The following is a 288,358-nucleotide window of genomic DNA, read 5'->3' as shown; positions in this document are numbered from 1 at the left end:
CTGAATGAACCTGTAATGTTTACCAACTCCATCCTTAGGAACTATAGCTTCAATGTTTATTTTACAAAAACCCATTTTGGAGAATTTCATGCAGAAATAGTTGAAGAAACTTTGACATACACACAATTGGAAATTCCCTCCCATAATCCAACTAATGAACTATCTTGTATTATAGTAGATGATAGGACTAATTTCTTAGATAGTAGTTGAATTGATGTAACATTAGATTGTATATTCTGGACACTCTATTTTGATGGCTCTAACTGCCTTGAAGGTGCAGGTGCTGGAAGTATTCTCATTGACCTGCAAGGGAAGCAACATTTGATGGCTAGCCGGTTGGAGTTTGCATGCACCAAAAATATAGCAGAATATGAAGGCTTGCTACAAGGCCTGAAGAAATCCATTGATATGAATGTAAAAAAATCTTAAAGTTTTTGGTGACTCACAGATAATCGTGGATCAGGTAAGGAAAAGGATACGTTGCAATTCACCACACCTGGTAAGGTACCAGCATGAGCTATGGGACTTAATTGACAGTTTTGATTCTTTTAATATCACATACATACCTTGAGGGCAAAACCAAGATGCTGATCTGATGGCTAATATGGCTACTAAAATTTTGCTTGATTTTAGATTGAAGAAAAATAAATGTTCTGTTGAATTGATTTTCAGACCATCCGTGCCTGATAACATCTTGAATTGGCAGGTGTTCGAAGATGATGAGAAAATCCTTGAGTTCTTGCATTGCTAGAAGACATTCAAGAATGCAGTCGTTGATGAAAAGGAGCATGGAAAGCTTATGAATGAGAGGGAAGATGAGGAAAAGGATCAGCCCAATGTGATTCCAAAATCAGTTGTTAAAATGGAGCACTTGTATGCCTTTCATGATAAATTCAAGAAACTGAATAACTGCAAAATGCATAGCTCGTCCATGAAGTATGAAATGGTCAACCTTGGGACCAAAGAAGACCCAAAAAATGTCAATCTGGGCCTTGGGTGATCTCCACAAGAAAAGGCTGCATTTGTCAAGCTATTTAAAGACTATAAGGACATCTTTGTGTGGACATATGAAGACCTAAAGACCTTTGATACCAGTGTTATGCAACATGTGATCCCTTTGGAAAAGGAGGCCAGGGCCTACCAACAAAAGCTGCGTAAGATGCATCCAAGTCTAGAACCATTGGTGAAGAAAGAACTGAACAAGATGATGGGTGTTAAAATCATCTTCCTAGTCAGACACACCCGCTGGGTAGCCAATATTGTGCCATTGAGAAAGAAAAATGGAGACATTAGGTTGTGCATTGATTTCAGAAACCTGAACAAAGCATCTCAAAAGGATAACTATCCTGTCCCTTCTATGGAACACATCCTTCAGTGTGTTTATGGGTCTGAAATGTTGTCCCTATTAGATGGGTTTTTAGTATATAATCAAGTATTGGTATCTCATGGGGATCAGCTTAAGACAATCTTCAACACCAAATGGGTCACCTACGCAGATCGTAAAATGCCTTTTGGGCTCCTTAACGCGAGCACCACATTCCGGAGAGATATGGACATAGATTTCCAAGGGTTGATGAACATATCAGTAGTGGTTTACATGGATGACATCACTGCCTATTCATATCATAGAAGGGGCCATATTTATCACCTGAGACAGATTTTCGAAAGATGTTGAAGGTATGGAATTTCATTGAATCCCAAAAAGAGCATCTTTGCAATCACAGAGGGGAAACTACTGGGTCATATCCTCTCTAAAGAAGGGATTGTTATTGATCCTGAAAGAATAGATACCATCATGAGAATACAACCCCCTACCAATAAAAAAGCCATGCAATCTTTCTTCGGGAGGATTAATTTCGCTAGAAAATTTGTCTCAGGCTTTGCAGAAATAGTACACCCCTTGCATCTGATGATGAAGAAAGACGTTGTGTATAAATGGAGTGATGAAGCCAAGGAAGCATTTCGGAGAATCAAGGAAGCCATTGCTGAAGCTCCTACATTGGTTAGCCCCGATTACAGCAAGGAATTTTTCTTGTACACTTTTGCTTCTGATGTCTCATATGCCGCAATACTCACTTAGAAAAACAACAAAACAATGAAGTCCCTATTTCTTATATGAGCTCTAATCTCCAAGGGGTGGAACTCAACTACCCAGACGTGGAGAAACAAGGTTATGCAGTTTTCAAGGCTGTAAAGCATTTCTGCCCTTATTTACTAAAGACTAGGACCAAAGTAATCATTCCCCATCTTGCTGTAAGAGTCCTCTTCATGTAGAAAGAAATGGGTGAACGAAGAGGGAACTAGATAACCGCCCTTCAAGAGTTCGACCTTGAGGTAAAGCCGACACGGATAGTTCGAGGGCAGGGACTTTGCAGGCTAGCAACAGAAGCCTTGGCGGATAAAAAGGGGCATTCGAAGAATCAGGAATGTTGAGCATGCAATATGCACAAATGGAACTCAGGGAAGAGCCCTTATGGATTAACAAAGCACTGATGTATGAGCGAGAGACATCGGAACCCCTTTTGGACCCTGAGTTGTGGTACAATAACATACGCTTCTATCGAGCGTGGGGATCGTGTCCTGAACACATGGATGCATCATAGAGGAGAGCACTCAGATTGAAATCCAATCAGTATCATTTGGCCAACAGCGTCTTATACAAAAAAATCATGATGGAATCTGGTTGAGGTGTTTGGAGAAGGATGATGCCAACCATGTATTGAAAGAAATGCATGACGGCCCAACAGGTGGTCACTACGACGAAGAGACCACTGCTCACAAAATATTAAGATCTGGGTATTATTGGCCCACAGTGTTCAGAGACTCGCACACCTACGCTTGCAAATTCAAGGTGTGTCAAACCGCCGCAGGATGAGAAGGAAAGCCTGTTGCTCCCCTCAGGGCTGTTATGATTTATTGACCATTCCAACAATGGGGCCTAGATGTCATAGGTGAGATCACTCCAAACTCTTCACAGCAGCATAAGTATATACTCACAGCGACTGATTACTTCACCAGATGGACTGAAGCCATCCCGCTCCAGAAGGTGAATGAAGATGAGGTAATATCATTCATTGAGAAATTCATTATCAATAGGTATGGCATCCCTGACGCTCTCATATTTGATAATGCTTCTTACTTTTCATCACTGAAACTGACTGAGTTTGTTATTGATAAACAAATCCACATAAGGTATGCAGCAAACTATTACCCCCAGGGAAACGAAGTTGCAGAGCCTTCAAATAAAAACCTTATCCGCATAATCCGCAAGTCAGTCACTGACAACTAGAGGAACTGGAACAACGCCCTAACAAATGACCTTTGGGCCGATAGGGTCACCCCTAAAGTGGCCTTAGGAAATTCCCCATACTTCCTATTCTATGGACAGGAAGCCATCTTGCCTCCAAACGTTACCCTTCCCTCCTTACAGCTCTCCCAAGCTTCAAGAGGAACCCCTTCAACCTTGCTTCAAGAAAGGATCAACCAACTGATGAGGCTGGAGGAATTGAGAGATAGAGCCAGAATTAAATTCAAAAATCACCAAATGATTGTAAAAAAATGGTTTGATCATCATCTGGCAGGAGATAAAGATTTCCAAGTAGGGGAGCTAGTCCTGAAATGGGACAAGCTGAGTGAGCCAAAAGGTAAACACATGAAATTCCAACACCTATGGCTGGGCCCATTCCAAGTTGTTGAGAAAATTGGTCAAGGGACTTGCAGGTTGAAAACGTTACAGGGAGAGACTGAAAATCTCCCTATTAATGGCCAGCATATGAAGAGATACTTCTAGTAGCCACTGCATGGTGGTTACCTCCTAAGTAGGTTGGAGTTCATTTCATTTTGTTGTTAGTTTAGCTGTATTTCTGTCGTTTCCTTTTGTTTTTTGAAAATTCTATTTTCCTGTTGTTTTGAATCACAGTCCTTTCTCAGGCAACTTATTTCAGTCCTCCAACCTCGTTTTACCTCTTAGATGTTCCCTCATTCACCACATTCGACCTTTCCCTCCCTCATTAACTTACTAATAATTCTGTTGTCCCTAAATCCATTATTACCTTGCAAATCAAACAAAGTTTCAATAAGCCCATGAGAACTGGAAAATCAACGGTGGAATGCAAACCGAAACCCCTCATTGGCATCAGTTGGGAACTATGTGAGATCTGTTGATAACTTGGATATCTGGAGCATGTAGGGGCATCTTTATAAAACAAAAAAATGTGTAACTACAGCTCGACTGGCATGGAGGAACGTTGCATCTTAAGTAATCCCACTCAGACCTAGCCTATACTTTCCTATAAGGTTTACAGTCATTCTCCAGTGGTCCCATACACCACACTAAATTGTCCAATACCTGTTATCTACAAGTAAACCTCCTTTCATGGGCTAAGCTCACTATCATATACCCTGTGGAAAATCCAATTGTGCTCTAGTCCTTGTGCCTAACACTGGAAGAACTTATTTAAAAGAAAATGAAATGTCAAGTCCTTGTGCCAATCTAGAAGGACAGGTTGTTTGGGAAGCCGGTTAGAGTAAGGACTATTGCTGGACTTAGAGTACCAGTTGATACAGCAAGCTCAACCTTTCTTAACCAGTTTAAAAATATGGCATGATCCATGACTATGCCCCATTCAATCATATGAAAATATAGCACTGAAATTCTCATATAAAGTGCAGATAAGCATATCTACATCAAGTTTGATGAACAATAAAGAGTTGAGGTACACACCTAAACAGGTATTGATAGACCAGTGATCGCCCCAAAAGGATTTTTGAAAGTAGGAAACAGGTAAAGGAAGGTTAATGATCCCATAACACTGCCATTAGAGAATGCCTGTCAAAATCCTATCAATAAGTAGAAGCTATTTGTCTCTATCCCACTTGAAGCAACTGATGTTGAAGTGGAACCCATGCTTGTCCATCTATATAGTTTGCATTTCAAAGTTTATCCTAACACTCTGATGTTTTATTGATCTGAGGATTATTTGGAAACAAAGATAACTAGTTCGCCTAGTGGTTCGCCATTTGTTGTGGCCACAACTACCACCCTATTAAAACATGCTCTGATAGCAAATTTTCAATGGGTCCCCTAGAAGTTTGATCTTTCATCTTTCAAAATGAATTGTTTTATCACAAGGATGTTAACTCTTTTCCGAGTCAAATTTTCAATGCCTGATGGCTAAGCCATTCAATAACTCTCTGTTGCATGGTTCATTCATGACCCTGCCTAGCCCTGCATTCATTCCCTTCGTCAGGACTTCTCAAATCCTCATAAGAATCCATAGTATATTTATGCCCGCCTGCATAATCACCCCCACCCTCACTATAGTCATTTGTGTACTTAAGACACAAAACCTTCTATCGCGCCTCATTTCCATTTTAACTCTTTGCAATGAAAGACTTCACAAACATGCATAAATCATCCCTCTTTCGTTTATCGCTCTCAATCTAGGCACATAACGCATGCCATAAGGCACCAGACCCGATGGCATTATAAACCAAAATATACATATATGTCGAGTCCGAAACCCCATCGCATATCGCAATCGGCCTAGGTCTAAGGCTTATATATATAAGGTGCACCACTATGCTCCGGACTCGGCAACACTTTTAACCATACTCCATACATATGTTGGGTCCAGGGGCATATCGCATATCGTATATCGACGGAGCATGAGCCTTATACACAATGTGCACGGTGATATGGCAGACCCGTCGAGCTTATCAAATACGATATATATATTTTCAGGTCTGAAGCCCCGTCGCATATCGCAATTGGCGAAGCCCCAGGCTTGTGCATATCGCAATATGCGATATGCCGAACCTGACGATATATATAGGCCCTGATACATAAAATTTGAGGTTTGGCATGAGTGATCATGGTGGGATTTTCTTTGTTTTCCCGTGTTTTCCAAAATTCCCAATATAACAAAGGGAGCAGGTTTTTAGTGTAAAAGGCGGGCTTGTGGAGTCTCGATATTGTAATCGCACATCAGGGAAGTGGAAGGCATGGGCACTGCGACCCGCGGAGGGGCCGATACCTGATTGCGATTAAGTGAAGCCCTCGAAAACTGTGCCAAGCCTATGGATTGAGTGGGAAATTGTGTCTTGCGTGTGTTTTATGCAAAAATCATTTTTCACACTTGTTCCCCGTAGTTTTATAAAAGTTAATGAAGGCATCGTTTATGTTGTGTTTGAACATTTCTGTTATATTGTTCACAATCATGAAGCTAATGATAAATGTCTCTGCAGGCGAGAAGTAAAGGATGCAGGAGTGGATTCGAAGAGTCATGCATGCAGAAGCGTCGTATTTAAAGGTCCAGCATAAAGCGTTCTAGGTCGGAATCCCACGCATTGCCTGTGCATTCCGAAAGAAAAGTTGTCCCAGTTTTCATCCTGGGAAGGTGACACACAGTCAACCCTTTTATCACCATCTGTTCACTTCCTCAGGAGATGAAGTGCTCCAATAGATATGCTTTCTACGTGTCAGCGGTTATATCAAAAATAGTGGGGAAGATGAAGAGGCAGGGAAGACCTAGAGTCAGGGGCTTTTGCATAAGTATTATCTCGGAAAATGAGAAGGGGATTTTTGTTTGGATAAGAATAGTTTTGATTTATTGTGAATAAGGAGAATTGTTTGGTTGAAGAAGGAGCTTGTAGCTTCTGATTATTTTTCCTTTTCTTTTATGTGTTTTGAAGCAGAGTGTCGCCACTGGCATAAATATAAATTTGATTTGTGTTTGTGCATATTGATGGCATATTGTTCATGATTAGTCTTGTTTATTTGAATCTGATTCAATTGCTTGGTTATCTTATGAGCGATCACTGATTCAAAACCATATTAAACACCAGTTGCAAGTTTATTTTTGCAGAAAGGAATGTGTATTCCTGTATGAGTAATCTGATTGCAATCAAATCTAATACAACCTTGTTCGTCCATGAACTCAGTAATTGATTCTTTGGACTTGGAATTTATTTATGGTGTTTAATCTCTTTTATTATGCTCCTACTGGAGAGACTAGAATAGTTAAGGCTAGCATAGGAAAGTAGAAGTAGTGTAGATAGGATTTAATACATAGTGGTTAGTTGTTTTAATTTTGTTGGTTTAATTGAAGCCTTCTTCTCAGAAGCCATATTTCAACTCATTTAATAGTTTACGAGGTCCCTTAAAACCTGTTGGAACTAGCCATTCCAAACGAAAGTAAGTCTAATTGGGGCTTGCGATCAAGTTAGTTCCCCTTGTTGGTACAGCGAAAATTCGCCATGTCAACATAGCCGAAGGACCGGAAAAAGTTGTGTTGATCTCAAATACGACATGCCAAGACTGTGGGAAAATTTCATGGGAAGGCATATATGATATGTTGGAAAAGGAAAAGCCTAAGGTAATTGAAGGACATGTAACAGCAGATGGACCTGCAGAATATGAGAACGACTCTTTTCTTGATAGAATAGCGGCCCAACCAAAGATTTTGCCATACAATGACATGGTAAAATGGGTAGTTGAGGGCATCAATATAACGGATAGGACGCTATTCACAGCCGACGGAAGAATGTTTGGATCCTTCAAGCCTAAAGACTTGAAGAAAATTTATCATTTGCCAGAGCCTCAGAAGTACTACAACAAACCATTCCTTGAATCTTTCTTGAAGCAAAATGAAATAGAGTCGGACCCCATCAAACAATGAAGGCACTTCCCTAACAAACACAAGCATGAGTCATCGAGTATGTATTATGTGGACTCTCTAGCGTATCCATATCGTTATGCTGTCGCAATGATGTGTAGACTATTTGGAAGCCCCAATTCTGCTAAGTTTTCCATTGAAATGGTTTCGTTAATAGAAGCAGCATTGAATTCTTCTATGATGGATTGGGATACTATCCTATCAAACAAAATGGTCAGCCAAATACTTGATTATAGGAAAAATAGGTTTGTGACCACTCGAGTGTTTCCCCCATTTTATATGAGTGCCTACATAGTCAATACCATTTGTTTCAATTATGATTTTCGCATCATGGGATGGAAATGGATTGTTCAAGACCCAACCCCTATCCATATTTACCATAAATACCTATGGCAGAAACAATATAAGAAGCATTTTTACAAAAATTTTCATGGCTTCATCCTACCCATTCATTAGGCCATTTTTAGTAGACCAGCCCCTCAGCTGTCCGAGGAAGCTAGCATCGATTTAAATTCAATTGGAAATTGGTTTGGGGAAGAGTTATTTACATACATTAGGGTTTTTGGTAGCATTATTGACCTGCATGTCCTTCCTCTATATATCCCAGATAAATTATTGGCTAGGGAAATAGCCTGTCAGACAGTTGAAAAAGGGCTTACAAAAAATCTCAAAGATGCCAAAAAATAGTTATGGCATGCCTTTCCGGTTCGCTACAACATCTATTCATTACATGATTATAAGCACGCCCAAATTGAAGCTGAGAAAATAAAGGGTTTGAACCTAGCTGTTATTCCCAAAAGACAATATGACCCAAATAAAAATGCTTATAATTTTACCACTCAGGTAAAGGTCAAACAATTCATCCATGAAAAAGATGAACTCGGTGACTTCTTCAGATCAGCCGAGATGTTCTCACAAGTACACCACCTGGAAAATATTAAGCTGGAACCAAAGAAAATGGATCAATTCATCCAATACAGGATGCAAAGGCTTCAAACAGTGCCACTGGACTTATTGAATATTGCACCAGTCATCCAACAAACAGCGCAAAGCACAGAGCAAGAGAAAACTTTTGAGGCGGTCGAGACAAGCGAGAAGGCAATTGAACATTTGGACATAGATGTTCACATTGATCCAATATTGATCAAATAATGGGAATAGTTTGATCAACAGATTAAAGTTCAAAGTAATACCCAAACTGTTATCGCACCAGAATCTCCCTTAAAACAACAACCCATGATTCATGAGCCTGTGATTGATAAACCATCTGACATGGACTCACCTCTAAAGGAAATCGAGGTAATCCTTGAGTATCCTTCGTCAGAGATTACACTCAGCATAGAAGAAATTCCACCGTTGGATGTGTTTTATAGCCCTAAACATAGAGTTTTAGTCAAAAGGAAGCAGAAAAAGAGAAAGATAGATCAAGTATCAGCAACAGTTCCTCAAAATGAATCCATGAATATCATTTGGAGAGACTCAAAAGTTAATCCCTCTGAGGACTTGACCAAATTATCTCAGTTTGCAGGAGCATATACAGCTGCCACGATTGATAAAGCAATCAAAGTTAATCAATTGACCAAGGAAAAGGATCAGAAGATTAAACAACTGGAAGAACAGTTAGAGGTGGAAAAATAGAGGATTGATCAATAGGCTATTGAAAGACAACAACACCTATCTCAGGAATTCGAACAAATGAAATTGGCACATCATGAAGAGATCAAATCTAAGGATGAGCAAATAAATCAGCTACAACTTGCAATGGATCAATTTAAAGATAATCCCAAAATTGAAGAGTTTATAAAGGAAGCCTTAGAAATAAATGATTTCTTGTCTCGACAGCTAACCCAACTCTGCTAAAAGTTATCTCTCATTCATCCACTATGTATCAAAACCAGCACGTTGATAGATCAAGCAGTCAATTCCAGGTTGGAATTCGAAGATGCAGATGACAAAATTACAGATTATATCTCTTGGAAGAACACAAGAAAGGGAAGGGCTACTAAATCACCAGTAACTGAATAATCTCACAAAGAGATATTATTTTCAGAATGGGAGACACGGCTGATTAAAGCGGAAAGAGAAACTTCTAGGGACAAGGTAGTGAGGAATAATGTCATTGAACTAATAAATGATAACTTACATAGCACCAATTTAATTTTTCGGTGTTCCCCATAAAACCTTCCAAAAGAGAAAGTGTTGGAAAAACAATGGAAGCAAGATTTGAATACCAAGGAGGAGAAAATCAAAAAATTAAAAAGTCTCAATTGGGATGCACATTGGTTCTACTTGGTCAAACTGCATAGCCAACAAATGACAATCAAATTTCTTGCTGATGCAGTCAAGCACATGATGCCAGAACTCTCGGATGCAGTGTACACAAGTCAGTTGCATGCTAGGATGAGTCATCCACCAGAAGTCCAAACTATGCTCAAGATTTGTCAGTTGAAGCCATAGATGGAATGACAGATGCAATGCATCTTTTCAAAAGTTATTGCAATTATATTTTAAAACATGAAACCCCATATTTTGGGAAAGGCTATTCCAACAACTTTAAGCACTTTTTACGAACAATTTGTTTTGTTTTTACTATAAAGACCCTTTCATGTCATTTTAGAAAGGGTCCTGAAATTGTATTAAATTAGATTTAAGAAGATAACACTTCTGCACTTCTGGATTTATTTTTGTAGAAGACAAGGATCAAGGTTCAAACTTGTTATAAAGGAGAATTCAAGAGGACTTGCATTTCTGTATCTTTTTGGAGTTTTCAGAAATAAGAAGAATGAACCAGACTGTTATTCTCATAGTAGGATTCAAATACATATGGTACTTTTATCAAATGTCTTTTTGTTACATGTTATGCAAATAAACAGTGTTTTGATTTGATGTTGTTGTTATATGTGAATGTTCATACAGTTCTGCATTACATCACTTTTGAGTAAGTTGGAATTGGTATTCTATAAGCACATATGCTAACAATTGATGTTATTATGAGATGCGATATGTTTTATATCACTTTGTGATCATCATTCATGCTTAACTTTATGTAGTCAAGTTATTGATCTTTGTTAGCATTCGATTACCAAGAATAATTATAAGTCGTATTGATATTGCATTACCTAGGTTATTTATATATAGATTTATTTGTATATTTTCGTGAATTTGCAACTCAAACCATCTGTCATCTCGTTATATACTTAAAACACTCATTCATCAAAGCACATTTGATTGGGAAACTGGTTCCATATTATCCAGTCGAAGCCACCATAAAAAACGGAAAAGGAACTGTATTAAGGGTCAGACCAGGTGGTTATCCCTAATGTTGGTGCAATGATTTTAGAGGCATCAATAGGACCCCCTGCTCATCCTTCCTAGTCTACACCCCCTCCTTGGTCCTATGCATCTCAGTATCACTCCCAACCATCCAGCTAGTCATCAACCTTATGCTCTACCACAACCTCAGTGGAATTCATCACCCCAGGGGTGGAGTCCCCAATACAACAATGTTCCAACTCTATTGCCTCCACCACCTACCCAACCATAGCTCCTACATTCTGCTCCACCCAAGAAACCTCAGATGCTTGCCCAGCCAAATCCGAACCCGAACAACATGCAAGCTCAACAAGTATACAGTGGAGAGACATCATATCCAGCTTATGTTGTGGAAATCTAGGAGATTAACCTGAGATCTGGGAGAGTTCTCCCAGATAACCAACCTCCACCTCCACCTAGGGAGGTTGAGGAAGAAAGAGAGGAAATCAACCTTAAAGTAAATCCACCCTTTCCTGAGAGATTAGCCCAACCACTCCAGCCTACCCCAGAAGAGACTGAACTTCTGGGAGAATTGAAAAATCTATGTGTAAAGATCCCACTTCTCCAAGCAATAAAAGATGTTCCCATTTACAATAATTTGATTAAGGAGAAGTGATTCAAGAATCTAGGGAGGCAAAAAAGGGATGCCCCTACCATTAATGTCATTGGGTAGCTATTCAAATTAATGTTGGGGCAGGGAATCTGTCCAAAATATTTGGACCCTAGAAGCCCTGTAGTAGATGTGCACATCAATGGCACCATTGTCCCATGCACTCTGATCAATATTAGGGCTGTCATAAATGTGATGACCAAGGACACCATGCTCAAGCTCAACCTCCAAGGTTCATTGAGGAAGACCACAACAGTTCTGCAACTTGCAAACCGTTCCATAGTAACCCCTGAGGGAATTGTGGAGGATGTGATGGCCTCCATTAAATCATGGAGTACCCTATAGATTTCCTAGTTCTCCAACCTAAGGCTAAGCTTACTGGTTACCCTCTCATCCTTGGGAGGCCATGGTTGGCCATTTCCGATGCTTACATTATCTGCAAAGCTGGGAATATGACCATCAAGAATGGGCATATGTCCAAGAAGTTAGTCCTATACCCTCCTACTCAACCTTCTATAGAGCATGACTTACCTTTATGGTTGGAGGAGGAGGAAGAAGATGAAGTTTACTCTGCCCAACTTTATGCTTTAGAAGCAACCATGGGAGGAGGACAGCAGGAAGAGGATGACTTGATTGAACACCTACTCCAAAGTCCAACTCCTGGTTCATTGCCCTTAGAAGAAGTAGTAAAGGAAACCTAGAACAATCATCCAATTGAATTATGCTTGGTCGATTCCAACCCACTCCGTGTCAAAACCATAGAATTCAACCCAGAGAGAAACTTGAAAATCAATCCATCTCTTTTTACTCTTAAAGAAGATAAGCTATGCAACATGTTAAAGGAAAATCTAGGAGCCTTCGCTTGGAGTTACAAGGAAATGAAGGGCGTACACCCCTCAATCTGGAAACCACAAAGGAGGATGAATCCATCGCTTAAAGATATAATCAAAGAAGAACTGCAAAAACTGCTAGATGCAGGATTCATTTACCCTATCTCCGATAGTGAGTGGGTCTCTCCTTTGGTGTTAGTTCCCAAGAAAAATGGTAAGTGGATAATTTGTGTTGATTACAGGGAGTTGAACAAAGCCATAAAGAAGGATCATTTTCCTCTACCCTTAATTGACCAAGTGCTAGATGGCCTAGCAGGGAAAATGTTTTTCTCTTTCCTAGATGGATTCAGTGGGTACAACAAAATCCAGATTTGCCTAGAAGACTAGGATAAGACCACATTCACTTGTCCTTAGGGTACTTTTGCCTATAGGGACCTTCCTTTTGGCCTATGCAATGCTCCTGCCAGTTTCCAAAGAGAAGTCTTGAGTATTTTTTCCGAATTAGTCCATGATGCGGTGGAGATTTATATGGAGGATTTTACACCTTATGGTTGTGATTTTCAAGAAGCCCTGTCTAACCTAGGCAAAGTACTGCACAAATGCATTGAAATGAACATGTCTCTCAGTCCTGAAAAATGTGAATTCTTAATGACTGGAGGAATTGTGCTAGGTCATTCAATATCTCAGCAAGGACTGCAGGTGGACCCAAACAAAATAGCTATCATCCAAAGGGTCCCACCTCCTCAAAAGCAGTGAGATGTCAGAAGTTTCCTAGGATTAGCTGGATACTACCAAAGGTTCGCAACAATATGCTGGTAAAGCATTTAAGAGCAGGGCCATTGTGGGACATTGGAACCCAATAGTGTCCATTGATTTCCATGAGCATGTTATGACAGGTATGATGGTTTTGAGGACGATATATGCCTTGGTTTTTGGACATTCTGATGTGAGGAAACCTTGCCAAGGGATGGATCACCCTAGGGACAGTGTAGAAGAGAAGGTGATTCCGAGGAACTTGGAAGGTGAGTGACTGCATGGAAGGGGGTGACTGGATTGCTCGAGGGAGCGTGTAGCAGAGAAGGGAAGCGGGGAATGAATTTGTTTTGGTCATTAGAATTTCCAGATGGAATCAAAAGCACATTAGGAGTGTACCCTAGAACAATGAATTGGTAATTGTTCATTGAGGGAACAGGTAGCGCAAGGATCATAGTGTTGGACATTGGATGCAAGTTTGACTTTGGCAGTGGATTCTGGACTTCCTGGGAAGGAGGTGAATCCTATTATTACTTTGTGGGTGGAGGTGTGAGTCTTTGGATTCCCTTGTTGTTGATGCCAACATTGTATCCTTTTATTTGTCGGTTAAAGAAAATGTGCATATGTAGGTATGTGTATGTTATTGTGAATATGTCTATTTTCTAGTTGAAGCAAATGTGCGGGTTGAAGCAAATGTGCAGGATGGCATTGTAATTACTGCATCGAGCTATGTTATAAAGCTCCATAGGCAGTATGTTTTGTTTTTAGTATTTTGTTGGTCATAGGTGTCATTGAACATCAAGGACAGTGTTCCCCCAAGGAGGAGGGGTTTGTAACAACCTCGGTTAAAGTTCATATAATAAAGGCAAAATAAGACCAAGGTCATGGGATATGTATTCCGAGTTGAATGGTTGTCAAAACATCACATTGGGGGTCACTTGCAATTTATTAATGGCTAAAAAAATTGGTGAAGAGGCAATAATTAGCTTTTAATTATGAAAATAAAGGAAAATAGGAGAAAAGGAAGGTGAAGAGACACAAATTTGCATGCAAGGGAAATTAGAGGGAAAATGAAGAAAAAAGGAAAAAGGAAAGAAAGAGACTAGACATCAATGATAAAAAGACACCTGAGAATCAGTTGACAGCTTTTACCCATCTTTGGAGCAGGTGTAGCAAAGGAAAGAGAAGAAGCACTTGGATAAGAAACCAAAGGAAGGAAAAGGACAAGCAAAAGGAAAGTGAAGGAAAGCAAGGAGAAGGTTGGATCAACAACTTCAACAGGAAAATATTGTTGGTAATAATTTGCATGTGTGATTTCCTTGTTGGGATGTGAATGCATGGTACATTCATTCATTTATTTGGTTCATTTGTTGTCATTGGCATGGGTTTTTCCTTGTTTGATAGTAATTTCACCCTTGCCTTGTCATTTCTTAGATAGTCATGGTGTGATGGGGTGCATTCTTGGTTGAGCTTTGGATTGCTGAAAGGTTTTGGAACTCGGTGAGGTGATTTTAGGAAAATCACAAGGGTTGGGGGTGGATATGGTTTTCTACATGAAGAGCTCAATAAGTGGGTGGAGACAAGAAAATTCCTCAAGGTATGGTGAAGAAATTATGAGGCATCCAAGCCTGGTTTGGTTTTTTGATCTCGGGACGGGTTTAGGTGAGATCACGGTAGCTTGAGGGTGGAGGTGGTTTAACCTTTGGAGTCCTTGGTTGATTATGTATTGGTTTATCCCATGAGATCCCACATTCATGCTTGGAACATGGCACGAGGGTGATTGGCTAAATGAAATTTTGGTTCAGCTCAATATATGGGCTAACAAATGTTATCGCATCTACTTGAGAGGGAATTAGACATTCTTGGTGATTCTTAGATGAAGTTCATAGGTTTATGATGAGGCATGCATTCATGACCTGTAGCTTGAAATTTTACCATTTGTTTGACGAAATGTCTATTGTGTACTAGGCATTTTTAGGTCCAAATCTTGTTCAAGATTGAATGTTTGGCACTATTATCATCTTAATCATAATTCTCGAAAGTTGCGGGCAGTTATGGCCAGTTTTATGGAGGCAGTTTTATGGAGGCTAGCCTGAAAAGGTGGCACAAATCTTGGAACTGCATGTATAGAACTGGAAGATTTGGTTCATAACCACATGCATGTTGTGTTGTGGGTGTGGTTGGGGGTTAGGCTTGTGAAAAAACAATTCCAACACGGGATTTGGTCATCAGAGGTTGTGGACTGACTTCTGGGTGATCTAATGCTCCTGAGGGGTATCAATAAGTTTTCAGTTTGTCGACCCCACTTCCATAACTTGGAGGTCCGGGTATATCATAGTGACACTCAACTCACATTTACCCTGGAGAGATTGTAAAAGTGGGTAAATGTGGGAGTGGGTGTTACAACCAACATTGATGCAACATTTTTTTCACCTCTTCCTTTGTATGAGTACACATCAAAGAAATGCATGAGGAACTAGAGTAACCACTTTTATAAGCTATTGAATCTTATAAATGCATAATGCTTCCTTTTCTTATTCTCAATATCAAGTCATAACTTCTTTAAATTTGATCAAGACTAGTGTTATTGTTAAGCCTTTGAGAGAGCTTATATATTTTCTCTATGATATACAAATTGAAGGTTCATTATTGAATGTAAAGGCATCTACGCATGACGTCTTCAAAGTTATAGGTGCTAAATTTGTTTCTGTATAGCTGCTTTCAGATTCATTTCAATTTAATACTCATTGCAAGTTCATTGTAGTGTTTTTACATGTTCCTTTATTGTATCTCATTCGTTTCTCAAACATTTCAATGTTATTTGTCACCTCTTAACTATTCTTTCAGACAGGGGCTTGTAGTCATGGCATGACATGTATATTTGAATAATGATGTTTTCACTTTCGAGAGCAAAGACTATCCTTGCTGGTGAGAGTGAACTTGTTTGACTATGGTTGTTGATAAAAAGGAGAGTTATTTTGCATCTACTATTCAATGTTCTCTGCATACTTCAATAATATGTGCCCTGTCAGTTTAATAATATGAACTATTTTCTTGTTTACATGAATATCAATTTTGAATATCATTAGTAATAGTTAGCAGGTTAGATATCTACACTATCTACACTAGCAGTTCATAAGGAACTGATAATTATGGTTGTATCCTTACTGAATAAAATTGTTATTTGATAGAAGCATGTTTGATTACTTTAATGCCAATAAATTACAGTGGTAGTCAAGCGCATAAACTTCAAAAATCTCAAATGTCAGTAATTTTTCCTTTTCCCCTTTATATCAGTGACGTCTCTACCAGTGCTTCTAGGTGAGCTATAGTGATAGTGCAAAAGGGACATCACATATATTATGTTCAGGCGTTATATATAGAGAGAGAGATATATATAGGATAAAGGATAAATTCCACAAATATTTGCAACTCTTATTTTGTAACTACTAGAATTGCTTTTGATTGTCCATAAACATGTTATATAGTGACAACATACATAAAAAAAAAAAAAAACAGGGTTGGTTGTGTAGTAGTTTAATTTTGATTCGGAGGTGATGCTTCCGAAGGTTCACCGGGGCACTATGTATATATATATATATATGATAAACTCCACAAATATTTACAACTCTTATTTTGTTACTACTAGAATTGCTTTTGATTGTCCATAAAAATGTTATACAGTGACAACATACAAAAAAAAAAAAAAGGTCGGTTGTGTAGTAGTTTAATTTTGATTCTGAGGTGATGCTTCTCAAGGTTCACTAGGGAACTTCTCTTGTCAACCACTCATTTTCTAAGTGACTTAAGATATTGGTGAACCATAGGAAAGCCCAAATATTCATTGTGCCTTGAAAAAGTTAGCCCTTGTTGGATACCAATCATGAAAAGGTCGTATAGTATTTCCCCTTAAAAACAATGATTTTAATGGTTGTTTAGCCAGATTTGGGATGGTTGTTTGGTCATGTTTGGGATCTAGTGCGTGAAAGCTTTACTAAATATTACAGTTCCATAAAAAGTTCCATGTCTTCTGCCTCACAAGGAGGGAGGTCAAGCAAGTCATGATGTATTGGGCACCAATCAAATAATTCCCTAAAAGCAAAAACCTTTTCATGTTAATTTGATTCAACATTTGGGATTATTTTGTGTAGGAAAGCTTGATGTGTAAATATAACCACCATATTTGTTGGAATTATGGTAGGCAACAACGTTAAATTGTGTGTTTATGCTTGCTTTATTGCAATATAAGAAGATGCAATCATAATTTTAAAAAATTGGTCTTAACTAGTAATTGGTCAAATTGGTTGTTCATATATCTCTGGAATCAACCTAATACAAAAATCTAGTTAGAGGGATGGTTTGCACTGGTTTAATTTCAAGCTGGCCAATTTGATCCCAATTGATCCACACTGCTTTGGTCCAAATTTTGTACTGAACTTCTCCAAAATTATCTAAAATTACACTCAAATCTATATGATTTTCCATTATATTTTGCAACAATCTTTGTACAGATCCAAACTCAAATGTAAAATATGCTTGCATTCATATTCAAAGTTTGTATTGTATGACATATACTTGTTATGGTTTCAGATCTTTGTTTAGCACTTACATAAAAAAACATGTATCATATGATGTCATTCCTTTTCCCAAGACTTGTGAATGTAAGTTCTATCAATTGGTCTATTTGTTTGGAGGCAATCCATCTGATCTGAAAATTTCATCGTCCTCTAACACTTTGCAAGTTTTATAAATTTGGATCTTCAAATGATAACTTAATTCGTAACTTATTCAAATGTAAATAGTTAAGTTTAAATGAACTTAAAGATTAAACAAAATCATATGAAATCCAACATGGTAAAAATGAAGAAGGCAACAACCAAGGGATAACAGAACCCACCGCACATTGTGTGGGCTATGTCTCTGGGTCCTGCTAATTGCTAGACTTCTTTATTGATCTCAACAACAAAAAGAGTACATTAAAAATCTTTGGCTCATAGAGTAGATCTTCTTTTGGAGTGGCGCTCTTTCTCCTTAAGAGAACTCTCACGCACAAGTTGACTCCCCTTGGAAAATAAATGATGGTGCCAAAAAGGACTCTCTCGTTGAATGTGGCAACAAGTCCTCGTACTCATTCTAAGATCAAAGGCACAAATCCGATTGCTTCCCAATGAAGTTTCGAGATGGTCTTTCTCGAAAATAACACTGAGAATAGACTGAAAAACTAGTTGCTCTAATGAAGAAACAAATGTTGCAGATGCGTCTGGAATGCCTGAAAACCCTTGTCTAGGATTTTGAACCACCCAAAAAGAACCACCCAAAAAGGTCTCCATATCGCCTCAAAAAGCCAAAAACTCACTCTGCTACAAAAATAAAAGGGATTGGGCCCTAAACACTATACATATCAACTCTGTGTGGCCCAATAGTCAGGCACCCTGGTTAAAAAGACCCCGATCAGGAGTTTGATCCACAATCGGTGTTGTTCGTTGGATTTTTCGTGGGATGTTAACAAAATAAATGGCAATAAAATTTTAAATAAAAAATTTTGCCAGGCTGGTCCCGCCCCGCCGATGAACTGACCACCACATGTGAACACTGCCCCCATAACCATCGTGGCCATTGTTTACCATATATCGTGGCATATATTTAAATATAACTAACAGTTAATATAACCGTGGCCACAAACCATATATTATGTCATCGCTGCTATAATATGTTGAATTTGTTATCTCGTTAACTCTGTTGTGGATAAAACAAATGGTTTGGCAGAGCCGCTAAAATTGGCGAGCTCCACCAACTTCCCCCGCCAAAACTTTGTGCTGAGAAAATTTAAATAAAAGTATGTGCCCATTGTATAATAAGAATCGTCAGTGGCTTAGTGGTAAGAATCGAGATTTGGTGCAGATAGGTCATGTGCTCAAATCCCTTTGAGCTCAGTCGGTCGACCAAGCAAATTTTTGCCAATAGAACAATGCCATGTGGCATCTTCCTATAGGGCCATGTGTTAGTCGTTGATTGAGCCATGTGGTGGCCTATGATTGAACCAATGACAAACCTTGTCAACCAATAGCTATTCATCAATTGTCCTCACAGGATTGGCTCATGTGCAATCTGTATAGCCAATTCAACTTACTGACGTCACTGCCAACTGTGCCTATCATACTACCACTTATCCTTTGCTCATTAGTCAACCTTGCCTAGTCAATGTTGATGTCAGCAGACACATGTCATGTTTGTATGGTGTCGCATCATGCCGCATGTCCTGCTTAAAACATGCCATGTGTCGACCGCATGTCACGTAGGCTACCATATCATTCGTCATATTGACAGTTGTCAATTACAAAGCCTACCACATCAGTGTCTGTACAATGACATGTGGCAAAATCTGATTGGTCCAACTCGATGCCAAAAAGTTTGAATTTGAGTGACACGTGTCGAATTCTCGTGCTTCCATGTCACCATGCTAACATCATGAATCGTACTGCCACGTAAGTTGTACGGACTACCATGTGGCAGTCAACTTTGACCTTTGACTTCCTTTTGCATGTTTGACCCCAAACTTTGACTAGCCATAACTTTTTCATGCAGAGTTTGTTTGATGCGATTCAAGCGTCGTTGGAATAGGAATTTTGAGCTCTACGAAATGGAGTTGATTACAATGAATTTTGAGATAGTCAATTTTTTGGCATTCAAGGATCCACCTAGATCAAGCCTTTCCATAAAAAAAAGAACTTTTGGACTCCAAGTGTTTTTACAATATGAACTAAACTCAACTCTCAAATTCCCATATAAATTAACTCAATAACAAGCCAGAATAGAACAAAATGCCAAAGAAAAACACTATTGCATATAAGTGATTAATACGTGACATCACTTTTACAAAATACCTAGTTGTGCGGATATGCAACATGTGGAATACAAAATAAATGCATTATTTAACTAGACAAATAGTCTAACCATTTCTTACCCAACCAAGCTAGGGAGTTTTCTTTCTGCATTTTGCTTTCTTCCGGTGCTGCTTCAAGGATGGGTACAACATGCCTCTCACTTTCATCAACCTTTTCTTCCTTAGGTGATTTCATAACTGGCTTTCCTTCTTTGGATAAAGATGTGGATGCAGTTTCCAACACTTCTCGATCTAATGTCGACTTATATTGCAATGAGTACAAAAGTTTTTGTGAGCATTTCTTGGCAAAAATGTCTTTAAACCAGGAAGAGGATCTTCCTTCCTCGTCTCACTTCCAATTGACATATTCACTTTCTCGACCAATGCTTTCCTTTTTTGGCACCTGGCTACATAATGGTTATGTACATGACAAACACTACAAGGAAACATATTCCACAAAATTTTATTGAAAACATCATGTTGTTTATAATCACAGGAAACTTTTGAATAATTAGGACATTTATACCTTCTATGATTGTCATTTGGATTATGAGTCTAGCGAGAAGAACTTCACTAAGTTCTTCCTTTGAAATGTTCATCTCTCTTTGGATAGGTTTTTCCATCAACATCATCATCATCATTTGATACTTCATCAACTTGCAATAGTTATTTCTGCATGAATTTCACACTTGAAGAATTCCTTGACTTTGCAGTTTTGGAGCATTCTCCAACTTTTTCTTGAACATATCCCAATCCTTCATGCCGAGGTTGTGTTCTCACTTCAATAGGGTTAATGATACCGTGCCTATGAATTCCAAGGCCCTTACCATTATATCCCATCTTGGTCAACAATTTCATACCAATATTGTTGGTATGTTTCTTAAATTAATCAAAAGAAGCATTATCATTATCAAGAGAACTAATTGAACATGAAGTATGTTTTACCTCCTTTCCGTTTACGATTCTTGGTCTTCTTCCTGAAGTTTAGCCATCTCCTCCTTCTTCTCTTTTGTAGATGAAGCGGTAGATGAAGCTTCTAGGAAACCACTCTTGTGGTTTAGCACATAAGCGACTTTATTCAATTAACAAAAGGTGCAAACATCAGTATTCTCCTGACATGGTACATATCTTGCAAACATGCCATGACCACAAACTTGTCTAGTCTTGGGGAAAGCTTTGGTAGCAGAACATTCCCCAATTTTCTCTTCGACGACATTTTGCAACATCATGCGCAACTTCTTCTTCTTATCCTCCATTGCCTCGAGATTTCTTCTTAGTTCCATGTTCTCCACTTAAAGAGATGAATTCATCTCTTCCAGTTCTTGGAGCCTTGCATGCTGCAAACTCTTGCTCATGCTTGCAATCTGGTCAGAACCAACTCTGATACAAATGATCTGAAAATTTGATCGTCGTCTCACAATTGTTTTATAAATTTGAGTCTTCAAAAGATAACTTAGTTCGTAACTTATTCAAATGTGAATAGTTAAGCTTAAATGAATTTAAAGATGAAACAACATTATATGAAATCAACCATGATAAAAATGAAGAAGGGAACAACCAAGTGATAATGGAGTTCACTGCACAATGTGTGGGCGATGTCTCTAGTTCCTGCCAATGGCTAGACTTCTTTATTGATATCAACAATAAAAAGAGTACATTACAAATATGTAACTTAGAGTAAACCTTCTTCTAGAGTGGCATTGTTTCTCCTTCAAAGAACTCTCACTCACAAGTTGACTCCCCTTGGCAAATAAATGATGGCACCAAAAAGGATTCTCTCACTAAATGTGGCAACAGGTCCTCATACTCATTCTGAGATCAAAAGCACAAATTCTACTGCCTCCTGATGAAATGTTGAGATGGTCTTTCTTGAAAATCACACTGATAACAGACTAAAAAATTGGTTGCTCTAATGAAGAAAAAGATGTTGCAAATGCGTCTGGAATGCGTGAAAACCCTTGTATAGGCTTTCGAACAGCCCAAAAAGGTCTCCATATGGCCTCAAAAAGCCAAAAATCACTCGGTTGTAAAAATAAAAGGGACTAGGACCTAACCACTAAACAAATCAACCCCATGTGCCCTAGCGGTTGGGCACTCTGGTTAAAAACACCTTGGTCGGGGGTTTGATCCGCAATCGACATTATTCATTGAATTTTTCGTGGGTTGTTAACAAAATATATGGCAATAAAAATTTAAACAATGTTTTTGGTCAGGTTGGTCCCGCCCCACCGACGAACCAACCACCGCATGTGAACACCGCCCCCATAACCGTCACGACCACCATTTACCATTTATTGTAGCATATATTAAAATATAGCCAATCGTTAATATAACCATGGACCCAAAGCATATATTGTGTCATCACCGCTATATTACATTGACTCTGTTATCTTGTAAACTTCGTTGTGGATAAAACAAATGGGTTGGCGGGGCGCCAAAACTGGCCGGCTCCGCCAACTTTATCCCCAAAACTTGGTGCAGAAAAAATTTAAATAAAAGTATATTCCCATTGTATAATAAGAATTGTTGATGGCTCGGTGGTAAGAGCTGAGATTTGGTGTAAATAGGTCGCAAGGTCGAATCCCTTCGAGCTCAATCAATTGACCAACCAAATTTTTGCCAATATAAAAGTGCAATGTGGTGCCTTCCTAAAGGGCCATGTGTCATCCACTGAATGAGCCATGCAGTGGCCTATGATTGGCCCAACCACAAACACTATCAACCAATAGCTATGAACCAAGTTTCCTCACAGGATTAGCTCACATTGCCATCCATATAATGAAGTCAACCTGTTGACATCACTACCAACTGTACATGTCGTACTATCACTTTCCCTGCGTTGGTTGGTCAACCTTAATGTCAGCAAACACATGCACCTCTGTATGGTGCCACATCATGCCACATGCCCTGCCTAGAATGTTCCACATGTCCATTATACATCACATAGGCAGCCATGTCATATGTCGCAATGACACTTGTTAGCTACAAATCTTGCCACGTCAACATTTGTACACTTCCACGTGGCAAAATCTTATTACTCCAACTCGATGCCAAAAAGTATGAATTGAGTGATATGTGTTGACTCCTCATGTTACCACATCACCATGTTGACATTATGTTAATGCCATCAATCGTACTGCCACATCAATTGTATGGACTTCCACGCAACAATCAACTTTGACCTTTGACTTCCTTTTGCATGTTTGACCCTGAACTTTGAACATCCATAACTTTGTCATACAAAGTCCATTTGACGTGGTTCAAGCGCCATTGGAATCAAAATTTTGAGCTCTACGAAATGGAGTTGATTACAAGTAATTTTGAGATAAACCATTTTTTGACATTCAAGGATCCAACTAGATCACCATCTTAAAGACATTATTGAATGTATGGAGATGCTCATCTTGTCCCCGGTTGAGAAGTTGTCAATTGGACAAATATATGTTTACTTTAAGGGTTTGCCATATATTACTTATTTTATTTGAGGCTTTTCCATTTCATTAAAATTTTAAGGTATACATGTTTGCCTCGAGAGTCCATACCATTGTATTGGTATATTACAAATTTCATTATGGCAAGCATGGATACATTGGATAGTGAATGTTCTCATTATTGTTGGTATATTGGAGTGTTGTTTTTCATTTTTGTTGTTTTTTTGAGGAAAAACCCCAACTAAGGCAGTGATGTTTCATTTGTTCATATAGTTTGTTTTCAACTATATTAAAAACGGTGAGAAATTTGGTACCCGGGTTGTAATGCGAACTAGTCCTTTTAAACTAAATGGAATTCTTCATAAGAGGAATGAAATCTGGGCAAGCAAGGTATAGGGTTCAAATTTCCATCCTCTAATGGAAATAAGAACAAACAGTTTCAAGCAAAATCTGCCTTTAATTCTCTCTTTTTTAGTGGTTTGCTTTTGTCTATTGAAAAAATAGAAATTAGAGGTTTTTCCCCATTCCAATGGTTTTTATTTTAGGGTTGGTGGGTACTTTTAGAGAAGGTGTAGGATCTTTTATTTTTTATATGTGCATGCCTTTGTCATTTCATTAAAATTTAATTCTTGTATGGTATCAGAGCGATATTATTATTTGGCTCGTGATAAAAATTATTCAGAAGTACAAAAAGAAAGGATTGTGGTTGCCCAAAGAAGAGACTATGTAGGGATGTGAGTAGAGACATTGAATAGGTAATTTTTTAAAGAAGATACTCAAATAATTTCTAAAAGTAAATGCTTGGTACTTGAGTTTTTTTAAAATATTATGAGGTTTAAAAAAAAAATTGAAGGAAATTCACAGTGTTGTCGATGAGAGAACACAAAGAGTAAACATCCTCTAGACGTTTTACACATAATCTCATAGACAACCAGATTGGTACATATAGATAGACACAGATGACTGATAATAATGGGTTGCACATGTAACTCACAAATGAGTCTTCATCAATGATTATAGGAAGAGTTAAAGTTTTTAGAAACCCTAGGCAAACATCATGTTCTAAATATTTGAAGAGAAGCTGAGCAAGCATCATAGTTGTTTGTGGAGATGACATAGAGGATTGAGATTCCTGTATTTTTAATATGTCACAGTTTTGTTAGGTCGTTGAAGGATGGTTTGCAAATTAAAATGTAGATTGTTAGATGTTATGCAATTAGCTCACAAAATAGAAGAAAAGATAGATCGATGACTTAAAAATTAGCCTCTTTGAGGGGGAAACCTCCTTTACATTACATAAATGAACAATTCTTGGATGGTACAAATGATAAGACCTCCTTGGTGTATATAGGAGCCTAAGGGGTCACAATATAATCAGAGCCTACATAACAATAATAATGTAAGGGCACAACAATAACAATAATGGGCTTCTACGGGGCACAACAATAACAATAGTGGGCTTGTATGGGGCTACACTAACAATAACAATAAGGGGAATCCACTAGTATTGTAGGGACCTATCATGCCCCTCTCCCATGTGGAATCTTCAGTGGGTAAGTTCTTCCACTTAATGAGATACTTTGAAATTAATCGATTTCGTAGTTGTCAAGTTCTTATTTATGAGACTGCATCGGGATCAAAAATGATTTTTCCTTCTTCGTCAAGTTCTGGCAACATTGTTTGAACTGGAAGCTTGTCACCGATAACCTTCAATAAGCATGAAACATGGAAAACTAGGTGTACTTGGGAAGATGCAGGCAACTCCAATTTGTATGACATAGTACCAATATTTTGCAACACCTTGTAAGAACCATAATACTTGGGTGATAATTTATTATCCTTCTTAGCTTGCATGAGGGACGTTTGTTTGTATGGTTGTAACCGTAAAAATACCCAATCACCTACATCAAAACTTGTTTCACTGGAATGTTGGTATACCTGTTGTTTGATTCAATTTTGTGCCAAACTGAGGTTATCCTTTAAGAGTTGGATAACTTGTTGTTGATGCTTGATGTGATCTTCCACTGCTTGAGTCTTAGAATTTTCTCTTAAAGATGATGTGATGGGTGGTGGATGATATCCATAAAGTGCCATAAATGGGGTCATTTTTGTTGCAGTGTGAAAGGAAGTGTTATACAACCATTAAGCTAGAGGTAACCACTTGAACCATTGTGTTTGTTTATTAGATACAAAGAAACGAAGATATCGTTCCAAACATTTGTTCACTATCTAAGTTTTCATGTCAGATTGAGGATGATAAGATGAGATATGAGCTAATTGAATACAAAGGAAAAAAATAATAATAAATAAAATAAAATAAAATAAGTCATCCAAAAATTTCAAGTGAAAATGGAATCTTTGTCACTTACAATAATCTTTGAGTTTCCATGTAGCTTTTGAATTGTTTCCATAAATGCAGTAGCAACTATATTAGCTTTAAAAGGATGATATAATGCACTGCATACTTGGTAAGTCTATCAACTACCACCATGATGACACTCTTTCCTTTAGACTTGGGTAAACCTGTGATAAAATCCATTGATACCTCCTCCCAACATTGACTTGGAATGACTAAAGGTTGTAACAGACCCAATGTCTTAATTATCTCAACTTTATTTTATTGGCAAACCAAACATTCTACCACAAACTTCCGAATATCAAATTTAAGGCCATCTGAATAAAAAAAAAAAAAAAAACAAACAAACAAACAAAACAAACAAAACAAAACAAAAACAAAAACAAAAACAAAAAACAAAAACAAAAACAAAAACAAAAACAAAAAACAAAAAACAAAACAAAAAAAAACAAAAAAAACAAAAACAAAAACAAAACAAAAAAAAACAAAAACAAAAACAAAAAACAAAACAAAACACAAAACAAAACAAAAAACAAAACAAAACAAAACAAAACAAAAAACAAAAAAAAACAAAAAAACAAAAAACAAAAACAAAAACAAACAAACAAACAAAAAACTAAAAAAACAAACAAACAAAACAAACAAACAAACAAACAAAACAAAACAAAACAAAAAAACAAAAACAAAAAACGAAAAAACAAAAACAAAAACAAAAACCCTGAGTGCCCTCCTAAGGGGGAGGTGTACAATTCCAAAAGAATATTTTGCTTGAGTTGGGAATTCTTACAAAGATATAAGTGATCTTTGTACCATAATGAATCATTTTTCCAGCTAAATGTATTAGATGTACTGGGATCTTGCTGCAACTTTTGAATGAGTGTCCACACCTCTTCATCATTCTTCCATTCATCCCTTACTTCGGTTATCCAATCAAGTTGGATAATAGAAATGGCACAAAGAAATTCTTCCATATCCTCGTCCTCATGCTTTCTTGAGAGTGCATTTGCAACAACATTTTTCTTCCCTTTTTTTGTTTTTTTGTGACCCATTTTTGTGACCCATTTTTGTTGCTCTTCTAAAGATAATCTTTATTCCAAAAAGTATTTAAGACTATCATGATTTGTTTTTACCTTTAAGTGTCTTCCCATTAGGTAAGGTCTCCATTGTTTTAGTGCATGTAGTATTGCCAACATTTCCTTCTCATAAATAGGTTTGTGTAAATACTTTCCTTTGATTGGACGACTTTAAAAAGTAATGGGTCTTCCTTCTTGCATTAAAACAACACCAATTTCATTTCCTGCGGCATCACATTCCACAATAAAAGTTTTTGTGAAATCTGACGTATCTAAGACCGGTGCTTGGCATGTTGCATCTTTAAGATGCTTGAAGGTCTTAGTTGCTTTTGGAGTCCAAGAAAATGCATCTTCCTTCAGTAATGTTGTTAGAGGTGCCACTATTCTCCATAATTCTTAACAAACTTGCAATAATACCCTGTTAACCCCATAAATCCTCGAAGATGCTTTATGGTTTTATGGATTTTCCATTGCTTAATGGATTTAAATTTTTTAGGGTCTACCTTAACACCCTCATGAGATACAGTATGACCCAAAAATTCCACCTCGTATTCTCCAAAGAAACATTTGGATCTTTTTGGATATAATTATTTTTCCTCCAGTAGTGTGAGCACCTTGTCAACATGTTGGACATGATCCTTCCAAGAGTTATTGTAGATTAGTATATCATCAAAAAATACTAACACAAATTTTCTAACGAAGGTTTTGAAATGTGGAAGGTGCATTAGTAAGGCCAAAATGCATGACCAAAAATTCATAATGACCGTCATGAGTTCTAAATGTTGTTTTTAGAATGTTTTCAGTCTTCATTCTAATTTGATGATATCCTGTACGAAGATCCAACTTGGTGAAATAAATTGCTCCATGTAATTCATCCAACAATTCATCAACGACAGGAATGGGAAATTTATCTTTAATAGTGAGCTTGTTGAGCTCCCTATAATTCAGACACATACACCATGATCCATCCTTCTTGTGCACCAATACTATTGGAGCAGAGAGAGAACTTTGACTAGGTTGAATTATACCGGCCTCTAGCAGTTTTGCAACCATACGTTCAATTTCAACTCTTTTGGGCAAAGGGATATTTGTGAGGTATGATGTTTGGAGGAACACATCCTGGCATCAAATGAATAGCATGATCATGATCATGAATATTGGGGAGGCCTTTGGGAGTCTCAAATACTTTGGAATGATTGTCCAATACTTTTTGGGGATCTGGAGAAATAGATGATTTCGATGTTTGAACCTTTAGTGAGAATAATTGTACAATTATGCCTCGTTGTTCTTTCTTCCGAATCTTTGTCATGCCATTAGAGTTGATTATCTTTCCTGGTTTCCCTTTGATACCCCTTAATTCAACTTCCTTTCCTTCCAAAAAAAAATTCAAGAAAAGCTCTTGAAAATTAAGATTTATCATCCCCAAAGATTGTAACCATTGGACTCTTAATACAATATCAACACAACCCATTAGAATGGAAAGCATTGGACTATTCAATACATAGTCCCCCATGGTTAGCTTGATGTTATGGCACTTTCCAGAGAAATTTATAGTTCCTCCATTTGCAACCATCGCTTGACACTCCGGTGTTGGATATAGGAAGCAATTTAATTCCTTGGTTATCTTACAATGAATAAAATTATGGGTACTACCCGAATCAATTAACATTATTAGCTTTTTATTTTTGATATATCCTTCTATATTGAGAGTTTGAGGAGTGGTAATTCTTGCCAATGCATTACAATATATGGCCAGATTTATTTTTTCTTTCTCTAGAGTTGGTTCCTAGTGTATATCCTCCTCTTTTGTTGTTTGTTGTTCCTTTTCTTCCTCCTCTTCACAATATATGTATAATAATTTTTCCTTAGCATACTTATGACCTTTATTTTTTTTGCTATCACAACTATAACAAAGCCCTTTTGCTTTTTTTTCCTCCAATTGTTGTGGCGTCAACCTTTTAGGTTGTGGGGGATGCTAGCAATACCTATGTAAATATTTCATGTTCTTCTATTGTGAAGCATTAAGGGAGGTGTGCACACAACTTCAGGATTGTACTTGCAGTCTTGTAGGAGACACTCACACCAGATTTTGAAAACTAGAAAAATGTGTTCAACCTAGAAATTAATGTGGAGTGGCACTTTTACCTTCTTTTATTACTAGGAAAAATATTTGTGTTTTTGAGTAGTGATGGCATAGACATTAAAAAGAAAATTGTTGGTAATTATATGAATTGGTCAAAATTACTAATGAAAAATAGATTACTTAACCCAAAACTTGAACATACTCTTCCTATAAGAAACTTTTTTAAATGTTACTCTACAGTCTATCTAATCTAAGTGAAGTCAGACATACAGGAAAAATGAGGTGATACCAATATTGTTGAAACCAATAAAGATCCATTTTGATTATGTGATAAGGTATTTCAAGCAAAGGATATAGATGTTGAAATGCTCACTTTGATATATTTCCAGGGTGAATCCAACTGAATGCTCCCTTCAATGTAAGGATATGGAAATCTAATAGAATTGGAAGATTTCTTAACTGCGTTGGTGGAATTTTGCCTAGAAAATGAAGGATATGATATTCTGGTAGAGCATCTATGAAGATTGAGATTAGGAGGGGAAGCGAAGACACAACTGTATCCATTTTTACCATCCTAGATAACCAACAATTGTGGTTGGTTTCCCAAGTGCCTCATCCATTGAGATTTGGAGTTGAAGTGAAGACACAACTGTATCTATTTTTACCATCCTAGGGAACCAACAATTGTGATTGGTTTCCCAAGTGCCTTGGTGGATGATGATAGTAGATCTATATGTAGTCTTCAAATTTTGTAGTCATCTCGTATTATTTTTTGTAAAATTCTTGAGGATTTTTTTTGTGTGTGTAAGGTGGCAGGTTAAATATGAGAAATATTATTGTTGTTTTAAGGTGGTTGTTGGAGTATTAACACTAATAATATTTAGAAGAAAAATAGTTGTGCAAGGGTTATTTTAATGTGAATAGTGAAATGTGACCAATGTAACATTTAGATGTTATAGTTAGGGCTTAGGTGGTTACACTTAGGGATGTTATAAATTGTAATGAGACATATTTCAAGGGTGTGTGAGAGGTGTATTGATGGAAAAAATAATAATAAATTTACAATTAATTTTTATTTTCTTTGCCCACCACTGTCTCTATTAATGAATCCACCATAAATCCATATGTGGTTGGTGTTGGTTTGAGGCATGCATATGTATGAAGACTTTCATTGATCATTTTTTGTTTATCATGTATAACATGTTTTTTTCCAATGAAAACTTTTTAGAAGAACCCAAGCGATACTTATCTACATTCGTGGATGGATATGTGGAATTACTTGAAAGTAATTGAGGGGGTTTCCAGAGAGAGAACCCCTTATTCAATACCCCTAAAATCCAGTAGTGAATATTTTATATCACACCTCTCGATTAATAAAGATTCCTCTGAAATTCACCCTTTTCCTCTCTTTTCTACAATATTTCCTGCTCAATCCCTATCTAATAGATATGATATTGATCAACACTTATCTAATCAAGACTCAACCTTTCATTTGGAATCACCACCAAAATTTCTAGTTCCTCGTCCAGCTCCACCACCACCATTTTGGGGAAATCTTCTACTTGCAACACCTTCTATGACCAATTCTAATCCAAAACCACCAGCAAAGGGCCACGTGTTAGCTCTTCCTCCATCAACAACTAAAATTCTAGGTACACTTCTTGAAAGGAAGTCAGTTCAAGTCATGGGAAATCTGCAAGCAAAAGTACACAAAGTGAACAAGACAGACAATGCATTGCCTAAGTTGAAGCCTCTCCATTGGGATAAATTTCTTGCAAATACTGATCATTCAATTCTCTGGGATAAACTAACAAAATGATCATTTAGCTAATAATTTGTATTCCTTTCATTACATCAATATGATCTTTGGATATATTTCCATGTTGGGTATGACCGTGTATTTTGACCTAGGATCTTGAGACTAAAAAATATAAGGGAAAAAACTATATAATTAGGACATGACCCCTTTTTGAGTTAATTTTAGGCCTCAAACATAACTCCACAATTATTAGTTATATTATATCAAGCATAGATCCACATGGATCTATTTCAACGTATAAGTATAGATTATGTTTAGATTGTGGTTAGATGCCTTAGGAGGTCCACATCAGTCCTGTCTAGTGACCAAGGTTATGAATCTTCAGTCCCTCTTGTTTATAAATTTAAATTCTCTACAAGTTTGTAGTGTTAATGTCACTCTTCTATTACTTATCTAGCCTATTTGCATCTACATCAAACCATAAATATTATTCAACTAATTTATATGCATGGAACAATATTTATGGAATCCATAACCTAAAATAATAATATTTGAAGGTTGCAATAACAAAATATATCTACAGGGGATTGGCTTTAAGCTTTTATGATCTTGTGTCAAGTTAACACCTAATTTTTTTATTACCGTAGGTAGCCTTACAATATTGTCCCTCAATATAGTTTAACCACCGAATTTGGGATGGATTGTTGTGCTAATTCTATCCCTGGAACACTAAGATCTCAAATCAACTTAAAAGGGCACAAAAATAAAACACATGTACCTCAATTTATCATGGGTATCCCTTCAAACTTGTCCCCCTCAAAAGTTTAATCACCAAACCTTGGATGGATTGTTATGGTCATTCTATCCCTGGAACACCAAAAACTCAAATCAACTTAAAAGGGCATCAAATTAAGAAAAAGGTGTAGTGGTTGGTGATTTCATGCCTTTGATATGAAAGGGGCAATGGATTTTTTTTGGATGTTATAGGTCAAAATGAATGATCTTTGTATTTTGCTTTCAAATTCATAGCCTTAACTTCTAAATCACTACCTGGAAACTTAATGTGATGTGAATTTCATAGCTTTGTGCTCAAAAGGTGAGTGGGGACATGATTTATTTTGTCTCAAGTAGAGATAAGTGCTCCAAATTTGACCTGTTCTTCCGCTCCAAACACTATTATTTTCATTGCTTGGGCCCGCATATCCTCTCTCTCTCTCTCTCTCTCTCTCTCTCTCTCTCACACACACACACACATATATTCGAGGGGTAAAAAGGCCTTGCATCACTATCGACGTGCCCTTTGCACCTTCTGGTGCAAATGCTAGTTATATGAGAAGTTCATTGTAAAATTGAGGCTTCCAACAAATGATAAAATTAGGAGGACCAATCAAAATCAAGAGTAAAATGAAGATGAAATAAGAATGTCTTCTATATTTGACTTATATATAAATTAGTTAGAAAATTGAATCATAAATAATAAAGGAAGTATACGTATAAGAAGTTGTGCTTTGTTATTGTTAATTCATGTGGATGATATTGTTTTATTAACAAATCATAAAGATATTTATGGTAAAAATATAATCATTTCATATAATAGTGACATTTTCTTCTCAGGTAATATCATTGTTATTATTAAAAGTCTTGCATAGAGAAATAGATAGCCATGAGCATGAATACTCTCTATTCTATACATAATAAATGAAAAAAAAATAGTAACAACAACAATTTTATATGGTTGTTGTTTAATTTATAGAGTTAGTTAAAGAATCCTAGAAGAATATTATCTATTTTATAAATAGTAAATGAAAAAAATAATAATAATAACAACAATTTTATATAATTGTTGTAAGGGCCATAGAGTTAGTTAAAGAATCATAGAAGAAGGTTGAAAACATTAACAAAATGTGTTTAGTGAAACAATTATGTATTAAAGTAGAAACTAATTACTCTAAGTTTCAAAACACCAACATTAATTTACTATATATATTATAAAATTAATCATACAAATATAACTAAATACAAATATATTTTTTTATTCAAATAAGAGTTAAACAAAGGTTACCTTTCTCATATAGAATGTTAGAAAACCTATAAATAAATCTCAACTAATAATATATCTAAAGCAAAATTTATATACATAAAAATATATACTTTACAAACCAAAAAATTTGAGAACAAAGTATATGTAACGAGACATGATACTATTCATGAAAAAATAAAATGAAAATACTCAATGGAAATATAAACATTTTTTGTTCTCAATCCCACATAAATTTATTCTATATATCCATAGAGCATATAATGTTTGTCCCACTCCATAATCTTATTTGTGAATATACATTGGTTAGATATCAATGATGCATTTTGCAAGCAAAGTAGAGATGGATTAAAATATCTATAAATCCTTGTATTTTTGTGTGTAGATGTAATCTATATATGCAACTAAATTTAAAAATTGTACTTTCTGAGATAATATTTTTAATATTGCTACTATACTTTTTCTATATTAATACCTTGTTAAAGAACGCATGGATTTTGTCAATCACTTCACATTTATGTCAAACCAATCCCTTTAGTTTCGACGCAACCGATGAGATGGACTTCCTCTCTCAACAAACCATTTCTCCAACCATAAAATCATAAACGAATGTAAAACAGAATTGCCCATAAAAAGAGAAAACAATGTTGGCTATAGTTGTTTTACTTTCTATTTTTCTTTGTACGAACATTTTCAACTTACACAAATTTTTCACATATATCTCAATCTAAGAATATGATAAAATAATATGTAGATTAAAATAAATACATTTCCATAAATTTTGATACTGAAATCAAATCAGTGTAAAAGAAGTATATAACTTTTTTTATGATTACTATACTAATTTTATAAACTTTACCAACACCCTAAAAAAATGTCTATCAAATGCTTTATATTATATTGTAATTATCACATTCAATTTCAAGTTGATATCAATACCTTGCCTCAAGCATAATAGGCTATTTGTTTCTCATTTCCAGTTTATCTCTTTTGAAGATGGGTCCCCTTCTTTTTGTCTATCCTCATAACTGTGTTGTGATCAAGTCAATATGTTATAGAGTTGATTGTAATTATTACTTTCAATTTCAAAATGATATCAAAGCCCTACATTAAATATAACCAACCATTGGTTTGTCATTTCTGGTATGTCTCTACATACTGCAGAAAAATTTCAAAATGATGTCATGTTAATTTTACACTACTCTATGTTGTTTCAATTACTTTAGCCCAATTCAATTCTTAAATTACCAATCTTTCATTAACAATTTATACTTTTCATCAATCACTAGTAACTGAAAATAGAACAGTAATGCAATGACAAATAGGAGACAATCAACACATCAACAAGAGACACCAGATTTAGTCAATGACCATGGGAAAATTGTTGGCATTATGATACAGGTGTTGTCTTTGATGGCAACTCACTCAAAAGCATGATACAGGTGATGGAAACTTAATCAGATGGCAGATCTAGTATACGCAGGTTCATTGTGACAAATCAGCGTATACACGCGGGTAGGACGTGCCGAAGTCGCGTATGCGTATACACGCACTTTCACTCAAGGAAAAGCGCGTACAGGTGGGAAAACTTATGACTTGGTCCGTGGTAGTTAGTCCTCGGTATTTGAACCTATGGTTTGGACCATGGTATCTCGACAAGTGTGTTGAACCCAAGTATTAGGCTCTTGGTATTGATTTATTATGGTTTTGGACCATGGTATTGAAAGAAGCCTAACCTATATAAGGAGAAGATCATTAAGCAAAGGTGTATGAGAAAGGTATGGATGTCTGAAGAAGTGGGAAGATCTAGTATTGCTGGTTATCTGTTTGTGACGCTTGGCTAAGGTTGGATCTGACGGCTAAGGTATAAGTAATTATCTTTAGATCTGTACGCGGGTTGTCTCTGGTGAAAGCGCGTATATACGCGGTTTTGATATAGTCAAGTAGCGTATGCATTATGAGATTTGGTATTTCAGGTTGTTGTTGATTCCAGTGGTTGTTGCAGAGTTTTGGGCTCTGGTTTGTGTTTTGTGTTTTGATAACAAGGTTTCAGTGATTCAGTATTGGGTGATTTAGAGATTTATTATGCAAGTATAAGTTGATGATTGTATTGCAGCAGTGATTGTTTTGTACTCATGGATCCAGTCTGAAAATTAATGAAACGTGGTCCCTGAAGAAAAGAAGGTTGTAGCCTTCTGTAGGTCAGCACCTACGTACTAGTATATTAGCTAGTACAAGAGCTAAGAGGGTTGTAGCCCTCTGCAGGTTGAAGCCTGCGTGCTGGTAAAGGACTGCACCAGTACATTGTAAAAGAAGTTTCTTATTAAAGGAAGAAAGAGACGAATTGCAGCAGGTGGTTTTCACCCACTTTGGGTTTCCACCTTATATCTTGTGTTCATGTGTGCTTCTTATGTGTGATGATCTGTTTTGTTTTTACTGCACCTGATAACTGGTATTATGGTTAATAATGTTCTGATGAATTTACTGAAGATAAGCTAACTGAATCATAAGATTACTGCATATACACAAGTTGCATTTAACACAGTCGCGTATATACGCTGGTATACTGAACTGAAGCCGCATACATGAATATGGGTATGAAATTGAAAAGTATCTGATTTGATAATACTGATTCACCACCCCCCCCCCCCTCTCAGTATTATTTCCAACAAAAACCCCACAAGGGGGGAACCCTTTGTAATTCTTCTTCTATTAGATTGTCATAAAAATGTTCAGCAGAGAGTATAATGAGCCCATACAAAAATATCCAACGATATCAACCAAATAATATAAAAAATATGATCTCAGCAATAATATTGATCATTTTTAGCTTTCCTGATCTACGATCAACTGTGAAACTGAAACCTTAGACCCCAACTACATGGAGGAAGAATTATTCGTACGGTTGAGATGCTCCAACTGCGTGGATGAGCCTGTGTGCCTGCGGTTATAACCGAAAATTTTCAAAGCCAACCTTGTGGCTAGAAATCAAAAACCCTAATCATGCATGCGAGCTTTGGAACCTGCAATTTCGGACTTGTACGAACCAAACTTCAGACCTGTGCAAACCAATCCAATGAAGAGAGAAGAAGATGTTGGATGGTGGTGTCCAAATGAGGTTCACTTAAGTTGTATTTATAGGCTTCCAAGGGAGACCAATTTGCTTTAGGGGTGACCTGATCAAATGTGGAATTGTTGACTTCAATTCAAAAATACACTTTCCCTTGTCCAAATTGAGTGCTTCAAAAGTCAAAATTGGTCCTCTTGAAAAGAGGAATCTAGACCCATGACTGGAATTTTTCACTAATCTTCCAAATTAACACTCCCTCTCATCTAGGTATAAATTCCAACTACATCATATCATGTCCCGACTCTTCTCAACATTATCTTCTGAATCATTCTTGAATCTAAAGAAGAAAAATCATTGGGGAGAATCAGCTACCACCCTCTTATGATAATGATGAAGTTCATATGGGCCACTCTCACCTCATTTCATCTCATAGGGAGCATAGTCTTCCACCCTATGTCAAGCAATAAGCGAGATACAATATCTCATCCATCCTATTGCTTCCTGATCTTCCCAACAATGACCCTCAAGAGTTATGTGGTAGAACACATTGCATCATAATCAAACTTGGGTGAGATACCCGACTTACCAAAGGTAAGGATAACACACCCCCAAGCCCTCTCAACCCATTAGCCAGATGGGGAGCTACAATCCAACCAAGCCCAACTTGTGGGTATGATGCAAACCAGGGTATACTCTATTAGAACAAGATAGGGGGCAACACATTCCACCCTATTGGTGATATATAGGGGTGTTACCTTATTGTCCAGATATCCCTCCACCCCAGGAGCCCTACATCTCAATTCCTCACCTTGAGAGCTCAAACAGGGGGAAGAGTTGGCTCAATGTCCTCAATCAATGATGCCCCTTATTAGGAGGGGTCACATCCATCAGTCCAAGTTTCTCTTTGAAGACCAAGAAATTCCCTTTTGGAAACGCCTTGGTGATAATATTTGCATCTGCTCATCTGTCGATATGTGATGGAGTCCAACGACTCCTCTCTGCACCATGTCTTGAATGTAATGATATCGGATCTTTATGTGCTTAGACTTGTCATGAAACACGATATTCTCTACCAGATGGATCCCACTCTTATTGTCCCAATATATCACTATAGTTTCTAGGACCTCCTCAAACAACTATCCAAAGATCTTTCTTAAACAAACAGCTTTGCAACTAGCCATGCTAGTGACAATAGACTTTGCCTTTGCGGTACTCAATGCTACAGAATTTTGTTTCCTTCTCATCCAAGATATCATGACAGATCCAAGGCCAAAACAACATCCATAAGTGCTATTCCTATCAACAACATTTCCTGCCTAGTCAACATCAGTATATCCATGAATTTGAACATTTCCACCAGAGTATCTCAAACCAAGGGTGATCATCCCATGCAAATATCTCAAAATGTGTTTGGTAGCTACCCAGTGTGCATGGAGAGGCTCGGTCATGATTTCACTCAACGTATTCACTGTATAGCATATGTTAGGACGAGTGCTCACTAAGAACATCAAATCCCCAATCAACTATCTATACTAAGATGGATTTTCCAAATCGGGTCCTGCAGCTTCTCCACATAGCTTCTTGAAATTCATTTCCATCAGTGTGGCTAAGGACTTGCATTTTGTAATTCCTAATCTTTCCAATAGCTTCACAACATAATTTCCTTGTGAAAGGAGAATCTCACTGGGCTTTTTCCACATCTCAAGGCCTAGGAATTAGTGCATGAGTCCAAAGTCCTTCATCTTGTATTCAAAGTCTATCTCCCTCTTACACTCGATCATAAGGGGCTCACTACCTGTCATATGTCAACAATATAACCAAAATCAATGGCATACCTTGGACCATTTGAGGTAGAGGTTGGGATCGACATTGCTTCTTGTGAATCCAAGCTTCATCATGTAACTATCTATGCGGGCATACCATGCTCTGGAGAAGAGACCAAAGGCCAATTTCTTCAATTTCTGAAGAGCATCATCATGTAGATGCACCAATCTTCGGTGCCATAGCTCGCTTTGATAATTAGTACCATGGACCAATGGACCAATGCTAGAAGATGTCATCCATAGCTCACTTTGATGATTAGTACCATGGACCAATGCTAGAAGATGTCATCCATTGACCCTATATATTCCTTCAAATCTAGATCCCAATGTGTATGCATCTCTCATAGGGTATCCCACCAGCCAAGTAAGTACTTTTCCCTTGATGAAGGCAACCCTCATCCCGTTGGCTTCCAAAGTAGATATAGGTACCAAATTGTTCTTCAACCCTGACACATGCATCACATCATGAAGCAAAATAGATTCCCTAGAGTTCAAGTGAAATTTAACAAACCCAAAACCTTTCACGAGATGAGTAGAGTTTTCGCCAAGAACAATTTTCAAACTTTACTCCCTCTCCATCAAATTAGAGAGAACTTCCTTATACCTGGAGAAATGATGAGAGGCCCCACTATCAACCAATCAACTATCCCAAGTATTCGGAGGAGACGAACTAGGAAGTGCAGAAGTAAAAATATATTCATATTGATTTGCAACATTACTTTCATACCTAGTGTTACATGACTTCTTTTGAGGGCGGTGGTCTTCTTCATGAACACTTGGAGCATCTCTTCTTCTTCTTTCATCTCTTCCATTATGATCATTCCTTCGATCATCTCTTCTTCTTTGATTATTAAACATGTTATTGTTGCTTCAAGTGTTGCAGTGTGGACCATTGTTCTTCTCAGGGAAATATCGAGCACAGTGACCTTTCTTGTGATAATTGTAACATTCAATGTGTGATGCTTCTCTTTAATTCCTTCTTTTCGAATTTAGAGGAGGAGGCTTCCTTGAATCTAATGAACTTCCTTTTCCATTATTTTTCTTGTTATGAGTGATGAATGCAATGAGTTCTCCTTCTTCATGTTTTTGTATCCTACCTCTAGAAACCATCCTTGATTCTGCTTGAGTGAGCTTTCCAACGAGCTCATCAAATAATGAGACAACATTGTTATTTCTTATAGTGGTAATGAAGGTTTCCCAAATAGGAGGGAGACCTCTAAGGGTCACAATCACCAATTCCTTGTCATGCACGGTTTCCCCAACTCTCTACAATTGATCTCTAAGACAAGATATCCTCATAACGTAGGATTACACAAACTCTCCTTTATTCGTCTTCATATCTTTGAGTTGATCTTTCAAGGAGATGATTTCATTCAAATTGTTGACTTCATATATGTTAGTTAGCTTATCATACACATCCTTGGACTTCTTTAAACTTCCAACATATGCAAGTAAATGATCTTGTAAACCATCAACTATAATTTTCTTTGATTTTAACTCACCTTTCTTGTACTTGTTCTTAGCAGTAGCGAAAGCATTCTCCGGAGGCTCGAGTACTTTTCCTTGTATGTATTCCGAAGCATCATTGTCTTTAGCTATGATTTCCAATCTAATCTTCCAAGTAGCAAAGTTAGATGAGTCACCTAGCTTCTCATTTTCCTTGAAGAAAGAGGAATACATATTGACTCGATTAGATAGGCTCCTTCAACTTTTCCATAGATGATTGATTCAACTCTTGTATCCTTTGGGATTTTCCTTCACCATAGCTTTGATACCATGTTAATTTTACATTGCTATATGTTGTTTCAATTACTTTAGCCCAATTTAATTCTTCAATTAGCAATATTTCCTTAACAATTTATACTTTTCATCAATCAATAGTAACTGAAGATAGAACAATAATGCAATGACAAATAAGAACAATCAACACATTAACAAGAGACACTAGATTTGGCCAATGAAAATGGAAAAACCCCACAAGGGGGGAACCTTTTGTAATTCTTATTCTATTAGATTGTCATAAAATGTTCAACATAGAGTACAATGAGCCCATACAAAAATATCCAACAATATCATAAATATGATCTCAACAACAATACTGATCAAATTTAGCTTTTGTGATCTGCAGCCAACTGTCAAACTGAAACCCTAGATCCCAACCACATGGAGGAAGAGTTATGCATTCAGTTGAGATGCGCCAACTGCATGAATGAGCCTGCATGCCTACGATTATAACAAAAAAAATCTAGAGTCAACCCTGCAGCTAGAAACCAAAAACCCTAATCACACATGAGAGCTTTAGACCCTGCAATTTCATACTTGTACGAACAAAACTTCAGACTTGTGCAAACCAATCCAATGAAGAGAGAAGAAGATGTCAGATGGTGGTACCCAAATGAGGTTCAATTGACTTGTATTTATAGTCTTCCAAGGGTAACCAATTTTCTTTATGACTGACCTGATCAAATGTGACATTGTGGGCTTCAATTCAAAAATGCATTTTCCCTTGTCCAAAATGAGTGATTCAAAAGTCAAAATTGGTCCTCTCAAAAAGAGTAATATTGTCCCATGATTGGAATTTGCACTGAGCTACCAAATCAACATATCAAAGCCCTACCTGAAATGTAACTAGCCATTAGTTTGTCAGTTCTAGTATGTTTTTGCATACTACCAAAAAATAGGTCTTTATAATGAAAATTAAATTGCGCAATATTAAGAAGAATGAACTACACAACATAAAAGAAAATCTTATTTAAGACAAGATGAAGCCAAAAAGAAATTCATGAACAAATGTAATAAAATTAGACAAATAGTTATATTAACGAACTAAATTAAAAATTTACTCATCCAAGAGGGTTAGCAAACTTTATCGGTTTTTATTGGTGACTCACTCTATTTGGAAATCGTGTTACAAGATATTAACTTTAATATACACCCATATATGTATTAACTTTTATCAATTTGTGTAATTAGATTACAAGATCATGTGAGAATTGGTGATCCCTGTGGAAATTGGTGAGTTCTTAGGGTGAGAAAAAATCATGGGCAACATGGGACAAATGTCAAAAACCCTCAAATAAGAAACAAAAAATTTTAAGCCAATGAAACGCTAACAAATTTGTATTTTAATCAATAAAATATACTTTAATTATTTATAAAGTTAAAATTTATAACTTGCATGGTCAATGCTAAACTAATAGTGGTCAACATGCAAATTGATTGCTTGAGTCTTGCCTCGGCAGGGACTAATAAATACAAAAAAAAAAATTAAGAATAAATTTGGGAGATGAACCTAATTAAGGCTTTAATAATAAACATTGAAAATTTAATAATACATTTGAGAGACAAACCTAATTAACATTTTAATATTGTAGATAGTATTAGGGTCACAAAACGATAAACCCTCTTTAGAAAACTTTTTGATAATTAACATGGTTTGAAAATAAAATAATACAAAAATCTTATATATATATATAACAATATAGATTATATTAGGGAAAAGGTGTCAAAGAGCAAAAAATATACATCCATAGTTTTTCAAGACAAAATATAACATACGGTTTTGAATGTTATACTCATTCCACCATGTTGACAACACTTTGATACTACTCCAAAAGAAAGCATATAAAGACAACCTATTGAAAATGCCATGAGTACAACAACATTTCGCTGGCATAAAAATTAACCTAGATATAGCTCTTAATCATCTAAAATGACCAAATTTCGAACAGAAGCTACCTCTTTGATTCCAAACTATCTAGGTAGAGCAGATTAGGCCAAATTTGCTGAAAATATTTTATGCTCACTTGGGTATCTCCCTAATGCAATGTTTAAAGCTGCTACACTTGAGATTGGAGGCGTTGCATGTCTACATTCAGATTATACATTTGTTGATGTTGTGAAGAGAGGATAATGGTTAGTGTTTCCATTTGAATCAAAATATGATCCATTTTCTGACCCAACACCACTATTTTGATCATAACATCATCATCGACATCCTTCTCATCTCTATTTGTTCCTTGCCTTTTTCCCTTTCCATCACAATGAATTACAGAGTTTGATAGCTAATGACCAGGTAGTAAAGCACTATGTTATTTTTTCACTATCAATTTCCTAATCACCCCTATCCAGTAACAAGATTGTCCACAAACCCACCAAAGCAAAGACGTGTAGATTCCTTGCATGTGCTTTCGTCCTGTGCACCTCAAATTGTGAGCTGATGGTTTTACTAAAGCATTGAATGAATGTGAGAATGAATAAGTGACCTTGTGATTCATGCTCCATGCTTCGACTAAGGTTTGAGGGTTGCTGGAAATCAAATCACATGAAGAGTCTACCTTTAAGAACACTCCATATATGTCTATCACCCTCCATTTGCACAGAAGAACTCTAATGAAAATCCATTCTTCCACCCCTTGCAACATTTGGATACCATGTATGTAGGATGCACATTGTCTTTTGATAGTGTTATTTATTGAAATATTCATCACCAATATCTTGTGGTAACATTGCTTCCCGCGAGGTTCATTGACCTTTAAAGTTTCAGGAGATAGTGTTAGAGCTTGATTTTCCAACTTATATTGTCCCATTCAGGTCACTTAAGACATGTTTAGCTAGTATGAGGAATTGAGGTGAGTGATTGCATGATTCTTGAAAATAGTTGATAGAGCGTACAATCCAAAGGGAAGGTTCCCAAAGTAATGTGGCAGATATTGTTGTTAGAGTCACCTATTATAATTAGAGATTTCATTGGTAATGGTTGTGCCGAAATAATTTCTTAAAAGAGAGCATACATTTTAGAGTAATTCTTACAAGTTATGCCTAAAATCCATGAGTATTATATTTCAAGTTGTCCTTCAAGCCAAAAAAAACTATCGCACCTGTCACTCTTAATTATAACTTTTTAATTTTGATTCAAATTTTACAAATTTATTATAATTTTTTTCTTCACAATAACAGGTATATTTATATTAATTATTATTAAAACATTGGCTTTATCTAGCTACATACAGAGAGTTCAACAATGGTAGTTTTAACATTCCCCAGATTCAAACCAAGCATGTTTACAAAATCATTTGACCATAAAGCAACATAAAAAAAACTTCCCAGAAATCCCACAGTACAACTATATACCCTATAGAAAATACTAAGTATGCATATAAAAAACCATAGCATCTGTCAATCAATGAGGGGACAAAAGTACTACAGTTGGTTCTCATCCTCCTCCAAACCACAATCCACAATTGAGTTTCTTCCAGTCAGCCAGTTCTATCCTTTTGTTGCATTGCTTTTGCTCTCCTTTAGAAGATTTAACAGAGCCGGAGAGTCACCCCTTGCCTTCCTATCCGCCAACAAATCCCCCAATTTCATCCTTTGCTTAGGCACCTCATTTTTCACGTCTTAAAAATTCAACTCTCCTTCTTGCAAACAACCATGTGATGGCTTGCATGTTATGGCCATTCCCACGCTTGATGTTAGGTGGCTCATTCTGAAATGATTGAATTTAGTCATGGTGGTATTAATGTTGAAAAGTGTGCAACAAGAAATGCTAAAAATAGAAATTGCTAAAAATAGCACTGCTATAAATAGCCGGGCTATAAATAGCAGTTCAGCCATTGGAGATCTTAGCTACGATGGGTGAGAAGTGAAAGTGCTAAAAATAGCTTTTCTAAAAACAACATTTCTGGATCCCTTCTTATTTTAGTCAGTCCCTGGACTAAACATAGGAAGTAAAATTCGAATTTGATATCAACAATAGTTTGGAAATTAATTAATTAATTCATCTTGAGTTAATTAGTTAAGGAAAATCAAACTTGAAGTCTATGCGAGGACATGCAACATTTTCTCCATTAATTGAGGAATTTAACCTTCAGTTAAATAGATAAGGATGAGTTATAATATTCAGTTGTAATCAGTTGACTTAGTTTGACTTAGTTAAGTCAGTTAGATTAATCTAACAGTTTGTTAAATTAATGAGAGTCAGTTAGTTAATGCTTGCATGCATGTAACTGCTGTATTTCAGATAATTGAGTATTCACTCATGGATAACTCATGCATGTCAGTTCAGTCAGAGACCCAATTGAGATCAGATGGAGGGATAGTGTACTATCAGTTGCTAGGATATTCCTTGGTGAATATTCCTTGCATGCAGAAGGAATATTATTCCTTATGGATTGCGCAGTTGGACCTGAGGTTACAGTGAGTGTGATGAGGCCAATTCACACATGTGATATCATTAGACCCCAATCAAAACTGTGCAAGGAAATAGGAGGCTTGGAGGGCTTGAGGAAGATATATTTTATGTCTATTGAGTCTGTGAGTTGTATTGTTTGATTACAGAGAGAGCAGGATAGCTTGAGAGCTGATTCTTTTTGTAACTTGAACAAGATTTACACTTGTATGATAATACAGAGTTGGGGTTTTAGGCTGGTGCTTTCCCCAGTGATATATCTTATGTGTTATGTTTGATTACTTCTCATTCTCAGTTATATTTGTTCATGCTTGATTTTGCTCATGTTCAATTAAGCTTTCGCTAAATTGTTTGTAGAAGTAGATCAAGTGTTTTGCTTTAGTACATTGCATTACCAGGGGATCTACAGTGGGAATTTCTACAATTAAAAAGGTGTAATTTGTCCCTCTCTTAATTTATCCCTTGTGAATTTGTGCCCCTTCGTTAGCTTTGACATCTGCATGGTTGTTTAAGTGCCTAAGAATGTGATAAGGCCTAATTATTTCAAATTTTTTTATCCGACCCTTAATCCTAAGCCAAAGTCAGGCCTTTGGATCAAACTTGTTATCTAATAGGTCTCGAAGCTTTTTTATCATTAATTTTGAGTCTCTCAGCACTAGGAGATTTCTTATATGGGTCTCTTTCGCAATAGACAAACCCATCAAAAGAGCATATAATTCATCCTGGTTATTAATTGCCACCCTTAATCCCCAAACATAACATTGGCTTATCAATTCATCATGTTTCATAAAAACCCCTCATACCATAGCTTCAATTATTGACAATAATTTGAAAGAAAAAAATAAACCATTCACATTTATTATTTTGTAACTTTATCATTTAATTATACTACTAAGAAATTTTTGAAAAAAAAATACCATTTAGTTTTCAAATGATTATGAATATTACTTTTCTAACATATTGATCTCTAGCTTGTTTCAAGAGAACATAGAACTAGAATTGGACATGGCAACTTTAACTTTATATAGAGAGTTAGTCGTATCCACAAACTTAGGGTTAAATTTATATGCTTTATTTAATATAATCCTATAAAACAATTTAACTTTTACTATATATTTATATGATTTGTTTTTCCATTTTTGTTGTTTAGAAAAGAGAATTAATAAAATTAAAATGGTCATCGTCTTTTTATGTGGATTTTTATATATAATATAGTAATAAATTTTGTGTGATACATAACCAATTTTACATGTCATATCTATATTTGTTTATCAAATAATATTTTATTTAGATCCATTTTAATTGAGGATCTACCAAGTATTAAAAGGGATCAAATCTCTTTTCAATGTAAAAGAGGTTTGCATATCAAGAAATTTCATCCTTCTCGGCACAAATTTAACTTTAACTTTTACTATATATTTATATAATTTGTTTTCCAATTTTTGTTGTTTAGAGAAAGGAATTAATAAAATCAAAATTACCATCATCTTTTTATGTGGATTTTTATATATAATATACTAATACATTTTGTGTGACACATAACTAATTCTACATGTCTTATTTATATTTGTTTATTAAATAATATTTTATTTAAATCCATCTTAATTCAGGATCTACCAAGTATCAAGGGGGATCAAATCTATTTTCAATGTAAAAGAGATTTGCATATCAAGAAATTTCATCCCTCTTGGCACTTGGTAGATCCCGAGTTTAGAGGGTTCTAGGTTGGTTTAATTTCTGATTTAGGTTGGTTTAATTTCCACCTTTAAATACACTACATTCCACGTATCAATACTGTGGGTTCTCAATACCTTGGGTCAATACCATGGGTCATAATTATTTTATTTTTATAGGATTATTTTTATTTTTACATTAATTAAAAATTTTATTTTATTTTATTTTTAAAATTTTATTTTTGCTTTTATGTTATTTGACGTAGTTAAACGTTAAACATTACATTACAACAACTCTATGGTAACAATAATTGATAAATTATATTAAATACAATTGTATTTTTCCTATTAAATAATAATAATAATTCATAAGATTGTATTAATAAACTTTATGTATGTAAATGCAACTAAATTTGAGAGTTTGTATTAACTTTTTTAGTACCACATTACTACATACAAAAACAAGATTTATATGTATAATAAAGAATAATGAAAAAAATTACAACATTTTGTTAGTATGATAGGCTTTACAATATATGAATGTCATTAAAACTACCTGAAGTAGTTATAATATCCGTTGGGGTTAGTAAATTTAGATCAAGCAAGTTTACAAGAGGTGAGTACATTGAGTTGACTAAAGATGCTAAAGGTAAAGTTGTGCAATTATATTCATATTGTAAGTTCTACAAATTTTCTCAGGTTATCCACTTTGGCATATTGTTATTGGATAAGCACTTACGTTTTATTAGGATTTCCATTTTTTTGGTGAGTTGAAGAGCTAGTTGGTCCATATGCAAACTCGAAGCAATAGAGTCATCTTGGAGTTCATGCACAATGACGTCAAGATCAAGAGTGGATTGTATTTGTCTCCCTCATCCAACCAACATGGTTGAATTCAAATGGGGCTCTATTTCCTGAGATTTTCTATATATTTGTATAATTTGACATTGTAATATTGGAGCAATTGGAGCAACTGACCAACTTTGACATTCCAATTTCCATAATTGGAACAATTGAAAACTATAAAGGGAGAGGGCTCCACATAAGAGAGTTCTTATTTTCAGGCCATTATATCTTCCCATTTTAGTTTAGGTGAACCAAAAAAATTATTGTTAAAATTCACACAGGTGCAAATAAGTGGCTCAATTGATTTCATGATGGTGAATTTAATACTCTCATGCTTGCTAGGCTCTCATTCCCCTATCTCCTATGCTTGTGATGTGTCTGAGCTTGTATTGCTCCCACCCTTGTACATCCCCATGAATTTTAAATGCATTATGGAGATCTTCCCTATGTTTTTCATGATTATTTCATTATGTTGATGACTAGGGCCACGTGCCATCATCTCTCCCGACTCAACCACTCGCATGTCCACCTAGCTTGTGACTTTGCTTCCATGTGTCATGTCGCATATGATATGGAATAGAGAGAATTTAGGTGGAGCCAGTCACTCACAATGTTTCAAGTGTACAAAGAACTGTTTGATTGGCTAACGAGTTTGACAATGAATTTAGCTCCCATAGAACATGATTGGATTGAAATATGAGGGTATAGGATAGGCTTGAACAATCCTCTTAGAGATGGAATTTAGTTTAATATTTGAAGGAGAAATGCCAAGGTTTAGATGCCTTATTATATCACTGAAGTCACCTATGATAATTAACTTATGAATTGGTGATTTCTTCGCCAAATTAATTCATTGTAGTAGTGCATATTCCACTTGGTTATTATAAACTATCCCTAGGTTTGAAGAGTAAGTTAGTTCGATTTGATGACCAAGGCCACAGAGTGCTCTTGCACCTGCTACCCTTATCATATATAAAGTTTTAGAACATTCAGTCATTAGTAAAACCCCACCACATCAAAAAATGCATGCTCCTTCGAGAGGAAGAAGAGATCAAGCTACCTAGAAGCTGAAAGTTTACCATACATAATCTAAAATACGAACCTTTAAGACCATGAAAGCAAAGTAAGTAAACAAGGAATTTAGAAACCAAAGACATAACAAGAGACTAAGAAGAGGGGTTCAGATTAGTAGTTGCGACCTAGATCGATTCCTTGTTGCCACCCAATGTGCCTCCATCAAGGGAGAGGGATGTCGAGGTGCTTCTAAACGCATTCTAGTCGTTGATCTAAGTCCCTCATGTGTCGATGCAAATCATTCATGGAGAGGAAGAGGTCCTCTTTATGCTCATGCCGATCCAAGAGAACCGTACCTAAGAGGAATTTCATGTGACAATACAAGTCAACCGTGTGCATGCACTCATTGAAGTGCCCACATGTATACTCAATATTTGGCACCTATTCAGCCAATTTAGCAAGTACCTCAATATTTGAGAGGTGGTTCCTTTGGGAGGTCCCTTCCCACTCAACATGGGTGAGCTCTTCCGGAATGTGGCTGAGGGTGTGCTCTCAAAATCGAGCAACTAATTCCTCTAATCTATGATGAGTACGTGTATTGCCTCAACTGGCTCATTCCTGGTAATATGTTTCTTCCCTATGGACCCAAGCTCATTAGCGTGGCATGGTGGATGCACAAGTGTGGAGAAAAGGCCAAGGAGCAGGAAGATTATGTCGGGAGTGGACACAGGTGGATAGTTGTAAGGCCCAGGTGAGCGGGATAAAGTCACATATGTGGCCAAGATGGATGAATGAGGTCAACAACAAGTTGGAGGGACGGGGGAGGGCCAACAAAGGAAGGTGCCAGCCTAACAAAGCACCACACGGTAATAAGAGCCATGAGGGGGAGTGGGTAGCCCAATGATACAACAAATTCAAAGTCAACTAAAGTGTCAAAATTAGATGGCTATAAGTATTAACAAACCATGCAAGAACGCCTTAAGTAGAAAACTAAATAAAAAACCAAGAAGGGAGAAGGACAATTGTACTCAAGAGAGAAACCGCTTGACAAGTGCATAATTGTTCCATGGTGATGGGTTGTTTCGTTTTATAGCTGAGAGTTACCATAAAATTTCATGCCGACAACTCCGTTATAGAGAGAAACGGGGTGTCCGATGAGATTTAAAGAGAAGGATGCTAGCTTTGTAGACCAAAGCTCTCTAGCAATTGTTTTCTTCAAAACCACTTTGAAAGTTAGACGTGAGGAAATTCCCCAAGCTAGGCTCATAGGACTTAACCAATAATGGTTGCACCTCACCAACTAGGGTGTTTTTAACCATTATCATTGTCGTATTATGCCCATAGATTTGTTGTCCCCGATCACCAACAATGTTATTGCTCTAGAGTACTGTGACTGAGGCAATAATTACAATGCTTAGCGATTGTGGAGAGTGATCCTTTGCATGGAGAGATTTAGGTGAATAGGTTGAGAGATTATAGTGCATTTGGGGCATGTGATGGGAGTGAAGGTTGTGAAGGTGGTGTTTAACGAGTATGGTGTCTGATCACAAAATGACAAGCACCTTGTGCCGAGCACAACCTTTGATTACCAACTATAAGGGGGTGCTCCCACGTCCCCTATCACATGGCCAGGTGGAACGATGACAACTCGTCCCCCCCCTCTTGAGCGCATAACACCTCATTTGGGAAACTCTAAAAAAATAAAATTTAAATGATTTTTTTTTATATAAATATTTTATGATTTTTATTTTTTTTTGCATCCTAGAGGAACCCAATAAACCGTCTGACACGTAACTACTGGTAAACCTGTAGGGGTCTACGACTTGTCCCCCTCTCCCTAAACCGGGTCACAACCTGGGGGATATGAACCTTGGATCTCTCAGTTTGCTTCGATCACCAATTGAGTTATCCTTGGGACTTTAATTTTTTGAGTTTATTATTATAAATTGTATGATATTTTTGTGTAATTTTAAATAAATTAAATTTACTGTTCTTAAACATTTATTATAACATTAGTTATTTATATTTACAATTCCATTCCTTTAAAATGATATTTATTTAATTGTAAATTAAAATTAAAATTTTAGTTTTTATTATCATGAAACCTTGGAAAAATTGAACTATTTATTAAACTATAACAGTCGCAATTATTATTATTCATTTGAAGAACAAACAACTTACAAAACTTTTACTTTTTTTTTTTTGAATAATGTGGTTCTTGGACCTCAGAGATCTTCTTGGACCTCAGAGATCAGTGAACTAATGTCCATGGAATATTTGTACCAAATAGATCCATTCAAAGGGATCACTACCTGTTGACTCAACCATGGAACTTGACCCTGAGAGTGTTGAGAGAATTGAACCCGTGACCTTTCAATAACAGAGGTGCTTTAACGATAAGGACTCGACCAAATGAGCTAACCCTTATAACTTTTCAAAACTAAATTTAAATAACAACTAGTCAATAAATATGTTATTTATCATAATATATGAAAAAAAACAAAAACAAAACAAACAACCAAACAAACAATTTTTTTTTTGTAGAATATGCACAAAAGTATTAACCTCAACAATTACTTCTTTATAATAAATTTAACTTTGAACAAAATATTTACAAAATAAAAAATATTTCTTTGTCCACTTAAACTCAATACTTGATATTTCATTTCCACTTATTAGTCCAGTTTCAGGGAGGACTCTAGCAATCGATTTGCTTGTTGACCAACATTAGTTTAACATTGACCAATGCAAATTATAATGTTTAATTTTAGAAATAAATAAAGTATTTTTTACTATAGCTGAAAATTATTTTGTTAACATTTGATTGGACAAAAACTTGAATATCTTATTTCAGGCTGGGTGCCATATGTCCCATGTCATTGATAAAGTTTGCTAACCTTGAGGAAGTTTGCAGACTAGCAAATATGAAATGCCATCTGTACATGATCATGGATGCATTAACATTAATCTTGTGATCTTAGGCCACATCTAAGGCGACCTGTACCTAACTAAAGGTAGTTGGATGGTATATTTAGAGAAATAAGTTTCCTTTATTGGTAGCCACAGTCTTGGAAGACTACCAAACAAGTGAGTCGGTTGTCATCACTCTCACTATATATTGTTGCTATGAACTAAAATCCATTTTTTCCCTCTATTGATGTATTGGTTTAGCTACCTCAAAGACAGGGAGCAATGTTGATCCGAATTTAAACAGGAACGCAACAAATTACAGAGATAACCATATACACAAAGATGCAGCGGAAATAATGCTTCATTTCATTAATGGAAAATACTGAAATATGCTTACAACCAGAAATGGAAATAAACCAGCTAGGGCGATGGTAGCTTATCTCTGAGAAGAGATGTGGTGGTTACATGCCTCTGAACTGTCTTACAATGAGGCTCGAAGGCCTATTTATTGTTGAGAAACAATGGAAAACCCTTAACATTCCAAAACCTAACCCTAGGAGATGAAACGCCAAACTGTGGGCCCCGTTTGGGTAAATTGGTACATCAACTTCCCGGGGTCGTAACTTTGGCATACGATCTCCGTTTGACGCGTACAATAGCTCGTTAGAAAGATCTATCCGAGCACTACCACGTTGGGTCCATGGACCGATGTTGCCCCTAGATTTCCCAAAAAACGTCGTTTAGGACCCGAAAAACTGCTAAAAATAGTAAGTTGTGCTACAATTAAGGAAACTAAAAATGCTGAGAGAAACAATGATGGGGGTCCAGGTGGACTTGGCAGGTGACCACCAATATCCACCTGGATCATTCCTCCCCCCTTAGGAAGCAATGGTCCCCATTGCGTTGAGTTCCTCCATGAGATGAGGAAACTTTTGTTGAACTTGTTCCCTGGTGAGCCACTTGCCCTGTTGAAGGAGTTGGCCTGCTTTGACAACTCGATACAGTTGGATATTCTGTTGGCGAGTCTTGATCTGTGTGTCCATGATCCGATCAGTTGCAGCTTGTTCCATGCAATCTGGATTTAATTCTATGGGTTTGAGCTGTTCTGCAATGTCGGATGTGTCTAGCAATGGTGGAAAGTATGGCCGAAGGCGGTCCACATTGAACACTGGGTGCAGGCCAAGGAATGGGGGAATGCTGAGCTCAAATGCATTGTCTTCCATAGCCTTAGTAATGTTGTAAGGACCATATTGGAGTGGTCTCAATTTCCGATAGGCTCCAGTAAGGCGTTCCTTTTGCAAATGCAACCAAACTTTGTCGCCCACCTGAAACTTGTGTGGCACCCGATGTTGATCATGTCGCTGCTTGTACTTGGCATTTGATTTCTCCAGAATGTCATGGACCTGCTGGCGAATATGTTGGATGCGCTCAATGAAGCTGGTGGCCTTATCTGTTTCGGACTGGACATGAGCTGAATTTATGTGAGTAGCTGCAAGTGGCATGGCCACATCAATGGGGCATAGTGGCTGGAATCCCAAACCCACCTGAAAAGGGCTATGGCCAGTGGAGCTGTGAAGAGCTCGATTGTAGTTGTGCTGAACATAGGGGAGGCTCTCGTCCCATGTGCGTGGATGCTTTGAGTTATACATGCGCAGAATGTGCACAATCATCCTATTGACAACCTCTGTCTGGCCATCAGTTTGAGGATGGAAGGCTGTGGACTTCGTGAGTTTGGTGTCCAGCATTGACCAGAGACTGGACCAAAATGTGCTGAGAAACCGACTATCCCGATCTGAGATGATAGACTGTGGGATCCCAAAGTGCACCCATACTCGTTCAAAGAAGAGTTTAGCAGTGGCTTCTGCTGTGATATTCTTCTTGCAGGCCGCCATAATGGCCATCTTCGAGAACCTGTCGACGACCACAAAAACACAGTCATTTCCATGCTTAGTGGAAGGAAGGCCTGACATGTAATCCATGGAGATGGGTTCCCAAGGTCGACTAGGGGTAGGCAACGGGGTATAGAGGTCGTGCTTCTTAATGGTCGGTTTGGCAATGGCACAGGCAGTACATGATCTGATGTACTTCCCAACATCCTGTTGAAGATTCGGCCAATAGAAATAATTTTGCAGTACTGCCACTGTTTTCTCGACCCCGAAATGCCCAGCAGCCCGACTGTAGTGTGCTTCCCAAATCATCTTGGCACGCTCGCTTGAAGGAACATAAAGGTGACCCAGGTGGCATAACAGGGCATCCTGGAGGTGAAAATATGGAACATGCCGACCCTCCAAGAGTGTCTGGTATGTGTGGCCGAATTCTGGGTCGCTTTTGTAGAGAAGTGGCCAATCAGAAGTCTCGTGCCCACAAGAGTTGAGCACGGTGGTTAACGCCATGATCGGTGGTCGACTGAGGCAATCTGCAACATTATTGGTTTTGCCCTTCTTATACTTGATATTCAAGTGGAACTGTTGCAGGTATGTAGACCACTTCTGATGGCGATCATTCTGCAATTTCCCTTGGGTCTGTATGAACTGCAGGGGTCGGTGGTCTGTGTGGATGACCGTTTCCTTCCCCAAAATGTAATGCTTCCATTGTCGGCAGGCCTGTACAATGGAATACATCTCTTTATCATAAGTGGGGTACTTCTGGACTGTGTCTGAAAGTGTTTCACTGTGATATGCCACTGGATGTCCATGTTGAGTAAGGACTGCCCCAATAGCATAGTCAGAGGCATCTGTCTCGACCTCAAATGGTTGTTGTAAATCTGGTAACACGAGCACTGGTGCCGTGCAGAGGCGATCCTTCAACTCCATGAATGCCTTCTGTTGAGATTCAGACCAAAAGAATTTTGCTTTCGCCCCTCCCTTGGTGACTTGACTCAAGGGCCAAGTAATATGAGAAAACCCCAACACGAACCTGCGGTAGAAGTTGGCAAGACCTAGAAAGCTGCGGAGCTCTGTTAGAGTGGTTGGAGATGGCCAATCTCGAATGACTTGGATCTTGGCTGGATCGACATGCACCCCCTGTTCATCAATGATGTATCCCAAATACTGAACCTGGGTCATGCCAAAAGTGCATTTCTCCAAATTGGCACATAGCTTGTGTTGCCGCAGTGTTTGGAGAACCTGTCGGATGTGGTGGAGGTGCTCTTCCCAACTCTGGCTGAAGATCAGAATGTCATCCAAGTATACCACTACAAAGGAGTTGGTGAATGGCCGCAAGATGTCATCCATTAGCCTCATGAAGGTTGCAGGAACATTCATCAATCCGAAAGGCATAACCAACCATTCGAAAAGGCCCTCCTTGGATTTGAAGGCAGTCTTCCACACATCAGAGGGTTCGATTGGTACTTGGTGATATCCTGACTTCAGATCGATCTTGCTGAAATATTTCGCCCCCTTTAGTTGGTCCAAGAGGTCATCAATCCGCGGGATCAGGGACCTATTACGGACAGTGATCTTGTTCAGCGCCCGATAGTCAATACAGAGTCTCCACGTCCCATCCTTCTTCTGTACCAACACGATCGGGCTCCCACAAGGCGATGAACTCGGACGGATGTGACCTTTCTGCAGGAGCTCCTGAATCTGCCTCTTGATTTCATTGTTCTCCAGAACGGAGCGCCGATAAATTGGTCCATTGGGTAGTGGCGCACCTGGGGTCAGATCGATGGAGTGCTTGACCTGACAGTGCAGAGGAACCCCTGCAGGGGAGGTGAAGATGTCCTCGTACTCCTCCACAACCTTGTCCATCTGTAGTTGTCATGCAGAGGGACCCTGTCTGGAGGCCGCGACCACCGTCTTCTTCTTTCCTTGAGGGCGGATCATCAGGAAAACAAATTTCTTGGTTTTGAAAATGATCTTACTACATTGTTTTGCAGTAATCAAAAAGATGGCAGTAGGTGGTGCTACCTCTGGTATCCTGTACAACTTATTTCCCAATGTAATAATAACAGCACGGGGCCTTGATTCATACACAGCATGTCGCTTCCACAAGTATGGCTGTCCTAATAATACATCACAAACTTCAAGGGGAGCAATGTCACACAATACCTCATCCATGAAGGGCTTGATGTTGTATGGAAGGCGACACTGCTGGCTCACGCGAAGATCTCGTCCTTGGTGAAGCCACCCAATGGTGTATGGTTGTGGATGTGCAGTGGCCGGTAAGCCCAACCGCTTCACGACCTCTGCCGAAATGAGGTTCTTTTGACTCCCGCTATCAACAATGAACTGTATTGGGGAGCCCTTTACCCACATCTGGGAGTGGAAGAGACGCTCCTCCTCCTCTGGATCTTCGAGTTCATTTTTCTGGATCTTGGCGGTAGCAACAGTGGCGTTGGGATCCGCATCAATGATCTGCTTCCCTTTGTCATTCCCCTTATCGGGTTTTGACTCAGAGTCGGAACATGCATCTGATTCTGAAACCTTTAGCTCAGCCACTAGTGACTGCTTGGCCCGACACTCACTTGTGTTGTGAGTGGAGCTCTTATGGAACTCACACCATTTTCCAGTGTCCTTTTTCGCCTTCACGACGTTGTTCTTTGCTTGCAGCTTCGGCGGGTTGTCTTGGGTTGTCCCGCCTTGGCTTTGTCCTTTGTTCTATGGTTTAGGGGCACCCTTCCCCTACTTTGGATTCGCAGATCCAAAGTCTCGCTTCTTTTGTTTAAACTTCTGCTCGACCTTGACGGCATATCGGTATGCTGCGCCGAGCGAGGAGATGTTCAGGAGTTGTATTTCTTCCTGGATGTACTTGTGCAGGCAGCCATAGTATTTGAGTATTAAATGTTGCTCTGAATCCTTGATACCCAACTTTGTGCGAAGGGTATGGAAAAGATTGGTGAACTCTGGCACGTCTTGGTCCCTTCCTTGCCGCAGTGTGCTCCACTTTATGTATTCATCCTCATAGCTTCCGACAGGGTAGTACTGCTCCTTGATGGCATCCCGGAATGAATTCCAGGTGGGTGCGGCTGAAAATAGTGAGCTAGTACTTTCATCCTTCTTCTCGCAGTAGGTTTCCCACCAGTCCTTGATGTGGTGGGCTGCTTTGAGAAGAGCGAAAACAATCTTTTCCCGACTCGAAAATTCATGAACATAAAAATAACCCTCTAGCAGATTTAACCATTTATCTACGACATCTGCGTCTATCTGACCCTCGAATATGGGGATTTCAAAATTAACTTGTACCTTAAAGGGCGTGGCGTTTCCAGAGTAGCTGCTGGAAGCCGATGTGTCGCTTCTGGGTAGCCGCTGAAGGATCTGGGCAAAGCTGTCCATCATCGCGTTTCGTTGTCGCTCAAGGGCTTCTTCGAGCAAGATTTTGATGGGATCTCCTGCCCCCTTGTCTTTCTTCTCATCCGCCATGGGGGGCTGTCGGGATTTGCGAGGCTGGTCTTGCAAAGGTTCGACCAATTCAAGCCCTAACTCCTTATATCCCGACCTTGTTGGGGACATGCAAAGAAAAACAGAGAAAAAGCAGACCGCTCTGATACCACTGATCCGGATTTAAACAGGAACGCAACAAATTACAGAGATAACCAAATGCACAAAGATGTAACGGAAATAATACTTCATTTCATTAATGGAAAATACTGAAATATGCTTACAACCAGAAATGGAAATAAACCAGCTAGGGCGATGGTAGCTTATCTCTGAGAAGAGATGTGGTGGCTACATGCCTCTGAACTGTCTTACAATGAGGCTCGAAGGCCTATTTATTGTTGAGAAACAATGGAAAACCCTTAACATTCCAAAACCTAACCCTAGGAGATGAAACGCCAAACTGTGGGCCCCGTTTGGGTAAATTGGTACATCAACTTCCCGGGGTCGTAACTTTGGCATACGATATCCGTTTGACGCGTACAATAGCTCGTTAGAAAGATCTATCCGAGAACTACCACTTTGGGAAGGGAAACATCGGTCCATGGACCCATGTTGCCCCTAGATTTCCCAAAAAACATCGTTTAAGGTCTCAAAACGGCTCCAGAAGTTCAGGACCCGAAAAACTGCTAAAAATAGTAAGTTGTGCTACAATTAAGGAAACTAAAAATGTTGAGAGAAACAATGGTGGGGGTCTAGGTGGACTTGGCAGGTGGCCACCAATATCCACCTGGATCAAATGTAGGAAGCCAAGCAAGGCGATACCAAGGAAGAGTGGTTTGGCGATGCGTTTAGATCCACAGAAACTGAAAGTAGCAAAAAATGGACCGAAGACTAGGGTATTGTGGTAGGCCATCAATCTTGTATTTTCTTGTGTTCAAGGTTACCTTTGTTCCTCTCGCTTTGTAAGTCTTTCTAACTTTTCAGATTTTGCATTTTTATTTTACACACACACACACATTGTTCCTTTGCTTTTGAGGTGCAGACTAGGATTGGATAATTTTGCAGTTTTTATTTTTTGTGTTAATAACAACATTAAATTACTTCATAAGGAAATTCGAGTTCAGAACTTCAACTGCTCTCCCAATTTTTCCAATTAAATTTCTTGTTGGTTTGCAGCTCAGGAGATGAGACAAAAAATGGAGAATACTCTAAAGTTTCAATACATTTTTCGGTTTTAAGGAATATTTCTATTTTGATGTTCCATCTACATTCGAATCCAACCAGGAAAATTGTAATTTGTCCATTATACTTGCTAATTTAATCTTTCTTTTAGTCTCTGTTTATTTGTGGCGTGGGGCAAGATAGTATTTTAGTTGGATATTACGTTTCCTCGACTTGCCTTCATGAGCCTTCCTTTCTTCCCTACTTTCTCTTAGTTACAGTAGCCAACAAGTTTCAATGCATTTAGACACGACTGCTTGTAGTTATGTTATGTGGTGGTCTACTCCCAAAACTCTCTGGGACAAAAGAATCTGTCACCTTTGCTATACTAAGAGAGTGGAAGATAAAAACCACTTTTTCTTAGATTGCCCAACTCTTACTCACATTCTTCTCATTTCCAAAACATTTGCCACACTCCCAATCTTAAAGAATCTGTCAGTTTTGCGATACTAAGAGGGTGGAAGATGAAAAACACTTTTTCTTAGATTGCTCGATTCTTACCATCCTTCTCATTTCCAAAACATTTGCCACACTCCCAATCTTATTGACTAGTTAAGTCAGCCTAAATATAGTGATTTTGAAGTGCTTATTTTCCTTTTTTATCATAAAAATAATTTTTTAAAGAGTCACACTTAATTTATTACTTTCTTAAGGTCTAATAAACCATATAAATCTTAATAAACGCTAATCATCCTTATTAAAAACTATTATAAATTATTCATTATACACTGCATTCTATTTAAGTAAGAGTTAGGCTTTCCATTGTATCGTATCATCATGATTGTAATCTCGTAACCTATATTGGAATGAAAATCCAATCAATATATATTATGAAAATTTCATAATAAATGGGAAAGCTAAAGTCGAGATTGCACTTACAGAAATAGTCACCGCTGGTTTACCATTCGCTACAGGGCAGTAAATGTCATTTTAAAAATAATTAATAATAACTGTTAATTACGTGTATAATAACACATTTACATTTTATCCGAAAGATTTGGTCCAAGCTGATGTAATTAAACACGTTGCACCGAAAATCCACCGGTTCCACCGGCAGAACCAGTGTTAGAGGTGGCGAACTTAGACTAGCCCGTAAAATGGCCGTTTCAGATTCAAACTTTTAAAGAAGAAAAATGGTGTAACCCGTGCCAACGACGCCTAACCCTATAAAAGGCGGTGGTGACGAGGCTCGAGTCACGGAGCTGAATCGGACGGCAAGGAAAGACTTGAGACACCTGTGCCGTTAGATTCATCTCAACTGCCCGAATTTTAATATAACCCGGTAGAAGGCGCTTATGCAGATTTGAAAGATTAACGAGCCTTCCTCACGATAGAACGATTAGCACAGCAGCCTTCTGAACCGGTCTTTACCTTGAAACAACAGAGGATTCGCAATTTAGTGCAGCTCTGTATATTTATTGGCAATCCGGTCTACTTTCTGTGTTAAATGACCGAGATGCGGCTGCGAATGTCCGAAACCTTTTTGCCTTACGCTGCATTTCAGCTGCTCGCTCTGCGAGTTCGAGTCCTGTAGTCTCGCCAGCCGTAAAACCCTAGGTCTTTAAATAAAGGACGTGGCAAACTTGGTTTGTGTTTGTTCAAACTCTCCCTGGGTTTGCAGGGATTTGCTTCCCTCACCTTTCACATGCTGCTCCAGATATATTTATAGCTCCATTGCTTTTATTATAAGGTTCCCTGTTGCTTTTAGTTCTCTGGCTTGCCAAGTTTCTTTTCTGTCATATCTCGCTTAGATTTACTCTGGTCAAGCCCTAATTTGCCAGAAACGTAGATACAAGTGCGAAATTTGGAACATGCTTTCCTTTCGAGGAAATGACAGGGGTTAAAGTAAAGAGAGAGGGCAAGACCAACAGAGCTCAAAGTTCGCATCTCTACCTAGGCAATGACGATAGATTACAAAAATTAGAACCTGTAACATGCTCGGCTTTGGAGGAAACGACAAGTGATGAAGTAAAGAGGGAGGAAAAAGCAGAGAACAAATCTCAGAGCTCGTCTCTCTCCGTGGGCGCTGACCATGCATTGCAGAAATTACCGCCCGTGCACGGGTACGCCTGAACTTTTGGATGCTCTGCCTTTTAATGGTTCTTGTTTTGATAAATTGCACAAAATATGCTAGTCTTCCAGTCAAATATGCTTACCTCGGTGTTCCTAAAAAATTGCTTGTAACCGATGTAGGTAAAGAGTTGAAGTGAGCTTTTAGATGCTAATGTCTTGTTCTGAAAATCTTTTTATAACTTACATTGGAGCTTTAGATGTATAACGTTTTACCTGGAAAGTTCTTTTGAATTACACTTTCAGAGCATATCAAGAGAGACTCTATTTAAAAGTTCTTATCGATGCTATAATTTCAGTCCTAAAACAAAGAAAACTGGCGTTCAGGACACTACACAAAACTGTGGCAAGGCTAAGCAATTTCAAACTCATCGCTGCAAACCTAACTGATTTATGCTTATCGGGGTCTTTAACAGCCACGTATGCTCCATAAATAGTTTTATTCGAGGCTACCTCTCGTTAGTTTGTCATTCGGTTTTTAATCACTTAGGTGCCATTCTCACTGACACTCTATTACTGTCAAGACTCTGTAAGTTGGCTTTAAGCCACTATATTGTGTCCTTGACAGCCATGCGTTCTCCCGAAAATAAATTTATGCAAGGCTATGAGCTGTTAGTTTATATCATTCAGTGTTTAGTGTTTTAAGTGCCATACTTAGTGGACTCTATTATTATTAATACTATGTAACTTAGCTTTATTGTGGCTCTAGGCCACTATTTTGTGTTTTTGACGGCCATGTGTTCTATAACTTCCACTGAAAATAGTTTTTTGCAAGGCTATAAGCTGTTACTTCATGTCATTCAGTGTTTGTCTCTTAAGTGTCAAGCACAGTATATTGGATCATTGTTAAGACTTTGTAACTTGGATTTATTATGGCTTGACACTTAACTCATGAATGATTACATAATGAAAGTAGTAATATCCAAAACAACCTTGATAAACGAGACTAATGCATATATATTAAAAATCAGCCTTTATATATGAGGCTGCAAGTACAATGCTACATCAACAAGTATCAAACTGTGGACAATGAACATACATAGAAATAAAACATGAACTTAATCTAGTAAACAATAAAGACTAATAGTCTTCATCCTCATCATCATAATCCTCGTCAAAAATAGAAGAAGAAGCATGCTCAACAGTGGATGGTGGAGGGGAAAAGATGACGGGCCATTTCCACTTCTAGGTTCCCAGTCCTTAATATTCAGGGCAACAAGAGAGAGCTCCAAATCAGGAGTTTTTGGATACACATCCCATTCATTAGAAGGACAACTGCTATGTTCTGGATCCTTGCAAGATGCAAGGCGAAGGTTGGAGTGCACATAAACAAGATCCTTTTCCTTTTGTGAACCCAACCTGTTATGCTTCACAAAATGAATAAAACCATAGGTGCTCCAATTCCTTTTTTCCGATGAAGAGATTCCCACTTGTGAAAGAACACGAATGACAAGGTTTTGCAAATGTAAACCATTTGCTGCATGACAAATTCACCACCTTATTGGACTCATGGTGCTTCAACAAAACTGGAAAATTCTTTCTTCACCTCCCTGTGTAGATGAGTTGGAAACACTCACATGTGGTAAAGTGTGCAATGGAGTGTTGAAATTGTTCCACCTATCAGCAATGATTTTCTTGACTAAATTAGCAAAATGAGCATCAACAAATAAAAGTTGAGGAGACTCCTGTGAAATGATTTTCATAGTTTTCTCAATCGTTATATCTATGCCGTCATTTACCTCTCCTAAGAAAGGTTGGTTTGTGTCATCATTGTGAAGAAACTCAAATGCAGGGGTTGTGAAATTAGCAAGAAATTGATCTTGCTCCACCACTCCTCATCAAGGCACAATCTACGCACCATATATCCTTGCTCTGAATCTACCTGTCTTCCACTCAACCCAAAGTTGACTCACCACCATAGAAACTAATGGTTGCTAAACCTTAATAAGGTGGTGCAACATTAGGAAGTTTGAGGAATATCTTGTCTCAACAACTTTCAACAACTCCAATTTGTAGTACTCTTGAAATATTGCTTGAGATTGGTGGTGGTTGGTGATGAATTTAACGATCTTCCTTGCTTCCCTTGTGAGTTGCCTCATCTACAGAACTTTACAAGCGATCTCCTCTTAGATAAGATTCAGATTATGGACAATTCAGGGTATCCAAAAGGTGTGGTTATACGTTCCCTCAATAACTAAACCTGTAGCTTTGCAAATTGGTGCATTATCCATGATAACTTGCACCACTTTGTTAGGTCCTATTTGTTCAATATATTTTATTAAAATATCAGCAATGAACTGTGCATCTTTCACCTCTCTTGAACAATCTTTGACCTTTACAAACATTGCTCCTTTTGGTGAAGTGGCAATGATATTTATCAATAGTCTACGCCTCATATCTGTCCATCCATCTGAGAGTATGGTAACCCCATAGCCACTCCAGGAAGAACGAACCGGTGATAAGATATCGTCCGCAAGCTCCTTCACATTTTTGAGAAGTTGAGTTTTGATTTTTTCATACTTGGGTCCCTTGTACTCTGCAAGAGCTTTGTTATTTGACCTGATCATATCTTGCCAGTAAGGAGACCAAACAACATTGAATGGGATATGACACACAAAGATGCACATAGCCTCTCTGAATCAACTTCTTCTCTCTCCTGCACATTCACCAATTTAACTATTTTGCTCTCTTGAATTGTGTTGAGATTCTAGTAGAGCAATGGCCAAAATAGTTTTTCAAATTTGATAGCTACTTCTATTGATAGTTACTTCTTTATTCTTTCATCAACAAGTAGATATACATGAAAAACTTCAACCAATGATTCTTCAATAAGAGCAGTAAATAGAGATCACAGTAGACAATAAATAAAAATAAGAGACAAGAGACACCAAGATTAGGCTCACAGCCAGGGCAAAACCCACTTCGGGGAAAACCCAAAATTCTTTCCTTATGAGAGAGAGATTCTATCCATCAATAGTACATCAAATGTTCCAACAAATCTCAACAAAGTACCTATCAAAGTCTTAATAAAAAATGAGAGAGATGTCACTTCTGTCCAATAGACTGATCTGCATAAGGAGGCCAAAACTAGTCCTGAGGTAACTGCAACAGAGGGGTCGAAGTCTTCACTGTAATACCCAATGAATTGTGGCGACGAAATGTCAAGAAAAGTCTTGGTCAACTTCAAAGATATGTCACAAGAGAGAGCAAGCTTGATTATGCACTTTTTGGCCCAAATAGAAGTGTCAAAACAGAGGTAACAAATGATCCCTTGTCAGTGTTGCACAAGCCCTTGTAGACAAACCAAATTGCAGTCAAAAGTATACTTGAATTCTTCTTCGCACTCTTGAAATGAAGGTCGAATTCACTTGTAATTGCAGACCAAATTGTTGAAGCTTGTGATGGCCGAAATGAGAGTGATTGATGTCCTAGTTATAGTGGTTGTGTGAGAGCTAATTAGCCCTAGTAGGGCCGACTTGTCATCCATCAGAAGAGCCGACTCGTGGGGCTAGTTATGAGTCGACTTGTGGTGACAAACAACTAAATTCTCCTCTATAATTTGATGAAAAATGCTGATCATAGCTACTACATATTTCAACACTCCCTCTTAGCTAGGGAGGTAGATTTTCATTCTCTCTCAAGATTCATCTTCCCGACCAATCCATATGTCTCTCGACTCATAGCCCAAGGAAGAGAACACAATCCAAGTTTCTCTCTTGTGATCTCAACATAAGGAAAGATAAATAACATCCATCTCAAAGCATCTCTCGGTCAACATGCTCTCTCAGCACACTACCTACGGGAGGAATCATCAACACATCTCTCGGACAACGATATCTCTCGACACAGCCGATAGGAGGAATCATCAACACATCTCTCGGACAACAATGTCTCTCGGCACACAACCTACATGAGGAATCATCAACACATCACCCAAACAACAATGTATTTCGGCACACAGTCTACGGGAGATGGTCTACTCATCATGCTATGTAGTGAGTGCTCTGCTCCCTTGTTAGAAAATCAGAAAGGCATAAATATTTTCTTATTCTTGATAATTACTTGTGATGTTCTTGATTTGTTATTACGATTCTTTATATCTTCATTATTTTAGTTCATCAAGCAATTACCAAAGCAACAACACATAAAACAATGGACACCAGATGTAGGCACTATGCCAGGGCCAAACCCCCCTTGAGGGGAAAACCCAGTTAAGTAAATTCTTAATTTTCAATAGTATTCTTTGAGAATCTTCACCCTAGACAAAGACGGACCTTCCCTCCACACCAAGTCAGCCTCCCAGAGTTTTGGTCTCCTTTCCAGCAACTTCGACTAGGCAGCGTCTTCCGGCATCAGTGAAACTTTGAAGACTTCGATCTCCAAATATAGGGCACGAAACAGAGAGAGAGAGGCACCAAAATTTCGTTTTTCTTCTTCTCTTTAGACTCCACCCAACTTGCACTTCCTTTGGCTTCCCGACTTCAGACTTTGCACTTCCCAGCTTAGAGATATCGAACTTGCTTGAGATGAAGTGCTCCAAATGAATTCGACTTGCTTGTATTTATAGGTTCCATGTGAGGTCGAATTAGTGTCCTTAGGCCAACTTGGTCTCTTCTAGGCCGACTTGGTGTGGAGGGATACATAAATTATATTTGACTCAATACTTAACCTTTTTTTATGATTCAAAAGCCCAAGAACGGTCTCTTCAAAAGTACAATGACTCTATTGACTCGGAATAAATCCATGAAGTCCTTAATGGGGACTTTGACCTAAAACATGGTGATCCAAGTATGAAACCTATGCTTTAATAAGTCACAATAATAATAATAAAAATTCTTTTCTTTATTCTTTTGACAAGTACATTACAAGATGATTCAAATACATTAAATGAAGACCGAACCTAGTTACATTTTCCAACATTTCCTTTTAACTAGGGAGGTATTCATCATATACAAGTACAAGGAAGATCTCAACTATATGAACCATGAAGAACTTTAGGCACTGCAATGCAATGGACTAGATTCCTGACCGGGGCAATCTATCCATTGGTCTCTCAACAATTTAGGCATTGCAATGCCACAGACTAGATTTCTGACCAGGGCAATCTATCCAAGTGGGAATAAGGTGGACTCAAGCTTTTAGCCGCTCTAGGAACCATCAGGCTTACTTGCTAACCACCAACCCAAAGATCCAGGTGTGTATAAAAAACAGAGTTCTATAATCAACACCACCTTTCCGACTTCGGGACCTAGACATCAACACAAAGTGCCGGCTAGATGTCCTCCCAGGCAATGCTTCACTCACAAAGCCTCAACACTCCTTGATCCAGCAGATCAAGGATGACCAATCTCTCCCAATCAAATTGATGCTATCGAAACTTTCGAGAGATTCACCTGTACAAACACAACCCCAATCAATAATATACTTTCACATGTACATACACAAATACAAACCTCTGGGGTCTTTCAAACAACTTGATGTTGCTTCTCAACTTTTCATAGTAGGACTATCAATCGAATCTATGACAGAAGATTCCTCAATTATACAATTTCCTTTCCTACTTCTCATGCAACAACATATTATTCTATCGGATCCAGGTTTCCTTCTTCCAACAACATCTCAAAATGCATTCTCCAATTTCCTTCTCTCACTCATGGCCTTCACTAAAAATTACGACTATTAATCCTATTCTAGTGCATGACACATGAAGTAGAGAACCATATCTGTCACTCCCTCTTAATTAGAGAGGATCTAATTATTTCTGTACATCCCCTTATCCTAGGGAGATTTTCTTCATTCAAGCTCCCTCTTAACTCGAGGAGATTAGCTTCTTCTTTTCGTCATCGAAGAATCTTTCGGGGCTTCCAACCATTTCATCAGAGTTATCATCATCCCCATCATGCTTATCACATCAACGAACATCTTCACCATATTGAAGATTGTGTACCTGCGCAACTTAGATAGCAAGCACATCCAAATCTGTAGAAGCATGAAGTTAGCCATATTAGAATCACAAAAGCATTTCAACTTTATACATATTAGATACCCAAACTTAATTACAAACAAGAGACATATACTCTTCGACATCTTGCTAGGGACTTTGTCATAAACCCTAGACTACTTCATAACAAATTTCATTCCATCTAGGTTTTCAATATTTCTTTCAGAGGCGTGACATACCTTACTACAACATATAGCAAACCCTAGAAGCAATTCAAACAAATATAGATCTACGAGGCATCTAACAACTTTCAGAATTCGTAAACTTTCCACTACGGATTCATACAAATCCTAGATTTCAATCAAAAGAATCAATCAAAACAAATCATAGCTTAGTCATTAACATGACCAACTTCCACTAGGGTTAGTTGCAAATCCTAGATTTTTCAATCAAACATCAATCACAACTAAAACTCAGATTTCAACAATCTTACACAAATCTCAAATCATCATATTGTCATCATACATCAAAGATTTTCATTTCTACTAAGGTTTAACTCCAAAACCCTAGAATTTCATTTTCACAATCTCAACAATCATTATATAAATAGATCTTAGATACACACTAGAGAATTTAACTACTATTAGGGTTTAGCTGCAATACCTTAGATTTACCAAACAACATCATCCTAGAACATCAAACTTTGACTAGAGCTTGTTTCCAAACCCTAGGATTCATGACCTCCGACAAATAGGTCAACTCATACATCTAGGATTTCATCACCATGCATAGGCATTTCATATCACGTGTTGGTCAAACCCAACTTCACAAATATCAATAAGAGTGAGACATACAACAAACTTGATTAGACTAGGGTTTGATCAGACAAACATAAATATATCAAGGAAATGAATTCTAATACATTATAAGGGTCTTGCTTATACATTCCACCAAACCTTAACGAGTTAGGGTTTCAATATAGGAATGTAGCAAACCCAAAATTACCAATATTCCAAAGGTTCAGGATTTTAGACTTTATCATTTAACCCTAACAAGTTAGGTTTTCTTGATCATTCCAAAATCCTAAACATGACATCATCAATAAAACTTCAAATAACATTTTTCAATATCCCTATGCAGTTTAGGGTTTCAGACATTCACATTAGTATACCCTTAGGTTAGGGTTTTCCAAAGAACCTGTCTAGGGTTCTATAACATAAGTTAAGAATAGGAGTGGGGTAGATTTATCAAGTGATGAATCACCCAAAATAAGAATCAATATGAATCACCCAAAATAAGAATCAATATGAATCACTATAGCTAGTCACAACAATGTTAGTTATATATTGTCAAATGAATAAACATTTATTATAAAGAAATCATTGTTTGAAAGCATACCTTTGTTCCTTGACAAACCTTGTCTTGAGAGGTCCTCTTTCATACTCCTTGAGAATATAGCAGATGTTTTCCTAATCAAGACAATAGAGGGAGAATGATGATTAATATTTAATATAATCAAAACTAAATGAGTACATGAAACCAAAAACTGAAAGGAAATGAGATACTTATCTTTGGGAGTTGTTGGGGGCTCCCTCCAAAGCTTGAGGGATACCTATAAACTTATAAAACAAAAGAAAATGTCTTTTCCAAAAACATGTTAAAACCTATAAATTCTAAATATCAAAAAATATAAAATAGAATAACTAAGACTAAAAGCAAAGGACTTAGTAGTGTAAGTCCCTTATGTCAGATTCTTCGGGTTTGACTTTCTTTGGGTCTCCTTCTTCAACAATGTTGGCTTGATCTCTTTCTCTCTTCTTGTTTCTTGGATTGTCGGGACAATCACTCTTGTAGTGACCCTTCTTATGACATTGATAGCATTCTACCTTGGACATGTCAACTTTCTTCCTTGGTCCTTTTGATTTCTTTCCTTTATGTTGAGAAATGTAGGCATTTGATACTCATTTAGGATTAGCAACTAGAGAGATCTTCAATTCTTCTTTACTGTAGGCAGTCCATAGTTCTTCAAAAGTGGGAGCTTCCTTCCAATTGTTAAGTCCTACAGAAAATGCACCCCAAGTAGGTGCCAATCCTAGTAGAGCAGTGATCACGAGTTCTTTGTCTGGAACAATTTCATCAATGGCCAAAAGACCATCCCTGGTTCTTGCTATCTTCACAAAGAAGGAGACCACAATGTCTTCTTTAGTCATCTTTGTGGTCCTCAACTCGTTTTTCAAACTTGCTACTTGACTAATGTTCTTAATAGTGAATAACTTTGACAAGGCTTCGTAAATTTCTTGAGCATGATTGATGTTGGCTATGAATGGGACAAGGTTGTCCTTTATTCCTTCTACCAATTCTAGTTCCCTGAATTTAACTTTGTCAGCATCACTGGAGTCATCTGTAGGCTTCTTTACTTTTCCTTTGACCAAGTCTAGTACCTTGTTCTTTTTAAGGATGAGGTCAATCCTATTCTTCCAAGACCTATAGTTTGAGGCTCCTTCAAGTTTGTTCTTTCCCTTGATTGTGTTAGACATCTTCCTTGAATATAGTAGACTCCTTCCCGGAGATAATCCTTTGAATGGTTCCTTGATCAAGTGCTTGAGACTGCCTTTTTCTTCTTTCTTCACCAAAGCTCTGAAACCATGTTAGAAAATCAGAAAGGCAAAAATATTTTCTTATTCTTGATAATTACTTGTGATGTTCTTGATTTGTTATTACGATTCTTTATATCTTCTTTCTTTTAATTCATCAAGCAATTACCAAAGCAACAACACATAAAACAATGGACACTAAATGTAGGTACTCTGGTAGGGCAAAAGCCCCCTTGAGGGGAAAACCGAGTCAAGTAAATTCTTCCTTTCAATAGTATTCTTTGAGACTCTTCACCCAAGACAAAGACCAGACCTTCCCTCCACACCAAGTCAACCTCCCATATTGTCGACCTCCTTTCCAACAACTTCGATTAGGCAACGACTTCCGGCACTAGTGAAACTTGGAAGACTTCGATCTCCCAATCTAGGGCACGAAACAGAGAGAGAGAGAGAGGCACCAAAATTTTGTTTTTCTTCTTCTCCTTAGACTCCACCCAACTTGCACTTCCTTTGGCTTCCCGACTTAAGACTTCAAACTTCCCAACTTCCTTAGAGATATCGAACTTGCTTGAGATCAAGTGCTCCAAATAAATCCGACTTGCTTGTATTTATAGGCTCCATGTGAGGTCGAATTAGTGTCCTTAGGCCAACTTGATCTCTTCTAGGCTGACTTGGTGTGGAGGATACATAAATTATATTTGACTCAATACTTAACCTTTTTTTATGATTCAAAAGCCCAAGAAGGGTCTCTTTAAAAGTACAATGACGATATTGACTCGGAATAAATCCTAGAAGTCCTCAACGGGGACTTTGACATAAAACATGGTGACTCAAGCATGAAACCCATGCTTTAATAAGTCACAATAATAATAATAAAAATTCTTTTCTTTATTCTTTTGACAAGTACATTACAAGATGACTCAAATACATTATATGAAGACCAAATCTAGTTATATTCTCCAACATCCCTCCCCCTCAGAGAGGGATTCTCAACAACCCCAAGTTGCTCTCTAAAATAGTCAAACTTCATCTGAGACAATGACTTCGTAAGTACATCAACAACCTGTCCATCAGTAGGAAGATATTCAAGCCTCACAACTCCTCTCTAAACAATATTCTAGATGTAGTGGTACTTGATTTCAATATGTTTTGATCTGTCATAGAACATTGGGTTATCAAATAGCTTGACACAACTATGGTTGTCACAATATATGATAGTTGGCCCCAACATTTGCTCAAATAAATCAGAGAACAATTTTCCAAACCATATAGCCTCACAACAGGCAACATTAGTAGCAATGCATTAAGCTTCAACTATACTCAAAGCAATAGAGGTCTGCTTCCTGCTAGACCAAGAAACCATAGCGGAGCCTAGGCTAAAACAATATCTAGAGGTGCTTTATCTATAAGTAGAGCTAAGAGCCTAATCAACATCAGTAAAACCATACAATTGCCATTCACCAACAGAAACATACATCAAACCATACTCAATGGTGCCTCTCAAATACCTTCAAATGTGTTTTGCTGCAACCCAGTGTACACGACGAGGCTCTACCAAGAATTGACTCCATGTATTAACTACACAACAAATATCTGGCTTGGAGTTCACAAGATAATTCAACGAGCCAATCAATCTTCGATATATAGTAGGATTAAACAATTCTGTTTCATTGTCCCGGATCTTCTTCAAGTTTGTCATTGTAGGAGTGTCCATGGACTTACAGTCCATCATACCAAATCTCTGAAGAATCGAAATAATGTACTTCCCTTGGCCCACAAAGATCCCATCAGGTCTTTGCCAAATTTCCAATCCCAAGTAGTAATGCATGAGGCCAAGATCTTTCATCTCAAATTTGGAAACCAACTCCCTCTTACATTGAACAATCAATACTTCTGCTCCTGTAAAAAACAAATCGTCTACATACAACAACAATATCAAGGGCTCACCAACAACAACTTTGAAATATAGATTTGTATCAACAATGGTTTTCTTGAAGCCCAGACTAAATAGATAACTATCAATACGAGCGTACCAAGCATGCTGGGCCTACTTCAGGCCATACAAGGCCTTCTTCAATTTGCAAACATGTGTCTCTCTAATGTGGACCTCAAATCCGTGAGGTTGTTCAATGTAAACTTCTTGTTCAATGACTCTGTTCAAAAACGCTGTTTTGACATTCATTTGATGCAACTTCCAACCTGCACTAGATGCAAGAGCAATAACAAATCTAATAGATGTATGCCTGGTAATGGGAGCAAATGTGTCTTTATAATCCTCTCCCTCTTTCTCGGAGAATCCAGGAGCCATGAACCTAGCCTTGTATTTTTCCACACTTCCATCAGCAACATGTTTTATCTTGTAAATCCATTTTGAAGACACAATAGATATATCCTTGGGTCTTGGCACAATCTCCCAAACATCATTTTTCAATATGGATTGATACTCTTCAGTCATTGGTTCTTTTCGTACATGCTCTTCAACTGCTTCTTCAGAAGAGGATGGCTCGAATTCAATGATCTTGCACATCAAGGTTGTATAACCAGAATACTTCTTTGGTTTCTTGCTTTCCTTGAAAGTCCCACGAGCAACAACATGACCTTCAACTTCCTTCAAAGTTTTCTCTAACCAAGGAGGTGTTTCTTGTCTCAGGAATGGGAGCTTTTGTAGATTCAACAGGTTCATGATCAATGTCTTCTACATGAGAGTCTTCATTCATAGGTACAGGTTCTTGGGGCTTTGGTTCCACATTCTTTGGAGCAACTTGTACTTCATCATCAGATTCCAAGTGTGAACCCTTGGATTTCCAGAATGTAACATCCTCATCAAATATAACATCCCTGCAAGTCTCAATATACTGTTGCCCTGGATTATAGACCCTAAAGGCCTTTGAGTTCTCACTATATCCAACAAAAGTCCCCTTTCTTCCAGATGGTTCCAACTTAGTCTTTTTCTCTTTGGGAACATGAATAAAAATTGGACAACCAAAGATTCTTAAATGTTCAACACCTGGGTCTCTCACCTATAAAGACCTCTTCGGGAGTCTTATAATCCAAGACTCGATGTGGACATTTATTTTGAACATAGACAATAGTCCTTGCAACTTCACCCCAAAGAAACATCGACAACTCTTGATCATGAAGCATAACTTTGACAACTTCCATTATAGTTCTATTCCTTCTTTCAGTAGTTCCATTTGTTCAAGGTAGTAGGGAACTATCAACTCCCTCTTAATTCCAGGATCCCTTCAGAAATCAATCAAGTCATTTGATACATACTCCTCACCATTGTTAGACCTTAGAGTTTTAATTCTTCTCCTTGTAGCATTTTCAACTTGTGCTTTGAATTCACGAAAATTTTCAAACACTTGATCCTTGGTCTTGAGAAGATAGATCCAGGTTTTGCGAGAATAGTCATCAATAAAAGATACATAATATAAACATCCACCCAAGGTTTTGTTAGGCATGGGCCCACAAACATCAGAATGTATAAGATCCAATATTCCATTAGATCTACTATCACTGCTTGAGCATCTTCCTTTAACATTCTTCCCAAGAGCACATCCTCTGCATAGTCCGTCATGATCCTTTTCTCTTTGGGAACATGAATAAAATCTGGACAACCAAAGATTCTTAAATGTTCAACATTGGGTCTCTCAACTGTTAAGTGCTCTTCAGGACTCTTATAATCCAAGACTCAATGTGGGAATCTATTTTGATTGTAGACAACAGTCCTTGCAGTTTCACCCCAAAGAAACATCGACAACTTTTGATCATGGAGCATAGCTTTGACAACTTCCATTATAGTTCTATTATTTCTTTCGGTAGTTCCATTTTGTTTGAGGTAGTAGGGAACTATCAACTCCCTCTTAATTCCAACATCCCTGCAGAAATCACTCAATTCATTTGATACATACTCCCCACCGTTGTTAGACCTTAGAGTTTTAGTTCTTCTCCTTGTAGCATTTTCAACTTGTGCTTTGAATTCACGAAAATTTTCAAACACTTGATCCTTGGTCTTGAGAAGATAGATCCAGGTTTTGCGAGAATAGTCATCAATAAAAGATACATAATATAAACATCCACCCAAGGTTTTGTCAAACATGGGCCCACAAACATCAAAATGTATCAGATCCAATATTCCATTAGATCTACTATCACTGCTTGAGCATCTTCCTTTAACATTCTTCCCAAGAGCACATCCTTTGCATGCTCTGTCATGATCTGTCTTAAGTTTAGGTACACCTTTAACGAAATCTTTCAATCTTCCCAAAGCTTTGTAGTGCATATGAGCCATACCTTCTATGCCAAACTTCACTAAGTTCTGTAGAGTTGTGAGAGAGTGCTTGGAATGAATGACCAAGGAGACGCTATAGTCCTCCAATTCGTACCCCAATAACCTTAGGAGATTCAAAAGATGAATTCTTCTTCCATACTAGAAGTTGTCCATCAACAAAAGAAACTTTATACCCTTTGTCTTCAAGAGAAGATATGGACAACAAATTCTTCTTTAAACCAGGAACGTATAGAATATTGTTAATAGATACATTAACTCCGGATTCCAATTGAAAAGATGACGTACCAATGCCCTCGACTTCATATTGTTAATAGATACATTACCTCCGGATTCCAGCTGAAAAGATGACGTACCGATGCCCTTGACTTCATATTTTCCATTGTATCCAAGTTCGACCTTTTGAGAGAACTTCTTTTCAAGTAATTCAGATAGATAATCACGATTTCAAGTCACGTGCCTAGAGCCACCATTGTCAACAAGCCAAATTTCATCACATTTTTTAGTAGAACCTGTAAGAGAAAAAATAAATGATTGTTTGGATTCAAATTCACTTCTTTTATGCATCCTCTTTGAAGATGATTCATCTAGATCAACAATAAATGCATGATGCCTTTTACTTCTTGTCTGATCATCATCTCTTTCATAGCCATCTCTTCGGTTCCTTCGAGGACATTGGATTTGATAATGACCATAAGCATATCAACAAAAACATTGAATATTTGACAAATCTCTTTTCTATCTACTATCTCTTCCATCTATTCTATCTCTATCATCTCTTCTATGTCTTCTATCTAGAGAGGGAGATGGAGGTGTTCTATGAGAGGAAAAAGCCTTTCTTGAAGCAGATTTAGGATCTTGTCTTCTACCAACACTTCTTTGGAATTGCCAAAATTTGGTTTCTTCTTCTTGTTGACCTTAGCATGAGTAGCAAATGCTTCAATAATAGGATCTTAAATGTTTCCTCTAGAGTAGAGTCTTGACTCTTCTTGAGTGCATGTTGCCCATAACTTGTCCAAGGTTGGAGCATTCTCCCTTTTGCTAATACTAGAAGCAAATGAGCTCCAAGATCTAAGGAGACCACCCAAAGTAACCACTACCAATTCCTTATCAGAAACTTCTTCATCAATGGCTTTGAGTTGGTCTCTAATTTGAGATATCTTGACAAAATATGATGCTATAGTGTCATTCTTTGTCATCTTGATGTTATGAAGTTGACGTCTTAGATTGATAGATTGATTCACATTGTTGATCGTAAACAATCCAATGATAACATCGTACATAGCCTTAACGTACATATGTTCAAGAACATAAGGAATCAAGTGATCCCTAACATAATCCAACAAAATACTTCTTGCCAAAATATCATCTTCATGATAATTTTCCTTTCCTGCTTGATCAGATGGTTTAATGACTTTACTTGTGACAATTCCCAAGACTTTGTTCCTTTCAAGAATGATCTCAACTCTTGCCTTCCATGCCCTGTAATTAGTAGCTCCTTCAAGCTTGCTTTTGGTCATCATGGATGAGGAATTCATGGTGAAAGTATAAGACAAAACCTTAAAAACCTTTAAATTCTCTTTAAGGTGATCTTCAATGCTCTTCAAGATGATCTCTCTACTCTTTTCCTTCACAACAACTCTGATACCATGTTGAGATTCTAGTAGAGCAATGACCAAAATAGTTTTCAAATTTGATAACTACTTTTATTAATAGTTACTTCGTTATTCATTCATCAAGTAGATATACATGGAAAATTTCAACCAATGATTCTTCAATAAGAGTAGTAAATAGAGATCACAATAGACAATAAATAGTAGATAAAAGTAAGAGATAAGAGACTCCAAGATTAGGCTCACAGCCAGGGCAAAACCCACTCCCGGGAAAACCCAAAATTCTTTCCTTTTGAGAGAGATTTTGTCTATCAATAGTACATCAAATGTTCCAACAAATCCCAACAAAGTACCTGCCAAAGTCTTGATAAAAAATGAGAGAGATGTCACTTCTGTGCAATAGACTGATTTGCACAAGGAGGCTAAAACTAGGCTTGAGGTAACTGCAACAGAGGGGCCAAAGTCTTCATTGTAATACCCAACGAATTGTGGAGAAGAAATGTCAAGAAAAGTCCTGGTCAACTAAAGAGATATGTGACAAGAGAGAGCGGGCTTAATTTTGCACTTTTCAGCCCAAATAGAAGTTTCAAAACAGAGGTAATAAATGATCCCTTGTCATTGTAGCACGAGTGCTTTTAGATGAACCAAACTGCTGTCAAAATTATACTTGAAGTCTTCTTCGCACTCTTGAAATGAAGGTTGAATTCACTTGTAATTGTGGACCAAATCGCTGAGCTTGTGATGGCCGAAATGAGAGTGATCGATGCCCTTTTCATAATGGTTGTGTGAGAGCTAATTAGCCCTAGTAGGGTCGACTTGTCATCCATCAAATGCGCTGACTTATGGTGACAAAGAATGAAATTCTCCTTTATAATTTGATGAAAAATGCCGACCATAGCTACGACATATTTCAACAACAAGAGCTTTTTTAATTGCCCTTATCATATCTTGCCAGTGAGGAGACCAAACAACATTGAATGGGATACCACACACAAAGATGCACCTAGCCACTCCCGAATCAACTTCTTCTCTCCCCTGCACATTCACCAATTTAGCAACTTTGCTCTCTTGAATTGAAGGAGATGCCCCTTTGGTATATTTGGATGGTGGGTTGTTGTTATCGAGCTGCATTCCTCTTCCTTACTTCAACCACAATCCTTGGCTCAGTTTTTGGAGCTTGAGGAGTAACATTACTAAGCTCAGCATGCCTTCTTTTAAGTCGATCACCCTCATCTTGTTCTCTTTCATATGGCCTCCTTGCCATTGGGTCTGCTGTTTTTGGGCAACCTACAACCTCCTATCCTCCTCCATGCAAAAAATACACCTTCACTCTTGGGTAGGAGCCCTTATATGAGTTACTGCGAGGATACCACACACAAAGGTGCACCTAGCCACTCCCGAATCAACTTCTTCTCTCCCCTGCACATTCACCAATTTAGCAATTTTGCTCTCTTGAATTGAAGGAGATTCCCCTTTGGTATTTTTGGATGGTGGTCGTTGTTGTTATCGAGATGCTTTCCTCTTCTTTATTTCAACCAAAATCCTTGGCTTAGTGTTTGGAGCTTGAGGAGTAGCATTAATAAGCTCATCATGCCTTCTTTTAAGTCGATCACCCTCATATTGCTCTCTTTAATATGGCCTCCTTGCCATTTGGTCTACTGTTTTTGGGCAACCTACAACCTCCTATCCTCCTCCATGCAAAGAATACACCTTCACTCATGGGTAGGAGCCCTTATACGAGTTATTGCAAGGATAACATTGCAAGGATTACTGCAAGAAGGCCACACACAAAGATGCACCTAGCCACTCCCGAATCAACTTCTTCTCTTCCCTGCACATTCACCAATTTAGCAATTTTGCTCTCTTGAATTGAAGGAGATGCACCTTTGGTATATTTGGATGGTGGTAGTTGTTGTTATTGAGTTGCATTCCTCTTCCTTACTTCAACCAAAATCCTTGGCTTAGTGTTTGGAGCTTGAGGAGTAGCATTAATAAGCTCATCATGCCTTCTTTTAAGTCGATCACCCTCATCTTGCGCTCTTTAATATGGCCTCCTTTCCATTGGGTCTGTTGTTTTTGGGCATCTTACAACCTCCTATCCTCCTCCATTCAAAAAGTACGCCTTCACTCTTGGGTAGGAGCCCTTATATGTGTTACTGCAATGATTACATTGCCATTCCCATGAGCCTCCACCTCCACATCTTGAAGCTTTTGAACATGCCTCCAAAGAGGGTAATACTCAACCCTCTTATTAGGCTTGGGGGCTAAACATGTACCTTGTGTTAAAAATCTGAAAGTTCTATGTAGATATTTAATTTTTTTTGTAGAAACTTGAAAGTTCTATGCAAATATTTAAAAATTCTTTGTAGAAACTTGAAAGTTCTATGCAAAAAACTAAATGTAACTGAATGTACTTTGTAGAAAGCTTAATGCGCTTTGCAGAAAACTGAATGTACTTCGCAGAAAACTGAATGTTCTATGCTGTTACAATTACTTTGAATGCAAATTTATTCTTCAAAACTTTTCAGATCAGCAATTGTAGATAGAACATAAACTTAAGGATCATATGAAGGCAACTAAACACAAATATAAAGTACCGAGAGTTAAGTCCAATGACCAGGGCAAAACCCACAAGGGGAAAACCCAAATGATTATTCTTCTATTAGATTTCCATAATTATTTAGCAGAGTACAGAGAGAGAGAGAGAATGAGAATGAATAAAGTCACCAATGTCTGATCAACTTGCAGCTGAAGTGCTCTTGCTCTTTGCTTGAAGATCTCCTTCTATTGATAAGATCTTGTCCTTCACACTTGCTCCAGCTCTGCCCTTGCTCTTACTCTTCACTTGCTCTCACACTTCTCTTGCACACACTCATTACTAGCTCTCATTTTTAACAATGAATATGCTACTCTCAACTCTTATTTGCTTTTGCTTAAATAGATGAGAAATGAGAGGAGTTACAAAATGAATTCATGCATTGAGCCAATAATAGGAGAATTGAATTCCGTGAGGGAAGAGTTAATTGAGGAGAAGTGTAACTCATCCCAAGAATAGAGAGAAAGTTACACTTGTCTTGAGGAGTTACAATTTGAATTAGGGAGGGAGAGAGAAACACTTAGACGCGAGAGAATATTTGGCGAGAGTTACAAATCGAATTGAACAAAGGAATTACAAGTGCATTTAATGAAGAGGAGTTAAACTTTTTGCCATACATTGAATTAGTGAGGGAGAGTTACATTCTCTTAAGTGTCGAGTTAATATTTTATTCCAAGAGAGAGGTTCGATTTGCTAAGTAAGAGATTTTCAATTTAATTTACTTATTCCATGAGGAAATTCATTTTTATTGATCCATTTAAGGTGAATGACTTTAGACTATTTTATAAATAATAATATCATTATAATAATAATACTAGTAAGGATAAAAATATTAATCCTTGACTTGTATAATCATGATTGATTTGATTTTAAAGTGGATTCCATATGTCGAGATCATCCTCGATCATTTAGACATGACTTTCTATTTTTGGAAAGTCACTTCCAAATTGAGATGTGACTTACTATTTTTGGAAAGTCATATTAGAATTGTTAGAAATGAAATTTTACTATAGGTGGTTCAATCGAAACTCATCCTTGAGCTGTGAAATTTTAACACCTTGGTTGGAAGCCGTCGCTGCAAATAAAATTAAAAAAACAAATCTGTAAAGAAAAAACGTTTTTAACATTTTTGGAAGCGTAAACCATCAAAAAAATTAAAATACAAAAAATATTGGGAAAAAACTAAGAAAATGAATACTTGTTACTGAAATTAGTTTGTTGGAGCCATTGTTTTAAAAAATGGCCGAGTCGGAATCGACTCGGCCAAGTCAGACCGAGCCAATGCTTGGTCGGGTTGGCTCGGTGGCGGAAACAGAACAACTGGCCGGGTTGTTACCAAGCCAGTCATTGACTCGGTCGACTTGGTAACAACTCGGCCGATTCGGTAATGACTCGTCTGACTCGGTAACAACTCGGCCGACTCGGCTCTTTGACAAAAATCCTAAAGCACATTTGTCAAAAGTTGTTCCGCCTCCTACATATGAATGGTTGGGTTGTTGTTTATTGCATATTTATAGCCCTAAAGTAATCTGTTGCTGTGAGAAAGTTTTGAAAATTACAAGGCCGAAGTATGGTTATCCTAGTGGCATGAATTAGAAAACTGAAACAATGCATTGAGCCAACAATGTTTCTAAAAAGGCAAACATTTTGGCAATGGACTAATAAATATATATTTACCTCTGATTGTTTTGGAGCTTGACCAGAATTAAATCAAGGGTTTTGAGACTTCATTAGGGGCAGAGAATTGGTATTATTGTTGTTGTAGTCTAGTTATTGTCCTTAGGCTGAGGCAGAAAAGAATCCTGGCATTGGTGGCTAAAGTGATTGTCCTTAGGTTGAGGCAGAAAAGAATCCTGGCATTGGTGGCTAAGTATGAACTTTGTATTGGTCAGTGCATTGGGTGCCATTTTGATATAATGGATATATTGATGAGCCTACTTTGATCATATGTTGTCTTCTCTCTATATTCTAAAGCTTTGTGTTTAGAAACATGAATGAAAATATTTAAAATTATGTTTTTTATAAAAAATAAATATTTAATGTATTTTTTACAACGATCGAGTCATTGAAATCAAATCGATCGAGTCGATACCGAGTTGGAGTCGGAGTCGACCCTCGACTGTTTCTAAGTCGGAGTCGGAGTTTTAAAACATTGGTTGAAGCTGAAGCTACTCCAGAATGCCACAAAACAACAGAGAAGAATGGTTGTAGCTGTGCCAAAAACCAAGAATGTCGTAGATAGAAACTCCCCGCTCCGAATTTGCTTGTGAAATTTCTCTCACTTGCTTTTGAAATCTCTATTGCTCACTGTTGAAATTGCACTTGCTGAAATCACTGCTCTCTTCCTTTTTTCTCCTTGCTAAAATCGCCCTTTTCCAAGTGAAGTGACTTGCCCAATTTGTGTGATGAGGGAATGAGGTGAACTTCTTTTTATAACTTGAGAGAAACCTCTAGGAACATCTACGAATTAGTTAAATAACAAAATATTAAAGTAAAAAGGTGAAAAGAAAAAAAAAAGACAATTTTAAGTGGAAACACGTTGTACGACGTGCTAGACGGCCTTGAAACATGTTTCTGGCCATATGGGCACGCTTCCCAAGATGGAAATGTGTCTGTATAGCCGGAAACATGTTTCAAGGCCATCTGGGATGCGTTTCCATGTTTCTGGCCCGAAATGCGTACGAAATGAACACTACCCCCACGTTTCCTGCAACATAGCTTTTCAACAATCAATCACAACCAGAGATGCTTGAATGCTTTCCTGTAGTGAATTGCGGCCCTAAGAGGGCCCAAATACAAGTCCACTGTGTCTAGAAGGAATTTGGTGTTGTGTTCAGAAACTAGTCCACAGCCCTTGAAAGCTTGGACGCTGGTCCAGATCCACTGTTTCGACCAGGCTGTAGAGATATATCTTGCTACCTTTTGTTGTCCAAAAGTGCGTGCTCGTGAATGAGTAAGTAGAGCCACAAATTATTTAGTGGACTTCGAACTTGAGTGCCCTAATGCGGGTCCTCCTTAGATAGATTAATACTCAGACAAACCTCCAAACCGAGTCAAAGCCTCGTTGTTTGAGATCAGGGGGGTTTGTGAATAAAGGATACTTCGGTTGACCTTTGCTCCAAGAGAGGCCACATGAAGGACTTCATTTGACCACCGAAAACTACTTCAGATTAGACCTGAGCTGCTCAAGAATAACCTGTGCCAGGATCAGATAAAATCTTCAATTTCTTCAATCTAAAACTGCTCCCATGACTTGTGTCAGAATAAGAAGAAGGGTGACTAGGTTAGGTGGGATCACCTCCACTGAAATTAGTCAAAGTAGAGAGAGGGGTGTTAAAACCTCGAGAGCCTCAGGGTCAAAGAAAAACAGAGACAAATCAATCCAACTCAATGATGATAAAAATGATTCTAACTCCCTTGTATTTATAGATTTCCTTGTGGGTGTTTCTCCTCCTTAATTAATTGAGAGGGGTTCATGGCAACCTCCAACTTTGGGCTTTTTGCTCTAGTTGCCCCAAAACTTACCCCATGTTACCCAAACATTGGGTAATTGGGGTTTTCCCCTTTATCAAAGACTATAGCCTATGGGGATTCATAGGCTACTTCGTCCTTTGGGGTAATTAATCCATCGGGGACATTCCAAATCCCCCTTCCCGACATTGCTTGTCCCCAAGCAACGATAGATTTGGGTGCTTCAAAATTTTCTCTTCCAAAATTGAAAACTCCTCTTCAATTTTTACAAATTTTTCCTTAGATTTTGTAGTCGGTAATTAACATGCTAGCGGGGAACATCATCATGGCATAACTGTTGTTTCCACTTGTCGCATCATAGGTGAATTTTGGGCAAAAGATGCAGTTGTGTGTTGCTGTTGAATTAAGTCCCATCTCAGATGATGTTCCTGCTTGGCATAGCAACAATCTTTAGAAAAAATTTATAGGTAGTTGGTCACCCCCTTTGGTAGTAGAACCCTTACAATAATTTCCACAAGCTATCCATGCTTTGCTTTTGTCTCCTCTTCCCTTGAAAGGGACCCCTTTTTGTATTTTAGAGTGCCGTCTCCTAAGCATGACTGGCCATTAAAAAAATTCAGCTCTGTGTAGGTGAAAGGCCCATTTACCTGTGAGGGTTGAATGGCAATATATTTCCCTGCAATCTTACAATTTTTTGTCTTTGATAGGAATGGTTTGGCAGCCTTCATAGTAACTTCTTGACTTCGAGGTGGACTGAAGATCACTTTATTCCCATGAAGCAGATCTTCCCTTCCTATAATTTGGTCACCCCAAGATGATTTGCAACAATATTGTGAGCATTGGATGTGGTGAATGTTTTGTAACAAAACTTGGCACGTAGTCCAAGGGCTTGAGGCCTTTACAGAAAATCAATAGCTTCTGCTGCCAAGTAGTGGATTTTACATAAAACAACAAACTTTGCATTCTTTATAACATTGTTGCTTACCATTTTTGTTGCTACGTACCTTTTTCACGTCCCTTGAAGTGCTCTTTATAACCAGTATGACCCATGCTTCTTCCCTTTACGTTTATGGAGGAATTTGCTACTACAATCTGCTCTCCCTTATGGCCCCTATTTTCACCAACAATATGTTACATATAAACTGTTGTACAATCCTTGAATTGAGGGTGAGTTTCTAGAGTGACCTCAACTGATTTGTCACATGTAGTTCTAGAGAGCTTCTCCTTGAGCATAAATTTGGGGACAAAATATATCTCATCTTCAGAGAAGATAATCTCGTTCTTTGTGGGAATTTACAAGGTAAGTTCCTCAGATAGAGCACCAAAGGACACCGCTCACAAACAGATCACAGATCAATACACCAATATTCTTGAGGTGGTTAAAACCCTCAAAGTGGGAAACAGTGCACAGCCTGAGCCAACGCGACCACTTCAGGCAATTTATTAATAAACGAAAGAAAATTTACATAAGCTTCTCTCATAAACGGTCACACTACAAATGACCCACCCTGCTTTTTAAATAGAGATCATGGACTAATCGGTTGTTAAGCCACGGATCAAGTGTCGGTGATACCGAGGAGAGAATGAACCGTCGGATCACTTAATGTCTAGAACATATCGTGACCGTCGGATTGTAAGTTACCAAAGTACATAGTAAAGAAACACACTTTACCTAACTCTACACTAGACCAAGTTATACTCAACTATTTCCTATGTGTCGGCATATCCTAACATCGTCTCTTAAGAACAACTTGGGATAGGATTGAAGGATGTACAAATATGACACAATAGGAGAAGGAAGGAGGCATTAGAGCCTATTCCCCCTTTATGACAACTTCCTGAACTCCAACCATAAATCAAATTTTTGTAAACTTCGCCTCTGTAGAGCCTTTGTAAAGATGTCTGCAACTTGATCCTTGGTTGAACAATATTGCACTTCAAGAACATGGTCATGAATGTGCTTTCTGATGAAGTGCATGTGTAGTTCAATGTGTTTGCTGCGCTAATGTTGGACTGGATCTTTGCATAGTTGAATGGCACTTTGATTATCACACCAAAGTGTAGTCGGATGTTGCTGCTAAAAGCCAAACTCTGACAAGATCTGACGAAGCCACAGGGCTTCCTTACTAGCTTCTACGGCGCCACGATACTCTGCTTCTGCTGAAGAAAGAGAAATGGCACTTTGTTTCTTACAAGCTCATGTAATAGGTCCAGAACCAAGAGTGAATACATAACCTGCAGTAGACTTCCGATCATCAGGGTCACCAGCCCAATCGGAATTAGTGAAACCAACCTAGAGGAGATGCTTCTGCACTGTAATGAATCCCAAACTGAATTGTACCTTGAACATAACGAAGTATTCTTTTAGCTGCTTTCCAATGACTTTCATGTGGGTTTTGCATAAACTGAGCCATAAGGCCAACATCAAAGGAAAGGTCAGGACGAGTATGGGTTAGATACAAAAGTTTTCCTACAAGTTGACGGTATAAGGTAGCATCAACTTTAGGGGAAGTACAAGTCACTGAAAGTTTGATTCCAGACTGAAAGGGAGAAGGGGCTGGCTTACAGTCTTCCATGTGAAAGTGCCGTAGAAGATCACAGGCATACTTGGACTGGGAAAGGGAAATACCTTCCTTGGATTGCAAGACTTGAAGACCAAGAAAATAATGCAAGTGTCCTAAGTCTGTCATTTCAAATTTCTTTTTAAGGCTGAACTTCACGTGGTTTATAAGGTTGGGATCACTACTAGTAAGAATAAGATCATCAACATAAAGAACAAGAATGATAAGACACTGACCGAATTTCTTGGTGTAGACAGTATTGTCAGAATGACACCTAGAAAAGCCAATATCTAAAAGAAAGCTATCCATTTTGGCATACCAAGCCCGAGGGGCTTGCTTGAGACCATAAAGGGATTTCTTAAGTTGACATACAAGGTTGGAGTCTGTTTGTATAAAGCCAGGAGGTTGTTCCATATAGATTTCTTCATGCAAGTCCCCATGCAAGAAGGCAGATTTAACATCCATCTGATGGACTTCTGATTTGAAAGAGGCGGCAAGGGAAAGAACAAGGCGGATAGAGTTCATTTTGGCAACAAGGGAGAAGGTTTCAGTATAGTCAATGCCTTCAACTTATGAAAAACCCTTAGCAACAAGACGAGTTTTATGTTTATCAACTTTTCCATCTGGTCCAAACTTGGTTTTGTAAACCCATTTGCATCTAACAAGTTTTCGTCCCTTTGGAAGAGGAACAAGATCCCATGTATCATTTGTTAATAAGGAACGATATTCTTCATTCATCGCTGTGTCCCAATCTGGATGGCCTGAAGCTTCTGCAAAGGTTTCAGGATCATAATTTGCTGAAGCTTGAGCTAGTAAAGAAGAGGCCCTATCAAACTGAGAATGTGTACGTCGCTGATTTGTAGGATCACCTGCTGCATCCCAAGTAGCACGACCCATTTTGGAAGCTGAGGAGCTGAAGGAGGATCCTGAGAAGGTGGGGTAGGATTGTCATCCTCACTGTCATCATCTGAAGAAGAAATATTTTCAGAAGTAGAAGGGATAGAGAGAGGTGGCACATCCGTCGAAGTAGGCTCGTAGGCCGATATATTTTCAACAAACTTTACATCTCTTCTAATGATAACTTTTTTGGACTTAAGTGGAATAAGTCTATATCCTTTGACATCTTCAGAATATCCAACAAAAATGCATTTTTCACTCTTAGGTTCTAAAGCTTTATGTTTCTCATCTCTTATATAGGCCAATGCTTCACTTCCAAAAACACGTAAGTGACTTACATCTGGTTTAATTGAGCTCCATGCTTCTTCTGGAGTGATATTATTTAAAACCTTAGTAGGAGTGCGATTTACTATGTAATTTGCACAGTTAATTGCTTCTGCCCAAAAATTAAGACTAAGTCCTTTAGATTGAAGCATACAATTGGCCATTTCCTTTAAGGTGCGATTCTTCCTTTCAACTACACCATTTTGTGGTGGAGTATATGGAACAGTATGTTGCATTTGAATTCCATGCTCAGTGCAAAAGTTAATGAATTTGTTGTTAACGTATTCTCCACCATTATCAGATCTTAGCTTAAGAATTTGATGTCCAGATTGTTTCTCAACAAAGGCCTTAAAGGCCAAGAACATGTTAAATACTTCACTCTTGAGTTTTAAGAAGTATACCAAGTGCGCCTGGAGAAATCATCAATGAAAGTTAAGAAATGCTTGTAGCCAGAGAATGAAACAATTGGAAGTGGACCACATCAATCACTATTCACAAGCTGTAAAGGGGCTGAGGCGTGCCAAGAGGCATGTTTTTCAAAACTATCCTGATGATGTTTTCCGAGAACACATCCGGAACAAACACCATCTCTGCAAGATACCATAGGAAGACTTGTCACCATATTTTCTTTACATAGATTTTGACGGGAGCGATAGCTTGAGTGACCAAATCGCTCATGCCAAAGTTTGCTGACTTCATCATTATGAGCAACAAATATTGAGGGAAGAGTTGATGACCCAAAGTTGTTAAACTTATACAACCTTGTAGAATCATTAGCAATGCCAATAGCTAAAATATGTTTAGGATCTCTTAGGTCCTTAATTACAACATCGTGAGGTGAAAATTCAACGGTTTTACCTTCACCTGAATGAGTTATCTAATATACACATAGAAGGTTGCAGGATAAGGTTGGAACACATAATACATCATTAAATTGACCATTGTCTAGATGAACAGTTCCAGTCTCTACAACACTAAGAGATCTATCATCACCAACATATATATTTTTAGTGCTACAATCATTTAAAGAAGAAAACATGGCTTTGTTTTCGGCCATGTGATAAGCAGCTCCAGAATCAATGAGCCACTCATGAGAATGAGAGGAAGAAGATACATTTAGTGCATAACCAGACCGAGATGCTTGACAACCACATGTAGAAAGTGCTATTCTTGAAGATGAAGTTGAAGTTGAAGAGTGCTCCAAATGGATGTTATGCTTCTTCATTGCCGCTTCCAAGGCTTCCATTTTCTTAAAGCATTTGGATTCTAAGTGGCCATCTCGATTACAAAAGTTGCTATGTTTATCAGTCTTTTTCCCTTTGTTTTTATTTGCCTTATCATTTTGTTGAATTGATTTTTCATTTTGAGACTGAAATTGCTTAGGACCCTTGTTTGGTTTAGGACCATTCTTTTTAGGATACCGCTTCTTACGATTCTTTGAATTTGGTTGTTGCTGGGTGGCTAAGGCTTTCTTAGAAGAGTTTCCAAGATTAAGAAGACCAAGATATAAGAGTTTTTCTTGTTCTCTTATTAAAGAATCACAAAAGGCATCAAAAGAGGGGGACTTGTAGTCTGGTCCTTGAGAAATAAAGACTTCTTTAGTAGAATGGAAGGTGGAAACAAACATAGAGTAGGATGGTCCCAACTTAGTAAGAATGGAAGAGATAAGGCTACCATCTTCTTTCTTAACCTTAACACCTTCCAAGAGAAGTCTAAGGGTCTTAAACTTGGACAAAAAATCTTCAACGGAAGAAAAATTATTCGGGCCCAACGTAAGCAACTCATTTTTGAGTTGATGGGCTTTAATTTCATTTTTAATTCCAAAAACTTTATTGAGTTGTTTCATTGCTTCATTAGGGGTATCAAGTTTTGCGATATGGAATCTAAGGTCTGGAGAAATAGACATCCCTATCAACCCACGTGGTTTATCTTGCCTATTTTCCCATTTGGCCGCCTTATCTTCATCTTTAGGTTTAGTTTCTTGGCCGGAGGCTATTCTGTAAAGACCTTTATTTTTAAGTAAATCCACAATGTAGGACCACCATTGGAAGTAGTTGGTGCTGTCAAGAGTAACTTTGCATGGACTTTCCATTTTAACAAAAACTGAAGTTGTAGATGTTGAAACTAAGTATTCCAATGGAAAGATCTCGAAAAATTAGGCCGATTAAAAAAACGGCTCTGAAAACGGCTTTCGGATGAAGAAGTTGTGCCTTTTTGAAGAAAAGTTGTTGAAGATGCCGATGAAGTGCGGAAGTGAATGATAATGTTATATTTAAAAAAAAAATCCCCCACCTCCAAACTTAATTTAATTAGCTCAAAAAAAAAGATTTTATGTGATTCACTTTTATAAATAAGTGAAAGTCACTTTTACAATGGTACTTTATGAGCTACCCACTAAATTGTAACTTAAATAAAAGATAAAGAGACTTTAGAATTATAAGTGACTCACTTTTTATAATGGGTGAGAACACTTTTACATAAAGTAACTTTAAAACATAAGTTACAGGTGCTTTTTGAAAAAGTAACTCAACAAAAAGAAAGACTTGAACTCAAGACCTCTATTCTCATAAAGTAACTTTGGACCAAGTGAGCTAGTTTAAAGGTTAGTAATTTTTGGAAAAGAGGAAGGGTTTTTTTATTTTTTATTTTAATATAATATATTGTTATCCTAGTCACTGAAGCTTTGGGGTGCATGCTTACCTGAAAAAGCCCTTTTTGCCACAAAACAAAAAACACACAACCCAACATGGGCATACAAAAAAAACCAAACCTTATGGCTTGAAGTTAGCTTTCGTCGGAAACTAAATATTTTCTTCTATGTTTCTGATTTTCCAAGATTACACTAAGGCGCGGCGGAAAAGAACATACGCATGAGAAAAATCCTTCCTTTTGTTTCTGATTTGCTCAGATTGCATAGAGTCGTGGGGCAAAGATCATACGTAGAAATGAAAGGTATAAAACCGGTAATAAAAAAACAGACGGCTAAATAAACCGAAATAAAGAGAGATAAATAACTAAAACTGCAAATAAAGATTGTATACCTCAAGATCTTTAAAATGACATAGCTAGGACTACCGAAAACCTTTTCGCGTGAAACGAAAGGGGTTCCTCATTGGAACAGATGCTCCTAACACAATAGAGCAGTCCTCTCGGCTCGAAAGCAGTCAGAAACAATAGATCTAGGAAACGACTGTCGGATGCAGTTGTACTGACTTTTGATTGGATCACCAACAGATGCGGCCCTTAAATAGTTCTGATACCATGTAGGAATTTATAGGGTAAATTCCTGAGATAGAACACCAAAGGACACCGCTCACAAAACAGATCACAGATCAATACACCAGTGTTCTTCATGTGGTTAAAACCCTCAAAGAGGGAAATAGTCCGTGGCGTGAGCCAGCACGACCACTTCAAGTAATTTATTAATAAAAGAAAGAAAATTTACATAAGCGCCTCTCATGAACGGTCACACTACAGATGACCCTCTGTGCTCTTTAAATAGAGATCATGGACCAATCGGGTGTTAAGCTACAGATCAAGTGTCGGTAATACTGAGGAGAGAATGAACCGTCGGATCACTTAATGTCTAGAACATATTGTGACCGTCAGATTGTAAGTTACAAAAGTACATAGTAAAGAAACACACTTTACTTAACTCTACACTAGACCAAGTTATACTTAACTATTTCTTATGTGTCGGAATATCCTAACATTCTCCACACCTTGTACCTGTCATGATGAATTAGTCCGTCCAGTAATTTGCAAGCAAACTTATTCTTAGAGTACTCTCTTAAGTGGTGGGCTCTAAAATATCTCAAGAATGTGTTTTATCCAAATTTATCAGATTGTGAGTTGTTACTTGTACTTCTACAAGTTGCCATGCAAATTACTTTGCCTTGTTTGGGTGTGACCTCCTTTTGCTTGGTTGTTACAACTTGGAGGCCCCCATTGGTCATGCGTCTTATTACTAACTTGCTGCCATTTGGGTTCCATAATTCCATTTCCATCGCTTGGTAGTTCGTTACGAATCTTCCTGCCAAGTACAACCATTGTACCCTCAACACCACATTAGTATTTGCCAATTCTATCACATAAAAATCATCAGTAAATGTATACTTACCAAGTGTGACGCTTAAATGTGGAACTACCTGTGTCCATGTCATATGCTAGCCATTGACTATCCTCACTTCGAAGCCCATAGATTCTAGCCACTCCTTACCACCATGACTGCATTAATAAAGTTGTATGTTGCTCTACCATCTATCAATGCTATGATTCGTTGCTCTTGTATAACACCATTGATTTTGAAGGTGTCTTATTTAGGGACTCTTGAGAGAGTGGCTATACTACCTCCAATTCTCGGATGTGGCTTCTTAGCCTCTTTTAGGGATGGTGCTTTTTTGGAAATGCTAGACTCCTTGTTTGGTGTCTGTGCTATATCACTCTCATTGTCGCTATTAGGCAGTGCTTCAATGTAGTGAATCCTTCCCTTTCCCAAACATGGGTGAGCAGGCTCCCACGATTCTTTACAAGTGAAACAAAGCTTCTTTTTTCTAAGCTCGTTTCGAGTTTCTTCATCCAACCATTCCTTCTTAGCTTCGTCCCTCAGAGATGCCTTCTTGTCCTTATCTTTTGGAGGGATTTGTGGTATGGGTGGAGTCTTTACCTTTGGTGCTGCACCACCCATATCTTGAGTCTTGGTGGTGGTTGTAATCATAGTTTAAAAAATCGTAACCGGTGACTGGACCGATCCACCTAATAAACCAGAATTGGTCAAACTGGGATTGGTTAGATCTCAATGAACTGATTTAAAAAAAACACATGAAATAATTAATTTTTAATGAAAAAACTATTTTTAAGATTTAAAACCATGATTCCAAACAAATAGACACAAAATATTCAAAGTTTGCTCATATATATACCATGTAAAGGTGAATATATCAAATTGGCACCAAGTGCAATACATATTAGTGATAAGGTGATCACAAAAATGAATGCGCCTAGAAAGTCTTGAAACCGACGTCAAGTCGAAGTGCTCGTCAGTCTGAATCCAACGATGTTCGTTTCACCTCAATCTGACACAGTATGCTCCAGATATCATGTCTTGATCATTTTCCCAAATAGGTAAAATTTGAGCAGGTCTGTTGATTGGGCAGTGGGCTGGGTTGACCGTACTGCTGAGTCAACATGGTGACTGTGCAGGGTAAGACCCAATGACAGGTTGACACTTGGCATCCTCCGGTTTGCTGGTTTCAAGCGCATTTGATTGGTTTGTACAGGTTGATGTGGACCAATGAAGTGATGCCACGTGGCACCCCAACAGAGGCCAAAGTTTTGGTATTGCCCTGAACAAACCTCCGAAGGTTCGAACACGGGACCTCCCATCCAACAACAGAGTGCCATACCAATAGATCGAGCGGTGGTTCTTGATAACCATAGAACCAAACTTGGATATAAAGTTTATGTTGGCAACCATTAGAGGAAGGGGCATGACCCCGATCATGTTTGTTACCATATATCCTTGGCGCTTGTGGAAAGCGCTTATGGCAGAGGGCGCCTGTGAAGAGTCTAGCCCCAAGTCATCCGACTTCTATACGACCACGGTGGTAAAGGTTTAAGCGCCCAATGGAAGGGGGCCTAGGTGGAAGCCCAACTGTTGGTCATGACTTAGCCACAAAACCATGGTTTCAACTGACAGCGCTAAGGTGTAAGGGCACTCCAGCAAGGGGGCTAGCCTAGGTCCTATGGACCATGAATATGACCACACGACAATGTTTTTGGGGACCGACGGGAAGGGTAGACAGTTAAGCCTAGCCCTTGGACCCATGGCACCCACGTGACCACAAACCCCATGTTTAGGGGTAAACCGGTGGGTGCAAGTCTTAAGCCCCAGCGCTCGGCCCCATGTGGCCCATATGGCCATGATTTTCGGAGTTAAGGGGTCATTGGCATCCTCCGGTTTGCTGGTTTCAAGCGCATTTGATTGGTTTGTACAGGTTGATGTGGAACAATGAAGTGATGCCACGTGGCACCCCAACAGAGGCCAAAGTTTTGGTATTGGGCCGAACAAACCTCCGGAGGTTCGAACACGGGACCTCCCATCCAACAACAGAGTGCCATACCAATAGATCGATCGGTGGTTCTTGATAACCATAGAACCAAACTTGGATATAAAGTTTATGTTGGCAACCATTAGAGGAAGGGGCATGACCCCGATCATGTTTGTTACCATATATCCTTGGCGCTTGTGGAAAGCGCTTATGGCAGAGGGCGCCTGTGAAGAGTCTAGCCCCAAGTCATCCGACTTCTATACGACCACGGTGGTAAAGGTTTAAGCGCCCAATGGAAGGGGGCCTAGGCGGAAGCCCAACTGTTGGTCATGACTTAGCCACAAAACCATGGTTTCAACTGACAGCGCTAAGGTGTAAGGGCACTCCAGCAAGGGGGCTAGCCTAGGTCCTATGGACCATGAATATGACCACACGACAATGTTTTTGGGGCCCGACGGGAAGGGCAGACAGTTAAGCCTAGCCCTTGGACCCATGGCACCCACGTGACCACAAACCCCATGTTTAGGGGTAAACCGGTGGGTGCAAGTCTTAAGCCCTAGCGCTCGGCCCCATGTGGCCCATATGGCCATGATTTTCGGAGTTAAGGGGTCATTGGGCAAATTAATGAAGCTACAAAATGTATCGGCGAAGGGAGATTTTGTTGCTTGGTTAGCGGAATTCAGGGTGGAATTGTAGGACCATTAGACAAATGGTCCAATTTGTAGGATGATTAATTGTAAAACTCATATGGAGCTTTGGAGAGCCATATCTTTTGGAGTTTTTGGCCAAATTGAGCTCAGAAAGAGTGCACTTAGGGGTTTTTGGATGTTCTGAATCCATTGGTGACCTCTAATTTCTGATTTGAGCACATCTAAGTAGTATTTTTGCAGGTTTGAGACCAAAGGTGTTTGGGCATGGAGAAGGCCTTGTAGGGGTATTTGCTCCTTCGTAAGTCTATTGCAGCAGTTGTAACGTGCAGGGTTCAACTCAGGTTCACTTTTCTCATTATGTTATGTTGAAGGAAGTTTTGTTTATGTGCTTCAATGTGGAATTGAAGTGCGCACATGCTTATTTTAGCTCATTTCAATTGGAGTATGACATCTTTGTGGAGATGCTTTGTGTTGCTACTCTTTGTGAGGGTTCTTTGCAGGAGAACATTACCTTGTAGGGGTAATAGCCACATGTTTACCATCAACTAATTGTTTATTTTCCATTTTTCTATTGAATATATGAGTGGTCTAGCTATGTTAGCAGGCCCAAAGATGGATGTTGATTTTTGGTAGCATCAGATGTGCTCTAGCCATGAAAATTGGTGGAGAGGCTAAGGCACATGAGTTCTCCAAGACCCAGAAATTGTTTGGGGAAATTCCACCCGGATGGAGAGATATTAAAATAATTAATATTTTTAATGTGACCCTAAGTCTAAACTTAGGAAAATTAAAATATTAGTGTGTATTGATATAATATGGGTGAAAAAGTTCTAAATAACGAGGATCAAGCCAAATCTAATCTTAGTCGTTGATTAGGGACTTAATCTCGGCTGTTGAATCTTCAATAGGAAAAGTATAAGAGGAGGCTTGAGGGTCAGTTGGAGACACACCAAGTTGATCAGTCAATTCGATTTTCTGGGGCAGGGTTTGCTGAGAAATCGAGTTAGTGGTCTGTCGACAGAAGGGGTAGTTCGATAGAAGGTCGAGAATACATATCAGAGAGGTAGAGAAAGTGCCGGAGAGACAACGTAGAGCCTTGGAACACTGACGCAGAGGCTAAGTGGGCTAGAGTAGAAGACGCATAGGGCCAAGAGGTTGACACAGAGGTAGTAGAGGCTGCACAAAGGCTAGCAGAGTTGACGTTGGGTTGAAGAGGCAACGTTGAGGGATTTTCGTGGGGTAGATTGGGAGCTGAGAGGCAGACGCAGAGCAGAAAAGGGTGACACAGTTCCACAGAGAAGCTTAGATCAGCTTTTGCTGTCCAGCTAAGGAACTGTCGAAGTTGCTATGGGATCAATCATTCGATTGTTGATTGTCCGAAATATCTGTCTCCGAGGAGAGGTACTTCTGCCAAGGAAATTCTCTGAAGGGTGAGCCATTTCTGGCACCCTAGTTGTATTCAGAAACTACATAATAATAAAACCCTCATATCTGTTGCACTGGTTTTCCTGCGTTGGGTTTTTCCGAGGACGATTGTCCAAAAATAACAGTGTCCCTTGTGTGATTGTCTCAGTTATTTCAATTGTTGATCTGTATATGTGTGAAGGATACGTTTGTGTTTATTTCGGTATTTATATTTATAAATAACTTTTTAATGGAAAGAACAAGTAGGAGATAATAAACCAGATAATGCAGTAGAGATTTCTAATGTGTCAGACTTAGAAATTTCCACATGGTATCAGAGCATTGTAGATCACTGGAAAATTGAAGATGCCAGCAGGGGAAATATGAAGAATTTGCAGCAGAAGCAGCTATCCCGAGAGACAATGTTGTTCTAGAGCAGAAGCAGAGAGAGAGGAAGTGACGCAAAGCTTGTGTCGTCTTTTTGAGCCAAGAGGAGGGTCAGTGCAGAGGCAGAGAAGGGCAGATTGGACCTATGCAGTGCCCGATCATCTTTCTTAGCTAGGAAGGATCGACGCTGTGGCTAGGAGGGGCAGATTCAACCTTTGCCGGGATTGCATAGAGCCTGAAAGGCTCAGTTTCTTCAGTTGCTGGGGCTTGGGAAGCTGTGGGCAGATTGCGATTTGAGGAGTTGGTGGGACGTTGTTTCTGTCGAATCAGAACGGTGTCTAAGGAGGCGGGACCAAGGTAGAGGGAGTCACTACCTCAATGGATTTCTAGCCAAGGAATCCAGATCCGAGTTGCAGTTGCAAGGAGGATTGGAGAGGAGCGGTTCGACAGTTGGCCAGAGGATTTCTAGAAGGGAAATCAGGACTTAGAGGGAGATTTCCAGGAGGGGAGTCGAGACTTAGAGGGAGTCCAGAAGAGGAGCTGAAATGGCAGTGAACGGACTAAGGGATCAGGACAGGTTGGACGGGGCTTCCAACTTTGTCATCTGGAAGGCCAGGATCCTGGAAGTCCTGGATCGACATCACATCAAGGACTTTGCCTTGAAAACCGTGGGTATTCCAGTTGACCCAGCTGATAACGAGAAGTATGAGGATGCAATGGCAAGGGCGAAGTGCATGGTCCTAGACGAGGTCAAAGATCATGTCATACCACATATTGCTGAGAAAAACACAGTAAAGGAGATGTGGGACACCTTGACCACCTTATACCAGGGCTCTTCCATGCAGCGAAAGATGCTATTAGAGAATCAACTGCGGTCATATCAGATGCAGAAGGGAGAGCAGGTAGATCCATTCCTTCTCAGGTTGCAGGAGATTCGCGACCAACTTACTTTCGTGGGATCTACACCAGATCCAGAATTTATGGTCAGGATTGCCCTGAATGCAGACTCCGAGGAGTGGGGGACATTTGTCCAAAGTATTTTGGCTAGGGCTACTCTTCCCGATTGGGAGGAGATGTGGGCATCTCTTCGCCAGGGAGAGATTAGGAGGATGACCAAGGCGGGGAGTAGTGGCAAGGGAGCTCGAATCAAGAAAGAGGAGGAGGAGGATGCGACTATAACATCTGCAGGACAACAAGGGAAGAGGAAGAAGAAGGACAACTCCAAGGTTAAGTGCTTCCATCGTGGGGAGTTGGGACATTATGCATCCCAAGTCCTAAGAAGAAAAACAAGGGAGAGGCTTCCGATTCAAAGGCAGCTCCAGCTAAGGCGGAGAAAGAGGTCGAGACTGATGATGATTGTGCCATGAGTGCTCATGCACCTCTAGAGAAGACGTGGGGAGACATCGAGTTGTAGTCAGGAGGACTACATACTAGGGGTAGGATCCTCGAGGTGCCTGTTGAATTTTCTAAGTCTATCTGTTAGAAAATTAATCTGTATTTTGCAAATTTATTTCTTCTACTTGTAAATTCTGAACAAGTTATTTAAATACCAAAATAAACACAATACAATCACAACATCTACAGATCATCAGCTAAAAGAAGAAAACAAACACACAAGTGACACTGTTATTTTTGGACAAATGTCCCCGGAAAAACCCAATGCGGGAAAACTATTGCAGCTATTCTGAGGGTTTACTATTATGTAGTATTTCCTTGAGTACAACTGGGTGCCTAACCAGCTCACCCGATAGAGAAAAATACACGACAACAATACCTCTATATTCAGAAACAGGGATTCAGAAAACCTGTCCCACGAAACCCTTTCCGGCGACTTTGAAGCTCAGTGCTGGCCCTTTTGGCCTCTGTGTCATCCTCCTGCTGACCTGTGTGAGCCCCAGGGCCCTCTGCGTCAGCCCTCTGAGGCATTGCGCAACCTCTGGGACCTTCTGCGTCACTCTAGCACCCTCTGCGTGGATGACACAATCCCTTTGGCCTCTGCACTGTCTTTGCTGGGCTCTGTGTGACCTGAACTGGCTGCTACTCTCACTCTCTCTGCTTCTGCGTTAGTCTCTTAGTACTGTCTCTGCCTCTCTGTGCAGTACTCACTGCCCCTCGCTGCGGATCATTGATTCACTTTTGTTTAGCAACCCTGCTCTAGCAAAATGAATGACTGATCACTTTGGTGTATTTTCCAACTGACCTTCAAGCCTCTTCTTATACTTTTCTCGTTGGTCCTTCAACGACCGAGATTAAATCTCTAATCAACGGCTAAGATTATATTTGGCTTGATCCATGACTTTTGGAATCTTCTAACCCAGTTTTATATTAATACCCATTAATATTTTGTTTTTCATAAGTTTAGACTTAGCAACTCCATTAAATTTTTTAATTATTTTAATATCTCCCAAACTGGGTACAATCTATCCAAACCATTTCTGGGTCTTGGAGATCTCATGTGCTTTAGCTTCTCCACCAATTTTCATGGCTAGAGCACATCCGATGCTACCCCAAATCAATAGTGCGCAAACTCTTGGATCATATCCAACTACGGGAGCCCTTAACGACAGTAGCAAGATGACAGGGGTCAGATGGAGCAAATTGTAGTGAAGCAACAAGGCAACGGTTGGGTGCATAAATTTGAGGTAGCGCACTAGAGGTTGCAGCAGTGCAAGAGGCACAGAGGTGTATGCAGCAGAGGGAACACATGATAGCAGCAAAGGCAACTTTAGCATTATGAGGCTTCCAGACTGATCGAGATGTCACTATTTGGGAGAAGATAGTTACTTACTTCTCGGTAACTGAGTTGCAGTGCAGCAGTTAGCAGTGGCAGTGCTAGGGGCAGCGTGGGCAACATGTACAGAGGGAGCTGCAGTCAATGTTTTTAAAATCGGAACCGGTGATCGGACCGGTCCACCTAATGAACCGGTTTACCGACCGGAACCGGTCTAACCGGGACTGGTTTGGTCTAAACGAACCGGTTTTAAAAAAATACATTAAATAATTAATTTTTAATGAAACAAAACTATTTTTAAGATGTAAAACCATGATTCCAAGCCAATAGAGACAAAATATGCAAAGTTTGCTCATTTATATACCATGTAAAGGTGAATATATCAAAATGGCACCGAGTACAATACATATCATCGACAAAATAGGAAAATACATACGAAATGAGGCTCTAAATGGCCTATAAAGTCCAGAAACAATGCTGCAAGCTATGAGGCCATTGGCCTACTACAAGTCTACAGTGTACACATGATCAATCATCAAGTCCATCACCACTACTAGACACAGGATCATCATCAGGAGCTACATAGACATCATCTAGTTCAGAGCCTGAGGATGCCTCAGCCTGATCTGCAACCTCAGTATCAATGCCACCAATGACAATAGAAGTGGACCTAATGGAAGCACGAGTTTGTCGACCTGCACAACTAGTGCCCTCCATTGGTTCCTTGCCTTTCCTTGATGTCGCTACTGATCCTGGTTCTGATGCCGCCACATCATCTGCCTCATCCCCCGCTAAAGCCATGTCGATATCAAAATCAGCCTCAAACACAGGATCTTCAGTCTCCTCCACCCATTCTGATGTTGGATCAATATCGTCCAACACAATGGGATCTAGATCAGGTGATTTGCTCATCATTTGGTTCCTCAGTCGAAGGTTGTATTGCACAAAAACAAGATCATTTAACCGTTTTTGTTCCAAACGGTTTCTCTTCTTCGTGTGTATGCGCTCAAAAACAGACCAATTGCGCTCACAACCTGAAGCACTGCAAGTTTGACTGAGGACTCTAATTGCAAACCTTTGCAATTGAGGACACTGGCCACCAAATGACTCCCACCAATGTGCAATTTAATACCCCTTGGGATTGCCCAATCAGCCAATATAATAATTCCTAAATGTGCCAAATTAAACTTTTGCAATAATCAAAATGCTCATTGAAGCCTTCTGTCAAACACTTATCATACATCCAACCACTACATGGTCCATTAACTCATTGAAACAATTCATCAAACAGTTTATTAACAGCCATTTTGACAAACAGATTATTCAAACAGTTTGCCTATAGATAAAAGGGCAGCACTATTTTGACAAATATTTTGCATGCAAGTTAAATAGAAAACCTCAGCATCATATGCACAGCATATTAAGCATGTGCAACTCACCACTTATTTATTAAAAACTGAAGGAAAGATTCTCATGTCAAATCTGGTTACAAAATATCATGGAAACCTGAGAATGTTTGCCTGTAGAAAATAGGGATTATTGAGTTTGATTGCTGTCTCTGCACAAGAAGATTTGGCGCTCAGAGCTGAGGTATTCTACCTCCAATTCCTTGAAGTCTTTTTATTACCCTGTTGCCAATGATAAACCATTCCACTGCCCAGCAAACAAAGCAACTTGGCCTGGTGGATTATGTGAATTTTGGGCTGCTTAAACATATATTTGTCTTGTCGTGGCTATGGCACAAGGTGGCTGTAGTTTTAATACAGAGAATGCTGCTATTTAGTAAGTCTGCTTGCAGAGAGAAATCTGCTATCCAGGAGTGATTTTCCTTGCATTACAGAAGTTACCCTTTTAATAAATTGATCTCCAAGATAACCAACGCTACTTCCTTCAAAATATGGCACCTTAGTCTCTATCATATGACAGATTTAATGCCCAGAAATAAGTTTTTGCATGATTCGGTGGGCATGCCAAAAACCGGCTGGTTTAGGATGGAACCGGCCGGTTTTCACCGGTTAGGGCCCAAAAAACGGCGAAAGGCAAGGTCTAACCGGGTTTTTTGGCCGGTTCGGACCGGCCAGCTTGCTAACCGGCCGGTTTGACCGGTAACCGGTTTTTCAAAACGGTTTTTAAAACACTGGCTGCAGTACAAATGTAACATTGGCAGTGGTATTGTCATGGGCAGCAGTACAGGGAGAAGCAGTGCAGGGGATGTGAGGCAGCAGGCCAAGCATCGACATAGGTACCGATGCGGAAGATTAATGTGATGTTTCAATGGTGAAGCATTACTAGAGCACATTCCTCGCTAAGAGAGAGTGTTGATTTTTGGTAGCATCAGATGTGCTCTAGCCATGAAAATTGGTGGAGAGGCTAAGGCACATGAGATCTTCAAGACCCAGGAATCGTTTGGGGAAATTCCACACAGATGGATAGATATTAAAATAATTTAATATTTTTAATGCGACCCTAAGTCTAAACTTAGGAAAATTAAAATATTAATGTGTATTAATATAATATGGGTGAGAAAGTTCTAAATAACGAGGATCAAGCCAAATTTAATCTTTAGCCGTTGATTAGGGACTTAATCTCGACTGTTGAATCGTCAACAGGAAAAGTATAAGAGGAGGCTGGAGGGTCAGTTGGAGACACACCAAGTTGACCAGTCAATTCGATTTTCTGGGGTAGGGTTTGTTGAGAAATCGAGTTAGTGATCTGTTGCAGCGAGGGCCAGTTTGGCAGAAGGTCGAGAATACGTATCACAGAGGCAGAGAAAGTGTCGGAGAGACAGCACAAAGCCTTGGAACGCTGACGTAGAGGCTGAGTGGGCCAACGCAGAAGACGCAGAGGGCCAAGAGGCTGACACAGAGGCAGTAGAGGCTGCACAGAGGCTAGCAGAGCTGACGCTGGGCTGAAGAGGCAACACTGAGGGATTTTCGTGGGGCAAACTGGGAGCTGAGAGGCAGATGCAGAGTAGAAAAGGGTCACTGTCCAGCATAGGGACTGTTGAAGTTGCTGTGGGATCAATCATCCGGTTGCTGATCAACCAAAATATCTGTCTCCGACGAGAGGTACTTTCGCCAAGGAAATTTTCTGAAGGGTGAGCCATTTCTGGCACCCTAGTTGTATTCAGAAACTACATAATAATAAAACCCTCATATCTGTTGCACCGGTTTTCCCGCATTGGGTTTTTCTGGGGACGATTGTCCGAAAATAACGGTGTCCCTTATGTGATTGTCTCAGTTATTTCAGTTGTTGATTTGTATATGTATGAAGGCTGCATTTGTGTTTATTTCGGTATTTATATTTATAAATAACTTGTTAATGGAAAGAACAAGTATGAGACAATAAACCAGATAATGTTGTAGGGATTTCTAATGTGTCAGACTTAGAAATTTCAATTATGTAGCCCAGGAGGGGTGAACTCTGTTAATAAATATTTTGTTATCTCTTCAATATGGCTACGTGAGTTATGTGCTGTTATGTTGTTTATGTTAAGTTACATGTGAAGACTAATTCATGGCTTGAAGAGACATTGGAAAAACCTGTTTGTTTCAAGACCCATTTTATCTTGCAAAGCGTCAACACGGTCCTATTTTTGTTTTTATTTGATTTTGGAAAAGAGGCAGAAGACACCTACTCCAATTTCAGATCAATCGACAACAAAATATATATTCAATGAGGCTCTAAATGGCCTCTAGAGTCCAAAAACAAAGCCTACAAGCTACGGGGCCACTGGCCTACTACAAGTCTAGATATATGATATTAGTGATCAACATTATCACTCGAAAGTTGAAACTTCTCATCATGATCAATCTCAGTTGGTTGAGTCTTGACTCCCAAACTTTGCAACTGCTTGAGTCACAAACTTCTCTTCTGGTTCAGTGACTTGAGTATCAAACTTCTAAAGGTATTCTGCCCTAGTATGCCCTATTACTTCATTTGGTGCTCTACATGGCTTTACATGGCCTCCTATCCCAACCAAGTGTTGCTTGAACCTGTTAATACCCCCTCCTTCAATAGATTTTTGGCAATATTTGCAGATCATTTTGCTATCAATCATATCACAATGAGCCTATGCAACATCCTTGGCTTTTGGAGGCATGGTGGCTACTATTTAGCTCAAACTACTCTAGCAAAAACTCAACACTCTCTAAGTTCACAATGAAGCTCACAAAAACTCTAAATGAGATGTGTGAGGCAAATGAGAGGGGAGGTCTCATTTTATTGGCTTGGATGGGTTGTTTTTGGAGGGAAACAACCCTTATTTTCCGTCCAAACCATCTCACAAGCCTCCAAGAATACCTCTGGTGGGTCTGTAGTCCACCTGGTAATGAACCGACCAATTTATGCCCGGTTTATCTAAAAAAGGGTGAATGAGTCACAAACTTCTCTACTGGTTCAATGACTTGAGTCTCAAACTTCTAAAGGTATTCTGCCCTAATATGCCCTATTACTTCATTTGATGCTCTACATGGCTTTACATGGCCTCCTATCCCAGCCAAGCGTTGCTTGAACCCGTTAATACCCCCTCCTTAAATAGATTTTTGGCAATATTTTCAGATCATTTTGCCATCAATCATATCACAATGAGCCAATGCAACATCCTTGGCTTTTGGAGGCATGGCGGCTACTATTTAGCTCAAACTACTCTAGTAAAAACTCAACACTCTCCAAGTTCACAATGAAGCTCACAAAAACTCTAAATGAGATGTGTGAGGCAAATGAGAGGGGAGACCTCATTTTATTGGTTTGGACAGGTTGTTTTTGGAGGGAAACAACCCTTAGTTTCCATCCAAACCACCTCACAAGCCTCCAAGAATGCCTCTGGTGGGTCCGTAACCGACTTGGTAATGAACTCACCAATTTATGCATGGTTTATCTAAAAAAAGGTGAATGAGGCTATTGACTGGGTTTTTTGACCGGTTTGGTTGGTTTGGCCAACGAACCGACCAATTTTTAAAACTATGCTTGTAATGTGGTAGGTTGAAGGTCTTGACCCATCTGTGTAATGGTTCAGCTAGACCTTCTACAAAGAGCATGACCTGCCTCTGCTCCGAGAGTTTTGCTACCATGATTGCTATCCGTTTGGATTTTGCAATGTACTCTTCTGGTGTCCCATTTTGTTTAATTTGTGCCAATTCTCTAAAATGTATGTCAAGATCCCTTCGATCAAAATGCTCTATCAATCTTTGGGTGAAGTCCGTATAAGATGTTATGCTGGAGTGTCCCAAGGTGACTAGTCCATGTTACCACCATTCATGTGCTTCACCTTCCAAATGTAAAGTAGCAAAGTGGATAGCGCTTGCTTCCTGCATGGGATTAAGTTGGAAATAGTTGTCCAACTTTTATACCTAAGCCCTTGCTAAGCATTTTGATGACCCATCAAAAAGGGGATGGACAACTTTGTTACCTTGTGCATCAAATCTTGATTTCGTTGTTCCGTGGGTTTGTTTTTGTATTTGTTGTTGTATTCTGGGAAAGATAGAGTTGTTCGTGTATTTTCTTCTAGTGTCGCATGCTCCCAAAAGTACTCAGTAAAGAGTGCATCCTGCTCTGCTGCTCTTTGGGTTGTGGTTAGATGATTATCTAAAAATTGAGGAAGCAAGTGTCTGTGACTTCTTCCACTAGTCACCCCATTGCTTGCTTGAGCAACAACATTGGAAGATCCAGGATTATGGTTGCTGCTCCCTTCAGCACCAGTCCTGTTACCAACGTTCAATCCACTGTTACCTAGATTGTTTATAGCTTTGGATGATAAGCTGTGCCATCTATTGTAGCTTGGACAATAAGCTGTGCCATTTGTTTTTGCCCTTGCATTAGTGTGTTGGTAATGTGTCGCTGTCTTGCATTAAGGTGTTGGTGATTTGCTGCTATCCCTAGAGTATTGCTTTCAATAGGATGCCAAGATCTTGTTCTTCTTGCCTTCTTTACTCCATAGCTGTACTGTGGGTAATTCTTTTCTTTCTTACTGTAACATTGCTTGTCTTCTCTAGAAGCATACAAGGTTCATGCACTCACAAGCTGGCAGGATGCTCAACTCTGATACCACTGTAATATCCTAGGGTAATTTTTTTTTTGTCATAGTGCTCCCATTAGAATAGCAATAGAAATTCATGCATTCATACAATAACAAATATTTCTACACATAATGCTAATTTATAATAGAACTATAAGAATAATAGAAATCTGGTATACCTCAATTCCACTACAAAATAGTACTAACTATCCAATTACCAGGGCTGCCTGCAGCGAATACTTCAACACAACACAGTAGCAAGTATACTGAACGAAATTCAACAATTTAACTAAATTAAACTATCAACCTATTCTATTCTTCTAATCTACAAAATTTGACAATAAACCGATTGCTTGTAGCTTAGAAAATAGGCTCGGATGCTTTCTTGAGGATGTCTGCAGCCATAGATGAAGCTCAGATGCCTTCTTGTAGTGAATCATAGCTAGAGATGAGGTTCAAATGCTTTCTTGTAGTGAATCGCAGCTAGAGATGAAGCTCAAATGCTTTCCTGTAGTGAATCACAGCCCTAGGAAGGCCCAAATTTAAGTCTACTGCGTCCAGAGTGAATTTGGTCTTATGTTTAGAAACTAGTCTGCAACCTTGGAAAACTTGGACACTGGTAAAGGTTCGCTGTTTTGACCAGGCCGCAGAGATATATCTTGCTACCTTTTGGTACCCAGAAGTGCATGGCTGTGAATGAGTAAGCAGGGCCACAAATTATCCAAGAAAACTCGGACTTGAGTCCCCTAATGTGAGTCCTTCTTAGAGAGATTAATACTCAGACAGACCTCCAAATCGAGTTAGAGCCTCATTGTTTTAGATCAAGGGGGTTTATGTGACTAAAGGATGCTTGGGAAAAAGCAGTTATGGAATGAAGAAGATACTTGAACTCCACACCAAATTGATCCATTCAGTGATTGCACACCTTTGTTCGATGCTTTTCGATTCGACACCTTGCAGCTAGAAGGCCTTTGCTCCAAGTGAGGCCACAGGAAGGACTTCGTTTGACTACCAAAAATTACTTTAGACTAGACTTGAATTGCTCAAGAATAACCTATGCCAAGACCTGATAAAATCTTCAATTTCCTCAAACCATAATTGCCCCCATGGCCTGTGCTGAAACAAGAAGTTAGGTTGGGATCACCTCCACCGAAACTAGTCAAAGAAGAGAAAGGGGTCTTAAAACCCTTAGAGCCTCGGGTTCCAAGAGAAACAAAGACAAATCAATCTAATTCAATGATGATTAAAATGATTCTAACTCCCTTGTATTTATAGATTTCCTTGTGGGTTTTTCTCCTCCTTAATTAATTGAGAAGGGTTCATTACAACCCTCAACTTGGGGCTTTTTGCTTGCCCCAAAACTTACCCCATGTTGCCCAAAGATTGGGTAATTGAGGTTTTCCCCTTTATATAAAACTATAGCCTACGAGGATTGATAGGCTACTTCGTCCCTTGGGGCAAATAATCCATTGGAGACATTACAGGGTAGTATACAACACATAGGTAAAGCTTAAGACATTTTTTATGCAACATAGAAGATTCCATCTTGACAAATGTGACTAATATGTATTTTTTGTTTTAGTGACAAAAACATAGTTTTTTGAAAATTGGTGTAGCTTGGGTGGTACTCCCACAAATCATGGGTACTGGATTTGTGAAGAGTTGACCCACAAAATGAAGGATTGTGGGCAAAGTAACCAAGCCTGGGGTTTTTGAACCCAAAATAGTGGGTTTAGAGCTAGACAGGGTTTTTATTATTTATGTTTTTTAGTGTTTGAGCATGAAAGTTTAATTATGTTTTCTTTATTTTGTTTTAGATGTTTGGTGGAGAAACCATGGTGTAGGGGCACCAAATTTACATAAAGTTGCCATTAGAATCCTCAATCAAACATGTAGGAGTTAGCGACGTGAGTGCAATTGGAGTGTATTTGAGAAAATACACCCAAAAAAGTGCAACAAGTTAGAACTTTGGACTTCAACTAAGCAATTACATTTGTTGTAATTTCTGATACTCAAGAGACAAGACTCATTTGGTTTTTTATGATACTCTTATGGGTTGGAGTTCTCATGTCTTAATTACTTGGTGTATGTCCAATACAATCTCTGACTATGGATGAAGCAAATTGTAGAACCTTGACTACAAATTTTAACTAGACAGGCATCAAAATTTAAAATTTAAATTTGCAAAAGAATACCTAGAATTAGTTGAAGGTGTTTTTAGACTGTGGTTGTTCCCACTACTGCAGTTACCAAACCACCCTTTACCTCCCAGCCTATCTGGGGTCTACCTATACAGTCCCCAGATCCAGAAGACAAATCTTGTGGGCCCTGTGCCCAAAATTCCAAGAACAACCAAGCTCAATCTCTGTAATTCTGTTAGAAATTCCCGTCTCTTCCCAAAATCTCCTATGGTTTCACATAATTCTCTCTAACTCCCAAAATGAACCCCCCTTCCTGAAATGCCTTTCCCATCTTATATAGAATCTTGTTCTGCCTCCAAATGGTGATTCCTTGTTCAAGGTTCCTCCTGAAGTCTAATCTGGCATTTGCCACCTGCGTTAACGATCGACAACAAATTCCATTTAATGTAAAACATTTATACCTTTATTGTATTCGTTGCTTACATTATGATTCCTTGTGACTTTATGTTATGTTCCCTTTTGACTTTATATATATTATGGATTCTTTTATGTTTGTATAGTTTGTAGATTTTATATTCTCCTTTTAGTTTATATAAAATTTAATATATATATATAATTCCTTTATATGTTATGAATTGTATTCGCCTTGCTATTTGTATAACATGTATTATATTTGATTTATTTTTGCACCATATATATAATTATACTCCCTTTTATTTTGTGCAATACATTGTCTTTCCCTTTTATCTTGTATAGTTATATATATTATAATGGTGGTACATTAAGTATCTCACTCAATATGTTTAATATTTATGTGAGTTAGGTATTCACTTGGAACTTTCAATAATTAATTTGTTTATCTTTTATTGACAATTTTCATAATAAGTTAATATCTATACTAGCGCAGTGCATGTGATGCATGATTATGTAGCTATCATAAGCATGTCTCGTATACATGCTAATATTCCTATGCTGCCTATAATTTGAGATAACCATTACACGGATGGAGAGAACACCGGATGTGGATATCATTTTCTTAGACAATATTAATGTATTGTCTAAGTGGAGGGTGAGTTTGAGGTTCCCATCATGGAGGAGTCACTTGCATGGTTAGAGGAGGAGGAGGAGAATGTGCCAACATCAACACCAACTTCTACAGATATTGATGTGCATAGTTTTATACCAGTTAGTTATCGCCTGACATTTGTTGCAGGGCCATGCCCTTTTGTTGTTAGGGGCAAACCAGGAAAACAACCCGTCATCTTTTCCTGTAAAAGGGGTGAGGGCATTGATCTCAGAAAGCTAGCTGCTAGTTTTGTTTCTTTTGCCATTGTAAATATAACTCATGATGATGAGATACATTTATATATGTGATGCTTTTTTGTATTGCTTCTCCACTTTTGAATCCCGGAGTGGAAAACTATTAGGGTTTAGTAGGATTTAGTGTTGAGTTGGATGTATCATTTTTTTTAGGCATCAACTACATCATATATAGTGCTTTCTTCATATATATATATACAAGTGCTTTATTTGATGTTGGTTTTGTTTTATATGTTTAAAATTCTAAAAAAAATGAACATATTTTGCATTTTTTAATGTTTGACGTGATTTTCCGTTTTTTGCCAATTTTTTCATAAAGTTTTTTTCGTGGGCCCTAATCAATTTTTGTCGATGTCAATTTTTTCAACACTGGTATGAACAATCACTAATTCCAAAGTCACCATTGAATGCTAATTGGTTGATTTCTCTATCATTGCTTTTTCCCCCTTCAACAATTAATATTCTTCATGTTAATGTTTTATGAATAGAAGATTTTGCACTTTGCAGACTTCTTTAGGGAACAAATGTGGAATCTCAAATGTGGCATTATTTCGAGCTATTTAAGGATTCTCTTTGCTATACTTAAAAAATTCTTTGTACCCAAATTTTGGTTGTTTATTTACTTGGGCTTTTCTTGTGAGATTCTTTTTTCACAAAAAATTACAATTCACATTGATCTCATTTGATTGTGCATATCTTGGACACTCTTGATTGTTTGAACTTTGAAGTGATTTACTCTCATCTAAGTTGCACGAAACGTCGAAACGTTTCAGAGTTTCTAAAATGGGTACATTTAGAAACGTCACCTCCCAAAAATGGAAATGTCATATATGTCTAGATATATATAAAAAAGGTTATAAATAAGTGAATAACACATTATCTTGCAAGAGAAAGGGAATAAGACCCATAGACAACAATTTAGAAGGAAAACCAAGTCTATATTAATTCTCATACATGGTCGAGTTTCAGCCGAGTTTCGGAGTTTCGGGTACGGGTACGGCCTGAAACATCGGGTTCCTAGAAGTTTCGTGCAACATAGGTTCTCATTGATTAGAATTGACATCTACATTAGCCTTATTTTTATTCGCTCATACTACCTTTTATCCACTTCTTCTCCGCAGATTATCTAGTTCCAATGTTAGCAATTACAATTGAAATAGACAAGTGAGACAATGTATCGTCATTTGACTAGTTTTTTCTTGGAAGTTGATACTCTAATAGATCTTCCTATTCTTCCTCATCTATGGAATATGATTTTGGATTGTCAGCTTTCCTTAGATTGTATTTTAGAGGGGTCCCTCGTAGTTGCCTCCCCTATTCTTCTTTTTTCTAACACCCTACTACCTATTATGTAAATCATTGATATGGGTTTCAATGATGGTTTAGTTTGCCTTTGATAGCAGAGATTCGTTCATTCAACTCTTTTTTTTAGAATAAGTGATAAATGGGATGTCAGAATTCATTATGTATTTCTCCTTGCTATTGACAAAAGTTTTGGGTTTGCCTTATTTATTAGTTAATCTATACTGCTTGATTCTTGCATGTTTAAGTTCATTACATTCCTTGCCACTTGTTTCTTAAAGGTAGTAAAAACAATGTTGTTGCATTGGTTTTTGTCCAAAGAACTTTAAAGGAAATAACATCATAGTATATGTATGCATACAATTTGATCATCAGGTAAGGCTTGGGTTAATCATCCCCTTCAATAAATTTAGTGTGACTGATTAATAGGGAATCGTGTAGTTGTGATACACAAACTTGTTCTACTTTCGATACACTAAATGTAATTGAAAATCCCTTATGACAGTTATTAGATAAACTGTAGTTGATCATATTTTGTACTGTATGTGATTAATTTTTACTGATACATGAGTTATAATGTGTTTAGTCGGCTATTGTTAGTTGAGTGTTGTTTCTTTCTATTAAATTTGGTTGGGTGGTGTAATTGATAAAAATGTTTTAACAAAAGTTTTTTAACACAATCTTCTTCAAGGATACTTGGAACACTGATCACACAACTTTGACTAGTGATTTCATTCATTTCCTAAAATATGTTGACTTTACTAGCAAAAAATAAGTACTTAATTAATGGTTTGGTGTTTTATTTCAGATTGTCTCTTCTTTTTGCAAATCTATTTAGGATTTGTCTTTTCATTATAATTTGGTTGCATGTTATGTGATCACTCTGTCATGGTTTTTCCTCATATTTAACTCAATGTTTTGGTTTTGTTTGCCATTTATTATGGTGTACTTGCTATTGTGCCCCCTAGTAGAGAGCAGTGCTATCAAAACTGGACTAGAACCAGTGGAACCGGTCGGTCCGACTGGGTTGGGGGTCAAGACGCTCCGGTTTGAGGTCTCCAACTGGAAATAGCCGGTTCGGTACTAGACCGGCTGATTTGAATTTTCTCACTGAACTGACCACTTTTGTACCAAACTTAGCCAGTTTCGTACAATTTGACCGAAGACATTTCAAACAATTCTTTAAGGAAAAAACAAGATTTTTTTGAGTGGGACAACCTAATGTTCAAGCCTATGGCCCTAGTATTGCTATGCAATTCATGGTAATGTAACAGTGTTGCGGGGGAGCGCCCCCCCCCCCCCCCCCCCCCCCCCCGCTCCCGATCCGCGCTCTGGGCGGGAGCGACTCGGGAGCGGGTCGGGAGCGCGTTCCCGAAATCGCTCCCGAAAAGGGAGCGATTTCGAGAGCGCGCTCCCTAAAAAAAATTTCGCTCCCTGCCTTTTCGGGAGCGTTTTGCCTTTTTTGCATTTTTTTTTTTGTAGTAATGTTCGAAATGCAATTTTTTTTGAAAGAAACAAATAGTTTTTGAGTGGGGCAACTTAATGATCAAGTCTAGGCCCTAGTATTGATATGCTATTCATGGTAATGTTAAATTCTTAAAGTAAAAGTGACATTTTCTTTAATTTTCATTTTCATCCTTTTACTTAAATTTTTAACATTACCATGAAATGACTCAGGATGTTTGAGAGTGGTTTCGTCCTCATTGGATTTCATATGGAGAAAGTAGAATTTTAGATTTCATTCAAAATCCAGCAGACTTATCAGTTTTTCAGGATTTCAGGATTGGGGGATTGCAATGTTTCCATTGAATTTTGTCATGTATTAGGGTATGGAACTCATATTTAATCAAGAGTACCAATCCCTCTATGTACCTTGATGTTAGTGACATTGGTTGTCAAACTCCTCTATCATGACCCTTCTAAAAATGTACGCATCACTCAAACAAAATCTTGACTTGACATGCTATGCTTTTTCTATCTTATGTTAATGCTTAGAGGGTGATATTAATGACAAAGATCCCTATACAGATACAAAGGTAATGACAAAGATACCTCTGGATATTAATGCTTGGAGGGTGATATTAATGACAAAGATCCTGATTTTGCAACAAGACTAAAAAATTAGACATTTCTCGTGGTGGCAAGAGGCCCAATCATAAGAAATAGATAATAGATTTACTTCTCTTTTCTAGTTTCTAGTAGCTTTCATAACTATTGACTCTTTCATATTTATTATGATATTTTTTTAAACAATATATGACAATTTAAGTTTGAAGTTGGCAATTATAACTCATTAGTAATGAATTATGAATATGATGCTTCATGAAAGTTGAAAGTTGTTTCATTTCATTTCATTTTATAACATTTCATTTCATGTTAGATATTATTTGTTGTAATGGTTACACTTAGCTTACAAGTACAACTTTGGTGATCAATGATGATAAATGTTATATATTGAATTTTGAAAGCTTGAAACTTTAAGATTGATGAATCATGAGACTCAATATGTTGTATGTTACTATGTTACTAACTTGCGGACGTGGTTGATGAAGATTATAACTTCTAGATGATTGTTGTTATATGGTTCAATCTATGCTTTTTTATGTTTTTTATATCTAATTCATCATTCTACATGTTTTTGTTGACATATATGTCTCAAAAATTAAAAAATATAAAAAATATATATATTTTTAAAAAATCGCTCCGGGATTCGCTCCCAAACCGGGAGCTTCTGAAAATGGTCGCTCCCGCTCCCGCTTCCGCTCCCGCTCCCAAGTAACATTGGTAATGTTAAATTCTTAAACTTAAAGTAAAAGGATGACATTCTCCTTTATCTTTTATTTTCATCCTTCTACTTAAATTTTTAACGTTGCCATGACGATACTTATAATGTTTGAGAGTGGTTCCGAGATCATTGGATTTTATGTGGAGAAACTAGAATTTTAGATCTCACTAAAAATCCTGCAGAGTTAACGTTTTTTCAGGTTTTCAAGTTTGGGGGGATTGCAACGTTTACATTGAGCTTTTTCATGTACAAGGGTATGAAACGAGTATATAATCAGGAGCACCAAACCTGCTATGTACTTTGATGTTAGTGGCATTGGTTGTCGAACTCGTCTATCATGACCCTACTAAAAATGTACCCATCACTCAAACAAAATTTTGACTTGACATGCTATGCTTTTTCTATCTTATTTAAATGCCTAGAGGGTGATATTGATGACAAAGATCACAATATAGGCAATTATTTTGATGATATGTAGGTATTTGTTGTAGCATGATTTTTTGTGGATACTAGAGTTGGTCTAGACCCTGTTTGTTGATGTTGTCAGTTCAGAGATGGATTACATTCGATGCTATTTTGGTTATGTGCACCTTTACATGCCATATAAATGAGAACTTTTGCTTATTTGTGCATAAATAGTTAGGATTCACATCGATGCACATGAATATATGTTTTTCTTTAAAATTTGAATATTTTGTGTTTTTGGTCAACCCGTTTTTTGGTCCATTTTTTACCAGTTCTGGTCTGGTTCCTTGTTCAGAGGTTTTTCCGGTTTGATCACTAGTTTGGTTCCGATAACACTGGTACAGAGTATCAATTACATAATGCATGTTATGATTATTTGTAAGTAAAAGCTAGAATGACATGCTTGAGTTTGGTGTCTGTTGTATTAATTTTTGAAGCAAATGTCTTACTTGTGACATAGTATTTTCATAACACTGAAGAAGTGATACAATGAGCAAAGATTGCTAGGTAGCAGTTGGGGTGATGTTTTTTATCTCTATTTTTATTTAAACTATATAAATTTTATTTAAATGGATGTTCTTGAAGTAATTTTGATGAGTAACTAATCCAAATTTGTATTTTTAGGCGGACAGGAGGTCCTACACGACGCTCATCCAAGGGGGGATGGACACCTGAGGAGGTGAGTTATTTGATAACAATAATGTTAGAATCTACAAAAGTGTTTCTAGCCATAAACCCATTACAAGAGTGGCTAACGGATCCTCAAAGGTGTTATGAATTTGAAACCAAATTAAGATGCCAAGGATATAGGGACTGCATCTTCTATAACTAATGTCTTTTTTTTTAATATCATTTTTTTGAGGTTTCTCAAAATTAATAACAAACTAGAGAATGTTTCCCCGCCAGTTAGTATGTTTTAGAGCTCATTTTTGCAAAAAATGAAGGGGCCATATTGAAATGTACATCCTTGTTCCTTTTATCCATTCAATTTAATTTTTTTTCGTATAAGCATCTTCATTAAATTGAATGTGGTATTTCTATTGTTCATTGGTTGTTAAGGTTTTTGGCACCACCATTTAGAGCCCAAGATGCTGATACCTGTTGATTAAAACATTGTGCCAGGATGAGACGTTGAGGAGAGCTGTTCAATGTTTCAAGGGGAAAAATTGGAAGAAAATAGGTGCTTATTCTTTATTTCATTTCCTCTATTCAAATAACTTCCTAGCAAAGATTTGTTTTTACAGGTATGTGGCTTGGCCACTTGTAGTTAAAGGGAATTCAATTGAATCCAATTCAATGTTTACAATTTAAAATGGCATCCACATGGCTCCTAAAATATACAAATGAAGTTAATTTGTAGTTTGGTTTTTGTGTGTGTAAACATTTTGATGCCATTTGTTTTTGTTGTTGTTAACTAACCAGTAACCCCAATGATATATATAGCCATCCGTCTTTAAAATGCGTGGGTGGGAATGTTATATTTTCCTCTTGAATATTTTGGTAGTGTTACTAATATTTATGTGTATGTTGGATTTTGTTTGTTTATCGTATTTTTTTTTCGGAGATGATAGGCTACTACTCTAGGATAGAGTTATAATACAAGTTTAGCCAAGTATGTTTGTGGTGCTGCTGTTGCTTGGAAGTGTATAATGATAATCCAACCCATATGTTTAACCTGCAGCAGATTTACTCCAGAGACCAAACACCATTTACTTAATAGACACCGAATGTAATAACACATTCAGGTCACAATAAAGGTGCAGTTATAGTGGAAGACATATGCTGCAGTCGTAGCTAAGATGTAGTTGCTGCAAATAGTGATGCAACCAGTGGAGCTAGAAGATGACCTCAGACCAAGGTTCTTTTGACTTCCACCTTTAAAGGGGCTATTGTTTTGAACTATTGTCCCCTTATGCCTGTTGGTTTGAAGCAGGTGATTTCTGCTCCCCAATTCCCATGTAAAATTTTGATACCATTTCAAAGTTGTCATTTGTCCCCTTAGCAGTTAAAAATCTGCTTGTAAGAGACTGGGACCTGGGTAAAGGCTTCCATTTCCTTGAAATTTTCTTTTTTTTTTAAGAAGAGTTTTAGTGGGTTCCCTCCTATCGATTCTTTTATTTTAAAGTGTGGGGGTCATTGTACCATATACATTTGTTTGTTTGTCTATTTTATTTTTATTTTTTATTTGTAATTTTCCAATATTTTTAGTGATTTCAAAGAAGGGTTCCCCAAGGGTTCTTTAATGTTTATATTTTACATTTTGGATCATTGGCATTTACTTGGGACATTTACTCAATGTTCAGCAGGTCAATCATTGCAAATTGCATCCATTGTATTGAAGGTGATTCATTGTGTTTTAATCACTGAAATGCACAACCAGTGGAGTGAGATTTGGCTTTTTTCCTCTGAATGGTATAAATATAGCTTAGTTATATTTTTCATTTCTTGATATTACACATCTTAAAAATCTCTTACATAAAATTTTCAAAGTGGTTAGAATTAGAACCCCAAGGTTTTTTTAATGTTTATATTTTACATTTTGGATCATTTGCATTTACTTGGGACATTTACTCAATGTCCAGTAGGTCAATCATTGCAAATTGCATCCATTGTATTGAAGGTGATTCATTGTGTTTTAATCATCGGAATGCACAACCAGTGGAGTGAGATTTGACTTTTTTTCCTTTGAATGGTATCTATATATATATATATATATATATATATATAGCTTAGTTATATTTTTCATTTCTTGATATTATACATCTTAAAAATCTCTTACATAAATTTTTCAAAGTGGTTAGAATTAGAACAAATGTTGATGGAGAACTTCCTTGTTTTGCAGAGACATTGGTTAAATTGCCAATGTGGTTACAATGGAGAAAAGTGGCTCATATATCTATCTGTAGGTTAGATGGAGAAAAACGTCATGTTTAAATGTTATTTTATTGGTTAGTGAAGGGTAATGAGTTAACAAAATAGGCAAAATTTAACCAATTTTAGGAAGATGCTACACTGCCATAGCCCTTTTTGTTTTGGGGCTCGAATTTGTCTCTTTTTGATAGTTTTAAGTCATAATTATTTAGAGGTGATAGTTCTCATTGCCTTCGGATAGATTTTGTTTCCTTTGGAACTATATGGTTCAAATTGTGTCTTAAAATTTATGATACATTGAGGTGTCTAGTAATTGGTCAATGATTAAATAGGTTGTACCCTTTCCTTTTCTGTGTGTCACCTAGATAAGATACTTTCTTGAGGAGATGACCTTCTTTGTAGGGTAATTTCTGCATTGTATATCTATTTCATGTCACCTTGATATGCAATGCCATTTGATGAACCTTGTCTCAACTACTATTGAAAATCATGATCATGAAAAATTGATACTTGGAGAATTGATTTTTTTTTGTTACATCAAAGCTATTCTAGATGTCTTCCACAAGTGACGGACAAGTGTTGTACTACAATGTTCAATTGTTTTATATGGTTTTTTGTGAGTTTTATTAAGGTTGAAAATATGCTAGTATCTATTGAGGTATCTATTAACCTTTGACTTTTGAATGGGGGTGTAATAATCTAATTTTTAAGGTCACGGCCAAGCCAGACACGAATTGGTGTATGAGACCCCCTTGTTTGTGGAAAAATGGACCTGCCTTTGTGTAGCGGTTTGACTCTATAGAGGTGTAGAGTCTTTAATGTGATCTCCTAGGGATTTTTAAGTTATTTTGTTTTCTGTCTATTCCACATGGAAGAATGAAAACACTGGATGTTATCTATCCTTTTGTAAGTTCTAAAATGTGAAATATTTATTTTGGATGCTGTTTTGCAATATTTTATATCAATGTCTTTTTTAAGTTGCTTGTCTTCCAAATTGGCTCCTTTTATTTGTATTGCTGTTCATGGGCTATGCCTTATCATAAATTGTGCTAGTTCGTTCAATATTTGCCCCTTTTGCATAAACTGAAATTGTTATTAATTTCTATGCAGCGGAATTTTTCACTGGTCGTACTGATGTTCAATGCTTGCATCGTTGGCAAAAAGTTCTTAATCCAGAACTTGTGAAGGGACCATGGACAAAAGTGGTATAGACCACATCAATCTCAAATATTACATGAGTTAATATAAAGCCTTGTTTTTTTTTTCTCTGCTTTATTATTGTTCCCATGTATTTGCATAGGAAGATGAAAGGATTGTGGAGCTTGTCAGTAAGTATGGGTGCAAAAAGTGGTCTGCGATTGCAAAGCATTTGCCGGGGCGCATTGGAAAACAATGCCGTGAAAGGTATTTTCTTATTATGCTATGGAAACTCTGATTCTTCTCATTGCTGTAGATGTTGATGGGAGATGCATTTTGATTTATTTTGAGGATATTTCTTTATTGATGTTCATCTTCCCTGGTTATACTTGTATAGTTTAGCTATGCTCCTGGAACATGAAAATTGTAAAAGTTTATAAAATGCCATGGATTTCAAAATGAACATTTTCATAATTTCAGGCACATTAATAGTATGTCTTTTTGGTTGAAAGATAGGGGAACACTACATGTTAACACAATAAGTTCTTTGTAAGTGCCATGGGTACATTGTAATGGCTAACATATATCTTCATACAAAATTAATATGAGACTTGCCCCTAGACTTGTTCGCTTGCCTTGCATTGTGATTGGCCTTTCTATAATCTCATAGAGGAGCAAGCTTGTTGGAGTTTGAAGCTATATCATTATATCGAAAAGGCCTTGCTTCTTGACTAATCACAATGTGATGAACTTCACTTTAGAAGTACATTATTGATATTTTTAATGCTACATTATAAATAGGGCATGGTTATTAAATTTACATCACTGGCTATTATTTTTAAAATAAAAAGCTTCTGTTTATATCAAAATTGTAGCGAGGACAGGTACTCCTTTGTTGGCTAAGCGTCGTAGCAGTCTAGCACATAGAAGTCGTCCTGTTTAATTAATCAGCTCAGACTTTATTATTTTAATAAAGTGACTCTCATTAAAAAGTACATCAATTAATTATTAATGTTGACTTGAGAGAATAATTATGTTCAATAATTATTTAATGAGAGGCAATGAGCTTGGAGTTGAGTGATCTGTCGTGGAGTGTTTGGTTCAGTGAAGAGAGAGAAAGGAGTTAATTCATGGGGAGCAGTGCACTGAACTCATGCATGGCGAGAATCCCAAGGAGGGCACACTTCACTAAGAGACATGCATGGCGGCTAATTCCAAGGTGAATTAACTAAAAAGGTGGCGAGTTAACTAAAGAAGAAAACAACAAACTCTCTCATTCCTTCAGTTTTGCACGAATTTCAAGAGAGGAGAGGAGAGCTCGCTTGGCACAGATTTCATGGTAGCTTGGCACAGAATTTTAGGTGCTGTTTTGGCACTGTTTCCTACATATTGTCAGCAGAGTTTTGGCAGATTCGAGGGAAGATTGCTATTATTAACAGTAGAATTTTGCAGGAAATTCGAGTTGATTTCGGGGGCTTTTATGCACAGAAATCAAGGCTGATATCTAAGGCTGTTTATGCACAGAAATTGAGGCAGAAATTTTCTGTGTTCTCATCATTCTCGGACAGAACAATTCAGGTCCTATTGTTCTGTAATTTCATTTTCAGATTTCTCCCTCTCAGACTGAATAAGAAAAACACTCTTGATGGTTTCTCCCTGCGGGGTTTCCAGGGTACATATTTTGTCTTTCTTGTGCGTGTGGTTCTGTTAAATTTTCCGCTGAAAATCTGGTTAGAGGTTCCGTCTATTTAATTCTTAAGTACATGCATGTCCTAACACATAATGAAAAATAAATCAGCTGCAGAACCTTCAAGAAATCAACATGGTAAAAGAGCATTAAAACTCAGAAGGAAACCAAAACCTGACACAAGTATTCAAATCAGCCCGGTTATTGTTCAGTAGAGTAGACAGGGTTACTGTTGGAAACATTAATTGTTTTTGATGTCAAAGGGACTTCAAGTGAGAATGAAATTGTCATTGGCTTTGTTGACCACTTTTTTTCAATGACCCCATAGCAGTTTACCCCTTTTTTCGCAAAAGGGATCTATCATGTTCGAGTGTTCGCATCATTCAGATTTCATCATCAGTTGGCATTTTGTTAAAGATCTAAAAGATCTAAACCCATTCTGCACGGTTATAATGTAAATGATCTTAGTAAGACCATCATGTATGTAACAACCTAAGTAAGCATAGTATTTTGATGACGATTTCTACCTTAGGAGGTTTTTTGTCTCACTGATCCATTTGTGTCTCTAGACACATGATCGCCAGAGTTTTACCCTCCAACCTCACCCCAAAACTAGGGTCGATTTTGTTGTCAAGATATTAGGTGAGTCTTAGTGTTTTTTAACGAGTTCTCGTAAAAGTATTTTGGGAATAATCCTAGCTAATTGGCTAGATTATTTTATTACAGATTACTTGGTCTATTAAATCATATTTTGTGACGCAGAAATGGGTAAATGTTGAGGGTCTATAATGAACGGGTGTTCCGCCGTCATGTTTTAAGTTGTAATATCTTGATGTAAGAAATATTTGGTGCATGGGAGCTCATAATTAGACACCATGGCTAAATATTAGAGGGTTGGAAAAATTATTAATCCCCTCATAAGTCAATTAATTAAATTTTCTGGCAATATTAAATTAAATCCTAAGCCAAAAATCTAATTAATTTTGTGTCATAGGTAAAATTAAATTCTCCAATGGTAAAATTTGTGGGTTTTAAAGAAGTTAATTTTTGAGGTCGCCAAGGGAATATTGAAGAAATTAAGAAATTTTGGACTTTGGTGGTTAAGTCAAAGTCAAAATTTTGAGGAAATTGACTCAAAATAATTAATTTTGAGTTAATTAAAAATCAATTAAATGAAAAATTCGATTTTTACTCAAAAAAATAAATAATTTCACGGTGGTGATTAAAGATTAATTAATCTTTATGAATGGTCGAGATTAATTTGACGGGGATCAAGCCAACTAGCTGTTGGAGATTTCACCTATAAATTAGAAGTCGGTGTCAATCTGTCTTTTCATCCGATCTTTGAATCATGTATTTAGCTCTCAAGCTCTCTGGTATGTTTTCTAGAATAAATGCAAAAGTGTTTGGGGTTTTCAACTTACGGTGGTGTTCCTCTTAATGAATTTATGGTAACATTGTTTTAATTTCTGCTTAATATTACATGAAAACTATCAATCAATAGCTCTTTTAGAATAATCTGAATACAGGTATCTTATTCAGTTGGTTGGATCTAGGGTAACATTTTTAATTTTGATTGAAGTAGCAGGTATTTTTATTTCTTCAGAATTTTATTGTTGTTCTATTTCTCTATTTGATTTGATGGTTGATCTAGTGTTTGTAGGAGATCTCTCAGGTTTTTGTTTGAGCGTTTGGGGATAGTCCTCGATTGGACCAACCAACTCTCAACATATGTTTTATGGAGAGCTTACCTCATATAAGCTTCAGGATTTATCTAACAATACATTCTTTTTCTACAGGGTGTTTTTGGGCTATTACGTCTCTAAAATCTCAAAATCTTTTAAATATTTTGTCGAAAAATTGATAGATCTGGTTAGTAAGAGCCTTAGATTATGGAATCTGGGAGAGGAGTTAGACTCACACTCCCTAGATTTGATAGATAGATCTACAACCTTTGTGTATAGATCTGTAATTTTTTTTTAGATTTGGAAATTTTCTAACTTGGGTTTTGGGGTTTTTATTTATTTTGTTTTATATTTGGGTTTTGGGTTTTTTTTTTTGTTTTCGATTTTGCAAGTGCAGATCTGAAAGAGAAGTTTAATTTAAAGCTTGATCTAGACTCTGGAGGGCAAGATATGACCTCAATACCATTTTGCAAGGACATTATTCAAAATTGTTTTCAGTCCAAGGGTTTGAAATTCAGATCTGAAGTTTTTTTGAGAGCAAAATTTAAAGCAAAAATATGTTGGCTTAAAATTTAATATTCTCAGCAATTTTTTTTTATAAATTTATTGGATTCTTGGGCTACAATTTTCCACTGCGTTTTTCTCCTCTCTCTGAAAAAATTCGATATTTTTTCTTCCTCCTTTTGCTGCTTTTTCCTTTTCATTTTTCCTCAACCTTGTTTTCACTTGCTGCCAAATCACAGCCCTCTATTGTTGGTTTTTCTTCTTTCATTCCGCAACTCTCAGCCCTTGTTTTTCTGTCCGCTGCATTTTCTTCTTAGTCTGGCGTCGTCGATTTTCCTTTGCTGCCTGCATTCTTTACCCATCGCTGCCCTCTGCGTCAGTTTCATCTTGCTGCCTGTGTCCCTTCTGTTGAAGAATCTAGGTCAAACATTAATTAGGGTGATTCTTCTTAACATGATAACAATTTGTGAAGTATTTATACAATTAATCTTAACTTGATCTTCCATTCATTATTAGTGTGTGTATTTACTTCATCAAATTGCTACCAAAAACAAAAGAGACAAGGACACAAAGTATTTGGCTTTCTGCCAGGGCCAAAACCTCTTCGTCTTGGAGAGGTAAACCCACACAAAATTCTTCTTATAGAGATCCCAATTGACGAATACCGAGACCATGACCCTTGACACAATCTACCTCTCCAAGGCTAAGACATCAATCCTCTTCCTTGGACACTGTTGAGATCATCATTATCACTACTGCACTATTGCATCACTGATATCTTTGGTACTGCTGCCATCATTGATAACATCATTGCTGCACCATGACTGTCCCTTGAAATTACCACAGAGGTGATCTCTGCATCTTCAACGAGATCATGATCTTACAAGAACTAGATCATGACTTTGTCACTGATCATCCTTGTCACAACTTCTTCCATTATGTCGAGAATGTAACTATCACTGTCATTACTACAACAACACTTAACACTGCTTGAAACCCTCGTCACTGCTTCTCATTGTGCCCAGACTTCCAGTAATTTTCGAAATTCTTTTTCAACATGATTATGTAAGATATATATGCCGAGACTGAGGTTGCACCTTTAGGATCATTGTGATCTCCATTAATCCGAGATAGGAAGAATAGTAAGGGTTCCAAAGTTCTTTGTATCACATATACATTGATTGCTTATGAAGTAGATCCATCGAGATTGTGATCTTACCTTCCATCTAGGCCGAGACTGTGATGGTTACTGCCTTTGTCATGAATCTGAGACTGTTCATCCTTGTCATGTTGATACTGCGGCTTATCAAGACTGTGGTACTATCCGAGAGAAGAGAGACATCATTATGCCGAGAGTAACCATTCATCCGAGGTACCCATCTGAGGTGCAGTCAAGCCCTTCTCCGAATACCTACTCATTGTGAGGATTTGCTCCTCTATTCACATGCGAAATATCAGAGAGAAGAACCCGAGTTCTGTTCCTTGCATTTGCGGATACCCTAGACGAGTATTTATAGTTGTTTGAGCCTGCTATTTGAGCCAACGTGAATCCATGAACCGACATGTCATTTAACCAAGCCGACATGACTGACATTTATTTATTTAATTCGATATTGAAGCCAACTTGATGAGTTTTGTATTGATTTGCTTGCAAACTTCTTGAGCATGCCAATGGAGGATTATTCTTGGTCTTGGAGGGCTACTTTGACTTAGATACATTTTACATAGGCTCTTAAAGAACTTCTTTACACATGACATGACTCTTTTAAATAATAATAAAATCCTAAAGACATCAAGAAGAAGTCTTTTGACCTATGACACTTCTTGCTCATGAAACCCATGTAGCAAGATATACAAAAATAATTTATTCTCTTTATTACATTATTTACAAAGTTCATGTCATTATGAAGACCGAACCTAGTTACACTTTCTTCAAATCTCCCTCTTAACTAGGGAGATTTTCATAATGGTACTTGGTCATTCTCAATCTGAAGAATTTCTCAAAAGAAGAATCTGATTTGCAATCCATTTGTTATAGCATCATTTCAACCAACGTTGTTTCATATAGCAAGGCCTTGACTAACATCTCTATCTCTTGCTTTGATCAGAGCACACAATGGTGGCGAGACCAATGACTGATAGACACACATCATCATTCTCTCTCTTAGGGTCATACCCACTCGGGTGTTCTTCGAGTATGCCTTATTAGGGCTATTCTCATCTTGGGTTCCCAACCCTAAAGAATATTGGTCCTCTTGCCCACTCTTGTTTTGGATGCCCTACCACATCCTCAAAGAGTGTCGGGTGCCAAATGATTACACAATCCTCCATTCTTTCTTCCAAGCCGAAGACAAGAATGTCGTGTCTAACTCTCCCTCTCAACCAGGGATGAGTTCCAAGTTTCTCTTCACTCAAAAACTTACTCGAGTTCATTTACTCATAGGAACCTCCCAGAGCTCCCTCTTACCCAGGGAGTTTATCATCAATACTTTATAGGGTCTTCTAGTTGACTGATGATCCAAGACTTTGATGTCATCAATTTCTTCACATGTAGGGTTCAACCATCAATCACTTTCCTCCGTCATGTCATCCCTTCTTTCCCGGAAAGTATCCTCCTTGGCTTTACATCTGAGACTTCCTTCATAGGGCCATCTATCTTCACTTTTCTTCAATAGTGCTTGCTCAGGATCACAAGGTACATAGTTGTGACATCCTTCACAACTCTCCTTACCTTGGCCTTGCACACATACCCAGACTTCCTCCAAGTGGTCAGAAAACAAAAAACAAATCACATATTACCTTTTTGGTGATGGCCATTTTCCGGTGACATCTTCTTGTTGGTATCAACACCCTGCATACATGTTGACACATTTCCCAAAGATATCTTTTGTCAAGGGTCTTCATATTTTCAGACTTCCATTAGAGCCTCCATATCTTTCCTGGAGATTTCCTAGTCAAATCTTCCTGATCCTATGGATGTTGATTGCCTTCATCATGGTTGCATACTTCACGATCTCTTCCATCCTCACATCTTCCATTTCCAAGAGTTTTCATTCAGATTCCTTCAATTGTAGTCAACCACCTCATACTTCATATGAGGACATATTATGTTGATTTCATCTAATGTGACTTATGTCTTTCTGCATCCTTTTAGAGGAGGAGATCCTTTCCTTCTAGATCATGCTTGATCTATGATACCTGCAACCATATGTTATGACATTACAATATTAGATACAAATACAAGCATAGATACCTCATTTTTCCTTCAGGCTTCTTTCAACAACTCTCTCGATTGAAAAGATCTTCAATTCCTTGATCTGCTTCATTCCTCATGTCATCAGACCATCATCTCATGAATTCCAAAAGTTGGATTTCCTGATGAAACACTTGTTGCCTTCCTAGACGAGGGGATTCTCTGCTGAGGTTTCTATCAGAGAATCTTTAGGACTTTGTATATCCCCATTTGGAAAATGTTTCCTTTGACCTGGATGACTTCTTCCTTTTCTTTAATATCCAATGCGATTCCCAAGAGCTATGTCCTCCATGTTTCTCATGGTGATATCACGAGCTCTTGTTTCTAATGCTTCCAAGATGCCACGATGTATCTTCTTACCATGGACATATCTGCAAGGACTTTTGATAGGATCCTTTTGAGAGGGACACCATCTCATTCATAATGGAGATCTATTATTCCCTCTTTCCTTGGCCCTTTTCTTCAGCGTCCTCCATCCTTCGGGAGATGTGAGTTCTTCTTCATGATCTTTCCATAGTACTAAAGCTATACTATTCTGTCTTGAGAATTTCCATTGTCTTTCTGCACATGTTTAAAATCTTTTTAATCTTCAATACTTTTGTTTATAACTTGTCCTCCTTCCATTTTTCTTAGATACCAAAAGTTGTTGCATGAGGAGACTTCCATGTCCCAAGGACACTTGTCATCTTGCTTATTAAGAACATAGATGGTTATCTTCTCATCATTTTTCTCCGATCTCCCAATTGAGATCTTATGAAGATGATCTTCTTCACTGAATTTTAGAGAGTGCATCTCCTAGAATTTTATGTATCCATTTCATGCCTCCTTTCTTGTTACATAGGAAGAGAGGACCTTAAGGGTTCCTCTTATGAATTCAAAGGAGACCTTTGATATGTTGACTTTTCTTCTTCATAAGGATTATGACAATCCTTCTCATTCCATGCATGAACGTTTGACGACCCATACAACCTATAGATCTTCTTGCAATGAAGTCATTTCAAAAAATGATTAATGAAAAATACTTACTTGAGATGTGAAGATGAAATCTTCACCTTGATCATGTTGGCAATAGATGTAGTAGATGTGTTGATGCTTCCTTTGGCTGAGATCTTTGATAGGCAGATTGCCTTCTTCGCCTTCGAGCTATCTTGATTTATATATCAACAAACTGTTGATATAATTGGGCTGCATCAACATTGACTTGAGGTTGCTAGATATGATGTATAGATACCCATTAGTTAGAGTCATTATGGTTGTGCCAATGGACACCTTCATTCTCCATCAAAATCTGTTCATACAAATTATGATTGAAGTGTAGAGAGTCTCATCACTATGTTGTAGATGATTTGATACTGTATCTCCTTGAGTATGTATCATCAATATTTTGGGAATTTGAGTTGACAAGATTGATCTCTTTATAGAATGGATTCAATCACTGGTATGTTGAGATCATGCCATTGTGAAATGATTGAGATCACTGTGGATCAAAACTATGGGACTCACCAAAGCTGTTACTATGCATTTTGAGATCTGAACACTTCATCCTCTGATAAACCCCTTGTTGCTGTAGACTTGTTGATGTAGGTTGCCTCTTAGATCTCGGTCTTGTTCTTTGAGTGTAGATCCTGATTCCGTTAGCTAGTTTGATGCCTTCTAGAAAACTTGACTTCTGAATGTCTCTTTTTTGCCCTTCCTTTGATTTCTAAACCCAATCGCTCTGATAACATGTTGAAGAATCTAGGTCAAACATAAATTAGGGTGATTCTTCTTAACATTATAACAATTTGTGAAGTATTTATACAATTAATCTTAACTTGATCTTCCATTCATTATTAGTGTGTGTGTTTACTTCATCAAACTGCTACCAAAAACAAAAGAGACAAGAACACAAAGTATTTGGATTTCTGCCAGGGCCAAAACCTCTCCCTCTTGGAGAGGAAAACCCACGCAAAATTCTTCTTATAGAGATTGCAATTGACGAGTACGAAGACCATGACCCTTGACACAATCTGCCTCTCCAAGACCAAGACATCAATCATCTTACTTGGACATTGCTGAGATTATCATTATCACTGCTGCACTATTGCATCACTGATATCTTTAGTACTGCTGCCTTCATTGATAACATCATTGCTGCGTCATGAATGTCCTTTGAAATTACCACAAAGGTGATCTCTACATCTTCAATGAGATCATGATCTTACAAGAACTGGATCATGACTTTGTCACTGATCATCCTTGTCACAACTTCTTCCATTATGCCGAGAATGTAACTATCACTGTCATTACTACAACAATCCTTGTCACAACTTCTTCCGTTATGCTGAGAATGTAATTATCACTGTCATTACTACAACAACACTTGACACTGATTGAAACCATTGTCATTGCTTTTCATTGTGCCTAGACTTCCAGTAATCTCCAAAATTCTTTTTCAACATGATTATGTAATACATATATGTCGAGACTAAGGTTGCACCTATAGGATCATTGTGATCTCCATTAATTCGAGACAGGGAGAACAATAAGGGTTCCGAAGTTCTTTGTATCACATATATATTGATTGCTTATGAAGTAGATCCACTGAGATTGTGATCTTACCTCCCATCCAATGTTTTAAAGCTCCGACTCCGACTCTGACTCGGCCGAGGGTCGACTCCGACTCGGTATCGACTCGGCCGGCTCGATTTCAATGACTCGGTCGTTGTAAAAAATACATTAAATATTTATTTTTTATAAAAACGCATAATTTTAAACATTTTCATTCATGTTTCCAAACACACAACATTAGAATATCAATATAGATAGAAGACAACATATGATCAAAGTAGGCTCATGAATATATCCATTATATCAAAATGGCACCCAGTGCACTGTCCAATACATACACGATGATGATATAGAGATCAAAACAAAAACACATAACCAAGGAGGCTATAAATGGCCTCTACAACAAAAGTCTGTGTCCAGTACGACTGGCTACTGCTAGAGTTGCCAACATCATCTGGCTCAGTGTTACTTGGGAGCGGGAGCGAAAGTGGGGAGCGAAAGCGAAAATGGGAGTGGGAGCGACATTTTCAGAAGCTCCTGGTTTGGGAGCGAATCCCAGAGGAGTTCGACAACCAATGTCACTAACATCAAGGTACATAGAGGGATTGGTGCTCTTGATTAAATACGAATTCCATACCCTAATACATGACAAAATTCAATGGAAACATTGCAATCCTCCAATCCTGAAATCCTGAAAAATTGATAAGTCTGCTGGATTTTGAATGAAATCTAAAATTCTACTTTCTCCATATGAAATCCAATGAGGCCGGAACCACTCTCAAACATCTTGAGTCATTTCATGGTAATGTTAAAAATTTAAGTAAAAGGATGAAAATGAAGATTAAGGAGAATGCCACTTTTACTTTAAGAATTTAATATTACCATGAAATTTGAATAGCATATCAATACTAGGAGAGGGGAATGGACCCCAAATAGCATTTAACTAATTTAGGAAACACCTTGGAGTCCCCAACTCTCAACTAACAGTTAGAAATCTTTAAAAAAATATGAAAAATTGCATTTTTTTTGGGGTTATAGGCCGCATTCATTGACTCGAACGAGTTATTGTGGAACCGGCTGGGTTGACCAAGTCATGACTGACTTGGCCGAGTCAGTCATGACTCGGCCTCCCGTTCCGTTTTTTTTGCAGGGTCACAAAAAATCCCAACGATTCGGATCAACTCGGCCTTTTCGGATTCGATTCGGCCGTTTTTTAAAACACTGCTCCCATTTAGGCCGAGATTGTGATGGTTACTGCCTTCGTCATGAATCCGAGACTGTTCATCCTTGTCATTGTTGATATTGCGGCTTATCAAGACTGTGGTACTATCCGAGAGAAGAGAGACATCATTATGCTGAGACTAACCATCCATCCGAGGTCCTGTTTGCTCCTCTATCCATCCGAAGTGTAGCTTGCCTACACCTTATACCCATCCGAGGTGCAGTCAAGCCCTTCTCTGAATACCTACTCATAGTGCGGATTTGCTCCTCTATTCACATGCAAAATTTCAGAGAGAAGAACCCGAGTTCTGTTCCTTGCATTTGCGGATACCCTAGACGGGTATTTATAGTTGTTTGACCCTGCTATTTGAGTCGACGTGAATCCATGAACCGACATGTCATTTAACCAAGCCAACATGACTGCCATTTATTTGTTTAATTCGATATTGAAGCCGACTTGATGAGTTTTGTATCGATTTGCTTGCAGACTTCTTGAGCATGCCAATGGAGGATTATTCTTGGTCTTGTAGGGATGCTTTGACTTAGATACATTTTACATAGGCTCTTAAAGAGCTTCTTTACACATGACATGACTCTTTTAAATAATAATAATTTCCTAAAGACGTCAAGGAGAAGTCTTTTGACCTATGACACTTCTTGCTCATGAAACCCATGTAGCGAGATATACAAAAATAATTTATTCTCTTTATTACATTATTTACAAAGATCATGTCATTATGAAGACCGAACCTAGTTACACTTTCTTCAACACCTTCTCCCCGTGAACTTCCTTCAAGCTCTTCCGCTGCCATCCAACCTACATTCAAAAAACTCTCCCTCGACCACTCTTCCATCGTCATTCCTTCCTCATCAGTTGTCCTCCCTTGTTGCTTGCGTTGACTCCTCTCATCTCCTTGCTTTGCAGCCTTCGACTTGCATCTTTTCTGTTCACTCCTCCTCCTCGAGCTCCTTCCTCCGCCGCTCTTACCTGCATACAAACCTTTCTCACGATTTCCTCTTTCATTTTTTTATTTTATCCTTTGTTTTATTTTTCCTTAGTGTACAGTTTTCAAAAAACACAAAAATAATTGATTTTTCTTTTTTTTACGAGTTTGCTTTTCATTTTTTATTTTTATTTTTTGTTTTAATTTTTTTTAAATCCAAAAGAAAATAATTAAAATTTCAATTTTAATTGTCGCTTTGATTTTTTCCAGGTTTCGAAATTTCGAATTAAAATTTTATGTGGCCTTTGGCCCATTAAAAATTTAATTATTCTTTTGATTTTTACATTTGCCACATTAAAAATTTCTCATGAACTTTGTCACATTAAATTCGCCGAAGGGAATAATTATATATATATATATATATATATATATATATATATATATTTTTGTTATTTACTTCTTATCTAAAGTTCCTTATTGGGGTTTTTGTGTTAGGTGTTTAGGATTTTAAATTTTTTAAAGGGAAATTTTGTGGTGTTAATTTTTTTTAAATTTCTCTATAGTCAAGAGTCAAGACACATTTAAATATCATTTAAATCATCTCTAAAGTTTGACTATAGGAAAATAAGAAATTTTTCTCGATTGAAGCTTTTAAGGAATTTATTTTAAATCCGGAATTGTTTGAAGTGTTCTGCATAATTAAAATTTACTTCCAAGCATAAGCTTGGTCGATAGAAGGATAGGTACCCATCCATCTTTGCTTGAGAAGCCTGCTTTTAATAGTACTTAAAACGGTGACCTTGCAGTGGTTAGAGCTACAACTCTCTACATCGCCGGAGGCACCGGGTATGTTAGATTTTCAGGAGAGGTATCGTTAATCACACCTTAGTGTGGTTCACCTTATCTTCTCTCCGCCAATTGCTATGAAATCTGGCTGAATATAGAAAAGATTGATGGGTTTAATCTTAGATAGGCATTTAACTAAAATTAACCAATATTTTTGCATCTCACACTAGTTTTAGGATCTGCATTTCATATAAGATAGTCATTCATCCAAGCAACAGTGACTCATCGTTTACTTGGTCCTAAATATTCTAGCAAGATAGTTGACTCCATAAGGCACCAGTATCAATCGTTTAAATCTAATTGAATCCTATGAGTCCTACTAAATATAAAACAAGTACTTGGTCGCTTGATTGTGTCTCCCGAACTGGTTGGTTCCCAACTAGTTCCCCTTCATTTCATTTCAGTAGGGTCTACCCCCTTAGCCTGTTGTTGGGAGATAGCTTAAATGGAGAGATATGGGATCGGGGTGATAGCCCTCGATTTGAGCCATTGTCGCGGTGCCTAGACATTTTGTGCGACAAAAGGCTCATGGAGGACATTAAGCCCTTTCCAACGAGCATGTACTTGCCCCCTGACTCCTCATAATTGAAGAGAAAATGAATGTACACGATGAAGAACCATTTTTATTCAAGCCTTCATAAGTTGGCCTACGTGAGCCCGCCAAGAGACACGTCAGTTCATTCATCGTCAAACCTCTGTATATTACCATAAAGCCTCCTCCTTTGAGGATCCAACTTGAAAGGTAAGACAGAGAAGCAATTTGGATTTGAGGTAAGGGAGAAGGTTCACTCCTTGTGACCCTGAGGAGCTGAAGAAAACGAATTTCCTGTGGGCTTTTTTCTGTGGAATTTCGACCTTGTTCTGGCTATTCTCTGTGAAATTTCAGGTTCATTATTTTCTGTGATTTTTGTCAGACTTCAATATATAGGATGTTCGTTCCAACAACTCCTTATTGTACATAACTTATTGTTGATGGAACTGACCTTATTGCAGAAGTAAAAATGGACCTCTCTGTATTTGACCCCTTGACAGTGTGCAACCTCACCCTAGGAGCAGGCCTCTGTAACTTGCCCAAGTCCAGAAACAAATTTCTTGAACAGAACTTGTGGTTTTGGAGCAGACATATGGTGGCCTTTTCGTGGGCATTTTTGAGGCCTTTTAGTGGCACCTTGAAGCAGACGTTATTGATTTTTTTTCATAACTTTTTGCAACAGTACACCTTGGTCTCTGTTTGGTCTTTACTTACTAAGGTGAGTTAAGCTCTTAATTCCTTTATCAACCTAGGAAAGTACACTTAGAGGTGCTCATCTAAAGTATATAGATCTAGAAGGATCTAAGGTTCTAATGATAGCCTAGTGAAATGAAATTAACAGTGCTCTCTTACAAGAGGTCCTTCATTGTCTTTTCAATCACTCAAGCATCAATCTAGATAAAACAAATTTTATGCAACTCTGATTGCCTAGGTAACAAAACAGAGCATTAATGATTGGTTAAAAATTCTAGCATTCCCTTACAAGAATCTTGCTCAATAGAATCCTTTCCCAATCATAACAATCGAAAGTAATTTCAATAACTAACTAAATCAAACAGTGAATAAGATGAGTAATGTTGCAAACCAATAACAGTTGAATCTTTTTACAAGAATCACTCATCAAACTGAAAATTGAATTTAACAATTACAATCTGAATCACTTGGAAATCAAACCAGAACTATCTTCAAAGTCAAAGCCAATAAGCAAATATGGCAATTGTATGGCAACAAGCATATATATCAATTTTCAAGATCACAATTGGTTGAATCTTTTTACAAGGTTCTTTTCACAACGAATGCAAGTCCTTTTCAATTGATAACTTTAATAACATAGCCTTTTCTGCAACACATAAAATAACTTCTAACTTTCAAATCCGGATATGCAACTAGTAAGGAAACTTGAAAACAGAGTGTACTAGCATAATGATGAGGGCCCTTCAACAATTCACAAGCACATTGAAAAACGATTCAGGAGAGTATGACTATTGGATCTGGAAGCATAAACTTGATAATGAAGTTTGTATTAAATTTGGAGATTAAAAAGGCACAAACTGTACTTTCAGATGTTCACAATCTAGCTGAAAAACATAGTCTTCTCCCATAGGTTATTTATCATGAATCCTATAACAAAAGAAGCTATTCCTCCTCCATGTTATCCCAACATAATTCTATTAATTACATCCAAGAAGGTTGAAATTGAATCAGTTCCTTCACTTATGCAAAAATTCTCAAAATAGAAATGATTTTTTTCACAAAATTTGGAAATCTCGCTGAAGTGGCTGGGTTTGACCAGCGTTGATCGGACACTTATTTCCTTCAAAACCGAAAGTGGATAGGTAATCCACCATCCGTGTACATTTTACTTCATGCCCACAATCTTCAAATTCGCTCACCTGCTATGCAACATGTCAAACAATGGAGCATTTACAAGAAGTCACAACTTCTTGTAATTTTCTGAAAAATGTCATTTTTAACATAATAATTTCAAAAATTAATTTCAAGCTAAAAATAATGATAATGACATCATATCATTTAGTTTCTAAGGATTATAGCTGGAATATGAAGGTTAAATGGTAAAAAATGATAATCAAAAGAGGATTTTAAGTGGAATGGATAGTGATAATTTGATACCAACAGTCTCCACTGGAACAAACCTTGTAATATTTCGAAGCAAACAATCCAGTGGCATTTCGTGACACTTTGTAACAACAGACTTCGGCCAAGAGAAGAGACCTCAGCCTAGTTGCAGGGGCAACATACCTTAGCAGATTTTGACTAGAAGCAGGCCTTGTTACATTGCAAACCTCAGATTTTGATGTAACAAAAGATGAGTTACGAATCTCAGACTTGCAGACTGTAACACATTGTAGACCTTGAAGACTCTTTTGACCTATTGAAGCCATAATTATGTAGCTATTCAAGAGCAATCTATACTCGAAGATTGAATTGATGTAGATTTTTGACACTTGGCAAACTTGTTGAGTTAATTGGAGTAGATATTCTTGTTAATATTTGAAGCATGTTGAAAACTTCCTTGAAGATTGTTGAAGCATTGTTGGAGATGTTCTTGGATGCCTTGTTGAAGATAGTGATTATTGAAGCAGACTTGTTGAGTTGATCATCCTTGTCTACACGTGGAGCATCATTGAGGACATTCTTGGAGCATTCTTGAAGAACACCCAAATATATCTTGGAAGCCATATAGAAGCATTTGAGATATCTTGCAGCAGTATTGAAGCTATCTTTTGGAGCTATTCTGAAGGCATCTTGAAGTACCTTGTGAAGGAATCTCGAAGACACTTCGGGCATACATTGGAGTATCATTCTAGAGTTCCATTGTTGCAGATATGAAGCTGATTTGGAAGAGATGTTGAAGCTGATTGTGAAGACCCCTTGGAGACATTTTTGAAGTCTTTGTCAAAGATATATTTCAGGACTTGTTAAAGAAGATATTGGAAGTTCTGAAGCAACACTGAAGCCACCTTGAAGGATTGAAGAAGATTAAGAGGATTGGAGTCCTCGAGGATTGGAGTCTTCACACAAGGTTGGAGCCTTGTGAAAAACCAGGTTGGAGCTTTAATTTGTTGAGAGGATTGGAGTCCTTAAGTAGACCAAGTTGGAGCTTGGATTTGGTATACAAGTTGGAGCCTGGTTTGTAATTGAGGACTAGAGTCTTCATTTAGGGTTGGAGCCCTAACAAAGTTATAGGTTTGTATTGTACATATTGGATCTTGAGTTTTTATCAGAGGATTGGAGTCCTCATTATTCTAATTAATAAAATTATTCTTTTTTTGTGTATCTTGGGTTTTGGTTAAATTGATGATCTTAACTAGCATAATTTAACAATTGAAAAGAAATATCGATTCACCCCCCTCTCAGTATTTCCAACAGTTACGATGACAACTAGTGTTAGATACGAGGACAGACTAGAAGGAGCCTCAAACTTTCTTTAGTGAAAAGTTTGGAACACAACTGTTCTCAAGGATAACAAGCTATGAGGTTATGTCAGTATAGAGGTGATTCCACCTAAATCCAGTAGCTTTGGACATTCATGAGGTGAAAAAAGCTGGAGCCCAGAGGATTCTTGTAGATGGTGTGAAAGATCATCTAATTCCACAATTGGATGGAAAGAAAGCAACTAAGGACATGTGGGGCATTCTGACCAAGCTCTATCAAATTGGTAATTATAACAAGAAAATGGCATTGAGAGACAATCCCCATAGTATCAAGATGTCCAATGGAGAGAATGTGACTTCTTACCTCAAAAGGGTCACACAGGTTAGAGATGAGCTTGCAGTTGTAGGGGATGCAGTTCCTGATGAAGAATTGGTACGTATAGCCTTGAATGGCTTTACCAAATAGTGGAATGTATTTGTCAAATGCATGGAGGGACGAGAGAAGCTTCCAACATGGAAAAGGCCATGGGACGATTTTACCCAGGTGGAGATTTAGGAAGGATCTCAGAATAATGACCATGAGAAGCAGAGTGAGGGGGAAGAGAACCTTGTACTTTCAGGAAAAGGGAAAGGAAAAGCCATGAAAGGCTCTAGTAGTGGGGCAACCCCCAAAGGGGAAAAGAAGGACACAATCAAGATAAAATGTTTTGTCATGTCACAAACCGGGACATTACACAAACCAGAGTCCTAACAAGAAGCAAAAGGACAAGGGGAAGTCTCACATGGCAACTTTAGCAGAGATTGAGGGCATCTCAGAGAGGTTTGAAAAGGATTTTTCACTGTACACTTATCTTTCTAGTTCACTGACCACAAGAGTGTTATACATCAACAGTGGAGCCTCATGTCACATGAATGGGGTGAAAGAATTCTTCTCAAGCATAACCCATAAAGACTTAGATATTGAGATAAAGCTTGGTGATGATGACAAGTACAATTTTGTTGGCATTGGTATGGTGACATTTGAGAGGGGGTCGGGAGGAAGCTATATGTGAAGAATGTCTTGTATGTTCTAGAATTGACAAAGAATTTGATTTCAATCATAGTGTTGGAAGAGAATGATTATGTGGTAACCTTTACGGATGTGAAAGTACTTATTCACCCTAAAGGTTCCAACATCAATTCAACATAGGTGATTGGGGTCAGAAAAGGAAAGCTTTACAACCTTCCGGCACTAATTTGTACTAGTATAGATCAGTGTGAGTTGTGGCACAAAAAAATGCTCATAATGCTTAGCTGGCAAGAAAATAACTGAGACACTCAGCTAGTCGAAAGACAATGTTGGGATTGGGCATGATTGAGGCAATAGTCGACATTTGCTGCGAGGAGTGGTCAGACTAGACTGTAGAATGATGAAAGTAATAGGTTTGCCAAGAGCTGATAGCGGTCGGGATGGGTATTAGAGAGGGTGCATGGAATATGCAGGCACTAATGGATTGTAAAGAATCAACCGAAAATGAGACAACAGGCCCAACAACAAGAAGTTTTGTGGAGGTAGAGCTGGTGTAACTAGTGTGATTGGCAAAGATCAGCTCTCAGAGGGCGAGAGGGAGATCACACCATTCAGGGTGTAACGACCATTGGTTTCTAATGATTTTTTCATTTCAAGATGCCATCTACCGTTCTGTGGTTTAAGGATAGGTAATATGGGGCTTACAACTTTTGTCCATCGAACAAGTGGATAGTGTTAGTTATTAAGGAGAACCTATGGGAGTTTGCAAACACTTGGGCTACAACTCCTGTAGATCCTACATCTATGGCAACTCACGAATTAAAAGATGTGAAGGACAGACGTATCATCATGGATGGGTTGAGGGATCACATGATCCCTCATATATCCGGGAAGAATAATGCCCATCCTCTGATGAGCCTATACTAGAGTGACATTTAGAATCAAAAAATGCTGTTAAGGGAGAGATTTAGGAAAACCCAAATGACTTAATCAAATATCAAAGGATTCAACAAGTTTGAGATGAGCTTGGAGTTGTTGGGTTATTTTGCCCGATGATGAGCTTGTAAGGATAACCTTGAGTGGGTTCTCAAAGCCATGGGCTACCTTCTTAACGTGTGTTCTTCCAGGAGAAAAGCTACTAGATTGGAACAAATTGTGGGATGAATTCAGCTGGAAGGAGATTTGAAAGAAATTATTATTTGGAGGACAACTGAAGAGAGGGGATGATGAGAGCCTTGTTCTTGGTAGTCAAGCAAGGAGTAGCAAAGGTTCAAGCCTTAAGGGTGAGGAGTCAACCTCATAGCCCAAGAAGAAGAAAGACTTTAATAAGGTCAAGTGTTTCTCCTATAATAAGATGGGACCCTATGCTTAACAATAACTAGAGAGGAAGAAAGGGGGAAGGGGCACGCAACCAACTATAGTTGTGTTGGTAGAAGCTCATGAGGAGTTTGTTGGGAAGTACAAAACAAAATTTGTATTTGTTTCCTACCTTACCTCAGGAACATTACTAGTGGGTGCGTGGCTACTAGATAGCGGAGCCACAAGGCATGTGACAGGAGCATAGGAACAATTTGACCAAGTGGGACTCAGAACTGCATGTGGAGTTTGTTGATGATGCAAAAAATGTAATAAAAGGGGTTGGAACAATGATATTCCAACATGAGTCAGGAGGCATGATGGAAGTGGAGATGGTATTGGTGTAGGAACTTAGGCGAAGTTTGCTCTTAATCTCTATGATGGAGATGAATGGGTTCTATGTTGCTTTCCAGAATGGGAAGGTACTGATCAAACCGAGGGAATCTAACTCTGACGGGGGACATTTCATAAGAGTTAGAAAGAGAAACATTTATAGGATAAAGGGCTAGCCTATTTGAGCGATGGCATGAAATAGAGCTTTAATAGAGAACATGGAACATGGGGCTTCAAAGGTTGAGTAGTTCAGAGGGAGTCAGTGTTCAGGTTTAGAAGGAGGAATGACCTATAGATTCCTCCAACTCTGTAAAGGTCTCTTGTATAAGGTGACCTTATGTTCAGGAGCAGGAGGATTCTATGTACTGGGTCAAGGGAAATAAGATTTGGAGGATGTTTCCAAACCAGATGGCAGGAAAGTCTTCAAGTTGAGAGGGAGCAGCCATGGCAGCGGATGTATACCAAGGATCTCAAGTGATTCGACATCTAATCTTGGTCGCCAATCACTTTGGAATTTAGGGTTAGGGATTTAGCTCAATGAAAAGTTTAAAAGCAAGGCTATGGAGAAAGAGAAGACACCATACAACAACACAACATTGAAAGAGACATTTCAGTGAGTCTGTTGGGTCTGAGGAAGGGGCAATATGGAGATCTCGATCAACCATGGAGGGCTCGATCAACTAGCTTATATCCAGTTGTTGCATGTATTTCCTTAGTTTTGCCGTTCTCCTTAGAAGGGAGCCCAAGTAAGCTCTGAAGAATTTAATGAAGAATTGTGATTGGGTAGAATTTGTTGTGTTATGTTTTCAAGATTGAGGTTGGTATATTTTACTTCTGCTATTTTTTGTGTGTTAATGAATCTAGCTATGTAGTTAATTAGTAGATCATAATTTGCTAGGAATTAAGTGATGGTTTCTATTTTTGTAGGATATCTAACATGGTATTGGAGCATAAACTATGAAAGTATCGATCTCTGAATCACAAGTGCCATCATCGTACATGATTGTTGAGGCTATGTTCAACTGTGATTATAAGAGCATATTTTGTTAATGGAGGACAAATGAATCAATCATATGGCCAAGCCGTTGCTGAAGTGAAACTTTTATTTTAAGACAGGGTTGGAAAGTTTTGAGGGCGAGGTGTGATACCTATGGACGTTGACAAGGGCTATTGGGCCACAATTGCCAAAAAAAGCAACACAAAATTGCGGCTAAATAGATAGGTCTCATCGACGAAGAGGAAGAAGCGTCTGATAGTAGGGGGTGACGACGAGAGACAACAGATCGATCAACACAAAAAGAGCCACCATTTTTAGAAAGCGCAACCACCCAATGCGAGGATAAGATGCAGGTTGCTATGGTCGGAGTAGTGCTAAAGGAGACCCTAAGATGCTACATGCAGGTGTGTTGGTGATCCAAATTGGATCATTATATTGTTTGTCATCCATCTTGATGCTTTAAGAGTGGAAAAAGTGGAGGAATAAATTCTCAAAACCATTTTTAGCGGCAGGACCCAGTTTGCAAATTGTGGTTTGAAACCTTCGCGGAGCATTTTAAGGCATCAAATGATGTTTTTTGTGGGTAAAACTTTGCTAGTTTAGTGCGACACTTTTTTTATTATTCTACACACAGAGACCTTTCTGACTGTGCAAGAAACACATCAATCGAAGTCCATACGTGAAATTTATGCCACTTAGAGGTTGACCTTCCTATTTTCACCACCATAATTCGAGAGGATGTCGAGTCAACCCCCATTATTGATGGAAAAAGGGCTAGCCATGTGATAATGATGTAGAAGACTCTAGAAGAGTTTGTGTTGTAACTCTGATTAAGAGTTGAGTTAGTCAAACCTAACCAATAATAGGCTATTGGGCTGTGTTATAACTGAACCACTAGGAGGAAAAGGGGTTCCATTCTTTTGAGTGCATTTGTTCCATATCTAAGCAAAAATAGTTGAGAGGGATAGGAGATAGAGCACATAGAGAGGATTTGTGCATTATAGTAGCCCACAGGCCATACTTCTTTGCACTCACATAAATTTTCTATTATGAGACAAAGAGCAGAGCGACCTTACCTTCTAGTTGGGCTTTTCTCCCAAAAGGGTTTCCCATATCCTACCTTGTGTCAAATGTGTGTGTGAGATTTTATTTCACTATTATCTATTTTCTGCATAATTTTAATTCGCATGCATACACTATTAACAATAATCTACAAATCTATAAATCTAAAGAGAAATGAAATTGTAAGTGTATATCTTGGATTTTTAAGTATAATTTTATCAGATCGGTTGTGGCTAACTGTCCGATGGAATATCCACAATAGTTTCAGGATCAGTTGGGCCAAGTTGCAGCCATAAGTTAGTTTGCGAAGAGGTGTGCATGAGTAGATGTGTGCATAGAGCTTCGAGAATGCGTGGCCTACCATGATTGTCCTGTATCTATTGGGATTGAATTTGGGTCCTGATTCGTGTATCAGATGGATGATGTGATGTGACCATGCTAAAGAGATAATCCAAAGGGAACTAGAGTGTTGGAAAGTGTATCTAGGTTCAACCTTCATAATTAGCATTGTACTTGTATCATTGTATTTTCCATGTAAAAGCAAAAGAAGAAAGAGAACTAATTATTATTATTATTATTTCATTAGTCAAGCATGTTCTTCATGCCTCTAGGATTTATTGAGTCAAAAGAATATTTGCCATGAATCAATTTATTGTACTGGAATCAAGTCTCGTTTAAACTTTTGAAAGGAAATGGAAAAATAATTTTATTTGAGTCAAAATAGTCATTTTTGTCCCCACAAGACCAAGTCGGCCTTGCCTGAACAAGTCGACCCTGGAAGGGGCCTATTCGACCTCCTAGATGTGTATATATACAATGTAGTTCGACCTCATTTGAGAACAAGCAAGCAACTTCAATTTCTGTGCCAAGAAGAGAGATAAAAATCAATGAAGAAGTCAAGGAAAAGTGCAAAAGTCAGAGGAGAGAGAGTGAAGGTAGATGAAGAAAATTTGGCCGCACGTGCGAAATTCTGCTCTAGTTTTTGTCGCATGTACAAAATTTTAGGGAGTTGTAGAGGCCGGAAATAATAGACCTATTGCAGGGGCCAAAAATCAGAAGTTTGACCAGATTTGATGGGCTTTGACTAGTTCTGACTTGAGTTGACTTTTACTTGTTGGAAGAGTTTGGAAGGAAGGCTGACTTGGGCCTTGGATTTCTCACTTTGATTTGATTCTATAAGAAGAGAAGAGTTGACTGGGTTCTCCCCCTTGTGGGGTTTTGCCCTGGCTTGGAACCTACATCTTGTGTTCATTGTCTTCTTGTGATCTTCATGTTTATCTTTTGATAATTGTTTGATGAACAGAACATAGAAAAAGTAATAAGAAGCTAACAGACATTCACAAGCAATTATCAAGTAAGAGAAGTCAACCCTAATTGATTGACCTAGTGATCTCTCAACGTGGTTTCAAAGCTAAGGTGAGGACTGTTGAAAAGTGTAGTAGCCACGAATGGTATTTTCATCTTGAAAATAAATGGAAATATGAACTTTTAAAATTTGCCTCCAAATTTCTTAAGTCAGCTAGGCCCTTAAATGGCATCCATTCGACCCCCACTTGAAGTCTATATAAATGAGATAATTTCTCCTCATTTGGACACATCAATTTGGCCTATACACCTTTGATCTAGCGAAATTACAGGAGGGCCGAAATTTTAGGAGGAGGTCAAAATTACAGGAGGTCGAAATTCTAGGGACGGACGAAATTTCAGGGACTTGGATATTATCATGGCACTTGATCATGATTTTGGCTACTAGTTTAACTATTATTCTGCTACTTGTTATTTATGATGTATTGATGAATTTGGAAACTCTCTCTCTCTCTCTCATAAGGAAGAATTTTTTTTGGGTTTTCCCCTCGTGGGTTTTGACCTGGCTGTGTGCCTAATTTTCTTTGTCTTGTCTCTTTGTTTCTTGATTACTTTATTGCTCTTTCATGTTTATTAGTTGATTTTTTTTTGTATAACTGCCTAAATGATATTGAATTTAATGCTATATGAAACTAATGCTTAATTGATCATTGAAGTAGTTATCAGGTGAAGAATAAATTAATTCTAGCAAGAGCCCTAAAATATCAACATGGTATCAGAGCGGGGGGGGGGGGGGGGGCGCTTTCAAGAGCAGCTAATGATTCAGATGCAGTTCTATGAGCACATATGAGGAAGTTCATATTGTTTTACTATGACTAGAAGGACCTTTCTCTACATTTCGTATGACAACTATATCTATGATGTCGTATATTGTAGACAAGATCTTCACATGGATATGGCACATAATATTAGTTCATATGGTAGACAAAATCCTCATATGATGGCATACCTCATCTCTTATGATGGTGGACTTACTATTCGTTTCGCTGACAATCTTTATCCTATGATCTTTATATGATATGACTTTCACATGGCACAACAGACATAACTCAGATTTGGATGGCAAACATATCCTCAGTTTGCGTGACAAACACATCTTTGTTTTGATGGCAAACATATCTTATATCCTAGCTTCAGATATAAGATGATTTGAGCTGCTGTAGAAATTTGTGGTTAGCATATAGTTCGAGCTGTTGAACAAAGTCTGAGGTATGTTATTTATATGTGTTTTTCATAGTGACCTAACTAAGGCCGACCTTCATAAGTTGAACAAAGATCTTGTAATTTAACTTGAGGTATGTTTGAAGATGATCTATGACAATGCAACCTATATGTCATGTGGTAGAAGGATACTTGATTTATACTGCATAATAATGACAATGATACTCAGTAAATACTTGACTACAATGATCTAGGTCTTGGTACTTATTCCACATTATATGAGCAGTGACAGTGATATACTGTAGTAACATTAATGCACATAGATCTCATGATGTTACAAAAGTGAATCTTGTGGCAATGATCTTGATATTTAGGGCAAAAGTATGGCAGAAATGATTGGGCAGTATGACAGTGACCTTGATATTATTTGGAAGGCAAAGATATTTGATAGTGTTTTGGAAGAATAGGCTAGTCATAGAAGGGCTAGTATAGCCATCTAATCTTATGGTTCTATAGTCATCCCTAAGGTATGAAGCATGTCTACAAGTTCAATGAGTATTAACGTATCAATGGTTGGTAAAGGAAATCCATCAAATAAAAAAATGGCTTCATTGCTACATTGATAAATCTTAGTTAATATCACCCATCTAGTCCCTCCAAGAGGTTGTACCCCTTTTTTGCCTAGGAAGGGTACATCTTCATGCATGTCTGCTACAAGGAATTGAATGAAATTTGTCTTGTTGCATAAATTTCGAAATCTAAATATCTTGGCTAGATACCTAGGATGTACATCTTGGGTTTCTTGATCCTCTAAGGTTTGGAAGTCCAGAAAAATTTGATCCTGGATTTGTAAACCCTAACTATTCTTGGGATTTGAGAAAGGAAACCTTAGGGTTTGAGATCAAATCCCTAGGTTCGATCATTGGTAATGCTACCATTGAAAACGATAATTAGGGTTTATAGTTAAAACCATAAATAATCGTATTCCAAATCTTATCAAGTCAAAAAAGGTTGGAAACGAAAGCCCAAGGCCTGTGAGTTAATTACTTCCACTTAAGAAGATAAGACATGTTGATGATGAGATTGGTTTGCAGGCTTGATAAGGATAAAAATTTCGAGGGGGCTATCATGAGTTCAAAAGATAAGTGTCTTAAATTTCTTTTATTGTTTTAATCATTACTGACATTGGATTGTTTATGGTTGGTAAACCCTAGGTAGGGCTTGGAGATGAAAAATGGATCAAATCCTAGAATTAATCATGTTCGTTTGAAAGAAGAAACACTTACTTCTTGATGCTGATATGAACTTCTTATGGATGTTGATATGGATACGAACTTATGAGTGCTGATATGGACTTCTTGATGTTGATATGAACTTCTTATGAATGTTGATATGGACTTCTTGATGTTGATATGAACTTCTTATGAGTGATGATATGGACTTCTTGATGCTGATATGATCTCTCAATACTCATATGGACTTGTTGATGATGATGATATTGAATCATTAATGATGTCGAAGATAATGATGCAGACTTGTTAATGATGTAGACTCCTTGGTAATGATGCGAATTCCTTGTTGATAATGCGGATTTGTTGATGATGGTGACTCATTGATGATGTGGACTCCTTGATGAGATGGACTCCTTGATGACATGTATTCCTTGACGATGAACTTCTTGATGATGAAATGACTCCTTGATGACGATGATGATGATATGGACTCAATGATAATGTAGACTCCCCAATGATGATGATGACGTGGACTTGTTGATGATGTGACAAGATTAACTTGATCTAAGAAGGCTAAGATCAAGAGCGAGCTGACACACTCTAGAAAGATAAGTATTATCTTAATTGTTTCTGTTGATTATTTCATTATGAGTTCTTCAATAACCTCCTAGTGAGGATTGCACATACATAATGGAGATTGCCATGGTGTGGGAATCATTGGAAACGACAGAAGAACAATGCGACAAGACTCATGATAGGCTTTGACTAAGAGGGAGCAAACAAGATCAACCAAATTGAAGCACTCTCCCATGAAGGTGGCTAGAAGCTTTGAAGCCGATGTTGATCTAGATATGTTAAAGATGAGCTCGTGATTTCTCTGTTATGTAGACGACTTCTGTGTGAGAGGGAGTTGCTTTTGAGGCATGAGCCTAGTGATATCTTTGGCACAATGGACTGTAGGCCCATCAACATGTCCCTTATGAATGATTTGAAGAAGCTGTAAGATTGATGTTGACTTGGTTGATTCATTGATTGGTTCGTTGAATCTGCTGAAGTCTATTGTTTTATGCTGGATTCAATTGTGGCTACCAACATTCACCTTTGTGAGAAGCCACATATTGTCTACTCGACTATACTATGGTTGTCGATGATTGCTTCTGTGAGAAGCCATTGCTAAGGTCTACTATTGTTCGCTGATAACAACTGATGTTTGCTTTAGAGAGAAGCCCTGGTTGAAGCTGAATGAACAACTAAATGCTGTTGTGTTTGATAAAGAATTGAGATCCACAATGGCTACATTTCTGATGTTGAACTGGTTGCTGATGTTTATATGAAGACATTGGAATGAATGAGAATCCCCTTGAAGAGGGAACATTGATTGTTGAAATATGTAACTAGGTTCAGTCTTCATAATGACATATGTAATCGTGATTTTATGTATTTAATGAAAAGAGAAAAATAATTTTATTATTGTTATTCTTGAGGCATGGGAAATTTATTTTTAGGTCAAGCACCCATTGAGTGCTTCTAGGTTTGTGATAAAGTCAATTGAGTTATTGTCATGTATTGAAGACCCATTTGGGCATGTTACATATTGTAAAGAAAAAATATTTGAGTCAAAAGACCCTCCAAGACCTCGTCATGGTGCAAAGATCAAGTCGGCCTACATGAAGGGTCTAGTTGGCCTAAAGACAACAATTTGTACCACTTACAACCCTATAAATAAGAAGGAACTCAACATCATTTGGAGACTCACTCAAGCAAGTTTGATTTTCTCAAGATAGAAGTTGGAAAAAGGACGAAAAAGAAGGAGAAGAACTAGATTGAAGTTTTTGTTCCTCTCTCTCTCTCTCTCGTGCTAGGGTTACTACATTCCCTGGGCAAAAGAGTTTGCTGAGCAAAAGAGTTTGTTGGGCAAATCGAAGTTTCATAAGAATTTGTTGGCAGGTCGAAGTTGTAGAAGAGTTTGCTGGGCAGGTCGAAGTTGCAAAAGAATTTGCTAGGCAAGTCGAAGTTCTAGAAGAATCTATTGGGTAAGTCGAAATTGCAGAAGTTGCTAGAAGCAAGGTTGACTTGGTCTTGGAGGGTCTTGGTCAAGGGTCATAGGTCTTGGAATTCGTCAATTGAAGTTCTATAAGAAGAGAAGAATTCTTGTGAGCTCTCCTCTCAGTTGGAGAGGTTTTCGCCCTGGCGTGTCCTATTGTCTCATTGATTTTATTGTTTGGTCGCTGTTTGATGATAAAGAACACTAATAATAGTCAAGTGTAAGAAGAAGCTAATTAAGTTAAGTAAAAATACATCACAAGCAGTTATCAAAGTAAGAGAAATCACCTAATCTAGCTGCCCCTAGATTCCTCAACATGGTATCAAAGCTAAGGTAACAAGACAAGGAAAGGCAACTTAAAGAAGGACACTCAAGGGCCGAAGCTCTAGAAAAGCATATAAGAAGCATCAAGAAGTTCGATCAAAAAAGAAAAAGAAGCCTAATACCCAACGAAGGTAGAAGGAAGGAGGAGCGAAGCATTTTTTGATCTGTTTTTTTGGGCTAAATCTTCTCCATATGTGTGAAGGTTAGGGCATCATCTTGCAGTAGTAGAAGCTGAAAATTGCAGTCACTCAAATGAGACAAAGTTTGGGTTAAAGGACTATTTAGCAAGCCAAATTGTCAAGGGAAGGAGTCAATGTCAAGCGAAGTCAAAAGGAGGCAAATCTATCCATAATCCAGCCACACATGTGACCTGGGGTTTCTGCAGGAGAAGCTGAAATTTTAGTCTTGCAACAACAAGCTGAAAATATGAAGAAGGGCCGAAATATGAAGTTGTAAGAAGACCTCAAAACCCTAGCTCATCCATGAAAGAACTACACATTGAAGCATCTAAAAGTCTCTACATTCTAGAGAAGCAGGAAGAAGCGTAATCATGATCATCAATGAATCAAGGTGGTCTCCCTCTCATTGAAGGATCAATTTTGAACGAAGACATCTTTATCAAGAAGATATCTTCTAGCATCATCAAAATCAGAAGGCATCAAATTGAAGATATTAACATCAAGGAGCATCTTTATATCTATATTTGAATCTATCAAAATGAATTAATTTCTTAAGGAGAGCAACGAATTGGTTGGATCATCAAACTTTCTTGCATGGAAGAAGAGGATAGATTTGATCCTCATAGAAAATGAAGTCGTTGACTATGTTAAGGGTTCTGTGACTGAATCTCCAAAGGAAGAAGCCCAAGCTCTAGCTAAATTCATGAAAAGGGCAATAAGGGCTCAAAAAATCCTCATGTAGCAAAATTGGAAAAATCAAAAGACATCTATGACAAAACTTGTAGAATTGTTCTCCATAAGCACTGCAGGAGAAGTGATCTCGTTAAGACAAGAACTCTACAAGATGAAGATATCAAAAGAAGAAGGAATAACCTCATACTTTATGAGGGTGTCGGAAATAGGGGACCAACTACAAGAGTTGGGAGAAATAATGACAAGGAAATGACTAGCTCAATGCACTACTGGAGGAATGGGGTAACTCTGCATCATGCATCCATCGGAAGAAGGAAGCTACTCCATTCAATGAAATATGGTTAGTATACAAAATTGAAGAAACTAGGTTGAAGCCCAAAAGTGATGTAGGATCAAATGAGAAAACTCAAGTAGATGGTGCCATGGCGAAGAGAAAAAGAAAGTTTGGGAAATTTGGTCTTTAGAAAAGGAAGAAGAATATGGTGAAGATCCAATGCTATGGTTGTCAGGAATATGGGCATCACAAGAGAGATTGTCTGAAATTCAAGTACAACAAGGGGAAACAAAGAAATAAAGCTCATATCACCAAAGAAGTGGAAGAACCCGATGATAAGAAGTCCAAAGGGATAAATCTTCACTATTAGGGATCCTCCAATGCATTGCAAGAATAAGTAGGAAGTGAAAAGACCTCTGCCATGGCAATCAATATGAGAAGCATTATGACTAAATGCATCTTAGTAGAAGATGGCATCATATTAGAAGCATACTGTTAAAGCAAGAGCTTATTAGAAAAGCTTGAAAGGATAGCAGATGTAGAAGTCTACATAATTGTAGCTTTCATCATAGAAAGGAAGTAGCTCTTGGTAACCTCATTGAAAGCATAATCATCTAGCATAGAAAGAACTCATCATGTATCATCATCATTAGGAAGGAGCATTTGCAGGATGAGGATAATCAAGATTCTCTGTTCGAATCTTGATTGGAAGGTTAACCTCTCTTGGAAAAAGCAAGTGTCTCGTTGAGAATTATGAGAATTCCATCTTGTATGGGATTCATGGGATGTGGGTATGATGACAAAGAAGTGTAGCAGGTCAAGATGGTTGAAGTACTCTCAATCAAGGAAGCTGCTGAAGGAAGTCTAAATGACCAAAAAGAAGAAATGAGGTGTGTATGCATGTATTTGATAAGATTGAGTTATCATTATATAGTTGCAGATAGAATGGATGAATGCTCTACCTCATGAGCATCATCGAAGAAAAGGGCTCTCTTTCGTTGGAAGATGCATGAGGGCATGGTTCACATATTGATTAGATAAAATCATCATATATGTCCTCATATGGAATATGAGGTGGTTGACAAAGATGGAGGAACTATGGATGAAAGTTCCCGGGGAACAATATGTGAAGAAAGAAAGAAGCGAAAGATGCAACTATGAGCACGTAGAAAAGGAAATCAACATTTAATGACTAGGAGAATTGACCATGACATCTCCATGGAAAAGGTTTGAAGACTCTGATGAAGTCTGGAAAGAAAGGAGACCCTTGACATTGAATATCTTGGAGATGTGTCAATATGTGTGCTGGATGTTGATGTTGCTACCAACAGATGTCATGATGAAGGGCCATAACAAAAGATAACTTTGATTTGATGTTCTTTTTTATTTTTTAACAACATCTGGATGGTTGAATGCAGGACTACTAGAAAAAGAATTGTGGATGTCACCTACAACTAGCACTCATGTGCTGGGTTGGAAGATCCTAAAGAAAACATTATATGGAAGAGGTAGATGTATGAAGGAAAGCCAAATGTGGAATAGAAAATCACTTTCCAATAAGGGGAAGGATGACATGACTGACTTGAGGAAAGTGATGGATGACCGATGCCCTACAAAGAAGTCCCAAAGAGTAAGGCTCCATAATATTAAAAATGACATTCATGACATCTAATGGAGGAACGCTACAAGCAACTGAAGGTCCCATGATTTCCACCAATGAAGAATGAGCTACTGCTAGAAACAAGTACCTAATTAAGAGGGAGCTTGGGTACATTCCTTTTTATAGGAATGGGCACATTCCTTCATTGGAATGCGTATATCCTCCCTAGTTGAGAGGGAGTGATAGAGACATCATTCTTGTCTTTACTTGGGAAGAAAGAATGGAGGATTGGGTAAGCATTTGGCATCCGATACTCTTTGAGGATGTGGTAGGGCGTCCAAGATAAGAGTAGTCATAAAGGGCTGGTATTGTTTGAGGACTGGGAATCCAAGATACGAATAGTCTTGGAAGGACATACCTGTGAACACCCGGGTGGGTTATGCTCCTTAAGAGACAATGATGAAGGTGTCTATAAATCATTGATCTCGCCAACATTGTGCTCTGATCTTGTGGAAAGATAGAGTTGCTAGTGAAGGCCTTGCTATGTGACAGTGCTGAATGATATGATGTTATATAGATGGGTTACCATCTGACTCTGCTTATGAGAATTCTTCAGATTGAGAATGTCAAAGTACCTTATATGATTATGAATACCTCCCTAGTTAAGAGGGAGTGTTGACATATGTAATCATGATTTTATGTATTTAATGAAAAGAAAAAAATAAATTTATTATTGTTATTCTTGAGGCATGGGTTTCATGCTCAAGGGAAATCTATTTATAGGTCAAACGCCCATTAAGTGCTTCTAGGTTTGTCATAAAGTCAATTGAGTCATTGTCATGTATTGAAGACCCATTTGGGCATGTTACATATTGTAAAGAAAAATTATGAGTCAAAAGACCCTCCAAGACCTCGTCATGGTGCAAAGATCAAGTCGGCATACATGAAGGGACAAGTGGGCCTAAAGATAACAATTCGTACCCCTCACAAGTCTCTAAATAAGAAGGAACTCGACCTAATTTGGAGACTCACTCAAGCAAGTTCGATTTTCTCAAGATAGACGCTGGAAAAAGGACGAAAAAGAAGGAGAAGAATTAGATCGAAGTTTTTGGGCCTCTCTCTCTCTCTCGTGTTAGGGTTTCTACATTTGTTGGGCAGAACAATTTGATTGGCAGGTCGAAGTTGTAGAAGAATTTGCTGGGATGGTCAAAGTTGCAGAAGAGTTTGTTGGGCAGAACAATTTGCTTGGCAGGTCGAAGTTATAGAAGAATTTGCTGGGCTGGTCAAAGTTGCAAAAGAGTTTGTTGGGCAGGTCGAAGTTGCAGAAGAATTTTCGGGGCAGGTCGAAGTTGCAGAAGAGTTTGCTGGGCAGGTCAAAGTTGCAGAAGAATTTGCTGGGCAGGTCAAAGTTCCAGAATCTGCTCGGTAAGTCGAAATTGCAGAAGTTGTTGGAAGCAAGGTTGACTTGGTCTTGGTCAAGGGTCATAGGTCTTGGAATTCTTCAATTGAAGTTCTATAAGAAGAGAAGAATACTTGTGGGTTTTCCTCTCAGTTGGAGAGGTTTTGGTGTTGGTTGATTGCCTACATCTTGTGTCTTATTGTCTCATTGATTTTATTGTTTGGCAGTTGTTTGATGATAAAGAACACTAATAATAATCAAGTGTAAGAAGAAGCTAATCAAGTTAAGTAAAAATCAATCACAAGCAGTTATCAAAGTAAGAGAAATCACCTAATCTAATTGCCCTTAGATTTGTCAACACTGATTACATAACATCATATTATGAACCATCGCCCATAGGTTTTGTGCTGTGAGACCTTGTGGTCTAGGAGATGTATTGTTGAGTCCTCCTGTAGCCTGTGTGCCGTGAGACCTTGTGGTCCGGGAGATGTATTGTTGATTCTTTCTATAGGCTGTGTGCTGTGAGACCTCGTGGTCCAGGAGATGTATTGTTGATTCCTCTTATAGGTTGTGTGCCTTGAGAGCTTGTGGTCCGAGATATGTATTGTTGATTTCTCCTGTAGGCTGTGTGTCGTGAGACCTTGTGGTATGGGAGATGTATTGCTGATTCCTCCTGTAGGTTGTGTGCCGTGAGACCTTGTGGTCTAGGAGATGTATTGTTGATTCCTCCTGTAGGTTGTGTGCCGCGAGAGTTTATGGTCCAGGAGATTTATTGTTGGTTCCTCCCTTAGGCTGTGTGCTTTGAGACCTTGTGGTTGGGAGATGATTTGAGATAGATGATATGTATCTTTCCTTATGATGAGACTGGTGATCTCTCCCTTAGGCTGTGGGCTGTGAGACCTATAATTGGTCAGGAAGATTGATCCTGACAGAGAGAGAGATTTGTATTTGTATTCTCTTCCTTAGGCTATGGGCTGTGAGACCTATGATTGGACGAGAAGATTGATCTTGAGAGAGAATGAAAAGTACCTCCTTGGCTAAGAGGGAGTGTTGGAAAATATAGTAGCCATGGTCAGTATTTTCATCTTGAAAAATAAATGGAAATTCGAATTTTTAAAATTTACCTCCAGATTTCTTAGGTTGGTTGGGCCCCTAAATGGAACCCATTCGACCCCCACTTGAAGGCTATATAAAGGAGATAATTTCTCCTTATTGGGACACATCAATTTGGTTTATACATCTCTGATCTAGCGAAATTATAGGAGGGCCGAAATTTTAGGATGAGAAGCTAAGGCGCGTTACAACACTGTCCAAGCTCTCTCTAAGATAGTCTTATCGGAAGCATGGCTGACCAAAAGCCTTTACAATGAGTTATGAGGGATTATTTATAAGAAAGGGTGGGGTGATCCTTGACGTTCCCCTTTGTGACAGTTCATCTACCCTCATGACTCTTCATCTACTCTATGACTGTTACATCCAACTATCGACACTTGAACTTACACTTTACAAGATGTTATATTACAATGCACCTGTACCCATGTGAGACAAAATGTCTTGAGCAAGCCATGCAAGACATCACTATGACTCGGACAACCGTGGGAAGTCTAACTCTTTGACATCCTCGCAATGATTGACAGTGGCGAACTAATGCCAAGATCGGTAGTCTGCGATGGTGTCCGTTAAGTTGACATGTTTCTGGAACCTGACTCTTGCGCCATATCATTCGGGTACACTACTCGAGCTCCTCTGTCCAACTCGTCTGAAAGCATGCACATCATTGTCTTCAACACGGTCAAACCAACTTGTCCAACTTATGCATGGTGTTTGCACTGATTGAAAAGCCTGGGGTGGTTGCTATGCGCATAAACTCGTCAAAGTACGACTCAAGCTCTAGTCGGACTTGTGCCTTTGTCTTTGCTTGGGTGAGAGTCCCAATAGATGGGATCGCATGTGCGTGCACCACAACATCCATGCTGTTGAATACACGTGCACAGGAAGCCTCACCCAACTAGTGATGAGCCGCAGGAGCTCTTCATAGTTCTGGATCTGACTCCGTATGCGTGCCTTCAGCGCGACCACTCTGGGCTTCATCATCTTAGGCAAGTGAAGTGGGGCTCCCTTATATCTCATCATCCATGTTTGCATGTAATCAACATCAGCATGCATGTTTGACAAGATACGTGCTCTTCTAGCACATTGCTGCTGCCATCCGTTGAGATGGACGACTGCCTTATGCACGGTACCAAACTTGGAATACAACGGCCGCATGACTGTGTCAAGGGACAATACTTCATCTAGTATTGCCTTCTTCAATTCTGCTCAGGCGGATGCTGTAACCAATTCTCCTCCTTGCTTGGCCGTCTGTAGCTCCTTTTAGCCATTCGCTCGTTCTCAACTATCAAAAAGCGAACACTCGAGCTAGTGGCTTCGGCATATGCTTTGGTGGCATCAACCAATGTTGTTGGATGTTTGCGCATGTCAGACACGGTCACTGGCTCCTCATACTGCGCATGAGATGTATGATCTTTCAGAGTTGACACTCTGCGAGATTGCACAACTCTATGTTGAGACTCGTTGAATGAGATGTTGTGCATCTCTCCTTCTGGCTGATCTCCAAGGATCTCAGTGTCTCCTTGGTCGCTTGGGACTTGCTCGTCTTCTGGATGCGGTGAAGCTGGTGGGTCGACCTCTTGGTGGTGAGGCATGAGGTTGATGTCTTGCTCTAACTCTTGCCACTCCATATCCGTATCCATTTGTTCAAGTGCTCGCTCCATCTCTTGAGTGAAGTCCTGCTCCTGCGATGGCTCACCCTGTTTGCTTCATGCCAGCTATTCTGATGAGTCCACTACCTGTACGAGCGCTATTTCATTTGTTTGTACATGTTGCGCCCCCTGTTGTACTTGTTGCTGCTGCGCTTCCCTCTCCTGTTCCTTCCGGAGTTGCTCCTTTAACACATGCAACTCCTTCTCTGTTTCCTCCATTCTCTGTTTCTCTCTCTGCCTTTGCGCGTTTTGCTTATCGCGCTGTTGCCTCTTCGCCTCTATAGCCATAGCTGCTTTCTCCACAAGTGGATCTGCTCGGAACTTGCAGCTTTGCTCTTCCTCCATGCAATTGACAATCTTCCTCTTGCCCTTGTCGCACTTGGTATGTTCACCTCTGTTGCTGTTGCTGCTGCTTCTGATGCTCTTCGGGATGTTGCTTCATGTTGCTTCACTAACCATTCCACAGCGAAGCTGATTGGTTCATTGAGTCTGGAGGAGTTGTAACAATATGTCCATGGGTCCTCCTCCGCCCAATGACATGCCCCGTGGATCTAGTTGAACTGTACTCTCGCGGAGTGATCTTTCACAAGACAATGCAGGTCATACAGATTGTAGCATCGGAGATCGAATGGATACTTTTTCATCTACTCTGCTTCGACATCCACATGCTTGAAACTTCGGATCTCGTATAACCCAATGCATAGCGAAAGAGCGGGCCAAGGTGCCTTATTCTTCCGGTGCAGTCTCGCTGTCAATCCTGCTGAGATGTGATATATTACTTCGTAAGAAAACTTCGGTAGAACATGCGAAGGCTTATCTGCGCTGTACATCCATATGAAGGTGCCGGACGATGAGGCATACCAATCAGCTATGTCTATCAGTGCCTCCATTGTTGCCTTCGACATGCAGGGTGGATCCTGTTTGAATATCATCTTGTAAACCGGGGTGACAAAATGATTGGATAGCCATGTGATAACTCCTCTGAAGCTGCATTCAGACAACATCTTACAATAAGTGTTCACAGCAGTCTCCGCTGGTGTCCATGCCCACTTCAAGCCCGGGAACTCCTGTCGGGCACATATTTCATCCAAGATGTAGGTGGACATGTAGATTTCTGCTTGCATACCTTTGGGCGGCTGTCGAGCCCTTGTTACTTGTTCCTTCAGCTGATGAGCCAACATGTCGGACTAGTTACATGCTTTGCCTTCTCTGGCCAGTTGGTCCAACGCGATCACCCAACTTTGTGGGAAGGTTTCCGTGCTTTCTTGGCCATACAGTCGACATGCAAAGATGACCAAGTATTGATATGCCTTCCGCAGTATCTTCGTCTTGTAGACCTGGTTGGGTGTCATCCTGAATTTAGCCGACTCCTTCACCCAGTTCTTCAAAATGTCTCTGGAGTTGGCATTGTTGCTGGGTAAGCTGAAGGGAGTCTCCATGATGGTCATGGGCTCCGACATCTGATACATCTCATCATAATCCTGTGCCCTGAAGGTAGCAATCTCCGTCCTGCTGACACTGCTCAATGTCATCGTCTCGGGATCAGTGTGTGAGATGATCCAATGTATCATGTCTGCGCATGGGAGCACGGGATACCTGCATGAAATCCGGTACAAGCCGGACTTGTGGATGTTCACATAGACTTGGCGATCTTCGAGGTCTTCCCCAAATGTGCCTGCAAATGCATCATTGACCTCTTTCCATTTCAACTTGATGTCCTTGTCTAGAATCAACTTGGTATCTTCATAGATCGGTAGACTTGTGGACACTCGCTCAACTGCTGCTCCAGTTGCACTTCCGTCAGTGTCCTTTGATCATGCTCTCTTGGAGGCCATTGATCCTGAACTGCTAAGAGGCAGACAAACACCTACAAGATCTGGAGACAAAGCAACATGCATGGCAAGAAATTTGTCATCGAAAACCAAAGCAAACTTGAGGAAAGACAAGCAACATACTTGGGGATTCATTGGCAAGGATTGCGCAATTTCTTCTGGGGGGCTGGCTGACTGGTTGCCAGAACTGTGCAAAAGGCTGTTTGGGTTGTCTGGGGAGGCTTGTTGGCTACTGGATTTGTGCAATACGCAATCCAGGTTGCCCTGTTGGTTGTTGGAATTGCACAATGCACAAGTTCAGCTGGCAGTGGTTGCAGGCTCGTGACTGCGTTGCGCAATTTTCTGGGCCACCTGTTACTGTCCCTCAGAATTGCGCAATGCAAGATTGGAGGATAGCTCCTGGGTAGAAACTCTCATTTCCTGAGGGGAAGATAAAGCCTTCCCTCTCAAGATTGTGTAATGTTGTCTTGGTGAGACAGAGTATAGGCCAAGGCTGCCTAGACCCAGCCGACGGGCAACTGAAAGCAAATGTGATGGTGAATGCATGGCAATACTCAGTGTAAGCAGGACTGAATGATCGTGCATGCAAACAGTGAATGAAAGATTCAGAAAACAGAACAACATGCATGTGGGTGAAGCGAGTCGACGAATTGGTGGCCGTTCGTGCAGAACAGTTTCATGCATGCGACAACAGTGAGATGCTAACGAAAACTGAAACGGTGCTAGTACAAGCTAGTATGCATGTAAACGACAACAAGTGTTCACATAAATCAAGCAAACAACACTCACACAAGCGAAAACACAAAAAGCGATAGAAATGCTGCAAAAGACAAGTTAAGACCACTTACCTGTGAATAACGGAGCTTGATGTGTCGAAGAGTCGAATAAATAAATTTGAAGCTCATGACGTTCATGCCACAAATCTAAGAAAAAGCGACACTTGGAGGAAAGATTCTAAAACGATCTTTGCATGTAACCTCCAACTACTAAAAATAGCTCCCTAAAATCTAGGGATGATTTTTGCATGTAGCTTTTTCTATTCCGGGAAAAAGCAGCCCATGCATGCAAGTCAAGTTTCCTTGGTCCCGAGTGGAACCGGTCAACTCAACTACACATGCAACAGTCTACTCAGTTGGGAGGAAAAAATGTGCATTTCTGGGAGGGAGCTGGGCTGGCTGCCCAAGAGATTTGCGCAATTTCTGGGCAGAGTAGCTGACTGCTACCTAGGATTGCGCAATTCCTGGGCTGAGCAACCCTGCTGGGAGGAATTGCACAATTTTCTCAGTGCAGCTTGACTGGGAGATTTGCACAATTCTGGAGTCCAACACACTACCAGACAAAATTGCGCAATTTCTGGCGGGAAGGCTGGTTGCCCTCCAGAATTGTGCAATTTCTTGAGGTAGCTGCTCAGCCTGCAGCTGGACCAAGTCTGGAGAAACAACCTGTGAGGGGAATGCAACAAGCTTTGATGGACAAACTCTCTTTCTGGTCACTATGATCATTGCCCATTATCATTATGGCCGACCGACGCCGCTCACTCATCAAGTTCGGTCATTTCGTACGCTTGCTTGTTTCTTTCAGTGCGGAATGAATGGAAGTTCGATCTGATCAACAATATTGTAGATTGATGGTATCGGGGCCTGCCGCTCTCTATCAGTCATCCCAAGGGTTGGCTCGACTAACGGATGGATCACCATGATTTTGGTTTACTTCCTCTATCGCTTCCTAAATAGTCCCCCATGAATGAGTTGCGTTCAAATGGGGTTTCGGTTCTTCGAATGATTTTGCGCCCAAATAGCACCTATCAGAATCAGAGTTACTTAAATGTGGGTTCTGCAAGAAAATCATTGAAGCTTGTGTACTTGACGAAGCAACACATGTTGCTGTGAAAGGTTGGTACGGAGACTCCAAAACGAAGCTAAAGCAAAATTTTGGAGGGTGCTTGTAGCCGCTACAACAGGTATGAAGATAGTTGAGAAGCAACATGAAGATATGGTTGGAGCATTCCTCTTAAAGAAGGATTATCATCTTGGACATCATCTTCAAAGAAAGAAGCAGTTTGTTCAAAAGGGAATTATCTAGATGGCTGTATGAGAGGGAAGAGGTATGAAAATCTTTAGAAAAGAGCTCTGTATTTGAATGTAGATTCATGCAAAAATATATTCAGAAGCATGAACATGGTACGTCTAAGTTAAATTGGAAAAGTTAGGACTCTTATAAAGGCATGATAGATGAACATAACACATGGTAATCGACATCCAATATGGTCTTTTGAAGAACGATAATACTGTCAACTTCAAAGAGAGCTGTAAAGACCTTGATGGATACAATATTGAAGGCTGCTGATTGGTTTAGGAACACATTGTTTGATGATTGAAAGGTGAAGAGCATGAAGAAGAACTCTAGTGCAATACGAAGATAAACCATGCAAAGCAATGTTGATCTCATAATGAGTAAGTAGCAGAATTTGACATCTTGACTAAAGGCTATTATGATTTGGTAATTTTTTTGAGATATGATTTGGCTACCTGGAAGAACATATTGTAGAAGTATAGGCTGGAAAGATAGCAGTTGAGATAATATGTTGTATCTACAGCTGCTTGGTTTAACTCAATTCAAAGAGCAGATGGATTGAGTGGACAACGTTGGTAATGGCTTGGAAGAATATGTGGCAGAAATGTGTACACGATAAAGGCTAAAAAGGTAGCAAGTCACGGGATGATTTGTTGATCATGATGAATTCAATGATTCACTTTCCCTAGATGGACAGAGGGAGCTATAATTAGCTCTACATTGATTGCTTTAACAAGATACCTTTGATTACAAAGATACTGTAAATGATGGTTGATGGAAATTGATATAAAAGGTTAACGGCAAGAACCATGCCACAAAGATAAATTGAGAAAGAGTTTGGCTCCATGACATCCAACAAAGTTGAAGCTTAGGTATGATATGATGATGCGAGATAGGAGCCCTTGCAACTACTTCTAAGATCTCCACAAAAGTATAAAGTAGCTAGTAATTGGGACTAGATAAGGATTGTGATGATGTTTGCCTAGTTGAGAGGGAGATAGTATCTCCTTCCTATTTGAGAGGGAGTGATGTGGGGCACCATATTCTCCACGTGATATGCACTAGGCCAGGACTAACAACCTTAAGTCTTGTGAAGGCACTGGCAACGAGAATGGAGGATTGGATAAGCATCTGGGATCGATACTCCTTGAGGATTTGGAATCCAACATAGGTATAAGTCTCGTGGACCGATACTCTTTGAGGATAGGATATGGTATCCAAGATAAGAGTAGTAGAAGAGGACCAATATCCTTTGAGGATTGGGAATCCAAGATAAGAATAGTCCTATGAGGACATACCTGGTGAACATTTGGATGGGGTATTTGCTTTGAGATGCAGTTGTGGTGGTGTCCATATGTATGCATCCCAACCTTGTGCACTAATATAGTGGAGAGTTAGAGCTTGTTAGTTATGGCCTTGCTATATTGCAATTTGACAATGCTGGTTATGATGTTGATGCTTGATGATGGCTTATAAATCCGAACTCTTCTTATGAGAATATTTCAATTTTTGATATCCGGTTGTGTAATTATGAATACGTCCTTAATTAAGAGGGAGTGTTGGAAAATGTAACTAGGTTCAGTCTTCATAATTATCATTATATTTTCCATGTAAAAGCAAAAGAAGAAAAATATTTAATTATTATGATTATTTCATTAGTCGAGCATGTTTTCCATGCTTCTAGGGTTTATTGAGTCAAAAGAATATTTGTGACGAGTCAAATACCATTTGGACTTTTGAAAGGAAATGGAAAAATAATTTTATTTGAGTCAAAATAGTCAATTTTGTTCCCCCAAGACCAAGCCGGCCTTGGAAGGGACCTATTGGGCCCCTCCTGGATGTGTATATATACAATGCAATTCGACCTCATTTGAGAACAAGGAAGCAACTTCAATTTCAGTGCCAAGAAGAGAGAGTAAAACCAACGAAGAAGTCAAGTAAAAGAGCAAAAGTCAAAGGAGAGGGAGCGAAGGTCTAGGAAGAAAATTTTCCCTGTGTAAAATTCTGCCCTAGTTTTTTTCACACGTGCAAAATTTTATGGAGGTTGCAAGAGCGGAAAATCAAAAGTTTGACCAGATTTGAAGGGATTTGACTATTATTGACTTTGACTTTTTGGCTGATTTTGGAAGGAGGGTCGACTTGGGTCTTGTGGGAAGTCTTGGTCTTGGATTTCTTACTTTGATCTAATTCTATATGAACAAAATAGTTGACTGGGTTTTCCCTCTTGTGGGGTTTTTGCCCTAGCTTGGAGCATATATCTTGTGTTCATAGTCTTCTTGTGATCTTCATGTTTATGTTTCGATAATTGTTTGATGAGGAGAGCATAATAAAAGTAATAAGAAGCTAACATAAAATCACAAGCAATTATCAAGTAAGAGAAATCAACCCTAATTGATTGCCCTAGTGATTTCTCAACATAGAGGACAAAGTCCGTGTTTAAAGAACTTTACATGGAAGTCATCCTCATCTAATGCTTTGCTACTGTTCATCAACCACAACTTCTCTGATGTCCTTATCTATGAACAAGACACATGAAGAAGGTGGGGATGTAATTTGAATTTAGGGTCGCTCAGGGATATCATAAATGGTGGTGATGTGTGGGAACAACGAGCTAGGGTTAAGGACACATGGGAGGGTTGGCGTGGGGTGGTGAGAAAAGACTGTGCCCCAAGAAAATTTAAGGGAGTTAATATGAGAGGTAGGCATTTATTGTGGTAGAGAAGACGACAATAGGAGGCCTTTATGGTGGGATTCATATGAACCTATCTACATATTGGTTATCTATCAATTTTCTTTTGTACTTGTCCTATTTATGGATATTTTGCATGTAGTAGCTAGAAATACTTTTGGTGGAATTCCTACTATTATAGAGGCATTAGTTCCCCCAGGTTCATCAAAGAATATTGGTTTGCATCATATGTTGGTGAGTTCTCTTCACAAACAAGGTATTGGGTATCTCTATCTATGGCTTTGTACTTGTGGCAATCTCCAGTGTTCCACATTTTGTTGTAGGTATTGGTGAATATTATGGGTAGATTTATAACACTATTCATGTAGGCCTAATGTTAAATTATTGTAAGGATTTTAGTTCCTATAAAATGTATCATTTCTTGGGGCTAAATATTCTTAAAAGACAATTTTTTTTTTTTGTTTTGTAAATTGATATTTTTACATTAAAAAAAGGAGGTTTCGTCCCTGTTCTCTGATTTCACTAAAATATATCAGCCCCACTCTGATTAGATATGTTGGCTGATATGTTAATTGTCAAAATTATTACATCCAACCACATAGACTGCACAACCCAACATACCTTATATCTGGAGAGTCAAAAAAACACCATAAACATACCAAAAAGACAAACATTTATGATTATGAAGATGTCACTAGAGCAGGATTGTCCGACCCATTGCTTGGGGGTGTTGGAAACTTGAGTTCACATTGTATGTGCTTTTCCAAATGCTTCATACGAGCTTCTAGACGATCTAGGTTGACCCACATTCTACATTGGTTTCTTTGAAGCTCATTAACGAATGAAATGATTTCATTGCTATCATCATGCTTCTCATTGAGAACTTGCCCCAGTAATGTTGTCACTTGCTAATGCATAGTGAATGTGTGCATGTACTGACTTCTCCTGCCCCTGGTGTGCCTAGGGTCTGGGAGCTAATGAGAAGCTTCTTCCAAAATCTCAGAATCCGAGAATGATTATTTGTTCATACGAACATTTCTTTCAAGCCTTTGAATATCCTCTTGAGTGCATTGAGAACTTGCCCCAGTAATGTTTTCACTTGATAATGAATAGTGAATGTGTGCATGCACTGACTTCTCCTGCCCCTCTTGTTCCCAGGGTCTGGGAGCCAATGAGAAACTTCCTCCAAAATCTCAGAATCCGAGACTAATTGTTTGTTTGTACGAACATTTCTTTCAAGCCTTTGAATATCCGCCTGAGTGCATGGAGGTATTGCAACCTAGTAGACAACAACCTCCTCCCGAGCAAGAGCCTCAGAGCGTGTCCTTCTAGACTGGCCATGCTCCCCAACAATTGGGTGGCTACGATCTCGCTGTCGAGTCATGATAAACCAAAGGATCCACATCTTGTTAACCTCGAGAAGGCCATAGATGCACTTCCCATGAAACCTAAAGCAGTCAGACTTCGAGAGCACAAACACTGAATTCCAACAATTGCAAGGGTCGAGACTCACCCCACTTTCCTAGAACCAGATGCCAGATACAACACTGGAAACCCTCTGAGGAGAATTAAAAAAGACTAGAGCAATACCAACACGCTAGAGCCAATGCCGTGAAATAAGGGTGCATAGGAGATGAAGGCAATAGACAATTATCTTAGGAAAATATACAAAATTTAAGAGAAAAGGAGCCTCTAAAAACCAACCTAGTAGGGTATCCATTGACTCTACCAAAGAAGGGATAACAAGACCCAATACCACCTAGAAACTTACAATAACAAGATAAGAAGACATACAGACCCAGGAACACAACGCTACCTTGGCATGCGGTCGAAAACAAAGGAAAACGCCAATTCGTAGGCCAACTCTAGAACACCAAGCCGCAATGACCTTCCTAACAATTCTGGGATTTGTGTAGCTGATGAAGACATGCTGAACACCAACTTTCTTTTTGTGATTGGGAACCACTGAGCAAGAACCATATACAAGCGCAACTTGAGATGGAAATCTTACGCGTTTGTGAGGAAGCACAGACAGATAATATTTAGAATCCCTTCTCCAATCTAAAATTTCTGTTGCAGATTCCCTTAGAACCAAGTTGATACCCTTGGCCAGACCAATCATTCAAAGGATTGAGATACAATGGACTAACATCAAATGAACCATAATGACAAGCATTATCCTCTGCATGTATAGTGCATTGGGGGGGAGGCCACGCCACCCTCCTCCTTACTGGTCGCGGGAGTCAACAAGGTGGTGGGTGACCCCCCAATCCCCTCACTTGTGTGATCCTCCACATCCATTGGGGATAATAGACAAGCATTTTTATTGCAATGCAGCAAGCATTTTTATAAAGTTTATGTGCTGTTAGTATCACATATCGGGAGATTCAAAATGATGGTATGAAAGCTTCTCCTTGGTTGTTGATTAGACACATGTAAGTATTTGAATTCCTCTTCGTAGATGGCATTGAAAGATGTGAATTGAAGTTATTATGTGATATTAATTCGTTATTTTGTTGTTATACACATTTTGTGTGAATGGATTAGGATGTGTCTTGGACTATTTAGAAATTTGACATCTAAACTGGTGTTGAGAATGACAACTCTGTGCACTGCATTCTTAGAGATTCTAACTTCAATATTTCTTAGAGATAATGTAGCTGTAGCAAATAATAGATATCTTCTTGAGCTAGTGGATACCAATGTAGGTGCTTATGTATTATTCTTGGTCATGTTTTGGTTTGGAAGTTTAGTAACAACTCCTTTGTAGGATGATGTAGAAATTTCCCATAAGAGGCTGGATTTGCAATAGTCGCCCAAAATGTTTTTTTCTTTCTTCTTTTTGTTTGAAGTAATTTCTTCATTGTATTCAACCTACTTAGCTCTACTGTGTTTGGAATGCTCCATTTTTTATGGTTGTAAACTTCTTGTTATGTATTTTGTGTACTTCACATTCCATGTGTTGGGAGATCTTATGGATATGACTTTTGACCCCTTCCGTATTGTTTATCTTATGGATTTGTTTGGTGGAGGCGTTTCGGTTATTCATGGACATTAATCCCCCCTTCTTCCTTGTATTGTATGTGAATGTGTTGGCAGGTTGGTGAGTGCATTTGCATGCATATGTGGGTGTGCATATGTGCACACATGTGTCGTCTTTTCTATATAGTATTCAAATTGCTTCTTGTATGTTTTGATAATACTTAAAGTTGGGTTTGGTGTTCGTTTTCTTTCTCTAATAGATGCTTTGCAGGTGGCACAACCATCTAAATCCAGCAATAAATAAAGATGCCTGGAGCTTAGAGGAAGAGTTGTCACTCATCCGTGCTCACCAAATATATGGGAACAAATGGGCTGAATTGGCCAAGTTTCTACCAGGAAGGTACATTCTAGGACCTTGGGAGGGGTAAATGATATGACTGATATGACAGTAATAGTATTTAGAATGGTATTGACATATATTGCACAAAAAATACCGAGTTATATTTAAATAAACTAATGAGGATTGGGCTTCAATTTTTCCTAGTATTTATCTCTTATTTTACTAAGAAGGATAATGTACATGCATAAGTAATTTGGCAGAAAATATGTTAGGAATGTAATAATGTAGTTTTAACTGAATATAAGTTTGTGTAGCAACAGCTGTGTTGAATTTAAATATATAATTCCTGTTAGAACTTAAGATGCTAATCTAAAGATGATTAGAAATTTATTTTTTATTGTAGAATTAATCACGATATTAAAATTATAGAGAGTCTAATATATTTCCATAAAATGAGTAGGTCTGCTGTGGGATGAAGAATTTGATAGCTTATAAGTATGGGACAGACGGATCAACAAACAATAAAAGCTAGTGCTGAATCTGCTGATTAATATACATTTATGAATTTGTTTGTCTTATGTGAAAGTATCTAATCTAAATTATGATCATTGGAAATATTTTATGGAAAATTTTAATTTATAATATATGTTCATATGTAATAATCATTAATAACTATTCAACTTGAATAGTTGGCAGTTTAAATTTTAAAGAGTCTGTGTTACTTGAAAATATATGTATACAAAGCTAAGATACATGGAAATAGGAATGAATGTTTGAATCTTCATCTAGGCATGAGAATGTCCTTTGTGATTTGCGTGACACTTACATAAGGACTTGAAAATTGATATGGTATGGTCTGCTTAACATTCTAGAACATTTTTACAATGCAATATTTGTGTCTTACATGTAGGTCTATTTTGACACGCTTTGGTGACTGGAAAAGCAGTTGAATTGAGATGAAAAACAAAGCCCTAAAATGGTCAAATGCTCTACAAAATCATCTCTGTTTTCTCATATTTTGACATATTTATCATTATATTTTATAAGAACTCAATGTTGGAAGGGCAAACACGATTATTGTGAGCCCCAATCTTTAATGGTAGTATCAAATATCATTATCTAGATTATGTGGAAGTATTGAATCTAAATCATGATCATTAGAAAGAATGTATGGAAATTCTTACTATATATTATGTTCAGATGTAATAATCATTAAGAACTCTTCAACTTGAAAAATAGTAGTTTAGACTTTAAAGGGAGTTTGTTACTTGAAAATATAGATGTGAAGCTAAGATAATTTGTAATATCCTAGGGTAATTTTTGACCTTAGGTTTAGGTATCTAGGGTTTTCAATAAAATTTCTTTTGCGCATTCAATAATAAAATCATCAACTCATTCAATAACATAGTATGACAAGATCCACACTAAGTATTATTACTCGTCCAGTAATAATGTCACTAATTCAACAAATCAATAGAGAGTTCGAAATACCACAGAAAGTAACTAATGCCTATCCACCAATGACTCGATTCTACTGAGGCATAACTAGTATTCTTTGTAAAGTATGATTAGGTAACTAAATAAAAGTATCCTCAAAATTTGAATCTGCTATAGGAGGCTAATGCCGAGTTCCAAGATCTATGAAAACCTTTTAATCACCTTTGCAACTTGCCTTAGGGTTTGCACTAGTCTTTAACCAAACACACTTGGGAATCCTCTAATCTGTTCCAGGATCCTCAGACTCCTTCATGATAATAGTTCGACCTAGCCTTGGACTTGAGAAATTCGGTGACCTTCCTCAGATTTTGATTTGTAGCTGCAAACTTCTTCAACTACCTCGGGAGACCTCGTTAATCTGGTTCAGGAGCTCGGTTTGCCCGCCTCAGATAATTTTTAGGCCTCGACATGTGTATAGGAAACCTCAGTTGCTTTAGGACGAAACACTAATTTTCCTTAGACAAATTATCACGCTTTAGGGAGGAACTTCAAGGGTCTGTCTCAATGAATTTGGCCGCGACAAAAGTTTCAACCAACTAGCTTAAGGAAGTTTGGCTCAAAGAAGGCTCAATTTGCTTCAATGGGACCCTATTTAACCTCAGATAAGAATTCGTCTAGCTCAAAGTAACTCGAATTACTTATCATAGATTCCTCATCCAATTCAACTTGTTGCTTTGATAAAGAGAAAATCCTTGTTTCCAGAACAAAGTAGACATAATGGAAAACAAGACTAACCAGGGTGGAATCTTTCATCACCAAAATTATAATAAGAGAAGGGGTTTCCCGAAATTGCTCGTCCTGAAGCATTTGCAGATTAGGATGCTGTAAAACTCATTCTCCTTCCCATGTGGCGTCTTCTTTCAGAAAATTCTTCCATGTAATAATATATTTTGAAATTACTCTGCCTCTTAGTTTCTTTTCTCATATTGCCATGATTGCTTCTATGATTAACTCCAATTATCCTTCATCCAAAGGGGACAATTCGTTAGAAGTAGTGGCTTTTTGCCCGACAACCTTCTTGACATAGGAAACATGGAAGACATCATGAATTTTGCTTTCCTTTGGTAGTTCTAACTCATAAGCCATCTCTCCTATTTTTTGGAGAATTTTGTAGAGTCCATAAAACCTTGGCTTCAACTTTTCTGCACCGTTTTTCTTGAGTGTAGATTGCCTATATGGTTACAATCTCAAAAATCAAAGGTCTCCTACCTCAAAACTACATTTTGTTCGACGCTTGTCTGAGTGTCTTGAGAATATCCTGGCTTTCTTATATCCAATCTTCAGCTAATGGGGCCCTGCTGTCTTCAAAGACAACGCCAATAAAGGATGGAGCATCATAACCGTACAATGCTCTGAAAGGTGTCATTCCAATAGCCAAATGATAAGTGGTGTTGTAATAATGCTCCATGAGGTATAACCATTCGGTCCATGCCTTCTGTTGACCGATTATGTAGTTACACAAGTATCCCTCAATCCATTTATTCACGAACTTCGTCTGGCCATCTGTTTGTAGGTGATAGTTGGTGGTTGTGGTTAATTTCGTCTCGACTAGCCTGAAGAGTTCTTGCCAAAATTCCCCCATAAATCTGCTATCTCGATCACTGGCTATATTTTTAGGTAGTCCGTGAAGCCTGAAAATTTCTATGAAGAAAAGTTTTGCTAACTGCTTGGCCAAGTAATCAATGGGGGATTGCAAAGGAATGTGCAAATTTCGTCAAATTGTTAACCACTGTTTAGATGCAGTCTTTACATTGTGCTTTGGGTAGTCCTGTGATGAAGTCCATTGAGATGCTTTCACATTTTTGTTATGGAATTGGTAAAAGTTGGAGTTAACTTGTATGATGCGTGTGCTTGACCTTATTATGTTGGAAAGTCATGCATTCCTTAGCATATTTTAATACGTCATTTTTGAAAACTTTCGATGAAAACCATTCCCTGATTTGTCGATAAGTTTTGAAGACGTCTAGCTGATGGTATGTCATGTGCAACCTTCAAGATTTTCTCCTTAAGCTTAGATTCAAGAACCAAGTATATCATGTCGTTACAGTAAAAAATATCATCAACTATCTTGTACTTGTAGTCTTGAATGAGGCAATCTGCTAGAGCATGGGCAAATTTGTTCTTGGAATATTCCACTTAGAGGTGAGCCTTCTAGTTTTCTGTGTTTTCCATGACAAAACATGCTGCTAGTTTTCAGGAGAGTGAATCAACTACAATATTCTTTTTCCCTTCTACGTATTCAGTATCAAAATTATAAGCCTGGACCTTACCCACTTCTGCTGTCGTTCGTTCAGGTTGTTTTGTTCCAAGAAATGGCTCCAGCTGTTGTGGTTTGTCTTCGCTACGAACCTGTTCCCCACCAAGTAGTGCTTAAATTTTGCCAAGGTGTGCATAATAGCCACATCTCCTTTTCATATATGGAGTAAAGTCTCTCTATGTCCTAGAGTCTTTGACTTTCGAATGCAATTGGATGGCCCTTCTGCATTAACACTGCTCCTATTCATTCCCCTGATGCATCACATTCTAACAAAAAGGGTCGATTGAAGTTGGGGCGTGCTAGTGTTGGATATGACCTCATTACTTCCTTAAGCTTATTGAATGTCTTGTCTGATTCCTTTGCCCACTTGAACTCTCCTTTCCTTGTCAAATCTATTAATGGTGCACTTAGTTGAGAGAAGCCTTTGACGAATTGATGGTAGTAGCTACAGATTCTGAAAAATCCTCGCAAGTCTGTCAAATTCTTAGGTGTTGGCCAATGCAATATTGGCTGAATCTTTTCTTGATGTACCTGCACTCTTGCGCTAATTGTGTCCCATATTGAGAATCCCCATCATCCCAAATTCCTATTTTGATGCCTTGGCATAGAGTGATTGTTGTTGCATTATGTTCAAAATTTCCTCTAGGTGCCCCAAGTGATCTTCTCATGTCCTGCTGTATATTCCTCAATTGGTTGTTGAAGATGCTATTCATGCAAGATTGGAATGTAGTGGGAGCATTGTTTAAACCAAGTGGCGTCACCAAAAACTCAGTGTGTCCATAGTGGCATCATAATATTGTCTTCGACACATCTTGCTCTTGAACCCATATTTGATCATATCTTGATTGTAGGTCGATCTTTGAAAAGTAAACTAGCCCATGTAAATCATCGATCTTGGAAATAGGATACTATTCTTAATGGTCTTTTTGTTGAATGCTCGATAGTGAATACACATCCTCCATGTTCCATCCTTCTTTTTAACCAGAACCATTGATGAGGTGAACAGACATGAGCTAGGCCTAATGTGGTCGATTGCTAGCAATTCTTGGATTGCCATTTTTATCTCGCATTGGAATTTGTTTGGGTGTCAATATGGTGTAGTGATTACCGGCTTGGCCCCTTCTTCCAACTCTATAGTATGCTCAAATCCTCTTTTGGAGGCAATCCTAGGGGAATATCTCCAAATACTTGACCATGCTTGTCTAGCAGTCGTTGAATGTCTTCTTTGTACTGTGGCTTGCCATTGATAGATGTCCTTTGGCTTGTAATCATGCATTCTACAACATATGCTACATCTCCATGCCTAAATATCACCTCCATTCTTTTGGCAGAAATGACTTGTGGGCTACCATTTGCCATGCCTCTCAAAACTACTTTACTGCCATTTACGAATTTAAATTCCATCTCCATTGCTTGGTAGTCCATAGTGTGCTTTCCCAATGAATACAACTGTTGAATTGCCAATACCATATTGATATCTACAAGATCTATTACATAAAAATCACTTCTGAAAGTGTAATTACCAAGTGTTACACTCAAACTTGGAATCATCCGTGTGCAATACAAGCTATACCCATCTTAACTTGTTGTCGGGTTTTCTTCTTTTTGCATGCATGAATTTTCCTCTTCTTTAGCTTCCTCATGGGATTGTTCTTTCTCTGAGCTGCTAGGTTCATCTTTTGGGGTGCGTTCTGCTTCTTCGTTATCATCGTTATCATCGTCGGAGACCACTTTGATGTAGTGGTTCTTCCCTTTACCTAAACATTGATGTCCTGGCTCCCATGGCCCCATGGAAGTGAAACAAAGCTTCTCTAGCCTTAGTTCGCTTCGGGTTTCCTCATCTATCCTGCCGCTTTTGGGCCAATCACGTTTAAAGGGCTTATTGTCCTTATCTTTTTAAGGGATGAAGGGCTTAAGCAATGCCTTAGGTTTGATTTATGCATTCCCCATATCGCAAGTCTTCTTGATGGCATCTTGGAGAGTTGCAGGATTGAATGCCTTAACCCAACCTTGCAAAGGTTTGGCTAGTCCTTTTCTGAAAAGCATGACTAGTCTTTCTTCTACTATGTCGGTGACCTTGACCGCAGTTTATTCAAATTTTGAGATCTATTCTTCATGCAATCCTGTCTGTTTGAGTTGTGCCAATTCTCTGAATTGTATGTCCAGGTTCTTTCGATCAAATCTCCCTATCACTCTTTGCGTAAAATCTACATAAGGAGTGATGTTTGCATGCTTGATTACTATCGGTCCATGATACCACCAATCATGTGTGTCTCCTTCTAGGTGTAGTGTGGTGGATTGGATAGCGTCTGCTTCTAACATAGGGTTGAGTCTAAAGTAGGTGTTCAATTCTTGCACCCAAGCTCTTGTTGAACATTTTGATGATCCATCAAATGAGGGGAGGGAAAGTTTACTTACCTTGCGTATTAGGTTAGAATTCTATTGCTCCTTGGGTATATTATGGAATTTGATATTGCTATATTCCTGGAAAGTTAGGACTGCTTGAGTGTTCTTTTCCAGTGCTGCACACTCCCAAAACTAGTCATCAAAGAGCTCCCATAATAGCTATTCCATCGTGCCTTGCTATCTTATGCCTCGGTTCCCTGAACGCTTGTATCGACGACAACAACACACGTAGCACGTCAGCCTTGTCCGCAGTTCTTCGCTGCTGCACCGATGGCAACATTGCATGCAACATCGTTAAAGTCCAGGTGTCAAACGACGTGCTCTAGTCAGAGGGTCAACGGTTGGTGTCTTTTCGTTTGAGCGTATAAGCTTAACTTTTAAGCCATCCGATTAAGCGTATAATCATAATCGATTCGGATAGCAACTTATAATTCAATATAACTTAAGAAAAATCTATTAATTACTTCATATAAATTAATTAATCTAATCAATTAATTTATATCATTTAATTAATTAATATATAAAATTTAATCATTTAAAAAAATCTTATTAAAAAAAACTATTTTTAAAAATAAAAAAATATATATTACTGATGAGCTACATGTCGAGATGAATGCCAAATTATATACATCAAGATGACTGACACTAAGTGAAGAAAATCGACAACATTAAACCTTTGAGGACAAAGCTTCTGAAAGAAGGGGCTATGTTATGAATATAATTCATAACAAATAAATAAATAAAATAAATGTAAATATTAAATAATCAAATATTGATTATGTTAAGTAGTCATTAAGTTAAGTGAAAAGGCATGTCTAAAAGACATGCCTAGTCTCAAAAGGACACCTGCTTAGGTATATATATGCGAGTCCTCATTGTAACAATAATCACTTATACATTTTTATATATAATATTTTTTTTTTTGTTCCACATAATCAGTTGCTATTTGTATTCCAAAAAAAGATTGGGAGACTGAGCTCCTGTGATACAAAGTTTTAAGCCCGAAGGTGAAGCTAGGAGATGATTGGGAAGACAAAATTTCCCTTTGCTTCTGTCATTTCTGACTTTTGGAAAACAAGAGTAAGTAAAAATTCTAACAAACTGAGACAGAAGTAAGCAATATCTGCAACACATCTTTAATCTATGCTAATATGGCTGATCTGGCGTGCTGTTGAATCTTCTGGTTTGTTGTCGACTTCAGCATTCCTGAGACTTGAAGAACTGGTGCTGGGTGCATTCCTTTTCTCCATCATGTACTTCAGGATTTCGATTGATTCCTGGACATGACTGCATTTGTTGGCCAGATCATTAAACTGTTCCTGGAGCGAGGAGACTCTGTGTAGAAATAGATTGATATCTGCTTCATATTTCTCACTGGTTAGTCTGGCATGGGAATCTATTTTTGCGTCCAGAAGTCTTTGATGCGCGCGGATTTGTTCCAGTTCTGCCTGTAGATCAACACAATGCAGGCAGTCTTCAGTTCTTGCCATATCGTGGATGCTGGGAGCTATCTTAGTGCTCTGCTTGGGATGAGAAAGACCTGGAACGTTTAAGGAGTCCTGTCTAGTCGATGAAGATAAAGAAGAAGAAGGACTAAAAAGGAGATCGCCCTGGTGAGCAGAAGAACTGAGGGGATAACCCTTCTGAGACGAAGAAAGGGAGAAAAAAGGAAGGCGCCGCGGAGAAGGGATGAGGATAGAGCGCAAATCAGAGAGCAGAGGGGAATGCAGGCGAGGGAGAAGCAGAGAGCAGCAGCGAGCTGGGGAGACAGCGGAGACCGAGGTCCCAGCCAAGCTGGGAATCGAGGAACAAAAGTAGAGGATCGCGTAAAAAACCAGTGAATAAAACTGAGCACTGGATTGAGGGGGGATGCTCGAATTTATAAGATGAAGACCACGGAAGTGGAGGCGCGGGATCACGAGAGAGGGAAGGAGGGAATCACAAGAGTGAAGGAATCGAGTCAATTGGGGCAGAGCGGAAGGGGCGATGGGACTGTTGGGAGGAGAGAAGATCTTAATCAGAGATTTGACGGAGGAAGAGAGATGCAGATGTCTGTCAAAGAATCCCATGAAGATGCTGCGGAGGACAGGGTCAGATGAATTACCACAGATCATGATGAGGGAAAAGATTACGGGAGATGATGATGGGATTCTATATTATTGCAGAGAAGATTGCCTTTGGGTTTGCAACAAGCTCTGTTGGCACGAATGTCAGCTTCTTTGTTGAGAGAGCGGAGCACATGGAAAAATCGAAGTTCCATGTTTTGACGGGTTAGAGCTTGACACCTGTTAATCGTTTGCTGAAGGAAGATATTGGATGCCTTTCGATTGCAAACCATGAGACTGATGATTGTGGCAGAGTCTCCAAAAATCATCGCTTTTCTAATTCCAAATTTTTGGAGTTGATTTAGTCCTTGATAGAGGGCAAGAGCTTCTGCCCTGTTGTTGGATAAGGAGCCCAGTCCCCATTCATAAGTGGCTATAATGCTACCACTGGGATTGTAGATGACTCCGCCTACACTTGCTGTTCCTGGGTTGGATTTAGAAGCTCCATCGAAGAAGAGATAGTGGAGATTGCTGCCTCGGAGCCAGCTTGAGAATTCTTCTTCTTTGTTTCTTATTTTCCAACTATGATTGGGGATGCTGGACTGGATGCTGGAATTACTTTCAATCTGATTGCTATTGCTTTTATCTAACAAATAGCCAATAAAATCCTTTTCCTCAACACAGAGGTCAGTGACATCAATTTTCTTTAGATTTTTGGCAGAAATGGTTTCTAACGTTAAACTTTTTGCCTTGCTGCAGAGATGCCTTAAGATGGCTTCCTTGTCTTGGAAGATCATACGGTTCCTTGCCAAGCAGATTTTCCACACAAGGACATAGGGGAGGGCATCCCAAACGCGTTTGGCTATATTGTTCTTCTTATGCTGCCAAGGGTAACTCTTCTTCCATAGATTCAGAACCTCGCCAATGGAGTTTTGGGAATTCCATGGAAGATTATCGTTGGGAAATATTCATTTCCAGCAAGAAATTGCAAAAGGACAAGTGATAAAGAGATGCTGGATGGTTTCTTCTGCTTCTTTACAATTTGGGCATCACGAAGGTCCTGATATACCTCTCTTTTGCAGATTGTCAGTAGTGAGAATTTTCCCTTTCAAGAGGGTCCAGATGAAGAATTTGATTTTGGGGATGGCCTCGGATTTCCAAACAATTTTCCAATGAGTTCAAGCAGGAGCAGGATAATCTTTGTTACACAAGTATTGGTGGCCAACTTGAATTGTATGGTTGGAGCTTGTAGGATCCCATCGAAAACTGTCGATGTCGTTTTTTATTATGGGGCCAATGCTGTGGAGATGAGCTTGAAGGATGGCAAAGCTCTCCTTAAGACCTAAGGGTATGGGTGGAAAAATCCATCCCATCCATATCTGTGAGTGGGTGACCATTGTGAGATTTGGTCCAGATAATGAATTCCTTTATTGTAAAGAAAGAGAAGGATTTTATCCGTACCTGGTTGACTGCTGATAGATTGATTCCCCATAATTTTGTCTGCACCAATTTTGATACTACTGCCTCCCTTGGGGACTTTGGAGGTGTTTTGGGCCAAAAAAGGGATTACTTTTTTGCATAGTTTCCAAATTTTTGAACTGTTTCTAGCGGGTATTTCGCAGTCCAAAAGCTGCTGTCTTGGGCAGCTTAGATATTTGACTTCTAGAACTCTTTTCCACCATGCCGGTTGCTCGCTGATTAGTCTCCACACGATCTTGCCTCCAAAAGCCAAATTTGAGAGCTTGGGAGATCTGATTCCGAGTCCTCCACAATCCTGGCCTTGAATTACTTGCTTCCAGTTAACAAGATTGAACTTCTTTTTTTCGTTTTCCCCCCCTTGCCAGAGAAAATGGCGGAGAATACTTTCCATTTTATTATGGAATATGGCTGGAGCTTGCATTAGTGTGAATTGGTAGAGTGGAAGAGATGAGAGCCCTGATTTTAGGAGAACAAGGCGGCCTGCTGGGTTAAGCCATGTAGAACCCCACTGCTGCACTTTCCTCTTCATTTTGTCTATAATTGTGTCCCAGATTTCAGCTTTTAAGGGCCCAATGCTCACAGGCATTCCCAGATAGGTGAAACATTCCCAATTCAATTTGCAAGGGACCCCAAAAGTGTTGGCTATATTATGAAGGGTTTGGGCTGTTGCATGCCAACCATAGATGCAGCTTTTTAAATGGTTGATCATGCCTCCTGAATAACTCATATATTTGTCCAGAAGAGTTTTGAAACGACGAGCTATTGTGACAGATGCCCCTCCTATTAACAGAGTGTCATCTGCAAATTGGGAATGGTTTATGTTTTTGACTCCGTTCTCGAATTTTATGCTAGTGATGAGACCAGTTCGTCTCTTGTAATCTAAAGCTTTGCTGAAGGATTCCGCCATCAAGATAAACAGGTAAGGGGAGAGAGGGAAACCTTGTCTTAGCCCTCTCGAAGATTGAAAGGGAGGTCCAGGTCCATTGACAAGGGGGGAATCCAAGGCCCCATGATACAGAATTTGATGAATCATGAGATCAAGGAGGGGCTTAGCAAAACCCATTTTCTTAAGGACAACGATTAGAAAGGAGTGCCTTACCCTATCAAAAGCGTTGGCCAAATCTAGCTTCAGGATGAACCCTTTTTCTTTTCTGGAATGACTGGAATGGATTGCTTCTTGAATAAGGACGATTCAATCAGAGATTTGCCGGTTGGCCAGGAAACCACCTTGGTTTTGAGATATGAGCGAAGGAAGAAGAGGTTTGAGACGAGTAGCTAAGATTTTTGTGAGGATTTTGTAAGAGGAGTTGCAAAGAGAAATGGGCCGGAAGCGGGAGAAGGTCGTGGGGCGATTCTCTTTGGGGATGAGGGCTAGGTAGGTGGAATTGGTATAGCCTCCAATTTTCCCTTTGCGTTGGATCCATTTCATCATTTTGATAAGATCCTTTTTAATAATACCCCAGTGAGCTCTGTAGAAGTAGATTGGAAAGCCATCCGGTCTAGGAGCTTTGTCTGGTTGGAGAGCCCAGATGGCTCCTCTTATTTCTTCTTCTTCTATCTCCTTACTCAAGTTGTCATTGATTTCTTTGTTGATCCCACTTGGAAGGTATTGCAACAGGTTTGAATAGTTTTCATCTTCCTTAGTTTCTGTTAGAAGTTCTCAATAATGATTTGAAGCTGCCTGCTTGATAGCACCTTGGCTGGTTTGTAGATTGCCTTCTCTATCAATGATAGATGTAATGCTGTTCCTAATTTTCCGGGCTGTAGTTTGCTTATGGAAAAAAGCCGAATTTTTGTCTCCTCCTTTCAGTCTTAACTGCCTAGACTTAGTTTTCCATTTCTGCTCTTCTTCTCTATTAGTGCGATATAGCTGACAATAGAGTTTATCTTCACGATCTTTATCTTCTTGTTGAAATCCGCACCCCTCAATTATGCTATGGAGATCCTCCAATTTGGCTTTGGTCTCTCTTTTCTCTTTTTTCGGCTCCATGTAACAGTTTTTTGCCCAGTCTTTTAGAGCATATTTGACTCTTTTAATTTTGCTTTCCCAGATATATCCTGGCAATCCTTCTATGTGCTGTTGCCAACTACTTTGAATAATACTTTTGACTGTTGAGTTATCATTCCACAAAGGACTGTACTTAAAGGGAATAGGTCCCAATGAGCAGTGGGTTTCAAGAACCAGAGATGTGGGGTAGTGATCTGAAGCTGTGAAGGGATGGATGAAGGCGTAAGCTGCAGAGAAAGTGGAGAGAAGTGAAACATTCACCAGGATTCTATCCAACCTTTCCATAATATTGTTTTTCCCTAGCCTGCGATTATTCCAGGTGAATCTGCAGTTTTTTGGGACTACATCAATAAGGTCGCGGTCCTGCATGATAGTCTCCACCTGGTTTCTGTAGGGATCTGAAGAGAAGCAGCCTCCTCGCTTCTCATTGGAGTGCAAAATGAGATTTAAATCCCCCCCCAGAATAATGTTATTATTTTCTTCTTCATCTATATTTTCTTTGAGAGTGCCCCAACATTGCTCCTTGTCTCTATAATGGTTTGGAGCGTATACATTATAAATGACTATCCTTTGATTATTTGTAGTGCTCTCCAGAGCAGTCTTTATCCAGTGTTGATTGATTGTTTCTGCTGTGAGACTCCAAGTGTTTTGGTCCCAAAGCGTTGCGATTCCCCCAGAGGCTCCTCTTGATTCACAAACACTGCCTTTGTATTGTTTATGGTATGTTATGATTTTTTTCATTTCTTGCTACCCTTGTTTTGTTTCTTGAACTAATACAACTCCTGGGTTCTCTTGATTTATTAGATCTTTTAAGGCAGTGATTTTGGAGGGGTGCCCTCGTCCTCTACTGTTCCAGGAGAGGACTTTCATAATTTCATGTGGGGGTTACGGAGAGTTGCTCGCCCTCCCTGCTCCTTATTTGCTATATCTTTGTCGATTTGTCCCAAGATGTAGGACTCTATGGGGTTTTGGGTGCCCATGGCTATATCCTTCTGGGTATTTTCATCTCTCTGCTGGTTGGTTTATGGTATGTTATGATTTTTTTCATTTCTTGCTACCCTTGTTTTGTTTCTTGAACTAATACAACTCCTGGGTTCTCTTGATTTATTAGATCTTTTAAGGCAGTGATTTTGGAGGGGTGCCCTCGTCCTCTACTGTTCCAGGAGAGGACTTTCATAATTTCATGTGGGGGTTACGGAGAGTTGCTCGCCCTCCCTGCTCCTTATTTGCTATATCTTTGTCGATTTGTCCCAAGATGTAGGACTCTATGGGGTTCTGGGTGCCCATGGCTATATCCTTCTGGGTATTTTCATCTCTCTGCTGCTTGGCGGATTTCCTTCCTGGCCCATTTCTCTTTTGAGTGTCTAAGGTTGCACCATGCTCCTTTGAGTTACTTCTGGTGATTCTAGATGAGGGTGGATCAGGAGGGAGGGTGGAGGAGATAATCAGAGGGAGAGGAGATTCAAGGGCATCGATTTGAGCCATGGAGGGTGGCGGGGGAGGGGGGATTATCCTCTGGGGGAGTGAGAATATGGAAAGGGTTGGAGGACGAAGGAGGTGGTTGGGGATGGGGCTGGTCCAGCGGGGGAAGGGAGGAATTAGAGAGGGATGAGGAGGATGGAATGGGAGGATTACGAGCAGAGCCAGCTTCAGGGTTTGACTTGGGGGTTGGGGTTGCTTTCTTTTTCTTAACTGTTTCCCAATGTTCATCTTGCGAAGTATTCTCTGCATCAACTAATTTAGTACAACGGTTAGCAAAATGTCCATATTCGTGACATACCTTGCACTTGAAGGGAATCTGTTCATAGTCCAATTGTTGAATGTGGGTTCAATCGTCCACCTTGAGCTTGATGGCCTCTGGAAGTCCTTTGCCGAGATCTACTTCTACGCATATGTGGGCACAAGCCTACATATTTTCTTTTGGTTCATTGTGGTCAATGTATCTGCCCACAACATTCCCAATAGCTCGGACCGATTCGTCTCCCTAGTAGTGGAGAGGGAGATGTGGAAGCCGAACCCAAACAGGAACAACGCTCGAAATATCCAACTCGGGATCAAAATCTAGAGTCCATTTGTTGAGATATAGACCTCTTGAATCCATGAAATAGGGCCCATTCCTGAATATCAAGTCTTTGTCTTCTCTAGTTTCAAAATGAAAGGTGAAGTACCCTTTTCCACAAAATCGAATGGAGATTTTGCCTTGTATTTTATCAGACCAATTCCTTTCAACCCATCTTTGAACTGTTTTCGGCGATGGCCAGAGCCCAGTAAATTGCCCAATGAGACCTCGTTCTGCTAGTGCAAGAGCAGCCATACGAGGCAGAGCTGGGGGGAGATTGACTTCCTGCAAAACATCGAGCTTCTTCACAAACTTGGAGATTGCTGGGCGAGGCCTCTGGGGAGGTAAGGACTTAACCAGATATGAGAATGCCTGTTGAGTAGCGGCCACCTCCGGTGAAGCCTCCAGAGGGTCCATGGAAGAGAGCAGAAGGCCGAGGCGCGTTCAAGTCGGCTTGACCTAGCAGGGGTGCGCTCGGAGGATCCCGTTCATGGGGGGGCTGGTTAGAACATAATCAGTTAAACAATGTTAATCGTGATATATATAATAAATTATTATTACAAATACCACCTGTGTATTTTTACATTCAAGCCTCCAAGCTATCAGTTTTCATGCTTCAGTAACAATTTTTATGCTTCAGCAAGGTTTCAACTTAGTCTATGATGCCAAGACTAGTAGAGGGACCTACATATTTCCACTATTGCATATTTATTTATTTCCTATGTATTGACTTAGGAAAAAAAATATTTTTCCAAAGTCAAATTATAATTTGATCTCAGCCTTATGTTATAAAGTACTTTCAACCTTTGCGAGTGTTAGGTGGGCCCAGTCGAGTTGTAAAGAGGAGATAAGGTAGCTGGTGGATGTATCGACTTGGTGCATCATAATTGTGCCTATTCTTCTCAGCATTTGCAGCCAGTGTGTTCATCGATTAGGGCACTTAGACCAACGCAAAGAGGGTAGCGAAAAGAGGTCATTCAACTCTCAGATTTTCAAGCCAGTCATCACCTTCATTCAAGCCAAGTTTATCTGTGCAGAGGGCCATATAGATTCGTATGGATTCTGTATAGTGCATAGGCAGAGAGGTTCGAGAGGGCAAGGCGTTGTCTAGTTTAGGAGTTGAGGGTTTTTGAGAGGTTGCTGAGTGAAAGGGAAGTTTCTCCCTCATCATTGTAATTTTCTGAATAGAGCAATTGCTGAAGAAGAAATAAAGAACACACGCATTGTAGGTTTTCCCCAGTTGGGGTTTCTTGGGTATCTCTAGTGTCATTGTGATTTATTGTGTAATTGTCTTCAATTTTTATTTTCTGCTATGTATGCTAGGTTAGAATACTCAACATTTTTGGGGAATGTATTTGAAGGTTTCGGTTTTAGTTTCCTTCATTGCTGCAAATTCACTAAATTAGTTGCTGCGTATTTAAAAACTAACAATTTTGACTGTTATGTTTGTTATGTTAGTACATTAATTGTGTAACATAATTGAAACCCAGATCTTCTTCCACAAAAGGAGTGGTTACTATTACCCAATATTTTGTGGGTGATATCCCTAGGAGAATTTTTTTCTCCAAGATGGTCCTCAGCCGGCAGCCACGAACCCCTTGTAGCCACCAACTAGCTCGTTGTGCCACTTTTCCGCCACTTGAGCCAGCCATGTGGTCCATAACCTATATGCCATGATCGTATGTTTGAAGGTGGGCCTCCCGAACCTAAAGTTACGCCTTGTCATTTGGTAATTGAGTATTGTAGTTTGCTTATCATGGACACTTCTGGGCATGGATTAATGGGGGGATTCAACTGAAATAATGGGCTAGGTCCGTGCTCTTGTCCTTAGACCCCTTTTTGGATGTTAACCTTGGATTCTAGCCCTGGGGGATCTCTTTTACTGACCCTTCAACTTTAGGGATGGTATTACACGGGAAACCCTGATTTTGGTTGTGTGGTCCCACTCCCTCATACATATATATTACTCCCCTTCCAATCATTATAACCCCATTCATCATTTCTCCCACCTGGGTCCACATTCCTCCACTGGGTCCACATGGGGCTAGCTTTTCCCTTCCTCTTGCCCACTCCTTGGGTTAGAATGATGCCACAGAGGTTGATGCAACTGAAAAGAAAAGTAAAAGCATAATTGGCCACATTCAATAGGAAAATGTACCACAAAATGCAAAAGATGGTTGAGACAAACACATTTAGCATGTAGGCAAAAGCCAATACATGAGCTCTACCCCATCATCATGGCCATAACCCTGGTTCCTACAAACCCTAGATGAGCCTCCTTTATCATTTAGGAACCCATGGTTCTCCCAACCCCTAGTGGGGAATGAACCACCCTACCTTAAAGGGGGTATCCACTGCCATATCTCACACATCATGCTCTTATCCCTTTTACTAGCTACCCTTGTACCGTAGCATGTGGCCCAGGGCTGCCCCTTTTCATTCCCTACTCCATTCACCTCTTTATCACATGCCACCACCTTTTAAAGGATGTACCTTGGACATATTATCCCCTTTAAAAGTAGAAACCATCTAATGGGATACGTAGTTAAACCCATTTGGAGCTTGGAGACATTAGCACATGCCAAAGCCCATTATGAAAGGGCATGTTATTATGAAGTCCCACTTGTTTTCCATGGTTTGTAATCTCTTTTACTCGATTTCCTTGATGACTTGTTGTACTGGAAGGTTAGGGGACGTGTTCAATCTTATGCAGGATTGCAGGTGGTCTCCATCTTGGGATTGGTCATTCTATACGGGGTCCAGACCCTCTAGAGGGCTACATTGGCACATGTAGGGTGTGTGTTGAGAGCATAGTTATAACAAAATTGTTTACCGGACCGGCCCACCTAAAAAACTGGGTTTCAAACTGGAACTGGTCAAATCGGGACTGGTCAGGTCTAAATGAATCAGTCTTTAAAAAAATACATGAAACAATTAGTTTTTAATAAAAAAAACTATTTTTAAGATTTAAAACCATGATTCCAAACCAATAGGGACAAAATATGCAAGGGTTGCTCACCTATATACCATGTAAAGGTGAATATATTAATGGCATCGAGTGCAATACATATCTACAACAAAATACATAATCAATGAGGCTCTAAATGGCCTCTAGAGTCTAAAAACAATGCTCTAAGCTATGGGGTCACTGACCTACTACGAGTCTACATATTAGTGATCAACAACATGATCACTTCTCATCATGATCAAACTCATCACCACTACTAGACAAGAGATCATCACCATGAGCTACATAAATAATATGGCTCAGAGTTTGAGGACTCCCAAAACTCCTCTACAACTTTAGTAGTAGCAGCAAAAATCACTGATCAACATGGTCACTCATGAAACTCATCACGCTACTAGAAATACATAAAAATCATCTAGCTCAAAGTCTTCAAACTTGGATTGTTCAACCTTTTAACGTGATAGAAATTGAAAAGGTTTAACATGCCTAACCAATGATTTTGGTTTGAGTGAAGGGTTCATCTCGTCAACATTATAATGTGGTAGAAAAAGATTAGCATGCCTAACCAGTTGTTTTCCTTTGAGCGAAGGGTGCATTCTTGTTAAGGCCATGGTAGAGGAGTTCCATTTGAGTGAAGGGTGCATTCTTGTTAAGGCCATGGTAGAGGAGTTCCCTTTGAGTGAAGGGTGCATTCTTGTTAAGGCCATGTTAGAGGAGTTCAACAATCAATACCACCAACATCAACAAAGTTCAACATTCAATGCCACCAACATCAAGGTTCATGCTCTTGATCAAATGCCAATCTCATACCCTCACGCATGATAGAATCAAATGGAAACATTGCAAACCCCCAAACCATGAAATCTTGAAAAGCATCAAGTCTGCTGAATTTTGAGTGAAATCTAAAATTCTAGTTTCTCCATATGAAATCCAATGAGGTCGAAACCACTCTCAAACATCTTGAGTCATTTCATGGTAACGTTAAAAATTTAAGTAAAAGAAGTGACATTTCCTTTAATTTTCATTTTCATCCTTTTACTTTGAGAATTTAACATTACCATTAATTGCCAACATTCCTAGGGTTCAGATGTGTCATGAAAATGAGAGGGTAGGCATATTTTTCTTGGAGGGACTATTTTTGGAGGAAAACAACCCTAAATTTCCCTCAAAACAGCTTCAAAACTCACAAAAATGCATTCTGTGGGGTTTATAGCTGCCCTGACAATAAATTGGCCGGTTTATGATGGAATGGATCGGTTTGACCATAAACCAACTGCTTCTGTCCTAAATCGACCGGTTAGGACTTGTTTTTCTAATTTTTTGGCGAAGGGAGGGGTCAAATTGGGTTTTTCTGTCGTTTGACCCAGTCGGCTAGGGAATCGGCTGGTTTGACCGGTTACCTGTTCAAACCGACTTGTTTTTTAAAACACTGCTCGAGAGCCATGGGCCTCCATAGCAGTAGACAACACTCCATGGATCCCCAGAGATGTTCAGAGATTGCTCGAGATTCACCTATTGGACAAGGAAGATGCACCTGGTTCACCTTTGCCCAACCAACCCCATAGTTGTACCATGCACTTGGTAGATGATCCAGGACTTGTATGTTGATGTGGCATCACTTACACCATCATTTGATCCCAATGTTTATTTCTGGTAGCATTAGATGTGTTCTTAGCCTCAAAATTTGTAGGGAGGCTACACATGCATTCTCCAATACTTAGAAATCGTTTTGGGAAATTCCACCCGAAGACAGTTTTATTAAAATAATTAATTATTTTTAATGGGTGCCTAAATTAAAATAATTAATGGGTACTAATCTAAAATGTGGGTGAAACTTCTAGAAGAAGACAAAGATTGAGTCCAAATGATCTGAGCCATTGATTAGAATCTAATCTGGGCTGTTGGTTCTCAACTGGAGGATTATAAGGACATCGATGGGCACTTGGAGAACACATCGAATAGAGTTCATAAGATTGAATTTCTGAAAAAGCATAGCTCCCAGTGAGAAATTTGAAGTGAGCTTTTGCAGTGAGGGGCAAGGATAGTTCTGGTTGGAGATTTCTCCTGATCCAGGAATACTCAGCAGAGGGGGCAGAGAGAGATCCAGGAGAGGTAGCGCAGAGCCAGAAGAGGCTGATGCAGGGTCGCGCAAAGGCAGCATAGGCTGACGCAGAGGCAGTGCAGAGCCTTGAGGAGATCCGAAATTTGCTGGAGGGATCGATTTCTGTAGTTGGAATCCGGGGCGTGAGTCCGAGAGAGCAGAAGTTAGAATCTTAGAGGCAAATCGATCGGCCAAGAGGAGTGACACAAACCCTAAACAATGTGACGCTGGGCTGATGCAGTAACTCTGCAGAGGCAGCCAGGGGCTAGTCATTCAGTGGCTGGATCAACTAGGGTCTCCTGTGATAGTGTGAGGTAATCTCACTTATCTCTCTGTTAGTGATATTCGCTGTACTGGATAGCCAGCAGGGCATCCAGAGATTGTATTCAGAAACTACTATTGCATAATAATAAAACCCTCAATTGTTGCAACGGTGTTCCCGCATTGGGTTTTTCCGGGGACATTTGTCCAAAAATAACTGTGTAGACGTGTTGTGTATTTCCTTCTTTTTCAGTTTCTTGTTTTCACATTTTATTTAAATGGTGAAGGCTATAGTGTATTAGTTTCAGTGTTTACTGTAGGAAACAGTGAAATATTCTGTTCAGTAATTAACAAATAGAAGAAATGTAATTAGTTGCAGTAGAAATTTGGGGCTTCCAAACTTTCACATGGTATCAAAGTTGTAGGTTAAACAAGAGAACAATATCGGAAGAGCCCAACGCTTAAAGAAGAAGGAAAGTTGAAGTGTTGCATAGGCAGTGAATCGAAGTGCAATCCCCAGAGGGATTACACAGTTTAGGCTAGAAGGGCAAGATTTTCGTGGTAAATCTCTCTATGAATGAGTCAACAAAGAGGTAGGATTTCTAGATCGAGATTTGTCAGCAGCAAAAGGAGCAACGCAACAAAAGCTTCAGAAAAGAGGGGTTCATGGTGTGACACAGTTTTCTACAGGAAGTTGCTGGGTAGAAAGACATCAAAAGAAAGGAGAGACACTTGAGAGAATTTCTTCCTAAAAGAATTCCTAGCAAGGGAATTCGAATTCTCATTTGCTTAGCAGTAGTAGGAGAGAGGAGGTCATTCGACTTTTTCGAATGGCAGAGATGGCAGCGAATGGATTGAGAGACCAGGATAGGTTGGATGGGGCATCCAACTACGTGATTTGGAAGGCAAGGATGTCGTGCCTTCTGGATGAGCATTTTCTCAAGATCTACATCAACATCGTGGTAACTGAGCCTGTAGATCTAGATCCGCTCAAGAACTACAAGGGAGAAATGGTGAAGACCAGGAGAATGATCCTCGACGGGGTGAAGGATCGTGTAGTTTGTCACATCGTTGGTAGAGACATTGCCAAGGAGATGTGGGATGCTTTGTCGACGCTATATCATTGATCTTCCGAGGAACGGAATATGTACTTGGAGCAGAAGATCAAATCTATGCTGATGCAGAAAGGGGAACACATTGGTCTGTTCCTTACTAAGCTTCAGGAGACCCAAGACGATCTGACAGTTATAGGGTCAACACCTCAAGGTTCCAAGATGGTAAGACTGGCCCTAAATTCAGTTTCTGAGGAGTTGCAAGTTTTTGTCCAGAGCATCCTGGGCAGGGCAACTTTGCTAGATTGGGATGGAATGTGGGCACCTCTTAAGTAGGAAGGGCTGAGGAGAGACTTGGTCAAGTGTTAACTTAAAGGAAGCAACAACAGTGGGTCGAAGCCCAAGGAGGAAGAGAATGCAATCCTCGCATCCAAGGGGAAGCAGGAGCAATGAAAGCGGAAGGACTTCTCGAAGATTAAATGCTTTAGGTGTGGTGAATTCGGTCACTACGCAACACAGTGTCCGATCAGAAAGAAGGACAAAGATGAGAAGCATGATCCGAAGGCTACACCTGTGAAGATCGAGGAGGAGGGAAGTGGGGAGATCTAGAGCTGTAGTTCGAAAGGTCTATAGTTGGGCAGGATCCTTGAGGAGTCCACCTCTCAGATCAATACCATGCTACAGGAGCACAGATTAGTAGTAGTAGGATGGACCGGGTCCGTTGATGTAGAGTGTCAGAGTGACAGTTGCAGTGGCTAGGAACGCTAGAGACTGAGGAATGCAGAGTTAGAATTGACATAGTGCAGTTGGCACAGAGTAGAGGTCAACAACAACACAAAGGCTTCAAAGGGTCAGCGTATGGACTAGCAACAATCGGAGTCCAACAACAAGATGCATCAAACTGAATACTGTAACGTGATTTGGGATGCTTTTCTGTTGTTGATGCAGTAGCAACAACAGTTGGAGAAGGATGCAGTGTTGGAAGTGGTAGGGATAGCAGCAACACGAATGCAGAATTTGAGAGGGAGTTGCAGTACATATGCAGTGTTGGAATTGGCAGTGTCAGCAACAGTACACATGCAACATTTGTGCAGTAGTTGTTGGGCAGCAATGTCAGACATCAACAACACAAAGGGAGATGTTTCAGATTTAGTGTGATGCTTCAACAGGTTGCATTACTAGAGCACATTCCTTGCTAAGAGGAAGTGTTGATTTTTGGTAGCATCGGATGTGCTCTTAGCCTCAAAATTTGTAGGGAGACTAGGACACATGCATTCTCCAATACCCATAAATCGTTTTGGAAAATTCCACACAGAGACAGTTTTAGTTAAAATAATTAATTATTTTTAATGGGTGCCTAAGTCTAAACTTAGGAAATTAAAATGACTAATGGGTGTTAATCTAAACTGTTGGTGAAACTTCTAGAAGAAGAAGGAGATAGAGTCCAAATCAATCTAATTTGGGCCGTCGGTTCTCAACTGGAGGATTATAAGAAGGACATCAATGGGCACTTGGAGAACACTTCGAATAGAGTTCAGAAGATCGAATTTCTGAAGCAGAGCAGAGGAGGCAGAGAGAGATTCGAGAGAGGTAGCGCGAAGCCAGAAGAGGCTGACGCGGGGCCACGCAGAGGCAACGTAGGCTGACGTGGAGGAAACACAGAGCATTGAGGAGATTCAAAATTTGCTGGAGGGATCGATTTCTGTAGCTGGAAGCCAGGGTGTGAGATCGGGAGAGTAGAAGTCATAATCTCAGAGGCAAATCAATCAGCCGGGAGGAGTGACGCAGACCCTAGACAATGTGACGCTGGGCTGACGCAGTAACTCCGCAGAGGCAGCCAGGGGCTAGTCATTCAATGGCTGGATCAACCAGGGTCTCCTGTGATAGTGTGATGTAATCTCACTTATCTCTCTGTCAGTGATATTATCTGTATTGGATAGCCAGCAAGGCATCCAAAGATTGTATTAAAAAATTACTACTACATAATACTAAAACCCTCAATTGCTGCACCGGTTTTCCTGCATTGGGATTTTCCGGGGACATTTGTCCAAAAATAACTGTGAAGATGTGTAGTGTATTAGTTTCGGTGTTTATTGTAGGAAACAATAAATAATTTTGTTCTGTAATTAACAAAGAGAGGAAACGTAATCAATTGCTGTAGTAGAAATTTGGGGCTTCCAAATTTTCACATATAGATGGTCTACATGCATCTTCAACTTACTTGGAGACCTATGAGGGCACTTCTGTCCCCACACAGCCATTGGGAGCACCGCAGGTTTATTATGTAGAGAACAAGGGGCCACCTCCTTGTCCATTACTTCTGGAAGTTCAATTCATCATTTTGGCACATATGGACTTCATCAGGCCTCTTAGAGAGCCCAACGAATTCTTTAACCAAATAAAGTAGTGGAAAAACCTTGAAAAGCAAGAAAAGAATGCAGGGAAAAAATGCAAATCTTGTGCATGCAGAAATTTTTCTGCTCTTCAACGTCAGTTGATCATGCAAATAACTTTTGAACTTACAAGAGCTCCCATACAGGGAAAATGTCTCTGATAAAAATACAGATAAATCCCAACAAAGCTGAATTTCCAGCTCTCAGAAATCTGGCCCCGATCACCTCTATGCTGGACCACAGTGGTCTGTATGGCCTGCAAATTAATGGTTGTCCTCCTTTTGATTTTCTCTCTCTCAAAATTCTTCTTTAGAAAATAATTAATGTGTTTTCTCTCACTTGGCTTCTTTTAATAATTTTTAGCTGGGCAAAATCCCTAATATCATATGTCAAGATTAAATCTAATCTTGAGTTGAGATCAGTGGTCCAAAATTCAACTTAAATCACTAGTGCTCAAGCTTATGCACCTTTTTAAATTAAATTCAGTTTATAAGAAGACATTCACTTTATTAATTAATTAATAAAGTGAACTCCCAAGTCTAAGTGTCATTTAATGATGATTCTTACTACTTGGATGCTTTTCTTTTGCGGAAATACCTGTCAGAGCTACAATTATCAACACTTGGCTTGAGAAATATAGCAAGGTGAATTGGAATGAGAAACAACCATGCGAACTATGGTTAGATAGGATGCTTTCTGCTTGATAAATTTGGCAAGATTAATGACCATGCAAGGAGAGACAACACAACTTTTTGCTTGGCAGAATTATCATACTTGCTGATTATAGAGGTGTATGTAGCATGCAAAAGGCATCAATCGATTAAGTATTGGGTTTGATTGTCATGCCAATATTAGACAAGGTTGAACTTGGGCTTGAAATAGATATTAAATATGCCTTCTAAAAAAGTGACATTGACTTGGTAAAATTAGCATATTTGCTAACTAGGAATAACAAGGTGAATTAGGGTTTTGGCTTGGCAAAGGCTAGAAAGGTGAGTTAGGGTTTTGGTATGAAACAAATTTAGAACCTCATGCAAGTGAAATCCTCCAACAAGTTTCCTTGTGTCACATTGTAGTTGACTCATCATCCTTCACCCATTGGAGTCCTGGAACCATTCCACCAGTGCACTCTTGGAACCAAGACATCACAACATATACCTGCCACAAATAGAAACTACAGATATGGCGACACAAAAAAGCATTCTATCTCCAAAAAACAGAAAAAAACAGAAAAGGCTGAAAATGAAGATAACAACTGTGAGACTGCTGCCAAATATAGTATGTCCAAAAATAACATCTTGCATGCCAATGAAAGAAGGCCTGTTTTCTGCAAGGAACCCAAACAGATGCTTATAAATGACACGCAGCCTTGAAAACCAATGTCTCTATTTTTGTAGCTGTTATTTTTCAGTATTCTGAACATAGCAAATGGTTATAGTAATATAGTCTGAATTTGGTACTGTTTTGGTCTGTATAAGCTTCTGTGTATTTAATGTTACTGCTGTTGAAGAAGCTGTATACATTTACATTGAAGTGAGATGGAAGTTTAGAACTATAACTTGTGCTGTACTTAATTTCTTCTCAAACCCTGTTTAATTAACTACTGTGAGACTGCTGCCAAATATAATATGTCTAAACGTAAGATCTCACATGCCAATGAAAGAAGACCTGATTTTCTGCAGGGAACCCAAATAGATGCTTAGAAATGACGTGCAAGCCTTGAAAACCAATGTCTATATTTTTGTAGCTGTTATGTTTCAGTATTCTGAGTATAACAAATGGTTATACTCTGATTTTGGAACTGTTTTGACCTGTATAAGCTTCTGTATATTTGCAGTTGCTGTCATTGCAGAAGCTGTGTATGTTTACATTGAAGTAAGATTGAAGTTTAGAGTTATAACTTGTGCTGTACTCAGTTTCTTCTCAAATCCTGTTTGATTCGCAATCCATTGGAGATCATGTGTCTGACATTCATTAATATTGACAAACATGTCTAGATGCTAAGAAGGCATTCTTGGAATCTTTATATTTGAATACATTTTGTTAGCCTGATAATTCCTCATGTTAGAAGCTAATTCTTATATGCATTAATGCAATTAATGCCTCTTTTGGTTTGCTAGGGCTTTATATTTATACCTATATTTTTATTATTTGCGATCATCTCAAACTTGTTAGATCTCGTGTTATAAATGTAATTAATGCCTCTTTTGGTTCGCTAGGGCTTTATATTTACACCTATATTTTTATTATTTGCTATCATCTCAAACTTGTTAGATCTCGTGTTATTCTATATGTACTATCTGTTTATGTCTCTTTCCTTTTACACCAGTCGAAATATTGTGTTTCTTACATGCCTTCTGTTTTCGTTTAGGAATTGGACTGCAGTAGCCTCTCTTAAGTAATTGTGGTTTTGTGTTTTGGTGGGCCTTTATTTCAATTTAATGAAAGTAGATGGAAAATTGTGATAAATGGAGCAATGTGCCTTTATTTGTAATTATAGTTACACATTGTGATAAATCAGGATATTCTATTTTTTGGATAGGTATTTGAATTTTGATATTCATGCCTTAAGGAATTGATTTGTTTTAACATGGTTAATGAAAATGTACATAACTCGTTGGTTTAAGGTTTAAACTGGATTTCTCATTGTACCTTGAAGGTGGGAGGCTTCTTCGATTCCCTAGTGGCAATTGATTTTAAAATGAAAATGGAGTGAATCTTAACTTATTCTAAATTGCACAAAATCCTCAATAAAGGGAGTGTGAAAACTGCTTGGTTCTTTCTCTTCTATCCTGTGATGCATGGCAGCTTCTGTATGTTTTAGCAACTATTACATGCACAGATTAAAGTAATCTAATCTCCAAATCATTTATGTGATCAGGACAGACAATGCGATAAAGAATCATTGGAACAGCTCAATAAAAAAGAAGCTGGATTCATATCTGGCATCTGGTCTTGTGAAACAGTTTCCTGGTTTGACTGTTCCAAAGCCTACAATAGGGTCTGCCTCCTCAACAGGAGGGTCATTTAATGAAGTTCAAGGAGGAGCAGATTTGGAAGAAATATCTGAATGTAGTCAAGAATCGACTTCTTCTCGTTGTCATTTATCTGGTTCATTTGCGGGGCCTTCTTCATCATCTGTGCAAGTGGGACTTGAAAGATCAGAATTGCGAAAGGAAACATGCAAGATGAATTCAGATGATGAATTAGAAGTCCATCATGAACCTATGTGGTCATTAAATTCTAAAACTGATGGTTTCTTGATGCTACAAGATGGACCTGCTGGTTATTCTAATTCTCCCATACCTGAAGCAGTGCCTCCTGTATCATCTTGTGAATTAAATGAACTTACGGAGTCTGTTATAACAGGAAATAGCTGCTCTGTTGGCAGCCCAAAAGAAGTCTCTAACGCTGTTAATGTGTCAATGTCTGGGGCTTCTGGTGGCCTTGAATCTTTTGGCTTCGAGCACGGAGGGTCAACATCTGCTGCAAAAGACATGGTCTCATCCTCAGCATTTTACACGTGTCTTCTGTTGGACTCAACTGATATGGTTGGCATGTCACATAATCTATGTGCCCCAGTTTTTGTGGATTCATTGCGTCCAATTTCTCCAGGTTCTTCAGATATGATGTTGAATAGCCTTGTCAGGGTAGGGGATGGAATCTGTTCAACAGAAATGCCCTCTTCTGTTCTGAATAGCGGTATATGTGATGGTGCAGGATGTGTTCAAGAGGCCTCTGAGTTTCAGCACAGCGATGAGATGTTGCAATACTGTAAACCTGTTATTCATGATTTAAAGATCGACTGTCAGGATGGTAGATCTGGTCCTGATATGTTGAATTTGACATTTGATGAGAAAGCAGTCAATTTGAAGGTGGAAGCTTCGAGTGTGCAGGCAGAAAGTCCAATTTCTGAGTGTTTGTTCTATGAACCCCCTCGTCTGCCTAGCTTGGATTTTCCATTTATTAACTGTGATCTTATAAATTCATGTAGCCATCTTCAGCAGGCATACAGCCCTCTTGGTGTTCGGCAAATGATAATGTCATCAGTTAACTGTTCTACTCCTTACTCTATATGGGGTTCTTATGACAAAAGCCCAGAATCTTTCTTAAAGAGTGCAGCCAAGAGCTTCAGAAATACACCTTCCATATTAAGGAAACGGCGACGAGAGTCTTCAACTCCTGTGCAGGGTGGGCAACATGACAAGGAGGAGGCCAGTGCAGTAGACCATGACAGTTTTCTGTCACATGGTTCATTAGATGAAAAGGAGAATTCATTGAAGGATACCTCCAGTGCAGATTTCCAGATTTCCTTTCCTGAAGATGGAGTTTCTTTGCCGTCAAGCAAAAAACCAATTATTGTATCCCCACCATATTGTTTAAAAGCAAAAAGTACAGTGCCTGGAAAATCCAAGGAGAAACAGTTATTGTATGCTTTTGAAGGTACAAACTATACAGAAGTTAAAAATGGGTGTAGTGTGGATATTGGTGTTGTAGGTAATCATCAATCTGACATTGGACGAAGTGGCAAAGATGAAATACACAAGGCGAGCATTCAATCGAGTTTTGAGAATGTACGTAATAGTTTCTCTGTTAATATTTTGGTCGATGAGAATTATGTTATTGTCCAGTTAGTTCAGTTTTGAAAATATACGTACTCATTGCTTTGTTATTATTTTGGTAGATAAGCATTATGCTATTGGCCTACTTGGGATCATGTTTGTTTCATTTCATTGTTGGAAAACCATTTTTATTAGTAGCTCTTAGGTTTGCAATGTTCTGTGTTTATATTTAAGATTGTAATGATCGATGTTGATAAATTCAAAATGGTTATGGAATATGATTATGGGGAATAAGTTCAGTATTTCATTATACTTCTGCAGTATATGTTTATTGTTGATTGTCACCGACTTGTGAATATATATCTAGGTGGTAGAGTGGGTACCTTGGTGGTTCTGCAATGGAAAATTCGTCATCAAGATTTCAATAAGCACTCACATAATCATTCAATAAGCATGCACTAGGTTAGGATCATTTTGAAATTGAAGCCTCCTAAGCCTTTTAGTTAGGATACTATTTGAACACCCTTTCTTGGCTATTGGGAAGTAGAGGAGGAGTATGGAATTGTTTGGTCCCAGGTTCATGATGATGTTTGGTTTCCAATCATATTGAGTGATTAACAGATAACATTTCAATGACTAGGCAGAAGGTCACTTTCTCCTAGATAGAGGGAATGAAAGAAGTCGAACCTGCAAAGAGAGCATGTGCAAGTTCACCAAGAGAAAAGTCCCATCAATAAAGGCCTTGAAGATTGAGTAATGAGTCCTCAAAAGGTGGATGTAATCCTAACATAAAGTACCAAACAATTGGATCCATGAAATAAGGCATCAATTGTATGAAGAACATATGGAACCGATGCTCAACTAACTCTATGATGAAAGGAGGCGGCCCCATGAACCAATAAAACATGTCAATGCCTCAACATGTGTGCAAGATAGTCTTCCTAAATGGTATGTGTGAACATTAATGCATGTAAGGTGGACTGCTCAACGATAAGGCATCAACAAATGTGCCAAAAGCCACGCAAGTTCCATGCCCAAGCTATAGCAACCTTCCATAAGTGTGCCAAGGATAGATCCATGAATGGGCTCCTACATTATAACAATATTTGCTAAGTGATTCGAGTGATCAAAGGAGGGGAACATCCTCATTGTTGAAGCGCTGAGAGTATGACAGGTGTGTATGTGCCTCCACATATGATCCAGAGTAGGGGAGCACTTTAATAGCATCCATAGCACATCTCAAGATAGTCCTCATGTGAGTGTGAAACAGAGCAAAAGGTTTAGGATGCTCCACATGGGACCATGATAAACCTTGCAAGCAACTTATCTATGTGTAAAAGACATCCATAGTAGCTAAGGCATTAAAGAAATGGGCTATTAACCTTGCTCATACCCATTCATCAAGGTGGTAAAGCATATGCAAAGATGGAGGATATGCCCAATGCTCTATGCCAATATGGTTCTTAACAAATGAATATGTAAATGCCGTGTCATATTAGCCCCAATGTTCTAGGGCATTCCATCAAGGGAGTGATATATGTATCATATGCTATCATATTCTATCCACATGGTACCAATCGTCAAAACAACAATCTAAGCAGTGTTATTGGAACTGGATTGGAATTGATGGAACAGGCTGGTCCAATCATTTGAATGCCTAAATCGGTCTGACAGTGGGTTCAAAACCAGAAAATGCTAATTCTGTATTGAACGACCTGTTCTTGTATGAAACTTGCCTTTTTTCAGCGAACTGATCGGTTGCATACAATGGATCCAAGCACTTTCTGAACACAATTGGTTTTAGAAAAACAATAATTTATGAGTGGGGCATCATAATATTCAAACCTAGGGCACTACTATGTCTATGTAATTAAACATAATGTTAAATTCTTAAATTTGTTTTCCATTCCTTTACTTAAATTTTTAACATTACCATTAATTGTTTTAGGATGTTTTAGAGTCGTCTGAACCTCATGGGATTTGATATGGAGAAAGTAGAATTTTAGATCCCACTCAAAATCCAACAGACCTAATAGCTTTTAGGATTTCATGATTGGGGGGGATTGCAACATTTCCATTGGATTTTCATGTTAGTGGCATTGATTATTGAACTCTTCTAGCATGAACCTACTAAAAATGTACCCATCGCTTTTTTTTTTTTTGATTTGACATGTTATTATTATTTTTTGCTATTTTTGATGTTTAAAGGGCAATATTGATTACGCGAATCTCAATATAGGGAATGCTCTTGATGATTTGTAGGATACTTGTAGCATGATTTTTATTTTGATGCTAGAAGCCATCTAGGGCATTGTTGCCTCAAAATCTAGTAGTCCTTGTAAGAGGTGTTGCAAGGCAAAGGCCAAAGATTGTTGCAATAACAAGGTAGATTGCCACTATCACCTTAATAATCATCCACCTGCTCTTTAGTGGATCTGCACCACATATATTACCTAAAGGGTATTCTATGTTAAAAGGTTTAAGGAGATGAATATATAGGCTAGGTGAAGACACATTTTAATGGACAAAGACTCAATTCTTCTTACAAAGGAGTAGCATATCATACAACAAGCCTAGAGAGGGCATGTATAGCCTGGGTTTCTAGATGAGTAGTAGTAAAGAGGTTCGTAGGCATACATGAAGTAGTGAAAGGGCTCATTAAAGATGTGATCAACATTGGTATGAAACAAAAACTCAAATTACGCATCAAGTTGAAGCCCTATGTAGGATCAAGTTTTTTTAGGGTACAAAATGCTTAGAGAAGAATGATGTCAACCCTCCTAGTGTTAGTTTGACCATGCAAAAGGCTAGATTTTGAGTTGAAAGGATCACTAAGGCTAAAATCAAGTTCTATCACCTCCAACGTCCATCCATAAGAGCCCTAGTTGAATTAACTAAATGCCTTATTAGGCTTGCCTTCAAAGGCTTAGAAAATGAAAGAAAGGAAAGATATTAAAGTTTTCAAGGTTTTTGATCAACCCGAAGGTTGCTAGTGCCTAATCCTACTTGGGTTTTCGAGTCTATAGTGCTAATTAAGGGGATAATGGACAATTGCTTGGAGTAAGGGGGAAATCCTATTTTTTTCACTTGCATAAAGATTACACCCTAACTATGTTTTCTGTGAGGGGAGAAATTAAATAGGGGAAGTTCATTAGGGGGTCTCCTATGGATTTCAAGGAAGAAATGTTCAACATGTAACCAAGATTTTCCATAAATATTTTGTATTTAGACATAGAACAAAGAAATCCCTAGCAATAAATTAATAATTAATAACATTTAAAACAATGAAAAATTTGCAATAAACTTACAGTACTTCCATGAAAAAGACTTCTTTCAATCGCAAGAAGAAATATTAAAGACGTAAGCCAATCTCTAATAGCAATAACACCATAAAAATTACATCTCCACAAGTAGCGAGTTTAACGAAGACTAAGTCAAGTTCTCATGAAAGGCCGAAATCCAAGTGTGATGATGAAAAGTATAAAGAGAGTGATCCTCAATTCATATGAGGTCTATTGCTCTTAATTATTAGCCTAAAAGCCTTATGACAAGAGTAATTTTGAGTATACATGAAGAGAATGAGTTCGAAGCCAACCCAATAGCTCAACATAACAAGAATATGCCAAAGATGCCTTGGGTCTAAATTCTCCTCAAGCATGATGTCATGCCCTTTTTGGTCAATAAATGCTTCAAAAGTGCATGGGATTGGCAAGGTGGATGTCCAATAACCATAATCAACTCTTTTCTTCGTGGATATCCCTCAAGACATGCCTCAAAATGCATCTATTTGTCAGATGCGAAGATAGAGGCCTCGGTGCAGAACACTGTGTCTCGGCAAACAATCATGATCCCAATATATTCAATGAAGTATCGTCGTATACCTTTCTGTAAATCTTGGACAATTACAATGACGAATATTACTGTGTCTCGGCCTCCACATGATCACGTTTTGGCATACTCAACACAGTCACAACGGATAATAGGCACTGTGCACAGTCACAGTCAAGGCATAAAAATGCGATAAGGGTCTCGGTTATCCTACAGAGACACACTCTGTCTCATATTATGGACGCAGTCATAATCTCGGCACAGTGTTTGATGAAGATATAACTACGAAGTCATAATCATAATAAAAGATCTCGGTGCAGCTTCAGTATATAGAGTTTGGTGGTACAGTGATGATCTCTGTGAAGATAAAGTGATAATACAGGGATGATCTCAGTAACTGAACAGTGACTATCTCAGTGAATGTACAGTAATGATCTTGATGATTGTGCAGCTATGATGATCTCAATGATGACTTTGGTGAAGCAGCAGTGATGGTGATGATCTCAGCAGTGATGAAGAAGAGGATCAGTATCTTGGTCTTGGAGTGGCTCAGTATGTCAAGGGTCCTGGTCTTGGTGTTTGTCAATCAGAATTTCCATAAGAAGAATTTTGTGTGGGTTTTCCTATCCAAGAGGGAGAGGTTTTGGCCCTCATGGATAGCCAACATCGTGTGTTCTTGTCTCTTTGTTTTGGTAACTATTTGATGAATGAAAGAAGGCACACTCTAATAAGAACAAGTAGAGATTATGCTAAGAAGATAAGTTAATACCTCACAAGTAGTTATCAAGTCAGAAGAATCTCATTAACTATAACTTCCCTAGATTCTTCGACACCCCCCCGAGTAAATGCTACCCACCTAGTAAATGCCACCCACTCCCAAATGTCACCAACTCTCTCCCCCAGGCTACTCCTGTAGCCCTTCCCACTTTTCTCTTATCCTGGAATTAATTCGAGGGACCACCTTGTTATGGCCTCAAGGGATGAAGAATAAAATAATAATATCAATAAAATATTAATATGAATATGATCATTGTTCCAACTCCAACTTGTGTGTTATGCCTATCCTTTTTTGACAAGACAAGATGATCTTCTGTGTTTTCTAGAACTGCACAAGGAAATCTATGTTTGCTGATATTATTAATATGTAATGCAATCGCTGACTGGTTGAGTCTGGTGAATTATGACTTATATCTGATTCTATTGTTTCTTTGCTAAACAGTGTATCTTGTGTCATGTTCATGCTTTTTTTATTGACAACGATATGCATTGCTTGTATTGGCTGTAGACAGTATTTGTCCATGGATGCTTCACATTTTTCTGTGTTTCCTAGAATGGATGCATACTTTTCATATGAGTTCAAATTTTCTGAAGCTTTGTGGAACTGTTGTAATCTGTTTGCAGGTGCAAACAGGCGGGATTCTTGTTGAGCAAAATATGAATAGTCCACTGTTCTGTACAAGTGGAAATAATTCATATCAAATTTGCAGCATGAGTTACTCTCCTTTAACTCCAAAAACACTTTTTGGTAGAAGATCAGAGACACCTGCAAAACGAACAGACCACAAAGGAACAATGAAATCGACAACAGTAATTGTACAGTCACCATATATTGATTCACCTAATTTATGTGAAAAGAAACGGGAGTCAAAATCAATTTTTTTGGTTTCAAGCTGTCAAACTCCTGCTATGAGTGCTTCGAAAGCTATTGATCGCACCATTGGCGAAGATTGGCTTAACAATGTCCCTGATTTGGACAACCTCAGCATGTAAGTATATCAAGCTATGTTCAACAAGAATCTCTTTACAATCTCTTGTCCCTTCTTTCGCAGACTTACCAGAAGAATGAACTTGATCGAATTGGGTGAGTGAATGCTCTAGAAAAGGAAAGCCAGTCATTCGGCACAGCCCCTCTTTATTGACCCACCATTGCATATTTTTTCTAAGATATGAAACACATTTACCTGAACCTTGACCACTTTGTTGACATTTATCTTAATATACCACTTTGATTTTTGGTAGCAGTAAATGTCTTCAATTTTTTCTCTGTGTTAATACAGTTATTAAAGTAAAAATTGTCACAAAATAAGGATGGGATATCTTTGAAACCATATCAGAAGTCAATTCTATTTTTATGTATGCATATGTCTATTTACATGAGCTTCACCTTTTAAATACAAGCTTTAGATGACATTCTTTAGAATGGAAAGATATATAACAAATGAAAGGTAGGAGGCCATGAATGAGTTTCACCTTTGTTATAGCATTCATTAATATTGTTAGCATATGAATATGGGAAAATAGCTTAAGTAGAATATTCTTGATTTTTTTTTAAACGCTAGAATTACCAGTGTTGTGAATATCTCGATAACATCCCGATTTTATATTGAAATCACGATTTTTGAATCTAGCTGATGTTTGCCGATTTTTACAAATATTTTTACGGTTTCTTAATTTTGCCTATGTTTGCTGACTTTTACCGATATTTTCCTGATTTTTACGATTTTTTGGTTTCTCGGGCCCTTGCCGATGTTCGCAACAGTGAGATTAACACAACTATGGACTCTAAAGAAAATAATTTTTTTATTAGGGAACAAAAATTCTTGATGTGGAATTTACTCTTTATGACTGAGATAGATTATAGGGATGAGTTGTTAAAATTAGCATATAAATGAAACATTGGAATGAATGACTGTTTCTGAGTTTTCTGAAGTTTTTGAAAGCATTGTTTGGAAAGCCCATAAGGTTTTAAACAATGTTTTCTTGAAGAGCAAAACATTAAGTTTTTGTTAAAGGGAGGCGAGGCAGTAGGGAGGTAGTAGTGATTGCTTTGACAGCGAAGTACAAATAATGGGAAGGCAAGCCATTTTTGGTCTATAATATGGAAACGATGAAAGTGCAAGTGGTTTATAAATGTCTTCTCAATCTTCATCCTGTCAAGACTCAAGTTGGGTTTGCGGTTTATGGTTTGCTTTTAATATGACTATATTGGTTGGAATTTGTGCAAGTATTTGAGATTATTTTTGGGTGCTCTGAGCGATTATATAGAATAATGTGTATTTTTGTTAATTTGCATTTATTACAAAATTATCTAATATAAATCATATAAATTAATGAGGTCAAAAGCATAGTGAACTTTAATATCGACATACAAGCATGCTTTTATGTATTTGGCTGTGTGATCAAACTTGTTTTCTATCATTGAAGATCTTTTTATTTTACTTCATGTGTATGTGTACATATTTTTACATTATTTTGTTTTTTATACGACTACGAGCTAGTTGCAATGGATCACAATAAGCTGAATATCATGTTTTGATTATTTTGAATGAACAATTGTTTTTACCAAGATGTAAGCTGGAAAGATAACAGCATATCTACCCAATTGCAAAACATGTTTTTACCAAGATGTAAGCTGGAAAGATAACAGCATATCTACCCAATTTCTCAGTGCTGTTCTTCTATGAAACCATAATGTGTGCATCTGGGTACAACACATACTATTATAGGAGAATTAGTTTCTCTTATTACGTGCTGAAATTCATCTTATTGAGTTTATTGTTATGAAGTTGGTTCTAGGACTATTCTATGATATATGACAGATGTCATACTTATTTTAAGCTGCTCAAAAGTTATGCAATACTAAAGTTGGTCAAGGATAAGACACCTCTTTGTTCTATTGATATATAACATATGTTATACTTTTGTTTAAGTGTGCATAATGTTGTGCCCCTAGGTATTGTTACCGCTCAAACTAGCAGGGGTCTTAGGAGGGGTTCTTATAGAGCAACTACTAGGTCAAGTGGCAACAATGGAGCAATAACCCACTGTCACCTCAGCAAAAGCTCCCTGCTTTTTATGGACTTTCACCGATGGGAGGAGTCCCGGTATTAGGGAATTCACTACAGAAAATATATCAATGGTGTAACAGTAGTGATTTCAAAAGCCTATTCAAGGGAGAGTCTCCAAGAAGGGCTAGAAGGAAAATTAGATGTAGGTTTGAGGGGTATGTATTGATATGAAATGCCCTAAGCCAAAGAATCCTAGAAGAATAGGGTTTCTAAGCAATCCTTATGAAATTGGAGAGGCAAGGTTGCCGGACCACAGACAGCTTGGGAGTTGAAACTAAAAACTGCCTTGTACCTTCGGGCAATGCTAAGATTTAGTTGCTTCATGACCTTTAATGACATGATATTTGCGGAAACCCCATAATGGCATACAATTATGTAAGGGGAGGTCATTGATAGCTAAGGTGAGCTAGAAGGGTTCATGTCCTAGGTTTGAATTGGAAAGGTGAATGTTTTGTAGTGTTATTGGTGTGTCCCTTTTCTTTTTAGCTTTCCATTGTTGTCATGGGAGCCTCACAATCTCGTTTAAGAGAACTTGCACAGTCATCTTTCCTACATCAGTACCAATATCAATAACAAGCTCGACCCCGCTACCCTTGGACTTGTTTTTGTTCTCTCCCTTTGGAGGATTTCTTTTAGGATTTTCTTTCTTAGGGGGTTCTTTCTTTATGAGGAGGTTCTTTAGGAAGGGGCTGCTTGGGAGGAGACTCTTTCTTGTTGGTCTCCTTTGAGATTGGGGAAGGGTCTTTATCGTTCTTTCTTGAATATTGAATCCCCTTAAATCTTCCACTATCATCAACATTAAGGATTGGCTCATCCTTCTCTTCTTTGATTGTTACTTGAATAATGGGAGCATGAGTGTATGTGCCACCTAACAAATATTGAAGGCGTGAGAGTCCACCATATTAGCATGCTCCTCATCCTCTTCATCTTCACTTTCATCTTCATCACTTTGCTCACTTTCAGAGGATGTTTCTTGTTCCACAACATTTGTTGGGGCCAATGTGTTAGGAACTTGAGATGTGCTTTGTTTGTCTTCCTAAGGAAAGGGTTGTTTTTCAGAATAAAGCTTGATTTTTGAGCCTTTTCTAGGGTGGCGAACTTATTCATGTAAAGTCTATCCCTTGAGTTAATTTCCTCAAAAAGCTTATCGAACTTCTTGAGGAGAACTAAAAGGGTTTGCTCATTTTGGTCCATGGATTTACTTTTCTTGACCTCAACCTTAGCCTTAGGATGTTGATCTATATCGATTTTGGAAATTCTCTGGTTTTGTTCAACTTCCATAACTACTTCCTTGGGTTTGTTATCTCTCAACGCATATGTTAGATGACAGACCAGAGCCTTAATGAATTTATCAAGTATGTTAGCATCAAGGGGTCTCAAATGGTTAGGGATATCCCTAACTACCCTATCAAATTTTTGGATGAATTCTTTGATGTCTTCCCTTCCCCTACTTATTTGGTAAAACTTTTCAATGTTGAAAGTTCCCCGGGAATCAAATGGCCATCTTTTCATGAAAACATCTTCAAATTGGTCAGAGTTCTCTATGCATCTAGAGGGAGACTAAGATACCATTCCCTAGCTTGTCCTTCAAAAGACAAGGCAAATAACATCATGATCTTGTCTTCGTTGAATACTAACCTAGGAGAAATTGCCCAATAAAATTCTTCAACATGATTACAAGCACTTATGGTAGCATCCCCCTTAAATTGGGTAATAATTATTGTATTTTTCAAGTAAAAGCTCAGGATACACACTCAACTTCAAAGGTGCAAAGACACTAGCCAAGTGCCTCTTACTTCGTGGGATCTTGGGTTGGTCTTGATTTTGGTTGGTGCTAGAACTTGTTGCCATCTTGTGGGTGAGATCAACAACCTTTTCAAATTCAGGGAGAAGGCTACTTGTAACGGGCGATGGAGTTCATTCTCCCCTTCTTGCAATGACCCTAGTCAAAGGAGGAATGCTGTCGCCTTCAAGCAGACTAGGGGATTGGACAATGAATGGAGTTGGTAGAGGAATTCTTGAAATGTCATTTATGAATCAATTCCTCAATGATTCACCAGGGAGGCAGACCTGCGTCCTCCCTGGCAATGACGCCAAAATATTGCCGTTCAAACTAGCAAGGGTCCTAGTAGGGGTTCCTATAAAGTAACTACTAGGTCAAGTGGCAACAATGGAGCAATAGCCAAAGAATATGGAAGCAATATGGAAGGCTCTCCAAGTAGGGCTAGCAGGAAACTTAGACATAGGTTTGAAGGGTATGTATTGATATGAAATGCCCTAGCCAAAGAATCCTAGAAGAATAGGGTTTCTCAGAAAAAGCCTTGTGAAATTGGAGTGGCAAGGTTGCAGGACCACAAAGAAGCCTTAATGGGGACACAAACAAAGTCAAGGGTGTGGGGTAAAACTTCAAACAGGTGGAATTGACTAAGTGAGGGAGGAGAGAAGGATCAAAGAGGTCAAAATCAACTTTAATGTTCAATGCAATGATCCTTGATGAAGCTACTAACCACAAGAAAACTAGGGAAATGATTTTTGAGGTAGGGTTTGGGATATCTTGAGATTCCACTATCGAAGTAGCCTCAAATTTGGAGGACCTCTAGAGGACTCAACAACATAGCTCTAGACCAATTTTCATTGATTTTTGATGGCTACAATAGAAATCGTGTGATGCCGTAGATGCCCTTATAGGTTAGGGCTTAGAAAAGAGAAGCTGAAGGCAAAATAAATCTTTGTTTTAGTGATTACCTAAGATTAGACCAATGCGTAGCCTATTGGGAGAATGGAGTGTAATGAAATCAATGTTTAGAGATGTTTATTACCAACCAAGGAGTCTCCTAGCAACTTAGCATGGCCCTAGAAGAAACAACTAGGTTACAAAGAGAATTTATACTTCTTTGATGCTGCAATTGATGACTTATCAGGGAAATTATGAACAATCATATACCTCTAGGACAATCATTCACTATACTTCACTTGAATCATATGAAAAATCCCTCACAAAGACAATATTAACAACTTCGCATTACATTTAGGACAACTCCCGCAAATTCATGAGTGAAAATATTTCATGGATCATACATGAGACAAAAATGCAAGATAAAGCATGAAAAGATACAAGTATAGCGAAATTCTTCCAATCATCAATGTGCAAGAACGATACTCACGAGTATGGCGAAATTCTTCCAATCATCAATGTGCAAGAAAGATACTCACAAGTATAGCGAAATTCTTCCAATCATCATTGTGCAAGAAAATCGAAGCTCCACAACAAGAAATAAGATCTCCCAAACATAGAAATGCATTAAGAAACTAATTCATCCATCAACAAGGCTAGCGAAATTCTCAAGAGAGATACAAGTTCAAATCCAAGTGATGATCAAATGGAATGATCATCACTTCAATATGTATCCTCCCTAAAGGGTTCGATTTGCCTAATTAGGCCTAATAATGCACTAAATAATAAAATAATGTGCAAAAATAACATAACTTGGTGACAAGCCCACCAAGATAGCTCCATGATACAAGTATTAAGCCTCTCAAGATGGAAAAATAGTATTTACAATAGGTCAAAGGGCAATTGGGAAGGCTTAGTGAAGTCCAATGTGTGCCAAGATGAATGAATGAGCTCCAAACATAGTGACCAAGGGATTGGCCCCTTGATATCCAAGCGAACAACCTGTGGTGGGTAACAGGTATAATGTACCCGTATAGGAAAATTAATTTCTCTTATTATGTGCCAACATTCGTCTCATTGATTTTATTGTTGGGAGGTTGGTTCTAGGAATATTCTATGATATATATGATATGCCATACTCATTTTAAGCTCTCAAAAGTTATCCAATACTAAGTTGGTCAAGGATAAGACACTAGTTTGTTCTATTGATATAAAGATATGTTATACTTTTTCTTTAAGAGTGGATAAGTTATGGTGTATCAAAGTCGGTGAACATGTATAAGTCACTACTCAAGTCATTTAATTAAATTGTAATTACGGGATAATTAAGAGAGAATAATCATTTTTTGACTCTTCTCTTGATTTGAGCTTTGGTCTTCTTTCCGTGAAGTTGTTTTTGTACATGTACTTGGGTATTATAGTTTATGTTTTTACCCATCTTTGGGTTATTCTCAACTAACTATTTTTACAATTTTCATTTTATATACACATTGCTTTAGTATCCTAGTGTTTAGATGCTTTTTCGTAGTCCTAGGGTTGTGTGCCTAGGGTAGCAACTAGGTTCATGCAAAGCAACAATACATGCATTTGTAACAATGAATAGTCACTTTGGTTCCCATGAATCTTCCAAAAAGATTTGTGCTCATACTTAAGACCTTTGTTAGATTTTTGCAAACCTAGCACTCGATACTTAACTTCCTAGCAGAAAAGCGAATTTATCGATTTAAATGCACTTCTAGGTTACTAAAACAAAAAATTAGCGAAAGCAAGTTTATCAATCTCAATCATATAACTGACACACAAATTCTACCTAATTTGAGTTCTTCATTAATCTTTGGACTTACTTGGGCTCCCTTCCCAAGAAAATGGCCCAACTAAGGAATTACATACAACATTGGATTTGATGCAGCTGATCAACCCTCCTTGGCTGATTGGATCTCCTTGTTGCTCCTTCCTTGGACCTAACACACTCACTAAGAAGCCTCACTTGAGATCAAGGGTTGAAATTATAATATAATTGCTAAAGTAATTTACTTTACTTTTCCTAAGTTTTCTTTAGCTCAATAAGTCAACATAATAAGTATATGGATTTCCTAAGTCAAACTTAGTCTATGTTACAATAGTAGTTTGGTCAATGGAGCAATTGTTGTAAGGATATCTTGGGTTGTGCAGAGGTACGTTCCCAAGCTACAAACATCAATACTCCTTCTTAACAAGGGAGGGACCTTTGCCATATGGAATAGACTTCGATCTTGCATTCGCAGGCCCGGATGCTCCCTCTAAAATGGAAGCCTTTTCTGCTCGGTGGTTTGAAATTTGACTATCCTTGGTGTGGTTCCTAGACGCCTCCTGCTCTTGAACATCCTATAAGGTCATCTTAGACCAAGAGACATTGACATATTTGGGGGAATTTGTCGATTGCTCCTCCACTCTCGAACCTAAAGGCTGACCCCCTCAAAGCTTCCTTCTCCTCATTCTCTGTTATTGCTTTGCGTGTGGCCCTTGTGCTAAGTCCTTCTAGCACCCACAAGAAAATTGTTAGTTTATAGATCTGGTAGGATCTGCCTTGTGTATTTGTGTCGGGCCTTTGAGACATGCACGAAATATACTGCCGTACCCTAGAATGCTACGGTCTCCATCTCTCCCTTTGAGGTTTAACCTTTGCTAGTCATGTTGGCAAACCTTGATGGTACTGTCCTTCGTACCATGCTCTGCTCGCTGTTGCTGGCTTGTGCTTGTTGCAACAGATCCACAAGGGAGGTCCCTAATGACTTTGGATAATAATTTTGTCAACGATCCATTGCATCTTGGAGTTACTCAATCTGTGAACCCCTCCCTAGCGTTAGCTTGTTGTCCCTTTGACTGCCACTTGTGTGCACTCTGCCCTGCTCAGTTATGTCTTCGATGTGCTGACACTGCACACATTGACATCTAGCACCTATGACATCCATGCATGCAATTCCTTGATACTAGTGGCCTAGCCTCCGTCCCCTCACCTTCACATCTCTCGCTCAGCTACGCCTCCTTCGCAGCGCACATAGACTATGGTTATTGTTAAATTGTTGTCGTTTGCACACACAACTAATAGTGGCAACTATTCCGACCAACTTCTCTCCCGCAGTTGTAATGGCTTAGCAAACTCCGACGGCACTACTGCACATTTGTAGTTGTTGTCCTAATTTGTGCTTGTTGTGTACTGTGATTTACAATAACTCAACCTGTCTCCTATGCCAATCTTTATTTTCTTTGCCGTATTTTCCAGATGGCATCTCAACTCTCTTGTGGCTGCATCAATTTTTGTCATTCGACTGTAGCAAATGTTCGCTGCGCTGGCCACAAATGGCATGACCCCTATTGCCTCTGTCGCCCATCCTCTTGAGTCACATTTTATGCTGTGGAAGCCTCGCAACTTGTGTTTGTGCTAGCTACTACAACATTGAACTCGACGTCTTGTTGATTCCTTTAGCTCCAACCACTCTATGACCCCTCACTCATGTTTTGTGGTCTATTGTAGTCCACGTCTCATTTCTGCAACAATTGGGATTCTTCGTGGTTGGTCGTTTCCCCTGTCGGTTGCACTTTGCTTGTGGTTGCGTCCCGTTTTTTTTCTACCTGCGAAATCTCCCCACATTTCTACACGCTTTCTGGCCTTGCACATATCTGCGACGGTTGAGTGCTCTCGTCATCGTATCAGCCACTCAACCAACAAGCCCCCCCTCCCCCCAACCATTTTTTTTTTTTTTTAAATAGCTCTAAAAAATACTCAACCATAAGTTTTTCAATTTTAGCTCAACACCAAAAAAAACTTTTCCTTGGTTGCTGTACAATGTACAACCTTAATATAATCTTAAAAGAAATGTGCCTTGTACAATCACTGTCGAACTTGGCCCTAGAAATCTAGTATGAACCTAGGTTCCTTTGATTCCAAGATTTGCTTTCTTCAGAGTTTGTGCTCTGATACCATGTTAGATTTATGAAAACCTAGCGCCCAATACTTAAATTCATAGCAAAAAAGTTGATCTATTGATTTAAATGCTCAACTAGGTTCTTAACACAGGATTTCAACAAATGCAAATTTACTAATCTCAATCACATAAATGACACAGATTACGCCCAATTCGAGTTCTTAATTAAGTTCTAAACTTGGGTTCCCTTCCGGGGAAAATGGCCCAACTAGGAATTACATACAACACTGGATCTGATTTAGCTGATCAACCCTCCTTAGTTGATTTGGATCTCCTTGCTAGCCCTTCTTCAGACCGAACACACTCATTGAGAAGCCTCTCCCAGTGATGTGATACTGTATGGCGTCTTCTCCTTCTCCCTAGCCTTGCTTTTATAACTTTACATTGAAATAAATCCCTAACCCTAATCTCTCATGTGATTGACGACTGAGATTGGATCTCACCTCACTTGAGATGAAGGGCTTAGATTAAAACATAACCACTAAAGTAATTTTCTTTACTTTTCCTAAGTTTATTTTAGCTCAATAAGCCAACATAATAATAATGTGCTTTTCCTTAGCTCAATAACAACTTGCTCACGCCACAAAAAGTGTTGTAGGAAGATCTTGGGTGACTTCTGCATGCCTAGACACTTAGGCTTGTGTAGAATTACCTGCCCAAACTTACAAACATCAACAACATCTTCTAGGGTGCTCTCATTCTAGTGCAATTTATTCATAAATTTAGTCAATCTGTAACATCTATCATAGATCAGTTCCATGCCAAACCTTAGAAGAACTACATCTATAGATTATTTATTTGCATTAGAATTATACTAGTGGGTAATTCCCTGTACATGCAACATAAATCTAGGAATGCCATGTTAATGATAAAGATATGCATAGATTAATATCTAATAGAGGGTATAAACAATAGGTTAATGGAAAATACATATCCTATTCTCAACTTTTATTCTGTTGTACTGGTTTCACAAATTTGTTCATTTCAAAAAACTCTTATATTCATTGTTCTGTTTAGGTTCATATATAATATATAATGGCATTTGGCATATAGCTATGACACTTTGATACCTTGATATGCCCTTTGGTATCTTGTCACTTTCAAAAACTGTTAGTGATGTAGTCCCATGTAAAAGCTACGGATATAATTTTGTATCTTTTGAAGAGATTTGTTTAAACTTTATATTAGAAATATATGATTGATATTTTGTATTTGTTAATTTTTAATGCTAGATTGATTTCTACTGTAGATAATTGCATTTTCAAACTTTTTCAACATTTTCATATAACATTAACCCCATAACATCATTTCATCATTAGCAATTATGTAGAGAGAACAATAACATCAACAATGCGGCAGACCAATATAGAATAGTAGAAGGAAAACATGCACAAGAGAGACACCAGGATTTAGGTTAGAGACCAGGGCAAAACCCCACAAGGAGGAAAAGCAAACCAGATTCTTCTTCTATTAGATATTCATTAATTTTTTAGCTGAGATACAAAGCACAATAAGAATGAGGTACAACAGTTATGTCAGGACTCCTAGAGCCAATCCCAAGTTAGTTCACAACTTCATTTCTGAATTGAACAATTTGACCTCTGATAATCAAACTAGTCCAAGATAACCGCTATCATATCGCTATCTCAAGTAGCATCATCCATGTCGTTGCAATCAAGAGTCTTCACTATTTGACAAGTGTCATCATTCATGGATCATAAGAGAAAGGTTAATGTCATCGTAAGGGCAAGATCATTGTTAGCATAAGAGCATGGTCACTCTCATCATATATCTCACTATCCTCATGTATCATAATAACATTGTTGTACTAAAGGTCGTAGTCGTATGTCATAATGTAAACCATAGAGAATATCAAGCCACATATCATATCACTATCTCAAGTAGCATCATCCATGTCGTTGCAATGAAGGGTCTTCACTATTTGACAAGTGTCATCATTCATGTATCATAAGAGAAAGGTTAGTGTCATCGTAAGGGCAAGATCAGTGTCATCATAAGAGCATGGTCACTCTCATCATATATCTCACTATCCTCATGTATCATAATAACATTGTTGTACTGAAGGTCGCAGTCGTATGTTATAATGTAAACCACAGAGAATATCAAGCCACATATGTGCTCACGAGTCATGGTCCATACATCATCTAGCAAGCCAAAAATGTGCTCACGAGTCATAGTCCATACATCATAAAGCAAGCCACAGATATGCTCACTGTCCATATTTTTAGCACTCTGTAAATTTCTCCAGGCTGAGGAGAGAAATGCCAGAGGTAACCACAAACCTCTTTTAGGCTAAGGTCCAACCACCCTAGCCTTGGAGAGGGCTCTCTTGGTAGGTTTCTTCTATCAATCAACTAGATGACTGATAGGGTCTAGATTTTAGGCTGGTTATGATGATCAGAGGATGATTTTGATTTTGATTTGTTTAAGGTGGATGCATGGTTATAGGTCTGAATGAATCAGGGATATGGTGCAATTCACATAGGGGCAAGGTAGGCAGACCTATTGGTAATCAATCAAATTCGTTGTAGTGGTAGGATGAGTGTAGTAAAAGCAGAATGACAAACTGAGCATCCAAACAAGGATGAATTCAACTTGCCATGGAAGAAAATGATACACATATAATGATCAGCTAAAATTATCAGAGCAACTCATGAGTTCTGAGAAGTTTGTTCAAACTGAACATGAATAATTTTACAGTATGGATTTAAAAAACTAGAAGCAGATCTGAAAGTAATATATATCACATGACAAGAGAAACAACATACCAATAAATCAAACACATGTATCACTGTCCAAATTTACACCTTCCTTCTTCAATTCATTCAGGAAAAGATACAATACTTGCAGAAAAATATAGTCTAGTCTCTAACACTCCAACCCGAACCCTTTTACATCTCCTTTCATCATTAAATACAATAAGGAATTCAAAATTACCACTCTAGGTGGTCGAATTCATTGCACATAAGTTTAATAGGCTAGATACAATGCATCTGCAAGAAAAGAGGAACTACCTTATAGAAGCTATCACAATTTAGAAACTTTACTAATTTAAAACTTAAAAAAGTAGAAACATCATGTCTGGATTTATCAACTAAACTAATTTATCCATGCTTATCCGACCACTAAAATCACTTCTAGAAGGTCCCAAAATACAAATTTGTAAAAATAGCCATGACTGATATACTTGCGCAACAGGGTGAAATAGGTTTCCAACTCAGTATGGTTGTAGGCTGTACTTAATAAAACTGAGCTAATGGGTGCGCTTGAGATGATGCTGTGTTGGTGTAGAACCTCTGAGATACCTTCTTTAGCCTTTGCAGACCTCCCAGTTGACTGATTGCAACTTGTGCAACAGAAATGGAATTCTGAACTTGTATTAACAGCTCCCGCTCCAAATTGATTTATAGTGCACTATTAGTCAACCATCTCATTCAACCTTATAGCACCTTAATTCATGAGCTTGTTTTCATCTAATATTAAATAGCCACGGCCCATAATCCATCAAAAAAGCTGTTCGAAACCTGTCGAAAACCCTGTTGAACGATGAAAACTTGTGGCCAGTCACTGTAGTCTGTATGTTGCTCACGCGGACTGGTAGTTCGGTTGAGGTCAGTGGTCGTCGGTCGCGCGGTGGTAGACTAGTAGTGTATCAAACCTAACCCTCCGCAAACAATGAAACCTAACCCTCCGGGGTCCGGAAAGTTGAAACAATGAAACCAAAAGCAAAACATGCCCGCAGGCCGCAATTCATTTCGAAATTTTTTTAAAACAGGAAAAAAAATCGAACCAAAACGAATTTCATCGAACCAAAACAAATTTAATCAAAATATCACCTTATAAGACATGCAAGAAAATATAAATCATATTAAAATGAGGAGCTAAGGATAAAAAGCATTTTAATAAATCCATTTCTTAAAATTTTATTAAATTAACATGTGAAAATGTGGGTGATGAAAATCTCATCGAGCCAGATTAGAGAATTAATTCATGAGCTTGTTTTCATCTAATATTAAATAGCCACGACCCATAACCCGTCGAAAACGCTATCCGAAACTTGTCGAAAACCCTGTTGAACGATGAAAACCTGTGGCCAGTCACTATAATCTGTATGTTGCTCACGCAGACTGGTAGTTCGGTTGAGGTCAGTGGTCATCGATCGCTCGGTGGTAGACTGGTAGTGTATCAAACCTAACCCTCTGCAAACAATGAAACCTAACCCTCCGACGTCCGCAAACAATGAAACCAAAAGGAAAACGTGCCTGCGGGCCGCAATTCATTTCGACATTTTTTTAAAACAGGAAAAAAATCGAACCAAAATGAATTTCATCGAACCAAAACGAATTTAATCGATTTTGTTTGCAAAAAAATTCGAGTTCGGCTTTAAATTCGAGTTCGCCATAAAGTTCGGCGAACTTGAACGAATAAGTTCGTATTCGTTTGAAGTTCGGCGAATTTCAAACTTATTCGTTCAAATTCGCCGAACCTGGTGACTAAGACAACAAGGTACAACAAGCAAATGGGATAGCTAGGCCATGGTGCTTAGTACAACAAGCAAATGGGACAGCTAGGTAATGGTGCTTGGTGCAGCAAGCAATCATAGAAGCAACATGTCACTAACAGAGGACAACAATGCTAGTAGAGTGACAACACGGTGCTTGCATGGGACATCAAGCAACCATGGTGCAACAGTATGAGTAGTGACAACATTAGCTAGATGTTACGGTATCGGAAGGTGCAGCAGTATGACGTGTACATCATGGTCATGAGGTCCAACATTGTGATGATAGGTGCAACATGGTGCAACACGGTGAGGTGTAGCATGATGACGAGATGCAGCTCAATGATAGGTGAAGGAGTCACCTTGGAGAATTAGTTGAAGCAGCGTGTCTTCAACTGATCTCATGTATCATCTTCTTAGAGATGATCTATGCTCTTATTTAGATTAGTCAAAGTGTTGACTTTTGTTATAAATGTACTATCTCTCTCTCCCCCCCGAACTATTGAAGAACATATAAGAAGAATTGATCAAGGGTTCCCCACATTGGGGTTTGTCCTTGGCTAGCGCCACATCTTGTGTCCACTTGTCTTGGCTTGTCTTCTGCGATCTATGTTTATGTTCTATCTACAATTTACTTTAATGCTGATGTGATTGCTAATCTGGAAAAGATATTGAGCTAACTGTGAAAATTGAAATAAATTGCTCTGAGCATAGAACATACCTAAAATTAACAACACGTGACTATGACTGTGCGTGCAATAACCAAAATCTGGCTTGACACTGCCAGCGTTGACCCAAAACAAAACTCGGAAAGTGTCGGCGGATGTTAGAAATAATGACATTCTTTAGATTGCATTGGACTCCTTCAATTTCGCTGTAATGGCATCTGTCAAGGCGGCGGGTTGGGGGAATTATGTTTCTGTTTTTGATGTTGTGTTTGGAGGGAGGAAATGAATCCAAGATCTTGTCAACCACAACATTTGCATAGCATTCCAGTCCTGCTGTGAAGATGACAATCTCATGCAACACTGTACTGCCTAATTGCTGTAACAATTCGTCCACGCCAGGATTCTTCAACACATTCATGTGTTACTCGTAGCCCTCAAGGGATAGGGTAAAATCATAACTGGTTGGCGTTGGCGTAAAACTGGCATGAACCAGAGTTCCATCCAAGTCTAACGCCAATGTTTTCTTATTGGGATTGTCTCCTGACATGGGAGGTAAAACGCCTCCCGCTTGGCAATTCAACCCTTCATTCTTATCACTATCATTCAATGGCACGGGCACGTGTGGCTCACCAACATGCACATTTGATGAATCACCTTCATCTGGGCGGATTTCTCTGTTGCCATTTTTCAGAGGCAGTAACTGCCGACATGCTTTGAGTACCCAAGGAAATAGGAAATTGTATGCTTGCGTACCTCCCTGTTCCATTCGTATGTAAAGGTTGAGGGCTTCTTCGGGTTGACCATGTCGAGCATATCCTTTGATCATTGCAGTCAATGACTGCAATTTTCGCCTCCACATTCTCTCAAAACTGGACGTGCGTTTACCAAGTTCCCGACTTTGGCATACTTGATGACAATTTCGGTTTCTGAATCAAGGTTTTCTTCTATTTGAGTCAAAATCATATTGTCATTGAAGTCTAACAAAGCTTTTGGTTTCTGTATATTTTCTTGTAAATTCATCGTCACAGACCCTTTAATTGTCTATCCATTGACAATGCTTTAATGGGTACTGATCTAATGGAACGAGAAATATTGATGCGTTCCAAATTTTCCTGTGATTTACCTCTGAAATCCCAATTAGGATCCACGAAAATTGTGGTGGAATTGAACTTGTTCTTCTCCTTAGCGACCTTAATAAAGAGGCACATAAGTTGGTCACCTGGGAGGCTTGCATGAATGGTTGGAAACAACTTTGGTTCTGGAATGTCAATAATCATAATTCTGGCTTTGGGTTCTGCTTTGTTTCTGAAATGTCTAGAATAGAGGCAGTATCCAAAATTGCCAATCCAAATTACGCAATGACAGAATGAATAAACAGAACAATAGAACGCAATTATTGAAAATGCCATCCTGGATAATTCCTCCCACCTTGAGGTTTTCCTTCTCAGCTCGACACCCACTTGGATTTCCATAACTAACCTTGTACATGTCTTGAAACCATTTCCATATTTTTCATAGTGCTCTGTCAAGCTATTTCGAATATCATTCTGCTCTTGATATTTGTCAAATCCCCTTACAAAAGCAGTACAAGTAGATTTTTGTCCCTGCTGGTTACTGTCATTACTCCAATTCTGCTTCGATGCAGGAGTTCCATAGTCTGCAGCATGATCAAGTCTGACAGGACACCGTAATAAATCCTGCCCATTTTTTGTATCAACTTCAGTTACTGATTCAGGATTAATGTTCATGAAGGCGTTATGATTTTCCTCCTCGTCCTCACTGATATTGGCAGTAATGCTAATCATTTTATTTTTGATTGCTAGTATTTCCTCCTATACAAGCTCTAATATATCCTTATCTCTGCAATGGGATTCCTCTGGTGCATTAGCAAATCTGCAGTACTTATGTAACCATCCTTCTTGCTCTATAGAAGGGTTTTCAACAACTTTGCAATGATATTCCTCTATTGCTGATGCAATGTCTTTCACAGTTCTGAAGGTATCTGGCTTCATTGATTTTATGTGCCTTACCAAATGTTCCAAAGAACTCTCTGTTGCATACTGCTCAAATTGAGAGGCTGTTAAATTAGGCCAAGAAGAAATGTCAGGCTTGGCATCATTGACAAGTCCAGTGGAACACCTATCTTGGTTAGCAACATATTGTGCAGGGCTAGAGGCAGAGGACACTGTTTCCTCTAATTCTTCTTCATTAACCTCTTCCTCATCGAGTCTCATTGATTCCCCTTCTGGTTAGCAACTTCTGTAACAGAGCTAGGGACTGTAAACTGAAATGTAGTAGATGCTTTTACTAACTCGTCATTATGAGCCTCTTTCATGTCAAGTTGGATCGAACCTACATTCCTGTTAAAACCTTCATCACGGCTAGCTTCCTTCATGTCACGTTTGATTGGACCCAGTTGCTTTTCTAAAGCACCTTGAACAAGGCTATAAGGGGAGGATAGGGTATTTTCCAATTTTTTATTATTGTCTTTTGCCATGTCAACTTCCATTGAACCTATGTTCCTTTTTGCTACATTTTTGCTGATCTTGGGGCTGATTTTAGATTCACAAATCTTCTCGGAAGAGTTCCTTACAACTACATATGGAGTCTCTTCTATATCACCATGAGGAGTTCCCAATTCAACTTGTTCAACATCTTTCTCCAAGGTAGAACATTCTTCATTATTAGCCTCTTTCACGTCAATGTTTTCTTCCTTTAGACATGCTGCATGTTCTGCAAATGATTTTGTTATTTTCAGTAATGATTCGCGCATTTCACTTAACTGCTCAATGATTTCAGGACATAAACTTAATGGCATATTGTGCAGCGGATAACTTCCACAGGGTCACATAGTTCTGATACCAATGAAGCGACAATACTTATAATTGTTTGTGTTCTAAATGTAAAATACACAGTGTATTGTAAGTAATATTTTTTATTAATAAGATGAATGTACAAGAGTGATTGAATGTTACAATGAGGGATCACTTATATACCAAGGCAGGTTTCCCTTCAACTAGTGGTCATGTCCCTTAGAAATAAGCCTTTCCATTTCAACTAACTATGATTTTATTTATTTATTTGTATTTATTTTTATTTTATGTAAATATTCGTAACAATGATTAGGCAGGACTGTCATCCTTTTTCTAAATAGGATAATGGCTTCTTCATTATCCTGCATCAGTTCCCTCTTAAAGTTTACTCTTCTTGTACCATTCTATATCCCGATGATCCTTAGTATTTCTTTCTTTGATCATATCTTCATTCAGGAAATTAGTGAAATAATTATTAAAATATGCAGGAAGAATAAACAATAGTCTAAAACGATAAATCTAAACAAGAGTAGTGTCATAGGGAAATAACACAAGACTTGAAAGTACTTATCTTTAGCGAGGATTGAAGGAAGCTATCAACTCCCCCTTGATCGTCTACCACGCACTATCAACCACATGTTGATGTCATATGCAAAAGAAGAAATGCTTCCTCTCGAACACCACCCATATCCTTGATCTCTTTCGTCAACAACCGAGTCCTACCATTAATGCATACAATGACTATTGAATTTGCAACATACCCTTCTCCTAGGGTTTCTCTATCGGTCATATAATATGCAGTAGTTGGCGACTCCAAGGGTCTTACAAAACCTAACCTCTATTGTAAGAACACGGGTTTCCTAGGGTTTCCTTCCCTTCAAACCCTAACATTCTTTTAGGTCTCTGCCCATCTTCATTTATTTAACTCTACTTGATCCATTGGTGTCTTCACACGGGTGATCTCAATGACTTTTCTTTAGTCCAGCTCTGATACCATGTTAGTTTTTAGGGCTAGATTGATCTCAACTGTAGATAATTGCATTTTCAAACATTTTTAGCATTTTCATATAACATTCACCCTATAACATCATTTCATCATTAACAATTATGTAGAGAGAGTAATAACATCAAGAATGTAGTGGAACAATAAAGAATAGTAGAAGAAAAGAATACACAAGAGAGACATTAGGATTTAGGTCAGAGACTGGTGCAAAACCCCAAAAGGAGGAAATCCCAACGAAATTCTTGTTCAGTTGAGATAGAAAGTACAATAGGAATGATATACAAGAACTATGTTAGCCATCCTAGAGCCAATCCCAAGTTAGTTCACAACTTCGTTTATGAATTGGACAATTTGACCTCTGATAATCAAACAAGTCCATGAGTGCTGCTATTGTATCACTATCTCAAGTAGCATCATCCATGTCACTACAATCAAGAGTCTTCACTATCTTACAAGTGTCATCATTCATGTATCATAAGAGCAAGGTCAGTGTCATCATAAGAGCAAGATCATTGTCATCATAAGAGCATGTCCACTGTTATCATATATCTGACTATCTTCATGTATCATAATAGCACTATCATATCCATGTTGAGTTCATTGCCTTACTAAAGGTCACAACCATATGTCATAATGCAAACCACATAGAATATCAAGCCACAAATGTGCTCACTGTCCATACATCATAAAGCAAGCCACGAATATGCTCACTGTCCATATCATAAAGTATAGCAAGAATGCAAGCGAGAGAGAGTATCTAGAGATGTGATGCCATTGTGATTCACAGTTTATGCTCAGTATAGTAATACAAACCATATAGAAATACGATGCCATATATAGAGATGCATTGCCACAGTGAAATGACTTAAGCGATTCCATTGTGTATGGAGAGGGTGCCATAGTGTTAACAAATCGAGCGAGTTTCAGAGATATAGTTGTGCTATCTAAATAATAACAATGCGAGCCACATTATCTATCCATTGAACTATTGTGATACGATGCAATATGGACCACTGAACCATCAAACAAATGCGGGCCACAATAGCTGACCATCAAGCCACTGTAATATAATGCACATCAAACAAATGTGGGCCACAATAACTGTCCATTGAGCTACTGTAATATGATGCACATCAAACAAATGCAGGCCACAATCACTACCCATTGAGCCATTGTAATACGATGCACATCAAACAAATGCGGGCCACAGTAGCTGTTCATTGAGTTATTGTAATTCAATGCACATCAAATAAATGCGGGTCATGGTAACGAACCATCAAATAACAAATTTGAGCTATGATATATGCAAGTCACTGTAATATGATGCGTTGGAAAGAATGTAAACACTGTAAGTATGCAAATCAAGCCATCCACAGAAAATATGAGTTCCATAGAGACATACGATCCATAGGAATCAAGCGATGCCATTCTATAATGCATGATGCGATAACACACTGTAATGTATGATGCAATTCCACACTATGTATAATTGAGACATTGTATATAATCAAGCGGCTGGGTAAGTGAGCCTTAGAGTATCATAGACAAATGAATGTGGGCTTGTAATGAGGACCACAGGGGATTGCCACACGAACCATAGACAAATAAATGGGGGGCTTGTAATGGCAAGTACGAGCCCTTAGTCAATGCGTGACTGAATTGTAACGAGCCTTAGATAGGTTATATGAACCACAGAAAACTAGAAGAGAATGTGTTCTATATCAAATGAGTCACAAAGGTTTCCTTATATATAATTCGTTGGAGGAGGAAGGCGCACCTTCAAAGGTCAAGCCGATTTGTAATCTTTGGAGGGAAAATACAAAATATCCAAATTCAAAATTACTCGTAATATTAAATATATTTTTCCATGTGCCTTATTGAGTACTTTCTTGAAATTGATTAGCTAATTAATAATAGTAATATTTTTCCTTTGATCAATTCGAATTATTGTTTGAGGAAAGATAGTTTTTCCTTGGGGTAGCTGTGTTTCCCTTTGGGGAAATTCATCCCAAAGCTGCCCAAATTTCAGCAATATTTAGTTTTGGAAGTAGTATCCTTTTAACCTTAAGTCTTCTAGAGATTATGTTTTAATGTGACAATAAGATATGATAAAGGCTTTAAAATTAAACGACTTTTCTGAATGTTTTGATATATTAGTTTTGATTCATATCAATATGGTTTGAGATAGTCAAATTCTTTTTTTTATCCAAGAAGAGAATATAATTGTTCGAAATTCGACACATATTTATCTTTCTACTGGTAGTTTCAAAATAGTTATGTCCTTAAATATTTTTGGATAAATTGATTACCTTGATTTCCTTTTTCTTTGATGTAGAAATTGCTGCCCATTTAGTGTCGATAGAAGTCTTGGATCTCCTTTTGAATGGAAATCTCCGTGGTCTTTGGATTTGACTTCACCATTGGAAAAACATGGAAGAGATCTACTTCTGGAGGTATTTTAAATATTATAGGAAGTGTTTTTCTCTGAAATGTTATATTGTGTTATTAAGTATAGGTTTTAGTTTTAGTTAAGCTTTTGAGATGGAGATGCTATTGACATTTTGCAATATTCACTTGTTTTAGTTGGAGTTGAAATGAAATGTTGTATTATCATTGACAAGTTTAACATTAACATGCACATTGAGATTTTATCATGTTTTATTTAGTGGAATAAGTGAATATTGGAGTGGATGTTAACATTTTTTTCATTAAACATAATGTTGTTGCAATGCTTTTGTTTTTATAAATACAGACTTATAGTTAAGAGGCTGAAGTAGTGAAAAGTTTTCATAAAGAGGTTCTAGTTGTACAACTTAGTCACATTGACATGTAATTTGACATTGACATTGTCAAATGTAATTTGTAGTGGTATTGGGACTCTAAATAGATTTTGGTTGTTATTGGAGTACATAACATAAATAGGAAGGGGCAATATCGATAGCTTGCTTTGAATTGAAGTAATAATTTGTATCAATTGGCATGGAAGACATGAAAATAACCTCTTAGTGAAAATAGATGTGATGCATGTCACCTCAAAATCTAGTAGGTCTTGTGAGAGGACTCACATGATAAGGGTTAGACCTTGTTGCAACAATGAGGTAGATTGCCACTATCACCTTAACAATCTTCCTCCTATTGTTTAGTGGAATTGGACCATAAGGGAGGCTTTCTAGTGATCACCTATGAGTATATTCTATGTTATAAGTCTCAAGGTGATAAAAGAATAGGATAGGTGCTGATACTTCAAGATGGACATCGGCTCAAAAGTCTATATTAAGGAATAGCATATCATGCACCTAGACTAGTAAAGGCACATATGGCCTAGTGTTTATTGATATGCAACAACATAGGGGTTCCTAGGCATAGATGAGTAAAGAAAGGGTTTGCCAAAATATGGGTTCAATAAAGGAATAGAGAAAACCCCTCAGTTAAGCCTAAAGTTGAAGCCCTTGCTAGGGTTAGGGTTTCAAGGGCACCAAATATTTAGAGAAAGATGGTGTTAGTCCTCCTAGGGGAAGTTTCACCATGCAGAAGGGTAGATTTTAGATAAAAGGACAACCAAAGCAAAATTTGGGTTTTATTACCATTAACACTCATCCGCAATTGCTCTTAATCAATTCGGCCTCGACTAAATGCCCTAACGACTTTCTTTAAAGGGCTTAGAAAATAGAAAACGAGGAAAAATATGAAGTTTTTGAAAGATTTTGGTCAACAGAAAGGTTGCTAGTGCCTAGTACTACTTGGATGATGGATTCTTTATGGCTACTTCAAGACATAACAAGTTAAATGCCTAGAGTAAGGGGGGAACCTCTTGTTTGCACTTATATGAACCCTAACTATTTTTTTTGTGAGGGGGGAAATAAAATAGGAGAAGCACGCTTGGAAGTGTCCTATGGATTTCAAGGAAGAAACATTTAACATGAAAAAGCTATCCAAGGTTTTCCATAAACAATTCTAGACATGGAGCATAGAAAAAACTTAGCAATAAATCCATTACATGTAAAACAATGAAAAATCTGTAATAAACTTACAATTCTTCCATGAAATGTCCTTCTTTCAATCCCATAGAGACATCTCCTAGATATAAGCTAATCTCCAATAATAAGAACACCATAAAATTACATATCCACAAGTAACAAGTTAAACAAAGTCTAAATCGAGCTCGAGAAGAGGCCGAAATCCAAGTATGATGATGAATAGTGTGAATGGAAGGATACTCAATTTATGTGAAGTCTATCCTTCCATTTTAGAACAAAATATTAGCCTAAAAGCCCTATGAAAAGTATAGTTTTGAGTGTGAATGAAGATAGTGATTTACAAGCCAACCCACTAGCTCATAATAGCAAAAATATGCCACAAAAGCTCACACGCATACCAAAACTCTCCTCAAGCATGACACCATGCCCTTTTTGGGCTATAAATTCCATGATAGTGCATGAAACGGGTAAGGGGGGATGTCCCATCATCATAATCAACTCCATCCTTGAGGGGAAGCCCTCAAGAAGTGCCTCAAATATCTCCAAGTGTCAAAAGCCTGCTCTGTGTGCACTATGTCATCTTCAAAGAGGCTATCAGTATGACGTGGCATACTCTCTCTCCAGTGTTTGGGCTCTTACTGGCAGTACAAACCCTCCCTTGTCATCCTGGAGATGACCTTCATTATCTGGACATCAAACAGTGTCAAGGCCAGCTTGGGGGCATGCTAGGTCTACTGGTACATCATCAAGAACTGGGTACATCATCAAGAATATCCAACATCGAGCAAAGTGAGCTCAATGTTTCAACATCTAGGGGTGTTCTGAGGTGTCAATCAACTGTTGGCATCAAATTGCCCAACGCTCCACGTTGGAGGGGCAACACTACATCTGTATGGTCATCACTTCTCTCTATAATGGTGGTACAACTTGGGCATCATGTGTAGTGTAGTTCTGGAATGTGCCCTCAATGCTTTTGCTGCTCTATGATGGACCACTTGGCAAAACCATCTCAAACTCAAGCGAATGTTACCAATCGTTAGAGACAATGACCATATATGTATCATAGTGGACTATATTTAATTGTTGATGGAATAATAATACCTCAAACTGGGATCATCTTCAAATATATAATTAGACCAAGTGTTCCCTACCTTGTTAAGGATGGCTAGATAGTCAACCTTATTAGGTGCTTACAGGCCCTAAGGGAGGTGACGTGGCCTACCTCAACCCTTTAATTCATAGGTGTTCGTGATTATGTGGAAGGGGAAATGCTTAATGGCAAGGTGCTATGGTCAAAGGACAAGGTGACCACCAATTTTACTTGGATTAGTGCCTAATCCTTGGGCTATGGAGTCTATGATGATTCTAGATTTTGCCAAAATCGTCTTCAAGGAGGCTAAAAAGCGATACCCTAGCAACTACTCTTTAACACTTACCCACCCAAGGTCTATGGATTTTTCATGGAAGAAAACAAATTTCAACCCACTAGGAACATTCACCTACTTGTTATGCAATGAGTAATATCTGCTATTTGCCATTTAACAAATCTCTACAATGATTTTCCATTGAACTATGGCAAAAGAGATCTATCTAGTTGCAATAATTCCATACGCTAGACATTATATCAAGAAAAATATTCAACAAATAGCAGTTACAATATAACAAGATATATATCCAACCATAGAACAAGAGATAGCTCTAAGAAAGAACGAAAATTTCAGCTCCCAAATATGTCGAAATGCATCAATAGATCTCCAAGAAGAAGTGTGAAGTTCGTACAAGAGAAGTAATCGAAGAAGTGATGATGATGCTCTCACAAATGAGAGAGATCTAAATTTATATGATCCTCTACCTAATTTGATTAGCTTAATAGGCCGTACAATCATAAAATAATGTGCAGATAACGTGTCCTTGGTGACAAGCCCACCAAGTAGCTCATAAAGTAATGAAAAAGCCATCCAAAAGCGAGCTAAAATGATGAAATCACGATGTAGAGGGGTCGTTGGAGGGCCTCGCTGAGTCCTCAAGGTGCCATAATGTGAGTGAGGGCTCCATGATTGATAGACAAGGGGTTTGCCCCTTGATCTCTAAGCAAAACATCATGTGGTGCTCCAAAGAGGCTCTTATTGAAGGAAATGTAACTAGGTTCAGTCTTCATAAATGTACTTTTGATATTTGTTTTTATTCAAGAAAAGAAATATTATTTTTATTATAGATGTCATTGAGTTTCTTGCTCATTGAAATAGATCGAACACATGTTAAAGTGCTATAGGTGAGTCAAAGAGTCAAAATAATTATGTTGAAGACCTTAAGGGCATGTTACACTAGTATACTTGTGTGTTAGAATCAAAGAAGAAACTTCCAAGCAAAGTCAAGTCTCCTCCAAGCAATGGCACCATCAAAAGAAGCCATCTGAAGCAAATAAGTCAAGTCGGCCTACAGTCAGCAAGTCGTCCTAAAGGAGGGACAGTCCTCTATATATAGAGGCTGTCCACTCCCTCATAATGTCAAACATTCAACTCTGAAATCAGCAAAGAAGGGCAACCGAGAAAAGGTGAAGAGAAGACAAGTGTAAGGAGCCTCTAGTGCAGCAAAGAAGAAGTCCGAAGTCAAGAGGACCATTTCTAGGGTGGAAAGCAGTCACATGCACGAGAAACAGAGACATCCTTACAGTTATAACCACAACAACATAATATTCCTATATTTATCTATGTTTGGGCTAGAAAGTTAGGCCTACAAGGCCTCCTACCCAAGCGAAGAAAACTCTCTCAAGTGAAGGTGAAAGGACCCTAGTTCACAAGGATACCTTCCACACGTGCGAAGATCTAGGGCTGCTATACAATCACTCGAAGTCTACATCTACATCTCAAGAAGGATCTCGTTTGGTTGAAAGAAGGAAGGTGTCTACATAAGTGAAGGATATCACTAAGTATAGAAGAGAAGCATCTCATCTAGAGTTCACATAAACAAGGTCTATCAACAGTTGAAAGGAGGAGGAAGTGCCGGGTAACGAAGTGCTGGGTAACGAAGTGCCGGAAGGAGAAGGATAAAGTGACAGGAAGAAAAAGTGTAGAAAGGAGGAAGGATTTGACTTGTGCTTAGAGGATATTCTTGTCAAGGGTCTAAGGTTTGGCATTGATCAATAAGAAGCTTCAATAAGAGAAATTTACCGAAGGGTTTTGCTCTCAAGAAAAGAGAGGTTTTGGCACTGGTAGAGAGCCAACATCTTGTGTTCTTGTACACACACATGTATTAATAAGAAGAAGAAGATTATGCTAACAAGACAATTGTAAAAATACTTCACAAATTGTTATCAAGTCAAGAAGAATCACTCTACACCTAATTGCCCTAGATTCTTCAACAACTCTGGGGCACAAGTAGTGGTCTCATGGGTCTCTTGATGAAAAATAAGCCTGTAGACTGCTCCAAATGAGGGCACGAAAGATGGTGCTTTCTGTCCCATGTCTCAAAGATGACACAAACCTCCTATAGGCCTCATATCAACTGCCAAACCTCATATATACTACTAAGCTAGTGGGGGGCACTGTTGGGCCAAGTGCATCATCTCGTATATAATGTGGGGCAATGAAAAAACTGCTAAAGGTTTTGAGAGTGCCCATCATATGTGATAATGCCATATCACATGATGGACTCCCATAGCTCTCAACGCATCCCGTGCAAGTGTCAATATGATGCTCTAGTGGGCTTGGGCCCTAGTTAAGTTAACCAAGCCATGATGAAACCACTTGTCAATCTTGTATAAGATCCAATGTGTCTCCTCACTATCAAGTACAGTTATTCATTAGTGCAACTAAGTGAAACAAACTTGTCAATGCAGAGCATAAATGAGATTTCATAATGAGTTTCCATTCCAAATTTTGGGCTTTGAGCATGTAATAGTGTTACTTCCCTAGGTAGGAGTGGTTAATAAACAAACCTATTAGGTGTTCCCAACCCCTAAAGAGAAAGACATGTCCAAGGTACATCCTTCAAGTGGTAGGTTTCATGTGGATAGTGATGATGTGGATTGGGTTACATAGGTCTCAAGGCCAAATGCCATGTGCTCAAGTGTGGTAATGATGAGAAGATGTGATAATGCCATATCACATGATGGAATCCCATAACTCTCAATGCATCCCGTACAAGTGTCAATATGATCCTCTAGTGGGCTTGTGCCCTTGTTAAGTTGCGCAACACATGATGAAAACACCTATCAATCTTGTTTAAGGTCCAATGTGTCAGCTCACCCTCAAGTACAATGATTCATTAATGTAGCTTGTTAAGTTGCGCAACGCATGATGAAACCACCTATCAATCTTGTATAAGGTCCAATGTGTCTGCTTACCCTCAAGTACAATGATTCATTAATGTAGCTAAGTGAAACAAGTTTGTCAATACAGGGCACAAATGAGATTTCATAATAGGTTTCCCTTCCAAATTTTGGGCTTTGAGCATGTAATGGTGTTACCTTCCTAAGTAGGAGTGGCTAATAAATAAAGTGATTATGTGTTCCCAACACGTAAAGGGAAGGACTTGTCCAAGGTACATCCTTCAAGTGGTAGGTGCCATGTGGATAATGATGAGGTGGATTGGGTTATATGGATCTCAAGGCCAAATTCCATGGGCTCAAGGGTGGTAATGATGAGGGATTTCCACATATTAGGGTTTATGAATGTAGGAGGGAGAAATCGTGGTACATGAGTTACCCTAATGTTTGTTTTTCCACCCTTCATTTTCTTTTTGCCTTTTATTGATTTTTCTTTTATTCACTGCTTAGGCTCTAGGGGTTTAGAGCATGCTGTGTATGATATAAACAATGATTATCGCCATAAAGTAGGGCAGTTCATCACCCACCGGGGCTTGGGTAATGCATGGTTTCCTTAATGATGCGGGGGTCACTCATAGGGGCCCTACGTACCAGGGTGATGACCATAATGATACGGGGTAGAGCTCATGTTTGGCTTTTGCTCATGTGATTTTATTGTCGTGGCCATCTTTTGAATTTTGTGGTATAATTTCCTTTTTTATGTGGCCATGATATGCTTTTATCTTTTGTTTTTTAGCTGCATAAACCTCCGAATCATCGTTCCAAGCTTGACCCAGACATATGGACAAGAAGAGGGGGAGTACCAGATCCTTGTGGACCTAGAGAGGATAGATGATGAAATAGGGCATGTAATGTGCGAAGGGGAGTGAAAAATATTAAACAAGAAAACGAGACCACACTACCAAAATTAGGGTTTCCCAAGTAGTGCCCATCCTAAAGCTATCAGTCAAGATGGCAGATCCCACGGGACTAGGGTTGAGGATTAACTCCCCATTTAAGGTGAAGGAACATGATTACAGTTAGAACCCTTTCTCCTTCCAAGTCTTCCAATAATCCATACCCAAGTTTGCCTAGGGAAAAGCAAGCATAAGCACCCAATTGCACAATGAAAGGCACTCCTTTAGGATTGGATGACCCACCTTCAAACATATGCTCTCGACAGATGGGCGAGGGGACATATGACTGGCTCAGGGAGAAAAGACCATCGGGCACCATATTGGTTACATTGGTAGTTGTTGGCTGTTGACTGAAGACAAATCTAGGAGAAAATTTTCTCCTATAGGGTCACCCACTGATGGTGGGTAACATCTCGCTCCAACATGGACATGAGCTCTTTGTAGAGTGCATGAACCATGTACACGAACAGGGAGGTCATGAGAACACCAACAATCCTCTGGGATCGCAGACCTGTTTTCCTGCACATCACAAACAATTGTTGGAAGCATCTGTCCTGGGCATACTTTTATCGCCCATGTTTTGATCAAATAACAAAACCATACAAAAAATAAAATATATTCTAAAATGCAAATCTAATCTAAATTCATCTAATATAGCATGAGAACATGATATGATGGTGTTAGTTATGTAAAATCAATATGCGATGCATCCTACCCTAACATGCATGGCTACACTATGAAAGTGCTAAGTGTAATCATACAACTGATGTAACCAACATATCAGTAAATCAATATTAAAAAATATTCCCCTATGATTACTAATGTGATAAATCCAGGAGCAAGGATAAGAATAATCATATGCAGCTGCCAACACCATAAGGGCAGGAGGTGGGAAAATAAGAGACCCATACATCATAGAAAGGAGTTATGGACAAAGGGAAAGACACCAATTTTCAAAATCAGATCTTTTCTTGTAAACAGAGAATGGAGGATTGAATGACCAATCTCATGAACTCCTCATCCCTATCCCTTTTAGTAATGTTTTGCTCCATGTTTGCCTCAACGTAATGATGGGAAGGAAAAGAGGGCGACTGACATGAAGGATCACGAGAAATGAGATGATCTTCCTCAAGATCACACTCAGGAGGGGGAAATGACCCATCAACACTGGTGATCGTTCAAAAAGGGGGAAGGAAAGGGTTCACAGATGTCTGAAACATATCCCTAGGATAATAAGGAAGGTAGGGAAAGACATGCCCCCTATATATGTAATCGTCAGTGTCATAAAAGGGTCCTTATCAAAACGATGGTCATCAGTGTCACACTTCCCATCTCTAATATGCAAGTAATCGTTAATGTCAATACGTGATGGGTCAATGGGGGAACCTTCTTCAAGGTCTTCAATTAGGGCTTTATCAGTAGTCTCATCCTTGAAAAAGACAAGGCCATTTGCAATTTTTCTCTCTAAGGGGATCTCCTTATCAATATTCTCATCATGTTCCTTTTCAGAATCATCCTGTGTTGCATGGGTTTGTGATCCTGAGGGTGGGGTTCGTGAACCCGTCCTGAGTTCTCGTCCCCACGAACTGGGTGTTGGAAAATGTACTTCCCAGACGAACCCAAACGAACCTGATACTTCCTAGAAGAACCCAGTACTTAGTATCTTCGGGTTGTGTTCTTTTGTGTAAATGGGTTTGCTGAAACCCCAAAACGGGTGGGTGAGGGGTTCTTGATGGCTTTCTTTCCTTTGTCTAGAAATCCTTTTCTTCTCAGGTTCCATGTAATGGCTTGTCACTGTGTTGAATAAGTTCATGGAAGAGTTCAAATTCCAGTATCAAACAAATGATAGAGAAATGATTTGGGTATTGGATATCCATATGATATATTAGATGGAAGATAATCTCCTCCTAGCCAATAGTAGCTTACAAATAACTTAATAAGTTTAATGTATCCTTAATTAACCAATTCACTATAATGACATTTTTACAGTTGAAGTTGGGTTTTAAAGATTGCTAGGTTAATGCAACCAGATCGATGTACCGTATTTATATCTGCATATGGTAGAATCATACTGGAAGGGTTATGTTATTTTCAATGCAAACCCTTTTCTCAACCTTCATAGTTTACTGGGATGTAGTTAGTAGGTCCACTAAATATATAAGCTAAAGTGTTGTTCATGAAAGGATTGGTAGAATGATGACATTATGTTATCTGGAAACATTCTCTGAGGGACTGATAATATTGAATTTCCTGGAGGGTCACATCCATCATTCCAAGCCGCTTTCCAATGACCAAGAACTTTCCTTTCGACAAAGTTTTGGTAAGAATATCTGCTATCTTGTCGTGAGTCGAAATGTGTTGAGTCTTATGGCTCCTCTCTGCACCAAGTCACGGATACAAAGATATCCGATCTCAATATTCTTGACTTGTCATGTGTTAATTTGGCAACTTTGTGACAAATTCCAACCATGGGACTAGTTTCCTCTTTTCGAGAGGACCAATTTTGACTATTGAAGCGCTCAATTTGGACAACAGAAAGCGTACTTATGAAGAAAATCCCACATATACACATTTGGACAGGTCGACCCCAACAAGAAATTTGTCATCCTTGGAAGCCTATAATTACAAGTGACTTCAAGCTCATTTGGACATCACCAAGCATCTTCTTCTTCTCTTCATTGATTAGTTCACACAGTTCTGAGGTTGGGTCGAGGAAAGTGGTTCGTATAGGTCCGAAAATACAGGGTTTTAAGCTAGCATGTGCTCTAGGGTTTTGGGTCACAACTGCAGGCTGCACATAGGCAATTTTCGGCTACAACCGCAAGCTACACAAAGGCAATTTTCGGCTACAACTGTAGCACACAAGCAATTTTCAGCTACAACCGCAGGCTAGCAGGCTCAACAATGTGGTTGGAAGGTCTCAACCGCAAGATTCCCTCTTCCTCCATGCGATTGGGCTCTAGGGCTGAAATTTGACATTTGACTGTAGTTGATTGCAGTTGATCGCAGACAAGTAAAGTTGTCTCTTATCTATATTAATGCTGGGAACATAATTCTTAATGTTGTTGGGTTAATTTTGCTGGATGATTTTGTATTGGGCTCATTGTACTATCCGCTTGACATTTTATGACATTCTAATAGAAGAAGAATTTTCAAAGGGTTTTCCCCCTTATGGGGTTTTCCCCTAGTCTTTGACCAAATCTGGTGTCTCCTGTTGATGTGCTGATTGTCTCCTTTGTCATTGCATTCACTGTTCTATCTTCAATTACTGTTGATGATTGGGAATATTAATTGTTATTGAAAAGATTGCTAATTGAAGAATTGAATTGGGCTAAAGTAATTGAAACAACATGAAGCAGTGTGAAATTTAACATGGTATCAGAGCTAGGGTGAAGGACAAGCCCAAAAGGAGACAATCATTGAAGCAATCAGCTTTGGAAAGTTGAAGGAGCCTATCTAATCAAGTCAAGATGTCTTTCTCTTTCTTCAAGGAGCATGAGAAGTTGGGTGAATCATCTAACTTTGCTACATGGAAGATTAGGTTGGAGATTATAGCTGATAACAATGATGTTTCGGACTACATTCAAGGAAAGTACTTGAGCCTCTGGAAAATGCTTCTGTTGCTGCCAAGAATAAGTACAAGCAAGGTGAGTTAAAAGCAAAGCAAATTATAGTTGATGGTTTACAAGATAACTTGCATATGTTGGAAATTTGAGGAAGTCTAAGGACATGTATGATAATATAGACGACATGTATGAAGTCAACAATTTGAATGAAATCATCTCCGTGAAAGATCAATTCAAAGACATGAAGATGAACAAAGGAGTGTCTGTGCAATCCTACATTATGAGGATATCTCGTCTTAGAGATCAACTGCAAAGAGTTGGAGAAATTGTGCCTGACAGGGAATTGGTGATTATAACTCTTAGAGGTCTCCCTCCCATTTGGGTAACCTTCATTACTACAGTAAGCGACAAAAATACCTTCCCTTCATTTGATGAGATTGCTGGAAAGCTCACTCAAGAAGAATCTTTGATGATATCAAGAGGAAGGATTCAAAAGCATGAAGAACGAGAGCTCACTCCATTTGTCACTCAAAACAAGAAGAAAGGAAAAGGAGGTCCATCAAATTTAAGAAATCCTCCTCAAAATACAAAGAGAAGGAATAATAGAGCATTATCTCACATCGAATGTTATAATTGTCACAAGAAAGGTCATTGTGTTCGAGATTGCCCCGAGAAGAACCACGGTCCATGCTCCAACACTAGAAGCAAAAACAACAAGTTTGATGATCGAAGAAGAAGAGATGACCGAATGAATGATCGCAATGGAAGAGATAAAATAAGAATAGATGCTCCAAGTCATGAAGAAGAAGATCATCGTCCTCAAAAGAAGTCAAGATACTCCAGGTATGAAAGTAATGTTGGCAATAAATATGAATATATTCTTGTTTCTGCTCTCACTAGTTCTTCCCCTCCGGATTCGTGGGATGGTTGGTTGATAGTGGGGCCACTTATCATTTCTTTGGGTATAAGGAAGTTCTCTCTAATTTGGTAGAGAGGGAGTCAAATTTGAAAGTTATTCTTGGAGACCACTGCACTAATCTCGTCAAAAGCTTTGGGTCTGTCAAATTTCATTTGGATTCCAGGGAATCTGTTTTGCTCGATGATGTAATGTATGTGCTAGGATTGAAGAAGAATTTGGTATCAATATTTGCTTTGGAAGACAAAGGGATGAGGGTTGCCTTCATCAAGGGAAAGGTTCTTACTTGGCCCATTGGATCACCTATGAGAGATGCATTCGCATTAGGATCAAGATTTGAAGGACTCTATAGAGTCACTGGTAGACCACTTCTAGCATTGGTCCATGATACTAATCATCTAAGCGATTTATGGCACTGAAGATTGGCCCATTTACATTATGATGCTTTCCTGAAATTGAAGAAATTGGTCTCTGGTATTCCCGATGTTCAAACCCAAAATGATGGAGTATGTACATGTTGTGCCAGTGGAAAGAAGACAAGCGGACCATTCCCTTCTAGCAAGAACAAGACTAATGACATCACTTTCATTGATGACTTCACAAGAAATGCATGGATATATTACTTGAAACACAAGGATGAAGCCTTTGAAATGTTCAAGGAGTTCAAAGCTTTGGTCGAAAATCAAACAGGAAATACAATTGAAATATTCAAGTCTGACAATGGTGGAGAGTACATTTCGAATGAGTTCATTAATTTTTGCTAGAAGGTATCAAGAAAGAGACAATTGTGCCCTATAATTTTGAACAAAATAAAGTAGCTGAAAGAAAGAACATTTCTTTTGTAGAAGTCGCTTATGCCATGCTCCATGATCAAAATTTGTTGAAGTTCCTTTGGGGAGAAGCAATGAATGTTGTCGTATATGTTCAAAATAGGGTGCCACATCAAGCATTGGACAACAAGACCCTCAAAGAAGTGTTCACATGTGTCAAGCCCAACGTTGGCCATCTTCATATCTTTGTTTGGCTTGTATATTTCCATGTGGTGAAGGACAAAGGAAAGAAGTTGGAAGCCATGGGAAGAAAAGGTACGTTTGTTGGATATTGTAAAAATTCTAAAGCTTTTAGAATATATATTCTTTGTCAAAGGAAGGTTGAAATTAGCAGGGTAGCAGGGATGTAACATTTGATGATGATGCTGCCCTTGGGACCTTCCTCGGCCTCCTCAAAAGAAGAATGATGATATGGATATTTTAGATGGTCCTTCCGTGCCTGAATCCGAGACAAACATTGTTGATGATTCCATGGAGCCCATGGATCCCTTAGATCCTCCTCCATGTGATCCTCTTGCTAAGAAGAGGCCATTTTGGCTTCGTGACACATTTACCAGATGATGAGAGATGAGTTCCCTTTCGAAGATCATTTAGAGGAAGTAAGAAGCCATGCAGGTACGTGCGATAAGTTGCAACCATGAGCATTATGATTCAAGTTGAACCTCCCACCTTTGAAGAAGCTGTGAAAGAACAAGTTTGGAAGGATGCTATGGCCGAAGAATATGAATCAATTATGAAGAATGATGTATGGGATGTTTTGTTGAGACCGAAGGGGAAATCCGTGGTGACTTCAAAGTGGCTATTCAAGATCAAACATGGAGTTGATGGCAACATTGAGAAATATAAAGCAAGGTTCGTAGCTTGAGGATTCTCCCAGAAAGAGGGAGAAGATTATGATGATATATTTGCGCCTCTAGCTCGATATACAACCATTCATTCGATAGTTGCTCTTACTGCGAGACAAGGATGAAGCCTTTGAAATGTTCAAGGAGTTCAAAGCTTTGGTTGAAAATCAAATAGGAAATAAAATCGAAATATTTAGGTCTGACAATGGGGGAGAGTACATTTTGAATAAGTTCATTAATTTTTGCAAGAAGGTATCAAGAAAGAGACAATTGTGCCCTATAATTCTGAACAAGATGGAGTAGCTAAAAGAAAGAACATGTCTATTGTAGAAGTCGCTCGTGCCATGCTCCACGATCAAAAGTTGTTGAAGTTCCTTTGGGGAGGAGCAACAAATGCTGTTGTATATGTTCAAAATAGGGTGCCACATCAAGCATTAGACAACAAGACCCTCGAAGAAGTGGTCACATGTGTCAAGCCCGATGTTGGCCATCTTCGTATCTCTGGTTGGCTTGTATATTTCCATGTGCCAAAGGACAAAAGAAACAAGCTGGAAGCATGGGAAGAAAAGGTACGTTTGTTGGATACTGTGAAAATTCGAAAGCTTTTAGAATATATATTCTTTGTCAAAGGAAGGTTGAAATTAGTAGGGATGTAATGTTTGATGAAGATGTTGCCCTTGGGACCTTCCTCTACCTCCTCCTAAGAAGAAGAATGATGATATGGATATTTTAGATGGTCCTTTCGTGCCTGAATCCGAGACAAACATTGTTGATGATTCCATGGAGCCCATGGATCCCTTAGATCCTCCTCCATGTGATCCTCCTGCGAGGAAGAGGCCATTTTTGGTTTTGTGACACATTATAGGATAATGAGAGATGAGTTCATGTTCGAAGATCATTTAGAGGAAGCAAGAAGCCATGCAAGTACCAAGGATATGTTGCAACCATGAGCATTATGATTCAAGCTAAACCTCCCACCGTTGAAGAAGTCGTGAAAGAAAAGTTTGGAAGGATGCTATGGCCGTAGAATATGAATCAATTATGAAGTACTGCCGAGGCAAAGAACATTGTAGCTAGCATGGCTAGCTGCGAAGCAATTTTGTTGAGGAATCTCCTTGGAGATCTATTTGAGCAGGTCTTAGACCCTACAATGATATATTGGGACAACAAGGGTGGGATTTTTCTAGCAGAGAATCACGTACTTCATGAAAAGTCCAAGCACATAGAGATTCAATATCCTTACATTCGAGACATGTTGCAAAGAGGAGCCCTTAGACTCCATCATATATCGAAAAACGAGCAGATTGTAGATATTCTCACCAAGGCTTTGCTGAAAGGGAAGTTCTTGGTCTTAAGAGGCCAACTTGGATTGATGGATGTGACCCCTCCTGATAAGATGCATCACTGATCGAGAACACTAAGGTGACTTTTCCCCCCTATTTGAACTCCCAGGGTGAGGAATATAGATGGAGGGCTCCTAGGGTTGAGGGATCTCTGGACAATAGGGTCGTAGATGTTGCTCCCCTATTTGCTACCCATAGGGTTGGAGATGTTGCCCCCCAATCTTGGTCTTTGTAGAGTATAGCCTAGTTGGCATCATACCCACAAGCAGGGCTTGTTGGGATTACAACTCCCCGTTTGGCCAACGGGTTGAGAGAGTACTTGGGGGTGTACAACCAAAGCTGATTATGATGCCGTTGTTCTACCACATGACTCTTGGGTGTCATTGTTGGGAAGATCGATGGATAACATGATGCATTGAGATGTGCTCCCCTCTATCACCTATTGCTCAATATGGGGTTGAAGATGTGTAGCTCCCCCATGAGATTCAAGGTTGAGATGTGCTCCCTAATGTAGTTTTAGGTTGAGATGTGCTCCCTGATATTATTTTGGATTGAGATGTGCTCTCCGATGTTATAGAGGGTGGTAGCTAATGCTCCCCATTGATTCTTCTTCTTTAGATTCGAGAATGTTTCAGCAGATAGATTTGAGCAGAGGTAGGACATGATATGACGATAAAATACATATGATTATTACATGATGAAGTTGGAATTTCTCCCTAGCTGAGAGGGAGTGTTAATTTGGCAGCTCAGTGACAAATTCCAACCATGGGACTAGATTCCTCTTTTCAAGAGTACCAATTTTGACTATTGAAGTGCTCAATTTGGACAAGGGAAATTGTACTTATGAAGAAAAACCCACATATGCACATTTGGACAGGTCGGCCCTAACAGGAAATTGGTCACCCTTGGAAGCCTATATATACAAGTGACCTCAAGATCATTTGGACATAACCAAGCATCTTTTTCTTCTCTTCATTGATTGGTTCACATAGGTCCGAGGCTGGGTTGAGGAAAGTGGTTCGTATAGGGCCGAAAAGACAATGTTTGTAGCTCACGCGTGTTCTAGGGTTTTGGTTCACAGACGCATGCATCACGCAAGCAATTTTCAGCTACAACCGCAAGCTTGCATGCTCAATAGTGTGGTTGGAAGGTCTCAACTGCATGCTTCCCTCTTCCTCCATGTGATTGGGCTCTAGGGTTGAAATTTGACATTTGACCGCAATTGACCTTTGACAGGAAAAGTTGTTTTTGATCTATATTTATTCTAGGAACATATTTCTGAATGTTGTTGGGTTAATTTTGCTGGATAATTTTGTATTGGGCTCATTGTACTCTCTGTTGAACATTTTATGACAATCTAACATAAGAAGAATTTTCAAAGGGTTTCCCCCTTGTGGGGCTTTTCCTTGGTATTTGACCAAATTTGTTGTCTCCTGTTGATGTGCTGATTGTCTTCTTTGTCATTGCATTTACTTTTCTATCTTCAATTAGTGTTGATGATTGGAAATATTAATTGTTATTGAAGAGATTGCTAATTGAAGAATTGAATTGGGCTAAAGTAATTGAAACAACATAGAGCAGTGTAAAATTTAACATCATGGAAAATAGGAATCTCTGCCAAATGGATCCCACTCTTGTTGTCGTAATATATCGCTGTTGTATCTAGAACATGGTCAAACAACTCTCCAAAGAGCTTGCTCAACCATACAACCTCGCAATTAGCCATGCTAGCAACGATATACTCTGCCTTAGCCATGGTAAGAGAAATAGACCTCTGCTTCATGCTCATCCAAGACATCATGCTAGAACCCAAACTAAAGTAGCACCTTGATGTGCTCTTCACATCAATAACATTTTCTGCCTAGTCAACATCGGTGTAACCATATAGCCTCACATCTTCGACAATATATCTTAGACCAAGATTAATCGTCCCGTGTAAATATCTCAACATATGCTTAGCAACAACCCAATTTGCATGTAGAAGGTCAGTCATAAATTGACTTAGAGTGTTAAGTGCAAAACATATGTCTGGTCGGGTGTTCACAAGGAACATCAGTGCCCTAATCAACTATCGATACTCAGAGGGATTTGCTAAGTCAGGTCCTGCAGCTTCACCACAAAGCTTCTTGAAGTTCATCTCCATCGGTGTGGCCATGCACATGCATTCTACCATCCTAACTCTTTCCAGCAGTTTCACAACATATTTCCCCTGTGAAAGAAAAATCTCACCAGGCCTCTGCCACACCGCTAAGCCTAGGAATTAGTGCATCGATCCAAGGTCTTTCCTTTCAAATTCAGGGGCTAGCTCCCTCTTACAGTCGAGAATTAGAGGCTCACCACCTATCAAGAATAAGTCATTAACATATAAAGCAAAAATCAGGGACATACTTTGTACAACTTTGAAGTAGAGGTTGTTGAGAAATCTAGGGCATCAATAGATAGGTGATTTCTCTAATATGATAATTTCTTGTGAGTGTCATTTTGATTCTTGATAATGATCGTCTCTTGCTTATGTTATTATAGTCTAATTTTCATCAAGATAATTACCAATTCATGAACAATAAAGAGTCAAAAGACACAATGTATAGGCTATAAGCCAGGGCCAAAACCTTTCACTCTTTGAGAGCAAAACCCAAACAAATTCTTCTAATAGAACCTTCAATTAACGAATACCAAGACCATGACAAAGACCCTTCACACTAGAGCCCTTCCAAGACCAAGTCACAAGCCTCCTTTTCACCCTTAGATCAATGCTGCTCTTCCTCTTCCTCTTCTTGTCTTCCTTTAGAATTCCGACCTCTTCTTGTAGGTCTATAGTCCCTCTTCTTGACAACAGAAACCCTAGACCACTTTTGCTTTTTGAATAGTCTTCTCAAGAGGAAGACTCTTTCCTCTTTCTTACTCGGCTTCCTTGAGCGAAGTTTTCCGCCGAAACAAGATCACTTTTAGGTGACTACAATCTTCGATCTCTCCTTACCAACTTTAGACTTGTAACCTTCACACATGTGAGGGTAAACTAGCCCAAAACAATCCTCCAACGATGTCACTTCCTTCGCTATCCTTCCTTCTTCCTTCGTTGACTTAAAGGCTCCTTCTAAGATGATTTGCACACTTGAGATAGAGACTTGCTTCACGGAATTGATAATCTCCAAATGAGGTCGAGCACTGCTATATATAGTGGTTGGTTCATGACTGTTTAGGCCAACATGATCCCTTGGAGTAGGCTGACTTCATCTTCTAGATTTATCCTTTCATTGTAGGCCGACTTGAGAGAAGACAAGTGACAAGGTCTTGGAGGGTGAATTACAAAAACAAATGACTCTTTACAATGTGTAACATGCCTTGAATACATGACAATGACTCTTTAGACTTTTATGACTAGATGACCAAATCCCTAAAGGCTCACAATGGGAGCCTTAACTAAAAATAAAATCTCTTGCTCATGAAATCCATGATGCAAGCATTACAATAATTTTATTTTTCTTCTTTTCCTCTTTTACATAAAATCACAATTACATGTCATTATGAAGACCAAACCTAGTTATACTTTTGAACACTCCCTCTTAACGAGGGAGGTATTCATAATGGTACTTGGTCATTCTCGATTTGAAGAACCAAATAGGTAACTTATCTGTATAACATCATATCAACTAGCATTGTCCCATAGCAAGGCCTTGACTAACAACTCTATCTCTCCACAAGATCTGAGCTCAATGCTAGCGAGACCAATGATTTATAGACACTCTCGTCATTGTCTCTCTTGGAACATACCCCACCCGGGTTCTTAGGGTGTGTTCCATCAGGACTATTCTTATCTTGGATTCTCAATCCTTGAAGAATATCGGCCCTCTACGACTAATCTGATCTTGGATGCCCTATCTCATCCTCAAAGAACATTGGATGCCAAATGATTATCCAATCCTCCATTCTGTCTTCCCAAGTGAAAACTAGAATGATGTGTCTATCTCTCCCTCTCAATTATGTAGGACATATCTATTCCAATAAAGGAATGTACTCATTCCTACGAAAGTAATGTACCTAAGCTCCCTTTTGGCTTCGGAATTTCCAAGTAAGAAACTTGCTTCCAGGGTCCCTCTTAATTAGGAACCTACAACAGCTCCTCAAGTGGAGATGAACAAACAACCAGTTGCTTGAACAACTCCTTCCCTCGATGTCATGAATTTCTTCTTTTTTATGGAGTCTTCATCTTTTGGGACTTGTTCATAGGGCACAAACCATCCATCACTTTCATCCATGAGTCAGTCATGTCCTTATTTCTTTCATTAGAAAGTGATCCATCAGTCTACATCTGGCCTTGATTCATGTCATGCTGCCTTCTTCATGTTGTCTTCTTCGGAAGGATCTTACATCCTTCTATATGCACAGTTCTTCTCTTGGGAATCTTGCATAAGCCCATCCATATATTGTTCAAGAATAAGAAATGAACACTTAAATAAAAAATACCTTTGTGATGGTCTTTCATCATGACATCTTCTTGTAGGCATCAACATCCTGCATATTGTTGACATATCTCCAAAAGACACGTATTGTCAAGGGTCTTTGTCTTTTCTAGACTACTATCAGAGTCTTCATATCTTTCTGGGAGATATCATAGTCAAATCTTCTTGGTCTTTCAGAATGATGATTGCCTTTACCATTCTTGCATATTCCATGGTCTCTTCCTTCCTTTCTTCACACATTTCATCCCCAAGAGCTTCCATCAGAGTTCCTCAATTGTAGTCAACCACCTCATACTTGATATGAGGACATATTATGTTGATTTCATCTAGTGAATATGTGACCCATGCATTCCTTCATCCTTTTGAGGGAGGAGATCCTTTCTTTTGATCATGCTCTTTAAGATAGAGCATTAGTTCATGATATCTGCAACCATATGACATGACTTCTTGAAGATCAAATGTAAGCATACATACCTCATCTTTCCTTTGGGTCATCTGGACTTCCTGCAACAAGTTCCTTTGAATGAAGGAGCTTCATTCCCTTAATCTGCTTATCGTTTATGTCATCATACCATCATCCCATGAATTCCACAAGTTTGGAATTCTTGATGAAACACTTGCTTCCCCTCATGATCGATGAACCTTACAATGAAGATTCCATCAGAGAATCTTGAGGATCTTGCATATCCTATCCTACAGATGTTACCTTTTGACTGATGTATGATGAGGCTTGTCCTAGATGACTTATTCATTTTTCCATAAGAATCACTTGAGTTTTCAATGAGGTTTCCAAGAGCTATATACTACATAGTTGACTGCCATATCCTTCATGTTTCTATGTCACGAGCTCTTCTAATGCTTCTACCATGATGCCATTTTCTAATACGATGCATCCTATCTTATTTACAATGCTTCCTTTCTAGATAGAGATAATTTACACAACTGAAGAGTACTTTTAGTGAAGGAGATTATCTCAGTCATAGTAGAGATCTCTCACTTCCTCTTTCTTGGGCTTTTTTGTCTCAGGTTCTTCCATTTCTTCGGTAATATGGGCTTCTTCCTTATTTCTCTTGTTATTGTCCCTTTTAAGGTTAAGACAATCTCTTCTATAGTGTCCATATTCTTGACATCCATAACACTGAACCTTAACCATGTTCTTCTTTTTCTTCTGAGGACAAAATTTACAAAACTTTACTTTTCTTTTTGTAATAGCAACATATGCTTGATTTTGCTCATTTGATCCTACATCAGTTTTTTCCTTTAGCTTGGTTTCCTCGATTTTGCACAATGACCATCAATCCTGGAAAGGAGTGGCTTCTTTCTTCCCATAAATACTTGAAGTGAAGTTGCCCCATTCCTCTTGTAGTGCATTTAATACTACAATGGTCATTTCTTTGTCAGGCATTATTTCACCCAGATCTTGAAGTTGATCTCCTATTTTTGAAATCCTCATGAAATATGAGGCTATTCCTTCTTCCTTTGAGATCTTCAATTTGTAGAGTTCTTGCCTTAGAGAGATAACTTCTTCTACAGTTCTTACGGAAAACAACTCTACCAATTTGTCATATATTTCTTTTGAAGTGTTTAATTTTGATACATATGGGATGAGAGAGTCCTTGATGGATTCTATGAGATTCCTTTGGGCCCTCACTTCCCCTTTCATGTATTTGGTAAGTGCTTGAGCATGTTCTTTAGAAGGTTGGGTTATTCTTAATAAGGTTTAGGTTTGTTCTTTTCTTCCATGCAAGAAAATTTGAAGCCCCAACTAATTTTTTGCTCTCCTTGCAAAAAGACATTTTGATAGGTTCAGATGAAGTCATATACTTTAGTAGATGCTGCTTTCTCCACTTGCTTCTTCCTTTAACTTGATAGTGATGATATAGATAGTAGAAGACTACTTCTTGATAGATTCTTTTCTACAAGAGTAATCCTTGATCTCTTTGAGAGAGAGATCTCTTTAATGAAGTTCTTCAGAGGTTAAAGCTTTGATTTAATGAGAGAGAGCTTGCTAAACAAACCCTTTTGAAGGTGATGGCAATGTTCTTTGATCTAGCCTTGTTTAGTCTTTGAAAAAGCTTCCACTTCTTAGATGATGGATGAGTGATGATCTAAGAAATGCTTCTAGGGTTTTGTTCATTCTTTTTGCTTCCTCCTTGATGATGATTCCAAGACTCTTGCCGAAGTAGATTTCTTCGATAAAGGGTTTCGATATAATGTAGATCTTGAACTTTCACTTTGGTATTCTTCGACTTGCTTTGATCCCTTTCTTGAGATTTGATCCTTTTGTGTCTCTTTGATTAGATGCCCCTCCTTGACTTTGTCACCTTAGCTCTGATACCATGTTGAGAAATCTAGGGCATTAATAGATAAGTGATTTCTCTAATATGATAATTTCTTGTGAGTGTCTTTTTGCTTCTTTATTATGATCTTCTCTTGCTTATTTTATTATAGTGTTCTTTTCATTAAAACAACTACCAATTCATGAACAATAAAGAGACAAGAGACAGTATATAGGTTGTCATCCATGGCCAAAACCTCTCACTCTTTGTTAGGAAAAACCAAATAAATTCTTCTTGTAGAACCTTCAATGTACGAATACCAAGACCATGACAAAGACCGTTGACACTAGATCCCTTCCAAGGCCAAGTCACACGCCTCCTCTTCACCTTTAGATCAGCGTTGCTCTTCTTCTTCCTCTTCTATGCTTCCTTAATAATTTCGGTCTCTTCTTGTAGGTATGCAACTCTTTTCTCCACAACAGAAACCCTAGATCAACCTTTTGATCCTTGAATGGTCTCCTTTTGGAGGGAGATTTCTTTCTCATCTACTCGGCTTCCTTGAGTGGGGTCTTTACCCATTCTAGATCTCTTTTTATGTGACTACAATCTTTCGACCTCCTTTTACAACTTCAGATCTGCAATCTTTGCACGTGTGAGGGTAAACTAGCCCAAAAGTAGTCCATAATGATGACACTATCTTTCGCTATCCTTCCTTCTTCGTTCACTGACTTTAAGCCTCTTTCTAGGATGATTTGCACACTTGATTATCTCAGACTTGCTTTACCGGATTCTTGTCCTTCAAATGAGGTCGAACACTGCTATATATATAGTGGTTTGTTCATGACAGTTAGGCCGACATGATCACTGGAGTAGGCCAACATGATCATTGTAGGTGGACTTAAGTGTGGACTAGTGACAAGGTCTTGGAGGGTGAATTACAAAAACAAATTTGACTTTTACAATGTGTAACATGTTAGTTTTTGGTAGCATCAGAAGTGCGCTAGCCTTGAAAATTGGTGGAGAGGCTAAGGCACATGGGTTCTAAGGAACCCATAAACTGTTTGGTGAAATTCCACTCGGATTGTATTTTATTAAAATAATTAATATTTTTAATGGAGTTCTTAAGTCTAAACTTAGGGAAATTAAAATATTAATGGGTATTAATCAAAATATGGGTGAGAATGATCTAGAAGGCGGATCTAGGCATGTTTTAATCTTAGCCGTTGATTAGAGACTTAGTCTCGTCTGTTGAAGACTCAACGAGAAAAGTATAAGATGGAGGCTTGGGGTTCACTTGATGATACAAAAAGAGTTGGTCAGTCAATTCGATTTTCCTAGGGCAAGGTTTGCTAAGGAATTCGAACCAGTGATCAAGAAGATAGGATTAGAGGTAGCACTGGAAGGAAGTGATTTCGAGTTCCATTGAATACATAGAGAGGGATAACATAGTCAACGCTGGTCCAAGGAGGGACAACGCAACAACTGAAGGAGATTGATGAAGAGGGTTAGCTCAGATTATGGAGGAGGTTGACGCATAAGTGCTGGGGATGAGTAGAGTTCAATGCCGAGAATCGCAGTAGTTGATTGGCAGGAGAAATCTCGATTTCTCAGCAGCAGAAGCAACAACAGTCTAGGTTGACGCAGTCAAAGGGAGCCTCCACGCAGAAATCACACAGAGCCTGTTTAGGCTCACGTAGGGGTTGCGTAGTGGGTTGGGAACAGAGCAAAATCTCCAGAATCAGTGTGAGAGAATTCTCAGTTATCTTCTCTGAGTGGATTGCCGTTTTTCTGTAGGGTATCCAAATTGTATTTAGATATTTACTACCAATAATAAGAATCTTCAGATTTGCTGCACTGGTTTTCCCACATTGGGTTTTTCCGGGGACGATTGTCCAAAAATAAGTGTCAATGTGATTGTTCATATGGTGATGTTTCTTTTGCCTTTCAATTTTCAGTTCCTAATTTGTGAAGTCGGCAACTGAATTTATTTGGTATTTACTGAAGCTTTGGTGAATAACATATTATAAATAAGTAGGAGAAATAAATCAATTATTGCAACAAATTTTCGCATAACACGCCTTCAATACATGACAATGACTCTTTAGAATTTTATGACTAGATGAAAAAATCCTTAAGAGCTCACAGTGGGAGCCTTAACTATGAAATATAATCTCTTGCTCATGAAACCCGTGATGCGAGCATTGCAATAATTTTATTTTTCTTCTTTACATATTTTACATAAAATCATACTTTCATGTCATTATGAAGACCGAGGCTAGTTACATTTTTCAACACCATACATGTGATAGAAAAGACAAATCAAATCTCCTCTATCTTTGCTAAGCTTCTAGACTTCTTCGCTGGGCTTTCCTTCACTTCATGCTATAACATAGGCTCTCCTTTATGATATTCACACTTCTTGTCTTTTTGAATTCCAAATCGAAGTGACTCTTGATTGAATCACAAATAGGGCTATTGCCGCCTCACTTTCATACCTAGGTTAGTGTGGGAAAAATCCTGAACCCCATAAGGTGTGACTTAGTGGCAAACTAAGAGATGGGGCTGTCACCTATTCCCAACTCTCTCTGTTAAAGCTCTATCCTAGCTAAAGCGAAGGAGGGTGGTCCCTAATTAAAGTTAGTGAATGAAATGTGAGTTTTCTAGGATACTAAGTCAAATGGAAAGCTTATCAACAATAGTAAATTGATCCCACAGATTGAACAAGTAAAGAAATCTATGAGCAACTTTCAATAATTCATTCAAGAAAAATATGACATCATAGACTAGTGCTTAAATAATCAATTGCTCAAAGAAAATAACATGTAATTGCTCGAATGAAAATGTAATGACAAGCAATCCGGCAAAAGAGAACATTGTTCGATGAAATTTGAAATATCACTTGCAAGATGGAAATATTGAAAGATAATACTTGTAAGAAATGCTCAAATATCAAGACGTCTCATTCAATAATCCTTGATCTATACAAGTACATGAGATAGCAATTTACAAGCAAAGTAAAGATTGCCAATATAGAGATCCAGCTACTTGCAAAATGCTACTTTGGAAGAAAAATATCTTGTAAATGAGATTCAAAAGATCCAATAAAGGTATTACTTGCACAATGTAAACATATGTTGCACTTGTTAGAGGAAATCCTGAAATGACAAGATGGGTTATAGATGGGTTAGTCAAGGCCTTGCTATATGACAATGCTCGTTGATATGATGCTAGATAAATGGGTTACCAATTCGACTCTTCTTATGAGATCTCTTCAGATTGTGTCCATGTGCCTCTTATGAATACCTCCCTAGTTAAGAGGGAGTGTTGAAAAATGTGTAGCTAGGTTCAGTCTTCGTAAGTATGAAATGTATTTTTGATTCCTTTAAATAATAAAATGAAAGAAAAATTATTATTATTATTTTGGAGCATGGGTTTCATGCTCATGGTCTTTTATTTTATAGGTCAAGCACCCATTGAGTGCTTCTTGGGTTTGTCCTATGTCAAGAAGTCAAAAGAGTCATTGTCATAAGTTGAAGACCCCATCGGGCACATTGTAACTTGTAAAGAAAATTATTTTGTCTTAAAAGGTGTCCAGATACCCTCTAAGACCATGTCGGCCTGGCAACTCGCAAGTCGGCCTAAAGGAAGAGCCATGTCCACCGTTGAAGAAGCCTATAAATAGAAGAGGACTTGTTCTACTTGAAGCATATTCACTCACCACTCATTCTAGAGAAGGAAGAGGAAGGAGAAGGCAACAAAGGAAGGAGAGGATGAAGATGACCTTTTATTTGGGCTAGTTTCTCTCACACGTGCTAAGGAAAACTACGGTTTCTATCTTCAAGTTCGATCTTGGAGAAAAGGAGACAAGTAGGTCAAGCGAAGGTCACCAAAGGTAATCCTCATGCTCATGAAGTGAGAAAATGTGAAGCAGAGGTTAAAGTAGAGCTCAAAAGACAGATCGAAGCTCACACGAGTTGCAACCACTATTGGGGGGCCGAAATTTCTGCAACTGGAGGTCGAAGAAGTGCTGCTGGAAGAGATTTTGCTGGCTTTGACAGGGTTAGGTTTAGCACACCATCCAAAGAGGTTGGTCTTTGTCTTGGAGGGTTCTAAAGTCAGCCTTAATGTCTTGGAATTCGTCAATTGAAGAATCTATAAGGAAGAGGAGATTTGTAGGTTTTCCTCTCAAGTGGAGAGGTTTTGGCCCTGGCTTGCAACTTATATTCTATGTTCTTGTTCTTCTTGCAACCTATATTAGTTGTTTGGTAGATCCTTCAAAGATATAATAATAAGTACCAAAGCTAATAAGTAAAAGAACATCAAAAGCAGTTATCAAGTAAAAAGAATCAATCATAATTTTTGCCCTCTTTATGAAAAAACATATTTTTAAAGATTTTCATTCATGTTTCCAAACTCAAAGCATTAGAATATAGAGAGAAGACAACATATGATCAAAACATGGTCATGAATATATCTATTATATCAAAATGGAACCGAGTGAACTATCTAATACATGTAATATATAAAGATCAGAACAAAAACACATAACCAAGGACTCTAAAGAACCTCTATCAATAGTCACTACTGCTAGACAAGGCAAGATCATCTGGTTCAGACACTAAATCAGAGTCAGACTGGTTTTTCTACCGAGCCAACCTGGATAGGGGTTTGGCTAGGTCTACTAGGACGAATCTGATTCAGACTGGCCTGGTTTTAAAACTATGGTGTATAGCCCATATCAGAACGAGCGAAGTTTGTAGTGGGGCCCAACGAAGTGCTCCCTTCGCCTATGTAACCACAATTTGTCGCCCACCTGGAACTTGTGTTGCACCTGATGCTGATCATGACGTTGCTTGTACTTATCATTGGCTCGGTCCAATATGTCATGGACCTGTTAGCAGATGTGTTGAATACTCTCAATGAAGCTATTAGCCCTGTCAGCTTCAGCCTATACATGAGCGAAATCTGCCTGAGTAGCTGTATGGCCACATCAAAGGGACATAGTGGTTCGAATCCCAACCCCACCTAAAAGGGACTGTGGCCAGTTGAGCTATGGAGAGGTCTGTTGTAACTGTGCTGGACATAGGGGAGGCTTTCATCCCATGTGCGTGGATGCTTCGAGTTGTACATGCACAAAATTTGCATGATCATCTTGTTGACAACCTCTGTTTGGCCATCAGTTTGGGGGTGGAAGGCCATGGACTTAGTGAGCTTGGTATCCAACATTGACCAGAGGCTTGACCAAAATGTACTCAGGAACTTGCTATCCCGATTTGAGATAATGGACTGTGGGATCCCAAAGTGTACCCACACTCATTCAAATAAGAGTTTAACAGTGGCTTCTGCTATGATACTCTTCTTGCAGGCCGCTAGAATGACCATCTTAGAGAATCTGTCAAAGACCATGAAAACGTAGTCGTTGTCATGCTTAGTAGAAGGAAGGCCCGACATGTAATCCATGGAGATGGATTCCCAAGGCTGACTAAGAGTAGATAGAGGAGTATATAGGCCTTGCTTCTTGATGGTTGGTTTGGCAATGAACCAGGCAATGCAGGATCTCATGTACTTCTCAATATATTGTTGAAGGTTCGACCAATAAAAATACTTCTGTAGCACTGCCATTGTTTTCTCTACTTCGAAATTGTCCAGCGACTCGAAATTAGTGTGCCTCTCAAATTATCTTGGCACACTCGCTTGAAGGAACACATAGGTGTCCCAGGTGGCATAACAATGCACCCTGGAGTGAAAATCAAGAACTTGCTTAACTTCCAGGAGCATTTGGTATGTGTTGTCCAATTATGGATTGCGCCAGGACCGCTGGTTGGTTGAGGCAGTCTGCAACATTATTGGTGTTGCCCTTCTTGTACTTAATGTTGAGATGGAACTGTTGTAGGTATGTGGATCATTTGTGATGGTGATTGGTCTACAACTTTCCTTGTGTCTATATGAACTGCAAGGGTAAATGGTCTCCGTGGATGATCATTTCCTTCTCTAGAATGTAATGTTTCCATTGTCGGCAGGCCTGCACAATGGAATACTTGTCTTCGTCATAGCTGGGATACTTTTGGACTGTGTCTGAAAGTGTCTCACCGTGGTATTCCATTGGATGCCCCTACTGAGTAAGCACTGCACCGATAGCATAGTCGAAGGTGTTAGCACTCCGTAGTTTTCTTAGGCTGAAAATAAAACTGCATAGGTAACCTGAAACCACTTTCAAAGCTGGGATCTAGCCCTTCCAGCTTTTAGAGAGGGCCCTCTTTGAATGATTTTTAATTTTAATGTTTAGGTTTTAGGCTAGGTATGAAAGGACAAGATTTTAAAGTTTTGGTTGTAAAATGGAAGAGAAGTCCATTGGGCATGGAGTCATAAGGTCTTCAATAATCAATTAAAATAAACAGAGGAGCAGAAAATAGGGCGAGGTAAGCAAACTCTTAGATCTCGTAGAGCTGTTATGGTGTGAATGAGATGAATGAGAATTAAGTTCAATTAAATATAGAGCATATAAGAGAGAAAACATTGATATCGTTTAACAAGGCAGAGCAGAGTACTGAAAGTAAAATCGGCCCTTAATCTTCTTGTAAACAATTTAGGAAGGAAAACATTCGTGTGAAACTTGAAAGGAAACAAATTTACAAAGAGGGAAACATCACCATTTGCTTGACACAAGAATCCTGAAACGAAACTGCCTCTGTATTACTGAATTGATTACTTCAAATGTATTTCACTGCTTACAATTACAGAAAAATCTTTTCTTCTTGCATAATCCAACCCTTACTGAGTCTTTTTACAAAATATTTATAGACTTTGTCTCGAATAAATTCAGACTTCAAATAAAACTTATTACAAAATAATATCTACAAAAAACATGTAGATGTTTCCAAAATAGTACTAAGTAATTGGAAATCTAGGCTATTTTTGATTTTCTGTTTTAGACTTTGAAGTGAACTGTTGCTGATTGTAGCTGCTTTTTATCTTCTTCTGTTTGTCTGTTGCCAAAATTGTATGATTTATGTTTCTCTTTATTCAACCAACTCTAGTAACTTGTCCCATCGCTCTTCGCTCGGAATGGCAAAATTTACCATATCCCTGAATCTCTCAGAAATAGATGATGGATTTCGTGCTGAATAAAGAGATCATGTTGTAGGCGCTCCATGAAAACTTCTCCACTTATAGTTCCTCTGACTTTAGCAAATTTAGATGCTTTTGTAACAATATTACATAATTGATCTTGATATCTGCATTTCTGTTCTTAATTATCTTTTCGGCTGCCTTGTTGACATCACTAGGATCATATCCTAGTTTGATAATTAAATCTTCTAAAGTTTTAAATCTGGTGTCTTTGGCCAAAGAAGACATTCTTTCAATCTTTAACTGTGAGTGCACATTATTCAAAGAGGTCTGCAACTTGGAGGCAGCCATGGCTGAACTGGTCAGTGTTGAGTAGATCATTTCCCCTGCTTGCTTATGCAAATCAATTTGATCGATTTCATGGAGCTTCTTGGTATCAACAAAAGATATGGAAGCCTTGTAGTCTTCTGCACTTTTGGGATCCGGTGCTGTAGGTTCCAAAAAGACCATTTAAAACTGCCCTTTTGCTAAGTCAAATGCAAACATAAATTTGTCTTGGGTGGTCGCACTTTGCTTCCAAAACTTTGAATATGTTGAAGCCTTCAAAGCTTCATTCTTCAACTTGATTTCCTTGTATCTTGCAAAAATGTTCTGTTGTGCTGGAGTTTGAGATGTAGAAGAGATAGGAGACTGAGTTTTCTCCTCTATATATGGAAAAGAAGTGGTAGGAGTACCTGTCAAAACCATTGTACTTTACTCCTGTGAATCCTTTTCTTCTGAGGATTCTTCTTAAATATTTATTACTTGAGGATCAGTCTTAGTATCTTGATTTCTTTGTCTTTTGCAATAGGAGTTTGTAGAGATGATTGACTGATTAATTGCTCTTCAGCCTCTTGTAATGTGTTCTCTGTCCACTGCTCCTGATTAGCATACTGCTCTATCTCTGGCCTAGGTGTATGTGCATATGGAGTGCTCTTTTATTCAACTTTCAACTTTGATATTATCCCTAAAGGATCATAAGACCATGTGAAGCTTGGTTTAAATTTCAACTGCTTTAATATCTCCTCCACTTCTTTTGCTGCAACTCTGGTATTTATGGTATAAGGCCCAACATTTGCCTTCAATTTAAATTGCGCCTTCTTTTTGTTTGACACAAAGTGCAATTCATCCATATTTAACATCTGTTTAGCATATTCAAGGGCAAAGACTCTTACTGGCACAAACACTAGTAATCTATATGGAGGAAGCTCACACCCGTTGATACTAATTTCTGTATAATTCTGGTATAAATACCAGTCTCCAATTTTGACTGCTCTAATAGATGCAAAACCTCTTGATCTCTGGTGAAATCCTTGGTATAGCATCACTGCTGAGTAGACACAAGGATGTATGTAGAAACTTATCCACAAAATCGTTGAATGAATAATCCTATGAATTTCTTCTGACTAAAGAAGTCCAATGAATGACTGATAATGGATTTCCTTGGTCATCCATCTTTTGTAATTGAAACCTGAACTTGTCTGCCTGGTAAAATAACATGAGATATACTAACCCTTCAGCTTTAAACTTGAGAAACTGCTCATGTATAACATCTTGATAAGAACTGGCCGTAATTGAAAAGAATTGAAGGCTTCTGACCAAGTGCAAATACTGATAAAAAACCTAATACTACCTCATCTACCCACTGGTCTGTATGATAGCCTAATAAACAAGTAACCATAGAAATGACTTGTCTGGACATCTCTGGGAAGATAGAAGCAGAGTATGGGGGATTTGTTCTCGACAATTCAGAATTCTCAGGTAAAAAACATTTGAAAATATGGGCTCGCTGGGGAAAGGTAAACTTTTTATATATCTCCATGAGTGCATCAGTGGAAAATGGGTGCAGAGAGGCTTGAGGATTTATCTGGAGAGCTTGACAAATGCTTTATGGGGAAATGGAAAACAAGACTTCATTGTTTTGGGCAATTACTGCTTTTTGGCTGGGGAGGTACCTGAGATGACACCAGGTAGAGAACTATGGGAAAATGCGGGTTTGAGGAAAGGTAAATTGGTCGAGAAATGATTCCCAGATACTTAAATCATTAACTTTGGTATACATATTTCTGTTTTGCCCAATTACGGAGGTCATATATAGCGAATTTGCACTGGGTTTTAGCTATCTTGTATTGGGTATCAATCAAGGGAGTCCTATCTAAATCATGATCAGGGGGTACCAAGGGATTCTGAATGAGCATCTTTTCTTTTCCTTTGTAAGACGACATTTTTAATTTCAAAGGAGAATTGATGAAACGACGTTACCAAATTGCTGTTTGACTGAAAATTGTGGAAGGAAACGACTCGCAGAGGGCGCTGTAAACTTCAAAATACTTCAAGCTAAATTTGCATAATTCAATTGATTATGGAAAGGGAAATTTGCAGATTAATGGGAGATTTTATAATGGGATTTGAGGGCGTTGTAACGAGTTTATTACCGTTTTCGGAGCGTGGTAGTAATGAGGAATTCATACGTTGGTGGGAGAAATTAATTATCCAACATGTTTGCGGGTGATTTGAAAGATAACGGTCAGATGACGTGGAGGGTAGGTGAGGTGGACGGTGGGATAGGTGACAAATGGCGTGAGCGGATAGCGCGGGAGTGAATGGGCGGAAGGGAGCGTGGGATATTGGTTTTTGGGGGGGGGTGAGTGGTAAATGGTATCGGGAGGGGACCTGTAAGGCCTCCGGGCGATTGTGCGACGGGCGCCGGGCGAAGTCGCCGTGCACGAGGGCGCGGGCGGGCGCACGGGCGCGTGCTGAACGGGCGTGCGACGGTGTGCGGGCAGAAATGCGACGTTTGTACGAGTTCGGTGCGACGATACCGTGAGCAGAATTACGACACTTTGAAATGTGCGTGGAACAAATGAAGCCTTTATACTACGACTTGGAGGAGGCTGCGTTGAGGCATGGCCGACGGTAGAAGAAGTGGTTTATGGGCGCATTATGAGTATCTTGGGGGTCGGCCAAGGGGATGCCACCCATATGTAAACCAAGGATGGAACGCATATAAATATGACATGCGTTGAGTCATTTTAAACAACGAACTTCGCACTTGGACTTCGCACAAGGTAGAGGGGTAAAGAAGTGCACAGAAATAAGAGGTAGTGCGCATACCTCATGCACAAATCTTAAGGGGTGCACTTGAAGTCTCTCTTGGAACCGGTTGTGGATTGGGCAAGGTGTGCCTGGGTGAATTCTAAGGTGCAGGTTTTTGTGTAAGACTTGACAAAGGATTTTAGGTGGCTCGGTAGAGCACTGTCCTTTGTGCAAGAGATGCACAAGATGTTGTAAAGGCAGGTTTGCCTCTCTTTGTATATTTGGTTAAGTGTGAGACTTGGTTCGGCCAAAACACACTTGTACATTGTAACTAATATTCTTAATATATTGTCGGGCAGACCCACATTACGAGGAGTTGCCCCTCCCCTTTATACTTGTTGCAATTGTTGTTGTTCTTGTTATAATTGCATGATGATAATGAATGAGTATGGGCTTCATTAAGTATAAAGGATAATTGCATGTTTACTTGGTTGCGAAACACAAGCTAAGTAATGTTAAAGTGAAAGTAGGGGTAGTCCACGAATGTTAGTATTGGTGAAAAGAAAGCGTTCGGTGGTGCCGCACCTTGCTACAAGCCGTTGGAAGATTACTGCAGGTGTAGGGGCGTGACAGTTGGTATCGGAGCAAGCTGATGACCGAGTTGACGATGAAGTGTTGATCCCACTGCACTATTGTGACAGTTGGTATCAGAGCTCGGTTGGAGCTGGTGAGCAGGTCTGAAGGCTTGAAGAAGTCTTGCAAGAAGCTGGGTGAAGCAAGTGTGCATACACTTGGAAGTTGATGACAGGTGTATTGAGGCTTGAACAGGGTTCAGGTGTTGAAGCATTTGAAGGTAGTTTCAAGACTCGGTTTGAGCAAGGTTGCTCGTGACAGTGGAAGCAGGTTTAGCAGAGGTGAAGCTTAGTGCTTGGACCAAGCTGAACGACAAGGCATGACAAGTTTGGGAGAAGGTGAAGGGAAGCTCTTGCTTACCTTATATAGGTTGAAGCGGTTGAAAGAAGAGAATCCCCGGATTCAAGAGAAGCTTGCAGTCTTGGAAAAGAATGTTGAAGACGAGCTTCTTCAACTTGGATGGACAATATAGCAAGGTGAAGTTGCAGATTGTGCAAACAAGGAAGAGGAAGCCGTGATAGTTGGAGATGTTGCAGACATGATCATGATGGAGGGTGAACTTGAGGATGATCAAGTTGGACCAGGATCGTGCAGTTTGTGGACATGGATGAATGAGGAAGAGCCTCATGATGATGAAGTAAGTACTGATACTTGTGTTTCATTTGGGCATTTGGTGGATGGACCGTATGCAGGTAGAGGCAAAGCCAGTTTGCCTATGGTATGGAGGATCTTTCCATGGATGTCTATGATGGGACCTTGTATGGAGGAACAAGAATTGTCGATTGTTGCAGGACTTGTTGGGTTGTTTGTGACCTTATGGTAGAATGTACAAAGGCCCGTGGCAAGGATGGAACTTGATGATCGTTGTGGATGAATGGGTCATGCTTTAGCCACATGGCTAAGTGCCCGACATGACTCATGGACAAAATGGAGGGCCTTGGGTGGACTTCTCATGGCCGAGACCAAGAGATTGTCTTGGTGGACACTTTGGTGGAGGAGCTATGATGAAGGGACTCATGACATGATGATATGGTTGGGTGACCGAGTTCACTAGACCGAAGATTGCAACTTGGATGAGGATGACCGATTGTTGTGATGCGTCTACTTGGTTGGACTACATGGACAACTTAGTCATGGACATCAGGTTGGAGACATGGAGCATGGCAGTCTTATGCAGGGACATTATGCGGGAGCACTTGTAGAGGTGTCACTTATGGGCATCCAATGAGGAGTGCCAAGGCAGGATGTTGTGCAGATGGAATTGCTAGTGTGACATGGAGACTTATTACTTATGAGCCTATGGAGAGGTTGTACACTCTTGTGCAACAAGGCCATGGACTTGGATGGAGTTGTGAGCAGACTATGGAGCATTCCTACTACATGGGGAAGCTGAGGCATCTTGCAGAGACCTTTGGACCAAGACTTGTATGCTTGCTGAGATGTTGGTTGGGGATGGTTTATGGAGCTCATGATGACATGAGATTGTTGTGACTTTTAGGGACTTCATACATGGTGGACTTAGAGGATTTGATGCATTGAGGAGCTGAGGTCAAGAGACTTTGATGCAGTATGGGATGCATACTTTCAAAGTACATGTATGGGCATGGCTTGGAAGAGTGACTTGATGTGGAGGATCGATATGAGACACTTTGGAGTGATGGAGTTACAATGATGATGATGATGCCTTGACTTGGGCATGGGTTGAGCCGAGACTCAACTACTTTGACACATGGATAGATGAGACAAGTGCATACTTGTTTCTATGGTAGACTTGAGGGATGGCACATTGTAGATATGATGAAGGATTGCTTCATGGACCTAGATGTGGCACATCGAGAGTCGGTTTGATGAGATGGTCTCTTCATATGAAGGAGACACACACATGGATGATGATGTTGGGACAGATGTGGCTGATTTCATGTAGCACATTGACACCAAACATCATGGATAGCATGTTGCAGATGAGATGGATGGAGTTCCATGGACCTGAGCATGGATTATGGAGATAGATTCTTGATGAGTCGAGGATGTGGTAGATGTTTGAGGAACAACTGATGGTGGCATAAGGATATTCACTCTCATGGTTTGAGCGTGATAGTTGGACTGATCACCCGACTAGTTCAGACATGGGGTCCAGAAGTGTACAGAGATGTGTTGGCATTATGTTGGAGTATCATGGCAGCAGTTCACATGAGGACACATGATGAAGACAGGAGGTCAGTAATCATGGATCGAGATGATATCTGGTGGAGAGCATACCGTTGAACTGCATACCTTGGTATGGTGAGCTTGGTGGCAGTTGGTCACTAAGTCGAGGCATGATGGAGATGAGGCTCTACATATGTTGCAAGGGTGTTTGCTTTGTGTGGAGGAGTCAACATCATGGATGATGATGATCTTGGTGGATGGCTACCGGGATGGTATGTTGTCGAGGACGACAACGATTTCAGGTGGAGGAGGATGTAAGGCCTCTGGGCGATTGTGCGACGGGCGTCGGGCGAAGTCGCCGTGCACGAGGGCGCGGGTGGGCGCGCGGGCGCACGACGGGCGCGTGCTGAACGGGCGTGCGGGCAGAAATGCGATGTTTGTACGAGTTCGGTGCGACGATACCATGAGCAGAATTACGACACTTTGAAATGTGCGTGGAACAAATGAAGCCTTTATACTACGACTTGGAGGAGGCTGCGTTGAGGCATGGCCGACGGTAGAAGAAGTGGTTTATGGGCGCATTATGAGTATTTTGGGGGTCAGCCAAGGGGCTGCCACCCATATGTAAACCAAGGATGGAACGCATATAAATATGACATGCGTTGAGTCATTTTAAACAACGAACTTCGCACTTGGACTTCGCACAAGGTAGAGGGGTAAAGAAGTGCGTAGAAATAAGAGGTAGTGTGCATACCTCATGCACAAATCTTAAGGGGTGCACTTGAAGTCTCTCTTGGAACCGGTTGTGGATTGGGCAAGGTGTGCCTGGGTGAATTCTAAGGTGCAGGTTTTGGTGTAAGACTTGACAAAGGATTTTAGGTGGCTCGGGTGAGCACTGTCCTTTGTGCAAGAGATGCACAAGATGTTGTAAAGGCAGGTTTGCCTCTCTTTGTATATTTGGTTAAGTGTGAGACTTGGTTCGACCAAGACACACTTGTACATTGTAACTAATATTCTTAATATATTGTTGGACAGACTCACATTACGGGGAGTTGCCCCTCCCCTTTATACTTGTTGCAATTGTTGTTGTTCTTTTTATAATTGCATGATGATAATGAATGAGTGTGGGCTTTATTAAGTATAAAGGATAATTGCATGTTTACTTGGTTGCGAAACACAACTAAGTAATGTTAAAGTGAAAGTAGGCGTAGTCCACGAATGTTAGTATTGGTGAAAAGAAAGCGTTCGGTGGTGCCACACCTTGCTACAAGCGGTTGGAAGACTACCGCAGGTGTAGGGGCGTGACAAGACCCCCCGAAACAAATGTGGTGTTGCCACGTTATGTCAGGCGGTTTATTGGTCACAACTTTTCGGACCCTCCCCCACTTCATTAAGTCCCAGAAGGTCGGGGGTGGGGGGCGACAATCACAATCGTTGATCTGGGCGGGGACAATCACAATCGTTGACAAATGAAACTGCTTTATAAAAAATGACAAATTGTCATATCGACTTTATTTAAAACATTTAAAACAAACTCTTATGAAATGATTCCATTTGGCAGCATTTGAACTAGCACACCCTTTAGGGTTTTATTATTATTAGTTTTTTTTTAAGTTTTTATTTTTATAGGCTAAACAATTTAAAATGAAAAATATTTTATACAATATCCTGGTGGGATAAATGGCGAAATAACTATATTGGACTACTATATTTATAGGACCCTCACAAAAGGCATCTGTCTCAATCTCAAACAGTTGCTGCAGGTTTGGTAATGTGAGCACTATTGCAGAGTAGAGGCGATGCTTCAGCTTGACAAATGCACGCTGTTGGGATTCAGACCAAAAGAACTTTGTTGTCACTCCACCCTTGGTTACTTGACTCAAAGGCCAAGTGATATGAGATAACCCCAACACGAACTTGCGTTAGAAATTTGCAAGACCCAGAATGTTGCAGAGCTTTGTTAGAGTGGTGGGGGCCGAACCTTGTCCCCCGCCGTTGATCTGGGCGGGGGCAATCACAATCGTCGACAAATGCAACTGCTTTATAAAAAACGACAAACTGTCATATCAACTTTATTTAAAACATTTAAAACAAACTCTTATGAAATGATTCCATTTGGTGGCATTTGAACTAGCACTCCCTTTAGGGTTTATTATTTATTATTTTTATTTCTATTTTTAATTTTAATTTTAATTTTTTCTATTTTTATTTTTATACACTAAACAATTGAAAATGAAAAATAATTTTTACAAGATCCCTGTGGGATAAATGGCGAAATAACCATATTGGACTACTATATTTATAGGATCCTCACAGAAGGCATCTGTCTCAATCTCAAATGGTTGCTGCAGGTTTGGTAATGTGAACACTATTGCAGAGCAGAGGCGATGCTTCAACTCGTCAAATGCATGCTGTTGGGATTTAGACGAAAAGAACTTTGCTGTCGCTCCACCCTTGGTGACTTGACTCACAGGCCACGTGATGAGAGAACCCGAACGCGAACTTGCGATAGAAATTTGCAAGACCCAGAATGTTGCAGAGCTTTGTTAGAGTGTTTGGGGATAGCCAATCTTGAATAACTTGTATCTTGGCTGGGTCCGTGTGCACACTCCGCTCATCAATGATGTACACCAGATATTGAACATGGGTCATGCCAAAAGTGCATTTCTCCTAATTGGCACACAATTTGTGTTGTCGCAGGGTTTTGGAAGATCTGTCAAATATTGTGGAGATGTTGTTCCCAACTATGGATGAAGATCAGGATGTCGTCCAAATACACTACCACAAATGAGTTGATGAAGGGCTGCAAGATGTCGTCCATCGGCCTCATGAAGGTTGCGGGGGCATTCTTCAACCCGAAAGGCATGACCAACCATTCGAAAAGGCCCTCCTTGAATTTGAGAGCAGTTTTCCACACATCGGAGGGTTCGATTAGTACTTGGTGATAATCAGACTTAAAGTCAGTCTTGCTGAAATATTTGGCCCCCTTGAGTTGGACCAGAAAGTCATCAATCTATGGTATTGGATACCTATTTCGGACAATGATCTTTTTTAGTGCCCGATAGTCAATATAGTGTCTCCAGGTCCCGTCTTTCTTCTGTACCAACACGATCGGGCTCCCACAGGGTGATGAATTTGGCCTAATGTGCCCATTCTTCAAAAACTCTTGTATCTGCCTCTTGATTGCATTGTTCTCCAGCACAGAGTGCCAATAGATTAGTTCGTTGGGTAGCAGCGTGCCGAGGGTCAGATCGATGGGGTGCTTAACCTGATAGTGTAGGGGTACCCCCATGGGTGAGGTGAAGATGTATCTGTACTCCTCCACGACCTTATACATCTGCTCCTGCCATGCGGAGGAGCCCTATCTAGAGGTCATGGATGTACCCATAATCTTCTTTTTTCTCTGAGGGCGAATCATAAGGAAGACAAATTTGCCGGTTTGGGAAATGATCTTACTGCATTGCTTCACAGAGATGAAAGAGATTGCGGTAGGCAGTGCTACCTCCGGTATCTTGTATAACTTATTGCCCAAAGAAATAATAACAGTGCAAGGTCTAGACTCATACACAACATGACATTTCCACAAGTATGGTTGGCCTAATAATATATTACAAACTTCAAGAGGAGCAACATCACACAATACCTCATCTGTGAAGGGCTTGACGTTGTAGGGAAGGCAACACTGCTTGCTGACGCAGAGATCTCGTCCTTTGTGAAGCGACCCGATGGTGCACGACTGCGAGTATGGTGTGGTCGGTAGGCCCAACAGCTTCACGACCTTTGTTGAAATTAGGTTCTTTTGGTTTCCGTTTTTCAACAATGAACTACAGCGGAGAACTCTTCACCCACATCTATGAGGGGAAGAGTCGCTTCCCCTCCTCTGGATCTTCGAGCTCAATCTTCTGGATCTTGGTTGTGGCAATGGTGGCACTGGGCTCTGCATCAATAATCTACTTCCCTTTGTCATTCCCTTGGTCGTGTTCCGATTCTGAGTTGGAACATGCATCTCATTCGGAAGCTTTCAGTGCGACCACCAGTGACTGCTTGACTCGACACTCACTTGTGTTGTGAGTGGGGCTTTTATGGAACTCACACCATTTCCTTGTGTCCTTCTTTGTCTACATGGTGTTGTTCTTTGCTTGCAGCTTCAGTGGATTGTCCTGGGTCGCCCCGCCTTGGATTTGTCCTTTGCTCTGCGGTTTGGGGGTGCCTTTCCCCTGCTTTAGATTTGCAGATCCAAAGTCTTGCTTCTTCTGTTTAAATTTCTGCTTGACCTTGACAACTTATCGATGGGCGGTGCCAGGAGAGGAGGTGTCTAAGAACTCCACCTCGTCTTGGATGTACTTATGTAGATAATTGCGGTACTTGAGTACCAAATGCTTCTCAGAATCCTTGACACCCAACATTGTGGGAAGGGTATGGAAAATATTTGTGAACTCTGACACGTCTTGGTCCCTTCCTTGCCGCAATTTGGTCCACTTTATGTATTTATCTTCATAGCTCGAGACAGAGTAATATTGTTCCTTGATGGTGTCTAGGAAAGAATTCCAAGTGGGTGCGGCTGGAAACCGTGAGGGCTCCCTCTCATGCTTTTGTTTACAGTAGGTTTCTCACTAGCCCTTGACATGGGGGGCGACTTTGAGAAGTGCAAAAGTAATATTTTCTCGATTGGAAAAATCATGAATCGAAAAATATCCTTCCAATGGATTTAACCATCTATCTACTGCGTCTGCATCTATCTGGCCTTCAAATATGGGAATGTCAAAGTTGACTTGTACCTTAAAGGGAGTGGCGCTTCTAGAGTGGCGCCTCCAAAGTGGCCGCTCGATGAATATGCGTCACTTGTGGGTAGTCGCCGAAGGATTTGGGCAAACTTATCCATCATCATGTTCCTTTGTTGCTCAAGGGCTTCTTCGAGCAATATTTTGAAAGGGTCTCCTGTTCCTTCGTCTTTCTTTTCTTCTGCCATGGGTGGTCGTCGGGGTTTGTGGGGCTGGTCTTGCAAAGGTCCAACCAGTGCGAGCCCTAACTCCCTATATCGTATCCTCGTTTAGGACATGCAAAGAAAAAAAACAAAGAGAGAGCATACCACTCTAATACCACTGATGTAGACTTATATAGGAACACAACATAATACAGATATAAACATAAACACAAAGATGCAACAAAAATAAAACTTTATTTCATTAATATCAAAGAACCAAAAGATGCTTACATACAAAATGAAAATAAACTAGCTCGGGCGATGGTAGCTTATCTCTGAGAAGAGATGTGGTGACTACATGCCTCTGAATTGTGTTACAATGAGGCTCAAGGGCTTTTTCTATTATTGAACAACAATTGAAAACCCTAAACAACCAAAACCCTAACCTAGGAGATGCAATGACAAGAGTTTGTGGGCCCCATTGGGCTTAGTTGGGTAGCCAAAATCCTGGGGTCGTAACTTGGTCATATGATCTCTGTTTGGCATGTACCATATCTTGTTGGAAAGATCTCTCCGAGTAATACATGATCTGCGGCAGGTCCTTGCCTATGGCCACAGGCTTGTTGCAGAACTAAAAAAAAACGTCGTCTAGGGGGTCAAAATAGTTTTGGAAGTTCAAGACTCGAAAAAATGCTAAAAATAGTAAATGTTGCTATAATCAAGGAAATAGATGAAACAAACTGGAGGTCTAGGTGGAATAGGCTGGTGGCCATCGATATCCACCTGGATCAAGGGGCATAGACCTCTTTTGTGGTTTACACGGTTGTTGTAGCTTTTTCTATCCCCTGTTACACAATTGCTTCAGAAGATATACAAGCCTCCTAGAGATAGCCTCTGGGTTGATAGGAGACCAGTGCCTAGGGCATTCGAGATGAGTGCTTTCGAAGATTGTCTTAAGGGCATTCTGTTGCACTCCATATGTCACATAATTGAAAAAGGGATAATTCGGGGCTTGGTTCAATAGCCTTTCGCCACGGTAAACTTAGGCAAACAAACACTGGTAGGCATGACTAATCTCGAAGAGAAATGTCTTGGTTCTGGTGGATGACACACAAAAGTATGCAGCGTAACATTGTTGTTGTAGTATAGGTGAATAGGAGGAAGGAAAGGAGGGAAATCGATGCAGAGGGTTGGACATGGCAGCTAAGAAGGTGAAAATGCAGAAAAAGTGGAGCACGAATTAAGGTCGCAAGCTCTATGCCTCGTGAATACATTTGTCCCCAAACAACAATAAGCAAAATCTTGAGCACATACAGGTACTGTAGGTTATCAAATAACGCAAGTAAATCTGTTGTACACAGGTACTGTAGGCTATCAAATAACATGAGTAAATCTGTTGTTACATAGGTACTTCTACTACTTAGTAGCAAACATACAACCATGAATGAGAGTGAAACCAATAGCTTCATTACACAATTTCGAAGGAGGAAAGACATACATGAAGTGATAAACAAAGGGGAAACATATCGTGCATTGCTCTGATTGGAATCAACAAAACAATTTCATTAATCCTTGAAGATGGAGTCCAAATCACCAGTTCATTACATTTAGCAATTGTATCAGCAGAAGGACCTCATGAACAAACAAATTGAACCAAAATGGAAACAAAGAATTCGAGCCTCTTGGGTGCAGAATTCCGGAACCCGTCTTAAGTTTTTCTACCCTCTATTTATAAGGAAAGGGGGAGCTTTGAACAATAGTTACAAAATATCTCAGCGGAGCTCCAGCTGTCTGATCGACTAGCTGTCTCGATGTTTGATGGTTCTGCTACCCAAAATCATTACAATCGGATTTGATTCCGTTTTTGAAAATCCAAAAATTATTGAACAATAGACAAAAGGAAAATTGAATGATGGTTGAGGAAAATATCTCCTTGCCATTCCTATGATCACCTCTGATCAGGCCATGTCTTTGCCATGATGTGCCTCTTCCATTACTTCGCTGGTTCACCTGTCATTTTTGCCTTAACTGCTTGAATTCCCCACTTTCTGGAGCTGGGAGCGATCAACTGTCTGTTTCTTGTCATAATGTAGAATCAAAGATTGACCTGGAAGTGCTTCATTGTTTGACGTGTGGAGCTCCATGTTGAGAAATTAATTCTTAGGTGACCCGCACACTACTTCATGAGTCCTATACCTCCTTTTAACACGCTGAAAACGTGCACGCGAAGCAATCGATCGCTTCCTTCAAGTACTCAAATTCATTTTTGCTACCCATGTTGTCCTCGGTTTCTTGGTACAGAGCCTTTCACAGGATTATTCCTTTTCAATTACCAACTCCTTTGTGCCTTCATTCAATATCATAGCTGCGAACCCATACATTATTTAAAGCTCTGTACTTCCTTTTCGAAGTGATTCCATATCGCAATCTTCACAATGGTGCAATATTCTAATCTACTAATTGCCGACCTCTGATATGACAAGCCCCTTCTGCTTAGCTCTTCCTTCATTTCTCACCATAGGACGGAGGGTTGTGACTTGCTGCTTAGCCTTGAGGTGCTAGAGCGTTTAAACTCTTGTCGGGGGCCTTTCTCCCTTTGTTAACAACTCTACGCCCTTGGTTCTTTAAGTTCTTGTAACCGTGGTGCCAGCCCAATATTGGAGCCCCCTTATCGGAACTTTTTCAAGTATCAACCGTTGTAAAGTGCCAACATCTTTAACCTCTAATATGCGACCTTTGATATGATGTCATCACTCCACGTGGCACCTCATGAGTGGTGACACGTGTCATCCAAATTTGTCCCTTTAGGCCCCTCAAAATGCCAAAATTGCCTGCCACGTGTCCTTATTTGAACCAGTCATATGCTGCCACATGTTCCGCTAGAGGAGAGAGAAAAGGGCCCATCTGCCTTTGGTTTTGCGAGGGCCATTCTCGCTTTGTTATCAACTCTAAGCCCCTGGTTCTTTAAGTTCTTGTAACCGTGGTCCCAACCCAATATTGGAACCCCCTTATCAGAACTTTTTCAAGTATCAACTATTGTAAAGTGCAAACATCCTCAACCTTTGATATGCGACCTTCGATATGACGTCATCACTCCATGTGGCACCTCATAAGTGGTGACACATGTCACCCAAATTTGTCCCCTTAGGCCCCTCAAAATGCCAAAACTGCCTACCACGTGTCCTTATTGAAACCAGTGATATGCTGCCACGTGTCCCGCTAGAGGAGAGAGAAAAGGGCCCGTTTGCCTTTGGTTTTTCCAGGGAATCCTTTGTTTATCTTTATTGGAGTCCCCCGATGGTTTTTAACATTATCGACACTTTACCCATCTCACAACTTTTATAAAGTTCTCACATTTAGAAGTTCCGATTCTCCGATCGCTGATCTGTCTGATGCTTCGATGAGTTGATCTCCTCCAAGCTCCAATTTTGCGATCGCCGTTGTCTGATGTCCCTGGACCTCCGATATGCTTGATGCTCTGATGTTGTGATGCGCTGGTATGCCCGACCTCTGATATGCGATCATCGATAACTTGATGCTTTGATGTTTTGATCGCTGATATCTCTAGACCTCCGATATGCAATCTCTGATATATCAGACCTTCGATATTCCTTCCTAAGGCTTCAATCCTTGAACTTCAGTAGACCATATCTTTTGATCCAGGAGTCCATTTTTGGACTTCCACATATCGTTGGAAAGCTTGTTCAGAGCACTTTCCAATGGAGAGGGTCCGATTTAGGCTTTGAGTCCTTCTGCTGCTTGGAAAATGATTGCAAACTTCTTTGCTCATTTACTCTTTGGACAACTGGAAACACATTTTGCAGTAAGTGACAACATTGGCTCCAATTGGGGACAATGCCTTGTTGGCAAGGTGCTGAGAACCTGCAGACTAGTAGCCTTCACCATTGGGCATGGAGTCAAAAATATAATGAACCTATAAAACTAGAAAATCTCCATGGAACTTTATTTGCTGGGAGTCCTTTCCTCATAAAATTGAAATGCAAAACTACAAACTCTAAGAACTGGAAATTAAACACTCACATAGTGAGCTTATTTACATACAACTCCTGCTTATGAATAGGGCTCATTTCACCCAAGTGAGATCAACCTTCCAATGGTACCAGGTCAGCATTACTAGACATTATGCCATTGTTCTCTTGGAAGTCAACAACTAAAACAACCATGCACCACAACCCCCAAACTAATATTTGATGCTCAGTTCGTTTAATCTCTTCCATGAACCTTCTAATTGGGATGTGTCCTTGAAAATCAACGACTAAAATAGGCATGCAACATTTGGAATCTTGAGGTAAAACATTTAATGCATACCCCATAATTGAGATCGGCTGCTCGCCAAAGAAAGATGCCATATAGTCAGCCACTGGATCATGGAACTGTTGAGAAAAATTTATGGTTGTCTCCCTTTCTTGAATAGTTTCCAAGGAGGAATCTTTCTGTAACAGGTAGCCATCGAAAATGCTGGGCTCTTCAACTTTGGGCTGCTCATAAAGGAGTTGTTGTTGGTAATCTTCTCCCCACTTGTTTGTAAGTAGATCCCTTTGACAGTCTGCAACAATCTCATCCACTGGATCATCTGAATCATAGATCAAAGAATCTTTATCGACTTTAATATCACTTCTTGAACTTGTTCTCCATTTGAAGGATGTGGATCATAAACTGGAGCCTCTTTATTAACCTCCTAGTGGGCCTTCTCTTTTTGTGCAACATCCCTTGGCACCGCTTATCAATACGCTGTCAAGATTGAGCAAAAATTTAAACAGAAGAAGCAAGACTTTGGATTTGTGAATCCGAAGCAAGGGAAAGGCGCCATATAGTTAGCGACTGGATCATGGAACTGCTGAGAAAAATTTATGGCTGCCTCCCTTTCTTGAACAGTTTCCAAGGAGGAATCTTTCTGTAACAGGTAGCCATCGAAAATGTTGGGCTCTTCAACTTTGAGCTGCTCATGAAGGAGTTGTTGTTGGTAATCTTCTCCCCACTTGTTTGTAAGTAGATCCCTTTGACAATCTGCAACAATCTCATCCTCTGAATCATCTGAATCATAGATCAGAGAATCTTTATCGACTTTAATATCACTTCTTGAACTTGTTCTCCATTTGAAGGATGTGGATCGTAAACTGGAGCCTCTTTATTTTAACCTCTTAGTGGGCCTCCTCTTTTTGTGTAACTTCCCTTGGCACCGCTTATCAATATGAGCAAAAATTTAAACAGAAGAAGTAAGACTTTGGATTTGTGAATCCAAAGCAAGGGAAAGGTGTCGCCAAAATGCAGAAAAAGGACAAAGCCAAGGTGGGGCGACCCAGGGCAACCTGATGAAGCTGCAAACAAAGAACAACACCACGAAGACAAAGAAAGACATAGGGAAACGGTGTGAGTTCCATGAGAGCCCCACTCACAACACAAGTGAGTGTCAAGCCAAGCAATGATTGGTCGCTGAGCTGAAGGCTTCCGAATTAGATGCATGTTCCGACTCTGAGTCAAAACCCAACAAGGGGAATGACAAATGGGAGCAAATTATTGATGTTATGCAACCAGCTCACACAATAGAAGAAGAGATCTATTAACAACTTCAGAATTAGCCTCTTTGAGGGGGCAATCTCCTTTACATTACACAAATGAACAATTCTTGGATGATTCAAATGACAAAACATACTTCCTATATATAGGAGTCTAAGGGGTCACAATATAATCAGAGCCGACATAACGCTTGAGAAGTTATGGATGCCTTTATAAAATTCTCATCCTCCGGGGTGGAATCTTTAGCAGGTAAGTTCTTCCACTTGATGAGATAGGCTGAAATTGATCGATTTCGTAGTTGTCGAGTTCTTTTTTCTGTGACTGCTTCAGGCTCCAATGTGATTTTTCTTTCCTCGTCAAGTTCTGGCAATAATGTTTGAACTAGGAGCTTGTCACCTATAACCTTCTTTAAGCATGAAACATGGAAAACTGGGTGCACTTGGGAAGATGCAGGAAGCTTCAATTTGTATGCAATAGTACCAATCTTTTGCAACACCTTGTACGAACCATTATACTATGGTGATAATTTATTATCCTTCTTAGCTTGCTTGAGGGACATTTGTTTGTATGGTTGTAGTCGTAGAAATACCTAGTCACCTACATCAAAACTTCTTTCCTTGCAATGTTGATCTTCTTCTTGTTTCATCCTATTATGCGCTAAAGTGAGGTTATCCTTTAAGAGTTGGAGAACTTGTTGTTGATGCTTGATGTGATCTTCCATTGCTTCAACCATAGAATTTTCTCTTAAAGATGATGTGATGGACGGTGGATGATAACCATAAAGTGCCATAAATGGGGTCATTTTTGCTCCAGTATGGAAGGAAATGTTATACCAACATTCAGCTAGGGGCAACCACTTGACCCATTGTGTCTGTTTATTAGATACAAAGCAACGAAGATATCCTTCCAAACATTTGTTCACTATCTCAGTTTGCCCACTAGATTGAGGATGATAAGATTGAGCTATGAGTTCACTGATTACCCAAACAAGAAAATAAATCCATCTAAAATTTTCCAGTGAAAATGGGATCTCGGTCGCTTACAATAATCTTTGGGTTTCCATGTAGCTTTGGAATTGTTTCCATAAATGCAGTAGCAACTGTACTAGCTTTAAATGGATGAGATAATGCACAAAATTGTGCATACTTGGTAAGTCTATCAACTACTACCATTATGACACTCTTTCCTTCGAACTTGGGTAAATTTGTGATAAAATCCATTGAAACCTGCTTCCAACGTTGACTTGGAATGTATAAAGGTTGTAACAGACCCAAGGTCTTAATTGTCTCAACTTTATTTTGTTGGCAAACCAAACATTTTGCTACAAACATTTTAATATCAGATTTAAGGCCATCCCAAAAAATTCCTTCTTAACAATGTCGTAAGCTTAAAAAAATCCTGAGTGCCCTCCTAAGGGTGAGGTGTGCAATTCCAAAAGAATCTTTTGTTTGAGTTGGGAATTCTTACAGAGGTATAAGATATCTTTGTATCATAATGAATCATTTTTCTAGCTAAATGTATCAGATGTACTGGGATCTTGTTGCAATTTTTGAATGAGTGCCCACACTTCTTCGGCATTTTTCTGTTCATCCCTTGCTTCATTTATCCAATCTGGTTGGATAATAGAAATGGCACAAAGCAATGCTTCCACATCCTCATCCTTTCTTGAGAGTGCATTGACAACAACAATTTGTTTACCATTTTTGTAGATGATTTCAAAGTCATAACGCAACATCTTTGTGACCCATTTTTGCTGCTCTTTTGAAGATAATCTTTGTTCTAAAAAGTATTTAAGACTATCATGATCCGTTTTTACCTTGAAGTGTCTTCCCATTAGGCAAGGTCGCCATTTCTTAAGTGCATCTAGTATTGCCAATATTTCCTTCTAATAAAAAGCTGTGTAAATAGTTTCTTTTGATTGGACGACTTTCAAAAGCAATGAGTCTTCGTTGTTGCATTAAAAAACACCAATTCCATTTCCCGACGCATCACATTCCACAATAAAGGTTTTTGTGAACTCTGGAGTAGCTAAGACCGCTGCTTGTCACATTGCCTCTTTAAGATGTTCAAAGGCTTTTGTTGCATATGGAGTCCAAGAAAATGCATCTTTCTTTAGTAATGTTGTTAGAGGTGCTGCTATTCTCCCATAATTCTTAACAAACTTGCGATAATACCCTGTCAACCCGAGAAATCTTTGGAGATTCTTTATGGATGATGGTATTTTCTATTCCTTAATAGCTTTAATTTTGCTAAGGTCTACCTTAACACCTTCATAACACCTTCATGAGATACAATATGACCCAAATATTCCACCTCCTGTACTCCAAAGAAACATTTGGAGGTTTTTGCATATAATTGTTTCTCCTCCAATAGTTTGAGCACCTTGTCAACATGTTGAACATGATCCTTCCAATACTTGTTGTAGATTAGTATATCATAAAAAAATACTAACACAAATTTTCTAAGGAAGGGTTTGAAAATGGAATTCATCAAACCTTGAAATGTAGAAGGTGCATTGGCATGACCAAAAGCTCATAATGACCCTCATGAGTTCTAAATGCTGTTTTTTGAATGTCTTCAGTCTTCATTCTGATTTGATGATATCCTAAACGAAGATCCAACCTGGTGAAGTAAATTGCTCCATGTAATTCATCCAATAGTTCATCAATTACAGGAATTGGAAATTTATCTTTAATAGTGAGCTTGTTGATCTCCCTATAATCTGGACACGTGCCATGATTCATCCTTCTTGTGCACCAATACCACTGAAGCAAAGAAAGAACTTTGACTAGTTTGAATTATCCCAGTCTCTAGCATTTCTGCAACCATACGTTCAATATCACTCTTTTGGGCATAATGATATCTATAAGGCCTGATGTTTGGAGGAACACTTCCTGAGATCAAATGAATAGCATGAGCATGATCATGAATAGGTGGGAGGCCTTTGGGAGTCTCAAATACCTTGGAATGATTGTCCAAGGCTTTTTGGAGATCTGGAGAAATAGATGATTTCGATGTGGGAATCTCTAGTGAACATAATTGTGCAATTATGCCCTGTTGTTCTTTCTTTAGAAGCTTAGAGCTAATTATTTTTTCCAGTTTCTTTGCGATACCCCTTAATTCAATTTCCTTTCCTTTCCAAAAGGATTTCAAGAAAAGTTCTTGAAAATTAAAAGCTATTGTACCCAAAGATTGTAGCCATTGGACTCCTAGTACAACATCAACACCACCCATTGGAATGGAAAACATTGGACTATTCAATACATATTCTCCCATGGATAGCTTGATATTATGGCACTTTCCAGAGCAATATAGGGTTCCTATAGTTGCAACCATCACTTTACACTGGGAAATATATGATTTCGATGTGGGAACCTCTAGCGAACATAATTGTGCAATTATGCCTCGTTGTTCCTTCTTTAGAAGCTTTGCCATACAATTAGAGCTGATTATCCTTTCTGGTTTCCCTGCAATACCCCTTAATTCAACTTCCTTTCCTTTCGCACAAAATTTCATGAAAATTTCTTGAAAACTAAAAGCTATTGTACCCAAATATTGTAGCCATTGGACTCCAAGTACAACATCAGCACCACCCATTGGAATGGAAAGCATTGGGCTATTCAATACATATTCTCCCATGGATAGCTTGATATTATGGCACTTTCCAGAGCAATTTATGGTTCCTCCACTTGCAACCATCACTAGACACTCTGGTGCTAGATATAGGAAGCGATTCAATTCCTTGGCTATCTTACAATGAATAAAATTATGGGTACTACCTGAATCAATCAACACTATTACCTTTTTCTTTTCATATGTCCTATCTTGAGAGTTTGAGGAGTTGTAATTGCTGGCAATGCATTAGAAGATATGGCCGGATTCATTTCTTCTTTCTCTAGGGTTGGTTCCTGGTGTATATCCTCTTTTTTGATGTTTCTTGTTCCTTTTCTTCTTCCTCTTCACAATCTATGTAGAAAAATTTCTTCTCAACACACTTATGACCTTTAGTGTATTTGATATCACAACTGTAACAAAGCCCTTTTGCTTTTTTTTCTTCCAATTGTTGTGGTGTCAACCTTATAGGTTTTGGAAGGTTAGGGGCATCAACACTTCTATCTTTATAGTTGTGAGTGGTAGGATTCTTTGTTGCCAACCCGAATGCCTTCTCCAATGAATCAAGTTCCCAAAGACGAATCTCATTTTAGATGTCATCCTTTAAAGTCCCTATGAAGAGATCAATCCTATGTTCCACTGGTATATCATTTATTTTTATATTCAATTTTTGGAAATCCTCAATGTGCTCCACTATTGAACTCTTTTGTTTGAGATTTATCAGTGGGCTAAAGAAGGTGTTGCCTTGGTATCCTCATAATGTGCTATCATTTCCTCGGTAAAAATTGACCAAGTGACAATTTGTTTACGAGAGCAAAGCCATCGATAACATAGAAACTGATTGGGTTCCAAATATAAAATTGCAATGTGTAACTTTTGTGTGTTTTGCACATTATGGAGTTCAAAATATTGCTCCATTTGTAGGATCCATGTTACGAGATCCTTGCCATCAAACTTCCTCATATCAATCTTTGCAATGTGGTGGGTCTTCAATCCAACGTTAAAAGTCTATGAAGTCATGATTAACATTTTTTTTGTTCTCATCATGAGTTTCCTTCACTACCCTTTCACTATTATGAAGCATTTATTGTGGCAACTTTGTCAAATTTATCTTAAAATCTTCCATGTTTACTTTATGTTTTTCTTCTATACCATCCATCTTAGTTTCCATTCCATCCATCTTAGCTTCCGTTCCATTTTTTAAACCATCCATCTTAGCTTCAATTACTTTTTGTGAGAGCGAAATTTGTTTCACTTGATCTCTTAATTTTGATATATCATGTTGCATTTCTTCTTCTTCTTCATGTGTCATGGAAGATATTTCGGGTTGCTTACTAGGTGTTTCCATTTTTTTTCTTTCGGTCATTGATTAATGATAAATATGCTTCATAATGCCCTTTGAATCACTTCAATATACTTTCTCAGACAAAACTTATGCAAATTTAAAAAAAACTACACACTTTTTTTCGCTTTGTAGGGGCTCGATATTGAATTTGATGTATCTCTGTAATTTCGGATCTCCAAGGTCTGAAATTGCGTCCTGTGGTAGCCCTCTGAGTCTTCTTTCCAACCCGACAAGTCTGATCGAGATTGGATTCCCCAAGGAAGAGTTATGTGAAATCTCCCACGATGACTTGATTATAGACTGGTTCAGTAGAGCGAACTTGTATGAAGTGCCACGTGTCACTGTTTCGACCTTCGGCCCTAAAAACGTTACCCAACAACCTTCAGGCCGTCCTATTTCTGTCACGTTTTACGAAATTTGAATCTGATGCTCAAAGAGAAAGTTATGGCAAATTTCCCAAGGTCACTTGTTTGAGATGGAATTCTGGAGCCTACAAAAACCCTAACTTCCCTTGCTCATATCTCTAAAAATATTGTGAGATAAGATTTGAAATTTGTACACAAGGTGCACAAGGATTTCGGCTCAAATGGGTTTTAATTTCAGCTTCTGAAGCTTTGTTAGAAAAAAAGTTATAGCGAAAATGCCACGATGACTTGTTTGAAGCAGCGAAACCCTAGAATCCAAAGCTCTGATACCAAATGTTATGCAACTAGCTCACAAAATAGAAGAAGAAATAGATCAATGACTTCAAAATTAGCCTCTTCGAGGGGGCAACCTCCTTTACATTAGACAAATGAACAGTTCTTGGATGATTCAAATGAAAAAATCTCTTTTCTATATATAGGAGTCTAAGGGTCACAATATAATTAGAGCCGACATAACAATAATAATGTAAGGGCACAACCATAACAATAGTGGGTTTCTATGGGGCACAATAATAACAATATGGGGACAACATTGATACACCAATAACAATAAGGAGCTACAATGACAATAATAGGGGGAATACACTAGTATCATAGGGACCTAACAATTGATGCTGAGCTCAGTGCCCCTGTTGCCACTACCAAGATCCAAAAGATTGAGCTCGAAGCTCCAGAGGACGGAGTGAATTTTCCCCCTTACAGATGTGGGTGAAGAGTTCTCCGCTGTAGTTCATTGGTGATAGTGGAAAGCCAAAAGAACCTCATTTCAGCAAAGGTCGTGAAGCATTTGGGCTTACTGACCACACACCATACTCGCATCTATACACCATAGGGTGGCTTCAACAAGGAAGACTGCCTTCAAATTCAAGGAGGGCCTTTTCGAATGATTGGTCATGCCTTTCAGGTTGACGAATGCCCCCACAACCTTCATGACGCTAATGGAAGACATGTTGCGACCCTTCACCAACTTATTCGTGGTAGTGTATTTGGACGACATCCTGATCTTCATCCAGAGTTGGGAAGAGCACGTCCACCATATTCGACAGGTCCCTTAAACCTTGCGACAACACAAATTGTGTGCCAATTTGGAGAAATGCACTTTTGGTATGACCCAGGTTCAATATCTGGGGTACATCATTCATGAGCGGGGTGTGCATGTGGACCCAACCAAGATACAAGTTATTTGGGATTGGCTAGCCCCAACCACTTTAATAGAGCTCTGCAACTTTATGTGCCTTGCAAATTTCTACCGCAGGTTCGTGTTGGGGTTCTCTCATATCACCTGACCTTTGAGTCAAGTCACCAAGGGTGGAGTGAAAACAAAGTTGTTTTGTTCTGAATCCGAATAGAAGGTGTTTGCTGAGTTGAACCATTGCCTCTGCTCTGCACCAAAAGAACTTAAAATTGACAACTAGGGCCAACTTCCACCTTAGGATAGCTCATATGATGGAGATGATTATTGCATTGGATTCCTCTTTTCGAGAGGTACAATTTTGATAGAAAGATCATCTCATTCTGACAAGGAGAAATGGAATTTTGAATTTATTCTTTTTGATGGTCAAATTTTCAAGGTCGGCCTCATTCAAATGTAGGCTCATGAAGCCCAATGGATCTGTCTCGTCACCCTTAACAAATTGTAGAAATAGGAGTGACCCTTCTCTCATTTGGACATCAATCATCTCATCACATCATCTTCTCCCTCCTCTCTTGATTGGTTCGTACATCCTGGAGGCTTTCTTCTTCGCACGTGTGGAAGGAAGGCATGTTTCTGGATTGGTTTTGGAGGCCGAAGATTTCAGGGATTAGGGCATGCGGGTACCAACGATGACTTGGAGTATTTGACCAACGCTGACTTCTCTTTTGGGTGCATAATTTCGATTTTTGTAGGCCGCGTTCTTTGGCATGGATTTTGAGGTGATTTGGGACTGTTTGACCGAGTTGATTGTTGTGTTGACTTTTTGGTTTGACTGCAAAACTAAGTTGCACGAAACAAGGAAACGGGTACGAGTTTCCGAAACGGGCACTAGTACGAAATGTGAGCCCCCCAAATTTTGGAAACGGGGAAACACAATATATATATATATATATATATATATATATATAGGACATTTAAGAAATAATGTCAATTACATAATTGACATTATTTCTTAAATGTCCTAATATATATATATATATATATATATGACATTTAAGAAATAATGTCAATTACATTATTACATTATGATTAAATTGTTAATTGTCAATGCATAAACTAAAGTCTCTAATTTACATCACATTTACTCATGAATGATCACATAATGAAAATAGCAATATCCAAAATCAGCGACGAGAAATTTCTAATTTCTTGTCTTGCGCTTGATTGGGAGTCTCCTCCTACATAGTCGAACGACCTTAATGCTCTTGATTAAATACAAGTTCCATACCCTAGTACCCTATGTGCTCTTGATTATTGGGAGTCTCCCCTGCATAGAGGGGTTGGTTTTCTTGATTAAATTCAAGTCCCATACCCTAGTACATGACAAAATCCAATGGAAACATTGCAATACCCCCAATCCTGAAATTTTGAAAAACAGATTAGTTTGCTGGATTTTGAGTGAGATCTAAAATTTTACCTTCTCCATATGAAATCCAATGAGGGCGAAACCACTCTCAAACATCTTGAGTCATTTCATAGTAATGTTAAAAATTTAAGTAAAAGGATGAAAATGAAAAATAAAGGGAATGCCACTTTGACTTTGACTGGGTTGACTGAGCAGGTTTTGGGTAGACTTTACTCTCTTGGCATGCCGCATACTTCCGCTGTTGACCGAGCTGATTGGAGGACTCTCTCTCTCTTTGTCGAACTATTGAAGAATAATAAGAAGATTTGATCAAAGGGTTTCTCGACATTGGGGTTTGTCCTTGACATTTGCGACATTTTGTGTCTTCTTGTCTTGGATTGTCTTTTGCATATGTTTTTATGTTCTATCTGCATTTACTGTCAATGTGTATAAGTTAATGTGATTGCTACTGAAGATAATTAGAAATTGTCATTGGGCTGATAAGAAACATTAAAATAAATTGTACTAAAGCATAGAACATACCATTGTTATCTAAAATTAATATGGTATCAGAGCTCAGGTGAAGACAAAGCCTTAGCATGAGTGAAGCAAGGAAATCACTAAGGGAGGTTGTTGGACAAGGACTTGGAACTAGTCCCAATGATGACTACATCTTTCTTCAAATCTGAGGACAAGCTTAAGGACAAGTCCGACTATCATGCATGGAAGATGAATTTGGATTTGACTTTGGAAGAGATGCCATAGATTATGTCAAAGGAAGAATAGCAGAGCCTCCTTCAAATGAATCCACTACTGCACAAACCAAGTACAAGAAAGGTGAGGTTAATGCTAAGTAGATTATTGTGGATTCTATTCACAAGCCTTTGGTTTCCTATATTTCTCATTTAGAAACATCTAAGGAGATGTATGACAAGCTGGTTGGGATATTCAAAGTTAATAATGCAAATCAAGTTTTCTTTTTCAAGAACAAGTTAAAAGACATCAAGATGGATAGAAGAGAATCTATCCAATCCTACTTCATGAGGATTACCGAGATCAAGAATGATGTCCTATCTATTGGAGAAGTCATTGGTGACCGAGAGATCTCTCTTATTGCACTTGGGGGCCTTACAAGATATTGGGATGTGTTCAACACTACCATTCTCAACAATCATAGGATTTTGGCATTTGATGAGCTATTGTCCAGATGCACTCAAGAAGAAATAAGCATGATGGAAAGAGAGAAGCCCTCAAATGGAAACAATCCTATCGCCTTATTCGCTCATTCTAAGAGAAGGAACAATGTTGGTCCGAGGAATCAAGGACAAGGGTTCAAGCTTGGATTCAAAGAAGGAAGAAAAGCACGATGCTTCAATCGTAACAGGTTTGGCCACTTCGCTAGAGAGTGTCCTCACAAGAAGGATACTGCAAGAGATGATAAATACAATAACAACAACTTCAAGGGCAATGGCAATCAAAGGAACAACAGGTTCAATAACAATGAAAAGAGGAATGCTCCCGCTGCTCGAAATGGGAGTGGTCGTCCTCCCAAGAAGTCGAGAAACTCTAGGTATGATGAAGTGAATGTTGTAAAACAAAAATAATTTTATCTTATTTTTGTCCTCTCCACCGCCACTCCTCTGGATACATTGGACCATTGGTTGATTGATAGTGGTGCCTCAAGGCACTTCACTGGGTACAAGGAAGCCCTCTCAAACTTGGTTGAAAAGAAGACGAATATGGAGATTATACTTGGGGATAATGCCACTTATCCCATGAAATAAATTGGGAGATGATGACAACAATAACAACAACTTCAAGGGTAATGGCAATCAAAGGAACAAGTTCAATAACAAAGAAAAAAGGAATGCTCTCATTGCTCGAAATGGAAGTGGATGTCCTCCCAAGAAGTCGAGAAACTCCAGGTATGATGAAGTTAATGTTGTAAAACAAAAATAATTTATCTTGTTTCTGCCCTCTTCACCGCCTCTCCTCCGGATACATTGGACCATTGGTTGATTAATAGTGGCGCCTCAAGGCACTTCAGTGGGTACAAGGAACCCCTCTCAAACTTGGTTGAAAAGAAGACGAATATGGAGATTATGCTTGGGGATAATGCCGCTTATCCCGTGAAATAAATTGGGACCGTTAATCTCCACTTAAATCTAGGTCAAACTCTTCATTTGCAAGAAGTTCTATATGTACTTGATCCGAAAAAGAACTTGGTTTCTATTTCTGCGATGGAAGACAAAGGTCTTAAGGTGACATTCATTGATGGGAAAGTTTGTGTTTGGCAAAGGAACCCAAGAGATGCATTCACTCTTGGATTCAGGTTTGAAGGCCTCTATCAGGTTGGAGGAAGTTCGTTGGGAGCAATGACTTGTGATATGTCTCTTCAATTCAAATTATGGCATCGAAGATTTGCTCACCTTCATTTCAAAGCTTTAACCGATGTAAGGAAGATGGTTAGAGGGATGCCTGAATTCAACTTAAATCATGAAGGTGTTTGTCAGGGATGTGAAGCTGGAAAACATACAAGGGGACCATTCCCTTCAAGTGAGACTCAAACCACCGATATTCTTCAGTTGGTCCATTCTGATCTATTAGGTGTGTTGCCCGTGACATCTTTGGGTGAATATTTGTATTATGCTATTTTTGTGGATGATTTCTCTCGCAAAACATGGATCTATTTCTTAAAGAAGAAGGATGAAGTTTTCAAATGGTTCTGCTCCTTCAAAAGCCTTGGTCGAGAATCAAACAGGGAAGATGATCAAAATATTGAGGATTGATAATGGGACCCACTATGAATCAAATGAATTCAAAGACTATTGTAGAGAAGTTGGCATTAAGAGGGAGACTACTACTGGATATACTCCTAATCAAAATGGTGTTGCCGAAAGGAAGAATCATACTATCATAGAAGTCCCCCGTGCTATGCTTCATGATTAAGGTCTTCCGAAGTTCTTATGGGGAGAAGCTGCCAACACCTCTGTGTATGTCCAAAACCGATGCCCACATCAAACTTTGGACTTCAAGACACCCGAAGAAGTATTCACTGGTAAGAAACCTGATGTTTCTCATTTTAGAATTTTTGGTTGTCTTGTATACTTTCATGTGTCAAAAGAGAAAAGAAACAAACTAGATGCATCCAGGAAGAAAGGAACGTTTGTGGGATATAGTGAAACTTCGAAGGCATATAGAATCTATGTGCTTGGTCAAAGGGAAGTGGAATTAAGTCATGATGTCACATCACTTTTGATGAAGATTCTTCTCTTAGAAAGATCCGAGATCTTCCTATTCCTAGGAAGGATGAACCTCTGTCTTATGAATCGATGCCTGATGTTGAAGGTTCGATGGATGCCATTGATCCACCTCCTAGTGAGCCCTCTAGTTCAAGGAAAAGGCCTTTGTGGCTCAAAGATACTTTTGAAGACGCTGAGAAACATATTGAACCAAGGGGGACATTTTGTGGAAGCAAGAAGCCGAATAGGTACCAAGGGTACTTAGCTTCCATGAGTACCATTGTACAATCTGAGCCTTGTACATTCGAAGAAGCCGTGAAGGAACAGGTTTGGAAGGATGTGATGAACAAGGAGTATGAGTCAATCATGAAGAATGATGTTTGGGATGTGGTTCCTAGACCCAAGGACAAGTAAGTGGTCACTTCAAAATGGCTCTACAAGATCAATCATGGAGCTGATGGGAGTGTTGAGAAATTCAAGGCCAGATTTGTAGTTCAAGGCTTCTCTCAAAAGGAAAGAGTAGACTATGATGAGATATTTGCCCTAGTTGCCTGATATACCACCATCCATTCGATTATTGCCCTTGCTGCCTCGCAAGGATGGAACCTACAACAGATGTCAAAACTGCCTTCTTGCATGGTTCACTTAAGGAGGAAGCGTATGTGGAACAACCCGAGGGGTTCGAGGTTCAAGATCGTGAAACATATGTACGCAAGTTGAAGAAAGCCCTCTATGGTTTGAATCAAGCTCCTAGGGCTTGGTATGAGAGGATCGATAGCTATGTTATGAAGCTGGGATTTACAAGAAGTGATGCTGACCTGAACCTATACTTTAAGGTTGTAAATGATAGACCTCTCATTCTGGTCCTTTGTGTGGATGATCTCTTTTTGACAGGTGATGATCCTCTCATTCTTCTGAGTTCGAGATGAAGGACCTAGGACTGATGCATTATTTCTTAGGGTTGGAGGTTTGACAAAAGCCAGGTGAGATTTTCCTTTCTCAAGGAAAATATATTGTGAAGCTACTTGAGAGATGTGGGATGGTGGACTGCAAGTCCATGACTACTCTGATGGAACTTAACTTTAAGAAGCTATGTGGAAGTATTGATGGGTCCAAATTGACAAACCCTACCGAGTATCGTCAACTTGTGGGGGCCCTGATATTTTTTGTCAACTCCTGTCTTGACATATGCTTCGCTGTGAACACGTTGAGTGAATATATTGTTGAGCCTCATCACATTCATTGGATTGCTGCCAAGAATCTCTTGAGATATCTCCAGGGTACAATCCACTATGGATTGAGATACATTGTCGGGAATTTGAGGCTACATGGATATACAAATGCTGACTAGGCTAGCAGTGTGGTGGATTGTAGGAGCACGTCTGGGTGTTGCTTCTCTTTGGGGTTTGCCTTTATATCTTGGATGAGCAGGACGTAGAGATCGGTTGCAGTAAGCACCACCGAGGCCGAATACATTATTGCAAGTATGGCCTCTTGTGAAGCAGTTTGGTTGAGGAAGCTCTTCAGTGAGCTATTTGAGCACATACTAGATAACACCGTGATCTTTTGCGACAACCAGAGTTTGATTCGTCTATCAGAGAATTTCGTGTTCCACGACCGCTCCAAGCACATTGATATCGGGTATCACTTTATCCGAGATATGGTACAATGGGGAGCAGTTAGGCTCCGACACATCAGGACAGATGAGAGAGATCAAAGAGTTCAATTTTTCTAGGGCGAGGTTTGTTAAGAAAATCGAACAAGTGATCTGTTGTAGCAGAGGGGCAGGGATAGTTGAAGTCAAAGGATCTTCTCCGGGACATTGAATACACAACAGAGAGATGTAGAGAGACGCCAAAGGAGGCAACACAAACCCAGGGAGACTGACGCTGGGCCAAGAAGGGCCCACACATTTCCAGTGCTGGGGTAGAGGCACCCTCCAGCAGAAATCTGAATTCAGATTGGGGAGTAGTAGAATCAACCAGAAAGGCTGACGTCAAAGCTTCAGGAGGCAGCGCTGTGCTGACGCAGTTGTCCCAGTGTGCTCCACGCAGGCCCACGTAGCTACTGCTGAGGGGCAACACAGTTGTAGCTGGGGACAATCAGTCCAGTTGTTGGAACAGAGAAATTTTTGCTGGGTAAAGTGAGGTAATCTCACTTAGGTTTTTGCCAGTATATTTTTATCTCTATAACTAGATAGCTGAGGGGGCATCCAAAGTGTATTCAAAACTATTGCTTAATAATAAAACCCTCAAAGCTGCTGCACCGGTTTTCCCTCATTGGGTTTTCTAGGGACGTTTGTCCAAAAATAACGGTGTCCCTTGTGTATTTGTCTCATTTTATTTCAGTTCATGATCTGTATGTATGTGTAGTCTGCGAAAGTGTTTTTCATCGTCGTTTAAATAAATAAATAAATAACTTGTTGAATGTAAAGAACAAGTAGGAGATGATAAACCAGTGATTGCAGTAGGATTTATGACGTGTAGATTCAGAAATTTTCACACGTGGTGGTGGCGACAGCTCGTGAGGAGCGACTATGACCATAATGGTGGCGACATCTCATAAGGAGTGAGGAAAACGTCTAGACAAAATAGCGGGTAGAATGACTTGTTGGAGGCCATGCACATGCTGTTGGTTGTCACGAGCAGTGGGGTTGCGACTCTTTAGTGGTTGTAGCACCTTTATATATATATATATTATTTTTATGTAATTTTTCTGGGCTCTTTTTTATATATAAAATAATATAGGTCACTTATATAACCTTATATATATATATATATATATATATATATATCTTTTCTCTCGCTCACTCTCTCTCTCTCTCTCTCTATATATATATATACTATTTTCTCTCGTTCTATATATATACTATTTTTTGACCTTTTTTATTTTTAATTTTTCTAATAATTTTATTTTTAATTATAATTTTTTTAGTATATATATATATAATTTTTCTAATGGCCAAAGGCCTAACGATGAAACCCGCAAAATGGAGAAACTCCAATTTCAGTGTAGCGAAACACTTCAATTGCAACAACAACAAAGTTGACGAAGGATTGATGGCCAAAGGTTGGATCAAACTGGCTTTGTGCAACAGTTGAGTGGCCAGAGGATCGAACAACTCTGATACCAAATGTTATGAACAAGATTCATATACATAGTAGAATATTCAGAAGATCTAAAATATGTAAATATTCATTATAGGACAAGTAGTATATTTAGATAGAGATGTACAAACGATGTGAGATATGATGGAATTGTTACAAATGAGGGCTTGCTTATATACCTAGGCAAGTGCGCATTCATGAATGGTCATGTCTTTGGAAACATGCCTCTTCTACACTAATTACTAATTAATTAATCATTATTATAATTATAATTATTATTTATATTTAACTTATTTTTATAAATTTTATTCATAACAATGCTCCCCACATCTCCCATGCTCTTGGGGCATTTCCTGACGTCCCCCTTTTGGGAAAACTTAGAGAATTCCAAGGAGAAACATTTCTCTGATGTGGGGGATGCATTTCCCCAAAGGGGTGCTTGTGGGCATTGACCCTTAAAAAGCGCTGAGCACCTCCTTTGAGTTTTGCCTAAAAGCAATAATTTATTAGTAGGGTGTAACATAAAAACTATGGCTGACGCAGAAAACTGATAGCTTGGAAACTTGAATGTAAAAATACACACCGGTATTTAGAATAATAATTTATTAATATGTATAAGATGTATAAGATGATATATGATGATTTGAATGTTACAATGAGGCTCTGCCTTTTATATCTCAGCAGGTGACTTTTCGTGAGTGGGCATGTCTTTTAGACATACATTTTCACCTAACTTAATGACTATTTAACTTAATTAATATTTAACTATTTAATATTTATATTTATTTTATTTATTTAGTTGTTATGAATTATATTCATAACATAGCCTCTTCCTTCGAAAGCTTTGTCCTCAAAGCTTTAATGCTTGGGGTTTTCTTCACTTAGTGTATGTAATCTGGCCATCATTTTCTCTTATAGCTCATTGGTAATATTTCCTTAGATTGATTTTTTTATTTTTAATTTTCCTTTTTAATATGTCTAATCTTTTTGGTTTTGTGTTTTTAACTCTATTTCTATTTTTTTTTTATATAACTCTAATATATATATATATATATTTTTTTTTAACTCTAATTTTTCTTTTTGTAAACTATATATATTTACAAATATATAATTATAAAATATAATTATATAATGAAAATTTATATAGCTTAATGTATATAATAATGTTTTTTTTTTTTTATGAATTAATTAAATGTTGAATTAGTTTATAATGTGATTATAGGATGGCAGTAGCGTTATCGTAATGTATCTATGTCCGAGTTATATATTACACAGATCTCTATATATAACAATCGACCATATATCGACCCCATCTGACATAACCTATCACCCGTGATGGTATACGACGTATCTGGGGACACAACGCTTGACGTGGAAGTTGCTTCTGTTTCATTTCAAAATTTCGTATGTTAATGCTTAATGATCTCTTCACATTCTCTTCATTTGGTTAAAAAATGTAACCTACACTTCCGTGGAATCCATCGGGCAGGGAAGAGGGCTGTCGAATGGCTCCAGATGAGTTGCACGTCGGAACACCATAAATTATAACACCGACGAATACAATTATGATCGGCAACCAAATAGAAATGGTGTGTATTGAGAGTGGCACAATCTATGGAAGCAGTCGGGAAAAAGGCAGCGTGGCGGGGGCAGAGGCATGGATTGACAGTTTTGAATGATTGTCATAAATAGCAGTGAAATTTATGGAACAAAACTCTGCCTTGTGTCTAAATTCGTTGTCTCAGAATACTAATGGAATCTCGTTATTAGAGTTAGAACTCGTTTCTCGGCCAAGATAGGCCCTGTATCTTTTGCCGGACACTGTGTACGTAATATTACCACGCTTATTTAGATATGATATTACAGGTAATTCAGAACTTTCCAAATACTTCTCGCCTCTGGCCATTTTGGACTTTATTTTTCATGAATCTGCCAAGTACTCATGGAAATTCTCCTGGCTGTCTTCTGAGGACACATCAGAGCTGTCATCACTTTCAGAATTTGAAGCCTTTTCCTTGTCTTTCTTACGTTTAGCAATAGCACTATGAGAATTGTCAGATATTTCCTCAAGAGATTTGAGCGTAGCATGCTGCTTAGCAAGCTCTGATGCGTATCGTTTTTTAGGAACATATAAATAATATAATGTAAGTCCCCAAAATGTAACATACAACTCTGGAGAAACACTGTTCCAAGCTTTTGAAGGCAACATTGAACTTATTGTTCCAAGCAAGTCTGACCACGTGATAGACTGAGTTTGTTCCAAGATCCAAAACTAGTTCAGAAGAAGAATTATAGTGCTCCGTCTCTTTACTACCATCTAACTGAGCCACTACTTTCGAAATATCCGCAGGCCAGGAAATCTCAGAATATATCGGCTTGAATAGGCGCATAATTGGCCGATATATTAGAAAAGCTACCTCTGGATCAAGGTGGTACTTATGTGCAATATCATCGAATGAAGGTATCAGCTGGGCATATGTTGTAATAGGTGTAACTGCATTAATCAAGAACTCCACATACTTAAGCAATGTGCCATAACACTTGTCAAACTTCTTGCTAATGATCTTTATATGTGGTGCATTAGTCTTGATGACAACAATTGATCGACGCTGAGCTATAAGACACAACAGACACATTACTAGTTTTGGCTCATCTTTTGGAAGTAAAGCATCTCTTAGTCTGCTCGTAGACTTGATTAGGGCCTTTTTATTTCTCGTAATCCCAAAAGTTGTGGCTTGATATCAAAGAATTTCACCATTGGCCATTTCATCTAAATGTTCTTCTGTCATATTCTCTGTACATTGGACATTTACCATTTGTTGGATTAGTTCCTGCAGGAGAACAAGCTCGATACCATCTCCTCTCTTAAATTGATTAACAAGATTTTGGACAAGGCCTCTCAACTCAATTGATGGATATTTCTTGCACAAGTGACCCCAGAATGATGCCAGTCACTGTAACCTGTCTAACAAATTAAGATCATCTCCTTTCAGTTTTTCACACCCTCCTTGAGTAAGGTGCTCTCTTACAACTTTTTCTTGGTGTGGGGTTTTAATTACCTTAGCAGTTTGCTGCTTATTAACCTTCGGATTAGCATCACTCTCATCTGAACTGTCCTCTTCACTACTCTCTTTCTTGGCAATTTTTGCTGGTTGTTGGGTCTTTGTTACCTTAACATTTTGTTTCTTTGCCTTTGGCTCATCATCACTCTCATCTCCCTTATTATTGATTTTCTTTAGACACGTTTTAACGTCTGCATATGATTTTTCTAAATGCTGAAATACTTCTTGAATTTTATTAAACTGCTCAATGTAATCAGTATATGAACGTAATGGCACATTGTGCAGCGAACTACGTTTAAAGGCTCACATGATTATATCGTGTGCCATGGCTCTGATACCACTGAAACATAAAAACTTACGCTGAAGCACAAAGACTGATAGTTTGTAGACTTGAATGTAAAAATACACACCAGTATTTAATATAATAATTTATTAATATATATAAGATGTATAAGATGATATATGATGATTTGAATGTTACAATGAGGCCCTGCTTTTAGACATGCCTTTTCACCTAACTTAATGACTATTTAACCTAATTAATATTTAATTATTTAATATTTATATTTATTTTATTTATTTAATTGTTATGAATTATATTCATAACATAGGGCAGGTTGATCTTCAACCCTGGGACCCTACTAATGCTATGTAATTAATGGTAATGTTGAATTTCTAATAGTAATAGTGGCATTCTCCTTTATCTTTCATTTTCTATTTTACATAGTAATGAAAGATAAAGGAGAATTTCACTTTTGCATAAATTTTTATCGTTACCATTAATTGTTTCATGATGTTTAAGAGTGGTTCCAACCTCATTGGATTTTATATGGAGAAAGTAGATCTGTAGATCCGCAAAGTTAATAGTTTTCAAGATTGGGGGGGATTGCAATGTTGCCATTAATTCCATCATGTATGAGGGCATGGAACTAGCACTTAATCAATAGTGCCAAGCCTTCTATGTAGCTCGATGTTGGTGGCATTGATTGTTGCACTCTATTGTGGCCGTGGTAAAAATGTACCATTAACCCGAACAAAATCTTGGTTTGTGACATATTAAGCTTTTTCTATCTTATTTTAATGCTTAGAGGGTGATATGTAGGTATTTGTTGTATCATGATATTTTTCTGGGGATTCAAGAGGCCATCTAGAGCCTCTTTGTTCATGTATTTTTGGTTCAAAGATGGATTGTGCTTGGTGCTATTTTGGTTATATGGACACTTACCATATATATGAGAAACTTTGAATATTTGTGTATTATGGTTTGGATTCATATGGATGCACATGAATATTTTGTATTTTTTCCAAAATTTGGGTATTTCTCTATTTTTTGGTTGATCATTTTTTCGGTCCATTTTTTTTCAGTTCTGGGTTTTGGAGTCAACCAGTTCATTAACTGGTCTAGTTTTGATAACATTGGTTCATTGTCCATTGTTCATTTTCAGTTTTAACTTTTGAGTCTTGACTCTAGATACTGATGACTTCAGATTGAGTCTTTGACTAGTCACTCTTTACTATTTTTGAGTTTAAATTCATTTTATTATTTCACTCTTTAGACTTTGGTATCTACTAGTTTTCTTAGTACTAATCTGATTCTAGAATAATGAATGATGAATTTAAGTCAATGTAGATTCTAGAATGATGAATATGAATTTTAAGTAAATGTGTACAATATTTTATTATTTCTATTTATTGAATCATTTATGATGTATGAATCATTGTATTTCATTATTGAATTTAAATTTGAATCTTTGTTTTTATTTTATTTTTTATAATATGTATACAAACTCCAGTGCCCCCCTGTTCCCCTTGAATCCCCTAAAATTTGGGGTTGCTCCCACACAATCCCTGTTCACATGTCCCACCAAGAATTTCTATAATATTTTAGAATGGATCTGGAACCTGAAAAATTGAACTCCTTGGAATGCTTTAAAGGTTCATCCTGATGCTGTATGCCATATTGGGTCCCGACAAATATGATCACAAATTACAAGTTTACAACCCCAAAATCTCAAGGTATCAAAGTCTTCAAAATTTGAACCATGAGTGAACCTCCATACTGGGATCTCCAAAATGTAATTAGTTTTCCATTTGTCCAAGACCCAGAATACTGAAACATTTGACCTCCTCTAATATGCCTGAAATTCAAACCAGAAGCACATTGACATATAAGGTCGTCAAGTATGATCAGATCCTATATGGATGACTTTTAAGAAACACAGAATTTACTGGAAAGAAAATCTTGAAAATCAATAAAGTAAAATCTCAGAGATTAATTTCTGCAAGAAATATGCATGTATGAGGAGCCCGCTATCAACAGAAAACTTTGCGCAATTGATATGAATGAATGTGATATGTCCTCTGGATGTACCTGTGTATGAACTACCTGCCAAAAAGCTTTTGAATGCTTAACCGTTCAGTAGTTGAAGCCTTGCAACCATGTACTGAGTATGATTTTAGTAAGATTTAATGTTATCAATATTATTAAATTGATTGTCATCTTTTATATTTTAATTCCTAAGCTAAGCTGAAAAATCTCTAGGTCAGCATTTTTTGAGCTGTGGTGGCTACTACTTGTACAAGAAAAAACATTAAGAGGGAACCTATTCTTTCTCAAATTGGATATTTATGCTTATTTTCTAAATATTGAAGGCAATGCTAAGGAAAATATTTTGGATGTGAAATATTGTAACAGAGTTTGTGGTATTTCTACTGAAATGCTTTTGGTAACTCCTGGTTATGATGCAATTAACTTTGGATACTATATAGCTGCTTTGTTTCATTTATAGATTGAGATCATTTATCAATTCACAAATATTTGAAAGACGTCACATGCAAAATGCTTTCTTTATAAATCGTTCAGTTCGATTGTAAAGTTCATGGTCATTTATGAAATAAATGATATACTCTGATTTAATGGTAAATGCTTGTATCAAAATATCCATGATATTAGATCTTTGTGCTTTGATTTTTGATCTGTGAAACTATCTTTTACTCTGTATTCCCTTGTGGTTATGTAGGATATGAGCATCCTGACAAACAGTGCTTTGATTTTTGTTCTGTGAAACTATATTTTACTTTGTATTTCCTTGTGGTTATGTAGGATATGAGCTTCCTGACAAACAGTGCAGATGGAAGGGACGATGCTGTTGGATTAATGAAACATTTATCTGAGCATGCTGCTTCAGCATATGCACAGGCAGAGGAGATTTTGTCTAATGATGACAATAATTTATCACAAACTGTCTCGTCAGTCCAAGCTTGAAATTCTAATTTCAATGAAGATAAGGGATCATAAAGAAAATATCCTGTATAAGTATTTTAGAGGGGAGAATCCCACACAATTTTCAAGTTACATTGTTGTGTGAGAAAGGGTTCACATTTTGTGCTAGCTCTATGCTTGTGGGATTAACGAAATATCTATGTGAGCTTGCTGCTTCAGCAGATGCACAGGCAGAGGAAATTTTGTCTAATGAAACTCTGGAAAAGAATGTATCACGAACTGTTACATTTTCCCGAGGTTCGAACTCTATTCTTGATAATGGTAGAAGGGACTCTAAAGAAAATATCCTGGGTAAGAATTTGAGGTAAATGTTCCACACAATTTTCAAGTTACAGTGTGGTATGAGAAAGGGTTACCCTTGAATAGCCTTCACCATTTTAGGTTTGAAACGATAGTTTGTATGTTTGTTCTTAGATCACTTATGCATGCTTGGAGCTACATTGAGCATTATTACTCCCAATTTATACCCAAGTAATATCTTTTAATCCTTTTATTATCTTCTAATGGATGGTTGAAGTTTGCACTATGCACACAATTTTCAGGTTTCATTGTGGTATGAAAGGGTTCACATTTTGTTCTAGCTCTATGTTTGCTGGATTAATAAAATATCTATGTAAGCATGATGCTTCAGCAGATGCACAGGCAGAGGATATTTTGTCTAATGAAACTCGGGAAAGGAATGTATCGCAAACTGTCACATCATCCTGGGGTTCAAATTCTATTCTTAATGATGCTACAGCAGATGCACAGGCAGAGGATATTTTGTCTAATGAAACTCGGGAAAGGAATGTATCACAAACTGTCACATCATCCTGGGGTTCAAATTCTATTCTTAATGAATGTAAAAGGTGATTGTAAAGAAAATATCCTGGATAGGAATTTATGAATCAAGTGTTCCACACAATTTTCAGGTTACAGTGTGGTATGAGAAAGGGTTACGCTTGGATAGCCTTCACTATTTTAGGTATGAAAATATCGTTTCTTTATTCTTAGATCATCTATGCATGCTTCGAGCTACATTGAGTGTTATTACACCCAGTTTATACCAAAGCAATATCTTTCATTCCTATTATTATCTTCTGTTAATGGTTGGTTGAACTATGCTTGGGATGATTTCTCTGTGCAATTGCTCATTTTGATCAATGTTGAGAAGGATGGAATTTGTATCCCCGTTATCCAAGAAACAGTCAATGGGACTGCTGAATATGTTTTCTAGTGTCTGGTTCTAATGCCTAGGACACTTGTGCATTAAATATAAAAGATATTCAAGGGCCTTGTCTTGCAAATGTTCTGCCTTAAGTTGTTCCAAATGTAAGGCTCTATCCTCCAAATTGTGCTCCTTCAGGTTGTTGTCCCAAGTGCCATATGCTCTATCATATTGAGCCCCGGTCACTATAATTTGTCAACAACCTCAAATTGTAGTGAATGTAAACCAAAATTTCTGCCCGGTTTTCATTGAGGCAGTTTCTTTTGACATTGTGGATGAAGCTATAGATGCTCCAACACCTCTCTGCGGAAGAAGTATTAACCACTTGTGAAAGCACTTTAACTGTCAATTTTGCCAAAGGCCCCTCAGAGCCATACATGTTACACCACTCAATAGGATCCATTCCATCTCTATCATCAATAGCATGCAAAGAACCAAACACTCTAGTTTGATTGAAGTATTTGCATAATTCTCCACGCAATCCAACACACTCCTCCCTGTCAGGGACCAGCTTGTCTAATGCAACCATATATCCATTTTGTACCTCTGGACCTGTATGAGGTTTTCTCCTAACCCCACCCTAGGTGCAGGTTTTGCCAACCAAGATGGAGAGTAGTATTTTTGCATAAGGACATATGACAAGACATGGAGCGGAACATTAAAATTATCCCACCTTTTGACCACATATTTGTGAATATGATCCTACAAGATGTGATCTTTCGGCTGAACAATATTTTTTATTTGCCCTAGCATGCTATCCCTCTACTCATACACCTCCCTAATCACTGATACATCTGTATTTGCAAAATTAATCATGTTAGAAGTGGGCTTAGTAAACTACAAAACATTCCTCACAGTTGCCCAAAATTGACCATCAAGAACAATGTCCTCCACCTCTTGAAAATATTTTTTGTCAGATGTCGTTGTAGCCCTATCATTTAATATCTACCATGATTCACTTGATACCATGTTAGCCAATGGCTCTCTTTGTTAATTTTAGGTATGTTCTATGCTTAGAGCAATTTATTTCAATTTTCACAGTTAGCTCAATATATTTTCTAGATTAACAATCACATCAGCATTAAAGTAAATTGCAGGTAGAACATAAACATAAATTGCAGAAGACAAGCCAAGCCAAGAGGACACAAGATGTGGCGCTAGCCAGGGACAAACCCCAATGTGGGGAAACCGTTGATCAATTCTTCTTATATGTCCTTCAATAGTTCAGCAGAGAGAGAGAGATAATACATTTACAACAGAAGTCAACACTTTGACTTATCTAAATAAGAGCATAGATCATCTCTAAGTAGATGATAGATGAGGTAGCTGAACTAAGTTGAAGACATGTTGCTTCAACCGATTCTCCCAGGTGACTCCATCACCACGCTGCACCTATCATTGTGCTGTTCCTCATCATCATGCTGCATCTCATCATGCTGCATCTCATCATGCTTCACTAATCATGACTGTACTCATCTGCATCATGTACTTGTTGTCCCATGTGCCATTGCTGCACCATGCTGTCACACTACTTGTCCCAATGTTTAACACTGGTGTACCTTGCTACCACATATACTGTCCCAATGTTTAGTACTGCTGTACCTTGTTGTCACACATGCTGTCCCAATGTTTGCTGCACCAAGCACCATTGCTTAGCTGTCCCCTTTACCATGCTCCAACAGGCACCATTGCCTAGCTATCCCATTTACCATGTTGTACTAAGCAACATTGCCAAGCTGTCCCTTTTGCCACGCTGTACTAAGCACCATTGCTTAGCTGTCCCATTTACCATGCTGTACTAAGCACACTTGCCTAACTGTCCTAATGAATTTGCAACACCATGCTTGCTGTTGTCCCATTGTAGCCTTGCTGTACCATGTCATTGCTTGCTATCTTATTTGCTATGCTCCACCAAGTGACCTTGCTGTCCCATGTATCTAGCTGCCGACACACCATACAAACACTGTTCCAATAAGCATGTACTAGCTCACAGTTTTGAGGCCTGTTTGGTTGCAACACACTAGGTCTGGTTTGGGCACACAATAGTCCTTAACCAACTTTCTTTTTGTGCCCAAAAGCATTCCCAAGAAATGCAACTGTCCTTCTTTGAGGGGCCGAGGGTGACTGCTTCACTTCTGGGTTGCCCTAGCCCTTGTCTACCCTTCGGCTTGCCTGTAATTAACTGCGGCACCCTACAACAAGACTGTGTAGGGTTGCGGCTGCCTTTCCATGGATCTGCACCCCTTCAAAGTGCCCTCAAAACTGTCCTATGGTTGCGACTCTTCCAGCAAGGGAACTCGACCCCTTCTCCAGCATTTCCAGCCCCTGAAATAGACCCAAAGCAGTCTTCATTTTACACGCTGGCCCTGCGTCTTCTTGTTGCGGCTACCACAGGGAATTATCCTCCTTCAACGAGCTCTCTTCCTCCACAAATGGATGCATAGAGCTGTCATAGGCTAGTGCTTGATAGGACTGCTGCTAGGGCTGCTAAGACCTCCTCCATAGCTGCGTAGATCCTCCTTCTTAGGATTGTGTTAGGACATCCTCCTTAGGACTGCGTTAAGGCTTGTAAAGACTGCGTCTAGGGCTTCATACTAGGGCTAATTTACCTTCTGCGTTTTAGGGCGTCCTCTCTTAGATTTCTCTTCCACTAAAGCCCAGAACAAGTGGAGAGAAATCAAGAGTGAAGTGTGTGTAAAATGACTCTCAAGTCATCTCCTTTTATACTAAAACGTTGAGCACATGTGGGGTTTATTTGGTTGCTGGCCAACCTTGACGAATTGTCTATTAACACAAATAAATTCATAACTCCATGAATACTTATCGGAATTGGATGATATTTAGATCAATCCTACACCTCTCGATGAGAGGGATCCAAGAAAAATATCAGCTACCATAAATAAGATGACCCACATGGAGTTTGGCCTTAGTTTCCAATTTTAACACTCTTACATTCAAAAGGTGCTTAAAGGTGAGGTAATAGCTAGTAAATCTAGTCTTTGTTATCATCAAGAGCCCCAACCTTGAGTGACTACAGAAAAAGCCATGGATATTGTATGATTGGTAATGAATCTTATCATTTTCTTGTCTTTCTTGTAAAAAGAACTAATCCATTTGTATCAAGGTTCCTTTATGTTAATAATATCATGCATTAAAAAGTTCAATGTGTGAACCAAACACCCAGATCAAAATATCTTTGGGTATCTATCCTCAATAATTGCTCCCGCTACCTTACAGTTAGAAGCATTATCAATGATGACTTGGATGACATTGTATGTCCTAGTACATTGAATTGTTTGAATTGATGGTTTTGCGATGTTGATGCCAAAATCTTCAACTTATTTGTGTGGTCATGAGATGAAAGGAAGATTGCACTAGTAGCAGATGCACCAAGAACACTTATCAATGGTTGCCTTTTATATTTGTCCAACCATAAGATACAATGGAAACCTTCAAATTCATTCCAAGAATTTGAGAATTTACCCAAAGCATTTTTATTTTAGCTTTTTCCTAGTCAAGTCCCACAGTTCTAGATTTGTCATACCCAGGGCTCTTGTATACTTTAGGGGCATCATTGATGGCGACAACCATTTCATGCCAATAAGGTGAGTGAAGAACATTGAATGGTATGCCATATGCATAGAGAAATCAAATTATTTTTGTATCCACGTCATCCCTACAACCTTGGTCAATGCGTTATGATATTGTTTTATGCCTTAAAGTGATGTCTGTGCTTGTGATTGCAAATCCACTACCATGGGTGGATGTTGATGGAGTTCTTGTAGTTGCTCTATGTGTGCTAGTGGTGTCATGTTCACCCTTTGATCTTTTTTATTGGTATTGTGCTTCCTCCTCTTCCCTAATATATTTTGTTTTATTTTATGTTGACACATTTGCGCAGGTTTTGATTCCTATTTGTTTATTCCCATCTAATGCCATTTTCCCACATAAATGCTTTTTGGCACGGGTATATGAACCTGTGTAAGTAGAATTGCAATGGGGACATACAAGTTTAGTGGTTCCACCTCTTTTCCCTCCAAGCTTTGTGACATATTTCCAAGAGGGTGTTTGGTCTGCCCTAGTTTTCTTTCCAGCATTTTCACTCTCATTACCCCCCTCCTCTTCTTCTTGGTACTCCTGTTCTCCAGCGTATCCTCCACCACTACTCGCTTCATCATCTTCATCATTTCTTTTTCTTCTACTTCCCAACACCATCATCATAGCAAAAATGGAAAAAGCAAGATAAGGCTAAGTCATATATCCGTCATGTTTGTTGAAGGATGCGATTATTTCCCGCAATAAAATGAGGGAGGGGTGGGAAAGAGTAGAAGACAATAAGAACTTCTAGATTCTTGATTAATTTAACATTCAACATATTTTTACACAAATGTTACATGGAAAAAAAAAATGGGATTAGACCCTACTTCTTTGGCTCTCCAACAATCTCCCTTCAATCTCTTAAGCTTGCAAGCTCCAACAACTCTCCCAACCTCAAGCTCAAACCCTCTCAAATGCTCTTAATCTCTCTTTCTCATAAATAAAATGGTGAGAGTGAGGGAGGGGAGGAGGCCTTTTATTAGTTTACCCATCCCATTTCCCTCCAAAAAATCGCCCCTTGAGGTGGGAGTGATATTTTTGAAGGGAGTGATCGCTCTTGTATCGCTCGCCGCATTTAAAAACTGCTCCCCGAGCGATGGGGAGCAATACAGTAGCGATGACTCCCTATATTCAGGGAGTGATTTTTTTTTTTTTTTTTAATTTATTCTTAATATTGGGAGCACTCTCTTAAATTTTGCTCCCAAATGGGAGCGAATAGGGAGTGCTCTCTCAGGGTCACTCCCCTAGTGCTTTCGAGTGGAGTGCGCTTCAAGAGCGGATTCAGGGGGCGCTCCCCCACAACCTTGGTCATAATTAACCCAATCGTATGAGTTCTCATTTTATTTTGCCACTTAATATGGCTCAGAAAATGAATGGCAATAATGCCACTTTCTAATTACCTTTCATTATTTCAACATTGAGGTGTCTACATAATTCACTAGACATATTCTTGCAAATGTTACCACGCGACATTTATTGAGGACCAACACTGCGCAAAATAATGGTGAATTAGTAATTGTAAATTTAATTCTAATTAAAATGAAAAATCATAGAAGACAAACAACAAGGCCTACAAGAACATGCTAGTTATTGGTAGAGTAAGTAATACTCATTAAATCATGTTACCACAAAATCTGGAAGCCTAGTGCAAAGCCTCACTAGGCACTCTAGGTCAAGGGCAACAATGGCATCAACTTCCATTGTCACCTTAGTGGTTGTTCCCTTGCTATTATGTGGATGGATGTTATCACCATAGGGGAGGCTTCCCCAATAGGCATCAAAGATTAAGTGGCCTCAAAGATTCCTAGGCTAAATACCATCTAAGGACATTGTTAATTAGACATCTTCGAATAACATTCAATAAAGTAGGGCTCCAGGTGAACTAAGATTGAAGAACCTATGGCTAAGTCTAGAGGGCTAAGATAAGTCTTGGTGATGCTCAAATAGATTTCAAACACATGCTACCTTAAGTAATTGATTGTTGTTATAAATTAGGGTTTATAATAAATGCAATTTACAACATGCAAAATTTATCATAACAATGACAACAACAATGCGCAATTAATGATAATCAAGAAACAATCTAAGGCTATTTAATAAGGAAATAGCAAAAAAATTTACAACTACTTTTCAGTGGTTGAAAACACACAAAACCTCCAAACACCAGGTCCTAGATTTATGGCCGAAAATGCATACAATTTATAATTTTTCTTTTTCAATTGAAAAGATGCAAAGTCTAATCCTAGGATTGAGATGTTTAAGGTTTTTAGGCTATTTAACGTTAAATTTTTATTACCAATCCATATTTATTTATACCTCAACAATTTTATTCTTAGAAAATTATTAAATAAAAATTGGAATTGTTGTGAAAATAAAATCATAATATTTAGCTTTTGAAATAAAATATTTGTTATGGAAAAATAAAATTAGAGAGATCAATCACATCACATTAGTAAATATACACCCATAACAATTTTCCTTCATTAAATCTTCAGGAAAATTTTGGCCTAGACCCACACTGAAAAATACACAGAAAAATTCATTGTTAGAACCTATAACTCAACTCCCATTGGAAAACTCATGTCAAGGAATTATTTCTACCGTAAAATCAGCGACCTGGGAGAAACTCGGTCTCTACCATTAGCAAAATCAAGCCTCCTTGTATGACTCCTATGCACTTGAGGAAAATTGTCCCACTAGATAAATCAACCTATCCACAACCTGACCTCCTCTGTGTTTGAGCTACTCGGTTGCTCGATTTCCTTAACTTGGTTTGTTGGAAATACTCTTGAAATTACCTTGCACTCTTCCTCCTTTCTCCCAAGTCTAGTCGAGCCTCTTGCTTTAGAGAAAATTGGATTGGATGTTGCCTCACTTGAGACCAACAATTAAGATTATATCTATGTTACTTAAATAATTAAATTATTTCCCGTTAGTACTTTGGCTTAATAGTCCATAATAATTAATTGACTTAAATTATTGTACTTTTTCTAAGTTAGGAAAGAAGTCATAAATCATTTGCTCCACTAAGCAAGCATCTAAAGAGGCAATCAACCATATTTTACATGTTAGGACACCAAGCTCATGTAGAAGACCTTTCGAGGCTATCAAGAGCTTCAACATTTAATGCACTTTTTTTCGTAACATAACCCTACTTTACCACAAAAAGAAGAAAATGACTAGAATTTTAAAAGATTGACAATAAAAATTAGTGCCTTATCAATCTTCACCATATGGAGTAAAAAAATGCCGACGTAAGAGGTGGAAGACCTTGGTTGGTGTGAATAAGAAAATGTCTCAATCAAACCCTAGCAACTATCCATCAATTCAAGATTTAAGGTGAAGGAATGCTATTCTAAGTTTCTTTGATGGTTCTAGAGGAGAAATCTTATAAACGAGATTTTAGATTTTGAAAATATTGATCATATCATGAAAATTCCATAGAAATCCTAATTCTACAACATTGTAGAATGGAAGAAGATACTCAATAAAATAACACAATTCACCAAAACATCACTTCATCAATTCAAGAGAAAATCCTCTAAGCAAATTTATCCTCTCCAAGATAATTCACATTGTTTACTGATTCATTCAGAGATGAGAGGAACTAGTATTCACACTCTCACAAGAGAAATATGAGTGTGTCATCGGTTTGGATGTGACGTCCTTTCTAAAGTGTTATAAAAGTCTCAATAAATCCCTCAAGGGTCACCAACTATACCTGGTAGAAGACATTTGAAACCTACCCTCAAAATCAAGTGAGATCATCATTATAGGCAAGTAACCAGAAGAGTATCACAATGGACCATATTTGATACAAAGGACACAATTGCATTACACAAACATCATCTTCAAATATTTTTTTAGCTTAGGGTTTGCAAACAAGTTACCATGCTTAGATATGGAAGGGTTATCTAAAGGCCCTATTTGGTGCTTCCAACCCTAAGGGGAGGAATGGTCCTACGTGGACACTTAATCAACAGGGGCAAATGGATATGGTATAATGGGGCTTTACTTGTGGAGGATTCCACCATTTGTGTACCGACTATAAAATACCATCATTCATGAGCATTATAATATAAAGAGTGAGCAATTCTGGGACATGAGCTACGCTTTTTCTTGGCCTATTTACCGCACATCTTTTGTGTTTTTTTCCTTAATGATCTTCTTTTTCTTGCATAGTTTGGGTCACAAGCTTTTCTTTATGCATTAACTCCCCTTAAAAATGAAGTGGTTTATTTCTCATGAAGGTTAGGATATCAAAGTTCTTTTCATTTTGGTTTTTGATTTGCTCATGCATTGACTATGAATAGAGTGAGTGCCAATGAGGGGGATAGAGCTCAGGATAGGCTTTGTCTATTTATTTTATCACATTCCGGCGCATTTTTTTGTGTTTGATCATAATGGTTCATGCTCTTTTTTTTTTTTTTGCTGCATCAACTTGGTAGGGAAAAGTTTCCAAGGCCCTATTCATGAGTGAGGAAAACATAGAGCCAATATTGGTGATAGATATCAATCAACCGAAAGATTGGGATATGGATATGGGAATAGGTGGAAAATTTTAAGTATGGTTTACCATGGACACACAACATCAATTAGTGACTCCTATTTGTGCCTCTCCTAGATAGTGGAAAAAGGTCTCAAAGAAAGTCCAGGGATAGTTACCAAGGTGAAGGAAACAATAATACAACCAAAAGTGGTCAATCATCCAACTCAACTTGTGGTACATATACCAATATGCTCTTAAGCATCAAATGAAAGCACTAGATTACATGTGGTTAATGTACCTCACAATGTATGACCCACCTTCATCCGATAAGCAAGTTAGATGTCAAAAATCTAAAAGTGGAGTATAGATGGCATGCTTTTGAAAGTTAGTGATTTGTAGATCTCACAACTTTGCTAGCAGGAAAACTGAACAGAATAGGAGAAAAAGTTTTCTCCTAGAGGTTACCGACATGGGTGGGTAGCAAGTCCATTGGTTGACTTTGGGGTTCTTTTTGGTCCCCACATGGAATTTGTGTCTTGTACATCATTGATGTAGAATATATATTTGAAGATCCTTTGGGGTGATATGGTAATATTCTCTTGGCCAGATGTTAGTCCAGAAGCCAATTAGTTAAAATTATTGTTCCACTGATTGGTTCTTCTTTAGCCCAAGTGTTGATTAGGCTTATGGTGCAAAATTAGTAATGCTAATGTCAATGCATGACATTCTCATTATACATGTTACCATGTTATATATACTAAAAAAAGTTACCGTGGTTTTCTTTTTTTATTGAAATTTAAGACAACACATGTAGATGACATATAGATGTATCATCCTATCATTTGTTAGGGAAAGGAATGCAAATGTGGCATGTGAAACAAACAAGCTTTTCATCTATTAAGCACTGACAACACTACTCAATGATTGAGATGATTGCCTTATCGCACAAAATTTTACAAAAAGATTAAAACATTCATAGAAACCATTCGATCGCTTTGGTTGCTTGATAGATTTAGGGCTCACATGGATCTATGCTGGCATATTTTTAAATTTAGTAGTTTTGTTATGAATTTTATTACAAGCTACATCACAAAGTTGATACAACCAAAGATAAGCTTTGCTAAGTATTTATTATGATTTTTTTTTTTCACTCCTCTTTCTGTCTTGTTCTGCCTCCAATCGTCCTCATAATAGCGTTAATACAACCAGGGAGCAACTTTTGTTAGATATCTATTATGATTTCTCTTTCACTCTGTCTTGTTCTGCCTTCAATAGTCCTCATATAGCTGCACTGTTTTACAGTTTTTCTCATCAATAGGTAATATAATAGGTAAAATAATATAGCTCCAAAAACTCCCAGAGCATATGTTATGATACTGAGAGTAAACATCCATTAGACATCTAACGAGCATATGTTATGATACTGAGTAAACATCCATTAGACATCCAACTAGCATCTTGTGTGTTTCAACAATAAATGATATTAATGAAATTAGAAGTTATGATATTGTTGATTGATAGAGGAAGATTAACAAATTTAGATTTAAATCTATGAATCTTCCTCTATCAATCAATAGTTCCAACTACAGAAATTTGAAAAAATATGTAATTATATTACTGTTGATGTCAAGAGTAATCCTCATTGGACATTTAACTAACATCTTGTCTATAACAAGTAATGCATGATATTAATTAGATGAGATTTAGAGAGGATTCTCAACATATTTGTGTATGAGATAAGATGTTGTATTTACCAGTTAGTCTTGTTGAAATATTAATCTCACTGTCTACAAGGTGTCATTACATTTGATTCTCTTATCTGTTAGGTGTCACAGTGACTTCAATTTTACTTTAGTTTAGTCGAGTTTCACTCCAGTCATTTATTTTTTTTTCAGAAGAAAAAGTTGTATATTACTTCTATTATATTCAAAAAAGATCCATATATACATATGAGATTGGTTTTATCCCTGGCATAAAATCCAAAACGGAGAGTATTTTCAGTATTACATCCATTTTGAACATTAGACGGTATGAGGACTGTATATTGATCTTATCAAAACATGGAAAACATTTGACTGTACACAAGTATTGGCATTACCTGACCCAAAATAAAGACTTTATTCCAGAAAAGAGGAGCCAGAAGCATACCAGATTTTGACCATTTAGATGCCCGCCATAGAAAAAGGCTGTATGACGAATGTAGAAGATTCTACAGAGATACATAAATGCCACTTACCATCTGGAGATTGCATACCCCTTTTAGATAGTTCATCCGCTTGCTCATTTTGTCCTCGCTTTATATGTGTGATAGGGAACTATGACAGCTTCCAAAGGGATTTTATCCTGCCCAGCCATCCAGAAAGGCTGTTGTTTTTATATTTTGGTTTCCCTTCACGAGTTCTATGATTATTTTGGAATCTCCATAGATTTTGATAGGGCCGATGTCCATAAAAGAGCAGAAGATAAGTAGGCCATGTAGAGTCGTGGCCTCGGCTTTGTTATTTGTTCCTATGCCACCATTCCAAAACATGAAGTATTGTAGCTCCCTTGATAGACCGATGTAAACTCCGCATGCACATTTGCCTTTTCTTGCTGCTCCATCGAAATGTGCCCGTGTAAAATGTCGCTGATGGGAATCTATGGCTGTATTATGATGTTTCATCTGTTTAGGGAAGTAAGGGAGAATCGAATAATAGTAGGGGATTATCTTGTCAAATATATGCCCAAAGTCTTCCCTGTTGTTCTGAAATATCTTTTTATTTCTCCACTTCCATATGAACCAGTTAACTATTAGCGGAATGGGACGCCAAATAGTTTTATGAGAAGCCCACCATTCGTATGCATTTGTTATGGAGGGATGAGGGGCTATAGGAAAACCAAAAAAAGATGCCATCCTCTTCCATAAATTCTGAGATAGTGGACAACTTAAGAAAATATGCATGTTATCTTCAGTGTTAGACAAGCAGATTATGCAAATGGCAGGTCCTTGCCAGCGTCTTTTCTATAAATTTGTCCAAGTGAGATTTTTGTTATTATAAACAAGCCATGAAAACAAAATAATTTTTAGGGGACACCCAGTCTTCCAAAAGGGGTATGGAAAAAGTTTCTGAGCGATTTCTCTATGCTGTTCAGTGAAGGAAAGATATATATCTCTGACTAACACATTAGGTTGACCTCTCTTAACCTGCCAAACAATCCTGTCTCTGTCCTCAGTTCTGTAAATCCCAGCGTTTTTCATAGTCCAGATAATCTTGTCCCATTGGGCAGCCATTGTTCCCCGCAATCCCAGCTCTCTATTCGATTTCCATAGAGGAATAACATCCTTCCATTCTTCTATTACTTGAGCCCAGTAGAAGAGGCCTTTTTGGTGGAGGAGCGCGAGAAGTGGTGGAGAAATCGGGGATTCCATCTCAACCCCCATGATTGCATCAGATCCAATAAGAATGTTGTTTCCTGTATGCAGTTTCCAAATTATGTTCCTTATGAAGAATGGGAGGATCTTTTGAAAACTTCTCCAGATCGCCGATCCTTGGGAAGGCCACATAAAACTGTTCCTGTACCAATATTGAATATCTTCATTCCCCATATATTTCATTCTGATAGCTTGACACCATAAACTTTCCCCAAAGACCGCTCTCCAAAATGATTTGCATAGAAGCGCCAAGCCGAAAATACGTAGGTTCATTAAGCTCCAACCCCCCATTTTTTTGGGGAGTGTTATATTATCCAGTTTAGTGAGATGAAATTTCTTCTTATCCTTGCTACCTCCCGAGATAAAAGTAGCCATTAGACAATTTAATTTCTTAATAATTGTTGAGGGAATGTAAAACAGATGTGCCAATAAACAAAAGTTTGAGCTAAAACCGATTGAGAAAGTATCATTCTGCCAGCGATGGATAGGCATTTATTTTCCCATCCCGAAATTCTCTTGTAGAATCCGTAGGTGATCCATGACCAATCATAAATGTTGTATCTCGTGGGCTTTAGATGGTATCCGAGATATTTGAAACCCTCTTTAATGGAAACAGCCTGAATGTTATATAACTGAGATATATATTCCATCTCATCCATTTTAACTTTACCGAAATGAAATGAGGATTTCCCCTCATTGATAAAAAGTCCAGTGGCCCTTTGGAATGATATTAATATTTCATGCATAGTAAGCCAAGAATGTCTACAAAGCATAGCGAACAATAAGACATCATCCACAAAAAGGTTATGGGTAAAAGAGTTACCTCTAGATATAGAAAGAGGATCAATATTTCCCGCAACAACCGCTCTTTTGAGATGGAGACTGAGAGTATTCATGACCAGGATGAATAAGAGGGGTGACAGGGAGCATCCTTGTCACAGACCTCTTTCCGTTGAGAAGAAGGATGTGGGATATCCATTTATGAGTATGGCAA

The 288,358-nt window shown here is 38.7% G+C and overlaps 1 protein-coding gene across 2 annotated transcripts; it reads left to right on the top strand.

The window, feature by feature from the left end:
• The first annotated feature begins 58,040 nt into the window (after nucleotides 1-58,040).
• On the top strand, nucleotides 58,041-274,980 carry LOC149260036 (transcription factor MYB3R-1-like). 2 transcript variants are annotated; one of them, XM_089419608.1, is made up of 10 exons: nucleotides 58,043-58,932; nucleotides 109,103-109,157; nucleotides 109,601-109,658; nucleotides 112,460-112,554; nucleotides 112,650-112,753; nucleotides 156,741-156,869; nucleotides 182,217-183,909; nucleotides 189,127-189,491; nucleotides 209,554-209,671; nucleotides 274,480-274,980. In XM_089419608.1, exons 1-10 carry the CDS (start codon nucleotides 58,700-58,702, stop codon nucleotides 274,639-274,641), a joined length of 3,012 nt encoding a protein of 1,003 aa, XP_089275734.1. In that variant the 5' UTR covers nucleotides 58,043-58,699; the 3' UTR covers nucleotides 274,642-274,980. The 2 variants fall into 2 exon arrangements, with proteins under 2 accessions (XP_089275741.1, XP_089275734.1); XM_089419615.1 differs by lacking the exon at nucleotides 209,554-209,671 and having other exon boundaries at nucleotides 58,041-58,932; nucleotides 274,480-274,720.
• Nucleotides 274,981-288,358: the final 13,378 nt, after the last annotated feature.

This window comes from Pinus tabuliformis, chromosome 6 (assembly GCF_031772625.1).
Source record: "Pinus tabuliformis cultivar Carrire ecotype Pingquan chromosome 6, CPIR1, whole genome shotgun sequence".
Classification (NCBI taxonomy): domain Eukaryota; kingdom Viridiplantae; phylum Streptophyta; class Pinopsida; order Pinales; family Pinaceae; genus Pinus; species Pinus tabuliformis.
This window is presented reverse-complemented; position numbering and strand designations above follow the sequence as displayed.

What these genes read in the sequence shown, in the direction of transcription:
- LOC149260036 (XM_089419608.1), top strand. Translation starts at nt 58,700, where the DNA reads ATGACAGGGGTTAAAGTAAAGAGAGAGGGCAAGACCAACAGAGCTCAA. An exon ending in AAATTACCGCCCGTGCACGG is followed by an intron (nt 58,933 to 109,102) that starts GTACGCCTGAAC and finishes TTGTATTTTTAG; the next exon opens with GCGGACAGGAGGTCCTACAC. An exon ending in GGGGATGGACACCTGAGGAG is followed by an intron (nt 109,158 to 109,600) that starts GTGAGTTATTTG and finishes ACATTGTGCCAG; the next exon opens with GATGAGACGTTGAGGAGAGC.